Source organism: Periplaneta americana, chromosome 9, assembly GCF_040183065.1.
Source record: "Periplaneta americana isolate PAMFEO1 chromosome 9, P.americana_PAMFEO1_priV1, whole genome shotgun sequence".
In the NCBI taxonomy this organism is placed as follows: Eukaryota; Metazoa; Arthropoda; class Insecta; order Blattodea; family Blattidae; genus Periplaneta; species Periplaneta americana.
This window is the reverse complement of record NC_091125.1, coordinates 74,452,756-74,738,717: the sequence shown is the minus strand read 5'-3', so window position 1 is coordinate 74,738,717 and position 285,962 is coordinate 74,452,756. Positions and strand designations below refer to the sequence as shown.

Below are 285,962 nucleotides of genomic sequence, written 5' to 3'. Positions count from 1 at the left end.
TTATTTTGCTTTTTGGTTGATTTTTCTAGCTTATGTGGTTGTTTTTATAAAAATTAAGTTATGTATGTATGTATGCATGAATGTATGTATGTATGCATGCATGCATGCATGCATGTATTTTTTTGCATTTGAAAGTAAATATTCTCTCCACTTTAAAAGTTCAAATTACGAGTAAATGCCTCAAAGTTGTCGTAGGGTATATTCTTCTTAAACTAGAAACTTCAGAGAACTTTTTAGTATCAAAATCTAAAAATGTAATTTTTGGTCATCTTAGCGTAAACTGTCTCCCTTAAATACAGGTTCTAAACTGACTGTAGTGACAATGACAAACTTCAATTATTGTAAATGATATAATTCAGTTACAAAAGGATACGAAGAAGTAAAACAAGACAGCTCTGCACATGTGCGTTGTGAAAGTCACGTGGACAGGCTGATTTTCGGGGATGCAAGAAAGAAACCGCACGTTCAGACACTTTTACTTCATACAGTAAAATAATGGCCCTATTTTATCAGTAATAAATTCTAAAATTAAAATCGCATATCACCACATTCATATTAATTCAGAATCCCGAGACAAATGTTGAACTTCAACTGTTGAAGTTATTCTTAACTCTGGAAGATAAGTTCTTGTACACAACAATCAAAATCATAGAACAATTTTTATTTAACTTGAAAAAAGAAGAGAACTTATCATTACTGCATTACTGACTATATTAAATACAGAAAAATGTTTACATTAGATATGGACTTCACAAGTCCAAACCCAAATAAAGGAATTCAATATTTTCTTTGGAAGAGAAATAAAGCTAGTGATCTCGTTTCGTAAATTTACGGATGTAAAAGAATCTTTGTCCATAACAGGAAAATATTGATATGGATTAATGTGTTCCGATTGAGACTGTAGGTAAGTGGTCGACAAAGACTACATCATGTAAAATACGGCCCGCAATACACAGGGAGAGAATACCCAAACTGCTTAACGTTGAATGAACAAGTGATGGCTAAGGGAAGGGAGATCATGTCTTACTCCTCCGCTCTGCTTGTGTATTAAGGGTTGACTTGCGAGTCAAAAAATGCCGACCACTGCTGTAGGCCTGCCTGTCACAAGTCTGCAGAGAATGGAATTCTAGTGAACAAAGCAGGAAGCTAAGTAAAATAGTATGAACACGAACGCAGTAAATAAAAGGCTATATCGACTTCTTAATGGCGGGTGAGCTTGAATTAAGAAAGTATAGAGGAAGTATTTTGATGCACTAAAAATCAGTTTAGAGGGTTTCACTTAAATAGGCCTCTACTCAGCGATGAAACTGTGATTGACATACAGTCTTCTCTTGTACCCACAGTACATATACACTAGCTTCCATTTTATTTCCGCTACTGCATTTTAAGAATGAAATTGTGGTTTATTATTACTGGGGGTATTCTTTCCACAATTGCACAAGTTCCAGCAAAGCATTTAGCTCTTAGAATTGAACTACGATTACCAATATCCAAGCGGAATCAGGTGATGAAAATTTATTCCTTAGTCAATAATTGATTTAAGAAATTTTATTTCATAGTGTTAGTATTTTCGTGGAAAAATATTTTGATACTTAAATAAGTTTTGACAATTTGAAACCTATTCAAGTTAACGAAGCTTTTATATAGATCGATATAACGACATTATACTAGTATTCTTAAATATTGAATGCAAATTACTTAAATTTCCGCAGAAAATTCAGGATCCTTCAATAGAAAACAGAATTCACAAATGTATTAGGTGGCTACGAAATATGTGTGTGTGTGTCTAATGCTTACCCACTTCACTTGCGTGATTCAGATTCCGCATACTGCGGATAGATGGCAGGACTGTGACCCGTTTTCAAGTTGCACACCACTTCGGATGGCCACGTTATGCATGATGTGTATCTGTCAAGATTTATGTCGTGTACTAGTGTGAATGTGTGTGTAAGTGTTCGTGTAAGTGTAGTGTAGGAAATGGGTGAGGATGATGAAGGTGGGAAAGGGAGAAGGGGTAACCCGGTGTCGGCACGTAGCCTACTCCTGTCGAATAGCACCAAGGGTGCCGCCAGGCTTAACGTCCCCATCCGACGGACGAATCATTATCAACAGTGAGATATGCCTTCTCTTCATATGCACTGCGGAGAGATTTGGGATTTAACCCTTGTATACTAGTGCACAATTTAATGATTAGAAGTTGTGCACTGCCATCTCTCCTAGTCCCGAGGTAGAAATTTTACATGAACATTTCTGAGCCCGCCGGGAATCGAACCTGGGCGGCTAGTCTGGAGACAGACGCGCTACCACAGGGCTAACTTGGCGGACTGACCACGAAATAAGAAGCAAATATTTAATGACCCTGAAGACTTATGGTGGCAGCAAGACAGAGCTCCACCGCATTACGCTCTGATACTGTGGGAATGGCTGGAAGAGGAATTTCTGATAATGTAGATGGGACATCGGGGTCCTAATGAATGACCTGTAAGATCCCCCGACCTAACTATTTTCTTTGGGAATATTTAAATAATCAAGTGTACAAGCATACTGTTCAAAACGAGGCTCAACTGCGCAGAGTTAGTATTGAGAATTTTAATTAAATTCCCGTGGAATTCTACAGAAAGGCATGCGAAAACTTAACAGAAATTCACTTACGTATTTTGGCATACCTGATAATGTTTTTATGCTAAGCTTCCAGACAAACGAAGGGGTAAAGTTTCATCAGAATCTAAAGAGAGCTAGCTAATCATTTCTGCTGCTATTGTAATCTTGCAGCGTTTAAATGCTGTAGGCTATTCATTCGAAAGCTATGCTAACTCGATAAGCTTAATTATTGCACATACAATTAATTTAGTGTAGGCAAGTAATACCACCTATCGGAAGAAATAAAAGGATTTGCCATAAGTTAAAATATATTTTCATAATTAAATTTTATTATATTTAAAAATTACAAAACATATTCATAATGAGAAGCATAGTCTTGTTTTGATATCACTAGGTTTTTAGTATTAGGAGCATTCCTTGAAATTTAAATTTCAGGCCATGTTGCATTTCTATAATTCTTATTAAAACAGTAAAGATATCAATTGAGCTCTAGTTCTTCTTAATTTCACTCCATGTTATTGGCCTAATTACGACAGTATTTTGACGAATGTACGCTTTTAATCAAGGGTTACAAGATTAGAAATACAATAATTTGAATTTCATGATTATTATAAACGATTAAACCACTTTTTTCCCAACTGCAGATCAACTATCACTTGTGTGTTATCAAATGTTTCAGAAGAAAAGTCATTGCTCTAGGCTTATAAGAGTACATGGGTAGGCAAGGAATATTGGAAGCGACACATAGCTTCACTGTTGACGATAATTATCCTGCTGTAGTGACGAGTATCACCAGTGCCAGTAGTAAGCAGCTTCGATGTCAGTGACAAGTAGCCCCGCTGTCGGTGACAAGTTTCCGCGCTGTCAGTGACAAATAGTCTCGCTGTCAGTGACAAGTAGCCCAGCTATCGGTGACAAGTTTCCGGGCTGTCAGTGACAAAATAAATAGCCTCGTTGTCAGTGACAAGTAGCCAAGCTGTCTGTGACAAGTTTCCACGCTGTCAGTGACAAATAGCCTTGCTGTTAGTGACAAGTATCATCGCTGTCAGTGAGAAATAGCCCTGCTGTGAAAAGTATCCTCGGTGTCAGTGATAAGTAGCCCCGTTATCAGTGACAAATACAGGTAGAGTTTGATGAGGACTTAGATTAGTGACAAGTTGACCCACCGATAGTGAAAAATAGTCTTATTGCTAATTTCAGATGTTTAAGAGAGGTATCAATTGGAGGCGGGTGAATTGAAATTACGACTGTCACAGGAAAGCACATCTCTCATTTTCATATCTATACTGTGTTCAAAACTTTTTACTTTGCGATATTTTGTGCTCCTAGAAGTGGATCACAATACTGGACCAGTACCAAGAAAATTAACTACCGTCACATAAATAGGAGAATGTCGTCGTGAAAGGCAAAATTAATATACTGCTTTTGTAGAAAATTATGGGCATTCCTTTTACCTTTGATTCCAGAAACCCGGCATATTTGTTCTAGAAAAGTAGGTCTCAAAAGGTCACTATTATTAGTAAGCTTAATTAGCTCGTTTTTCATTGGCAGAAATATTTCACTTGTAAAAGTGGATTTTTTTATACAAAGAAATAGACTACGATATTCTATAAAGTAAAGTACGTAGCTCCGGAACTCTGTTATGAAATACTGACAATGCTCCTGTATCTCATCTGTCACTTGTACAAGGCTTTCAAAATAATCAAACATCCACATTTTTATTTACTGATCATGAAAACACAGAAGTCGAAATGTCAATAGAGACATGTCACTATAGCCAACCAAAAAATATAGAAATTGACGGTTGGTCATATTCCATACTAATAGGGGTGTACGAGTATTTACGGCGTACTTTCAAGTGAAGCGATTGGTTGTGTTTACAATACACGGACCATTGTTCGGGACCTCTGCGTTAGAGTGAGAAAAAATTTCAGAGGAATTTTCAATTGAAACTGGCTTCATTTACCACCTGTTAACATATTTTCAATTAGTCTCCTATTTATTCTTCGCATGTTTTATTATTTCACATTATTTAGGAAAATATTAGTTTATATTGAGCATCATCATCATCATCATCACCTTAAACACAGGTTTAGGAACCTCAATGTCCTGTCCTGGTAAACTTAGCAATGCAAGTGCTCGTGACCTACCCATCTTGACTTTGGATGCTCCAAGTCCCGATTTCCCTTAGATTTATATTAGGCCTGTAACTATTTGCACATATTTTTCCATTGGCTGTAATTAATTGCTGATTAATTATCTTCACGAATCATCAACATTTAAGTTTATCAAACCAAATTTTATGTTGCATATATTTGCATAGTTTGGCTTTTTTTTATAAATGCATAATATTTCATGATATTATATTATTGTGGCGTATTTTCGCGTTTAAACTCATTAAAGCTGATTTTATGATTCATAGAAATACACAGTTTGGATTTTTTAAATAAAAACATCATATTCTATTTTTGAAAACTGGTATCGAGTGAAATTACTATAATTATTTTTACCAGAAAAGTATTGAAAGTTTTGCGCTACACCTAGCGAATCTCACGGCACAGTAGTGTGCCGCCCTCAACAATAAATATAAGTTCAATCTCATCTAGATTCTCCTATAATATTTTTTCACTTACTTACTTACAAATGGCTTTTAAGGAACCCGAAGGTTCATTGCCGCCCTCACATAAGCCCGCCATCGGTCCCTATCCTGTGCAAGATTAATACAGTCTCTATCATCATATCCCACCTCCCTCAAATCCATTAATATTATCCTCCCACCTACGTCTCGGCCTCCCTAAAGGTCTTTTTCCCTCCGGTCTCCCAACTAACACTCTATATGCATTTCTGGATTCGCCCATACAGTACGTGCTACATGCCCTGCCCATCTCAAACGTCTGGATTTTAAGTTCCTAATTATGTCAGATGAAGAATACAATGCGTGCAGTTCTGTGTTGTGTAACTTTCTCCATTCTCCTGCAACTTCATCCCTCTTAGCCCCAAATATTTTCCTAAGCACCTTATTCTCAAACACCCTTAACCTATGTTCCTCTCTCAGAGTGAGAGTCCAAGTTTCACAACCATACAGAAGAACCGGTAATATAATTGTTTTATAAATTCTAACTTTCAGATTTTTGGACAGCAGACTGGATGATAAAAGCTTCTCAACCGAATAATAACACGCATTTCCCATATTTATTCTGCGTTTAATATCCTATTAACACAGTCTAGTATATATAGTCACGAAGCTCAATACGTAGTAAATATGCATTCATAAATAGTTGCTAATCACTAGGATCGTTAATATCGCCTCATTACATACAATGCGAAATAGTACCGGCACAGTCTATTGTTCCTAGCAGTCTCACAACTCAAGCTTCGTGACTGTGTATACTAGACTGTGCTATTAATGTATTTGTGCTACTCTGAGCCAGCACCGACCATGTAGTTCTATGTATTACTGGTGAATATCTAGTGTGGATCTTTAATCCTAACAAGAACTAGGCCTACAATATTTAGATAGTGGTTTTAATGGATCATTTGACGACGCTGTATCAACTACGAGGTTGCCTAGTGTCTGTCGAATTGGCAATAGTGTGATGTTATTTGGTGAATAAGTCAGCGGATTTTCCATGGAATTTATCTGAAATTCACCTTGCAGTCGGGAAAGACCTCGGAAAAACCCAAACATGTAATCAGCCCAAGCGGAATTAGATCCGACGCATAGTGTGCAATTTTCTTAATCTAGCTGGACAAAATTAATAACTTCTCTCCTATTCAACAAATTTTCATGAAACTTTATGCAGAACTTGAGGGTAACGTATTTGATTTCAGGACAACTTTGGTTACGTTTGTGTAAAGGAAACTACCGTTTTATAGGGAATGAATTTACACAAAATTAATACCTTCTTTTCTATCTAACATATTTTCATGAAACTTTATGCAGAACTTTAAGAAAGCATATTTTATTTGTGTACAAACTTTGCTTACGTTTGTGTAAGGGAACTACCCCTTTATAGAGAGTGAATTCAAATAAAATTAATAACATTTCTCCTATCTAATATATTTTCATGAAACTTTGTGCACAACTTAAAGGTAGCGTATCTAATTTGAGTAGAAACTCTGATTAAGTTTATCTTAGGGGAACTATGCCTTTACAGAGGGTAAAATTAGACAAAATTAATAACTTATTTTATATCTAACATATTTTCATGAAACGTTATGTAGAATTTAAAGGTAGCATATTCGATTTATGTACAAACACTCTGGTTACTTTTATATAAGGGAAACTATCCCTTTGTACGGATGCAATTAAACAAAATTAGTAACAATCAATAGAAATGAATATATGAAAAATCTGATATAAAATTCATGGTATATGTTGTGAATTGTTGAAATGCATCCACAATTATGTCAAATCTACAAGATAATATTTGCAGAAATCACGCAGAATCGCTGGAGAAGATCTTCATTTATTCATGTTGTGTTAGCGCTTTGGGTGGAATTTAAAAAAATCTTCTTGCCATATTGTCATTAGTGGTCCCACATCCAAGTTTTATTCTATCAACCAGAATACCCATTTCACTTTGAAAATTTTCTCTAATTATTTTCTTCCTGGATTCACACTTCAATTTTTCAGTTTCGCCCTGATCTGGCATTATTTGTTCTCTAATCTGTAGGCGTTATATACAAGATATTCGAAACAACGAACCAGACGCGAAATATGGAGAGAGAAACTGTTAAGTTGTGGGTCCGCAAGGGTCGTGTTCTTCGTCGCTGGATCCTTATTCAAATCTTTGAGCAGTGCATCCCAAATAGAGTATTTGTTAGACGTTTTATTCTCTATTAGAGTAAGCATCTTGGTAGGTTCCAGAACATTGATTTTCTGTTTAGCATTATCTGTCTTTTCTCCGATTAATTGTGATGTTTCTGGAAGAGGATTTTAATGGATATGCAAAATCTCGTAGAAAATGACCGAGGATTTTGTTACAAGTTTCTTTTCACAGACTCATTGGTATGGATTTGAAGAGGAACTAATGAAATTATGAATGAATTTTCATTAACATATTTCTGTCTTCCTTCCTGCTCAAATATTTGTTTGTATCGGATATGCCCCGAACTGCCGTCGTACTCCATTTGAAAATTACAGTCAATTCAAAATTACGTTCTGCCACAGCTTGACTGACTGCACACTGACAATACACTGAAGAGTATGGTCCAATTGCTGGTCCCCGTAAAGTTAATTCTGCAGCGAAGTAATTTTTTTCCGCACTAAGGTCTCCTAATAAATTTTGAACTTATATTTTGTTTGCTCCTCTTACTGTTTCACTGAAAATTTTTCTTGGATGACCCCTAATAGGCCGAGGTAACGCATCCCCAGGCATAGAAGCAAGAGAATTGCATATTTATTTCGGAAAATTGAAGGAATCAACAGTCATCATTATATTTTATGAATATTTTCTAACTTCTATGACACACTAACTAGAAGGATACAGAAAAATCTCCTATAATTGTTTTAATTTTATTTTCAATATCATTGGGAATATCTTTTAGTCCTAATGGTACTATAATGTTATTTAAAAGTTCGTCATTCCGTGATTCAGCACTACTCCGGCACCAAACTCGAAAAAGTTGCCTGCGGGGTATAGCCGTCACGTCACTGAAAATAATTAATATCGGCTAGGTTCGCAGATATACGCAACCTAGCAAACAATATTTCATACAGGTAATGACGTCGGAATATAAATATAAAATTGTTTTGACAGCTCACAGTAGCTAGTATTTTATAGCTCAAGTTAAAGTCAGAGTTTTTGTGGAAAAATATATAAATGTCATTCATATCAAACTACATCGGACGGTATTTGGCAATATATGCCCAAGGATTCAACTTAGGCCTATAATACCTGATATTCGCCTTTCAATTTATTGGAGAAAACTTCGAAATAAGAACAGGTACGGTAATCAGCCGAAGCTGACTTTGAACCCACGCCCTAACGTAGCCTGTCAGATAAAGGCGCTACCATCCTAGTTACGCCGGTGACCTTCCTTGGACTAGTAATGATAAAGATAATAAATGGTGATTTCAACGATTATTCTAAACATTTATCCAGAGCATCAGCCCTGGTATGGTGAAGACGGAGCTGCTATCTTCGGGAGACAACCGAACGCTGGGTCCAGAAGTGTATGATGCTGTTACTTGTTTGAAGGCCTCGGACATTGCGGACGCTGTCGTCTACGTTCTGGGCACTCCATCCCACATACAGGTAACACGGAACATCGCGGTGCATGACGATGTGCAGTATTTCGAAATGGAATTCTTAGCTTGAATACCTTCGGAAGGAAAGTAAAAGCTGAAAATAAATGCAACTCTGAATGAAAATGTTCAAGACAGAATTGACCGATTACTTCTTGATCACTAAGGTTCGGATAAAGAAGCTGTATCAGGATAGGCCGTAAAGCTGTATAGGATAGGGCCTTGACTTGCTTCAGACTAAATAAACACTAACCTTTTTCACTAGCTAAAACTCTACCTGCTGGGAAGAGAGCTCCCCACCCCCAGCTAAGACATTAGTTAATTGACAGCACAGCCGATAGGAACTAAATATATGAAAAATCACTACTGTCGGCTGGGGAACACATGATTAGTTAATGTTCGTAAACAAAACACTGGGACCAAGGAGCCTATCCTGATACAGCTACTTTATTCGAACCTTATTGATCACAAAGTTTCCTGCTTTGCAAGAATAAGTATCTGCAGGCCTGTAAGAATGGATTGTTTATGACAGACAACGGTCTTTCAAAGTTAAGTTATAGATATTTTAGAGACCAAAAACAGACTTTTTAAACTGGGTTAACAATACTATGTTTCCATGTTCATTAACAAAGTCGCTGATTTATATTGGCGATTGCACCTCCCTATGCCTCCTGTCTCGTGGAGCGCCTAAGAAAAGACGTGCGATATCACAGATCCGGCAGTTAGCCTCTGCCTCTGATCTGGATGGTGATTCTACATGTTAAATACTTACTTACTTACTGGTTTTTAAGGAACCCGGAGGTCCATTGCCGCCCTCACGTAAGCCCGCCATTAGTCCCTATCCTGAGCAAGATTAATCCAGTCTCTACCATCATATCCCATCTCCCTCAAATTCATTTTAATATAATCTTCCCATCAACGTCTCGGCCTCCCCAAAGGTCTTTTTCCCTTCGGCCTCCCAACTAACACTCTATATGCATTTCTGGATTCGCCTATACGTGCCATATGCCCTACCCTTCTCAAACGTCTGGATTTAATGTTCCTAATTATGGCAGGTGAAGAATACAATGCGTGCAGTTCTGTGTTGTGCTACTTTTTCCATTCTCCTGTAACTTCATCCCTCTTAGCCCCAAATATTTTCTTAAACACCTTATTCTCAAACACTCTTAACTTATGTTCCTCTCTCAAAGTGAGAGTCCAAGTTTCACAACCATAATGAACAATCGGTAACATAACTGTTTTATAAATTCAAACTTTCAGATTTTTGACAGCAGACTGGATGATAAAAGCTTCTCAACCGAATAATAACAGGCATTTCCTATATTATATTATATTATATTATATTATATTATATTATTATATTTATTCTGTGTTTAATTTCCTCTCGAGAATCATTTATATTGTTACTGTTGCTCCCAGGTATTTGAATTTTTCCACCTTTTCAAAGGATAAATTTGCAATTATTATATTTCCATTTCGTACAATATTCTCGTCACGAGACATAATCATATACTTTGTCTTTTCGGGATTTACTTCCAAACTTATCTCTTTACTTGCTTCAAGTAAAATTCCCCTATTTCCCCTAATATTTTATCGATTTTCTCCTAACATATTCACGTCATTTCTACATGTTAAATACTAAAAAAAAAAAAAACATTTATTACACTTTTCCTTCGATGAACCACTGTTAAGCGGGGAAAAAAATAGTCTTTGCTCAAGTTTTTAGCGCTCTATTGTGGTTGCTATACGAGCAGATGAGTAAAAATAATTAATCTGAACAGTTACTGTCTTGAATCTCTTTTTTTTTCTTGCAAATTAAACCGTTTAGCCATAAATTTAAATTGAATAATAGAGAAAATCGTTGGAATAAAGCTTGCAACGCAGAGCACTGTCGCGCGTTACCGACTGAGTACAGCAGAGGGAGAGGGAAAGTTAAAGAGTGCAGACCGTACTTGCTTAGAGTTATTGCAGTAGCCGTAGTGTTGCCAAATGCTTCACAGAAACATAACTATTTCCTCTATAACGGTGAATATTAGAGAAAAAACTTATTTAGATTTTTCAAATCTCTCCTCATGATCTATTAGCAGCAAGGTATTTGTTATCAGTTCCATTTTGGTGCAGAGGTTACCATCCACCATATATAATTAAATTTTACCATTAAAGTGAATATGGCAGGCGTAAGGTTCTTCACAGACATAGCAGAGCGTTGGCTTTCTCAATTCGTTCTCTTCGGCATGAATACGAATATTGATTTAACCGATGTATAACGGTTTCAGAGTCTAAAATGTATTGATGAAGGTTTAGCTTTCTCTCACTTTTCTTCCGAAACCGGCCTTATAATGTCACGGTGCCTGTAATGCAATGCAATTCAATTCAATCTAATCTAATGTAATCTAATCGAACTATAATCTCATCTCATTATAATATTTATGTTTTTAAACAAAGTAACACAGCTCTGAATAACCCATAACCCTAAAGGTATCAGAACAGTGAATAAGTGAAATAGCCTGCAGATTTTCACAACGAATAGCTCATGATTTATGTAACAAAAAAGTGTAATACTATGTTGGTGGAAAGTTGAAAAAAATGTTCTTTTCCCAAATGTTTAATAACATCCTATTCAATAACTATGCGAGTAGGCTAGTGATTTTCGTCCATATCGATAGAAAATCTAAAAAAGAATCATTTATTCCTCTGGTGTATTTCAATAGCCTGGACGATTTTCAAGTAAATTTAATTTAAAACCACTAATTTCAAGCCACTGAACGATGCAACCAGATTGCAATGTTGTAACCAGAGAGGAAGGCGGGAGGCAGTTCACGTAGGCTGAGTTCGTTGACCTCTTACATGTCTATACGAGAAGAAAGGTGACTGTGTTAGCTGTAAGGTTTCCAGACTGTTGGAACTTCCAACTTAATTTTCCAGTTAATCGTGCATTTAATCACAAAAAGTAACATAGATTTTCTATTCATTTAATTGTACCCTATTGTCCCTTTCAAGCAGCAGAACTATTTCACTTCCATCCTGTGTAAGTCTGTATCATCCTTTTTGCCGGCGACTAAATTCTACTTGCAGAAACGGAGGAGGGTCTACAAACGTCAGCAAGCCTAAATACTTTAAACATATTATTGTAACAGTGCAGAATAACTTGGAGATATAAATTAGCGAAACAAAATCTATGAAAATGTGGGGTAGAGAACAATGGGTGAAAATGAACATTGATGATAAACTCACTGAGGAGCAATGATTATTAGAGGAGAAAAACTCGCTCCGGCGCCGGGGATCGAAAACGGATCCTTGGTTCTACGTACCAAGTGCTCTAACCACTGAGCTACTCCGAAGTTCAATCCACAGCACCGGATCGAATCCCTATCCTCTAGCGTTTTTCCCTTTGTGATCTGACTCAAAGTTCGACATATATGTTGACATATATTAAGTCAACTGCCATTGTACAAAGAGTGCACTTAACTGAGTGACTTGGTGGCCGGGAGGTTAGAACATTTTAATACCCAGGATCGAAAATCTCAGTAACTGACAATAGGTATAACACCGATTTGGAAAATAACATTGGAAAATGCTATAAATTGAATGGGTGCAATAATAGAGATTTTGGCTAAAGAATGAAACAAAAGGTTAGGCAGAGAGTTATATAATATAATTTTTAAACTAACAACAAAATAAGCAAGTGAAAGATGGGTGCTGAAGTCAAAGGATGTGAAGCAGCCCAGATGCAATTTCCCAGCTCTTTAATCGTAGTTACTAGTCAAGATCGATTAAGGATAAGAATATCCAGCACGGTTGGGAGATTGGTATAATAGACGAGATACAATAGTACCAGCAAAAAGGGAAGTACCATGTTCTTCGAAAGTCACCGTCAAGATTTCCATGGAAAGCATTATTTTACAAACCATTAGGTGGTAGAGATGTAGGACGAAACGGAGGCTGAGGAGAGACTAGTTTTCAGAGTCAGAACAGATAGCTGTACTATGTTAGGCCTAAATTTTATAGTAGAATAAGATCTTCCTAATCTATCTAATCTAATTCGTTCTTGATCTTGCTCATGCTTAATCATAATATAAACCTAATCCTGATATAATACTAGTATAATCTAATGTTCACCTAATATAATCCAATGTAATATAGCCGAAATCCAATCAAATCTAATAATCTAGCATGGTAGTCTATCATAAAATAAAATTTCACTATACAGTTTGTTCACTGAATTAGTTATACAGGGTAAAGGTGTCTCACAATCAGTGAGGAGAGCAGATCGCTGGACAGCTACAATTCGTTCTTCACCGTAAACTTAATTTCTAAAAGAGCTACGAAGCACAGCAACTGTCCTATAGAACGAATAACATGATTTTATCTTCGGAACGAAAAGTGCTTAGAGCGTGCTATTGACCACAAACCTTCCGCTGTGTGCTTTGTGTAAAGATAATACATGATGTACTGTAACTGTATTGCCTCATTTAACATTCCTTATGTAGCCTACTGTACTACGGAACTTATTCAGAGCAGCTCTGAAGTGATCAGATGGTGATAATGCAATAACGGTAAAAAAAAAGCGAATTGAAGAAGATATAAAATTTCTCGGAAAACATCTCTCCCACGAAATTTTTGTCCATCACAAATCTCATAAAAAGTGATAGAATTGAACCCAGGTACCTTTGTGAAACAATCAGCATAAAATTACGATTTCAGAATGAAGCTACTCTTTTTATCAATCACTCAAATACGACATAAGCCTATTCCAATTGTAATACAACCTTGCGGTACTTACTATATTATATATGTATTTAATTATTTACTTTTTTCAGGTCCATGAACTGACGATACTTCCCCTAGGGCAATCCATTTGACTCAAACTGTTGCTGACATTTCCTGTTAGAAATGCAACTATAAACGGTGAAGATGAGTTCGTAATTAAATTAAAATTTCATACTCGCTGTAATAAAATTAAGACCGATGTGCAACATTATTGCCATTATACTAATAGCATATCCTACGCATTAATTTCTCATGCAAAACTGAATTCACTAATGTCATATTTATGTAAATGTGTATCTACTTCTTCCGCCGACACTGGATATGATTTCATATAAAATCAATTAGGTAAGCTACATTGGATTTTTCTATACTGTTGTATTTAACTTTCGTTTATTTTATTTTAACTTCCTTAAGATGAAAACTACTCAGAAAATAGTTCCATTGTACGAAATTAGCTTTAGAGATTCTTATTCTTTTTTTTTTCTGCTGGCATGGTCCATCTGTCTGTCTCTGTCTGCCCAACTCTTTTGAAACGACGTTTAACACTGAAAAATTAGTCGTACTTTCTTGTTATTGAAAACTCATGATCAAGGTCTAATGTTTGGTCACCCATCCAGTGGAAACAGATTAGTCCTATACAGAACAAAGTGCAACAGCATGCCAAACGATATTCCATTCAGTTCTTAGTTACTAAATCAGGGGTTCTCAACATTTTGAACACTGTGTACACCGCCCACATGTAATACTAAGCGAGCCAGCACCATGAAATCAAAAAAAGTTTAACAGATCTATATGAATGCATAAATAAAATTAATACATAAATAAACAAATACTTTGGAAAACACTCACCTGGCTAATGGTATACTTGAACTTGAATGTTACTCAGAATTTCAATCATGATCAAGGAGAAGTCGCTTATAGCTACACGTAAACAGTGCTGAAGATGAGAATTAGTTAGACCTATTCGTGACCTTGTTTTGTTCTTGAGGTATTTCATAAGTGAGAAAGTTTCTTCGCATAGGTATGTTGTCCGAAAATAACCAGACATTTAAGAGAAAAACTTTGCAATGTTTGGTGTCTTTTTGTATCTTCTATTCCCCAAAGGGTTTGAATTTCTTCTTTCACAACAAATATTTCAGCGCTAAGGAGGACTGGAGATCTATCAATTCAAGTTCAGCACGAGGAGTCATAGTATTCTCTTGAATAATCTTGATTTTTATAATGAAGTCCATACTGAACTGAGAGCGGTTCTAGACTATGAAATATGGGATGGCTTGTCACGTTCCTAAGATATTATAATGGACGGATGTGAACACTATGTTACGGAAAATGAGTCACTGAAACTGACGATGTTATCAATCCGTACGGGGATTAATTGTCCCTGTAATGCGTTATAAACCTTTGAGTTGTTATCGAGTTGTGTTCTGATAAATAATTTAATAAATATCTCAATACAATAATCTCAAGGAAATGTTGTTTGTTTTTAACATTATTTAAAGCAGAACTGTAGCTCCTCAGAGCGACTGCTTACTACACCTTCTTACCCCACCCGCCTTCTCTACCAGTGCGGTCATGGCGTTCTAGTTACGCTCGGCTGCATCAACATTCATTCTCGCGGTGCAAGTATACAATACGCTATCAAGAATTACAAATGTAAAGATAATAAAATCCTTTGGAACATACCTTTAGAAAGTAAGAGAAAAATGAATGTGGGTAATAAATAAGTTAAAAGACATGTAAAATAAATTTTAAAATATATGTGTGCATATAATGTAAGAAGTTCTACCTATGTAGGCCTATGTATCGTCCTATTACTAGTAAAGCCGATTAAGTCCACTTTTTGTGTAAAATAAGTTAAGTGCAGTCTCCGACTTACCTTTCCGTGCTCTGTATTCTACTAAAATGAAGTAAGTCCGAAATGCTGCATGCAGGCAAAAAACCAATTACTTCATTTGAAGAATTTATTATGATTTTTCGTGCATTAATAAAGTTTAACTTCCTGTTTTTACAAAAATTGCATTACTGGTCTCAACTGGTTTTACTACTAATAGGACGATAAATAAATTGTACGTTGATAAGTGAGTGATAGCTATATGACCGGATGTCAATGCTGTCATTCAACATTGTAACGCATTCCAGCCAAATGAATGAATAAATAAATAAATAAATAAATAAATAAATAAATAAATGAGTAAATAAATAAATGAATAAATAAATAAATGAGTAAATAAATAAATACACAATACGCGTACTGCAGTTTAAAGAGAACTGGAACATTGCAAAATCTAAATCCGTGAAGAAATACTACTTCCAAAGGAAATGGGAATATGATTATTTTGTTGTTGAAAACGAAAGAATTACTTGCTTTACGGTGTCCCATCCAATATATTTCTACTTGTCATTTCAATATTAAACCACATTTCAACAAAGCCCATATTAAGAATTATGGAATGCACAAACTTTCGGGTAAGTTCATTATTACGAACTGTATATTGATTATTTATTTATATACTGTTAAATTAAGGACGTCACTCGTGTTCATTTTGAATTGAAATTAATAGTGACTTTCAAGGTTCATAACTTAAATGCTATAAATTTATGTTTCCGTAGGTGACGATAGGAGGAAGGTTTTCGAAAATCTGAAGCAGGTTAGGTGCAAAGAAATCTCAAAGAAACTACCGACAGGAAATTTAGCATAATTGTAAACCTTGAAACGATATAACGCATTATAAATACAATGAATTTATTACAATCCTTTTTGAAAATTACATGCCGCCACTGATGGACCTTTGCAGGGCAGAGAATGTAAACAACTTTACGTGAAAGTCGATCATCCCCAATAGAAGTGGAGTGAGGCTGACGTCATATTTCCCCTACTTACGTGTTCTGCAGGCCTGAACTAGAGGTATAGAGAATTATTCTTCTTCTTAAGCACTTAAGCAAAATGGGCCATTGTACACCACATAAACTGGAAATCAACCCAGAAGACAGCGGTATGTGACCAACTTTGTGATGCTTCTGAAATTCTTTGTGAGAAAACATGTGTTTCCCGAGATATCTATGCCTGATGTGGTTTAGACCTGGTCAATCCAGTAAAATACTCGTATGATGTGATAATATCTTAGCTTTTACAATATGAATAGCACAGGAATGGTATCTACTGTACTTCATATCCTCTTTGTTGTTATCTGTACTGATATTTCGAGTTTCTAACTATTCTGTCTGTTGCTGGTCGTAGAATATTGGCTGCCTATGCGATCTCTTTAGGCCAGTGTTTACTTATAGAAAACGTGTTATGTGGTAACGGGTGGTTGTGGTTGAGTAACAAGATGGGTCGGGATGAAATCACACTATCTTTTGGCATGTTTCATAATGTTTACAGTTTGACTGTAATTTTAAATGTTCCTTTACCCATTTATTATTTTCTAGAATTTTAACTGAAAAATCTAGAAAATGTACCTATTAACACATTAATGATATTGAATTTCTACCACCAAACTTTGCATAAACATATTTCAAACTCAAAACACTATAAAATGCTAAATTCTAACATAGAAAGTGCTATAAAATGTTATTAGTTTTGACACCAATGCCAAGGAGAATATTACATGCGTATGGACTCAGAACGAATCTGTGTGCTCTGATCACGGTTCTTACAGTTTAGTATGTTTAAAGGCATGTTCTGCAGAACTGCGTGGAAAACATTGAAATGCGATGGAGGTGGAGTCCGGTCTATAAATCATTTTTGTGTCTGTCCACAACAATTGTAATTTATTATATTCTGCAACAGGGTGTTCCGATCATATGACCTTCTCCCTTTGCCCAACAGTTCCGAAAGAGCTGTTCAGTTACTTCTCTCTCTCTCTCTCTCTCTCTCTCTCTCTCTCGACTGATCGTATAGGCTAATTATGTACTTTCCCTACGTTAGGTTAGGTTAAATTAGCTTAGGTCTGAGCTTAAATTACTGCTTTGAAACATGCAGCTCTCTAAAATACCTGTTTATCTTAATCCGTTGTTATTTCAATGATTAAATGCTAGTCTCTTACTTCTACGTCTCATATAACTCATCCTGTACGTCAGCGGTGACCAAAACTCGAACGGCAGTGATTACACGCGAGAGACAGTCTGTGAAATAAAGAGACGGGGAGAGGTACTTGGCATGAAAACTGGTGGTTCGTACACTAACATTGGGTTCATCAACCCGCTAATAAAAACCGCAAGCTTTGCTGTATCAGTAATGTCACTAATGTCATCAAGAGCCAATAAAGTATATATAAATTTTTTTGCTTTTTAAAAAATATTCCTCATGAACACAATCACAAAAATTCCTGAATTCTCTTCTGGATATTTAGTCGAGAAAGCGCAGTTTTTCAAAATTAATTAACAACTTTCATTCGACAAATTATTTCAGCCACCTTGATCATTACGCTTTAAAAAAAAACTCTCCTCCGTTGGAAAGCTTAAGATAACGAGCTATTTCGTTCGTCACTAGATAGCTGGCTTCCTTACATTTTATTTATTATGTTATCATTCTCTTCATGACGATGATTTACGGCTGATTTCAGTTCTTGGAGTTTAATAGCTCGTTTTATTACTACACTAGCAAGTAATATTCAATCAGTTTCTCTATATCACTACTACTACTGCTACTGCTACTACTGGTAATGCTATCAGTATTGTTAGTATTACAGTTATTATTATTGCTGTATTATTATTATTAGTATTATTATTATTATTATTAAATCTATAACTGGTAAATAACTGATAATAATCATCAATTAACAAATTAGGTGTTACTATTTTCATGTACAATGTTATTAATAATTTAATACACAGTAATATTATATTTCAGTTTAATAAAGATATACATACTTATTTAACAAGACAAAAGACAATATATTTTTTTCTCAGCATAGCTCAGTAACTTATGGAACGAAAGGACTTAACCATTTTTAACAACAACTTTCAACAAAGTTCCTTTAGAATATTGAATTTTACAAAATTGCCGGGTTTTAAGAATTGTTTAAAAATGTGTTTTTGGGGAAATTATTTATTTTAATTCTCAGTTGATTTATTTATTTCATGGTTTCAAACTTTTTCTTCTTTCTGTCCAAAACTTTGTTATCTTACTATTTCTTCTTATTTTGCTTTCTTTCTTTCATAAATTCTTGTGTTATTGTATGTTTTCCACAGACTACAGTTTCATGACTTTCAATTACATTGTATAACATATATATATATATTAGCCCCTACATATGAATTATACTCGTTGGGGCATACTTAATAAATTAAAAAAAAAGATTAAAAAAATCAAAATGGAGATGTGGCGTAGGCCTAGTCTAGTAATTATTTTATCCTTCAAGAGAAGATGTAGGCCTATATATTGAGGCACGTATACAAGTATGCTAACACTTGCTGATTAATAATAATAATAATAATAATAATAATAATAATAATAATAATAATAATAATAATAATAATAATAATATCTGTTATGCCTGTGTATTCAGAGTAATGTCCTGTAACGTCGCTCCTATATACTATTACTAACTGAACCGTTGAGCAAAGCAACATATTACATTTTCTCCGACAGAACAGCGAATAACTTCCTCTTCCCATTTTGTACGAAACAGAGACAGAGAGTTTGTAGAGCGACATGGTAGCGACACTGCTTACCTTCAGTACGTGAGCGAGACAGAGAGCAATGTACAGGAAACTCCCCTTACCAGTATGAATGTCTTTGCACGATATAATCACGATACCCAGTTTGGTCACCGCTGCTGTACGTACTTATAATTCTTAAGAGAAAGACACAAACAGCCGACAAAAGAAAAGGTGTAACTCAAAATAATTCCTTTTGTATAACATTAAGTCAGTTTACTGAAGAAATTTTGTTTGAACTTGAGTGGTACAACTCACTATCCCTACGCTCAAATCTTAACGTAACAATTAAAATATACATAACATAACTGTGACAGTATTAAAAACTTTATTAAAATTTGTATGTACAGTTCCCCTGGAAAAGAATGAGACGATTGAATATTCCTAAGTCTCAGATGAAAAACACTGCGCATGATCGGAGGCCAGAGCACTGATACACAAAATAACGAATATTGAGTTACTTAGATTCAAGCTATTTGGTTTGCTACTAGCACCGTTCCGAAATTCACTTCAAAAACTGCAAAAAATATGATAATATTACGTAAATAAAAGATAAATATATACATAAATCGTGTAGTTAAATCGACAATGGACCTTCATGACTAGATTGACACGCCACACAGAAAGAAAATCTTTCGTGTCGTTGCAATAGCTCAGACGCTAAGACTTCCGCGTGTTGTGTAGAAGAGAGCGAGTTCGATTCTTAGTCTACATCAACGATTTTTTTTTGTCTAAATAACTTTTAAATAGCTAAGTAACGTTGAAATAGAGTTTTACAAAGTCCTCAGATTAAGTGTTAATGATCACAGACAATACAAAATTACAAGTTATAATATTATAAACGTTAATCTAATGAATACATTTATATACACACATATACAATGTAAATGCATATATATTAAAAACTAACATTTAAAATGAAACTAAAAAATATTCCTAAGCCACACAGACAAAAGTTTACAAAGGTTTAGAGTCCTTAGGCTATGTCATTTGTTGAGTAAGTATTACAATATTTTATTAGTAGCTTTCCCAAATGTGTAATAAATGCACTCGCACAAAACAATTTTTATTGAAAGTGGGGGCTTTGGATTATTTTATTCTCACCCCTTCAGTTGATTTTAACTATTTTATTTACGTGTTTGCAATAGTGTTTAATTTAATGTGCATTCAACTTTATTCATGTTATGATTAAATGAAAAAGCACTATTGCAGTTATTGACTAATTACATATATTAATACTAATTATTAAATGCATCTGTTAAGTAACTAATTGCAGTATCTTTTGCAAAATCTTGAATGTTTAAGTTGTCAATAATATTTCTGTACTATATACTATAAGACGTTAAAAGAATTTGCAATAGATTTGGGATCCTCTACTTTATAATTACTGGTTTTAATGAAAAAATATTTTCTTTCATAATTGAAAAAGAGAAGGATAGCCACCTATGCCCATCGACGCCATCGAAATCGAGACGAATTGTTGACACCTGGGAAGATCTCGCCGGGGATTAGAACTTATTTCACAATCTCGTGACATCCATGCCGGACTGACTTAGAACTGTAATAGAAGCTGATGGCATGTAGACAAGATTTTAAGTTAATAGGTCTCTTTTTGTTTCTTATGATTTTTGTTTGAGGAAGAATACTTTTAACTTCCAAGTAAGATTTATTTTTTTGACGAGGTTCAGCCCACTTGTAAGACCCAGAAATTGGGCATAAATTATTCATATTTTTCGACAAATTAGACAGTCGAGGAACTCTGAAGAAATTAATTACACCCCAATAAAAAAAAGTTTTACCTGGGATCGAACACGAGACGTTTCGGTTAAGCAGTGGAACCGACACGCTACTATAAGAGCTACCGAGACAAGGCAGTGACAGCAGCAGTCTAGAATGTAGATCCCATAGCAGAGAAGCAATGATATTTTGTGACCCGAGCTATGTTGTGAAATCGTGGCTTTAAATGGCTGTCTTCTTCGTAATCCTTATTCTGGTCCTTGTCCTTGTCCTTGTTGTGGTCCTTATAACAATTCTTGTTGTATTTGTCATGAAACTTATCGTTACGTCGATATCGAGTGAACCGCGCTGTAGAACTTTAACTTCCGACGACTAAGAGTCGTCTCATTCCTTTTAAGAGTAACTATGCGTTGACTAGAAATGTTTCTGGACCTTAGCTGTCCTATCATCAGTAGTCATCCGGCCAAGTCGTAATGGAATTTCTGGTGTACAAAGCAGATGTTGCAGATGATTGTTATTGGGCACTTCCGTTTCCTTATTTCATTTCACTAACATTTCTACTTCCCCATCATTTCATCTATAATCTATAAAACTTGAAAATAGACTGGAGATAGTACGGGTTTCCGATGCTGATATAAGCTTGGAGTTCCAGGATCTGGGGTTTAGCATGTACTATCTGGGGATAGGATCTGGGGCCCCGTCAGGACTGAGGAAGGATAGTCCTTCTATCACCATCGGATTCACAAATGACATCCAAGTCACCGTCGGACTTGGAGCAATCATCGTATAGAAGGCACAATGGCCAAAAAGTGCCTACGTGCACGTATCCGTCCCGGGAGAGCGCCAAGCCAACACCATTTCAAATGAGAACGATGTAGACGGTTGAAAGTGAGTACTTTCTGACCAGTTTCACTGTCCTCGTAAGATAATACAATAATCCGAGGCACGACAGCCCATGAAGGACCATGAGCGACCAGGCGGCTGCTGGTCTCACGTCCACATGCCGAAGCAGAGATGGACGATCATCCAACCAGAATGGAAGTACCGTGTGGTTAGCACGATGATCCCTCAGCCGTTACTGCTGGCTTTCCTAACCGGATTTCGCTACCTATCGTAGCTCCCCATGTGCATCACGATGTTGGGTGGGCACCGGTCCCATACACGGGCCGAAATTTCATAAAAACAATTCCCGCATGAGGATTCGAACCAGCGTGCATTCCGTAACGCTAGTCCTAGGCAGAATGCCTTAGATCACGACGCCACGGCGCGGGACCCTCGTAAGATACATTTCCTTTTTAAATGTTTATTTCTGGTTGTCTCTGAAGAGAGCGTTTTGCGAGGAAGTAACATAACTGCTTGTCTGTTCGTGAAGGATGGGTCTTGACACTGTAACAGACAAGCAACCTTAATTTACATAAGCATTTCCTTACAAGAGACACTCTTTAATTGTCAACACAAAGTCTTGTAACAACACAAAATAACTTCTTCTAGAATACCGATTGTGTGATGTATTTTAGCAAATGCGGTGATTTTAAAGATACGTTATGACGTCATTGGTGACATACGTTATTAGTTACATTATAAGATGGTGTATTGCTATTGATAATCAATAGGCGGAGTAGTAGTTGTTTCGACATTCGAAGTTTGAACTTATTCGACATTTGAAACTTCGTTAGTATGTGGAAAGATGACAGCAACTACAATAAATACGAATACATGGTTTGGTTGTTGGGTGTTTTCTATTTAATAGAATATTGCATTGATTTATGAGTACATGCTAGTTTAATGCACATTAGAAGTCGCGTGTTCTTACGTTGATTCAATACTAATTTAGTCTGTGATTATGTCTGTGATTTTATTGTGGTTGAGTATTTTTTTAATTCTTGTGTAGGCCTACCTCTTTAACTTTAGTGTTTTGTGAAAATGATGGCCGTCGCTTTATTGTTGATGTCGCGAATATTTTGTATCTTATACGATGACCATATAGGATTAATTTGTCATCTTCGTAAGAAATTTTATACAAACCACAAGATTGTTTTTTTTGTGTGATATGGGATTTTTATTATGTTGTGGCATATGATGTTTGGAAGTTCTGTTGGCGCAGCCTCGTAAAATAGGGTAAATTTGTACATTTTATATCCTGTGCATATGAATGAATAAATAAATAAAAAATAAATATAATATATATAATTTATTACGAAAATGGCGATGATATGTAATCAAATATGACAGCCTTATTGGTTACAAATACGTTCGTAACGTCATTAATGACATCATGACCCTTCCATCCTATCTTTAAAATACTGAAAATGCATATTATCACAACGTTAAAATTGTATGCAGCATAACCACAGCTATATCTCAGTTTGCAATATCTGTTCTACACTAGTTTCCGTCTTTGAACTGAAGAAACGGAAAGCGTAATTATTTAGATACTTTAGCGATAGCATGCATATCAACTATTTGTCTACTTCTTCCTGTGCTTCAGACTACCCCTCACTCTCCGGAAGTTAAATTAGTTTAGGTTACGTTCGCCTTGAAACCTTCCAACCACACTTTCTCGACTTGCATTTTGGCGTTGTATAATATTTGTCGCATTTGGAAACAAAACGTTTTCTACTGACCGTTCACGACATCCAAATACCCCGTTTGTGTTATTCGCCACTTGTTCAATTATTTTCATAGACAAGAGACAAGTAAGATATCGTTGTATTAAATAATTACCACGGAAAGTATTTTTAAAGGCGCGAAGACAGTACGGACTAAGTAAATAGCGAGTAGTTGACACATAGGCCTACAGGTAGAACAAACATTTTACTGGAATTTCGTCTGATAGCGATAAATTATTAGCAACATGATCTCAGAAACAGTTCACCGGTGTAGCTCAGCCGCTAAGGCGCTTGCCCGCCGATCCGGTGTCGCCTTTGTGCGTGGGTTTGTTTCCCGCTTGGTCTCATTACTTGATTGGGCTTTTTTCGGAGGTTTTCGCCAACCGTAAGGCAAATGTCAGGTAATCTATGGCGAAACCTTTGCCTCATCTCGCCAAATAGTATCTCACTATCACCAGTCCCATCGACGCTAAATAACCTAGTAGTTGATACAGCGTCGTTAAATAAAGTAAAAAAAATCTCTGCGACAGAAACTTACCTTCCCAGATCACATGAGTCATATCGATGTTAAATTATACTCGAACCTTCCATAATGCTCGTAATTTAAGTATAGTCTACGGCAGGGATGTTTAAGAAATAGCGCACGAACGACCTTCGATTCTTTCGCGTGCTACCTGGCTGCCATATATATATATATATATATATATATATATATATATATATATATATATATATAGATGTAATAACTCCTTATAATTTTGTTTACACTTTTTATTAAATGCAAAATACAATTATTTTACAACAGAAGATGTTAATAGGGCATACGATTATATGTACGATTTTGAATAAATAACAAAATGTTCCTTGTACATTACAATACGGAATGAATAACTTAAAAATAACTGCGTTCATGTACACAACTTTCGAAAGTGCTGAAATATTATATTATTTTCATCATAATAGCAATACTGTTATGCGAAGATAAACCTATTAAGATAAACTTTATCCAGAATCTCTTCGATCTCCTGCTCACACGAGCCTTATTACGTCTCGCAAAGTGTTATTTAAAGAAACAAATCTAATCATAGAGTGCTTGTTAAGATCGAATAGTTTGGCTCTTAATCCTGGCTTTATTAGGTTCGTGAAAACCTACCGGTACGTGAATCGGGTGAATGTAGAGTATCCAACGCTCACTGAACGTATATTTCACTTTTATCACTGCCAATGTTGCGCTATAATCGTATATGCAAGGTAGGCTATAACAAAAACCTAAACTAACCAAACCTAACCTGTCAAAGAAGCAACAAGTTATACTAAATTTGTGTAAAATTGGCCTACGTCTCTATAGTGGGCGGGAGATAAGTAACATTGACCTCATTTCAATTTAGCGTCTCTATATACTTCATTTCTTAATAATGCAATATTAAGGACAGTATAACACATTCTTGTTTTATACATCGCTGCTCTACTCAACGTATGCATGGGCAACCTTCGCACAGACAACAGTTCGCTTCCGTATATGGTTCTACTAACGGCACACCGAAGAACAGTTTAATTATATCTTTATCTTCCAGTAATTTTTAATCTAGCAATTGTACGCAAAAATTAACATGAAAGTTGACGGGACAAGTGACATGTTTGACAAATGTAAGATACAATTGAAGATGATATTCATGAACACCTTGACTAACATGAGTACCAATACGAAATGATTGATTTAAGAATAAGGAATAAGAAATGTTGACTTACCCCAAGTGTAGACGGAGCTGGAATTATTGTAGTTTAACCCACAAAGTTCGATATTCCTTCCTTTCTAATTTTTCTAAATGATCGCTATAAATTTTTATTAAGATACTTCACTTAAACTCTTCACTAATATAAAAAATTCTTTATAAGCTTTGTTCTTCCTACTGTCTCACAAATAGAAGTCAAAATAGTATTTAAGACCCGTGAACATGAACTTTGAAAATATAAATGCCCTTACGTCCTGTACGACATGTAATTAAAAGTTTCCAGTAAATGTCTGAAGAAGAAAAAATGACAAGATTTTAAATCACACAGTAATTTCAGTTTCGTTCTCTATGAATACTCTTAATGTGCACATCGTATAAATTCTAGCTCATTTCTTCTTCTTCTTCTTCTTCTTCTTCTCCTCCTCCTCCTCCTCCTCCTCTTCCTCCTATTTAATGACGCCGTATCCTTCCGTTATGGTAGATTTTGACGTCCAGTTAGCAATTTATAAACTCATAGACGCTATAAAATGCTATTATCAGTTATTTTAATAGAAACATAAGTATAATTGACTATATTAAATCACTGCAACTATACGTTAAACTTGAATACCGTATATCTGATCGTAAAATTTACTAACCGCACTCACCCAAATGCATGCCAGAGCCAACGCGCACACTAAACGAAGTTCAGTGGATACCGACGCAGTACTGCGTTCGCATGGTAAGAAGAATATTATTTCCCTTATTTTGACTCAAAATTTCCCAAGGCGATCTTGAACTTCCCACTCTCAACAGATAAAATACAGAAGCAGATATGAGAATTCTCCTAGCCTATCTTCTATTAAGTCAAATATTAAGATCTGCACATAATGAAACAGTGTCTTTCTTCCGATAATTTTAATTGTTTTGAAGATAATATACTCTAGTTATTTTTCAAGAAATGTATTATTTATGTTAATATAAAGTATAATATTGTTATTTTTACTGAATAAGCTAATACTTTCAATATTTATATTTTGAAGGAAGAGGAAAAGAAATTGGTTGGGCCACTGGCTGAGAAGAAACTGTCTACTGAAGGATTCACTGGAAGGAATGATGAACGGGAGAAGAGTTCGGGGCAGAAGAAGATGACAGACGACATTAAGATATACGGATCATATGAGGATATAAAGAGGAAGGCTGAAAATAGAAAAGATTGGAGAAAGCTGGGTTTGCAGTATAAGACCTGCTCTTGGGCAGAACACTAAATTAAATTAAATGATTTACTTAGATAAATGTAAATAATGTCTCTTTTCGGTCCTCAGTGATTTATTAAAAGTATAAAGGGATAGTATAATCAAAATGTTTGAGAATCGGTGACACACAAATAAACGAATTATTTTCTGTATTAGGGGAAAGGAACTGGCCACCCTACCCGCATTACCTCCTGGCCTAGTTGCCTCATAAGTGGTGCCTTCTTGTGGTTCAAACGTGTCTTCGGACAGTTGACTGAACAACAATTCTATGTATTGATTTAAATGTTTCCACAATTGCTCGAAAGTTTCCGTTTTAGGTGTGTCAACAATGATTGGTTTTAACAGTAAATATTTTGATTACGCTGACTATTACACTCTTACTACGTCATACTACTTTTGACCAATAAAACGGTACGAAAGGACGTATTTCAACCAATCATGGCTGATTATCGCACAATTTTATCGCGTCCCTAGCATTTGTTTAATTTTATCGCGTCCCTAGCATTTGTTTCTTTGTTTGCCAACATTTGAAACTGCGCTGGTCTGGACATAATATATATATATATATATATATATATATATATATATATATAATTACAAACCACTCCAGTCGATGCACAGCAGTTTCAAATATGACTCGCATTGGCATTCAAGAACAAGAATTAATAAAAATCACTGATCATACCTATGCATCTTCTGAAATCCGATTTACAAATAAATGAAGAGCACCATTCGGAAATCCTAAATAAGTTGAATACACCATGTAGGCCTAAATCAACGAGTTCCACTTCTATTACGCACACGTCCAATATAACATCAATTGAACCACCAATCATATTCAAATTTGAAAATTGTACATTCAATAATTAATCCTTTTAAAATTATTCATTCGGAAATTCTGAATAAGTTGAATACACCATGTAGGCCTAAATCAACGAGTTCCACTTCTATTACGCACACGTCCAATATAACATCAATTGAACCACCAACCACATTCAAATTTGAAAATTGTACATTCAATAATTATTCATGTTTATTTTTTATGTCATCGTCGTTAATTAAAACTTTTCTAACACTTGTGTACAATATATTAGGTTATGTTATAGTTTCTGATGATATTATGGATAGTCACGTATCAGAGATTGTTTAATATTAAGATTTATTGAAAATCATCTGTCAAGTGACGTTGATTACTGGGATTCGGATAATTGAAGTGGAATGTTGCATTTTAATAAAAATGAAACTGAATCAACAAAGCCTTCTTGACTAGTAACATTGTCATCGTGTATAATAGATCGAGAACTTCTCGACGAGAAGGCATTGCTCACTACTGCCATCTAGCATGCATCTAGCGTAATATTTGTAATGTTGAGATGGTATAATAATACATTTGAAGACAGTTGTATTTTCGTAAGTCAATTAATATTTTATTGTATTGGAGTACTTCGTTACTTCTAATCTTTATATACTTTCTTCTAATCGTGTAATAGTCAATTAAATCCCACTCGAGTTTTGATTTTCTCTAGATAAATCAAAACGTCTAGTGAGATTACTGTTGATAAATAAAAGTAGGTACACGTTTGGAATGACAGATACATTTCCGAAATGTCACAGCTGAAGTAACATTCTTATTTGTGTTTGTATCAAGTAGTTACTGGTCCCAAATGAAACATAAACTATGCATCGTAATAAATAATTGTATAAAGGAAATAGCGTATTCAGTTCTTTAAAATGATAAAGAAGTGTAGCGAAGTACTTAATTACATATAAAAATTATATTTAATTGATATAGGCCTACAAGAAAGGCATTAAGAAGTCTGAAGGACACGCCGGGTCTGGCGGTTGACGCATTTGCCAACCGATTCGGAGTTGCGCTCGGGCGTGGATACGATACCAGCTTGGACTGTTTACATGATTGGGTTTATTTCCGAGATTTTTATTAAATTTAAGGCAAATATCAGGTAATAACATGACACATACTCGCCCTCATGTCGCCAAATACCATCTCGTTATCAACAATTCCATTGACGCTTAATAACCTACTAGCTGATGCAGTGTCGTTAAATAAGCAACTAATAAAACAAGACAAAACCATAAATACGGAACATAAGGATATATATATATGTGTGTGTGTGTGTGTGTGTGTGTGTGTGTGTGTGTGTGTGTGTGTGTGTGTGTGTGTGTGTAAGTAAAGACGACATAGTTGTGTTCATTCTGAGACATTAATTGTATTTCTCTTTGACAAGCAATAGAATTGATTTTGTTTATATTGTTTCCCCCGTATGACAGAATATACAAACAATGACTAGCAGATTATATTAAAATGAAATTGAATCATGTTAATACTCCATGGGTAATCTGCAATGACTCGACTGAGTTATTAGCGCCCAGGTCTGGTGTATTGTGTCTATAAGACTTCAGCCCAATTTGGCTAATTTATATACCGAGCGAATTTCCATATTATTTAAAAAACACGTTTAAATGTTCAGTCAAATTCGCTTTATGAGCATACTATCTGTAGTATTAGTAGCAATAGTAGCAGCAATAGGAGTAGCAGAGGATGGGAACTTCTTTGAAAATCAGCACAATATCTCTTTCTATTATACCTGTATGGAGTTTACACTGTATTCTTTTACCAGATCTCTTATTTCTTATTAGATTATCTCTGCACAGATACTGGCTACTTGTGTTTTTAAAATATCTTACCTATTTTATTTGTGGTTTAAAGTGTTTATAAGATTTAGCATAGTGAATTAATGCAACTTTTTTTATAAATACGGTACAGTAGAGCGTCTCGTTTAGGCACAGTGAAAACGTAAACGAAGTGCAGGTAACGTGTGGGGGAAGGACGAGCCGTACGATAAACACGAGGGATGCACAAGGTTTTAGTTACATTTATGGCGGAGCATTAATTTAAATTATATTTTCCAAAAACACACAAAACAAAATTCCATAACGTTATCATATACCTACACATTTTGACAAGCAATTGTAACGTTGAAATAATTCAATATAACAAATCAAATTTTGCTACTTATAGATATGATGTTCTTTCAAGCACCATTTTTTACGGTCATGAATTTCATTTCCTGTATGACTAACTGTAGTTTTGTTAATTCGGCCACAGTAGACGGTGATATTATGTTAGTCATACATAGAATGACATACATGACCGTAAAAAATGCTGTTTCAAAGCAACATCATATAAGTAACAAAATTCGATTTTTGTTATATTGAATTATTTCAACGTTACAATTGCTTGTTTGTTATATATATATATATATATATATATATATATATACATATATATATGATAATGTTATGAAATTTGTTTTCTTTTGTTTTGTGTGTTTTTGGAAAATATAATTTCAATTAATGCTCCACCATAAATGTTGTAACTAAAACCTTGTGCAACCCTCGTGTTTATCATATGGTTCTTCCTCGCCCCACACGTTACCTGCACTTTGTTTAAGTTTTCACTGTGCCTAAACGAGATGCTCTACTGTAAGTTTGATTTACAGTGGTAATATTATCGCTATTCAAGTTAAAGTTCCTACACGTTGGGTATTTTACTACCAGTAAGAGTGAGGCGGCTATCTTTACCTCTGAAGTCATGGAATGCATAGAAAAAGCGGCCCGAGCACATCATCAGTAGTAGCTGCCGTAGCAGTGGCAGAATCAGTAGGCTATTACTTACAGTAATACCACAAGTGTCAGTGGAGGCAGCGGTACCATAAATATAATCAGAATGAAAGGGAGGAATTGAGGAATTAATGTGGCAGGCAATATTTCGAATGACTCGGGGGAAGGGAAACCTTCTCCACAAACATTTTGTGTACGAAGAATAAGAAGAAGTGGTGGTGGTGACCGTTCGACTGCATTTCCTCCTACGTAAAGAATTCTAATACGAAAATTAATTAGCCCAATTTCTGGAAGATGCGACGTACAGAATTCCGAGCTCTAATAGCCCGACGTCAGCTTCTCTACCAACTGGGCTATTCTGTGTCGTAGACATGATATGGATTGAGAATCGAGGTGGAACAAACACGAACTTATGACTAGAGTATTGTGTTAGTTTACTTAAGGGGAGAGGATGGTATTTTTGATGAAAAATGACTAAATTAAAAAAAATCTTTAAAATACTCTGTGATATGTGTGGATTGCCATTTTTAAACTTCCTGCATTATGGATTTTTAAATCACTCGCCCACTTTCATTGTTGTTTCCGATAAATTAAATTTTCAATTTTTTTCTTTAAAATACCCTTTGATATGCGTGGAATGCATTGCATAACATTTTGTGGGTATTTGTGCCCTTATCGGATGTTGAGACGTCATTTTTAAACTTCCTGCGCTATGGATTTTTAAATCACACGCCCGCTTTTATCGGTTTCCAGTAACTTCATTTTTTTTTGCTACATTGCCAGACAAAATGGATATAATTTCTGAACTATTAAAAATACATGCAAGAAATTTAGAACACACATTCTTTAGATTATTAGGAAACTTTTCTCTGTAACAGAATTTCGTTAATTGATTTCATTTTAAAAATACGTCCGTTTGTTTGCAAGAAAGGAAATCAGAAAATTGTTACTAAATTTTAATTGCTTATTTTACAAACGTAGGGACTAATATCAAAATTCTATTACAGACAGTTTCTAGAACATACTTTTGCAAATACATTGCAAAAACTGTTTGACTCGATCTTTAAAAACGGTTTAAATATATCGGTTTTAGTACAATCCTGCATTGGGTATATTTTTTTCAAATTTGGGCCCCCAAATAATTTTTTTTTTCAAAATATTTTTATTTGGTTGAGTTTCCACAGCTATGAGCTCTCTACATACAAAAAATTAATGATTTACACCAAATAGGAAAAAAGATTTAAGAAATACCATCCTCTCCCCTTAAAGCCTGCAAGCAACCTGCAACAGTGTATACCGACAGTACATGTATGTATGTAGTATAGCTCGATGGCATCCATCGCTGTTTAGTCCAGATCTGTTGTTCAGTGAACATACGAAAACAAAACAAAGCTAGGCGGTTGGAAATGATTGCTCCAATAGAAGAATTTGTTAGCGAGCAATTCATTAGGAAATAAAGTAGTGAATTTTATCAGGAAGAGGAAAATATATTTCATTTTAAAAACTTAAAATGTTTACAGTCATTGATTGTAATGCATAGAGACTTGTATAGCACGCACTCATAATTTGTTTTATTTTATGTTTGTGCTGACATCTATATTTTTCTATTTGTTAATTCCAAATTTTAATTAGATCTAAAGTGTCTAGAGGCGTTTTCTATTGTAAAACTCAGGGGTATACAAATTCTGGACATCAGGTAAGGCATGGCGATTAAAAAATTTTATGTGACACCTGAATGTTTTGAGGTCAAAATTGTTTAAGACTTCGATTTCTTTCTGTCACTGCGACTAATAACTTACATAATATTAACAAAAGCGGTTGTAGGAAGAAATTCGAATGTGCTTTTTAAATTACTATTGTTACATTTGTTGCGCATTTCAAGATATTTTACTACGTTACTTCAGAGCGTGTCAGAAAATGTGTGTTTGCATTGCATAAATACTTAATATTGTTTAATATATTTCAGTAAATGTGGTAGCTTCTGATATTTTTAGTTTCGTCTATACCTAGTAAAAATGATCTTTTATTGCATATAAGCTACCTTTAAATAAATAATTTGTTATTGTTGTAATTAAATATTAAATACAGATATAAACACACAGTACCGGAGTGTGGGAGAAGAATGCTTGGTTCACTGGAGCGTAAACTGTTGACTCGCAACTTGTTCTCCGTACGAAGCTAGTATGATCGATGTACACCTAACTTGTATTCAAGTAACCAAAGGCAGGACTACTTATGACAGTCAAACAGACTTCCAAATTTTAATGAGGGCGACAAATGGCTGGATAATTTTGCGTAGAGCACTCCCATTTAGGGACAAGCTTCTTTCACATGTCGTAAATTCCAGCCTTAGTTCCCTCTCGAAGAAAGCCATGCCAAGCATTTCTGTCGCCATTACAAATCCATCGCTTTCGGTAGGATATCAATACCCCAGTGGCGGCTCAAGCAACTTTGTCTGAGTAGTGCCAGAACATGCGTCAGAAACGAAAAGTAACGATAATGTATCTTTTATATCGTGAATATTTTATACAAATAATAATAATAATAATAATAATAATAATAATAATAATAAACCTAGTAACAAATTAATATATAAATTCACGGAACTTTGAAGTTTTCTAAATTGTTCTATCCTTGAATTCAATTTTCCTGTAATTTTCAGCAAAGAGTTTAATGACTTTCTGGCTGCAATTGGGGATCATAACAGGAGCTAGTAAAATTATACAATCTATACTAATAATAAAACTGTAACCAACACTTTTCGGGTAATTTTCGCTTTTGCACAAATAAACGGTCTAAACACGTACAATCAACCATCCTGAGACTGAAAATCGTATTTTTGACATTTTTGTTTGTATGTCTGCCTGCCTGTATGTATGTATGTATGTATATATGTATGTATGTATGTATGTATGTATGTATGTATGTATGTATGTATGTATGTATGTATGTATGTATGTATGTATGTATGTATGTATGTATGTATGTATTCAGATGGTTGTATAACAGTTTATACTGTCGTAGTAGGCTACGAAGCGTGCATTCGTTTCTTTTATAGTAATAATGAAATCTGCCAGAAGCACAACAATTCATAAAATAATAAAATCAGCAGTAAAAAGGAAAGAATTTATCGATGACAGGCTATCTATCGTATTTAGTGCTTAAGGGTAGATGGTACGATATCGTATTTATAAATGCCCACGCCCCTACAGAAGAGAAAGACGACCATATAAAGGATAGCTTCTGTGAGGAATTGGAATATACTTTTGATCAGTTATCCAGATATCATACGAAAATTTTATTGGGAAATTTCAATGTTGTACTCTTAAAAAAACAAAGGAATGATTCAAACTGGTGATTTTTTTCATGTATTTCGTATCATCAAATCCTAAGCAATAAACTGTATAGACATTATAGTTCTGCGTCAACTGGATCACGCTGAAATCACTGCCTATATATGAAACTAGAAGCCTCCAAATGATCCCTTTTCATTTGCACGCACATACAGTTGGTCTCATCGCATTTAAATCCAAAGACTGGGGAGATGTATTAGCACATGAGGTGTACTGTATACTCCGTAGCAGCCATTCCTTAACAACCCAAGCAGTGTGCTGAAAAAAAGAAGTCGCCATCGATGCCTAATTTTTGCACACTTGGAGTCGCATGCTGTTTTAGGACGTTCAAATACTCCATCTTGTCCATAGTTGTAGCCATTTCATGGTATTCACCTACCCCAGTCTCCGACATACATTCCCATATCATTATGGATCCTCGCCCATGTTTTATTGTGGGCTGTAGATTCTTAGCTCCTCGTTCTTCTTTCTCCATACCTGTCGCTTGTCAGAAGAAACAAATAAGAGAAAAATTACACTCATCAGTAAATAATAGGCCTACTTGTTTCCAAAACTCACGTGGCTTGCTAACATACTGCTTTGCAAACTCTAACCTTTTCTTACTGTTGACTTTGCTTACCCATGGCTTTTTCCGGCTTATACGTCCATTCAAACCAGCTCCATGTTATAGCATTTTAATGTATTTTCCTAATTAATTTTTTAATACATCTTAAAATTGAGCGTTGCTAAGTAACGTTAGTATGACGTCAGAATTGTGTGTTGAATTTCATTCTCCTTTCTCACTGTCTAGAATAAATTAATATATTTTGGTCTTTTATAAGATTCTTGTCACTTGCACGAGGGTCATTACATCACCAATATTTTTTTCATATTCTCATATTTTCTATATACTGTATTATGGCACAGTCATAAAATAATTCGTTATACATCCGTTGATTTTGAGGAATGCACACTGTTCAAGACCTTTTAAAATCATTGTATGCAGTGTTTTCTTGACAGTCCGGGACAAATACTTAAATACCGATACATTTTTCTTTACATTTTGCGAGATAAATTATCTGTTTGTCAGTCAACTGTGCATATTTAAGATCCTGTCTAGCTTCCGTCAAGAATCCTAAAAAGACTGAACAGTCAACGGAGATGAAAGCTCCAAAGCCAATGCAGCTGGTGATATCGGCCATTAAGAATCTACGAGAGCCCGAAGGTCCTACTCCGAAGAAGATAGCAAAGTATATCATGTCGCGCTACCCCACTGATGTCAGCAAGCTGCAGCGGCAGGTAGACATCGCATTGAAACGAGGAGTGACCTGGGGAATCCTGAGGACCGACAGGAGCCGATACAACTCGAAGACCTGGACTACGGGTCACAGCACATGAGATCACACAGACGACGCCGCCGCTCTCCTTCTGGAAGCAGGCACAGGAGGGGAGGACGCCGTGGAAGCTCTAGACGCAGGAGACGTCGCCGCTCTAGTTCCGAACGCAGACGTAGGAGCGGAGGGCGTCGTCGACGACGCAGCTCTCCCATCCGTCGGCGAAGACGCTCTCGCCACTCAAGAAAGTAAAGAACGACTCCAAATAGAAGTGGGTGTCAGCAGCGGAACTGAGTCGGCCAGAGAACAAGTTATGCTTGGATGTTCAACTAGCACCTTCCTCCTCTGTTGGTTTTGAAAAAAGTTAAACATTTTGTACCAGATTCTACTGATCCAATAAAATCTTATTTCATTTTATCTGTTTTATTTTATACTCCATGTACCTCTATGTAGAAATGAACTTAGTATATTAGTAGACCAATACTAGTGAGATTTAAAAATTTGAGAATTAGAAAAATAATCTTGAGTAATTTAAGAAAAAAACAAGGTGACAGTAGGAAGGACCAATACTAGTGAGATTTAAAAATATGAGAATTAGAAAAGTAATCTTGAGTAATTTAAGAAAAAAACAAGGTGACAGTAGGAAGGACCAATACTAGTGAGATTTAAAAATATGAGAATTAGAAAAGTAATCCTGAGTAATTTAAGAAAAAAAAAAGGTGACAGTAGGAAGGTATGTGCCATATGAAATAAGAAATGAACGTAAGTTACTACTTTCATTCATGAATGGTAAGGACCATTTTACAAAAATATATGAAGACAAACTGAAAGTATAAGTGGAAAGTATTACGACCTAGAATTTTGTAAAGATAATGATTAATCATCTGGAATTTGGAATAAATAAGAACATATCAGGGCAACTAAACCGGCAGAGCAATGAACATGAAAAAATGACGAGATCAACAAAAACTAGAATGATGACGGCAGAAAACCACAAACAGCTGGAAAGGAAGGCAGACGAGGAGAAGAAAAATGTGCGAAGTGATGCACAGGTAAATAAAATTCTTTCACCATTGACAATTGTACATAAGATGGATATAAGCTTTGTGTCATTACAGAAACTCCTGAGTGAATCGAGGATTGGGCACAAATGCACAATAAGGTGGAACTAAAACAGATCCTTACGCACACAAAACGTATACTGTTGAAACTGAAGATGAAGGAATAATATGTAGTTAAATTAAATGCTATTTTAAGGTAATAAAATTTGATGTTTGATTTGCGTTGCGTTTATTTATGAACGAGTGAAAGTCAGAGATGGAATAATTTTACAAATATACACGCGGCACATATGAAGTATTATTATTCAATAAGATACTGGTAAAGCGACTATTGGAAAAGTCTACACGTAACTAGTAATGATAATGAAGTTAGGTTAGTCAACTTCGCCACATCAAAAAAATTTAATTGTGAAGAGTACAATTTTCCAGTGGCAGCTGAAACCACTTTGAGTAGTGCCAGAACATTCAAGTCAGAAACGAAAAGTAACAATAATGTATCGTTTTATATAGTGAATATTTTATATAGGCCTAAATAATAATTTAATATGATAAATTCACTGAATGTTTGTTTTCTAAAATGTTCTATACTTAAATTCTACTTTTCCTGTAACAGTGTAATTTTCAGCAAAGAGTTCAATGATTTTCTGACTAAAATTGGAGATCTTGCTACCAGAAGTGAACTAAATCCATCACACCTTTCTTAGACCAATAATGCCAGATACAATAAAAAAGAATACGAGGAAAACAGAAGAAATAATTTTTAATATCAGATCAACAGATCTATTTGTATTTTTGCATAAACATTTTAGCACCTTTTATTTACAGTATATTTATGTTCAAATCTAGAGTTAGTCTTTCCATATGTATTTACTTTCTGTTTATCTTCTTATGATGAAGAAAGTGTATTTTATAATGGAGTATTTATTTTATTCATATGATATTTCTCATCAACACAGCACAATTACATGCATAATTATAATATATGACGCCACATACCGCACTGTTTGCCCTGTTCGCGTTCTTTTCAATAACGTATTTGCCGGAAAGAAAGTTAGCTCTGGCATGGAACAAATATTCGTTCAGGTTGCCATACGTACGACTATAGTCGTACGCATACGACTTCTTGACTAATTGTACGAGGTACGACCGAACTCTGTCATACGCTACTTTGTACGACTATTTTAATGAAGAAATAAAATTATTTTGAAACTTATGTTGATCTATAATTAAAATAAAATCAAAGGTTATTTGTTCCTTTTTAGACAAGTTTTCTTCATTCAGTATGTCGTTGACTAATATAAAAAAACATGCTTTAAAGGCATGAAAGATGTTTTGAAAATCGATATGACGGCTACGCTTGCCATGCAACTCATAATTGGGCATTTTCAGTTCAGTTCTAGGTTTCATTGTACTGCGCGGAGATCTGCTATCTTCCTTATATATTCGGCAATGGAAGTATTTTATCAATGAAATATTACCGCAGTAGGATTAAGAAGTCTAAACGCGCCGATATTATAGCGATGTCGGATTTGAGTGGACTGCAGGTGGATTAATTTGATGTAATTATCAGCTGAAGCATTGATTAATATTAGCCTAAATATCTCCGTCGCGCTGGCCAAAGACAAGTTTCTGCTGACTTTCAGTATAATGATGTTGTTTCTTATCAAGCGTCATCGTGCATGCTTTACGGAGTTCACAGTGTTTATGAATAAATGGTAATTTGTTTGAATGTTAAATGTCATTGTTGATGTGAACAATAATTAGTAATATTCTTCATATGAACAAAACTTTGCTGGTATAATTATAAATAAGCTTATGAAGCACTTTTATTAGTGTATTGTGAAATAGTTTGTACACTCTATCTGCAAAAATAGTAAGATGAGAACTGTACGCCAATTTTATGCTGAAGTACGACATTTTTCATAAGTTGGTACGACGGTTATGTTTCCCTTATCTGGCAACCTTGTATTCGTTATTTAGTGATGCCATCTCGAATCGAATTGTCAACTGAATGGCACGGATAATACCTTTCCCTTTGCCCTTTGCACCACCGTGAAGCTCACTGCCATCGTGATCTAGATCGAGAAGGCATTGGTGAAACTCCATCGAATGGATTATTACAAAACACTTTTGCGCATACCTATACAGAAGTGATTGGGAAAATAAAAAGAGGTTGGAAGGAAATTCCGTCAAAACTGATGGAATTTCAAGTTTTGACTGAATTTCAATGTAACGGTCGGGAAAAGAATGTCTTTGACAGGTGACGGATTTTCTGCCGGAATTTACGATTTACATCATCTTTTGATTTTTTTAGCTGCTGTTGTTTTAATTGTTCAATTTTCGGGGGATTTTAATTTTAATTTTAACAGCCCTGCCTGTGCCCTCTGATCGGGTGACTGATTTTCTGGCGGAATTTACGATTTACATCATCTATTGACTTTTTTTTAGCTGCTGTCATTTTAATTGTTCAATTTATGGGGGATTTTACTTTTTATTTTAACAGCCCTGCCTCTGATGCCGTCAAAGCCTATAAGGCTGAGCAATCTGTTATACAGGGTGTTTAAAAAATACGGGGCATAATTTCAGGTATGTATTTCCCTCATGTTGACAATGAAAATAGTTCATTACAACATGTGTCTGGAAATGCTTTATTTCCGAGTTATGGCCTTCACAACATTGAAATTTACCGGAACGTTTTTCTTTCCGCAGGTCGTTGCCGTCAAAGGAGACATTAAGAGGGCACTCTGACAGTTCATTCCGAGGCGAAGGTTACATTCAGTGTTGTGTAGGCGTTAGACTGTATGACATGTATTCAAATCAAGAGCTGGCAGAGATACACTTCATGTACGGTAAGGCGGACGGCAATGTTGCGCTGGCTCGTCGTTTGTACCAGGAGAGGTACCCACAGCGACAATGTCCAGATCGGAAGACATTTGTACGTCTCCATTACCGTCTGTGCGAGTATGGAAAATTTAACTCTCCTGGTTTGGGAAGGGGACGACCAAGATCTACAACTCCAGTAGTACAGGAGGAGATTCTGGAGGCTGTGAACATGACTCCTTCTATCAGCACACGAAGGGTAGCGTTGCAAGTCAATGTTCCTCATACGACTGTCTGGGGACTGTTGAAAGAGTATCAATTGTATCCTTATCATTTGCAACGTGTACAGGCCCTGTCACCAGCAGATTACCCTGCACGAGTTAGGTTCTGTCAGTGGTTCTTGCAGCAGTGTGGTGTAAATCCGAACTTTCCTGCCTTAGTATTATTTACAGATGAAGCACAGTTCACACGAGATGGCATAACAAATTTCCACAATCAGCATGTATGGGCGTATGAAAACCCACGTGCAACTGTTCCATCTCATCACCAGGTGCGGTTCTCCCTCAACATGTGGGCCGGTATCATTGGTGATCGATTAGTTGGACCCCATGTACTTGTAAACAGACTTACGGGACAGGCGTACACAAACTTCCTGGAAAACACCATACCTCATGTTTTAGAAGCCACTCCACTGATCAATCGTCAACACATTCACTTCTTGCATGATGGCGCTCCTGCACACTTCAGTCGTACGGCTCGCCGGTACTTGGATTGAAGGTTTCCTGATCGATGGATAGGTAGAGGTGGTCCAATCGCTTGGCCTCCACGCTCACCTGATCTGAACCCTCTCGATTTCTACTTGTGGGGCCATTTAAAATCATTGGTTTATTCGTCTCCGGTGCCTGATTTGGAATCCCTTCGGAATCGAATTGTGGCATGTTCTGAGGACATACGCAATACTCCTGGAGTTTGGGATCGTGTTCGCAGGTCAATGAGACATCGATGTGAGGTCTGTATTCAAGCAGGAGGTGGACATTTTGAACATCTTCTGTAATGACAACGACCTGCGAAAAGAAAAACGTTCCGGTGAATTTCAATGTTGTGAAGGCCATAACTCGGAAATGAAGCATTTCCGGACACATGTTGTAATGAACTATTTTGATTGTCTACATGTGGGAAATACATACCTGAAATTATGACCCGTATTTTTTAAACATCCTGTACAGTGATCAGGGCTGTGATGTACCATGTTAAGGAATCCCCTGTTTCAGATTTCCTCGTAATCAAATCAGAGATTAACGAATTATTATTATTTTAGTCATGATTGGTAAGTAAGTTGTGTTAAAATTTGCTTTTTATTTGTATATAGATATATTGAGTGAGTCTTTTTTTTTATTTTGACGGATTCTGACAGATTTCCAGGTGTTAGACTGATGGGGATACAATTTATGTGTTGGCAACACTGGTTGGAAGCTGACTCGAATGACAGACATGTACAACTATGCAACAGCACATGAGCGGGCGAACGGCATTGTTACTCTGACACGGCGCGGCGCCATAGTTCAAATCGAGGTTCTGCTGGAATCACTCCATGATTAACCCATATTTTTTATAATATTTGTGATCTTATAGCGTTCTGAATGTACAGTTAAAAATAATATTTAATTATATTTCATTTAGGCAGTGCCATGGCACGAGGGCACTACCCCTAAAACCGCCCCTGCAACACCCGAATCATGACAGGCATGATAACCGGCAGCGAAACTTAGTGCCTGATGAAACAGGTTTTCTGTTCCTTTACTATAGGTACGGGTTTGTTTACTTGCGCGTGATTAGCAGCCTCGGTCCAGGGTACCGAAGCGTATGGAGTTACGAACGCACGGACGACTGTGATTGTATATCGAGGGAAATGAGAGATGGAGAATGAAGTGAATTCATACTTCGTGTAAACAATTAGTCACAGTACGGTACAAAATAAATTTTCACTTTTACAGAAATAATATGCATTTCTAATACCGGTACAAAAAATAATTGCCTAACATTACATGTCTTGTCTCAATTTGTACGAGTATTATACTGTACTATACCCGTTTTCAAAATATAAAATAATAATTTTCTTTGTTTGAGAAGAAAAAGAGAAAAATATATAGTATATAAAATACATTTTTCCCTACGATTCATTGCACCGAATTACAAGGCATATTCGGAATGTATCAAAAGAGAAGCATGTCCAATTTTCACTCAGAATAACGCTTTCAAATATTTATTTTCGACCGTGTTAAAAGAGATGTTGGCATGTACTAACATTATACAGAAATCTTGATTAAATCTTTTTGATTTTCTATGTTGGATTTTGTTACTGAAGACCTGTCTTGACTGTGTAATTTTATATTTTGCATGTACCTTTTACTATTACAGTGTTTCAAAGAATCGAGTTCTATTTGTCATATCATTTTGCACAATTTGTAAAATGCAATGTTTTTTTTTCCTTTACTAAGAGACTATTCCTTTCCGAACTTCTCTGTAAGTTCGTTCTGAAGGGAACGCTTGGTGTTCTTAATTTTCGACATGTTCCTCAGCCTACTGTGAATTACAAAACAGCGAAATTAAGAGTAAGAAAAATATATCTACATAAATAATTGAATAAATGAATCGGCTAAATGAAATGAGATAAAACATACTTGTTTACTCTCAGGATCTCAAGTATGTATTCGCATGGATTCACGCCAAGCAGCAATAAGAAAGACGATAATGTACTTCGTTACGAAATCAACTGTATTCGCGGAATGCCGCCTCACCCCACGGATTATGACGTAATGTATACTCTGTGCGTTGCAAACTTGTGTGTGGTAACTCGGTGACCCAAGACCGAGGCTTGATGATTAGTCATGGTCAGTGGTGGACAGGTTGAGACCACAGATTTTCGCATAATGACTTGAAGTTAGAATGAATATAGTAATTTCTGGTAATGTAGAGAAATCGGGAGACAAATTAATTTATTAACTATTTCAGTTTGGACTTAGACTGAAATATAAGAATAATTTAAGCATGTCAGTAAACTGGTGATTTAGAAAATAGAAAAATACGAGTTGCATGATTCATATACATTGTTTATAAATTTAAATGAATTATTCAACCCAGCAAATATTGTACAGATAAATGTTGATAATAATTTAATGCACTCACAGAAAGGGTTAAAGCAGTGGGTTAATTCAAGGACATAAAAAGTACTGATTGCAGTGTAGCGTGCCTTACTTTGAAAGAAATAGTTTTGAAACTATCAACCAACACTTCCAATGTTATAGCTGATGTGATTGAGGCATTACGAGCACTCATGTTGAATTATCCTGAATTTACTTCTACTGTGTTGAAATGTGTCTGGGTTCCTTGGACATCTGTTGACTTTTCTCAAAGTATAACTTTTGTTAATGACCGTAGGCGCAGAATGTGACTTCTGCTGTGCTTTCATTCCACAAATAAAAACAGCAGATGTTACATAATACAAATAATGTTTTTTTCTCAGTTTTATAAAGTTGAGTTTAATTTTAATGTGTAGAATAAATTGATGTATGAAAACTATACCATTATTTTGACGCCTAATACGTAATATAGGGTTATTTTTCACGTAAAAATCCCTTTCCAATTTATACGAAATTATTGCGATTATCTAATAACTAATTAGCGATAAAACGCAAAATATAATATTTTATCACGATTTTTTTTTTCGAAATTAATGCGAAATTCTGTGCTCTCTAGCCCATGATGTCGACTGCAACATAAAGCAAGTAAACAGCAAACGATTGCGGTGACTTCGTCTTAGGAACAACTAAGGCACAGTAGTTTAAAGGGGCACGACCCACGTCGCCTTCGATTGTATACAGTGGAAGGACTCTAGAAGTCTAGAACATTAACTTGAAATCACCTGCCTCTCTCCCATCGAATATTAAGTTTCGCTGCCAATGGACCGCCCAGAGCAACATTGTCTCGTAGGATAAAATTAGCTTTCTGATATTCTACACGCTTTAATTAAGTTATACGATGAATATATCGAGTTTTCCTTCCCGATGGTAAATTTTATGAGTGAGTGTTAATTTTTCGCAATAGAACTCGACGTCACTAAGAAGCATAAAGTAAAAATTATATTATACGCAATAAAATGCAACATAGCAAAATAATAAAATCTCAGCGAGTTTTATCCTTGTAATAAAAACACGTCTAGATGTTAACAGTGACTGAAAGCCAGTTCTCTACATGATTAATATTACCGCGGTAGGTGTTCTCAAACGAGTCTGCATTGTCGAAATGACTCGCAGATTATACATTTGGCGGTTAAATTAGTGACGATGCATTTTGTGAGGTGATGTAATACATAGATACAGAGGGCGTAGTTTGGCTAACGACAGAGTTAAGATACGAGCATTAGAAGTATGCAATTAAAACCGGAGGATAATAAAATACATTTTTTGTAACTAATAATACGTCTGCTGATATAGAATGAAATAAATTTCACTTTTATTTTCTTTTGATGGCGCTAGGTTAGATTTAGGTCCATATCTGGATCATTTGGAGACTTGACACAACAAGAAAGGAGTCCCATGACTTTAAGTCAGTTCTACTTCTGTTCTGCGCCGAATCCGATAGGAACATGATACTAACGATAAAAAAATATACGATTCGAATCCGTGACTATATCTTTCCAAGCATTTTAACTGCTCTTCGTCCTATAATTATGTTGCAAAAATGTATAATCAAAATTTGTTTGAAAAGGCGGCTGGATTATCCAACAAATTTGATACATTCCGAATTGAATGTTTTTAGAATCGACCAAATTTATAAATATTTTAAATGAAATTCTATCATGAAAATAGAATTAATTTTGTAGCTCAGCCACATGATCATAATACAAGACGAAATGAAATTCTTAAATTAGTTAAACCTAAATGTTTCACATCTGCTGCTTTACTACACAGTAAAAATTATGGTCCACGTCTATATAATTCGATAATAAAATTTCATCCAGAATTGACTACTTTAAGCAATGAAATTTTCAGATCCAGAATTAAAAAATTTATATGACAGACTTCCTTGTATTTATATTATGTACCATGTATTGTAAAACAAGTTTATTTCTATCCTAAGTATATTTTTTCTATCTTATCTTGATTACTATATCAACATGACCTGTACTAATTATACTACTAATAATAATTTTATGTTAATTCACTAATCTCAACATCGTCTCTTTTTTCACTCAGTTATTACTAGTATTATTACTTACTTACTTACTTACTTACTTAATGGCTTTTAAGGAACCCGGAGGTTCATTGCCGCCCTCACATAAGCCCGCCATTGGTCCCTATCCTGAGCAAGATTAATCCAGTCTCTATCATTATAACCCACCTCCCTCAAATCCATTTTAATATTACTTACTAAATTTATTATCATCTTTATGTGACCATTTTCTGAAGTATTTTGTCTACAAAGTATGTATATCTATGTAACGGAACTGTCCCCGAACACGAGCTTTGCTCTTTCGGGGTATTTTAATGTAAAGTTTTTATGTATATGTTATTGTTAAATAAATAAATAAAGAAATAAAAATATAAATAAAAATTTACAGTTATACTATATACAGAGCGTTCTGTTCAGATTCCGGCCAGCAACACGAGTATCAGACATGTTTGCGTTCATGGATGGTTTGGCCTAAACATATTCTGCTACATCATACTATGTACAATTGAATGGTCTTTCACATTTAAGTATAAAATATAGGGGTGGCATTTGAAATTTTAAAATGGGGTGGCTGGGGGTGGTGGTGAAATCTAAAATGCAATTAAGCCTGGTTTTAGACTTCCCCATCAATATCTAAATTGACGTGTTTTTTGTTTAAATTGAATTCAATTCAAATAATTAGTTATTTAGACTGGGAAGTATTGAAATGAAAGACCTGTATATTGAATTTCATAGCATGTTATAAAAGAGGATGCTCAGTGAGATAGTTTTCAAATACGTCCCTTACATAAGCTGCAGCTGGGTCTGCCACCCAAGTTTCTTTCATTGGCCCTATCTGGAAATGATATAAAATCTCTCAAATTGTGGTGCATTCCTTCTTTGTCAATAATTGCGTTGTGCAACACACAAATTCCTTTTATTATGTCATTGTCAGTCTGCACATTACTTTCTATGACGTTGGATAATATTATCTATTTGCTGTAAATTATTCCAAAAGCACATTCTGCCGTTCTTCCAGATCTAAACAATATCATATTGAAATATTATTTCTGCGGATCCTAATTTTGACTATGGTATGGTTTCAGGAGATTCAACAGGGGATATGCTTCAGATCAGCAGTTAAAAACTATAAAAATATTACTTCTCGCGTTGCTCCAACTTAAACACAGCCAACTATTGAGTTATCGCGTTGCTAGTACTGTGTCATGTCTTGAACCATTGCTGGTATCGTTTATCGTTGCTCCAACACAGAATTAGCCTATTAGGAGGCAAGTATATTACTCCACAGGTAAGAAGAGGAGGTAAAATTAATAACGACAATAAATACACAAACATTTTATTAATATTGTACTACACATTTTAACATATGACATGCAATGATATAATAGAGTAAAAAATTGTAGGCAAATTTTGCGACTAGGAGATGTCTTTTCTCTGAGCAATGGACTCGTTTGTCCTTGACGATCTTGCTGTCACCGAGTTGGCAGTTGGGTTCGAGGTTCGCGTGTTCAGATACGACCGAAAAGGAAGGATTTTAAAGACCGATAAAATCTTCAAGGCTTCCTCCGGAAGAGGAATTAATCTGTGGGTTCCTTGTCGCAGCACGTAATGAAGGGCTTCAGGCAAAATTTATCGGCCAGTTCAGTTCTATGTTAATTTCGACACCGAGTAACCTCTATATTTGAAAGCGTTGTAGAATAAAGCACTACATATCTGAAGTCTGTTTAGTGTAATATGCGACTAATCAGCGATGTATGTAATGGAGGAGGAAACGAACTAGCCACTCTAGCCCATTACCTTCTGGGTTAGTTGCCTCATGAGTGATGTCTTATTGGTGCCACATATGAGGTTCTAATCTGTCTTCGGACAGTTGACTAATCAATATATCTGAGCAAGGGAAATAATGACGTGGTTTGTATGGGCGAACGTTTATGGTCGGTGGGTTTCACTCTTCGTGCATTGAAGGGAGTCTTTACTAAGATGATATAACCGAATAATTTGATTATTTATTGAAACTTACCAAGTCGTTATTAATTTGGAAACAATGTAATTACTTTGTTCGCTTTAAAAACTAGAATTTGAAAAATGAATATCGAATACAAATTCTGGAATGAATTGTGAACTTAAATTTTACTATCGAATGAATGTAGGCTAATTTATTCGATAGTGTCCACGAGTAATAAACATCGTCCTGTTCCTAGATCGCAGCATGTGCAGTCTTGCCAACTGTCTGTCGTTCTACTGCGGATATTTCTTCCTCTTTCCAACGACCAACAAGCGACAGTCTCGACTGTATGAACTATAAGTGATTGTGGATTTCATAGTTTGTACTTGAACAAAATCATGATCGGTGTCATGGAATAATGTTGCGAATAACGCGAATGCAATGAACAGACGTTATTTTGCAACAGGAGTCTAAATTAAATTTAAAAAACCTGCATTGCAAAAATGTACAAAGAGTATTGATCATTCAAAATAGACACAAATCTGTATTACATAGCATTATAGGAACACTGTCTTGCTCTGTGTGATTAAAAATGATTTTAATCGTATAAACCAAGCAGCAGTTAATGATTAACAACATGACAGATAATACATTTGCATATTTCCTTCAAACTACTTGAGCATAATTATATAAAGTAAAAAATATATTTATGAAAATAAGTTTCAAAATAATACTAGTTTATTCTAATGGCAAACAGGAGAAAAATTGTAAATGCAGTAAATATGAAAGATTCTATTATTCTCTGTCTAATCCTCAAAGCATTATATTTTTTTCAAAATTTTCTAGACAAATCAATGAGCTTTATAAAATCAAAATCAAAAAGAGAAAGTTATAAGAGCTTTGCTTGAATAATTGTAGTACTAATAATACGTATTATATAACCTAGTGATGACTAAAGGTAGGAAGTTTGTACCAAACCATAGATTTGAGGTTGTGTGCAGCCACACGTACAGATCATTTCGGCTCTGTTGCACTAGTTGTCTTGTGTGTATACTATACTCTGTATGTAAAACGCACGCGTGTAAACACAGCGCACACGATGATTCCCGAGCTATTCCGAAATGGGAGAGTCTCTGAACAGCGACTAATTTCCATGTAGAAGGGTGTACATGTTTGTTTTGCTGGTTTGTTGACGTTGAGAAATGCGTCACTACTGTTCATTCGATAGTTATTTAGTCCACGTTCACACAACTTAACAGTTTCGGTACGAACTTCTTACCTTTGGTGTTGACATCACTGTGATGTAGTCTATTTTCTATTCACAGGTACCCATTTGCAGAGATCTTTTGGAAACATATGATGCAGTGCAATTATATGTTATCTTGAATGGAGTTGTTCATGATGTAAACAAATACGTCGATGAGTCATCTGTAAATATACCATGGGATTGGTTGGAGAAATGTGCATATTCTTGCTGTAAATATTTTGTATACTTTACGTATGGCAGTGTGATTGATCAATAATAATAATAATAATAATAATAATAATAATAATAACAGTTGTAGTGCTGAGCACAATGGAGTGACATGTAACGTACAATAGCAATTTAAATGTGATGTTACGACTTCAGTGGAGTTTGCGTGTGTACAGATATTTTACTGCAGGATTGCTGAGAGCAAATTGGATACTATGAAGTCAATGCGTACAACTTTTGTCAAATAGTTTTTTGATACGTCCAATAGTTTGGAGAGTACGAAATGTAACGCGTTGCAACGCTGTAACGCTACTTGAGACCTTTCTGTTCACATCCTCTTCTGGCAAGTCTTGCGGAGTGGACGATTACAGTACGATTATTTAGTCCTGACAGTCGCCGACAATGTGCTTGGGTCAGGCGAGTCCATTAAGTTACGCCAAGGGATGTTCAGGTTAATCTGTCGCCTACATTCGGAGAGATCGGATGTCACGCATGTGGTATAGCGTTGTATTTCCACTACAGTTTAGCTGTACTCCATTTCTTTACCGACCGCTCGCCCTCATCTCTACTTCGGAACTCTCCCCACTACTCCTATTATTTCCCCTTTTTCGCATCGCTGAGTTGTCAGGATTAAATAATCGGTCTGTACTTACCCGCACTGCTGAGCAATGACCTCAAGGAGCGTTACAACGTTGCAACGCGTTACATTTCGTACTCTCCAATCTATTGGACTCGTAAAAAAACTTATTTGACAAAACTTGTTCGCGTTGACTTCATTTATTACAGCTCATGCATTATGTCCAGGCACTCCCCACACTTCCTACAGAGCTACGCACGAGATCGGACGACTCTACTTACGAATTATAGGGGAACTTGCCTTGAACTCGGTAGACACACGCCCGATCTTCCCTTCTACTCCTTCTCCCTCTACAGAAACGTTGTTTCCGTACTGCGCATCGCGAGTGTCTTGACAAAATGCATGAGCTGTACCTCTGTGAATCAATGTAATAGGTTCCCATCCAGCCTGTGTAAGTAGGCCTGCCTACGTATTATATCCGGATGGCTACGCGATCTAAGGCGCACTCCCCTTAGACGACGAAATCTGAAGATTTGTGGGTTCGAATCCCCCTCGCACATGGATGGATGTTCCTTGTTAATGCTCTGTCCTGTGTGTGTCCCAGTACAGACTCCTAAGCTCTGCTGACCCCTGGGTAAAGGAGAGGCCTACAAATGCGTCGATGTCTAATGTGTGTGTCCACAGAATTTTCTCCTTCCCTCCCCTACAGGCAATGCTAGGGAAAGTTAAACGATCAGTGAAAAAAAAAGTATTATATTTTTAAATAATAGAAAAATTACTAATATTTTTTCTTGATGAAGGATTCAGACTGTCTGCAATTCTATTACTACGATATTGACTTACAAATTTTGAGTTAAATGACATTTAAGCACCCAATGTAGGCCTACTATAGTAATTTAAATAATTATCCTCTTCTTTTTGTTATTCGGAAATTCAAATTTCCATAAAAACAAACACACTATGACTTGACTATTGAAAAATAAAGACTACTTTGAGATAAACCGCATTTACCATTTAATTAATTAATTAATTATTTTGAATGTTTAATAACATATTTTAATATAATTTACTTCTTTACTTATTCTCTTATTTACTATTTTTCCACTCCCACTGCAGTAAGTATGCTGTTATTAGCTTCTTTTTAGGGAAGTAAATGGATTTTACCGTGATAATGTCGATTGCTATTGATGACGGGACGTAAGTAACATTGCTTCTCTAGGGAAATAAGTGGAAATAAGTTTCATTCAACAATAATATAGCAACAAATAAAATAATACTCAAAACTCGTCCACCATCCCAACAAATCTGTCAACTGTCCGAAGACAGGTCTGAACCTCACAAGTGATACCAACAAGGCACCACTCATGAGGCAACTGGGATAGGGTGGCCAGTTCGTTTCCTCCTCTATTGCATACATCGCCGATTAGCTACATATTACACTAATCAGACTTCAGATGCATACAAACAATTGTGCTTCCTCTGACACATATCGTCAAGTGAGGTGTACCGCCTGATTGTAGATGTACATATCAGTCAGAACCTCAATTAGAGGTAGATCTGTTATTAAACAAGGTAAAATGAAGAAATATATTTTTATTACGTAAAGTGTGAGAGTGGAAAAAGCATTGTATGTAATTCATGAGTTACCTAAGTAGAATTTACTGGTCTGGACTACTCAATTGCAGTCCTCGCTACCTTTCGGACACAAACTCGTCCTCGAGTAGTAAAACTACTTACCTCCTTAATACACAAGAAATTATTACTAACTTGTAACTTAATACATTAATTACTTATCACTTATCATAATTACTATATACTAACTTACTGCGTACTTAGCCTAATATCTTATTATTTACTACTTACTAACTTATTATGCATTAACCTAATTACTTGCTATTACTATCTTACTATTCACTAACTTATTTACTTAATTACTTACTATTACTATCTTACTATTTACTAACTTATTTACTTAATTATTTACTACTTACTAACTTATTCATTAACTTAATTACTATTACTATCTCGCTATTCACTAAATTATTTACTTAATTACTTACTAACTTACTTATTATCCAATAACTTAATTACTTACATTACTATCTTACTTACTATTCACTAACTTACTTATTACCCAATTACTTAATTACTTTCTACTACTATCTTACTACTGACTAACTTATTTACTCAATTACTTACTATTTACTAACTTACTACTTAATAGGCCTACACATCTCGCGTTACATCTGGAACGCTGAGTGGTGTCAGTGAACGTTAAAATTAATGTAAGGACGGACCCTCTTATGCAGCAAACTACAAATACTGATCGTGATCACATACCTCATCTGAAACAACTGATGTGTTGTAGCTAGAGTGTAGACATCAGTGTAACGCATGCGCTGTAGGTACAGTACCATCCACTTTACTGTGCAATCTAGCGGTCGCTAGCGCTCAAGGTATATCACGAGATGTGTACCTCAATTACTTAGTACTTACTAATTTAATTACTATTTATCAACTTCCTTACTTACTAACTTATTCATTACGTGCTTATTTAGTTACTTGTTCATTTAATTATTTATTTGCGTATTCATTATCACGAATATACCTAGCAACAACTACCCTTCTGTTTATAACTGATTCGAGATTTAAATAGGCCTACTAGATGCAGATGCAGATGTAGCCTATAAATAGTGAATTATGAGAGTGCACTTGTTTCTGGCCAATTAAGATAAACAATTTTACTCGTCATTACGCGGTTCATAGTACATGAGGAAAGGAAATAAAGAAGATCTCTGTCATTCGTTTACATCTGTCTACTGTACAGACCATTTGTTTTCGGAATGCTGTCAGAAATGGCGGCGCTAGTGTTTTGTCTTTTATTAGTACTGAGATATGCAAGGGAGAAAGTAGTAGACATATCTCCTCTCCCAGCTGAGTTAATTTCCATGTTCTGCCGACGGCAATCTTGTAGCAAAATAATTGTATCGGTCTACATGCCTCCATGTCGATGAAAACAATATATCTATGTACTAACGCCGCCATCTCTTTCGGCATTTTAAAGAGGAAAGATCTACAGTCTGTTGTCTTCTATCCTGAGGTGTCAAATTTGTCATATTTAATTAACCATACATACTACACTAACACATGGCGGGGTTATCATAGTGTAAGGTCAATACAACGCTAGAAATCTATCTAAAGAAAACACCGAACAACACATTAACAACGAACAAACATCCTATATGTGGGTAGGATTTGAAACCATAGCCGTGGCTTCTATAAAGTAGCAAAGTTGTGCGATTTAGCTGATGTGCACAGCGACCTGTCGTCCTCCATAGGATCCTCCATACTCCTCACACCGCAAGTTCAGCGGCATTTTCTATTACACGCCCCGCGCAATTGTCGCGAAATCGGTCCCCGTTTCTATGTTAGTAACTTCGGTTTCTAAAACCTATTTAATTTTATTTATAAACAACTCAAAAATAAATAGCCTTCAAGTGCATATTATCTGTGTCAAAAGAGATGCTTAAATACAATATATATTTTTACATCTCCGAAGACTGTTCTGATAACCTTTTCTTGCGAAATGTTTGAAATAACTTGTCAAACTTTCTTCCACTTTTTGTATAACTTAAAAGCAGGAAAACATGCTGCAATATGTTATACACCATTTTTTAAAAAATTAGAAAAAAACAGCACGAATGAGTAATCCCTTCAGTAGCTGACAACAGATTGAGGTGAACTGCATGCATTCTTCGGCTCGTGCGACAGGCGCAGTGTGGAAGACAATGTTTCTGTACGTTATATACGGAGGTCTCAGGTTTTTAGTATGTTATTTAATGACGTTTTACCAACTATTAGTTTAATGAAGCGATGGAATTGGTGATAGCGATATGGGACCGAAGGTTTGCCAAGAGATTACCCGACTAACCGTGATCCTATTATGGCAATGATAATTTATTTCACAGTCACAAGATAAGGCTAGTTTTTTTCTTTTAATTTTATCTGAGGTACAAATCCGCGTTTTACTCCGTAGATATATCGTGAGATATCTATGCAATAGGCTTTAACAGTTAGTTTTGCCTGACACAGTTTTACTGCTGATCAGTTACTGTCCCATATATTTGATAAATGGATTTGAGTCTTTGGGTTTGAGATTACTTGATGGAGATTGGCAGCAAAATTTTTGAGGTACTACCGATGTATTTTGGGCTCCTGAAGTCTGAGAAGATGTACTGCTGTCTGTTTGTCTTTTTTGAATGGACATAGTGGGGAAAACGGTTTGCTAATTTTATGTAAATACTGCTTGAATTTGTCGTGGTTGGTTAGAAATTGAGTTAGGATAAATTTTGGGAGGATATTGGTTTGTTGCTCAGAGTGGATGTTAGGAAAAAAAATAATTTAGTGTAAAAGACTTTAGGAGAGAATCTGTATAACTGATTCCAGAGATGTTTGTAGTTTTTAATGATCTCTATTAATAAGTATACGTATTGGAACGTCACAGTTCCAATTCAGAATTTACACAAAATATGCATGGTGTATATAAAATTCCGCTACGTAATACTCTGATAATAAATAATTGATTAAGTCTGGGTTGACGCCTTCATACGCCACCGGCGTAGTTCAGGGAGTAGATTGCTTGCCTACTGATGCGGAGCTGCGCTCGGGAGTGGGTTCGAATCCTCTTGGGTTCATTACCTGGTTGGTTTTATCCGAGGTTTTTCCCAACTATAAGGCGAATATCAAGTAATCCAATATCGAATCATAGTGCTCCCATTGCCAAATTCCGTCTCATTATTACGAATTTCATTGATGCTAGATAACATCGTAGTTTATTCAGAGTCGTTGAAGACCGATTTTACATGCATGTTATTGTGCGTATAAAAACGTATTTCAATGTGTTTTATGTGTAAATTTTCCTATTTCTACAATAACGCACAATTTCACAAATATGTATCCTTCTTAAACTTCAGATTTATTAAGAAAGCTCCAATTTGCTTTACAATAATTATCGGTCCGTGGCGCGACAGCCCATGACGGGTCAAGGACAACCAACCGAGTGCCGGCTTCACGTTCACATGCCTTACCAGAGATAAACGATCATTTAACCAGTACGGAGGTAACGTGTGGTCACTATAATGATCTCCTCCAGATGTTATAGCTGGTTTTCGAGACGATATCTCTACCTAAAGTAGGTGCCCAAAGCTGAGTGGGCACGGTCCCGTATACACTGCCGAAATTTCTTCCCCTCGAGTCTTACGTATGATGCCTTAGACCGCGATGCTACGGTGCGGGTCTTTCAGTAATGACAAGAAAATTTAGAAACGCCATAAGAGTTTTGTTATGTATATTAACGCCAGTAACCATAGATACCACAGGGACATTTTATTTTTTCATCCACTTAGATAATGTAATGTGGACTTTACATCACTAATAAAATGTTATAAACACATTCATTACGCAACTAGTTAGGTAATGACACTTCTATTACGCAACCAGTTAGGCAATGATACATTCGTTGCATAATGTGAACCACATATTAAGTTAAATAAAATGGAATTGATTTAATTATTATAAACATTAACAACAATATGTTCACAATTTGTTATATCGTTGCTTTACAAGCAAAACACATTAAGTTAAAAATATTACTCTGAGAAAAAGGCGGTTTGAAAGCTCTTGACAAAACTGAATCCTCAAAATATTATTTTTAGTAAGTTGTTTCTCTTTGTGTGTATATAATTTTCCAATTCTGAGTTTATACACATACATTATGTGCATTATATATACGCCTTTTCTCTTAATGTGCTTTTCTTGTAAATCGATGATATTAATTACTGCAGTTGACAACGCTACGCGGGATTTCGATGGTACTAAACATTCAATTGTACAATTTGCAGTATTTTCAATCTGAAGCATCATTTTAACAATGTTTGTTTAATTCTCTGTTATAAATAATGACCTATCGTGTTCAAAACTAATAAAACAAACAAACGAATCGCCTCTCGCAGGAAGAACTAATAATAATGCAATCGTCTCTCCATAAAAGACATGTTCAAAACTAATATAAACAATACAATTACTTTTATTAAAAAATTATTGTTTTTATCGAAATGGATGAAACGTTGTACGACATACTTATCGTAACTTCATATTACAATACTCGGCTGAATATCAAACTCGGCCTGCAGTTTGACAACTTTCCACTCTCGTATTGTAAATATGAAACGTTACGATATTCATTTCGTAAATAAAACTATTCTGCACTATGAGAAGTAATAGCATGAAAACATTCTTCGGTAACAAAAGTTTATCACTTGATCAATAGCCCCATGATGAAAATGTGAAGTGCAACAAATCGAAGGCGTGACGAAAGATCCCGACCCCGTGTTCGTCGATTGTGAGGTACGGTCACAGAGACTGTGGTACGGTTTAGGCCATTCGATATCTCGTGAAACCTACCTGCGTGTGAGGGGAAGGAGAAAGTGAACTGAAAAGCTTCCCTCCGTCGCTAAGCTTCGACTTGTAAGCTAGCTAGCTACTCCAGCATAAGGTTCTTGCTATAAGCAACGGCGACGAATGTATTTGGTTTCACGAGATAACGAATGGCCTGTAGGTTTACACTATGATCTAGGCCCTAGATTCTAGGGTTTACATAACGACTAACACCAATTTTGACACGGCGTTCAAGCTTAGAATGTTGTTGGTTATCAATGCGAAGCTCTGTGTTATCTTAAGTAAACGCACTATGAGCATATCCGGTGAAGGAAAAGTCAATGACCACAGGCGTGATCCAGAGGTGCTCCTAGGCTGCGATCGGGCACGGGATCAAATCCCGCTTGGGTTGTTAACTAGTTTGGTTCCTTCGGAGATTTTTTCTAAGACGAATGTCAGGTAATCACATTGTGAATTCTCAGGCTCATCTCGCACTAGATTACCGCACTGTACATAAATGTCTTTGAATAACCGATTAACATATCAATATATGAATACAGAGTAATTCAGGACCTCGGCACCAAATTCGGAAGGATGGCAGGTCTCGCATGGAGGGCCATTTTTTGTTATACAATCCATATTCTCTGACGTGTCGTTTAGGAGTTATGTACCTCATCTTAAAACGCATCGCTACTTTTTTTTTTGTAGTTGGTTATTTAGCGTCGATGAGATTGGTGATAGCGAGATAGTATTTGGCGAGATAAGGCCGAGGATTCGCCATAGATTACCTGGAATTCACCTTACAGTTGGGGAAAACCTCGGAAAAAATTCCAACCAGGTAATCAGCGAGGATCGAACCAGCGCCCGAGCGCAACATCAGACTGGCAGGCAAGCGCCTTAACAGACTGAGCCACACCGGTGGCTACAGAGATAAATTATGTGTCTTCCTGGTCGTATAGATTTTTATTAGTCATATAGTGACACTATATCAACTACTAGGTTATTTAGCGTCGATAGAATGGATAATAGCGAGTTGGTAATATTTGGTGAAGTGAGTTCGAGAATTCGCCATGCTATTACTTGACATTCCTATTGTAACTGGGAAAAATCTCGAAAAACCCACCCAGATAATCAGCCTTCGCGGGAACTGAATCTACGCCAGAGCGCAACTCCAAATCGATAGATAAACGCGCTTGGTCGTGTAGTCACCACGGCACAGGGACACCGCTGAGGCACTTGGCAAGGGACAAACTCCCATTGGTCAAGTCGGAACGCGCGTATGCCATGCACAGAGTCAAGGCAGTGGGCTACATACGGATATAACACCCAAAATTATAATCTTTATAGTAATCAGCATTCAGAATTATCAAAATCTAACACCAGGCTCTTGTGCCATAGAAAAGGGCAAAGAAAAACTTTGTGAAAGCAAACAAGTATGTCAGCAATCCTGTTAAAGAAGCAGATGACTCATCTTTTCTTTGATGTAATCAAGAACAAAAGTAATGTGAAGTGACGTATCGAACGTTCTTAGGTGGCGTATTAAACAATATGTGAACAATATCATGAGAAAGTTTGATGGTGATCTTGAAGTTATTAAGTAACTTTCAATACTTAAGATTTTGCCAAAAGGCTGAGGGAAGTGCCCATATTGCTTGGCGACACTATCACTGCAGTCACTCTGCGCCCAGGGCCTTCTTCCTGTTGCAGGCGTCGGTGTACTCGTCCTCTCCATGCGGGCAGTCATCATGGCCGTCGCACACCCATACCCGGGGAACGCAGTGGTGCCACTTCTCCTCGCCCAGAGAATCGTGGCACTGGAATACAAAAAGAGGACATCGGCTACATGCAACATTATAAACAAAGAATTTAGCTTACTCTCAACGCTTTGTCCTATCAGAAATTAGACGGTAGTCAGCGCTGTTGATGCGATCTTTATGCAGAAGACGGTTTAATTAATTGCAATTAAATTAATTAGTATATTGCGAAGATAATTGTGTAACTGTTTTTTATTATCTTATGCTCAAGCTATCCGATATCGTCTCACACGCTAACTTCAGGTAAACAGGAGGGTCCGGACGTTCATGCTTTTACATACTTCTTCCTGCGCATGTTCTTATAACGAAATGCGCAGCCGTAAAACTATGATGCCCGCCTGATACGACCCGTAATTGATCTTCCTGCCTGCTCATACCTTACCAAAACATTACTGTCTCAGCCGGAGAAGGTGGAATGTGGAGTTAAGGGATGGTCTACAGTAACTCAATCGAGTTATTTACGCCCAGGCTTTATCTATACGAATGATCAATTTTTGAGTTTATTAAGCATGGCTGTAAGTTGTATGTAAATGCACATTTTCGTCATTTTTATAAATGGATAATATTTTCAATACGTACTTTAAGATCTATACGGCATATGTGTAAGATTTACTCCTCGTGTGAATGCAGAAAGCAGAGAGCTGCGTAGAAGATAGATTGTGTGAATTACCGTGATGATATACGAACACCCAAACATTACGTAGGCCTACTAGATCGCTGATTTGCATGCTTCCATAAAGGCAATTTTTGTTAAATGTCCTCGAAGTGTTCGTCTATTTATATCAAGAGCATCTAATATTCTACTTCCACCTGCACCAAGGTTAATTTGATATGGCCTTATATTATGCGCAACATCTACTACCAGTTAAAGACATGGTTAATTCGCCAGACTCGAGTGATGTGATGCTGCGTCTTTTCACACAGTTCAAAATATACTATCAAGCAATGAAATGAAAGGGAATTTTATGTAGGCTATATATTAGTGTATGTTATGGTGTGACGTGTGACGTGATATTACATTACATTATATAGCCCACAGTATATCTGCTCATTTTTCCGGTTTGCTGAAAGTAATCACGTCATTGGAAACTGTTGACATTCCCTTGGGCTACATGTTTCGCTAACCAATTTTGAAGAGAAGAAATGTAATCTAAATTCTTGACAGTGTAGGGCAAAAAGTAAAGGGAAAAGTGACTAACATTATTTAAAAAATCCTGGATACCAACATTTGTGCGTTATTCGAGACATTCTCGAAGGAAATCCTCCATAGCTCCAAAAGATTTAGCGCTGTCTACGGAACAATTAACATCATTTAAGGGGTTAGGTACAGTTTACAGTAGTAAAATTTTTGAAAGTATTCAACATTTTTTCCCTCCATTATTGTATCTTGTACAGTAATTAAAATTGGTATGTGTGAAACACTGTCCTTCTGCTATATGAAAAAATATTTTTACGATTAAAAAAATTATTTACATTTTTTAAAATTCAAAACGGTGGCAGTTCACTGTGCAGTGATGAAGCATTTACCTCATAACTCATAAACTTGTTAACTTTTTCATGTGCTCTCTCTTTTATTTTATAGCTGAAACTCATGTTTACAATATCATGCTCTTTCAACTACATTCCTTAATAAATATTTTTTTTTTATTTTGTGTTAGAAGAAAATACTGATATGTGACCATTTTATAAAATGAATTTATTTTTTATCAGACAATCTATCAAAGACAGAGCAGTGATCTTGCATCATATTGTAGATATGACACGCATAAATACATACAAAAAATTTTATCACAGAATGTTGGATAGTTTTTGAGTTATGAGGGAAAGGCTTCATCACTCCACAGTGAACTGCCACCAATTTGAATTTTGAAAAAAGAAATCTTTTTTTTTTAATCTTAAAAATATTTTTATCATATAAGAGAAGGACAGTGGCTTACACATCTAATTTTCATTATTGTAGAAGATACAGTAATGGGGGTTAAAAAATGTTGAATATTTCCAAACTTTTACTGCTGCAAGGTTATTAGGATATATTTAAGGTGTTAACCTTAAATATATCCTAATAACCTCGTATGATATGGAAAGAAGTTTACACGATACAATAGCACCTTCAGGGTCAACAGACGCAGATTGTCAATTGAAAATGTGAGCCAAGCGTTGGTTGTGAAGTGCAACTATTTCCTGATTTTAGACGATGTAACCACCTCTGCTTAAACCTCTAAGAAATAATATAAGTTGATAGGCACTGATTGACATTAGTATTGTTGTCCACGTCTGTGGAGTAACGGTTAGCATACCTGACCGTGAAACGAGCGGGCCCGGATTCATCCTGCATGGGACAAGTTACCTGATTGAGATTTTTCGGGAGTTGTTCCTCAAACCATTAAGAGCAAATGCTGCGTAACTTTCGGCGCCGGACCGTGGATCATTTCGCTAGCATTATCACCTTCATATCATTCAGACGCTAGATGACTATAGAAGTTGTTAAAGCATTGTAAAATAAACCCCTAAAAAGATTCGTACTATTAAATAAAACGTAATTTATCTTCATCTATTAGTGCATATTTTTTATGGATTGGACTTCCGAGCCTACTCGTCAGCAACGCCGACCATTTTCACATTTTGCTACTGCGCATAAAGTTTTGACACACCAACGAGCTGTAAAAAAAACCCTGACCCTGAATGAGAGAGCTCTGACTCAAATTTTTTATTTCTTAGTCATGCCACATTTAAATTCTAGTGGTAACACAATATCGGGCCTAAGTGCAAGTTGATGTATCCCATCCTCCCTCCACTTGAACACACCCACCCATTTTCCCTCATTATGCAATCCCCGTTCCTACTCCTAACTAACTGCCGGTTCAATCAATAATAAAAGTTAGACGTGGTATATTAATGAGACAGGGGCGCGCAGAAAGGTCGCGGATAATGCGTTGCGCTGTAAGCCGAAATGTCGCGGGTTTGAATTCCTACAGGGTCGTGGATTATCTTCATTGAAGATATTCATACTAATCTGAAATATATTAAAAGGAACAGATACATATTTTAGATAGCTCGTGAATGTTGTGACACGACGATGATAATGATTACGATTAAGGTAGCAGAAGTAGCTCTTGCGACGGCATCTTTCAGAGAAGCAAAACTCACAATGGAAAGGAGACAAAACAAAAACACGTGGAAATAATGGAAACAGAATGGTTCCTATGGAAACGCAAACAAGAAGAGAACAAGAAACTGTTTCTGACTTCAGACCGCTCCCACTTGTCAGAATCGAATCGAACAGAATTTCCCTTCACAATGTGATGTGTTTCAGTGGAAGATAGCAGAGAGCGGCGCGTCGAAGCGAAGCAAATCGAATGGAATCGAATAGAATTCATAAGACAGAATATTTATTCCACTGTCGGAAGAGAATTTCTTGTTTCGTGTATGATCGTATGTTCTCGTGAAGTCTTCTTGAGAAAACAAATGACTGTGATAAAGCTATTATGCCATTTATTTTATGCTGCAATACGCTTCGGTTCGATTCCATTCCAGTAGATGTGAGCGACGGCAGACTTTTCTTTTCGATTCGGTTCGATTCCGCTAAGTGGGAGCAGGTCTTCACACGCCTCTCACGTCAAACGTCAGATCAATATGAAGAGAACAAATTTAGCAACAAGACTTTTACATGCTGATGTTTTAGAATTTATGTTTCTGGTATTATAAGTACAATACACCCATTTCTTTACTAGAGAACTTGTAGTATTAAGACGTAAAATTTGGCAATGGGATAACCAATCTAACAAGAAGACTTTCTATATTCCCATCTCAACGAAGTGATTGAACTGATATAAGAGAACACAATATTCCCTCGGCTTGGCTTTTCGAGTACCGAACGCGGGACAGGACCTTGCACTTAGGTTTACATTGGCTTGTTGTACGCCCTATGTGTACAGTAGTGGCAGAAAAAACCGGACCGACCCTTGTAGCTGATTTTAGAACCTTGTTCACTCCAGAGCACGATAGACTGGTAACTAAGACTTTCGTGGTTCGAATCCTGCCTGGGGAGGAAACTTTTTTTTTGTCCCTTAGTGCTCTGGAGTGAACAAGCCCTGAAATCAGCTACAAGGATCGGTCCGGTTTTTTTTTTTGCCACTACTGCACCTTATGATAGGTGGACCATCCTGTAATCCCTAAGACCTGGAGCCCCAAGCTCTCAAAATCCTATACCAGCATCGGAGTCCCGTATTACCTCCAAGACTACACCCTGACCTATATTCAATTATTTCAGATTATAGATGAAGTGAGAGGGCGGTGAGAATGTTTGTGGAATGAAAGAGGGAAACGGGAGTACTACGGGAAAAATCCTGTGCAACGTTCGCCACAAAACCCATCACGATCTTGACGGAAGTCGAATCCGGTCCAGCTGGATGGAATATCAATGCGGAACGACAAGCACGACTGGGGAGAACAGAGCTGGTGCTTCAATCATAATAACAAATAGGCTAATTGAAAAAAAAATTGATTTCGTGAGCGACAGGCAAGTGAAGAGTACTCCATCCCTTAGGAAATTATTCTATGTCTCTGATGCATTTGTGTAAATAGAATTCTTGTAGTAATGTTACTGATATTTAGATATAAGCTCAATTGATTAACATAATCAAAATCCTGAATGTATTGCAAAATATGAGTGGGATATAATTCTATCAATATTTATTTATTTATTTACTTACTTAAATTTACTAAATTTCTTCACTCCTTTATGTGTTTCATCATCGTATGAACAGATTAGATTTAGGCTCATTTAAACCTGTTCCTAAATCTCAAGATATTCTTGATTAACCCAGCTTTATTGTGATCTTCCTCTGCTACGGTGGGATGATGTTACAGTTATACCGCTGTGACTGTTCCCGCAGCCTCGTTTGTTCGAAAACAAGTTGCACCACGTGAAGGTGAGGTTGGGATTCAGGTAGGAAAGGTATTAGATGGAGTGTACTTCACTACACCTTTACAACCCTCTTTATGTAGGCCTATGTATAGAAGTGTAATTCTTGTTGAAATTGTTAAAAACTTTGATTAACAAGTGGTCTTCCGCCATGCCGGCACATGGTTAAGAATTCTTGCTACCAGAGGTCGTCTGGTATTGATTCCAGGTTCTCACTCACATATTCTATATATAAAAGCAATAAAAAGGGAGGCTGATAACACAAAATAGCAGATAATTGAGAACTATATTTTAAATTATGTTTTAATAAAGATGGCTGCACTTCCCTATTCAAGATTTATTGCAAAATTCTTACAGTTTTTTGTTCGGTTTGTTAGTTGGGAGACCGGAGGGAAAAATACCTTTGGGGGGGGCCGAGACGTAGATGGGAGGATAATATTAAAATGGATTTGAGGGAGATAGGATATGATGATAGAGATTGGATTAATCTTGTTCAGGATAGGGACCGATGGAGGGCTTATGTGAGGGAGGTAATGAACCTGCGGGTTTCTTAAAAACCATTTGTAAGAAGTATGCATTCTTTCTAATTCGTAACTTCTTGCATTGGAACTACGATCTTATTAATTCCTTTTCCATAACCATGTTTAGTGTCTGCTAAACCACAGTTCTGCAAATATATAAAGAAAAAAAAGGAAACAGGTTTCACATTTTAGAGATTTCGGTGTAGAAATAGCGATTAGAGACGAAAGTAAGTCGGCTTCAAAAATCTATGTTTTCATGGAAATCAATATAAACAAGAACCTATTGACAGAATACTGACAGGAGGGCATTCGCTGTTTAAAATTCGATTTCAACCATGAGTCATATGACATTAAATTACTAAACAAATATTGTAGGAAATACATTACACTTGCACTAGTGACTAGTCGATTACTCTCCGGTAGCCAATGGGAGAGTTCCGATTTGTTTAGCTGCACTTTTTAGTAAGAGCGGCAGTTACAATAGAGTGTTTAGGAATATGAACCTCACTGTTTATTCTCACCAGGAATTCGAATTCCCGGTGGCACTCGTCGTGTGCTGGTTGCTGGTGACAATCAGACTCGTCGGAGCCGTCGTCGCAGTCGTCGTCCAAGTCGCAGACCTGGCTGTGAGAGATGCAACGTCCGCTGTCTCCGCAGCGGAAGTCGCAGTGGGAATTGCACCTGTCTGGAGATTCGTCTGACCTGAGCATAATTTACATTGCAATGAGCAAACTATATATTAGTTAAAGAAACGTGCAACGATCCAGTCTGCAAAAAATGCAAGCTCAAAAACTCAAATTCGTATCAGTCCTAAAAACAGAAAAAAAAACAACAAAAATAGGACAAAAGTTTCACTATTCAGTTTAAAATAGCAACATCTACGGAAGTGAAATAAATCAGAACAAAAACAGATTAATATTATATAACAATGGTCTATAATTGTCACAAACAAGGGGGCACGCCCGAAAGAAAACGGCCTGAATGAAACAGGAAAAATTATGAATCAATTTAAAAGAAAACAAGATCTACGAAATCAAAATAAATAATATTAAAACAGAACAATGAAACAATAATCTGTAATAATTATCTCAAACAGACGAACGGAACATATCCAAAAGAAAACGACTCAATTAAATAGAACAAAAACAAATAAAAAATCCGTAAATGGATAAATTAAATTGAACATGTTTTTCAATAATAGCTTCAATTAAATACTGAATAAAAATTCGTGAGACAACAATTAATTGTAACAGATTTTAATATTAAGTTAAGAAATTCGAAAGCAACGCAAAACACATTACATTGTAAAGGTCCCGATTCTAGAGAATAAAATCAGTGGCACATAAATCAGCTAATTTATCCAATTAACTGGAATACACTCTTAAGTAAAACAAAACGAAATGACCCCAAAAAATTTATCAAGTAACTAAATTAAATATAACACAATCTAAGTGACAGTTCTATTAGTTCAAAAAGAAAAAAACAGTCTATAGTAAATGACACAATTAAATACAACACGCCTTGCAAGAATGATCCTGATTAAAGAGTCTGAAACCAAACAACGTCATTACTTATCCGAGTAAATATAGTATCATTCAACACATTCCTAACAGTTCGAATTCTATCAAACAAAACCTGATTGTAACGTGAATTCTTCACCATCATCATGATTAAGAAGTTGCTATCTATAAGTTGCTATACTATTCAATAGGACCACTACCGGTTCTTTCCAGTTCATTTTTTTTTAATGTACCAACTTTAAATATTTCAAATTTTTACAGTTTTCGACATATCGATGTGCACAAAAAATGCGCAGAGTTATGATGTCATTTTCAGTCATCGTGGCGCTTGACTAGATTTTATAGTATTTTCCATTGCCTATTTAAATGCAACTCAGGCAGCTCATATCAATGGCTCATACAGGATCCTTAATATATATAGCTGCCCTAGCACGGGATCTGGCTCCTGAGCAACAGATCGAGCCTTAGCCGGTAAAATGCTGCCTACAACGGTGGAAGTAGAAATGGATTATGAAACCTACCTTACACTAGATGTTGAAAGTGTCGGTCTTCCGCTCGTATACAAGCTTGATATAGCAAGAATATGTTATCACTCACTCTTCTAAGGTCATCAATTGAAATTCTTCGTAGTTTATGCTCAATAATATTAGTCTTTAGTTCCTATATTGTGTGCGGATTCGTAAGAAACATTTTTTTCTTTCAAACTATCACATAAAGGGAGAAGTTAAAAAAAAGAAAAAGAAAAAACACAAAAGAAGAAACCAAGAAGTGTAGGAAGAAAGGAAAATTGAAAAAAAGAAAGAAGAAATAGATCAATCAAGAAATGGACAAATAAGGAAGAAAAAATAAAGAAATGAAGAAATGAAGGAAGAAGGGAAACATCCAAAAAGAAAGGAAGAAACAGAAAAATTAAGAAACTGAAGAAGTAGAGAAATTGAGAAAGAAAGGGAAAATAAAAAGAGAAAAAAAGATATACACAAATCAAGAAATCTAGAATCAAAGGAAAAACCAAAACAGAAAAAAATCGAGAAATCAAGAAATGGAGCAAGAAAGAAGAAATTAAAAGAGAAAAGAATAAATATAGAAATGAAGAAATGGAGAAAGAAAAGAAAAGAAGAAATACAGAAATAAAGAAAGATAAGAAAATGAAGAGAGAAAAGAAGAAATAGAGAAGTGAAGAAAGTGAAAAAGAACTCAGGGGATTAAAGTAGGAAAGAACGCGTAAGGCGACTACGGGCTAGTTCAGTGTCATTTCCCCAGGACGCATATTTTGTAGGCCTATATGCAGCAGCTATATATTTTAATGACTGTACTTCCATTATTCCAGCTGTCAGTAACAAATGCAATGATGTAATACGCACGTAGAAAAGAGTCAAGCATTCATCGCTAATTAAGATAGACAATGCTTCTTTAGCATCTTATCTTTACACTTTGAGCGGAATACATCCTAAAAGTTTGTCAATATACTTTTGTATTGTGAATCTCAATTGCGAGCAATGTAACTAGACGAGACTCCTTAACTCGATACAATATACAGAGTGTTATAAAAGATTACCGACAAACTTAACAGCATGAAGAGGGTCAGAATAGGAACTCATGTTCTTCGAAGCAAGCCCGAGTCAGTACAAACTTTTGAGTGCAAAGAACTTAATTAGTACCTCGTAGAGGTTTATATGCCCCCATAAGAATTAATGAAGAGGCGTCAAGTCAGGGGAAGGGACTGGCCATTCAACTGGATCTCCTCTTCCGATCCAACGCTCAGGATATGTGTGATTCAGAACGTTCCGCAGTACGAAATCAAAGTGTTCTAACGCTCTATCCTGTTCTATTCACATTTGTTGACGCACATTTTCTAACATCTCTGGAAGAATTTGTTCCAAGAAGATTCTGTAAATCTGTTCATTCAAACATGATGATAAGAGATACGGACCGATCACCTGATCACCAACAATACCTGTCCACACCTTTACTGCAAATCATACTTGATGGTAATGTTGGAGTGTACTGGTAGCGTAGGGATTATAATCCTCCCAAACATGACTGTTACGGCAATTTAAGGAGCCATCTCTGATGAATTATGCCTCATCTGTAAATAATACTTTACTCAAAATACAAGGGATCGTTCAGACAAAACTGCAACATTCATTGGCAAAATTATACCCGTCATGAGAAATCTCCCCCATTTAATTCTTGCTCCTTCTATGGATGATAGGGTGTAGCTGATTAACTTGTAGGAACTCGGACTTGCTTCAAAGAACATGATTTTCTATTCGAAAGTTGTTCTAGTCCGATCTCTCCTCATGCTGCCTTAGTTTATCGGTAACTTTTTGAAACACCAGGTAACTACTACAATATACAATACATTACTTTGGTATGTCGAAAAGGTAAAATATAGCCATTGATTCTTCTAACAATTTCGATTCTGTTCTATGCCCCAGAAGTTAGTCGGTCGAACTTCATGATAACTCCCATTACCAGTTTTTTTTTTTTTTTTTTTTGAAGTACTCTTAATGGAATAAATAAAGAAATTGTGGTTGCATCAGGGGAAATACTTTAATATGAGAATGAACCCTAACCCATCGTAACAGTCTCTTCTACCGTCACATAGAAACCGAGGAGCCAGACACGTGGTGGCACCGCGCACCTCACAGCGCAGCTCGTCCTCAGCACAAGCGCCGCATCTTTTCTCGTCAGCGCCACCTGAAATCATTCACACAAACTACATTCAAAGAGGGCAAGAGGTATCAATGCACTCGGCAGTGAAGGAACTGAAGTCAAATAATAACTCAAATCGATCCGCTATAATGAAATCAGTCGTTCTCGGTGGACTAGTGGTTACCGTGCTAGTCGTTGCATCATAGTTCATAGGTCCAAACCCAGATGAGGGCACTGTATCTTAAAGGACGAATACTTAGCATGGCTTCATCATGAAGAGAAGTACAGCTATGGGATTCGTATCGCACATTTTCGATTTCTATATGAGGGAGCTGCAGGTAAAAATCTGTCGATCATTTGTAGCCCACAATGAATTTTAACGTTAAAGTTGAAAGCGTCCTTACATAAAATACCACTACGTAGAGAACTCCATAACTTTCATTAATCAATTATACTCCTAACTTCAGTTTTTTCTACATTAACCAGAAGATATAATATTAAACAGTTTCTTGTCGAAAGGCTCTATGTAATGAGGTGACTGTCATCTGGGCGACTGATCATTGGTCACAAGGGATAAACCACTGACGTAGCTCAATCGACTGAGGCGTTTGCCTGCCGATTCGAAGTTGCGCCCGGGCGTGTGTTCGATTCCCACTTGGGCTCATTACCTGATTAGGTTTTTTCCTAGGTTTTCCCCAACCGTTAGGCAAATGTCAGGTAATCTATGATGAATCTTCGGCCACATCTCGCAAAATACTCATACCATCTCGCTATCACAATTCCATCGACGCTAAATAACCGAGTAGTTGATACAGCGTCGTTAAATAACCAAGTAAAAAATATACAGGGTATTTTCGGGCTAGTGTTACAAACTTTCAGGGATGATGGGGAAGGGCACATGTACCAATTGAGATGGAACCCTGGTCCGAAAATGACTGAGTCGAAAATTACAAGCAAAAATAGTTGTGTGGAAATGAAATAATTTTATTCCTCTGTACACCTTATTTATGTGTATTTATCTGTACATCTTACACATACTGTATTCATCTGACGTTGTTTACGTTGTCCACTTATAGTATTCCATTCAGTGCTCTGTCTAAGGGGGTGAGGACAGAAAACTACACTAAAGCAATGCAGATAGCGTAATGTGTAACGGACATGGTCCGTCCTGATATGCACATCTGTAGAGCAGTGTATGTGTACAAGTTGCAGTGTCCAGTCGACCAGTCCTAGTGAAATGGAGGAGTACACGAGAGCGGAATATGCAGAACTGATTTTCGAATACGGATGAGCCAATGGGAACAGCAGACAAGCTCACAGATTGTATCGGGCAAGTACCCACGTAGGAGACATTCGGTTCATACTATCTTTCCACGACTGTTCCAAAGGTTAAGGGAACGAGGGCACGTGGTGCAAAATTACAATTCCATTTCCACACAACTATTTTTGCTTATAACTTTCGACTCAGTCATTTTCGGACCAGGGTCCCTATCTCAAATTGATACATGTCCCCTTCCTCATCATCCCTGAAAGTTTGTGACACCAGTCCGGAAACATCCTGTATAAAACAATCAAAAGGAATATCTGAAAATGGGATAGAATGCCTAACAACGGATGCAACGGGAAATAATTGTTTATCCAGAAAGATATGCGTTGGATTCAGTGACCTGCCGTACATTGAAGGCAAGCGAAAAAGAAGAAATTTATTGCAGGAATTATATTTTAATCGTGACACCTATGAATTCTCTAATCTTAAAATGTCACAAAATTCTTTCTCTGAGTGCCCGTCCTGGTCGAGGCGGATTCGTTATTCATATTCTATAGAGAAGAAATTACTGGAAACCATTCGCAGTGATTTTGCTGCTAAAGAGATGAGAATTGCTTTCGTCTTCAAATATATGAACCGTTCAGAGCAGAAGTGGTGTGAGTCAAAAATGGGTAATGAGGGTTAAAGTAAACATTCTGTAAAATACAGCGCAAAGTAGCAATTAATATCCAATTTATTTAAACTATTAGTAGTCAGTGGATAGCAAGAAGGCAATTTTAATTGCTACTTTGCGCTGTATTTTACAGAATTTTTACTTGAAACCTCATTACCCCAATTTGACTTACACCACTTTTGCTCTGAACGGCTCATATTTAGGTGAGTTTGCTGCTATCAGTTTTGTATGTAGCCATACTATACATATAAAAATTTGTATTATTGCTTTCCTCACATAAAATTGTACCGCACGTCACTGGTTGGATTTCAAGTAGTATAGTGTGCCCTGCAGCAGCAGTGATGAATTCAGGCGCCCTTCGAAGATTGTATACTTTTTATATTAAAAATTATAATTTACACACTATTATATTTCAACAAGATCTGAATTATTCTTTCTTTCGCTGTCGGTTCCATCTTCCTCCCCATTATAGTATAAATTCTCCCGGGGAAAAGTTCTGAATTCAACACTGTGAAGATTAGTAATGGAGCGTGCGCACACCTGTGTATCCTGTGTGGGTCTAACACACAGTTAGGTATATCTGTTCCGCGGGCCTCAACGTAAGCCATGCAAAACCTCAGACAGCAGTGCCCGATTGTCGGTTCTAAGAATAAATTGTTGACGCGCAATAGATGTGATTCAATGTTAACGCTATTCTAAATTCCAGATAATAAAAATACTGATGCGAAATGTAGGTATTACGCCGCTGTGATACATAACGTGATTTGTCATCTTAACGCGCCCACGAACCCTCGTGCTTCCGGCACGGTCGGTTAATATGGAAATTACGAAATTAGTTTTAGTTTCTATGAAGACTGGTATTGAATTCTATAAAGTAATGCATTTTTATAATATCTTGTTGATGATTAATTCGATTTATCCACACAAGAACGATGCGGAGGTAAATAACATTTGATAATTTTATTAAAATTGCATTACGCAGTCGTTTTACAGTGAACAGAAATACTTGTCACTGTAGAGATCGGAGTCTGTAGCGTGATGGACTCTGCACAGGCACCAGCTTTACTACTGCTACCACTACTACTTCACTGCTACTACCACTACCACAAACATTACTTACAGCTGATGTGAAAAGAAAAATATTGGACAGCAGGTCTAAGCACGTGTGTTCCAATAACCTGACAAAGTATTCAAGTGCTGGGTAACACTACTTTTGGAATCTGCTTTTTTACCTTACATTTCGTATTGGCAGTTGTTTTTGTACTTCAGCCTTCCTTGATTGAGTTTATATATTTACAAATATTCAAAAGTATTTTGAATGTAATGTAATCTGTAGATTTCCATTTTGAGAGAATTAAAGGACTTCTTCACGACTTTCGTAAGCGCGTATTATTGACTCTAAATTGAGAATTGTACCTAGTTCTACTGACAGATAGTCTATTATGTCTTTAGAAAAGCTACAGAATGGCTGGAACTCTCCATTTTTTAATTTATAGATGCAGGCTTCATGGACTAGACGAAGAGGCCTCCGATATATAATATAATTATTAATTACAAAATAACGTATGTGATTGTTTGCTGTTATAAATCCGGAATAGAGGATACCACCAAAAGTGAGTAAAATTCTAGAACCGATTACTGTAACGTTTTAGTGATAGGTCTATAGTATAAGGTCTACTTAGCTCTGCTTTAATACAAAGATATAGATACAAAAGTTCTCACTGAAACTCAAATGTTCATATACGGTTCATAAAACTATTCTTCGGTTGCATTTTATTCTGCTCTAAGTAGTAACTTTTCGACTTTTGTTTCAAATCTGTGAACAACTTTAGAACGAAGTTCAGTACAAAATTAATTCACTTTTGGTATGTACTTTACGCTTTTTTTATTGTTGTCTTACCATCGTCATTTTTATCTGTGTTTTGATTTTTATGAGTATCAGTAAGAGGAACACAAAGACTAATATATATTTTTTCCTGCAGCTTCCCAAATTTTAATACTGAAAATTATTTCATTATTATCCAAGAGAGTCATTTTATTTCAATCTACAGCTTTATTGCGTTATACGTAAAGATTAGGTTTTTGATCCTACAGATTTAACTTATCTGTTATGACTACCATTGGTTATTAATGGAGAAAAATTCGCTCCGGCGTCGGGGATCGAACTTGGGATCCCCAGTTCTACGCACTGGGTGATTAACCATTGAGCTACGGATCGAATCTTTCTCCTTTGGTATTTTCCCTTAGTGACCTTACTCCATGTTCGACATATATACCTATATTGACACATATTATATTAAGTCACCTGTCGTCACACAAGGAGTGGACTCATTTGAGTGACTTGGTGGCCAGGACTCCACAGTATATAGGCCTATGCACTCTTGAGCAAATTATCTATGTAAAGATTAATGTGCTCCTTGTGTGATGACAGTTGACTTAATATATGTCAATATATGTGAAACATGGAGTAAGGCCCCAAGGGAAAATAGCAAAGGAGAAACATTCGATTCGGTGATGTGGATTGAGCCTCGGCATAGCTCAATGATTAGAGCGCCCAGTGCGTAGAGTTGGGGTTCCCGGGTTCGATCCCCGGTGCCGGAGCAAATTTTTCTTCATTAATAACCGATTTATTATGTTGGCCATGTTGTTGTTAAAAGTACGTCTTGCGTCAATAGTCTGACACCGCATTCGTATACCGTTATACTTGAAGCTTCTTGACTACCCTCTGTTATTGACATCACAATATATATCTCAAAGTGTTGGTTTGGGTTTGGCTGTCATACTAACATAATATATGAAGTACTCAGTAAATATTATATTGCAGAGAAACGCCAACGAGGTAACCTGGACTCTCGGCCGAGTCCCTCGTATGCTCCGGTTATTCATAAACAGAGCCATTGATTATATGCAATGCACATCACAAACTATGTTAGAACTATCTCCTTTTTTGGTCTAAATATCTGTCGCACTTTTGTAAGAAAGTGACGTTAATATTTGCCACACATGCTTAAGAAACAATTTTATTGCTTGCATTCCCATTAAAAAATGGAGGCGCGCGGAATTTGTTCACAAGGTCATTGAACACTTTACGACTTAGCACGTTATCTTCGGGGAATATTTCCTGAAATAGTCATCTACACGGGTCGAATTTATAACACATTATTGTAGATAAATACTCGAGGTGCAATGTTATATTTCAGGCCATGTTATGCTAAAATTTAATAACAACTTCCACAAGAAACTCAACACGACCCATGTGGGATGACTGGAGCCGCTGATGTATCATTAGCGATAGCAAGCTCTTTGAGTATCTGGAGCATACGAACGACTTGGCCGAAAGCTCAGGTCGCAGCGTGCGGTTTCCCTGCAAGTTATTAGTCCAGTATTCTCATTCTAAGTTAGATTAATGTAGCTATGAGTGACCTAGGCACTCACCTAAACTAACTTAAACTAGTGTAGTCTAACCTACCTTACATATCATCCTTTGCACTTGGAGCGGAACACTTCTTGGTTCTAGTTCGCATGTAGTGTCAGAAACAATTTATTGCGTGAGACATCCCCTTTAGTAGCTACAGTTTTAAGAAATGAACCTGGTACGTCTCTTTCTGATGTAGTGCAAAATAAAGTGAGCTGAAACGCAAACACTTGTAAGTCTCCTTACTCCATAATCCATTTTCGTGCAGGTCGGTGAAAAGTACACGAGTTTTAACATACACAGTGGCTGCTGTTCGAATGACGACGATTCAAAGAAAAGTTCAAGGATAAATTTTATTATTTAAATAACACAAAACAACACGCTACTGAATTTCGTCAAGATCGCATCATATATTTTTATTTCTAGAACATGTCACGAAAGCTCTATTGTTCCTGGAAGAAAACAATGCAGTAAAAAAAAAAAAGATTTCGATTCTGAACCTACATACTGCACGCCTTTCAAATATGAAGGTTGTACTCTGATGTCAAAGCTGAACTGCAGGTTTACTTCTACTTTCATTTTAGCTATTAAAGCTATGGTAATGAAACTTCACTTACATGTTCATTACCTTTCTGAGAATCAAATATAACAATAAATTTCACTTGTTTTGTATTTAAAAGCGTAATTAGGGTTTTAAATAAGAATGTTCTAACAAAATATGAAGAAAAAAATAGTTAAGATAATAAATAATCCATGATCAAATGAAAACTTATAATGTTTTAAGCCCTTCTATGTAGAGTTCTCAGCCACCGAGTAGCTCTGTCGGCTAAGGTGTTTGCCTGCCGATCTGGAGTTGCGTTCGGGCGGGGGTTCGATTCCCACTTGGGCTGATTACCTGGTTGGGTTTTTCCGAGGTTTTCCCTAATCGTAAGGCAAATGTCAGGTAATCTCTGCGGAATCCTCGGCCTCATCTCGCCAAACATCATTTCACTATCATCAAGTCCATCGACGCTAAATAACCTTGCAGTTGATACAGAGTCGTTAAATAACCAATTATATCAAAATAAAATAAAATGTAGAGTTTTCTTAGGTCTCTACCTGGTGTCTTTTATTTAGTAATATACAAAGTATTTAAATAATAAAACTTCAGTAATGGATTCGTAATATATGTAGAGACGAAAATAAATATATATCAATATGGGTCAGGAAGAGCACAGTTTCTGATTTTTTAAGGATTTTATGACACAATTTCTTCACACCTCTTTAGAGAAAATATATTCAACATGTCCTCTTCCTGCCTCAATTCAGATCTCACCTCGCGTCTGAGCCAAAAACATGCAACGAAATTTATAGCTTGGTGCATATCTTCTATAAAGAAGCTGTCAAAATTTCAGTCGCGAAGAGTTTCTGCATTATCCACTGCAGACGAATGCAAGAGAGACTTTGTATAAATAATAAAAAAGAAAATCTGTGTCTTTAAATCGGATTAACGTAGAGGCCAAACAATTGGTCCACCTCTATCTATCCAACTACTAGGAAACATTCTTCGAGATGTTCGAGATCAAGAAAACCAATAATATATGCGGGAGCATCATCATGCATGAAATACAGCCATTAACGAAGGGTCAATAGTGCGTCGTCTAAAAAATGAGCAGATTCATTTTACAAGATAGCTTTGTAGTTCTATAAACCTGTTTGGAAGTACTTTAGGCCCGAACAAGCAAATTACCAACCATGCCGGTCCATATGTTGGTATAAAATCTCAGTTTATTACGTTGGACATTCGAATGGAGATTTTTGTCAGTCCATACGTGTTGGTTATAAAATTCTGAAGAGCCTCGTAACTCAGAAACGAAGTATTTCTGAATAAATATTGGTATTATATATATATATATATATATATATATATATATATATATATATATATATACAGTGTAATACAAAAGTCACTTGCCAAATGGGAAAGACAATATTATTTTTAAATGACAAAGTAGGACGCCACAAAGAGAAGGCCACGATAAGGACGACAAAAACAATAATAACAAAGATAGGCCTATGGACCGCGACAAGGACAATAATGACCACAAAAAAACAAGAACCACAACAAAGAAAACAAGGACAACAACAATGACCACAACAAAAAAGACCACGATAAGGATCACGAAATGACCACGACAAGAACCATAACAAGACGCACCACAGTAAGGATCATGACAAGAATCACGACGACGACAACGACAACGAACACGATAAGGACCATGACAAAGATAACAAGGATCACGACAAAGACAACACGGACCACGACAGAGACAACAAAGACCACGGTAAAGACTATGACAAATATAATAAGAACACTATAAGGACAATGACAAAGACGACAATTACCACTTTAAGGACTACGACATAGATAGCAAGGACCACGACAATGATTACGATCAGATAACAAGGACCACGATGAAGTCAAGTCCACAATGGGTCAACGACAAGGACCATGACAAAGATAACAAGAACCACTATAAGGACAATGACAAAGACAACGACCACTATAAGGACTACGACATAGATAGTAAGGACCATGACAAGGCTTACGATACAGACAACAAGGACCTCGATGAAGTCAACAAGTCCACAATGGGTCAACGACAAGGACCATGACAAAGATAACAAGAACCACTATAAGGACAATGACAAAGACGACAACGACCACTATAAGAACTACGACACAGAGAAAGATGATCATGATAAGGACCACGACATAGACAACAAGGATCACGATAAGATTAACAAGTACTATAATAAGCTCAACGACAAGGACCACGATAAAGATCATGGCATGGATCACAAGCACCACAAGGATCACGATAAGAATCAAGACAAGAACTATGGTAAGGATCACAACAAGAACTACGGTAAGGATTACAACAAGGATTACGGTAAGGATCACGACAAGCACTACGGTAAGGATCACGATAAATACTACGAAAAGAATCATGGTAAGGGTCATGACAAGGATCACGACAAACACTACGTCAAGGATGACAAGGACCACCGTAATGATTACGAAGGATTACAACAAGGCCCACAACATGGACAACAACAAACAGTATGGTTCGTGTCGTGACCCTTATCGTAAACTTTGTCGTGGTCCATGGCGTGGTCCTTATCGTGATCCTTGCCGTGCAGCTTGTCGTGGTTGATGTCCCATTCCTTATTGTGTTCTTTGTTGTTGTGCTTATTGCGGTCCTTAACGTGGTCCTTGCCGTGGTCCATGGTATGGTCTTTATCATAATCCTTGTCGTATATCTTGCCGTGGTTCATATTTTTATCCTTGTCGTTGTGTTTATAGTGGTCCTTATCGTGATCTTTGTCGTGATCCATGCTGTGATTCTATTTGTGGTTTTTTGTTACTGTCGTTCTTGCCGTGTTCCTTGTTGTCTTTGTCACGGACATCATCGCTTCCTTGACATAATCGTTACAGTGGTTCATGTCATGGTCCTTATTTTGATCCTTGTCGTGGTGTTTGTCATGGTTCATGTCGTGGTTCTTATCCTGACATTTATCATGTTGCTTCTCGTGGTTCATGTCGTGATCTTAGCGTGGTTCCTGTCTTTGTCATGGTCCTTTTTGCCTTTGTCGTGGTCCGTATCGACTTCGTCATTTCAAAATGATATTGTTTTCTCCATTTGGCAAAAGACTTTCGTGTCATACGGTATTAGGAATTCATTCCTGAAGTTGTGCGCTCTGTATAATGACTTTTTTAAAAATCTGGCGAAATATGTAGCTAAGAATGTGTAAAAATATAAGCAAATATTTGTGACTAACATTGCATGAAAAAAATAAATTTGACATATTGAAATTTGTGCAAAAAAAAAAGTGTTGCATCATAGTAGCTATAAGTGTTGTTGCTTAATCTCTACCTATTCACAGGTTTATCGATAGACTTAGTGGAATTTGGCTCCTAACACCATATTTTATGATTTATCGATCTGACAGCAAATGGACACACTACAGGAGTGTCATCATGAGAAGTAAACATAACGCTCAGTTTGAGCTATTCTTATGTATGGTTTAGTTAAAACTGATTTAGTCCTATTTGAATTTATTAGTTCCCTGATTATTTAATCTAAGTTAATCTTATCATCCCGCTTCAGGAATGTGGCTTAAACTCTCATAAAGGAATATGCATCATATTTAAAAGTAGCGATGTTGTTTGTTCATTTGGTTAGCGTGGTGCAAGTTTGCAATTTAACATAATATGACATGCACCCACTCCAATTAGAAAGAGAGAGATTTATCACTTCTCTACTCAGAATCGAATCCGGGTCCTCTGGATCCATAAACATAGATGCTGCTACTGATCCTGTAACTTAAAATATTTTATTACAATAAGTCTTGGCAATTACAATACCAACCGACCTTCAGATTTTTATTTTTTTTTTTTTTAATACAGAACTGTCAATTGTACCATTGAAGATTAAGGCGTAAAAATGATTGCTTCTGCGTAAACTTACCCATGTATAATAACGGAGTCGTTCCCGGTAATTACCATGATAGCCATTGATTCGAGGTCAGCGATTTCGAATCCAACCGCGGGCGATAGATTTTAAAGGGCAATGAATTCCTACGGAAGGAAAATGAAGCTGTGAATTCCATGTCGTAGATTTATGGAACTTAAAAGAACCATGTCCATGATAGAGAGCGCCAGATAAAATGTTTCGACTATTTCTCGCTTCTGTCGAATTTCGACGCTAACTAACCGCTGCACTTTAAAGCTTCGTTATGTAAAATATTACAATCAGTATACCAAGGCGATTTATAACTGGTGACCGCTAATCCATTAAGAAAGAGAGGAGCTTAACTATCTGCTTAGTCTTTTGTGCCGAGGATGAAAAGTTAAACTGAAATCGGAAAAAGTAGAAATAATTCCGTACAAAAGTATAATGATTAATTTATCTTTAAAATGCTGTTTTTAGGGAGCCATTCCTAAAAGCGTCCCGCACCGTGGCGTCGCGGTCTAAGGCATCCCGCCTATGACTCGCGTTACAGAATGCACGCTAGTTCGAGTCCTCATGGGGGAAGAAATTTTCTCATGAAATTTTGGCCAGTGTATGGGACCGACCCCACCCAGCATCGTGATGCACTTTGGGGAGCTACGATAAGTAGCGAAATCCGGTTGCGAATACCAGCTATAACGGCTGGGGGGATCATGGTGCTAACCACACGATACCTCCATTCTGGTTGGATGATCGTCCACCTCTGCTTCGACATGTGGGCGTGAGGCCAGCAGCCGGCTGGTCGGTCTAGGCCCTTCACGGGCTGTAGCGCCACGGATTATTATTATTATTATTATTATTATTATTATTATTATTATTATTATTATTATTATTCCTAAAAGCATGTGTTTTAACACTAGGTAAGTATATTGACATTGACTATTACCTGTTAGAATGCGAAAACTATTTTTAACAGTAGTGCCAAAAATATTATGAACACTGACTTTCAACTGTTAGCGCCGATTGAAATTACTGGAGTTATGAACTCCTTGGATAGTCGGTTCTCAGTCAAGTGTTCAAGAACCCCTGTTCTTGTACCTAAATAACCTAGTAGTTAATACACCGGCGTTAAATAACCAACTGAAAAGGAAAAACATTTTCTCTTACATGACATGACGAAACTACTACCGATAATAATTTCTCGAACAGATTAAGAAACTCCAATTTTTGTACCATGTAACTTTCAGAACGGCCCTGAGGTTCACTCAACCTAACAAACTGAGTACCGACTCTTTCCCAGCAGTAAAAGCCGGTCGGAGCACGGTGCCGACTACACCACATCATTCTACTACCAAGATCAAGAAAGCATGGGGTTCTATCTCCATGCCCCCAATTATCTTCATGGCGTATGTAGAGGATACTTTTACCTTCATCTCTCTTACATAATATACAAAAATTCACTAGATTTAAAGATTCCTTGAAGAATTGACTATCAGTCAACGAATGAATCTCATCTTATTTTGTATCTGCACCACATAATTAAGTACTAGATGTACAGTGTGATAAGAAACTCTTCTTACATAACATGATGAAATTATAGACGGTATGGATTCTTTGAACAGTCGATGTAGTCAACAATGTAGCAGTTCTTGTTATTTTGTTACTGAACCACGAATTTATTTCCTTTCAATGAAAATGTGCTCTTACATAACACTATAAGATTATTGGCACGAAGAACTCCTTGAACAGTTCATTGTCAGAAAATGGATTCAGAAGTACAATTTTCTCTACCTGAAGCATGTACAAGCTATACTTTAATTTAAAAATTCCTGTATGATATAATGAATAATTATTCATTACGGATTTCTTGAACGGTTGATTGTCAGTCAACTGATCAAAAAATTCATTTTGTATCTAACCTACTTATAACATGCATATTAATAAGAATTATCTCTATCTAATGTGATTTCATTAGCATTTAGAATTGCTTGAATCGTCGATTATTATAAAGTCAACGCATAAGAAGCGTCTGCATTTTGTAGTGTTCCTGACCGTAGAGAGCTACAATACTGTAATTTAAATAAAGTTGTCTCCTGTAACTTATAATATTACGAAATTATTGTAAAGAAGTCCTTGAACAATCGATTGTCAGTCAACTGATCAAGGAGTTTCTTTTTTTTTTTATCGGAAATATGTATCTGAAATGAAAATTATTTTAAATATTATGGCGAAACTATTGGCGATAAGGATTCCTTGAACAGTCAATTGTCAGTCAACGTATCAAGAAACTCCTGTTTTCTTATCTGAAATACAGACCGGTGTATAATACGTTTAATAAAAATTGTTTTTAAAAGATATAATGAAATAATTCGTGATGAGGATTCCTTGAACAGTCGATTTTTAATAATAGAATCAAGTAGCCCCTGTTTCCTTTTCTGAAAGCCATATATGACATGTTTATTTAAAACTGTTTTTAATGTTATGGCAAAACAATCCCCGATGAAGATTCCTTCAACAGTCGATTGTCAGTCGTAGAATGAAGAAATTTCTTTTTTAACCGAAATAAATTATTGATATTATTAATAAAAATTGTTTTTAAATATTATAATGGAACAACTGGCGACAAGGACTCCTTGAACAGTCAATTGTCAGTCAACGGATCAAGAAGCTTCCATTTTCTTATCTGAAGTATATTTGTAATAGCTCATTTTAATGACAATTTTTTTAATATTATGGCGCAACTATTGGCGATAAGAATTCTTGAACTGTTGGTTGTCAGTCAACGGATCAAGAAGCTCCTGGTTTCCTATCTGAAATACATACATGACATTTTAATGAAATTATTTTTTATTATTATGGCAAACAATCCGCGATAAAGATTCCTTGAACAGTCAACTGTCAGCCATAGAACCAAGAAACTTCAGTTTTCATATCTGTAATGAATGATTGATATTTTGAATGACATGTTTTTAAATGTTATGGTGAAATAATTGGCAATAAGGATTCCTTGAACAATCGATTGTCAGTCAACGGATCAAGAAGCTCCTGTTTTCCTATCTGAAATATATACATGACATTTTAATGAAGTTATTTTTAAATATTATGGAAAAACAATCCGCGACAAAGATTCCTTGAACAGTCAACTGTCAGCCACAGAATCACGAAACTTTTGTTTTCTTATCTGTAATGAATGATTGATATTTTTAATGAACATGTTTTTATTTTTTTTTGTAGGTTATTTCACGACGCTTTATCAACAGCTTAGGTTATTTAGCGTCTGAATTAAATGAAGGTGATAATGCCGGTGAAATGAATCCGGGGTCCAACACCGAAAGTTACCCAGCATTTGCTCATATTGGGTTAAATGTTATGGTGAAATAATTGGCAATAAGGATTCCTTGATCAGTCGATTGTCAGTCAACGGATCAAGAAGCTCCTGTTTTCCTATCTGAAATATATACATGACATTTTAATGAAATTATTTTTAAATATTATGGCAAAACAATCAGCGATAAAGATTCCTTGAACAGTCAACTATCAGCCACAGAATCAAGAAACTTCTGTTTTCTTATCTGTAATGAATCGTTGATATTTTGAATGAACATGTTTTTAAATGCCATGGTGAAATAATTGGCAATAAGGATTCCTTGATCAGTCGATTGTCAGTCAACGAATCAAGAAACTCCTCTTTTCTTATCTGAAATATATTTGTGGCATTTTTAATGGGCAGTTTTGTTAAATATTACGGTAAAACTACGGGTGATAAGGATTCCTTTAATAGTCGGTTGTCAGTAAGCGGATCAAGAAACTCTTGTTTTTTATCTGAAATATATTTATGATATTTTAAGGAGTTTTTTAATAATACATCGAAACCAGTGGCGATAAGGATTTCTTCAATAGTCGATTGTCAGTCAACGAATCAAGAAACTCCTGTTTTCTTATCTGAAATTCATATTTGATGTTATAATAAAAACTGTTTGTAAATATTACAGCGGAACTATTCGTAACGATTCCTTGAACAGTCCATTTTAACAAGGCTATGACCTGAACAGTATAAAGCTGTAATTTAATTAAAGTTATCCTCTATTATCTTAAAGGATCTCTTGAATAGTCGATAGTCAGTCAACTGATCAAGACGCTCCCGTTCTTATGTAGTACCTTAATCACTAATCGCATGAGATGCCTGTTTTCATGAAAATGGTCTCAAATAATAGGTTGGAATTAAAGGCGTTAATAATTCCTTAAAAATTAATCGCCACCCAGCGAATAATGAAGCTCCTATTTTGTTATTTTGTATCTGGATTATATTCTTCTCTATCTTCCAATATAAATTCTGTGACGAAATTACTCGAATTAAGAATTATTCCTTACGGTATCGATTATCAAACATAAAAGTAGAAGTTTCTAAATGTATATACTTTACTCTTTTTTATCAAATACCATTGTTAACTGTTGAATCTACGATGTCTCTTTAGACATTTGACTTTTTCAGTTTCCATACCGGTACATATACTTCCTTAACTGTAAATTTCCTCATCTATTCCTACTTTCTTATAAATATTACGTAATTTTTATAGTGTATATTATCGAAGATAAATTTTTTATCCACTTCAATTATACGAAAATACTTCTTCAATCATATACCTTCTCGCGTAAATTTTATAAACTATGGCTTACATTGTATAAAAGTATTTTATTTACTAACTAAGTTGACGCTATCAATAATTTTTAAGTAAAATGTTAATTATATTATCTGTTATTATTCTTGTCAATTATCCTAATATTTGTGAACTTAAACTTTAATGTATTTTAATTAATTCTTGCAAATAATACCTATTTTAGTCTATATTTCATCTAATCTATAATCTAACGTGTTATATATATATATATATATATATATATATATATATATATATATATATATATATATTAAAAGTCCTATTATATAAATATCTTACTATATTTTCTAAAGGAATGAGTTCGTATTATTATTAAATACTTCCACTAAACTTAAATTGAAGGGAACCAATATTGATTCTTTTCTAAACAATTATCACCATTTAACTCTTTAGTCCTTCTAAACTAAAATACTTGATTGCCTTGTGGCTCCGGCCATGTTACCAAGTATTCCGGCTCCACTAAGCAGACTCCCAACAGGTCCAATAACAAATTTCCTTGTTGGGTTTATTTTGTTGCTCCTGCTCTGTTACATATACTTCAAATATAGATAATGCACAAACACCCATTAATCTGTAATGCTACTTCTCCACACTAAGTTCGTCGACTACTTGTCTTATGACCATATATATTATAGATCTCATTCATTGTAACTGAACAAAATGCATTGTCAAACTAACACAACCTAAACCCATTTTCTAAAATTATTTCTGTTTTATATTATGCAAGAATTGATTCCTACGTATAAAATGTCTTGCAATTTACATATATGTATAGGTACATAATTACATCTATATTAAAATTTAATTATGGTTTTATTAATCTATTCTATAGACGTTCACTCTGTAAATGAATAGAAATCATCAAGAGCCCTGTGTAGCATATACCTATGTATAAAATTCTACAAAGTGCAGAGTTTTTAGGCCTAATTTCACATAAAATCTAGGTCGTCTTCATAACGCATTATAATATATTTAAATACAAATTAATATAATCTAAAAAATGGACGTTCTTTTATCACCGACAATTACACAATCAATATTAATGATCATATACTACACAAAACTTATATTGAGACGATATTAAAATAAAGTGTATATATATATATATATATATATATATATATATATATATATATATATAAAATACGACAATAAATTGCCTAGATAATACTCTCACTTTTCTACCGAATACACTTCACGACAGTGCTCAAAATACACCACAGAAAGTTCACGTTCTTAATGAATGATGAAGCAAATATCTTGAAAAATAAAATTAAATGTTGATTAATATTATAATATATTTAAAAACTTTTAACTCATTGGTATAAATTATGAGTTACTATTTGAACAATGAACCATCAATCAACTGCTCAAGAAATCTTGATTGAAATAAATCCTAAGTCATTGTCACTTTCAAACGGATTGCATTCTACAATTTCATTTTGAACAATCTTGTGTTAACCATTTTCATGGGAAGGTTTACCTGAGATATAACATTATAGGTACTATTTAACTCCTTAATCAGAGATAATTTACTTGAACAATCAAGTGTCAATTAACAATCCAAGAAGTTTCGTAATATCTTTTTTTCGCAGTTCGTAGCAATATCACTATCTAAGAAATATTTACTTCCTTAACTAAGTTACTTTAAAACGACTCCTTGAATAATCAAGTATCAATCAATTATCCAAGAAGTTTCGACATGTATTTTTCGCAATTCGTAGCGATATCATATTCTAAGAAATACTAATCTCCTTGACGAGAATTAATTCAAAACTGCTTCTTTAACAATCAAGTATTAATCAACTATCCAAGAAATTTCGACACAACATTCTATTGTTAGCAATTCATGCGACAGGGCATTTAATAAATTTAATCTTATAACTAATTAACGGTAGTTAATTTAAAACTATCCTTTAAACAATCAAATATCTTTCAACTTTCCAAAACGTATGTCATTAAATCCTATAGTTAATAATATGTAATTTAAAGCTACTCCTTGTTCAATTAACTGTTCAAGAAGTTTTAACGTAATACCTTAATGCTAGTAATTCATAACGATACTACTTAGGAAGAGTTAATTCTTCATAATCACATGCCAGTCAACTGTTCAAGAAGTTTTAACGTAATACCTCACTATTAGTAATTCCTAAAGAAGAGCCATTTCTTCATAATCACATGCCAGTCAACTATTCAAGAAGTTTTAACGTAATACCTGACTATTGGTAATTCATAACGATACTCCTAAAGAAGAGCCATTTCTTCATAATCACATTCCAGTCAACTGTTCAAGAAGCTTTAACGTAATACCTTACCTGTTAGAAATTCATAACGATACTCCTGAGGAAGAGTTAATTCTTCATAATCACTTGCAAGTCAACTGTTCAAGAAGTTTTAACGTAATGCCTTACTGTTAGCAATCCGTAACGACACTCCTTAATAAGAGTTAATTCAAAAGTACTCCTGCATAATCACATACCAGTCAACTGTTCAAGAAGTTTCGACATACTTATTTTTCGCAATTCGTAGCGATATCACATTCTAAGTGATATTCTCTACGTTAATGAATGTTACTTTAATACTAGCCTACTCCTTGAACAATCAAGTAGGTATCAATCATTTGTCCAAGAAGTTTCAACACAACGTTCTATTGTCAGCAATTCGTAGCAATATGATATCCTAATAATGTTTAATTCGTTAACGTTAGTTAATTTAAAACTAACTTTCAAACAATGAAGTATTAACAAAGTCCAAAAATTTTGACATTAAGTTAATAATATCTAATTTATACGCTTAGCTACTCCATGAACAATCAATTATCAGTCAACTGTCCAAGAAGTTTGGCGTAATAGCTTACTGCTAGAAATTCATAATGATGCTTCTTAACTAGAGTTGCTTCAAAACTGATCTTTGAACACACGAGTATCAATCAATTGTTTAAGAAGTTTCGACACAAACTCCTAATGTTGACAATTCATAGCGATGTCACATTCTAATAAATGAGAGAGTTAACTTAAAATTACACGTTAAACAACCAGATGTATTAATCAACTACACAAGAACTGCTATAAAATCCTAAAGGTTGTAATTCGTTATTTAAAGCCAATCCTTGAACAGTCAAGTATCAATCAACTGTCCAAGAATTTTTTAAATAATAGGCTTACTGTATTGTTAGCAATTTCAGACTCCTTAACGGGAGTTAATTCAAAACTACTTCTTCAAAAGTAAAGTGTCAATCAACTGACAAAGAAGTTTCGAAACGAAATTATTTTGTTAGTAATTCGTAACGATATCATATTCTAATATAAGTTATTAATTATTATGTTTTGACTCTTTAAAGGGAGTTAATTTAAAATGTCTCCTTCACCAATCAAGCACCAATCAATTTCCCAAATAATTTCGCTATAAAATCCTACAATTTGTAATTTATAATTTAAGGCGAAATCTTGAACAATTAAGTATCAAACAACTGTCGAAGAATTTTTCACATAATACTCCATTGTTAGCGACTTGTAGTGATAAAAATTAAGAAATTTCAAGCTACTTAACGAAAGTCAATTCATAACTTCAACATCCAAGTTTCAATTAACTGCCCAAGAAGTTTACACATAATAGCTTTTTTTTTTAGCGATCTAGGTGATATTACATTATAAGAAATGCACAACATCTTAACGGGAGTTAATTATAACGAGCACTTGGAAATAAAGTATTAATAGATTGCCTAACAACTTCTGACATAACAGTCAATTCTTCTAAGGAATTTCTATATCATTAAAAGTGAAAATTAAAAATTACTCCCTGAACAACTAAGAATCAATCAACTGTCCAAGAAGGTTTAACTGTGTTTAACACAACAACTTTATTTTCGGCAATTCGTGGCTCTATAGCATTTCAAATTATATTTCTCTTCTTAAATGGATTTAATTTGAAGCAACTCCTTGAACAAGCATTCAAGAAGTTCATTTGTGAAATTATTCAGTTATTAATTTATAATCTTGAGCTACTCTTTGAAAAAATAAGTATAAATCATCCGTTGAAAAATGTTTGACATAATATCCTGTTGTTAACAATTCTTAATGATATCACATTCTAAGAAAAGGGAGGTCAATTCAAAACTTCTACTTTAACTAGTACCAATTTAATTTCCATGACGTTATCGATAAGAATCAATTTTTAGCGATCTTGTATCTTCCAAGAAATGTCCAACTCCTTAACGGGAACTGGTTTAAGTTACAAGCAGCCTTTGAAAAATCAAGAACTTTTGACATATCCCAGTATTCCAACATGTTTCACTCAACAGTATTTTCTCACCGATTTACCTCCAACTCTAATCGTATTTCCTATGCAAATACTAACACAAATTTAATTTCATTGAGAGTTTTATATTAAAATTCTCTCATGTTTTAACAATAAGTTGGAACTAGACACGTAAAGGTTTAATTTTAGTCACATATTTCATACAGAATTTAAAATATAATAAAGCAATTGTGTAACAATAAGAATAAATATTCTGCGTCATAATGCCATGAAATTTAAATCAACAATGTCTCAATAAAAAGAAAGTGGATTTCAATTGTTCACTGAATTATAAATATCTGCATAATATCGCCTCTTAGTAATATATTATATAGTTACCAGTTACGGTGGTATTACAGAACGATAGCAGGGGAGACTTCAGTATCCAAAGAAAATCTGTTCAGGATATCTTTATCCACTAAGAATTGTACTTTATCTCAACAGGATTCGAATCCAGACTCTGACATGAAAATCAGACGCTCCACTTCTTTAGTTTAACAGTGAACCATACTACGATACAGCCACCGACGTAGCTCAGTCGGCTGAGGCGCTTGCCTGTCGATCCGGAATTGCGCTGTGGGTTCGATTCATGCTTGGGTTGATTACCTGGTTGGGTTTTTCCGAGGTTTTCCCCAATCGTAAGGCGAATCCTCGGCCTCATCTCGCCAAATACCATCTCGCTATCACCAATTCCTCGACGTTGAATAACCGATAGTTGATATAGCGTCGTTAAATAACCAACTTTAAAAAGTGTTACGGTTAAATTACCGCTAAATGGCCCTATTTTATAATAAACGTAAATAAATAAAGTTTTTCTGCCTATTTTATTTCCTACAGTCTTATTTGATAGTTAATCCTATGAGTATTCATGATGTGATAACAGACTAATTCTTTGGACAAATCCTAACTGGAATCCAGACTCATTAAACAATATCTCATCTTGGTAACAAAAATACTTTATAAAATCAATTTCAATCATAACTATGATCACATTATCATCATTATTCAAAAACGTTAGGCCTACTACTTAAGCGACAGTTGTGCACTAAAGTTAATATAAAACACATTCATACTGTTTTGTTTTCTTTCGTTTTGCTTTTGACACAAGCAGATTTTATTTCTGAATCTGTTAATTTTACTATTGTGTCCTTTGAGTGTATCAGAATTTTAGAAACAGAAATCTCCACAGTCTGCAACATATGCCGTACCTTGCATCAAATGTAAAAGTCAGGAGAGATAAATATGCATCAATGCAACATATCTTATCTCAAGTAGAAGTAGGCACTATATTGGTAGCTAGGAGAAAGAACATTCCAGCCAAGATACAGACGTCGAAAGGGCAACGACTCTGGTTATATTATCACTTTTCAGAAAAAAAAACTGCTTCCACATCAACCATCATCGACAAAAGCTTTAAGTACAATACAATCGCCACCAACGCCGCCACCAATGGCAGTGCCATCGTCACCGCCACAGCCATCCGCCGCTACCACCACCACCACCACCACCACCACCACCACCACAACCACCACCACTACCACCACCACCGCCACCACCACCACCACACGAGTTCAGAAAGACCAGAGTCGTTGAACACATCTTACGTCTGAAAGTTAAAAAAGTTTGATCACAAATTTTTTATCTGACTTTTACAAGAGTATACTCAATATTTACGGCTTTCAGTACCGCAAATAATGTAACTGAAATTATGATATTCAATAATATATTTGAAAATTTCTTTAAGATGTTAGAAAATTATTAAAGTCATTAAAATTTGTTTTATAGACTTAACTATAATATGGTACTAATAATAATAAGGTACGAGTTGTCTCAATGTGGGATTTTTATTGAATTTCATATGTTTCCGACAACGTTCCCTTCATTCGCGAACCTTGTTCGAATTCTGGAATTCTTTCTCGTGTCCATCACTCAAAATTACACCTGAACTTCAACTTATCCTCAAACTACATACACTATCTTCATTGGTTTATAAACTATAGTCTAATTGTAGTACTGCAAGTATCCTATATTTTTATACATAAATTTTCTCATATGCCTTCATTTCTCTCGTAGTGCATATATTATTATTATTATTATTATTATTATTATTATTATTATTATTATTATTATTATTATTACCCAAAACAGGGAGGGCGAACCTAGCGCTACGTCCATCTGAGGCAACTTTTATGCTGATACCCAGCAAGGCGCATTCCAAACCCACACCAACTGACTTTGCTAATGTTCGCTGAGTATTCAGGTTTCGAAGAGACAACTCACTCGTCCCTAGATCAGTCTTCTCCGCTAGTCACCAGCCGGCGATCGGTGAATTCTGTGGAATAATATTGTAATGGAGATCGAACGTAATTATTTTGATGTCTAGCGTGGAGAAATGGGAGAACTCTCGAGAAAAATCCCCAAATATGACCTGTCCGCCACAATGAATTGTTCAATAAAAATTCCTAGACCTGACTGAGACTCGAACGCCGACTGCCTGCGTGACAAATTGAAGATCTATATCACACTGCCACCACAGGATAGTTTCATGTTACATCGGAAATGACAACTCAGCCGAATGAGCTCTATACGTAAGGACTATCGTAACCGAAAAAGGATGCATGGAGAAACATTCTGGAGAAATTTGAGGAAATGGGAGAGAGTCAATCAACGTTCCATATAATGATTGTATTTTAACTTGGTTGCTGTCTTTGAATTTCTGTTACTTTCTTTTCTGAATTCATTATTGTTTACTAATTATTTTCTTATTATAAAAAGTATAAAGAGAAAATAATATCGCCCTGTCAAATAACTAATTTCGGAATACATGTACGAAATATACATTTTGATCGATTATATATCGACGCCGTATCACCTATAAAGCTATTTAGCGTCAACGGAAATGGTGGTAGCGAGAGGACATTTGGCAGGACGAGGCCGAGATTTTGTCACGGGATAATCTGACACTCGCCCTGAAGTTGCATAAAATCACGGAAAATATCTTAAACTACGTAATCAGCTCATTTGAGATTCGAACTCGCGACTGAATGCAGTCTCAATCAGTAGACAAACACGCTACCGCCTGGGCTAGGCCGATGCCCCATGATCTTTTCCGGCAATCCTGATTCAGCAAGAACTATTTCCTGGCCTGTCGTTTGTCTGTCCGCCTGTCTATGTTTAATGTATGACCGTCTGTGCATAGCAATCTCATCTAAATCATTCAAGGCATTAAGTTCTCATTTAGTGCGTATTTACAAGTCACTTTATACAGAAATGATTAATATGAAGTATAACAATTTTCAGTTAAAATGTACGTTAATTGATTTTATCTCAAATCAAGAAACCACAATGGCGTTTCAAGTAAAATCAGACGAAATTCTTCGTGATTTTTATGTTAAGTAGAATAAAGTGACAAATAAAACAATGGAGCTTAAATAAAGTAGAAAACGATTTTCTGAGAGAAATTAACTGTTATATAGGCCTACGCAATAATTACTTATATTTTTCTTTTTTTATTTTAGGTTAAGTTTTTATCTCATCCGCCGACATGACTATACAGATGGTGGAGGGTCCTAAAGAATTAGAAGTCGCTAGTTGTAAAACTCTCTTTTTACGCATGGGTGAATTTTCGCAGAAGCAAGGTTTAGAATGAATAGCAAGAAATATGTTTAGATTTCATTACAAATCACTGGTGTATTTCAACACTAAGATCTCTTTTATGTTATGTAGAATAAAGTGACAAATGAAACAATGGAGCTTAAATAAAGTAGAAAACGATTTTCTGAGAGAAATTAACTGTTATATAGGCCTACGCAATAATTACTCATATTTTTCTTTTTGATTTTAGGTTAAGTTTTTATCTCATCCGCCGACATGACTATACAGATGGTGGAGGGTCCTAAAGAATTAGAAGTCACTAGTTGTAAAACTCTCTTTTTACGCATGGGTGAATTTTCGCAGAAGCAAGGTTTAGAATGAATAGCAAGAAATGTGTTTAGATTTCATTACAAATCACTGGTATATTTCAACACTAAGATCTCTTTTACCGTAAACAGAGATATTATAAATAACCACAATGTACGAATAGTTATTAAATGTAGATTTTTGCAAAATTAATGGCACCAAATCAAATAAAATGAGGATAAAGAAAGGAAAAAGACACTGAAAGGTACGCGAGCGAATTTTCTTGCAAGAGAATTTTGGACTGTACGGAAAAAAACTAAGTGGGTTCCAAGCTGGTAGGCCACTTATCTCAATTTGTTTATAGCCGTTTCATTGAAGGAATATTGAAAAATATTGAAGTGAAAAAAACAATTTGAAGTTACCTAAGGCACTCAAGAGGAAAAAGTGTTGCAGAACACCATTCGAAACATGCTTTAACAACAGAAAGACATAGTCCCCTAAGATGTTGGTGAAGCCATATGGGTCCTTAAACAGTAGGCATATATTTTATATTTGAAATTAAATGTCTTATTTTTAGAGATTATGAAAATATCTTTTGTGTGCAATGTGGAAAATGAAGTTCCCTAGTATTCCAAGAAAATGAACTGAATATAAACGGGAATATCATTCACAACATAATAAAGAATCGAACTGTTGTGAAACCTAATACAAGATGAGCAAAAAGTGTGGAATCTGCTTGTAGCTTTCCTATGTTTAATTCTATTTCGAAACTTTATTTACAAAGGTTATAGGAGGTCAAAAAAGAAAACATGAACATGTTTAAAAAAACTACGCTTTAAATTAAATATAAACATAGGCCTACAAAATAATATCTTGACCATTTACGAACTGTTTTTTTTTTGTAAACGAATACATAACAAAAAGAAATGTATTTGTAGGTATCCAATGCCTGCCCACTTCACTTTACGTGATTCGGGTTCCGCATATTGCGGGACTGTAACTCATTTCCTAGTAGCACACCACTTTGGCGGGTCACGCTGTACATGATGTGTATTTGTAGAGAGTTATAACGTGTACTAGGGTGAGTGTAGTGTATGGAATGAGTGATGATAATGATGAAAATGAGGAAAGGAAAAGGGGAAATCCGGTGCCGGCACATAGCCTACTCCTGTCGAATAGCACCAAGGCTTAACGTCCCCGTCCGACGAACGAATCACTATCAACAGTGACATATACCTTCTCTGCATATGCACTGCGGAAATATTTTGGATTTAACCCAGGCATATTGCTGCACAATCTAGTGATTAGAAGTTGTGCACTGCCATCTCTTCTAGTCCCGAGGTAGAAATTTTACCTGAAAATTTATTATCCCGTCGGGGATCGAACCCGGGCCAGCTAGTCAGAAGGCAGACACGCTATCACAAAGCTAACTCGGCGGACACAAAAAGAAATGTTTTAGTATATTAATTTATCACTATGGAGAATAAGAGGGCCATGAATTAAATAATCATAATAACAATAATAACAATAATAAAAACAACTGAAGAACAATTTTCCTTGAATGGTTCCCAAGATCCTCTGATCTCAACCCATTAGATTTTTTATTGTGAGACTATTTGAAGTCAAGGGTCTACCACGACCGATCACGAGACCTGGAAGAGTTTAAAACGAAAAATCTGGGATGAGATACAACAGATGAACCGGACAGTGTTACTGAAAACATTGAAGCAATTTCCAAGATAGGCTTATGCACTGTTTGGCAGTGAATGGGAGCAATGGATACCTTCTGTGAACTGATATCAACATGTGACACAATTAGAACACTGTTAAATTGTTCTTAATAGTTTTCCTTTTTGAAGTAGGTTATTTTACGACGCTGTATCAACTTTCCTTTTTTTTAATTCTATTCCTTGCATTAATATTATAGTTAAATTTCAATAGTGCATATCGATTTTCTAAGCGACCAATATGTTTTTATTTGTATTTTTTATACGTTTTGAGACCTGAAGAATCCAAAACTGAGGGAAAAAAGACTCGTCATGTCCTTCATAAATGAAAAACATAGTTTTTGAGAACACGCTCAAAATATTCTTTTCTTCGGACAATTGACTCAACAACAACACTCCCTTTAGAGTTTCTTCAGAAGATTAAACATAGGAAAACTACAAGCAGTGTTCTATAGGCTACTTTTACTAACCCTGTATATGTGTGATCTTGTGACATGCTTGTTTTATTGTACTATAATTTTATATTAAGACACTTTGTTAATTCTTCAGTACATTCGAATACAGTCTGAAATTGGTTACCACTGTTGCGAACATTGTATAATATGAGGAAAGTACGGTATAAAAACGCCACGTCATTCCTGAAATTCTGTAGAAATAAAGAGAGGTACGAAGAAATTCGCGTACTCTTATCTTGGTTAAAGCTCTTACGTTCAATTCCGATAAAATAAATATATAAAAACCGCGTTCATAACAGTGAAAACCAGTTTACCGGTGAGATTCTGAACTCTGCGGGTCACTTCATTAAGCGCGTATTCCTTCCAACCACGTGTGACATTTACAAATGAGTGTTTCGCCTGTATGTTTACAATTATTTATGGCGGGTTCACTCACCTGTGCAATCGGCGTCCCCGTCACACACCCAACTGACCGGCACGCAGGCTTCCTCGTCGCACGGGAACCCGTCGAAGGGGCGTCCGTCAGCCCCGCGACAGATCACGACTGGGTGCGACCTCGCTGCGAGAGACTTCCTGCTCTGCGATGATGAGTGTTGCCATGGTAACATGGTATCAGACAGCAAGAGTACTTTCCCGGGAAATAGAATCGGTACCGTCGTCCACGGCGAATTCCTATGAGATACCATGCGCAACGTTTCAGCAAAGGAAGGAATTAATTTTAAATCGAAGTAAATTATAAACTACCATGATATGATCATCACGAATCCATAACCTCTGCAATCAGAACAGGACTTTTTCACATGATTAAATTAGAGCAATATCACCACCATCATCTGATCTCAACATGCTGGGAGAAGTAGGGTCCTTTCCTTCTTCGTTCCCCTGAATCGTGAATCAACGTTACGTTTTCACTAATAGGGGGATACTTTGGCCATGTGGTCAGAATTGAACGAATTAGGATTAGTACATGAATAAAGATACACATGTGCTCTCTTCTAAGGAGAGATAACTACTTTTTATTGTTATTTTACGACGTTTTATCAATTGCTAGGGTTATCTAGCGTCTGAGGGGAATGAAGGTGACAATGCCTGTGAAATTAGTCCAGGGTCCAGCGCCGAAAGTTACCCAACATTAGCTCTTAAAAGGTTGAGGAAAAATCCAGGAAAAAATCTTAATCAGGTAATTTGTTCCGACCAGAATTTGAACCCGGGCCCTCTCCTTCACTGTCAGGCATGCTCACTGTTACTCCACAGCGGTGTAGTTATAACTATTTTCCAACTGTAAATTGAATCGCTTATTTCAGAAACCAGTCAAGCGCAAAGTTAGCCAATTGTGGAAAAATGAAAAAGACTGTCTGTCATCAGACTAAATGGTTTGGTAGTGGTTTTAATATTCTTTTGCTAAAAGTAGTACATATTTCAATATACTTATCTAAGGAAAATTATTTTGTGCATTTCAACTTAGCTGTAAAAAATACGAAACATTTTTCATTTAACTGGTTTCTGCAATAAACGAGTGGTGCAAACGTATTTTTATGCCATAATCCTCGAATTGTTTAGAATTTTGTTATAAAACCCATATTTTTTAACTGACCTAAACACGAAATTCAACGTAATGCCTGACCATTACAGGAGGACGAAATTTGACTGTTTTCAGCACTAAAATATACGTAGGAGCCTCAGAGAACTTTATGCCGCCGTTAACTCATTTTTTCTTGTTTTGAAGTTTGACTGGTTTCTGAAATAAGCGATTCAATTATCCAGTTACACTTTAGAACTAAATGATTTGCACGTCACAAAAACACGTGTATGCACATTAAGAACTGTCAGACGAACAGCTGCATCGTCGGCTTCCCGCGCTATAATCTGAATTCAAATACCGGTGAGTTCAAGTGAAATCTGTGCTGAATTCTGACAACTTTCCTGAGATACTCCCTTTCCCTCGTCACATCATTAGGTAATTTATCTCTCGAATTCATCATCCTATCACAGAAATAGTGTCCCGCGCCGTAGCTGCGTGGTTTAAGGCGTGATGCCTTGGACTAGCGTTACAGATTAAGCGCAGATTCGAGTCTTCATGGGGAAAGAAATTTTCTCACGAAATTTCGCGCAGTGTATGGGACCGGTATCCCCGAACTAGTTGGACGATCATTCATCTCTGCTGTGAACGTGAGGTCAGCAGCTAGCTGGTAGGTCTTGGTCCTCCATGGACTTCGGGCAACTGATAATAACCAGAACAGTAGTATCGGGAAATTACTGCACCGTACACTTTTCAACCAGGATGCCAACTGCATGAGATATCTACGTCGAACGTTAGACACAGCAGTCATGTTAACCTTGGTGCTATTCTGATGCCGAGGTATTCGAATATGCCGCCATAGAAGAAGAAAATATGCGCAATTTTCCATGTTCACTACGAAAATGCTTTTATTTTTCACAGTATAATTAATAGAAGGTAAATATTGGTAGGATATTATCCTTATTTTTAACCGAAACCAAAAATAGGTATATTACTGTTAATAATAAAATTAAATTAAATGGTGTAATTATTTTATTCTTAACAATAGCAACAACTTTTATAGGTTATGTTCTGCCTTCGCATAAACTCCGCAAAGTCTTATTTCAATTCATTCTTTATAATACGAAATGCAACTCTTACACTTACACTGACAGCAGAATCTACACCGGCAGTTTACCGAACCACTAGACCAAGCGTTACAATCATTGCTCGAACTGAAATGGGGGAAGACGGGGAACTTTCCCCTTCTACATTTGTTACTCAATTTTTATCTTCCTTTGTTCGTTTAGGACCGAATGAAGAAAATTCCGCCTGAAATATTGTATCTACTCCTATTATTGTTTTAATTATACTATTCTGTAAATAATTTGTGAAGTACTGGTACCTACTAGCCATTAGATAAGCTAGAATGAGTTAACAGAGTACCATAAAGTCATAACACCTTCTCTGGTGCCACATATATTAAGAGACGTCAACCAGCAGCAGCATCATCATCATCATCATCATCATCCTCATCAAGAACAATAATAATCATCATAATATTTATTACTGTATATCCCAACATGTGGGAATGTTTTCCCCACTCTATATTTTCATCAGTTCAAATATTATAATATTATAAATTTATTTTAAAGTTTTTCAATCATATGATTTATCATTTGAAAAACTTTAAAATAAATTTATAATCTTGAACTGATTTATCTGAAAAATAAAAAATGAATTGTAAGTTCGAATATTGGTTACAATGCTACTAAATCTCTGCGGTCTACTTCACATCATTAAATTACAGACAAGAAACTACGGAAGTTTTTTGAAGTCCCCTATTACAGTAAAATAAAATTATTCCATTGAAAAGTTAACACTATGATTTCCTCGACATTATTTATCAGAAACTCAGAAATATGACTGCATAAATAATACCAAATTCCCGTTCTAGTTTTATAAATAAAACGAAACGTAAAACTGGTCTCATTTCACTGGAAATGGTAAAGAAAGAAAAAAGTACATATACAGAAACAGCTACTCAAAGCTCTATAAAGTTAACATTTTGTTAAACATTACTTGTTGATCAGCGTTAATATGACCGAGTGGAAGTTCAGAACTTCCTATGAAGTAACTCAATAAATATGGCCTATTCTTAAAACTTATAATACGTTTCAATATTTTAAATCCTAAATGTAAGTCCTCCGTACAAAATATTTACGTTATCGTTTTCATAAACGTTAAGCATCTGGTAAAGTATTTTTCTAGATATTGTTATTTTACTCTTTAATTTCAAACTTGAATTCAGATTATGTCTAGACAATTCAACAAGAGTTTTAAGTATGAAGTTAAAAATTATCTTCATTATTTTACTTACTGCGACATATAAACATGTTTGAACGCAGTCGCACACCCACACACAAACATCACTGTGACTATCATAACGTTTCGGTTCACATTAAGTAAACACTTTATAATAACGATATACCGATACACAATATATTACTGCCTGCAAATAATAAAAACGCATTGAAATTCTATGAATTAAGGCAATTATTAAAGAGCAAAAGAGCATTTGAAGGTTGTATTAATTCGCAGATTTGTCTAATCGAAGCATCCGTCACAATGGAGTACTAGGAGAAATGTGCTTACTATAACTAAAAAATCTCTCAATTTCAGAGTACACCATGGTAAAGCTAAAAAATCAATAAACATATGAATAACGAATATTATAATCATTCCACTCCGAATTTCAATGTAAGATACTAACTTCTAGAACTTAAGTGTATATTCTTCCAACACGTTCGGTCACAAGAGTACCGAAGAGCAACGACAGAAAACTCTGTTGTGATACTACCGAACTCGGGAGCGGCGCAACCAGAACTAATCTTGACGGTCGTCGAACCCCATACCTCCTGCCCATTTAGACAAGGACAGAAACGGGGTACGTAGGCTAGGCGAGTTTAGAGCCCGGGCAACTCATGCGTCCGGGAGGTGAGAGTCATGTTGTTACGCCAAAGTAAGTAGAGGTCATCCAAGTTTTTAGTTATCTACTGAAGCTGGCGTCGTTATTTGTATTATTGTACTTCATATGTCCTATGCACTCGTTCAAGTGGCAGCAGATCCAGCGGTCCCCATTATCCGTGGATTAAGTGAAATAATAATAATAATAATAATAATAATAATAATAATAATAATAATAATAAAAATAGTCCACACCTGTGGAGTAACGGTTAGCGCGTCTGGCTGCGAAACCAAGTGGCCCTGGTTCAATTCCCGATCGGGGCAAGTTACCTGGTTGAGGTTTCTTCCAGGGTTTTCCCTCAATCCAATATGAGCAAATGCTGCATAACTTTCGGTGCTGGACCCCGGACTCATTTCACCGGCACTATCACCTTCATCTCATTCAGACGCTAAATAATCTGAGTTGTTGATAAAGTATCGTAAAATAACCTACTAAAATAATAATAATAATAATAATAATAATAATAATAATAATAATAATAATAATAATAATAATAATAATAATAATAATAATAATCTAATATTAAAATTATTTTTTCTACGACAGTTTTCAAAGGATAACCACTTCCAAATAACATGATTTAAAATTATCAAAATTTTACTCGCTCTCGTAATTTTGGCAGAATTTGTGTTAACATTGTTAGTATATAATAAGGAAAATGTAACTACACTGCTAAACTGCTTAACATTAGTAAACTTAAAAGATAAGCAGTTAATGGTTTATTTATAGTATGCAGAACTTCACGCATTGTATTCTTCACCTGACATAATTAGGAACATAAAATCCAGATGTTTGAGATCGGCAGGGCATGTAGCACGAATGGCCGAATCCAAAAATGCACATAGGGTGTTAGTTGGGAGGCCGGAGAGGGAAAGACTTTCAGGGAGGCCGAGACGTAGATGGAAGGATAATACATATTAAAATTGATTTGAGGACGGTGGGATATGATGATAGAGACTGGATTAATCTTGCATAGGATAGGGACTGATGGCGGGCTTATGTGATAGCGGCAATGAAACTCCGGGTTCCTTAAAAAACAAGTAAATAAGAGAGTAAAATTAGATTTTATTCGCGAGTGCAAAGATTAACTCCCGATGCGAGGCCGAGAGAAAATTTTCACGATCATATAACATTTGTATGGTTTACAACATTTTTATATTACTAATACTTAAACCCGATGTATAAGAAAAATGTAATTTTAAATTGTAGAGCTTTTCTTGGCAATGTGTTGGTTGTGAAGAAGTGATGTATGAATAACTGTACAAACTTTATTGTAATACCGTATGTAGGTTGTCAAGGAGAAAGTGATTTAATAGTACAGGTATATTATGAAATTGGTTTATAATAATACACCTTGTTATTCCAGTTAATGTATAGGAAACGTGCGAAGCGAGTTTCCTAATTTTGACGAATGCATTAATAATTATACAGGGTGTATAGAAACAACACCGACAACGCTTAGTATGTTGGGTGGGACGGTAAACTGATAATTTTTAAAGCGGGAACCAATGTCCGGAAATTCATGTTTGAGCACTGTGGGGCGTCGTAGTTTGAGAAAATTTCGGATATGGTAATGGGTGTGCGTTCCACATTTCATTAAGAAACCCAACAAGAGCATCACACCTTACAGTAAATTACAAAAGGTACACAAAATGTTGACCTTCTACTTGATTGCAGAGCGTACATCAACGGTACAGAGACTGACGTACATGGTCAAATAAGTGCGGCTTTTACTGAGTATTTTTAGTAAGTTATTTTACGACGCTTTATCAACATCTTAGGTTATTTAGCGTCTGAATGAGATGAAGGTGATAATGCCGGTGAAATGAGGCCGGGGTCCAGCACCGATAGTTATCCAGCATTTGCTCATATTGGGTTGAGGGAAAACCCCGGAAAAAACCTCAACCAGGTAACTTGCCCTAACCGGGAATCGAACCCAGGTCACCTGGTTTCGCGGCCAGACACGCTAACCGTTACTCCACAGGTGTGGACTGTACTCAGTATTCCAGTCGCAACGTGGATTCGTGCGATAAGGTTCTCCTCTGATGTTACAGGAGTAGCATACACTATACTCTTCATAGTACCCCACGGATAATAGTCAAGAGGTGTAAGATCAATGACCGTGGTGACCTTGGCACAGGTCCTCCTCTACCAATTAGTGCATGCGCAGAAAAATTAAGACGCAGTTCGTCCATCCACCTTACGCTGATGGCTAATGGGTTGCATAACTATGTAATTAGGATACCAAAATCAATCCGATAAAATTTCAACGCCTCACAGCGCCCATACCATGAATTTCCGGACATGGGTTCCTCCTGAAAAGTGATCAGTTTACCGTCCCGCCCAACATACTAAACGTTGTCGGTGTTGTTTCTATAGGCCTACACCCTGTATAATATTATAAACGTGTTTCATACGTTACTTTTGTATAAAACAATTAATAAAGGAATAACATACCAAATTTGTAATGATAGGTAGTTGATATTTATTGTCTATGAAGAATGAGTAATTATGAGAGCAGTGATGTATTCAAATATTACTGCGTGGAAAATCGTTTAATTATATTAATTTGTTGATACAAGTTATGCAGTCATAATACAGGTCATTATACATTTTAGTTGACATGGCAATACAGTATCTTATGGCACTGGTAGAATAATGTGGCATATTGTGGACGATTTTGACTAACAATAATAGTACATCATGCAACGAGCCTATAATGATTTAGTAATTAAGAAGCGAGTATGGATGTTTATGAAACGAGCGTAAGCGAGTTTCATAATTTTCATACGAGCTTCTTAATTACCATTATAGGCGAGTTGCATACGACTTTTTATGCTCGACCATATTTCTAACTTGAAATTATTCATTTTATTTGTATCTAACTGACCTTGAGCAATACCTCGTAAATTGTGAGATGTGCGCAGACGCGAAAGTATTGATTTTTTTCCGAGGAACAGATGTCCACATTGACTTTGACAGCCTATAAGAACCTACAGAGTAAACTAAATATTAACTTTGATATAACATTGAAATTAAATTAGACATTGAAAAACGAGATGACAAATTGAATTTATTTGAATATTATTTACAATTAATGCTAATTATTATAGTAACAGAACATAACCTTCTGCGACAGTATTGGATTTCCAGCCTCCGTGACTTTTCGCTAATTCTCTTTCGATTGCATATCCGAGAATAATCGATACTTGCGGTTTTATAACGGTACAAAGCTGACTTCTCATTGGCTGAGGTTTTGTAACTGTACAAAGCTGACTTGTCATTGGCTGAACACCTGTACTTTAATGAGTAGGTGTACTTTAATGACATGCATTAAAGGACTGCTACCAGGTGTATAATTACTACATTTCGGCATGGTCGAGCATAAAGACTGTTTATACTCGTAGTGTTGGTGTACAAAAAACATTTCTAATAGTAAAATATTAGACTGCTAAAAATGAAGTCATTATTTAGTTTGACAAGGACGAGGAAATAAGGGCAGTTTAGATACCAGTAATGTATACTCACGCAAACTAACCAAGGAGATTCTGAGCTCTGCATTCGTTTTCCAAACGTTTTGGCACCTGCTTATGAAATTACTGATGTCTCGTTGCAATTTTTTAATAGAAACGGAAGTGATGTTTTAGTCTATATTATTTTCCAGCTATCCACACTATCCGAATTTCTTTATCCAATGTGCTTCGAAGTTCCGAGAAGATTAAATTTACAAGAGGTTAGGATGAGCCATTGCAGAAGTGTGATTCAAGACTTTCATTGTGTTGAATGAGAAGCAAAATTTTCTACCATGTCAAAGATGCAAAAATATCCAACATAAAAGGTAAAGAAAAGATAATCTATATGTGGGCTCTTACCAACAGCTGGACCAGTTCCGGAGAATTGCTCTTGGTAAAGATGACAACTAATGAGTAAAGTCCGAAGGTTTTAGCCCCGATCTAACCCGCGACGTGGAGGAAATTTCTATCAGACTGACAGGGTTGCCTGACGCTTGAGTCTTACTGCGTAAGTGCTGTGAGCTGACTGTACGTATCTGATACTCGGCGCAGCAATAAACAGACGTAATGCTACCTCCTCCTCCTCCTCCTCCTCCTCCTCCTCCTCCACCAAGTGGCGGGCTAGATCGGGGCTAAACCGTCGGTCACTACTGAGGGTAGAGTTCTGCGTTTGTTTACCTAAAACTCCGGGTAACGCGCAACAGTGTAGGTATGTGCGGAGTACAGTGCAGCGTACACAATTCAGATCTGATGTTCAGCGAACCATGTCAAAACAAAACAAAGCTAGACAGTTGGAAATGAGTATTCCAATAGGAGAATTTCGTAGCGAGCACTTCATTTGGAAAGAAGAAAACGTATTTTATCAGGAAGAAGGAGTAATTTTATTTGGAACACTTGAAATGTTTACAGTCACTCGTTGTAATGTATAGAGACTCGTAAAGCAAGTGGTCAGTGTAAAGAATTTTGTTTTTATTGTAATTTATTATGTTATTGTAATTTCACACTTTTCTTTAACACATACACACACTGTTTCCAACATGCAACATTGTTGCAAGAGCTTTATTAAACTGGAATGTATCTGGAATGTTTTTAAAGATAATTTTATATCTGAAATACTCTTCTAGCCTTCGAATTACAATTTTATATTGTCTAAAAAAATACACATTCAAAGGTTGCACAAATCTTGTAATTTTTCTGAGGGATAGGCCTAATTTGTGTTTTAATTGTCTTAGCATGTAAAGTATTGTTTACTCCTTTAAAAATAAATATAGTGTCATCTATCTGACCACTCCAGGAATCCAGAAGTACAGTAGTAATGTGTCTTTCTTAACATCTGGGAGAAATATATCTCTTAATCATATTATTACGTGATTTTTGTCAGTTTACCGGAACTACTTGCATCGACCACGATATTAAATGGCTTATCTTTGTCTACACGTTGTTTTACTTTAGGTCCAAATTCCCCTTTCGGTTCTTCGTAGTCGTGTTCGTAGACTTCCAGCTCATACCTATGAATCTAGACTGTGTACGAATGACTGACAGATTCCATGCATTACTGTTCTATTAACGTGGGCTGAATAACAGAAAAAAAAAAAAAGAAATCGACTAGAGCATTAATGCGAGAGCTCTGATACGGTGTCGCGTAACGATGAGGATCCGAGTGCGCGCAAGAAGCGGCGTAAGTTGCAATGTCAATGTAATTATTTCGTAAACGAGGGAAAAGCGAAAGGAACGACTATCACCACGTTTCTTAACGAACGAAAATTAGCTTAAATATGCATTTTCATTAAATTAAAGCAGCACGACCTGAGACGGTTCCCTTGTTAATGATTAAACATAAATACACCAATACAAGAGACGAGTTTATTGCTCACTTACAAAACCAAATGCCAAGGCCTTCATTGCAACAACTCTCTGCAGTGCCAGCAGACATTAATGTTCTTGCGTGGCTGTATCGAGCGGTTTTGCTCATCCATCATATAATCAAGAGAATTAATTATAAACACAGTTTCAGTTTTCGTCCCTTATCTCAATTTACAATAATCTTATATTTTAGTTGTTTTTCAGTCTCTTCAGACATTACTTTCTGATCGCACAGTTTCGAATGTATATATTATAAATATCAATCAATTGACATTTCATGTCTAACTTACGAATTACGATATCTGACTTTCGCCTGTTAATGTATAGCTCCTGTCTTACAAAATGATCCATTAAAATTATTTATTTCGGTGCATGATCATACCCTTTATTGGTGTATTAGGGATCTCTTGAAATCCTAACAAATTATTATTATTATTATTATTATTATTATTATTATTATTATTATTATTATTATTATTAAGTTTAAAATTTGCATTCACCTGGGAGTTTAAATGTACAGACTAAATCAGTAATACCGAAAATTTTTCAGAAATTCCTCTGGGAATCCACACTAATATTTTGAGATGGGGAATGGATATTTACTGACCTCTAGTTTCAAACCTGCCGAGCAGTAAAGGTATTTTTGTCGCCGTCAATTTCGCCTGACAGGTAACAGTGCACTCTCTTCTATCCTCCTAAGTAAGTCCGTTCACACACGCGGCGCGACAACTATCAGAAAAAAATACATATCGTGGAATCGAAAGAGAACGAACAGCACCATTTGAGGAAGAGGTTCTTGAAAGAATTGATGAATCTCTATTCACAAACCCTACAGCCATAGCAATCGCCATGCATACAAACCAGTCTTCTGTGATTATAGTTCTGCATGAAACAACTGCAGTACATCTCTATCACCCTTGGAGAAATAAAGCAATTGGAACAGACGTTATTCCAGTACGATTACAATTTGTCTAGCGTTCTCGCCAACTATGTATTCACCACCCATATGTTCTTACTACGTAGTATTGTAATATGAATGAACGAATCATCGTTTACAGGAGGTGGTATGTTTAATAAATACTTGCAATGGTCACATTTGGACAAAGCATAATCCGAGTGCTATTCGTATTATCATTCATCAACAGTGTTTTGGGAATAAACCTCTGGACAGGCTTTGTGAACGATCATCTCATAGGACTATACGTGTGTAATCAGTTTTTACACACTCTTGACGATGTTGTCCACTGAGTGTATGTCAGGAAATGTAAGAGTTTTCCTAATGCAACCTCCTGGTCTCTGGGTTGGTAGAGGAGTTCTTGCATCCTGGTCGGCACGTTTTTCCGATTTTACACGTATGGATTTCTTTAAGGGAACACGACAAAACTCTCGTGAATGGAAAACAGGGCTAGAATTAAAGCTGCATTTGATGATATTCGCGATATGTCAGGTAATTTTTTTAAGAACTTGCCAGAGACTAACTACGCTATCAACTGCGCTCTCAAGTGAATGGTCGGTAATCTGAGCAGCTTTATGAGAAATTTATCTATCCTAGAGAATTTAAACTATGCACCAATTAATTAAAGGTTCAGTGTACGATCAATTATTTTCAGTGCATTCATTTATAACATCAAAGTACCAACGTCAGTTGTCGCTGTAGTACGGTAGTTGCGACGTGCAGTGCGTACGCGTGATCCTACCGGAATTTCAACTAGCAATAAGCAGGAGGCATAATAACTTCACTGTCCCACGGCATAAAAACCAGACATGAGTAAATATACACTCCTCATCTCAGATTACTCGTGTACATTTTCTGAGTCGTTTCTGACAGACGTTCAATGTTATTTTCATTCACTCTGTATGTAATTTTAAATTCAAGGATAAGAATGCATCTGTGCATTATATTAAGTTACGGAGATATATACCGTTCAGAGCTTATAAATACCATTGGCGTTTTCTTAGCGAACGTCCCTGCCCCTTTGCAATATAACTAAAATAAGTTATTTTCTGATATATATAAAATAAGACAAGTGAATTTATTTCATTTATTCGATTATTGGAAATACAAATAAACTAACACGTAAGTCTAAGTCAAACTACGAGTATAAGCAATATATTGCGTTTATATTTGAATCAATTTTTAGTTGCAGTATTTAGATTTACTTCTGTTGTTTTGTGAAAGTTAGAAAATACGTAAATAACTTATTTTAGTTATATTACAATAAGGGAACAAGATCTTTGGGCCGTCCGCTGAAACGATGGAGTGAGACCGTAACAGGCCACCAGGCTTAATTCGTATTAAGAAGAAGAAGAAGACAATGAAGGGGGGGATGTCCGCTAAGAAGCCGCCTAAATATCCAATGGTATTTTCTGAACTCCGAACGCTCTAAACTAAATGCTAACTCTTCATGTGGTTGAAATTTAGTGTTGTTACTATTTCAACCGTGTTCAAGAAATAGGCATTTTTAGTACTATGGTGGCTTCGAAAGAAAGATCCGGTTTTATTTCTAGTTTAAGATATAAGGAATGCAATTATCTGTTTAAATAATGAAGATTATAGAGAAGAACGTTGGTCCCAGAGTAATTTTATTTCATGTAACAATCAATTTATTTGCTGATTCGCTCTCTATGATTCCAAATACTGTCTACGAAACTTACCGACACTAAGATATCGGGTAGCAGTGTTAGTGTTGTCATTAAGGATTTATTTAGAAATATTATAGGCTATCTTGCATATTATATACTGTTCTGACTCATATAATTCATTTCCAATACCATCCACTGTTGGTTTCATAAAATGATTACCGGTTCACAGATTAGGCCTATTTTTACGAGCTACAGTATATATAATAATAATAATAATAATAATAATAATAATAATAATAATAATTTATTTAACCTGGCAGAGTTAAGGCCATACGGCCTTCTCTAACACTCAACCAGGAGTAAAAACTGCGTTATAGAAACACTACAAATTTACAAAGTACACACAAAATTGAATAAGATAATAATAATAAAATGTAAACAACAAGTAAGAAGAAATCAGACATAATATATAACATACAGAAAGAAAGAAAAAAGCATAATAAAATGTGAACAGCAGGTCAAAAATAAATGAGGCCTACAAAGTATAAAAAAATAAGACAATTATTGATAATAATAATAATAATAATAATAAATAAGAATAATAATGATGATAATAATAATTATAATAATAATATTAATAATAATAATAATAATAATAATAATAATAATAATAATAACAGGCCTAATAGTAATAATAATACTAATATTAGTAATAAAATAGTGCAGTACAAAGCATACAATGAATACAATATTTTTAAGTATACACAGTAAGGAAAATTATGTTTATATATAGCTCAACTTATCACATTAGAGATATACCATTATCGGAAAATATGAAAACAAAAATATAAAATAAGTTAAATATCACTAGAACATAAAAAAAATGTGAATACGTGGAAACATGCAATACAACACTTGTCATAATAGTAAGTTAGTTTGGCAACTCGTCATAAGATAATTTTCTAACTTGGATTTGAAAGATTTCAATGTTCGGCAGCCCTTGACTTCAGGCGGCAGAGAGTTCCAGTGACGAGAGGTAGCAACAGTGAAAGATGAGGAATACAGAGATGATGTGTGAAGTGGAATTTCTAGCGTGTTATCGCGTTGTGATCGAGTATTAATATTATGATAGCGAGAGAGAGTATGAAAACGAGCGAATAAATAATAGGGGGATGAAGTGTGCGTAATTCGATATAGGAGAGAAAGTGAGTGCAGATTTCTCCTCTCATGTAACCTAAGCCATGATAACTTCTCGAAAGAAGGTGAGATATGATCATAGTATCGAACATTACAAATGAAGCGGACGCACGCGTTATGAACACGCTGTAGCTTCTGGGCGGAATCAATCCTGAGATCACTGAACAAAACGTCGCAATAATCGAAGTGAGGTAGAATGAGTGTCTGTACCAGCGTCTGTTTTAATTTAGATGGATAATGATACAATCTTTTTAGTGAATGGAGAATAGAGAATGCCTATGTATGTATGTATGTATGTATGTATGTATGTATGTATGTATGTATGTATGTATGTATGTATGTATGTATGTATGTGTGTATGTATGTATTTATTATTATTATTATTATTATTATTATTATTATTATTATTATTATTATTATTATTATTATAAGTTTGATAATGGAGAAGAATTAGAACCATCTACTGAATGCACTTATTTAGGTACAAAGATAGACCATTCTATAAATTTATAATATAACCATTACTGTAAAAATAAACTATAATTAAAAAAAATTAATCGACAACATATACAAAAACAATTAATTAATTTTAACATAAAAATAAAAATAAAAAAAAAAATAACGGTAATGCAGTGAAAATTAAAAACAGAATTACACAAACATAATAAGCAATAAATACTTTAAATTCTATTTGGTACTGCAAAAATATTACAAAAAATAGAAAATTACAAATATATTAAACCATAGTCCAAAGTATCCTAACATACGGAGCTGAAGTTTGCCAAATTCCAACTAGGGAAACAAAAAGGATTTTAAGTAGGGTACAGAAATGGATGTCCTAAGAAGATTAGCTGGGAAATCTAAAAAGGAAAAAATAAGAAATAGACGAATAAAAGAAGTTATGGGAGTGCAAGACGAGCCAGGCATTATAGATATACTGTAAGTAGAAAGGTAAAAGTTACAGTGGTATGGTCATAACAAAAGAATGCCAGAACAACGACTACCAAAAATTATGGAATGGGTTCCACCAGAAAGAAGGAATAAAGGACGAAGGTGGTGGTGGTGGTGGTGGTGGTGGTGGTGGTAGTGGTGGTGGTAGTGGTGGTGGTGGTGGTGGTGGTGGTGGTGGTGGTGACGTTTAGAGGTCAAAGGAGATTCAAGTGATTGTATGAACCGAAATATTTGAGATTGTTCACGCAGATCATATTTGTTCAATAAATATTAATAATCATTTTCTGACTACTTGTTTTAAGAGTTTTCTATTCACCATAACATAATTTTGAATATATAATTTTACAGATTTTGGAAAGAAACGTTTTGCTATGGTATAAAAAATAAATTTCAGAAATATATAATTTACTTTCTCATTATACGATATAAGCTATAGTCTACAGAAAATATATTGTGATAATATAGGGAAAAGTGATATTTTTAACGTGTAATTATAGATGTTGTGAAAAGAAAGTTTTGCTTTGGCACATAAAAAATAAGTTTCTAAAATATTCAATTTACTTTCTCGTTACAGGAAATATAAAGAAAAAGTACTTCGCTGGAAAGAAAAGAGAGTTCCATATTTTCCAAAAAAATTTCATTTTTAGACAGTCATTCCTAAAACTATATATTTTGATGCTAGGCTAGAATACATTTAAAAAATTGACTATTGTACGGTTGCGTGCGAGAAGTATTTTTAACACTAGTGCGAAAAATACCTTTAACATTGACTTTCAACTGTTTGCTCCGAATGTCAATTTTTCCCCATCAGATGTTACATGGCAGCAATCGTGACCAAACAATAAAGCGGTTCAAATAATGGCAGACCTACTTTTAAAATCGACTGTTTTTGGTTAAGAAATGTACTCAAATTAAACAAATTGCTTCAACAACAACTATTTTATTGGTGACTTATGAAGCAATTTAGAATTAAGTTTAATTAAAAAATAGAGAGCACTCGGGTTTGAAACGGGGACTTCTCGATCTGCAGTCGAATGCTCTACCACTGAGCTGCTGAGGCTTTATGTGATAAAGTTTCACTTTTCAAAGGAGATACAGCAGTGGAGAAGTAAGAATTGTTTCTATGCTAGCACGGATGAACGACTGTCTAAAAAAACAGTGTAAGACTAACATGTTATAAATAGTTTTATTTTGTTCGTAGGGTTTCTTTTTCTCGGTCTACGGCTTCTTTTCGCAAATATTTCTACACATAAAATAAAATGCATTTTTGACATTTGTATCGTAAATTACTATTTTAATATTTCTGATATAGAAAAAGTGACATTTAATATATGTCTGTCTATATACTTTACTTATTTATTTATTTATTTATTTATTTATTTATTTATTTATTTATTTATTTATTTATTTATTTATTTATTTATTTATTTATTTATTTATTTATTTACTTATTTATTTATTTATCTATTTATTTATTTATTTATTTAAATATATACAGAATATAATTACAACAAGAGAAATAGAAATAAAATAATACGACTAATATAAAAAGGAGATACAGTAATATTAACAAAATTTGAGGACCGAATGAGCAGCGCTCGTGTTCGGTCGCAGTTCAGATATTATTAATAGGCCTATAAGAGAATATACAAAATAAAATAAAATAGGAACTAAAGTTAAAATTACAGCTACAGTGAAATTTTATAATATAATATATTAATATACGAGGAATATAGAAAATAAAATAAAATAACATAGGAAATAAAATTAAAATTACAGCGGCAATGAAATTATATAATATAATATTAACATAGAGAAGAATAATATCGTACGTGAATAAATAGGACAATTTATGAAATAATATATATTCTAAAATTATAGAATACAAATATAATATAGGCTGATTAATGCATACACATAGGCTATAAATTTATTTAATCAAATTGAAGACATTAACACATTTCTAATTTTCTTGTTATATATTATACAATAACTCTGTTTAAATTGCTTGATTAATTTTCTTCACATTAAACATCTACGTATCAATCAATCTGAATTAAAATAATGTTCCTAAAATTAAAGGAGTTTTACTTGAAATTAATAACATGAATATGATGTAAAGGCTTTTTATTCATTTTCTTGCTCATTTAGGATTAAACGGTAGTGAAATGGTATAGTTCATATTAGTAATATTTATTTAGTAAAAATTAAACATTACATACTTAAGAAGCATGAAAAGCAATAGAAAGTGCAGTTCAAAATGTGGGTCAACTAAATTCTAAGAACTATTTTCGGTGAGGACGATATTTTGTAAGGGAATTAATTACTTCAGTTATAAAAATCTTTATGATACTCGTAGCACCTCTTTGCAGTACTGACTCGGCGGTTGTTAAATGCTGAATTGTTTTACAACTGTCCCCTCCCCCGCTTATATGGTTGGAGAAGGCCAATGCTGATTCGCTTCCACAGTGGATCCATTGTTGATTCTTGCCAAGCAGCCTACAGCTAGATTACTTGTTTTTGTCCCGGACTGGCCGAACAACAGAGATAAGCAGGTATTGGAGAAAACGAGTAGAAGGATGTAGAGAAGAGAAGCATTAGCAAATAAATTGTCTACTATTCACACCAAACACAGTTTTTTCTCTCTCGGTCGATTTACTTTGATTAAGTATTAGATTTGTCACTTAAATGTTCAAAATTGTCACTATTGCAATTGCTATGAATTATTGTGCTGACTATAATGCCTCAATGATATTTCTTAGCTTCACATTCTTCAATTAATTGTATGCCAAATTATTTTCCGATCGCTTGGATAATTGAATTTCTCCCCCCCCCCCACCATGACGTTGAACTGAGAATACAACCCAGAAATGAAGACAGCACCACGATTGCACACTCTCGAATAAGATTATCCATACCAGAAAATCCAAGAAAGCGCATTTGTTTATAAAACGACAAATGAAACATTCAGAAACATCACTCTCACTAATAATGGACTATAGGTCATTCGTCATCTCATGAAACCAAATGCATGCGTGCGCTGTAGCTTATAGTAAGAACCTTATGGTGGGGATAAGTGAGGTAGCTAGCTAAAAGCGGAAGAGTAGAGAAGGAAGGAAGCTTCTCAATCTCATTTTTTCTTCTCCTCACGCGCAGGTAGATACTGTATAGCTACTTTACTTCACTAAACAGGGCTATACATTTCATAATAATCTATCGATTATCACCCCAATCGTTGGATCCGACGTTCGCAGATCAATCCCAGTCGGTATGTTCTTTTTTCTTTTGTGTCTGTGACGAAGCCTATTACTGTATGTCTAATGGCCTACTAAACTGAATTAGTATTGAGACAAAAAAACTTACGCATGACTTTTTGGAAATAAATGTAAAATTGGAGGCCATGTCATAAATTTAAGGAAGGATAAAGAATCCTGTCCCTGACAGAGGACTCCAGGAAAAAATTGTTGGTTATTTCTCAATCGCGATTAATTTCAACGTTGAATAACCCTGCCGTTGAAAGTAGGCCTACTGCTGAATCGCTGTACTACTACTCCTACTTCTACTCCCCTACTGCTCCTCCTACTCCTCTACTCCTATTCCCCTTCTCCTCTTCCTTATCCTACTCTCCTTCCTATTATCTCTGTTTCTATTTTTCCTGTTCCTAATCCTCCTCCTGCTATCACTAATACTATTACTACAACCACGACCACGACCACGACTACGACAATTACCATTACCACTACCACTATCACCACCACAACCACTACTATTAATTTGACAATGGTGCGGTCAATAGCGCTCAAGAGGGAGATGTTTTCTAAAAAGGAATACATGTTCCAAGCGGTTGTTAACTGATCCCCATTTCCCATTACTGAATCCTTGCCTTCCTCTCGAAATACGGGGCTCTCTAACGAGGAGCAACATGTGGCAACCATACTATAAACTTATTGAAAATTAAGGAGAGAGGATGATATACTGTAATTTGAAATATGTTTCCTCATTGATGCACATTTTTTTATTTTTTTTTTATTATTGTTATTTAGCTAACTGCCTGAAGACAAGTCTGAACTTCATAAATGATACCAGGAAGGTACCACTCATGAGGCAACTAGGCCAGGAGATAATGGGGTAGGGTGGCCAGTTCCTTTTCCCCTCCATTGTATAAATCGCCGACTACCTCATATTACACTAGTAAGACTTGAAATGCATACAAACAAGTGTTCTTCCTCTGACACATATCGTCAAGTGAGATGTACTGTCTGATAATAGATGTACACATCAGCCAGAACCTCAATCAGAGGATTTATTTTTTGTATATGTAGGCATATCATTGCTGCAACAATTTAAATTCGAGATTAGTTTTAAAAAAAATTGTCCCAAATTTTGAAAAAGACTATCAGCATGCAGTAATTCACTGAAATAGATATATCTCAGCCATTTTTAAAGGTGAATTCAAAATTTCTACGATTTTTTACTCCTAAAAGCATGTTGTTTAAAATGACTGGAACACAATTTTTATATTGGCTTTCATAATTTTAAGATAAAAGAGTAGCCTACATTTTAAAGATGAATTTTAGGGGTACTTTTATAGAAATATGGAAGAATATTTTTCAAATGAAAAAAAATGTTCTATTATAGAGAAACTTTTCTAATAGCCTAAAGAATGTGTGTTCCAAGTATCATGCATGTAACGTTAATGGTTCCGAAATTATTTAACTTTTTATATATAAGAATAAAGAAAGAAATTAAGGTTATTTGAAATTGCAATCAAAGTCTACGGTCATTTAAAAACTTGTGCACCAGATCTTTAAAAATGGCGTCACAGCAGCTAACAAGACCATAAAGCGCATAAAATTTTATATAATATAATTACGTTAAAGCTTTTTTTTCTTTTTAATTTACTGGTTTTCCGCCATATTTAATCATCCTTTCTCATTGAAAATCTTTTTCTAAAAATAGTGCCGCAACAGCTGAGAAGGACATAAATGAGTGTTAAATTATATATAATATATTATTTTAACATATGAAAGTATATTATCATATGAACGCCATCCTCTTCTCTTAAATTCGTGACACGACAGTCCATGGAGACCTAAGGCCGAAGAGCGCCTGCTGATCTCACATCCATACACCTCAGCAGAGGTGAACGAACATGCGATCAGTATGGGGCTAACACGCGGTCTGCAGAATGATCTCACCCGTTATAACTGGATAACGAAACCGAATTTCGCTGCTCACTATAGCTTCCCAAATTTACCATCCCAAACACTAGTCGGGATTTCACGAGAAAGTTTCTTCCCACATAAGGATTCTAACCAGCGCTGCGTAGCGGAAAGCGAAGTGCTTGTCATTTAGATTTAGATATACAGTAAATGATTTATTTTATGGACATGTTTCTGAATGATAGTAGAAGAAAGCTAACTGTAACTGGATTATTGTTGGTAATATTACATATGCTAGAACTGTATGGAAACGAAACGCATATTAACTTATAATGAGGAAACAGGTCATCTTCATGACTCTATTTTGTTATTTTAAACTTACATTAGATTGACACACGATGGTCTTATCTTGAAATTAAATTGGCACGATGCTGGCATCATTTTGACAGCGAATATGCAATCATATTTTATGCAGGTTTCCAAGGCAATGCATACAGTAGATGAGGAGGCGAGAACTGGCATTTGAGCTGTGCGAGAAGGGAAAGAATGAGCTGTCAGAAAGACAGTTTGTTTCATTATGTAACTGACACGGAAGTTCATCTCAGACTAAAACCTATCTTCCCCCTCTATACCCACTGGTGATATAGCCACGACATATGATAAGGTCACAGGATAGCTCTTGCCTCCTCTACTGTACTAGCTTTCAGTGTAGTCAAGACTGCAACCTCCGGAAAAACGCAAACTGATGATTTTTTAAAGTTTCAGGAAACTTCACGGTTCGACGAAGATATTTAATTCATATTAACTAAACACGAGTTTTATTTTAAGCTAAAATACAAAACCAAATTACTGAAAAGTTGGTCAAAATGCAGTGACATCGGCTATAAGAAATAGCCATCTTGACAAAAGGAAATGTAGGCCTAACACTAAGTTGTCCCTCTTCTATCTCAGTGTTAAAATGTGGACTTACAATTCCACGAAATCAGATTAGAGTGGCCTAGGCTGACACATGTTGTAAACCTGTAAATGCAGGATTTCTAGGGATCCTCCCGTTTCCCTCATCGTTACACATTTCGTTCCACCAACACTGTCCATTTCACCATGTATTTCACCTAATTTATTATAATTCTTAAACTAAGTATATATGTATGTACAGTAGTGGCAAAAAAACGGAATAAATTTGAATAAGAGACAAAAAAAAAGTTTCCTTCCCAGGCAGGATTCGAATCACGAAAGTCTTAGTTAGCAGTCTATCGTGCTCTGGAGTGAACAAGGCTCTGAAATCAGCTACAAGGTTCGGTCCGGTTTTTTTTTTTTTTTTTTGGCACTACTGCACATATACGGTTTCAGGATAGAGTGTATGATTTTCGGTGATGTTGAGTAGAGATGGACTATTAGTTACTGTCCATAACCAAATAGGAACTTTTGATGGGCGGTATATGCTGACTAGCGCTGAAAGAGACGTCCTTAAAGCTAATATCCATTAGACGATTATGTCGGACGGGGGTCGTCTGAGTGATGCTCTGCTGGTGTATGGGGAGTGGTCTATGTTATCTGGTGACCGTTTTAAACCTGCTTGTATTATCTCTGCAGCATCTTCGGAATTTAAAAGCGCTCGTAGGATTATTCATTTTATTTGATCTTATCTCATCTCATTTCAACTCTACCTCTCGTGGGTTGTATGCTTAACTCATCTGCCTGAACGATCCGCATATAATGATGGTCATTCACCCGTCTCCTCTGTACACTTGCATACAAACAAGACGAAGTTCAGTCTTAGGATAGAAACTTTTATTGAGGAGTTTGGATTCGTTAGTCAATATTTGAGACAATGATTACACATGTAGACCCTTTTACAAACACTTAAAGTAAACAATACTTTCCACATTTCTAAATATGAGGGAAGAGAAATTTTACTTACGCGTATGCAGCAACCGGTAGCACTGGTAGTAGCAGTTTACTTCCTTTCCAGTTGTCTTCCTTCGATGCATTTAACTGTTGTCCGGAATCCATTTTGTTATTGATAATTGATATGGGTGAAGGAGTCGAACGAGTGCAAATGGCGACCACATGAAGGACCCATAGAAAAATTCTGAATGTTGACATTCCTGTATCTTTCTTGTATGTAGTCAAGTTGATCACAATGTTTCATGTTTGAAAAAATATATATATTACGTAAATATATCGTTAGTTTTGAAATATTTTATTTATATTAAAAATTACAGAGAGAATAGTACACTTATATATACATGTCCTATTATAATATTTCTGCGACTAATTCTGAACTTTAAAAACTGAGCCACAAGAGTTAAAGAAATATAATGTAATTTCTTAAATATAAACAAAATTAAAACAATAGAAAATGAATACATGAAAGAATTATGCTGTCTCGTCCGATATGGTCCACAGCAGGCTATGTTTGGAAATTTAATTTTTCCTCATTTGTAAATAACATTATTAGGCTTCTCATATTCAGATACAATATGGACTCCCTAGGCCGAGTAGGCCTAGGATAACAAAATTAGTTTATATCTTGCATTTTAAGATTCTATCCTGACTTGCGGATGACGATAGTTCGGCGGTGAAGAACAAAAGACCGCCAATATATAAAAGTGACATTTATATGCCTAGTGCTTACCTACTCATTTTATACCCATACCATTGTATGCTAATTGTAAAATTGTACTTGCGGAACCATGTTAAATAAAAACTGAACAAAAAAACAAGACAACCCACATGTGACTTCACGAGTTTCCGTGTAGGTTAAACTCAACCGCGTTCCGATAAATCTAAAAAAAAATACTATTATACACTGTGTGTATGTGTGTATGTGTGTATGTATGTATGTATGTATGTATGTATGTATGTATGTATGTATGTATGTATGTATGTATGTATGTATGTATGTATGTATGTATGTATGTATGTATGTATGTATGTATGTATGTATGTATGTATTTTTTTATTGAACAACATGCTCCATTACAGAGTAATACTACATGTTTTAGATTTTTCGTTTCGTACGATAATTATACATTTGGATTTGTATTGGTGAATACTCCCGATTTAGTCGTATGTATGTATGTATGTATGTATGTATGTATGTATGTATGTATGTATGTATGTATGTATGTATGTATGTATGTATGTATGTATGTATGTATGTATTATGTACGTATGCATTATATCATTCAGTGTAGGCCTACAAAATTTTTTTACAAATTTGTAATACCACTGATCAAAGTATCACACACACAATATTTTTAAGGATGAATAATGAGAACCTTTGTAACGTGTTTTATTTGCATGAAATCTTTATTGCACAACATCTGATTTCGTGGTACAGTAGGGTTACAATTTGGCATTATACTGTATAGATAGTAAGAAACGCAAAAATAAACGAAAATCTAAATTTATGCTATTTACAGCGAAAGAAGTAGTCTATGCTATTTATAGCGAGAAAGTAGCCTATGTTAGTACAGTAATAATGACATTATGTAGTTGAAGTAAAATATAATCTTACTTTATTTGGAGAGCTTTTAACCATCCCTCTGTGTTTGTTTTCAGATCGCAAGCAACTAGCTAGGGCCTACAAGTTTTTCGGAGTACGTGTAACACAAGTGAAATATTCCAAAACTCCTGAAATAATGCTGTGTTCTATGAAACTATGAGCAATCTTGCGGACGTCAAAGTAAGATATCCCTACAACGTTTTATCACAAGATGAAGACTGTGTCTATTGTTCACAAAATGCAACGGCCTTGAGGCATCTTTTGGACTAAGGATCATAATGAAAGATAAAAATTAAAGATAGACTGTAAAAAAGATATCTTAATACTTCAGAGATATGCGGAATCAAATTTCTAAAAAAAAAAAAAATAATAATAACAATAAACCTTGTAAAAAGCCAAAAACTCTCCAAATGTTTTACTTACAAAATAAATGTGATACCGATATACTGTAGGCTATATCTTCTTTCGGTACGTTGTTAGCAACATGAATTTAGATTTTCTTAAACAAAAGTCCTTATGGCAGCCAGTGTATTGAACACATTTCACAAGCAATAAAATAACACCATATTTAAATCAACATTAAGAAGCAATATAAAATGAAGTATTTTTCTGAAAGTATAGCCTATTTCTGCTTTGAAATTTGTTGAAAAAAGGTGAAATACTAAAAATATTAGACTGATAAAAAATAAATCGCAAACATACTAGCGAACGTAAATGAAAATAATGGAGTATGTTCTGTTTTGAATGGACCTGTTTCTCATTATAAATTATCTAATTAACAAGATTGCCAGATTTACTAAATACTTTAAATTGATCACCATAAAATTTTCAAAGTATGATGCGAAAATTATAAACAAACTATGCGGACTATTGAAATCAGTCAAAGGAATAAGTTTAATATATTTTAGTCAGACATACGTTACAGCAATAATGGATAATTTAAAAAATAACTGAATATTTTTAAATGCAAACTGAAATAACTGACTCCAATTGCATATAAATTAGAAATAAGTATTATATTAATAATAAAAACTACTGCACGGTATATATTACTTCATATGGATGTTTGTCGATGTGAAGCATTCATTGTTCGCGTTTAAAATGGCATATCAGCATTCCAAGCTTACCTGCTAAATCTTCTGACTCGATTGATTACTCACAGTCCTAACCTAGGACAACCTGAAGCTTCCTCAAATTCAAGTCTAGACCTTGAAGTTCACGTAACAAGACCCAAACACACACTAAGCTCTGCTAAAAGCGTCCGCTAGTATATAGCCTAGTAGACTAGGCATAGGATGGCTCAAAAGTAAATGACTCTGTTGTACAAATGCGCAGGTATAGTTACATAACTTCACACACTTCCAAGGCGTTGTGATTAAATACTAAAATTCACAAAGATATGGTTAGCTGTATATTGCAAAAAAATATAACACACAACCCGTTACAAGCTGCATAAACAGTTACGGATTTTTTCCTCCCATTTTCATCTGGGACGTTGAAAACATGCTGTGTTTGCATATGTTTTCCACAAATAGTATTTTAAAAACAAAGAAAACATCAGCGATAACTGATCTATTATTTTATAATTTTATCTGCTATTTAAAGAAAAATTTACTCATATATTACATTTTACTGTATCTTCTTTTATATTGCTTGTATTATTTTATTTGTATTTCTCTTTGTTTGTTTTGTAATTATATTTCTTTATTCTGTATATTTGAATTTAAATAAATAAATAAATAAATTTAAATAAACGTATTTTACATATTATATTTTATAGGTATTAACACTTTTCCTGAGATTTCTTCTTCATTCTGCAATTGAAATATTTAGACTTCCTGCAATTCGCATACTTTTATGGAGATCTCCTATTTCCCCTATTATTCTGTGTTTTTCCTACATTTCTTATATCATTTAAAATAACAGTCATTAAAGTAAGATTGATAAACTTTCCAATTTTACCTGTAAAGCTCAATTTTTTTTTCCTTTTTCCCATCTCGTACAATAGCAGGAAAGCATTTTCCTCTCCATATTCATCAATTAAAGAATATGTTAACTCGCAAACTTAGGACTAATAATAAATTTAGTTAAAATATAAGTAGAATTTTGAGCAAGCTGTTATCTAAGAAACAACACAATATTCTTAATGTTTTATTGGAATTCCACTTATTGAATTATGGAAAGTATTTTGATACTGATGGAAATGTTTTGAAAATGATTCAAAACTTAACCAAAGTCATCCTTACTGCATTTTTATGATCTGAAATTTGCAACTAAAGTGTTCAACATGGGTGATTTAATAAAATAAACTGTGATAACTGAGGTTCGGATAAAGTAGCTGTATCAGGATAGGCATCCTTGGTCCGTGCATTTTGTTTACAAACATTAACTACGGTTGTACTGTCCATTCACTGAAGTTTTAGCTAGGAGGTGGGAACCGTTCTTCCAACCATTTCATGTTTGTAAATAAAACACACGGACCAAGGATGCCTATTCTGATACAGTTATTTTATCCGAACTGTACTGATGACATAGAGGAAGAATATATTATTACGATATACCGAAGTACATATGATATTTCCCGGCCACTTAGTCACTCATAACGAGTGCACCTCTGCACATATGTGGACATTGTGCCACTGTCATACATCTATGACGCAGTGCATGAGGGTAGGCCACTAGAGGGATCCCAAGAGGTGGAACTTTATTTTATTTATTTTTTATTTTATCGGGTTATTTTACGACGCTGTGTCAACATCTAGGTTATTTAGCGTCTGAATGAAATGAAAGTGATACTGCCGGTGAAATGAGTCCGGAGTCCAGTACTGAAAGTTACCCAGCATTTGTTCGTATTGGGTTGAGGGGAAACCCCGGAAAAAACCTCAACCAGGTAACTTGCCCCGACCGGGATTCGAACCCGAGCCACCTGGTTTCGCGGGCCAGACGCGCTGACCGTTACTCCACAGGTGTGGACGGTGGAACTTAAACTGAGAGGATTCAATCCGACATCGGGATGGTAATCCGGTGTGGCTTAGTGGATAGAGCGTCAGCACGTAGAGCTGAAAACTCGGGTTCGAATCCCGGTGCCGGAGAGAATTTTTCTCCGTTTCACTCATCTTTCATCATAGAGGAAGAATTTTGTACACTGTCAGTACCCTACTCAGGAGGAAAGTTAACGCTGGTGAGAGAAAGATGGAAGCATTCAAACTTGCGAAACCTCAGGAAATGTACCATTTCAAGACTAATAATTTTATCTTCTGTTTTCAGTATTGGATACAGTACTCATGTGGCAGGTACATGCTGAAAAAAATACATTTAATTTTCTTAAACATGGTGTCACTATCGATGTTGAATATTATTCTAGACTGCGAGAAAAACTGAAGCTCAAGAGGCGAGGGAAGCTGAGCAAAGGAGTCAGACTTTGCAAATAAATTAACTTCACAAGATTGTGGGTCTGAACTGCTGTTCTATTTATCGTAATCACCAGATTTGACTCCATCAGATTATTTTCTGTTTCCAAACTTCGAAAAGGAACTCCAAAGGAAGAAAATTCGACAGCAATAATGAAATGATCGAGGTAGTAAATATTTGGCTTTAGTCAAAACTATTTTAATTTATTTGCAGGAGATAAAGAGGACCAAAAAAATTAAAAAAAAAACGTGATCGTGCCATACACATGTTGAGTTAAAATTAGATTATGTTAAAACTAAATAGTTATCAATAATATTCCAGTATTTTTTTGGGATACACTAAAAAAAACTTTTCAGCCTTTTCCATACAATGCCAATGATAATTTAAATTTAAGTAGAATAACACTGCACGCTATTTGGAGAAATTATTAGATCTTTCCAACAGCAGAAATTAATATAGGTATGTAAGACCTAAATAATGCTCATTATTTTTATAAAATAAGGTTATAATGAATACTGAAAACTATAGTAGCCTACATACAATTTCATCATTTACGAAAAGCGAAGTCATTAAGCTCATTTCTAATAATGTAGGCTATACCTAAATTGTGAAGTAAATAACCGGTGCGATTTTGTGTGTAGTAAGTAGTTTTCAAATCATCCTATCAATGGGTGTTGCTGGACTTTGATTTTCTCTTTTAAGTTAGTGCAAGGCATATTGACAGGTCTTTAGTCAACGTCAAAAATAAGAGGAAAAGAAACCTGGCACGTCCTCTGTTCCTACTTTGTCTACATGAAGTTCATTAACTCCTCGGACACAAAGAACTAATCAACATCCAAGGTTAGAAAACAGGCATTGAGAAATAACAATAGTACGCCAACCCTGTGTACAGGAGTTGCAAATCCATCATGCATAATAGCCTATACTTCAAAGACGTCTAGTAGACTTACAAATAGGCTACTTCGATAATCTTGTACAGGGCAGCATCAGCATTGCATCACTAACACTACCACCATCATCACAAAACAGTAACCATCACCACCACTATCACTACCATTACCACCACAATCACTACCATTATCACCACCATCACCACCATAATTCGTTATCTTCTTTCTCTGTCCTTCTCGATGGTCTAGCGTCCTGGCCGTTATCATACTAGTCGTTAGATCCGGGGTTCGTGGACTTAAAAGGGCGATAAAACACTTAGCATATCTTCATCCGAGAGAGGAGTAAAGCTGTGGGATACTGTGTCTTAGATTTACGACCGGAATGTAAATTAATCTTAATAGAGGGCTACAATCAAAATATGTTGACTATTTCTTGTCACGTAGAATTTCGATGCCGAATAACCTCTACAGTTGAAAGCGTCACTAAATAAAACGCTACTAAGCCTACTCCTCTTTCTCCTCCTCATTTTTATCGTGTTTTACTTCTCCTTTAATCTCTCCTTTATTTTTCTTCCTCCTCCTTCCTTCCTGTTTCCCCATCTTTGTCTCTGATTTTTTCAAGTTTTCAGTTTATCATTCTATAAGTCTTAGGCCCTATTTATCTTACTTTCAGTACTATTAAAAAACTAATCACCAAAAATTAAACTATGAACTTACAAACAAATATTTCAGGCTGTTATTCAGTCACTTTATGATGGCTTGAAATAATAATTATGTCCATGCTTTTCTTCATCCCTATTCGGATAAAGTACAGAGACATTATTATGATGTGAGGCGAGAAAACGGCGGGTGACTTGCGGCCCGCTGCTAGCGTGGTTTCCGGCGAGCGCGTAACCATTTCTCCGGCACTTCTACAATACATAACACTACTGACAATAAATATTCAATAATTTGGATTTACTATGCTCACAGTCGTTGCTGAAAATGGCCACTCATTTGCCGCCACACACAACTGACATCTTCTGATAAACGAATGAACAACACTCTGAAGTTACACATCATTTTATTTTTTATTTTATTTTATTGGGTTATTTTACGACGCTGTATCAACATCTAGGTTATTTAGCGTCAGAATGATATGAAGGTGATAATGCCGGTGAAATGAGTCCGGGGTCCAGCACCGAAAGTTACCCAGCATTTGCTCGTATTGGGTTGAGGAAAACCCCCGGAAAAAACCTCAACCAGGTAACTTGCCCCGACCGGGATTCGAACCCGGACCACCTGACCGTTACTCCACAGGTGTGGACTACACATCATTGATAAACTCGATTTCTTCTCGTATAATAGTCTTTTAGTTCATCTATAGAATGAGGATTTTTCCTATTAACCCTACCTTTTAGTGTCCCCCATAAATAAAATTCACAGTGTGTTAGGTCTGTTTGAAAACTTTATTCGAAATTTATGTCTTATTTTCACACACGACCTTCTGCCTTTTATATACATATTGTACATATACACACGTTCACGCAATGAGAATTTATTGGTAGGCATTACCTAAATACACAATAATCACTCTTCGTACACTACATAACTTTGTACACTTGAAGAATCAAGACTTTTGTAACACGACTTGTGACTACAGCAAATGCCATATGGCGACTGAGGATCTACGCTGCATCTCTAACGGCCCGCGCACCGCAGACCACGCAGGGAGCGGGCCGCCAGTAACCCGCCGTTTTCTCACCTCACGCCATAATGTCTCTGTATGATTCTATGAGTAACAATAATGTATTCATTCCAAAACCTTCTCCTTCTTCTTCTTCTTCTTCTTCTTCTTCTTCTTCTTCTTCTTTTCGTCGACCTGGTTGGCGAGTTGGTATGGCGCTGGCCTTCTATGCCCAAGGTTGCGGGTTCGATCCCGGGCCAGGTCGATGGCATTTAAGTGTGCTTAAATGCGACAGGCTCATGTCAGTAGATTTACTGGCATGTAAAAGAACTCCTGCGGGACAAAATTCCGGCACATCCGGCGACGCTGATATAACCTCTGCAGTTGCGAGCGTCGTTAAATAAAACATAACTTTTTCTTCTTCTTCTTCTTCTTCTTCTTCTTCTCATTATTATTATTATTATTATTATTATTATTATTATTATTATTATTATACGTCTAAGAGACGAGCACTATAGCAAGTACGTCGATACTGTCGATTTATGTTCAGTCTGTGGTTATTTTACAGACCTGCAAACTTTCCTGCTTAATGCGCGAATCAACTGCAATTAGCCTATGTTTCCTGCTCTCCTGCATGGACTTCATAATCTCCAAGATTTAGAGGTGAATGCACAACTTTCGTTTTCAATGTCATGTTTTCGTCCCACTGCTCATGCTATTTTATTGCTCAACTGTCCAGAGATAGATTTGAACCTCATAAGTGACATCAATAAGACATCACTCATGAGACAACTTAACCAGGAGATAATGGGTTAGGATCCCCACTTCCTTTTCCCTTCCATTGAATATATCGTTGACTAGTAACATAATATTACACTAATCAAATTTCAGATTTAGGCCTATACAATTATTGTTCTTCCTCTGACACCTCGTCAAGTGAGATGTACTGCCTGATACTAGATTTGCATAACAGTCAGAATCTCAAACAGGAGTAGCTATATTATTATTATTATTATTATTATTATTATTATTATTATTATTATTATTATTATTATTAAAAGGGATATTCTCTACCAAATACCTCAACTCCCGCATTTCATATCTCGTAGGTTGGCAAATCTGATGTCACATGCGCTCTGTATTGACGAGGATGACGTAAGACATTTAGTTAGATATTTCATCGATACGGCCGGACGTTTGGTCACATTATAAGTATAATAATTGCAATGTCGAATACAACTTAACCGTGGCTCTGTGAGGGTTGGTAATCAACTCATCAGGCATACAAGTATAAAATGTCGAATAGAGAAAAATTCGGAAGGTATTTATGAATTTAAAAAAAATCTTATTAATACATATTTTTGACCTGAATTTTGCATTAAGGTTTATCTAATTCTATATCTGTTCTATGTTTCTGTATGGCTGGAGGGCTGTAAAATATTCACAGTAAACAGGATAGATTGAAGCTTCTGATATGTAAATTTACCGCAGAATTCTTAAAATACCTTGGACAGCAAGATTAACCAAAGAAGAGGTTCTGAAACGTATGAATGGATAGAGACTGGGACTATGATAAAAAGAAAGTCACATTGCTAGGACAAATCATGCGCAGCACGACGAACCAACTACCTCGGCGACAATTGAGGGAATGATGGAAGAAAAAGAGAGGGATAGGACAAAAAATACAGTCTGTCAGCGAACTAGACTGCGAACTGGAGGATTTAATGCATACAGCAAGGAAGAGACACGAAATGGAAAATGTGGTCACAAACATCCATTAATGGACATGCAGAAAGAGAAGATATAAAGTAAATTAAATATGTAGGTCTACTATTAAACAGGACATTAGACAGTAATAAACCTTACATTGAATCTTAAAACTTACATGAGATACAATAGGCCTATATCTTCTAATTAGCTGACACATACCATTTTGCAAAGTTGCGTTCGGGAGCGGGTTCGATCCCCGCTTGGGCTGATTACCTGGTTGGGTTTTTTCCGAGGTTTTCCCCAACCGTAAGGTGAATGCCAGGTAATCTATGGCGATTCCTCGGCCTCATCTCGCCAAATACAATCTCGCTATCACCAACCTCATCAATGCTAAATAACGTCATAGTTGATACAGCGTCGTTAATTAACTAACTAAAAAAACATTTTGCAATTCATATTTTCCGAAAAAAAAAACTGTTCTTATGTAACTTTAAATACCTCCGGATTAATTTATAATAACGAAGTCATATTATAAATAAACCTGTCGGCCTGGGTGGCGCATTCGGTATAGTTCTGGCCGTCTGTACCCGAGGATGCAGGCTCGATCCCGGCTCAGGTCGATGGCATTTAAGTGCGCTTAAATACGACAGGCTTATATCAGTAGAGTTACTGGATGTAAAAGAACTTCTGCGGGACAAAATTTCGGCACACCAGCGACGCCGGTATAATCTCAGCAGTTGCGAGCGTCGTTAAATAAAAAACATAGAAGTAAAAGAAGTAGAATAAATTTACATTTCTGGAATAACTCGGGAAGAATTGCCTATTTGTAAATAATTATACACAACTGCGATTAAAAGAATCCTATGCTGTATGAAGGGGTTCTAGACAAAATTTACATGTCATTCCTCTCCCACTACAAACTGAAGTCTGCTAATAACCAAATGAGATTCTTCTACACTTCCAGAGTCGTAGACTCCAGCAATGTCTTAGTTGACTAAAACTATAGGTAGGCCTATTGGTAATCAACCGTATCTCAGAGAACAATATTCATCATTGCAGGATAATAAGCGAATATTATTACCTTGGTTCTGAAATATTACAAGCTAAAAACAAGTCATTTATCTTACTTTCAAACATCCAGGGGGTTACTTGGGATAAAGCTTCTCTCTGTTCTTTTTGTTCTTCATCTTGCATCTCATCTTTTTCTTATTTTTTCTCTTCCTTCTACTCCTCCTCCCCCTCTTTCTTTTAGCACGAATTGTAACTACGTGCAGCGAATTCAATAGCGCAGTTTCCACTTATCGCAATAATGATCTTTAAAAAAATGGCAGACCTTGATCAATGTTCTTATATAAATGTCACGTATAAACTTTCAAAATTAGTCACACGCCGCGCCGATTATAATGCTCGGAAATGCTCTATCCCCAGTGTTATTGAGGAACAAGACGATACCTATAGACATTCGACTTCAATAATGTCATTATTAATATGTTATACTTATAAAACTCAAATATAATCATGCCTCTCAAGAATTAACTAATTTAGGCTCTATTATTCTACATAAAAACATATAACATATGCATATATTAAGGTCAGATGTGCTACAGCGAAAGCTTCGTTGGGTACATTAAATTTGCAACTGAAAGCGTATTAATTCCTAAGTTGCCAAGCGTTATGGAAATGATTCTATTTTAATATAGCGTCGAGTTTGCTTAAACGGATTCTTGGCCTTTGCATACATCGTTGCTTGCTTGTCATGAAATGAATAACTGCAGCAGTAATGAGAGACTTGAAGAAATGCTTGAGTCATGCTAGTTAAGAAGCAATTAGGCACTTCGCTGGGAAGTCCTAACCTAACTCCCTTTATGCAAATGTGCAGCTCTGCCTTCAGTACGTAATCTACGTTTCTAAGTATCAGCACTTTACCTTTTGAAGGGCAGATCGTTAGTATAGTACATATTGCTAATTAAGCTCTACAAATTTCACTAAAAGAAATGGATCGAATATTTGGGAGGGGAAAAACAATATTAATGTAAGAATTCAGCCTAGAAGTGATCATTGCAATGAGAGCAAACAATGTTCAAAAAACATTAAATTACCCTAGATCTGCCATTGACCATTGGGACACAGTATTTCTATACATCTATGCATTCTATTCTGTTTCATTTCTTCACTAACTGACAAGGAAATACATTAATAATTACTTCCATAAGCGCCGTAAGGATAACGCCATTTCTCTCGTGGCAGCTGGACGAGCAGAATTGTTTAGAAATATGAGATATTATATAACAATCAGTGACAGTAGTATAAAAATAATGTTAATAGTGAAGAACTGTTTTCAGGACATGGGAGGGTGAAAGTAGGAGGAAGAAGAATAATGTGCGTAAGATTTGCTGATGATATGGCGTTGTTAGCAGAAGAGGAGATGATACTAAGGCAGCGTTTCTCAAACTATGGTCCGCGGACCACCTGTGGTCCTTCAAAAAGACAGAAGAAAAAATAAAATTCAAACGAATTGAGTATCACACTATAGCTTAAAACCTCAGAGTTTGGAAATGACACATGGCAATCGAATTTCACTTTTTCTCTCAGTACTGCATTTTATGAAATTTATTACCCTACGCATCTATCGACTTCCCACTCTACTCTCAGCAACACAAGAGAGATTTAAAGCACTATATGCGTGGTGTTTCTCGACATCTTTTCCCTGCACATCTGGTGCCGCGCCTGTAACCCAGCCAAGGACACCCGAATTCATAACAGAGGACCAAAGTACCGAATCTTAATTCAATTTTAAAATATAAGTATACTGGAAGTAAAATATGCTACGAAAATGATCAATTTGTTTTCGAAGGGAACAAGAGTAAGGTGGTCCGCGGAAGTGTTCTGACTTTAAAAAGTGGTCCACTTCAAAAACGTTTGAGAAACGCTGTACTAAGGGATATGCTACTTGGAGCTAAATGACAGCTGTGAGCAGTATGGGATGTAGGTAAATGCAAACAAGACGAAGTCCATGGTCATAGCAAGAAAAATAAAGAAGGTAAACTTGTGAATTCTAAATGAGGCAGTAGAGCAAGTGGACAGCTTCAAATACTTGGGATGTACTATAAGCTATAACACGAGCTGCTGCCAGGAAGTCAAAAGGAGGATAACAATGGCAAAGGAAGCTTTTAATGGAAAAAAGAGCATCTTCTGCGGATTTCTGGAAGAAGAACCAAGAAAGAGACTAGTGAAATCCTTTGTGTGGAGTGTGGCATTATGTGTGGGCAGAAACATGGACATTACGACGAAGTGAAGAGAACCGAATAGAAGCATTTGAAATGTGCATATGGAGAAAAATGGACCTGTGAAATGGACAGGCAGAATAATAAACGAAGCTGTGTGTATGTAAGAGGTGGGGTTTGGTGGACGAAAGTTGTTTTCCATGTAGATGCTAAAAAAAGTCTAGCATTCTCCGGAGATATTTCATAATTTATGAGTAGCCTACTAGGACAGGTCCCTACACAGCGTCTGTAGCTCAAGAGATAGTGCAATGATCTTCCAGGTGGACCGGGTTCGGTACCAGACTAGGCAGAAATAGAATTTGTGGTGAACAAAGCGGATTTTTCTCGAGATACTCCCGTTCGCCTCTACTATTCAACAAACACTCTCTACTTTGGGTAGTACGGGTTTTTAATGCTGATATAGGAAGGACTTAAGGCTTTGAGTCTTGGAGCTACCAGGTACTCGTCTGAGGACGGGACCTGGCTCTCTCAGGACTGAGGAAGGACGGCTCACCTGTCAGTATCGGACTCACGAATGCCACCCAGGCCACCTGTCGGACTTGGACAGTCATCGCATATATAGGACGCACTGTGGGCCAGTGGAAACCTAAGTGCAGGGATTCATCCCATCCCGAAGAGCCAATCCAGGTCCCTAACAGCTACCAGAGGATACAGACCGTCCACTAACACCAATTTGACGCCTCTTAGGCGGCGCCGATCGACATAATCATCTCCGGTATATAGCGAGTGTTGTCGCAAGGCGCATCGCATACAGCATCGTAAATATTCCCTTGCACATTGAGTGTCTGCGTCTGGTATCGAGGCACAGTCGAGAATAAGTAAACTGGCTACTGGCTGATCATCTCCACTCGACATTACCAAAACTCTTACACCTTATCCTGAATTCATATCTTTATAATAATAATAATAATAATAATAATAATAATAATAATAATAATAATAATAATGATAATAATAATAATAATAATAATAATTTATTTTATTTTACCAGGCAGAGTTAAGGTCTTAAGGCCTTCTCTTTCACTCAACCAGATCTACAATTAATACAAATGCATAGGCCTATAATAATAATAATAATAATAATAATAATAATAATAATAATAATAATAATATGGCAGTAAATGATACGAAATGAAGAGGAGTTGATAATAATAATAATAATAATAATAATAATAATAATAATAATAATAATAATAATAATAATAATATGCCAGTAAATGATACGAAATGAAGAGGAGTTGATAATAATAATAATAATAATAATAATAATAATAATAACCTGGCAGAGTTAAGGCCATACGGCCTTCTCTAACACTCAACCAGGATCTCTAACACTCAACCAGAATAAAATAAAGGATGTTGGTGAAATGCACTGTATAATGTTGATAGAAACAGGAGAACATCGGGAAAATATTCTCACCTATCTTGGTCCAAGTATCGCTCCAGACAGTGTCAAGGATCGAACCCGAGTTCGTTGTATAATAAGGTCGCGCTATAGTACTGAACTGCCAATGATAACAGTCGTATGTAAAAAGTAGGGGAGAGTTGGGTAGTATCGGACATCGAGTAATATCGGACAGTGAGTTTCTTTCATCTACCACCAGATGATAGTACCTGAATGACATGGTTACGTTTCTGTCATGTCGCATACAGAAACGTAACCATGTCATTCAGGTACTACGATCTGGTGGTAGATGAAAGAAACGCACTGTCCGATATTATCCGATGTCCGATACTACCCAACTCTCTCCTACTGCCTATTCTAGTGGCAGAAGTAGGCCTCTTGATAGTGGTAGTACGAATAGTACTACCGACGGTAATGCAAATACATAGGATTCATAGCTGAAAGTAGACTTTGGATCTCAAAGAGCTATGTTTCTGCGGTGGCTACTAGCCAAACACACTGACAGTCCATCATGACGCTTATGGCGAACATGGTCGCAGTTGGAGTTTTCTCTGAGGACGTCTATCCGTGATAGACATTAACATCATTCCATCCACTCTCCAACTCATTATCATATTCGTAGCATTTTTCCGATCAGCACTTAGCGACGTGGGAGAAGGCTGTGATTGCCTATATGCAAGTTGGATACACAGCGGAACTTAGCACAGTCAGCTGGCATGGCTGAGAAAACACTTCGTTGGCAGTCAGCGTAATGCAGTATTAATGATTCATGAATAATGATTCAATAATATATATAGGTACCTTCACCGCCTTCCATTCCAATCAGTGAGAAGTGTGGGTTATGCACCAACACAGGGGAGGGAGTTTTGCACCAACATAATGTATGGGGCCCCCTGGAAAGGTGATCATTATGGCACAGAATTAACAACTGCAGTCAACAGAACACAAACTACAAAAAATAGACACTCATTCTGTAGGTAATGAAAATGAATATTCAATTTCCCTGCATAAAAGAGACTTTCTGTTATCAATAGCGGCAATGGAAGCCAAATTCCAAGAAGCCGAGACGACTCGTTCTTCATCGCAAGGTTTGTCTAACAAATAGACGTCCTTCAGAGTTAATTTTCTCTTCCTACATAATATGTTCCTTTCATACAAATGAATCTATTGTAAAGCAGCCGTGTAAATAAGAACAAGCTTGCTAATGAGTAAAGGTTGTTCAACCGCATATCATTATGACGCTTGTGTCAGTAGCAGACTGTTCATGCAATGTTATCCCTACATGCAATTACTACGAAGATTTATGGCGCTTTAGCTATTGTAAGTAAAACAATATAGTCCATCAGATATGGATAATTTTACGGTGAAGGAATCGGTGCAATACCAGGTTTAGTCCACACAATTGTAAAGTAAAATTTGTATTTATGCCTATGTATGACAAAGCTCTGAATAAGACCTTATTGCATTAACTTGAGAAATTTTCAAATTTCCAAATATTTTTCGTATCAACATCGTGTTACAACTTTTCTTATTCTAGCAGTAAATGTGGTTAGGTGTTTTAAAACGTAAATTTGTGACATATTTCTTTCTGTATATAGAGTTATAAGTCTTTAATAATAATAATAATAATAATAATAATAATAATAATAATAATAATAATAATATAATATCAGGTTATACAACTAATACATGCCAAGTCACTAAAGCTGACTCTTAGATGCATCATCGATAGTGAAATTCCTGTTCTGAAGTTCTACCAGGATGTCTTCTTGTCATGTTCTTTTTGGCCTGATGGATCTCCGCCTACCCGTTGGCTTCCACTGGTGAAGTTGTTTTGTCCATCTTTATGCTTCCATTCTTAATAGATTACCATATCAATACAATCATTTGTCGTCTATTCCTTGGGCAACAGTATTTGTGACTTCATTGTTCTCCGGACTTCCTTGACAGTGTTATGTTTCAGCCTTAATACTCTTGCTATTCTTCTCAGGTAATTCATTTATACTGCAGCTAACCTGTTCCTAAACTGGACCACATTCTGCAGAAAGGAACCAACCCACAAACAAATGTCTCAATAATTAAATAATTCCAAGGATCCATATTTTGAACAAAGATACTTCGTATAATACGCTTTTGATTAAAACAATAAGTATGTAGTTATATTTACCTGTGAGTTTATCACTCACGTTTAACTTTGAAGTGCATTTTGCTAAGTTCGGACACAATGTGGATTGGTTCATTTCTGCAAAATGTTGTCCAATTATCGTATATAATCAATATGTTGCAATCATATGTCAAGAATAATTTAAGTAAATATGTGTTCAATATATTTTTGGTACATTCTCGAATTTTCTTATCCCATCATATTGATTTTAGATAGATCATTAGACTATTATTTTTTCACTATGTTCTACTCTACTCTTAATTTCATCCTTTGAAATTCCGTTTGGTACACTAATTGTAGCTCTTTAATATTTCGATTGAATGATCTGCTTTATTCCATCCTTTAGTCCAGAACTAAGCCTACTATGTTTTCTATTGGTGTTAACTGCCAGATATTCACTTTTATCGTAGTTCACAGTGAGACTCCATAATCTTGTGCTATTACTAATTGAAGGGTTCAGAACCATAGTGGGCCAAGCGCCATATACTAAAACCGTAGAAAACAAGGGTTAAAATGAAGTTGTTACCATCATTCAATGGAAACATATAGCAAGTAATATAAAGTGTACACATTAAAACTAAATGATACATCAATCTTCATTAAACTATGATATTCACTTACCTTTAACCCTTGCTTTCTCCGTTTTTAATAAATGGCGCTTGGCCCACTATGTCTCTGAACCCTTCAATTGAACGTTGGCGAAAGTTATTATAAATAGATATGTTATTAATTTCTATTCCTATCCCTTGGAAAATTCGTTTCCAGTTTTCTAGAATGTGTTATAAATAGGGCCTATATGTTCAATGGTAGGGATGACAGATCCTTATCTCAATCCACTTTGTGTGTTTCTGAGAGATTGTATCTAAGGCCAATAAATGCGATATGACTATCATAGACCTCATAAAATTACATTTCATGTGCATCAGTCCCGGATAAATTGCTGCACACAGACAGACGACATGCACAACACCACTTTTTCGATGTAACGTGTGTTTTGACGAATGCCTCGAAACAAATTTTGTAGCATCACAATACTTTCTCTTTATATTTAGCATAATGTTAAAGAAAAAAGAGGGCGGGGACGTCGCTTCGTGTCGAACCTAACAAGTCTGCATCACAGGAGCGATAGAAGATTCTGCAGCGCAGAAACATCTTTTGCGTCACGGATGACCATGAAGATTTGAATGGTGTATTTACTTCACAAACATAAAGGCTTCTCGGATGAGTGGCCAAGCCCTGAAAACAATCTTTTCTTCTCGCTCACTGGATCAGAGCGTAAAAAGCAAAACTAAGTTTGCAAGCCTCTTCAGCTCTCCAAGAAATACAACAGTACCCGGCGTGGCGGGATGTTGAAAGGACAAAGGAGGTTCTAATCATAACTGGGACACGAACGTTTTGAGTAAGACTGTGAGAGAAGAGCTTTCCCATTTTAAATACGAAATGTTTATATTAACTCTACGACAATTCACAATAATTTTAAAACAATCAAAGCCTAGATTTTTATGAAAATATATGTTGCATGTAGCGTTCTGGAAGGCATGAAAATGTTATATTCTTTGTCAGTCATTCCTTGATCACTGTGCTTGCTTCTGAACCGAAAGTAGGTGAGTTCAAATCCGACCTAGAACAATAAGGTTTTAAGCGGAACATACTCTTAACTGGACGACTTCTATTCGTTGAAGATATAAAGTCCTACTGCATGTATATCATATTCTTCTCTTCATTAATTTTGTATTCAAGTCTCTCATTACTTCATTTTTTACTCTTGGTAACAGATGTCATCCAGTAGGCTAACGACTGTGGATACCTCAGAGAAGATTGGAAACAAGTCAGTTCATGATAAAATAAGAATTAAATTTAGCAATGACGTACATGAATAGACTAATATAGGAGGTGCACAAATTTAAAATGGGTATCAATTAAACAGAGACCATTTAAAAATAGCCTATGATTCAGTTGTAAAGTGCTCGAATTGGAAGCCAAATAACCTTGTTAGATTTTAAATGCATTTCACTATATACATATAAATACGTATTTTGATGTGAAAACAATTTGTAGGCATACACATATGAGCCGTTCAGAGCAGAAGTGGTGTAAGTAAAAAATGGGTAATGAGGGTTAAAGTAAACATTCTGTAAAATACAGAGCAAAGTAGCAATTAATATTCAATTACTTAAACTGTTAGTAGTCAGTGGATAACAAGAAGGACATATTAATTGCTACTTTGCGCTGTATTTTACAGAATTTTTACTTTAAACCTCATTACCCAATTTTTACTTACGCCATTTTTGCTCTGAACGGCTCATATTATGTTTCTATTTCTACAAGAAGATTTACTGACTTTTCTCTTTGTGTATCTAATAAATTTATAATTTTTGCTTTAATTGTTATTTAAAAACACAATAACTTCAGTGCTTTGATATTTGTGTTAATTTGGCAACCCTACCCTACTCTTTTGCATTTTTGTAAACTTAATTGTTACTCGAAAAGAAGTACAATAACTTTAATGCTTTGAAATTTGTGTTAATTTGGCAACTCTACTCCGTGTTTCTGTAATGTGTGTACATCGGTATAGCTTGTCCCATATTTAAAAAGCTTTCCTTATAATAAACAACTAAAGATATTAATTAAAGACTAAGGGTGCTATTCATAGACATTTCGCTAGCCCGCGCTACGAGCGTGCTAAACTAGCCATGACTATCGACTGGTTACTTGTTTTGCTATTAGATCTATGCAAAAGATAGTAAATATCAATACCTTAAAAACAACATACTTTGCATAGTTCCACTCGGTAATGAGTTTTGGAATAATATTCTGGGGAAATTCCACAGATAGTAACAATATATTTCTATTACAAAACAGAGTAATTAGAATAATAGTAGGTGCCAAATCTAGGGACTCGTGTAGGACTATTTTCAAAAAACTACAAATAATACCCATGGCTTGTCAGTATATCTTTTCATTAATAATCTTCCTCGTATGTAATCGTGAAAACTTTGTAACTAATTCAACAGTTCATAGCATAAATACACGTCAAAAAAATGACTTTCATACTCCATCGGCAAGTCTATCGTGCTATCAAAAAGGAGTGCGTTATATGACAGTAAAAATTTTTAACAGCATCCCTATCGATATAAAAAATGAAATTCAAAACATAAAATTATTTAAGGCCAAATTAAAGAAGTACCTAATTTCTCACGCCTTCTATTCTGTACGTGAATTCATGACATTCAATAACACTTCATGAACTTGATACTAAAACTATGTGTTGTACTAGTAGACTATATTGTAAATCTCGTCTGTATATATTTCATCTAGACTGTGACTATAAATTAAGATTTTATAATAGTATTAAGTTTTTTGACTTGTCACATATTCTAGCTGTAAGCATGTATGAATACCATGGAATGTTAATAAATACAATACAATACAATACAATAGGATTCATATCATATTATATCGCTAACACTGGTTTATGAATACGAAAAAGTTAGTTCGCTGATCATCCACCGGAAGCCCGCGCTAAGAATGTCTATGAATATGGCCCTTAGTGCTTAAGATAACGAAAGCATAACAAACTCCGATTTCATCTTCAAGGAGTGCCTACAAGAATGGCATACAGTTAACTGTGAGTGTATTATATCTTTGCGTTGTTACTTCTTATGGATGACTGTGACCCCAGTCTTCTGTGCTCTTTGCCAGTGAGCTCTATCACTGCCATCGTGATCTAATACAGGCCGTAAGGCAGACCACGTGACTCGCTTAACAGCTGATCGCGAAAGGCGGTCTTTCAACCATATGAATTAGTTGCAGTGCATGAAGAATAACATATATTTCTCTGAAATGCAGTGTAATTGCGTCAGTAAAATTTTAAACAGTGATTGTGAGACACTTGAGACACAATTTACTTGCAATTTAAGGTATAATATTTTTTTTGGTGTGAAAATTACGTTGTTGCAGGCAAAGTTCGTATGTGTAATACCTGCCTTTATTTCGATTAAATATTGCGCCCTTATGTGGTTAAGTGAAATTTTGGTCTTATAAACAGTAGGCTAAATATGTGTAATAATATATACGTGAAAGTGAAACACTGACTGGCATGTAAAGTAAGTTGTGATTAGGCCGAAGTGCAGCGTTACCGATGTTACTCTTGTCTAATCCATTATTGTTAGTTTAACGTATTTGTCTTATTAAATTTAAATTATTGCGCCCTTTTTATTTGTGAATAACCTACATTATACGAGTAAATAATACGACGTTTGATAATATACACAATTTGAACTAAAAACGAGATACATATAGTATATTACGAAAAATTATACCCTATAGTTTTCATTACTGTTACAGTATCTAGAATTGTAATTAGTTGAAATAAAGCACTCCTGCTTCATTACGAAATTCTTGCACATTCATTTATGCACGTTTCAACAATTTTCAGTTGCATCGCACGCATATTTTAATGTGTTGAAGTTATAGGTTATGTTTATTCTATCAGTACTTGCCTTATTTCCATATTCGCAATTATGCATTATAATTAAGCATAACGCTACGTATAACTTATAAATGCAATTTGTCTACACTTCAATTGTATTTATTCGTTTCAGACGGTACTCCAGTCTGAAGTCTGATTAGTTTAATATGTTACTAGGGCTAAACTAGCGCTGAGGTAGTTCCCTTCGTATTCATACATCTTGCATATACAAATTAGTTCGGTTCGTTCAGGATTTTAATATGCCTTGCTTATAGGATCAAATGCATCTCCACAAAAAATAAATTCAACTGTTTTCAGTTCAGAAATTACCGGAACTATACCTCAGCGTTACTAAGTAATATAACGTATGTAGGCCTACATTTCATATGAGGGACTGTGGTGAATTTTCTACCTATAAGTAAGGACGGTAACCGTGTTCTGAAGTTTATCCTAAAAATATATTCTTCTTTATTAAATCTCAAAACCGTTTTCGTTCTCAACTTAAGCCTAAAATGTTGACGCAGATAGGTTATGTTAACATGGTAAATTCTCTTCACATAAAAATAACACAGTTTTATTTATTATTCCTGCCACATTATGCAACACATAAATGGAACTTATGCACATATTACATTGAATAAAAATTTAATTGTATTATTTATTTGTTCCCTACTTTACTGGGTTGTAATGAATTGTATTTATCTAACCTACCAGATTAACACACAACTGTACATACACTAATTTCATAGGAGGGACTGTGGTAAATTTTGTACCTACTAGTAAGGAAGGTAGACGTGCTAAATTAAAATCACAATATAAATATTTCTTCTTTATTAAATCTCAAAATAGCTTCCATTCCAAACTTAAAATGTTGATGCAACCAGGTTATGTTACCACGTAAAACTCCGTTCACATTAAAATAACACAGTTTTGTAATTATTTCTGTAACATATTATGCAATAAGAAGTGTGAAGGGGTCTTATACACACATTACACTAAATAAAATTGAGCGCCGACACGCTATAAAGTAATATCTTTCTCTCAGCTCCGTATACTCAAATAGAAAAGCCCGACTCATCGAATGACGTCACACAACCTGCATTACGGCCTGGTCTAGATCACGATGGCAGTGGCTCTATACTAAACTGGAGGCACCACCGCAATGCTCTTTCCTGTCTGAAAGTGTGACTGTTGATGAAGGTATTGCTCTCTCTTTCTAACTAATGTGTTTCAATGGGTCTTTCGTGAGGTTCACGTTGCACATGCGCAGTAAGCAATAAAAATACCGTTATTGTGTACGATAGCAGTCAATGCAAGAGAGACAAGGACAACACTATGTTAGAAAGAGATAGCAATACGCTCAGGCGCTCAGTATTCGCGTCACGCTTTTAAAGCATTGAGTTGTGCCTCCAGTTTAGTATAGAGCTCACTGCTCTTTGCTAAGGATTAGATAAGACAGAAGAAGTAGCAACTCCATGAGAGCAGAATTACTGCAAGTTTGTGTCCTACTCCCAGTGTCAAGCAGACACTGATGATGTTTTAATGAAGATAAACTTGTTTATTGTAAGCGAGGATTTTTATTAAACACACCACATACTCTAACGTCTTGTGACGGAGAAAGAACTTTTACGCTGTGTAAAATATTCGGCGATAGAGTAGATGTTTCACAGAGGAAAATCTCGTACTGAAACAGCAGAAACTAATGTAAATTCATTAACAAGATGTTTATATAATAATTGCATTGCATAGTGCATAATTTTATTGGTTAATTCTTGTGTAGCCTACATTTTCATGCATATTTTATCATTTGTTTTTAACATACGCTACATATATAACAGGACTTTTCTTCTGAGATAAAATGGAATGCATTTTCCATTCTTAATATATTTCCCATTAAATTAAATGTTCATATACCCTTCTGCTTTCCAACTTGTGCGCTTCTTCATAGATGTAGAGGAAATTCCTCACGCGAGGATCCGTCTCGAGGAGAGCAATTTATGTTCCTTATTTCCAGGCTTTATTGAAGTACGTAATTTCTTGGGGCAACTTAAAAAAAAAAAACAAGAATGTATTCGTATTCAGTATAGCGAAAGTTCATATAACAATTAGCGAAAGTATCTGCATAAGAAGGACACTTGCAGAATTCAAACATTTTACATTCCCCTACGAATACATCTTTTGCTTCTTTAATTTCTTCACTAACACTCAAAATTACATTATCAGAAGTACAAATGTACATAATGTAAGATATTATTATTATTATTATTATTATTATTATTATTATTATTATTATTATTATTGATAGAGATCGATGGCGGGCTTATGTGAGGGCGGCAATGAACCTCCGAGTTCCTTAAAAGCCATATGTAAGTAAGTGTTATTATTATTATTATTATTATTATTATTATTATTATTATTATTAGTATTATTGTTGTTTGTTGTTAACACCAAGAAGGTTAAAAGAGGAAATGTAATAGTTATTCATGTTTAAATATGCAATGAAGAAAAGTTAATTTGAGAGTTGCATGACATAATTCTTCACACAGATTTATATGGTAAGAAAACTTTGACCTGAAATGGCCTATAGTTCATAATAACTAGATTAATTTTGTATCAACATATATACAGAAAGATGCGCTTGAACAACTGTCAGAGACAATTACATGACAAAAAAATTAGGTGAAAAAGTACGAAATATGAATGTACTTGTAAACATGATAATGTAGAAAGTGTACCCAAATATGCAATTCCGATAAACAACAATTAATAAAATTATTGAAACAGGACAGGCGTCATGGCAACGTAATTATCATATTATTACTTACTAATCGCAGTACGAAATAAAAGTCATTCCGAGAATATTTTCTGAGGACTTATTTAAGCAGTAAAAATATTCTAACGTAGTTGTAAGTCATAGGAAGTTATCGATACCGACATTTCCAGAAATGCAAATGAAAAGGATTGACGAGTTTACGTAATAAAATGATTAGGTCTATGATTTTTCTTTTAACAGCCTAACTATTGACACGAAACAAAATACAATTTTAATAATAAAGATTAATTATAAAAGAGAAATTGTCAGCAAAATACGCATTTCCTTGTAGAAACAGAAACATGTGGCCATAATTCATCGAATACATATTTAGCCTACACTCACTAAGATCAAATACATAAAATTCATTGATTAGGACATAATATTATGAAAGGATATCCTTCTGCACATGTTCCCGAAAGTTATATGTAATATGTATGTAAATTCCCCTAAATTACCACAAAAAGAAGTAAATTCCCCTACAACTACTCTAAGCGCTCTACCTGCGAGTGAATCGGAATAAGGGTATGACATGAAGTTCATCGAAGACTAACAGTTCAACCACAGGAACATGTCACTCTGTATTTTGCCCAACAGCAATAACAACGCCAGGAATCATTCTATTTAAAAAATGAAATAATAGAAAAAAAAGATTGTAGTAATGTTGGTAACTCATATATGGATTCAGATGTATCGGTACTGAAAGATAAATAAAATACTAAGAAGAGACAAAGTTTTAGAAATATAGGGCCATATTCATAGACATTCTTAGCGCCGGCTTCCGGTGAATGATCAGCGAACTAACGTTTTTCGAATTCATAAATTTGTGTTAGCGATATTATGATATGAATCCTATACAAGTAACCAGTCGATAGCCGGGACTAGTTTAGCACACACTTAGCGCGGGCTAGCGAAATGTCTATGAATAGCACCCTTCAAGTTTTACTTCGAACGTTCTCTGATCAGTGGTGAAGGAAACTGGCGGTGGACCAAGAATAAGTCTTGCATATTTTCAAGTTTTAGATCCTGAAAAGAATATGATTTCATGTAATGAGGATTATAATCATGAACCATACAGTGATCGAGCCTTCCAGCGTCGACAAATAACTGGAGAGGGAAAACGAAAAGCAAATGATAATCATCAAGAGAGACCAACCACGATTCTACGCGAAAGCTTTCAAGGTGAGTCGACTTCTAAATTACAATACCATTGTTACATATGAATTCGGCCTCTAAAAATCGTTCTCACGAAGGGGTTTTGATTGTGTGTGTGTGTCTTTTTTTAATAATGAATGACTTGAGAAAATGATTATTATAGAGCATTACTCCAAGATCTCGTTAAGATATGTTAATAAAATATCCTGAAATTGTCCAAATCTTCCGAAATATTGTAACATAATGTCATTATAACAGTGCAACACACGAAATTTAATTACTACAAAATTTACTTAGGGGCTGAGGAAAATATTCGAAATTCTTTTTCAGAATTCATCGAATAAAATAAGAATTTCACTAATATATTAATAAAAAATAACTAATACACTATTTCATTACAGGCTAAGAAATACTTATGCCTGACTGACGAGCATCGTAGCTGTACCTGATGATTCAGAGGTCGGCATTAATGGAAACGTAGTATGCTTTTTGTAGCAACCTCGTGAAGTTGATCTGTTGAGGATATAGCAAGATGTAGCTACAGTAATTGTTGAATTGCTTGCCATTGCTTTCTTCGTGGTTCATGTGTACGGAAGTGTGAATAGTGTACAAATTTCGAAATTGTAGCAGAAAAAGTTTCACTTGATCTCCCAGAGATTCAAGGTCGGAATTATGTAAGAAAGTCGGTGCAATAATCGTTCTGGAATAAAATTTTCTTCTGACATCGTCGAATTCTAAATCTATCTCAAACGCTATAAGATTTAACTAGGGAGTATGAAACATTCTCCTACATCTTGTCATTTTAATAGAAATTTCATTACTCAGAATGAAAGGTTGCTCAGTTAATTAAATCTGGAATGCTTCAATAATTACGGTTGTTATACTGTAGGTATATGAATAATAATGAGACTTTGCGAAAGAAAAGATGCAATAGAATATGTTTGTGAAATAAAATGTGTAATATTCGAGAGAAAATCTTCATTCTCCTATCTAGTCCATCACAAATATCGCCTTGTCAACGCAACCGGGAGAGATAGTCAAGCCATTTAGTCTCTCAGCTAAGACGTCCTTGGAATAATATAATGTTGACAATATAGTAAGATCAACGTTCTCTTCACTGTCAGAAAAGTGCTGGAATGATTGCATGGTATCGAATACTCACAACAGAGTTTGTCGCTTTTACCACCACAGATTACATTTTTAACCCGCTGGGGTTAGAATCCGGTTGCCCGTCGTGGAAAGCTGATGCATAATGCATAACGTACTCTAATTACGATGCGTTAATTAAACAATAGTGGTTTGAATTACAAAATTAAAATAATGGTAAGACATAGCCAATTGCAGCGAATTAATGCATTATATTGGAAACATAGTCAATTGCAGCGTAATTAATGCATTATACTGTAAACATAGCCAATTGCAGCGTATTAATGCATTATACTGGAAACATAGCCAATTGCAGCGTAATTAATGCATTATACTGGAAACATAGCCAATTGCAGCGTAATTAATGCATTATACTGTAAACATAGTCAATTGCAGCGTAATTAATGCATTATACTGGAAACATAGCCAATTGCAGCGTAATTAATGCATTATACTGGAAACATAGTCAATTGCAGCGTAATTAATGCATTATACTGTAAACATAGCCAATTGCAGCGTATTAATGCATTATACTGGAAACATAGCCAATTGCAGCGTATTAATGCATTATACTGGAAACATAGTCAATTGCAGCGTAATTAATGCATTAGCTATAAGTTAGCTATTGGAAACATAGCCAATTGTAGCGTATTAACACATTATATTGGAAACATAGCTAATTGTAGCGTAATTAATGCATTATACTGGAAACATAGCCAATTACAGCGTAATTAATGCATTATACTGGAAACATAGCCAATTGCAGCGTAATTAATGCATTATATTGGAAACATAGCCAATTGCAGTGTAATTAATGTATTATACTGTAAACATAGCCAATTGCAGCGTATTAATGCATTATACTGGAAACATAGCCAATTGCAGCGTAATTAATGCATTATACTGGAAACATAGCCAATTGCAGCGTAATTAATGCATTATACTGTAAACATAGCCAATTGCAGCGTATTAATGCATTATACTGGAAACATAGCCAATTGCAGCGTATTAATGCATTATACTGGAAACATAGTCAATTGCAGCGTAATTAATGCATTAGCTATAAGTTAGCTATTGGAAACATAGCCAATTGTAGCGTATTAATACATTATATTGGAAACATAGCTAATTGTAGCGTAATTAATGCATTATACTGGAAACATAGTCAATTGCAGCGTAATTAATGCATTATACTGGAAACATAGCCAATTGCAGCGTAATTAATGCATTATACTGGAAACATAGTCATTTGCAGCGTAATTAATGCATTATATTGGAAACACAGCCAATTGCAGCGTAATTAATGCATTATACTGGAAACATAGCCAATTACAGCGTAATTAATGCATTATACTGGAAACATAGCCAATTGCAGCGTAATTAATGCATTATATTGGAAACATAGCCAATTGCAGTGTAATTAATGTATTATACTGTAAACATAGCCAATTGCAGCGTATTAATGCATTATACTGGAAACATAGCCAATTGCAGCGTAATTAATGCATTATACTGGAAACATAGCCAATTGCAGCGTAATTAATGCATTATACTGGAAACATAGCCAATTGTAGTGTAATTAATGTATTATACTGGAAACATAGCCAATTGCAGCGTAATTAATGCTTTATACTGGAAACACAGCCAATTGCAGCGTAATGAATACATAGCCAATTGCAGCGTAATTAATGCATTATACTGGAAACATAGCCAATTGCAGCGTAATGAATACATAGCCAATTGCAGCGTAATTAATGCATTATACTGGAAACATAGCCAATTGCAGCGTAATTAATGCATTGTATTGGAAACATAGCCAACTGCAGCGTAATTAATGCATTATACTGTAAACATAGCCAATTGCAGCGTAATTAATGCTTTATACTGGAAACACAGCCAATTGCAGCGTAATGAATACATAGCCAATTGCAGCGTAATTAATGCATTATACTGGAAACATAGCCAATTGCAGCGTAATTAATGCATTGTATTGGAAACATAGCCAACTGCAGCGTAATTAATGCATTATACTGGAAACATAGCCAATTGCAGCGTAATGAATACATAGCCAATTGCAGTGTAATTAATGCATTATACTGGAAACATAGCCAATTGCAGCGTAATGAATGCATTATACTGGAAACATAGCCAATTACAGCGTAATTAATGCATTATACTGGAAACATAGCCAACTGCAGCGTAATTAATGCATTATACTGGAAACATAGCCAATTTCAGCGTAATTAATGCATTATACTGGAAACATAGCCAATTGCAGCGTAATTAATTCATTATACTGGAAACATAGCCAACTGCAGCGTAATTAATGCATTATACTGTAAACATAGCCAATTGCAGCGTATTAATGCATTATAGGCCTACTGGAAACATAGTCAATTGCAGGATATTAATGTATTGAACTACATCTTAAACATAGCCAATTGCAGCGTAATTATTGCATTATACAGGTTACTTTCGTACATTAGCCTTAGACTATAGTTGGTCGCTCTGTAGCACAAGAACTAAGGCGCGCATGCAAGTCTACATCAGGCGTGTCCAAAGCAATAGACAGCGCAGAATCACTTTGAATGCAGCCCGCAACACTTCTGTCTACATTTGCCTAGAGATGGAGAGGTAGCTCATATAAATCACAAAGTGTAGCAGCGGTGGATTACATCATTTAACTGTTATCAATAGCTGCTTATTATCGAATTATAAACTTAAAAATACGGTATATACACAAAATTATTCCATGGAATATTTCCCTACAGATAGACTACTTTTTAAATATAACACAATCAACATCTGTTTGAAAATGAATATAATATAATATGTTACTCTCTTCAGTGAGCCAATTTACAATGCTTCTTATATAGTATTTGATATGCGTTACTAATGAATTCTTATGCACTAATTTTAATTACACTCATTTCTATATCAATTCAATCAATAATTCGCTGCAAAGAACTTGGTTGATATGTTTGTAATAATAGACTAAGTAGTAGGATAAAGTTCCCTATTTCCGTGATACTTTTTTAAAAATTGAATATCAGTCATAGCTTTCCCTTTCGACCATAGGCCAAACATCTTTCTAGAAAAATTGCATCTTTCGTCTACTTTTGAGACATCGGTGAACTTCCTAGCAAGATACCCAATCCCGTGACATTCCGTGAAAAACGTATCACGGAATTAGGAGTATCAAGGAATTAGGCACCTTTACCCTAATTATGTTTAACCATTATTGTTCCCTAATCTTTCTCATCGACTCAAGCAAAAACAACATGAAAGTCTGTCGTTATATCTAATTCAGCCACGTGTAATTGTTCCAAAAGGTTCTTTTGCAATATAGTACGTATCCTGTATTTCGACTTCACAATGTTCACCACACCTGTAGGTTAACGCATACATAAATTCTATGGAAGAAGCGAAGGAATTCTAGTAGTAGTAGTAATAATAATAATAATAATAATAATAATAATAATAATAATAATAATGATAATAATAACAGTAATAATTTCTTAATAATAATAATAATAATAATAATAATAATAATAATAATAATAATAGTAACAATAATAATAATAACAATAATAATCCATATTCCACACCAGTTAACTATATAACATTATAAATGTTATAAAGAAGTTAACATTATAACAATAATAATAATAATAATAATAACAATAATAATAATAATAATAATAATAATAATAATAATAACTTAGGTACATCCTTCAAATCAGAATGTTGGAAGTGGCACGTAGTAGCCTATAATGGCGTTTTATATTGGTTTTGAAAAGCCATGCAAAAGCTTGCAGCAAATGAGGCATTTAATATTTTCTTCATACTCATAAATTAAAATTTCTCCTCCCATTGTGAATAGAAGTTTCTTTTCTTCGCAATCGATACGGAATAACACGACTTCGATGAAGAGATTGTGTCGGCCTGGGTAGCGTAGTCGGTATAGCACTGGCCTTCTGTGTTCGAGGTTGTGAGTTCGATCCCTACCCAGGTCGATGGTATTTAAGTGCGCTTAAATGCGACAGGCTCATGTCAGTAGATTTACTGGCATGTAAAAAACTCCTGCGAGACAAAATTCCGGCACACCGGCGACGCTGATATAACCTCGGCAGTTGCGAGCGTCGTCAAATAAACCATAAAAAAATAAAGACATTGCGAAAGTACAAGCACCACTGATACCATAGTTCCTCTGTCATGCAGTGAAAAGTGGAAAGGTTTGAGGGAGGAAAATTAGTCTACGTCTACAGTGCTCGATGCTCGCAACTCAAGTTTGCATCGCAACTCACTAAATGGACACGCCTGCTCTACACCATAGGAGCTTGTCCGTTGCCAATGATATATTCTGTGTTTCTTATATGGAGGCCTGGCCTCGTGTTGACCTCACGTCACAGTGTACTGTACTTGTCTGGCGCAGATCGCACGAAATTCCAATTTGGGCGTGAGGTAAACCAAGCTTAGGATATGATTGAGAGATGCAATTTAGGATGAATTTCAAGGTTTTGAATAAGTTATAAAAAAAACTCGGGCTGCGCAATCACTTCAAGACTGACCGTGAGATGTATTATCGTGTTCACAAGTAGTAGAGCTATATGAAAGGCAGACATTTCACTTCACACCTTTGAACGTTTTCTTTCATTCTAACCATGTGTATATAGTGATTAGCAGTGCTGAGAATTATGTGCACTAAAGTCCTAAAATATGCATGCAAATATGATTTAAAAATAGTCTATACTTATAGATACACTAAAAGCTGAAGAGTCGTCAAACATAACATAGTATAGGCCTACGTAAGATCTCATGAAAAACAAAGCACTAGCCATACAACGCGAAATATTCAAATTATTGTGCATAAAGAAAAACACAGTCACTTTAATTTCGTAGTTATTTATTGCCATATTGGCTATCGATAATTTAATTAAAATAAATTTGATACAGGCAATTCATTTCGTTCCATGACTGTATGAAACTTTGTGACACAGTAGTCTTGTCCATGTTTGCAGGAATCAACTTGTTTCTACTGTCCGTAAAAATAAACTTGTACAAGAAAAAGTTATTCCTACATCATATAAAGTGATGGGACAGAACTTATAATCTGGTAACACGATAGGAATAATATCCACATCACTATCAAGTTCTTGAAGCATTTTGCTAATGTCCTTCATTCTTTACTTCAGCTGACAATGCATATGCTCAACAAAATTTATTCAGAACTCTTTGATCTGACTTTTGGAATACGTACAAATTACTGAAATTAAGCGGAGAACACTGCTTTTTTTATTATTTTGTACAAGGCAAAATAGCAGGCAGCAGATCAACTGATTAATTCATCACAAAGCCATCTACTAAAAGGAACATAAAAACAAATAGGCCTAAACCAACTTCAGTCGCCCTCTGTTAACTATACCGTACGCTGAAGTGTACCCAAAAATAGACACCTCAAAGTCGTAAGTAGCCTACCAACTAAGCTTAACTAGATAAAATTAAAATTATTACTTTCCCCTGAATTTAATAGTCTACTTTGTAGATGTATTCCTCAAGTCAAATCAAGAAGTTCAGAATAAATTTTGTTGAGAAAATGCGCCGTCCGTTAATAGCATATTGTAGGCCTAATACTAGATTACTACAATAACGACATGATAACGATGACTACAATGGCGACGTGATAACGATGACTACAATGACTACGTGATAACTATGACTACAATGGCGACGTGATAACGATTACTACAATGGCGACGTGATAACGATGACTACAATGGCGACGTGATAAAGATGACTACAATGACGACGTGATAACGATGACTACAATGACAACCTGATCACGATGATTAAAATGACGACATGATATCGACGATAACGGCGATTACAATACGACGTGATAACGATGACTACAATGACGACGTGATAACGATGACTACAATGACGACGTGATAACGATGACTACAATGGCGACGTTATAACGATGACTACAATGACGACGTGATAACGATGACTACAATGGCGACGTGACAACGATGACTACAATGGCGACGTTATAACGATTATTACAATGACGACGTGATAACGATGACTACAATGGCGACGTGATAACGATGACTACAATGACAACCTGATCACTATGATTACAATGACGACATGATATCGACGATAACGGCGATTACAACGACGACGTGGTAACCATGACTATAATGACGACGTTATAACGATGACTACAATGACGACGTTATAACGATGACTACAATGACAACCTGATCACGATGATTACAATGATGACATGATATCGACGATAACGGCGATTACAATGACGACGTGATAACGATGACTACAATGGCGACGTTATAACGATGACTACAATAACGACGTGATAACGATGACTACAATGGCGACGTGATAACGATGACTACAATGGCGACGTTATAACGATGACTACAATGACGACGTGATAACGATGACTACAATGGCGACGTGATAACGATGACTACAATGGCGACGTTATAACGATGACTACAATGACGACGTTTGAATCCCCCTTGCGCTTTTTTTTTAATTACATATTTAGATTTGAATATTTTTTATCCATAATCGTTTTTTCTTCTCTAATTTTTCACTGTCAGAGTAACAATATACATCGACATAAGGCGTAGCCCTCCTACCCCTCCTTGGTGCTGCGAACATATTGAAATGGTTGTTTTGACAGTTCTGCAGTGCAGATGCTAAATATTGTGCATTGTCGTTTTTAAATTATTTTTAAGAGCAGTACTATCACCCGTTCGTTAGTTTGAGTTCTGACTTTATTATGAAACTTTCGTTTAACGTTTTGTGCATTTGACAGTTCATATTTTTAATAGTAATAATAATAATAATAATAATAATAATAATAATAATAATATTTTAAATGCCGATAATGTAAATTGTAAACAATTTTAATAATGACCCCCATCCTTAACAAAATTCTGCGTACACCGCTGTCGGTCTTTCTCTTCTACATTTGAAACAAAATGTTTATATCCACACAGGCTCTGGAAAGTATCACCTTCTTAAAGCAAAGAAACAATGTATTCCTCTTCCTGCACGACGTGATGCAAGTCGTAGCAAGAATTATTGTTGCTCGGATGAAGCCGGGGCGAGCATGTGAACTCGAATCTGATCTGATCCAGTGACGTAATTAGAATATTTTATGAGTATAACACTTGAAGTTACTATTTTGTTATGAAAATATGAATATAACACTATTAAACCAGTGACGCTATAATACAAAGAAGACCAACAATAAACGAACCACCACCTCGCTCTTCCCAATGTCGTACAAGCCGCGATAAAGCAAACGAACTGACGAGAGAGGCTTCAGATCTTTCAACTCTAGGAGAGATGTTCACACAGTTTAGGGAGGGGCTAACAGTTTGGAAGGAGGAACCTAATTTGGTGAGAAATTGGGGGATTGGAGGAGAGAGCGGGCTTAGTTACGAAACTCGCAATCGCCCTCCCCGCCAACGAACTGTGCAATCCACAATAAAACACTTTCATAAGCGAACAGCAGACAGTACTGCCACATTCCGAAGTTGAATGGGATGGGGATGGATGGTTCTTAATTTATCAGTAGGCTACACCCAGCATAAAACTAAAATAGCCTATTCCATACGGTATCGTAGTTTTTATTAAGGTACACATTCTTGACAATTAAACTGTGTGTTTTTGCACTTCATGCCTATCCATCCGTCGGGAACGGTCCGTCCTTAGGGTATGATGGAGGTAAGCTCCACCTCTTATTACAAATGTTAGTAATTTTCTTTACATCGCCTTACAAATCTCTTTCTAAATATTGCATTGTTCCAAGAGTTACAGGAGAACCTTCAACGAGGGCTTGTCCTGATGGGATTACCAGATGAAATTTCTGGGATCGAGGACAACTCAAGCTAAAAACTAGGACAAACTAGGACACTAACATTTCTAAACAATTAAATCATACGGCGTAAAAGTGTTATTTTCAACATTGCCGACATACAATATTACAAACATTTTAATAGTTAAACAGTCTTCAATAAAATTAAAATAATAGATTCAGTGACTGTGCTGTGGTAATCAAATGAAAGGAATATTGAATGCATGGTTATTTTCCTGATTTGCCTATTATTTCAATGAAATTGCTATTATTTGAAGATATTTATGAAAATTAATACACTTCATATTTTAAAATAGTTACAGTAGAACTCCGATTATCCGACACCCTATTAACCGATTGACGGATTATCCGACTGTCTTTCGCTCACTCTCCTTTTCTTTTTCTCTTCCTTTTTTTATGCTACAGAAACATATGAACTACTACTATACGTTATATTAGTACGTATTTTTTTCTAGAGAGTGTTATTACAAGCCTTTCTCTTCAAGTTTGGTCTACTGTTCGAGTTGCTGTACTGTACAACTTCTACATAAAATGTATTCCATGAATGTCAAAAGAAAACTTTTGTGATAAGTATCGAAAAATGCATATAATCCAGTGATTTGGGAAAGAGAAACTGTGGCTCATCTCGCATCAGAATACGAGACTGATGTTACAACTGTGCACGACTTAATAAAAATTAAGGATAAAGTGTATAGAGCATGTAAATCTACAACATGAGACCTCTACTATTTCTATCTTTCCGCTTACAGCCATTGCAAGGAGTTTTCTTGCCGCTTAAAACAGATCCTTGACAACCGAACTTAAATTAGTGAACTTCTGATCTACTATCTAGCGTGTTAAACACAAGAGTATGGTGGAAATTACGAAACTCCAAGAATTATTCACTTCATTTACAAAAATATTTTATGGTAGACTACGGATTATCCGATTTTTTCGATTAATCGTTCAGTCCACCCCCTTCATTACCACGGATAATAGAGGTTCTACTGTATATTACATGATACCTTTGATTGAGATTCTGCTGATATGTAAGCCTATATCTATTATATCAGGCAGTAGGCCTACATCTCACTTGACGATATATGTCAGAGGAAGAACAATTGTTTATATGCATCTGAAGTCTGATTAGTGCAATATGTAGCTAATCGGCGATGTATGCAATGGAGGAGGAAAGGAACTGGCCACCCTACCCCATTATCTCCTGGCTTAGTTGCCTAGTAAGTGGTGTCGTGTTGGTAGGTATCACTTGTGAGGTTTAGACCTGTCCTCGGACAGTTGACTAGAAGACTAAACAAACAATATATTACACGAATATGGCATTCCTAATGGAGTCAACTGAGAAACTTCATTTTTTTCACTGGCTCTGAATTAAAGAGAATATTTTTTTCAATATTCGTATTATGAGCTTCAATTGCACTGAAGAACTGAACAAGTTTAAATAGTTCTGAGTAAACTTCACTACCGCTCTGTCACTACTCAGAAATGTTTAAGTATCGATCAAATTCGATGACATAGATTGTCCTTTGTTTTTAATGTACCTTTACTCATTTCATTCTTAACAGATTGCAAAGCCCACCGCTGTGGAGTAACGGTTGGCACGTCTGACCGTGAAATGAGCGGGGCCGGGTTCAAATCCTGGTTGGGACAAGTTACCTGGTTTATGTTTTCCGGGGTTTTTCCTCATTCCATCAAGCGTAAATTCTGAGTAACTTCGGCGTTGGATCCTGGACTCATCTCGCTAGCATTATCCACCTTCATCTCACTCAGATGCTAGATAACCGTAGCAGTTGATAAAGCGTTGTAAAATAAAAAAAAATAAAAATAAAATAAAAACCAGATTGTAAAATCATCAACAAACTTCACAACAACAATCTTAACACCCAGAAAGTAAAATTAGTAAATTAACACTAGCTTTCATTCTCCACCGCGTCAAGCAGCGAGACAAGAGTAGGCCTACACTGTACCGGTAAGCTAAATCGTAGCTAAAATTACACTTCGAGGTTCGACACCAGAAATTGTTCTTGTCTAGGCCTGCCTCTGTAATTTATAATAGCTGCATTTCAGTGACACCAAATTATTCATCTGTGAAAATTATAATTCTTATTCTTGTATCGATTATAATTACTTTCGGAAATGTATGAATGAGATTTTAATATGCAAAAAGCTATTTAAAACCACAACTCCCGCGATTTAGTAAAATCTCCCCGTACGTACGAAAAGCCATTCATTGCTTGTCCAGGAAAACACGCGTGTCTGGTAACCCTGTCCAGATAAGTCCACAGGTTCCTTAACTGATGTTGAACTCTTCTACACTAATCTATGCTCGGCCATAGCTTTGCTTGTTGGCGTGAGTATGAAAAAAGGCCGCCTTTGTAAGACCGTCTTTGAGTGAAAGGTAAAGGTAACCCGTTTTACACGTCATGAAGGCGCTTTGGAGACATGGAGGTAGAGCTCCATGCTTTCCTAACCTCGGCGCTAGAATGAAGTTGTATGCTCCGACCGTCTTTTACCCCCGAGAAATACCCGGCACTGAATTTGATAGGAGTCTGAGTGATCACGGGGCCGTTCTGGAAATTTTGCAACGAGAAAAATTCCGTTACTACCCGGGATTGAACCCAGGACTTTACAGTCCGTATTTCTGACTACTAAGCTACCCGGCAGCCTCAAGCATGTGGGGGGGAGGCATTGAGCTCAGCACAGAGTACAATATATGGACTCCTCTAGAGCTAGCACGACGGAAAAAGAGCTAGGTACTACAGATGTTGGAATCTTGACACACTTCAACTTCGTGCTTTGAAAGAAAACAGTGGTTCAGTGTAAGTAAACGGAATAAAAGCTCTTTCCCCCCCCCCTGTGTGTTATTTGGACAAACTGCTGAGCCATTTATACCCGAACCCACGTTTTCAGAAGTCGAAATTGCGATAGAAAATCTGAAAAAGTACAAGTCTCCAGGTATCGATCAAATTCCAGCAGAATTAATACAAGAGGGTGGAAGTGCATTATATAGCGAAATGTATAAACTTGTACTTGCTATTTGGGAAAAGGAAATTGTACCAGAACAATGGAAGGAGTCCATAATTGTACCTATTTTTAAGAAGGGGGACAAAACCAACTGTGGTAACTTTCGAGGCATATCACTTTGTTGAAAGTCTATGAATAACTGATGTACTGTAGCCCTTATACTCCCTTTTTTCTCCATTATCTGTCGAATGACAAAGAAATCTGATCAGATAGTCGATCTTAGATCGACTATTGATCAGATTTTTTGTATTCGACAGATAATGGAGAAAAAATGGGAGTATAAGGGTACAGTACATCAGTTATTCATAGATTTCAAAAAGGCATATGACTCGGTTAAGAGGGAAGTATTATATGATATTCTTATTGAATTTGGTATTCCCAAGAAACTAGTTCGATTAATTAAAATGTGTCTCAGTGAAACATACAGCAGAGTCCGTATAGGTCAGTTTCTATCTGATGCTTTTCCAATTCACTGCAGGCTAAAGCAGGGAGATGCACTATCACCTTTACTTTTTAACTTCACTCTAGAATATGCCATTAGGAAAGTTCAGGATAACAGGCAGGGTTTGGAATTGAACGGGTTACATCAGCTTCTTGTCTATGCGGATGACGTGAATATGTTAGGAGAAAATCCACAAACGATTAGGAAAAACACGGAAATTTTACTTGAAGCAAGTAAAGCGATCGGTTTGGAAGTAAATCCCGAAAAGACAAAGTATATGATTATGTCTCGTGACCAGAATATTGTACGAAATGGAAATATAAAAATTGGAGATTTATCCTTCGAAGGGGTGGAAAAATTCAAATATCTTGGAGCAACAGTAACAAATATAAATGACACTCGGGAGGAAATTAAACGCAGAATAAATATGGGAAATGCATGTTATTATTCGGTTGAGAAACTTTTATCATCTAGTCTGCTGTCAAAAAATCTGAAAGTTAGAATTTATAAAACAATTATATTACCGGTTGTTCTGTATGGTTGTGAAACTTGGACTCTCACTCTGATAGAGGAACATAGGTTAAGGGTGTTTGAGAATACGGTGCTTAGGAAAATATTTGGGGCTAAGCGGGATGAAGTTACAGGAGAATGGAGAAAGTTACACAATGCAGAACTTCACGCATTGTATTCTTCACCTGACATAATTAGGAACATTAAATCCAGACGTTTGAGATGGGCAGGACATGTAGCACGTATGGGCGAATCCAGAAATGCATATAGAGTGTTAGTTTGGAGACCGGAGGGAAAAAGACCTTTAGGGAGGCCGAGACGTAGATAGGAGGAAATATTAAAATGGATTTGAGGGAGGTGGGATATGATGATAGAGACTGGATGAATCTTGCACAGGATAGGGACCGATGGCGGGCTTATGTGAGGGCGGCAATGAATCTTCGGGTTCCTTAAAAGCCATTTGTAAGTAAGTAAGTAAGTAAGTAAGTGTGTTATTTGAGAGTGAAATCAGTTGAGACTTTGGCAGGAATAAGCGATCTTAAACATTTTTTGTCTTGAATAAAAAAAAACACGATTAGTTCTCTGCCTCTCATATAGACAATGGATTCAAACTAAGGGTAAAAACATGTTGGAGTTGTTCATCTCGCCACGCATATCGCCGCGCATCTCGCCGTGTGGCGATTAGGAAACAGACCAACGAAATATAATGGGTAAAAACATGTTGGAGTAGTTCATCTCGCTACGCATCTCGCCGCACATCTCGCCGTTCAGCGGGAATCAAACTGGTTTGATTTTCAAGATGCAGCTGCCTGAAACTAGCGTTCTGATTGGTCGGTTGTCGCAACGGAACGTCATGATTCCCTCCATCCGTCCTCTCAATGTAAATGCACAGTTGTGATATTGCTGGCCATGTACATTGTTATTTATTAAAATCAAATATTGCCGTGTGGATTTACAGCCATGGATAAGGAGGAATTAATAAGGAAATAAGTCGTACCAAAACTTGATAACTGTTAATGTAAATTAGATAAATAAAGACTTTCAGTGGCAGTAATTAGTTCATTTTCTGTTAATTTGTTGGGCAGTTTCTTTTCTTATTTATTTATTTTTTTTTTTTTGCAGTTCTTACTTGCTTATTATATTACAGTATGTTCACTTTTAAAGCCATTATTATTATTATTATTATTATTATTATTATTATTATTATTATTATTATTATTCATTTCGTTTTCAGAACAAAAAGTGTTTATACCGACGTCAAACTTTTGAACAATATTTTGAAAGAATATGTGTTTCTTATTGTGATTGACAGTGAAAGATTTTTGCTAATAATATGTAATAAATTTTGATAGTAGTACATTATTATATACTGTATAATTATTAATTACCTGAGAGTCATTACCAGCCTCTCTTCAGCACTGATTGGTTGTTTATGTATGTTAGTGTACACTTTTTGGATTTTAGGTTCTATTAGCATCAAGATGTAATTGAACGTTGACTCAGACATTCTTAAATATTCGTAAAATCTAACTAGAAATGCCTTAAGCTGCTGATATAACTGATAGAATTCACCAAGTTTAGTGCATTCCTTATTGATTGGATGCACTCTGTATTTTCTTTTTCTGTTGGAAAGTAACCACCACTTCATTGCAATACTCGTAGATAAATCGCTATCACTGTCAGAATTTGTAAATATTTTTTAAGTACTAATACGTACGACCAATAAATTTATTAGTATTTACCACGTTGTGTTCATGGAGAATCTCACATCTGTACTCATTGTCCGCGTAACGGCGAGAATCATGGCGAGGTGAATTGCTTCACTATGTTCTGCTGAGGCGAGATGCGAGATGCACGGCGAGTGAATGGCGAGGTGCGCTACTCGGAGAGGCGAAATGAACAACTCCAATATGTTTACACTAGACTTAGATCGTTGAACATTGCAGCTCAATAATTGGATGACAACGTGTGTCAACTGGTCGTTATCGCGAAAGAGATGCCAAGAATAGACACATTTTAAGAAGACCAGCATCCATCTTGAAGTTTTGTAGTTTGGCTTTGATTTTGCTTTTGAGGGCCGGACACGGGATCCCAATGGAATCTTGGGAAAAACACTTCTCCCTTCTCAACAGAGCTGACCTAACCGCAACATACCAAGTCAAAGAGCCAGAGTCAAACGACATAGAGTTGATAAGCATAGCATAAATAAGAGCAACCATCTCAGGGCAAAAGAAAAGAAAGTAACCAGATTGAATTCGTAGTAATGAAAATCTCTAGGACACATAAAATCAACTGACACCCTTCTGGACCGATCTACTCAACACATGAAATTGATTTTAATATGTATAATGTGTTATTGTTGGACAGTTGTGTTGTTTTTATCGCGATTCTGTTTATTTTATTGTGCATTTATTTGTCATGAAAATTTATATAAAAAGTTCACTATTCAATTATTCATTCATTATCCCACTTTGCAAGGTGTCCCGATTTTTAGACTTGAAAATTTGGTCACTTTACCTAAACCAGTCAACAGATTTGGTTCATACTCGACCTAGAAGTGTGCAGGCTTAGTAATCCTCATTCCAGAAACAGCATTCATTGTATTACATCGTAACAAAGTAAAAGAAAACGATAGTCTAATTTATTCAGAAATATTGGTCGAATGGTTTTTGCTACATGAGAAATAGTACGGTACACATGAAATACCATTATTCGCAAGTGTTCGGTTTGAAGTAAGTGTAAGTCGATTTATTCGCATTACTTCATATCGGTTAGTACACAAGGTTATTGAACTATCTAGGACAGATTGTCGACTGTATAAACAAGTCATTGCAGTGGTTGACGGTTGGATCGGAGATTGGAAGCTTGTCAACTGTTGATTTTGGCACTCTTCGTTGTTAGTGCGTGGTGTACGTACATTCCTGAGTACAAATTAGAGCAGAAAGAAAACTGCAGCAATTCGAATGTTGTAACTGCAAATTCTAGAAGATCGTGACTGTGATTAATTTTCCAAAGATTAACTTCAAATATCTGTTATTTTAATTTCTTGTTACTGTGTAGTAGTCTATTATAGACATTATTATAATAATGTTTGCGACATTTAATAATTGAAGATCTTCCTGGAATAACAGTGTAACCAACAAATCTGTAATACATGTTTCAAGAGAAAGGAAAACATTTTGAGGGGCATATTTCGTTTGTCCTACATTTACTAGCAGAACCATTTGACTAATCAGGGAGACAAGTTTATTCAGCTATTGAATGCAATCCTTCAAAACCACTTTTTCCACGTCCGCCACATATTCAACAATTTGATGTTACATCTTTTTCCGGGGAGGTCTTTAATTTACTATGTTTTATTGTAGTCAAGATATAGTAGTTATTGAACTCCCGGAATGTTTCTATTGAAATGTTTAGGCTAATCTGTATAAGTTTCAAACCGTAAAAATGTTTATTGAATGACTAAGGGCTCTCTGTAATATTAGTAACAAGTCATGCGTACTTGGTAAAGTTGAGGTTTTTCTCGGGGTTCTCCCATTTTCTCACGATAAGTATCAATAATATTCCGTCCCATCTTCACTCCATTATTATTCCATAGCATTCCCAACGCACGAAAGGGCTGGTCCAGAGAAGAGTGGGGTTATCCGTTTGAAACCTGAATGCTCAGCGAACCTTAGTGTAGTCATCCGATGTGGGCGGGGAATACTCCTTGCTGGAGCGTAATAGATCTTCTAGGTAGGTCGTAGTGACACTTATCACATACTACATACATACATACATACTGTACATACATACATACATACATACATACATACATACATACATACATACATGCATACATATATACATTCGTATTTTTTTTTAATTATATCTCAGGAGACATGGTCTTAGCGGTATATTAATTAAATAATTTACTATGTATCCTAATAAGAAGGCAAACTTCCGCTTTTTTACATTGCCCACAAAAGGCATTCTGAATGATCTCAAAACGTAAAATATCTTAGTGTACTAATGTGTAATACGGCTAAGTTAGACAGATTATATTAATGTTGTACGATTAACATTCAGTAACTACTAATAATATTTTTCTGTTTACGAAAATTGGTAGTGGAATTTAACATTTATAGGAATACTAAAATTAGAGCTGGGTCGATAGACTAATACAAGGAAAAGGCAAGGATACGAGCTGGAAATGAAAGAACCTTTTCAATATTGGTACTTGGAATGTGGGCTACTCGTACAAAGTATAGGGCACAAATAGCAACTTTTAGTGAAATAGACATAAAAATTGTTGGTACTCGTAATTTCCAAAACAAAAAAAATAGAAAGACTTAAACTTGAGTAACAATAATTATAGGCCAATTCATATTTACAGTGGTTTAGTAAGTTCACCGGTAATACCAAAAGAGCAAAATCGGGAGTATCTCTGAAGAAACTTTAAGTCTTTAGAAAAGAAATTTTATGTTTTTGGTATGTAGGCCTACCATTTATCTAAACAAGATTTAAATTGCAACGAGATATCACACTGTGATTAGAGTTTATGCACCAATAGAAGGTGACAATATAATCGTAAATAACAAAACATTCTATTCTACCCTACAAGAAATCACGAAGTAAACACTTTGACTATCTAATATTAATGGAAATTGATAACAAAATTGGATCTACTGTAGGCATACCTAGACTACATGGTGAAACAAACAGGTAAAACTTCAGTAGGTCTATCTTGCCGCACCACTTAAATAAGTGAAAATATTGTACCTGAATAATTGAAAACAATCTTTAAATTGTAGCGCACTACTCTAGAGACTGATATGATCGTGTCGAAAGCTATAAACACGCCCAACCTGCCCCAAATACCGTTCTTCCTTTAGGCTATACTCGCCCAGCTATTGATATTACATGTCACAATGATGCTGTACTACGCGGTAAAGAGAAAATTATGATTTCGAGCAGTACAGCATAGGCCTACATAGGACAAAAGAAATGGCATGGTGCTGGTTGTGATTACACACTGCCAAGATTTCTGATCCATTTGATTGATTTATTGTCGATTAAAGATTATTATTTCAGTCACACATGGAGTTTTGGTCCAGAGCAAATCTGTTGTACTGTGTAGGCCTATTTAAAATATGTATGACCAAATAATCATAGCTAAGCTTACGTAAGCACTTTATTGTCCAGACGTGTATATGTATACATAGAGTTTCTACTACATGTACTGACAGCTGGCGCGGTGTGTTGCTTCTCGGTCGTGACAAGCAGCGCTTCCCCAATATAAATGTCATTCTCTCGGTCAAAATTTTCTAGAGCTCCTACAGTGGAGCAACGTAATCCGGAGTGAGACAAGTGGAGCTCACATATTCAGTTTCTTCAGCCCCGAACTCTTTGCGAGGACGCGTTTTGCGTACCTTTTAAATTTCTCCTTCCACTTCTCCTCTTTCAATTCAATTCAATTCAGCGGCCAGTGTACATTCGTTCGCGAAGATGGTTACACAGCTGGCTCTAGTCTAGAACAACGCATTTTTGTATGTAAAGTTTATTATAGCTACGAATCAGCTCGTCGTATTCGTGCGGAATTTATTCAAACGTTCCCTGATCAATTATCTCCTTCCAGAACTGCAATTCACGATATTGTGAACAGATTTGAATCTACTGGTTCAGTGCAAATTAAAAAAATACACGCGAAGACGTACAGTTGTAACTAGGGTTGCCAACCCTCCCGTATTTCCCGAGATCTCCCGTATTTAGCCCTCATTTTTTAGACTACCGACTCCCGTATTTTTCTTCTCATCGAGCATTTTTCTCCCTTATTCCTGCAATAATGTAAAATATATTTGAAACATTACATTTTTCCGTGATTGAAGGTGATTTATGTGATGGATTCTGTTGTTCCAGAGATGCATTGAAATGTGCAATCTCTGTAGAAGGTAATACTTGCCAGAAATAGTTTCAGGACTCAATAGTTTAAAATCAAAAAATTTTAAGAGTTAAAAATTTAGAAAAATAAAACTAGCGAGTTGTGTTGTAAGTATACCAAAAAGCAAAGATCATGCAGAGAGTGTTTTCTTTTATGAACAGATGGAAACAGGAACACGACATATCATATATCTGATTAAATCAGAACTGTAAATCACAGTGAACTTCAACTACTCACGTAGGAAATTTTTACAATTTATTTGAAACTATTACGCGAGACAAAAGTCGCAAAATATTCTTAATTTAAGCCTAACTGCCAAAGTGTATAATAAAGTTTTTTTAGTACCGCTAATTGAAATGTATAATTTGTCTATTTTCTATGTGAAATATTGTAGATCGCTTAGGTTCTCGTATTTTCTTCTAAAATAGTTGGCAACTCTAGTTCTAACAGACGGCAAATTAGACCAAATTGGCGCACATCTTAAACAGTTGCCAACATAATCACTACCGAAACTAGCACAACAGCACGAGTACGTTATTGGGCGTGTTCTTTTTCATCAGTGACTGAAGGTTTAATTGACCCACATCTCGTGTTCTGTTCTGACGAGGCGTGGTTCCACCTGACTGGTCGTGTAATCAAAACATTCACTCATGCTGTTCTGAAAATCTACAAGAAATCCCTCTTTGAGATAGAAAAGTTAGAGTTTGGTGTGTTGTTAGCGCAAGATGAATAATATAATCAGTCAGATTTTTTATGAATAGAACACACTTTGTCTATCCTTCATTGTTCTTAAACTTCCTATGACCATGCTCTTCGTCTTATTTGCATTTATCTTCGTTCTATACTGCTCACAGCCGTTATTTAGCACTGGTAGCATATCCTTTAGTTTCATTTCCTCTTCTGCTAACAATGCCATATCATCAGCAAATCTTACACACTTTATTATTCTTCCTTCTACTATCACTTCTCCCATGTTCTGAAAACAGTTCTTTACTGAATCCTCCAAGTAGATGTTGAACAGGGTAGGTGATAAACGACATCTTTGGCGTACTCCTCTCCCAATTTCACTTCCTTCTGACATTTCTTCTCCTATTCTGACTTTGACTCGTTTTCATATAAAGATTATTGAACAGTCTTCTCTCTTTCCAATCCACACCAATTTTCTTCAGGATCCCCATCAGTTTATTCCAATCCACTCTGTCAAAAACCTTTTCTAGGTCCACAAGTACTCCATACATTTCTTTATTCTTTTCAAGATATCTTTCACCAAATGTTCGTAGCAGTCCAATTGCATCTCTCGTACCTTTTCCCTTCCTGAAGCCAAACTACTCTTCTTCCAACTGTTCTCTCATCTTAGATCTTAGAATATAAACGTCGATTCAGTATTTGCAAGAGAATTTTCGCCGAGTGCGATATTAGGCTGATAGTTCTGAACTCATTACATTTCTTGACATTATTTTTCATTTCATTTACTATATTCCATAGATCTTACATTAGCAATGAAGCTTTAAGATGTGGAACAAGTCAAAATTGTACAAGACTACAATTATTACAATTTTTACAATATTTTACAACATTAAGATATATGGATCATATGAGGAAATGAAAAGGAAGGCAGAAAATAGGAGAGATTGGAGAAAGCTGGGTTTGCAGTGAAAGACCTGCCCTTCGGCAGAACACTAAATGAATGATGAATTTTATTTCGACTGAATTATTCTACATGCTTACGAATTCTATAAAGGAAAATAAATTATACATTTGACAGAAAATTCACTGAAATTTATTTTCAAATTTCCTAGCTCAATTTAAACCTAATATAAAATAATTATAAATATGTACATATTACAGTTTTTATTTTTCCGTTGGCACTACTTTCTGTGCTGACTCATATAACTCCTGTTGTGGATCCAGGATCCTCACTTTTGCTCTCCAGTGAGAACGGTGGGATCCGACAGTCAAATGTGTAACCATCCTCACGTTCCATACGAAAAGTTCCCCTGTTCAACATCATGAAGACAGTAATTATATTATGCAATGTAAGAGCAATAATACAAACCCAGGACTTCTTCGTCTTAAATTTTTTTGTTTCTACTTCCAATTCCTAAAACAATAAGCAATAATTTCAGTTTAAACATAATTTTTAATGCAAATTTCTATGTATTAATAAAATGATTTTTGCTATGAACCTCCAATCACTATAATATTTGTGTGATTAATCAATAATGAAAAAGACCTACTGGAACGCAATTGTTCAGAGCAACTACGATGCCAAGATATCACTAGAGAATTTTCACATAATTCTTTCTTTCAGGAATTCAAGGGCACCCACTTCAGAAGACAATACACAGCAGTAATAATAATGATAATAATAATAATAATAATAATAATAATAATAATAATAATAATAATTTATTATCAGAGCTTGAGGTCGAACCTGTAACTTGACAAAATACAACAATATAAGAAGAACTGGAGTTTACATGTGGGAAGAATGAAGAGGGATAGACTACCAAATTTAATTTAAAAACATCAACCAACAGAGAAACAGAGCCAATGCCGTCCACTTAGAAGAATTCTAAATGAAGAATGAGACTGGAACAGGACACTGGGCCTAAATAATTGATAATAATAATAATAATAATAATAATAATAATAATAATAATAATAATGATAAATAGGGCATAGTATCACGAAGCTTGGCACAAAAAAAGATCCAGTATTTGAACTCAGGTTTTGCAGGATGAAACACAGATTCTTAACTATTTATTTAAGAATACGTTACTGGAAATCACTCTTGTTAAACATGCTCACCACATATGTCCACTTGGAGCTTGTAAACTGACATGACTGCTGTATTGGAAGGCAGGCAAACTGCTTGACAAGACAGGCTCCTGCCCCACCACTCCACGTCCTCGCACAGTCTCCAGCGTCCCTGACAAACTGAATATTCTCCAGTGCCTTTCTCTCAGTTGTACTGTCAGGTCTCCGAGATTCTCCAGTCGTATACAGTAGCGCCACTATAAGAACATATCAATTAAGCATATCAGAGTTATCTAATTGAAAACAACAGTCACATGGCTTAACTACTTTCAAATCAACAGAGATTTATATTCGTGTAACTTGACATCTTGTAACCAGAATAGATGAGAGAAAAGATTAAGCTACGTAATTCATTCTGGATATACAGTACTGTATTACCTTTTAGAGCATGAATTCTCTGTATTTCAGCTGCTTGCACTCACTAAATTTTCACATTCATGAAAAAACTCGTTCTATTTTTGTTTTAGTCTGCACACTCTAGTGAATGAGTTCACCAATCACGAAAAACACATAATTACAGCAACCAGAAATTCTGCATAGCCAAAGCTTGGCAATTAAGTTTAACTGTTACAAGATACATGAAGGGTGTAACCTAGATCAACAACTATACAGAAGACCAGGTCATTAATCCTAAAATAGTGTCCAGTCTTATATTTTCTTCAGTGTCTGGTTAGCATTAGTTTTCAATCCGTTTTCAACTGTTCAATCTGTGTAGTGCGTGGTTGACGTTTTCTTCTTTTGTGTTTGTAACAGTTATACAATGGTGTACTGTTATGTTCTTTAGTGCGAAAGGAAGAAAGGAAAAGATAAAGAAGAGCCTTTTCATGAATTTCCATGTACCAAAAGATTGAGAGACAAATTGTTGCAAGCTATGTATTTCCAGGCAAATGCTAATATTTGATTAAAAATTAACTACATGCACTCTTAGCTGTCTGTTCAGAATGCATCTCTTGCTTTGTTCAACCACAAATTCTTCCCACCTTTTCGAAATGTTTTGTGCACACTAGTGAACCAACATCCAAGCAAGCAATCCTTACAAAAGAAACGGCCTGTTTCACAGCATTACCTATTCCTTTCCTGACATCGAACTAGACATGATTACACTGAATGTCAGGTGATCAGCACACAACCTTCAAGCCACGTGCTCACAACTGTTTACTTACATTTTGTTTTAATCACTTGCTCTCCATCCTGATCCCTTTCCCCCGCTTTCTCCTGTTTTCTAGTCCCCTTACAATTCGATGCAATGAACTAGTGGTAATTAATCTTATTATCAACATATCTTATTGTAAACCAACAGAGATAATTTTAATCTCCCCTTCCTCAATATAAAACCTCCAGCCTTTGTGTTCATGATCAATTCCCGTTCCTCCTCACCACTTCCACTACATCTGAGAGATATAGTAAAACTCCTTAAAGTTGAATATCTCTATATCCTGAACATTATATCTTGGACATTGTCCTTCAGAACTAATTAAAATGCTACACATTTCCAAGGTTTGAATCCTCTATATCTTGGACATCTCTTTGGTCATATGTTGAGCTGGTTTATTTTCTGATCTCTGATTTTGACGAGAAAAATGTAAAAAAAAAATCCTTACTTCATTTGTTCAGAACTGATGAATGGGTTTGTGCAATAAATAGTGTTACACCTTCGCTTGTAATCAACCAGAACTTGTGGCAACATTATTTGGGCTGTAACGAAAATATAGGAACGGGAAAAGGTAGGAATGAAAAGTAATTTGCAAATTCCAGGATGAAATCAAGGGGCAGTGTCTTGCAAAATATTTTTTCAGTAAAAATACGGTTTATGAAAGTGTATGTGTCTCCAGATCATAACAATTTAAATCCAAATGAAGCTAAAATTGTTGGACAATTTTTAAGTATGTGTCTAAGCATATGTACAATAGTACCGTAAGTAGTTTTTATGAGTAAATAAATGTATTTAGTAGACTGAAAAGTTGAAAACGAAGTTTCATCAAATGGTGTTTAAACTAATGTTCACTTTTTTGTCCTATTCTGTAAAAACATGGGACTCTTGAGTTTGAAATATGCAAGTGTTAGAAACTGCTGTTAAAATCAGCTACTTCGATGTTATTCCCAGCAATAGAACATAAAATGCGAAAATTGTTATTGTTATGTTTGTCTCAAATAAGTTAAATATCACAGCATTGACACTAATGAAGAATGTTGACCAAGATGGTTATATATATTCCACTCCAGACTTCGTGGAAGTACCAAAAATATATGTACCTTAACCCTGTATCACTTATGTAAACCACTTCACGTCTTTTCAAATATATTCCAAATTAATTTGTCCAGGAATCATAAAATGCAGTGTAACAACTATAAAAGACGAATGAAAAAAATTATGCAGTCTCCTACTACGCAAGTTTCTAAGAAGACTGTACTTCAAGAAGTATTGCAGAAAGTCGACACAAGCTTTTTAGTTTTAAAAAATTGCATTTAAAACAAAACCACTTTCAAGAAAAGCCCATATAGTAGTTCCTACTTGGAAAGTCAGTATGAGTGCAAGTTAGTATGGTGTATTGTACATAAACTGTATGCCATATTTATCCGAATATAAGTTGGCCCTGAATTTTAAGGTTAATTTTTGTTTATATTGGTCTGCATAATGGCTTGGAATATTCGTACATGATTTTAAGCAGCAGGCATATTTCGTCAGTCTTAATGTAGTTAAGAAAATACAACTTATCATTCAGGTAAATATGCTATTTAATAATATTGCATAGTGGTAAACACTACTTGTGGCAGTGGTAACTTAAAAATTGTTTAATGACTTTATCGAGACATTAACTTCATGAAGTAACAACAAATAAGCACTTATCATTCTTATTCAGGTATGTCCACTTAACGTTATATTATTTGTAAGTTCATTATTTCTGTTCATTTGCAGGAATGTTACACACTCTTGTCAGTAAGAACACGTTTATTTTTGTATACAACATCAGGAAAGTACGTATAAATCTCGCCACAAGTCACAGAGTTGGAATGACTAATAGTCACTGCAACCAATGACAGAACTACTGTATGAGGCCAATGAAGTAGAGCAATATTACGACCATAAATAAACAGATCTTTTCTATAGATAAGGTCTAGTGTAATTTAATATGTGGATCCCATATAAAGGAAGGAGTCATTACTTAAAAGTGTGTGTGTGTATCCAATGCCCACCCACTTCACTTGCGTGATTCGGGTTCTGCATACTGTGGATAGATGGCAGAACTGTGACCCATTTTCTAGTTGTACACCACTTTGGCGGGTCACACTGTACATGATGTGTATCTGTGAAGAGCTATGTTGTGTACTAGGGTGAGTGTATGTGTAAGTGTTCGTGTAAGTGTAGTGATAAAAGTAATTCATACACATGATTAATTTCACTTTATACCAATTTTTTGTTCTATTAACTTTCTCACAAACTGAGCTGGTATAACTAATTCTATTCGGTGCCTTATAAATACGCTTGATGTCACATGGGGAACTCTGTGGCTCCAGTGATTGCATCTTAACTTAATGTCTAGAAATATTACAACACAATGATCCTACGAAATTTACCCAGTATAAGCTATGAATCATAAAGCAGTTTTAAACTGATGAACTATATTAACTTCTATAGTATCTCAGTAATACAGAGATGCACTAACCCAGAAGACGGATGTGGCTTGTGATTCTCGACATCCCATGTAAAAGGGAATCACGGTAACACGAACATTCTCTGTTGTCTCCTTATGGACATCTGATAGTTCAAGCCATGGGTGATTCTTCTTTTGCCAGGCACGTAGAGTTTCCTGTGCCCCAAATGGAGGATCTGAAAACATTGTTAAAAATGTAAACTCTTATACAAACGAATAGAGATGACCCTACCATCTGGTGAATAAAGCAGTTGCCTAACATTAGGATCGTGTAAATACTGTATAACAATATTTCCCCTACTTTAAGTGGTATTTTTTATATACAATTACATGACGTTTTGAAGAAGACTGATGATGAAATTAGCAACTAGAGACACTACTTTCACAATTGCATGATTATTTATGCAATACATACAGAAAGAGAGAAGGGGAGAAAAAGAGCGAGAGGGTAGAGTAAAATAAAGAGAAAAAGGGACACATGCACACTTTATATTTAATTTCTTGATTTAATTAGATTCTTTATTCCTTCACCCTTCTTTCAAGGATCTTATTTGCGACTAAGGCAAGAGTTAGCATGAGTGCATCTTTGGTCGGTACCTGCAAGCAGCAATGAATATCTTAGGGCAGTTATGTGAGAGACATAACCATGGTGTGCTTAGTGCTGCAAAAATAGATGCAGTATGCCATTATATATTATAACTTGCGTAAAAAATTGGCTTTCTATTTAACCACTACCACTTCAGCACGCTGTTTTCAGTGCTGGTAGACCATGGAGTAAAGAAATGACAGTAATATATGATGAGAAGTATATCACGTGTTCTTTTCCTACAGTCAGTGGGAGGTAGTTTGTGTTACACATCTGTTTAAAGATGAACTTATTAATCGTACATACATCTTGATTACACAACTTTTAGCACTGTATCACTTCGGAATATGTATTATATGACTTTCTTGTGTTAAATTCTATCGTACCTGGTTTACATGTTTCGACCTATGCAAAAATAGAGGAGCAGCATTTTTGTGGGTCATGACTTAGGTCCGGATTTACATACACTATAAGCCAAAAATGACATAAACTATATCTGGGTAGGTATGGTGTACATTACGATTGAGAAAGCGTTGTTTACAACATTAGGAAGATTAAATCTTTCAGTCTTTATCTGACAGTACCTAAAGGAATCAAGTAGGCACTTATTGATAGAGGTGTGATTTTATGGTGATTATTTTACTCTCATTTCGGAGATTAAAATGGTTTAATTTCGGTGAATATTTCGTAAAAAAAAACAAGCAATTTCGCACGTATTTTGTACATAAAGAAACTTAAAAAATAATAAAATAACGTTTTTAAAATTATTATTGAAAGAAACCATTTGAAAGTAACAGAAAATTGTTTGCATCATTAATTAAATTCATACTTCAATCCCATTTGGCTGTGAGGGGGTGACAGCACTGCCTTCTTGATCTATTCCAGGAAAGAGAAATGACCATTGTCTTCTAGTGCTGTACACTGTTGCCAGATGTCACACGCATGTAATGCTGGATGATCAAATATGTAGAAAAGCTCATGTATATTTTATAAAGAAGGGTTCCTGTGCCAGAATCATTACAGCACACATACCCGTTCTAAAGGCCCTTAAAGTAGTCTCCTGTGACGCTCACAAGACGCTGCCAACGATGTGGGAGGTGCCAAATACCATCTGCTTCACCATGTGTGAACTGGTAATCTGTTCTTCCACAGCATTGGCAGTGTCCATTCATGTCTCAAACCGTCTACCATGTAATGAATGGTTCCTTTACCTTCCGTATGAGGTCAAAATCACATGGAGAAAGGTTCGGTGCTACAATTCTTTCCATCCCCAGCACTGCAGTAGCCATCTTACACATTCTGCTTTATGTGTCACATCGGTCCATACACTCACTGGTCATTCTGGCCGTTGCCAATCGCTGGTTGCTTCATATCCTTGCTGAAACGCTGCTATCCACCTCACAAATGTCCGGTAAGGAAGGGCATTATTCCCGACAGCTTCTACCAACTCTCTGTGGCATTCTCTGGCACTCCTCCCACGGAGAACAGTTATTTTGATATACGAGCATTGTTCAACACGGTTACATCCATCCTGCGCTGTGTTACGCTGACAACCAATTTAACATTAGTCTCTGTTCTATTACAGACAAGCACAGAGCCATCTTGTGTTGTGGACGAACACTATGACTGCACGGCTTCCGTGCGACATATGATATTTTGTGATACCAAAATAGTTGCCATGACTTATGCACCAACCCTCGCGTGCGCGTGCGTGTATAAACACACACACACATTTTCTGTTTTTATCAAGAGAGATATACTGCCTTAAGTTCTGAAATACATATTATGATAATGTATCCCACTTCTCAAAAAAAAAATCTGCTTCCAATGAGAAATAAATTTCATGCATGTTTCCCATTGACTGCAGAGGAATATTCATAACATTCGTACTTCTGGCCTACCTTTGTCAGGGTAGTACATAAGGAACTTGTCGAACAGCTCATGCTGCAAAGGTTGCTTCTCTGTTGTGGTGTATGGTAATATGTCCTCATGTGCGACATAGTCAAGGCCAGGTATTGCATACAGACTGCGACTGCTATCCTGGTTGCCAAGGAATGTCACAGCTTCTGTCTGTGCCCGCTGCAATGCAATATAGTTAACAATAGGTTTTGTTCCAGCATCACAAAGAGAATTTTAATGTGATTATTAGTACAAGGTTAGTCTATATCAAATAGTATCGTAAAATGGGTTATGTCTGACAACAAGAAATTTATTCATGATATTTAACTGCATGTATAAGAACATACGAATATTTTATATACCTGGAACAGAGGGACCAGCGAAACAGATTAGATTAATCTTCTTGATTTTATATAAACCTATTACTTTTAATCCCTATAGTTATTAAAGCTGTAAACAAAGATGTAAGGTGTAATTTTATCGCAAAATACAATCTATTATTGAGCTCCTGCAACAGTCCCTAAAACAGAACTTCAGCACCCATTCATCAAACAAATTTAATTAGCCTATATCATCAATTTATAGAAGTTGACTCATTCTTGGCTCATATTTAAAACACTGCGAAAAATTACATCTGGTTTATCTCTCTTATTATAATATTTCACTGATATCAAATTTTGAAATTTTGTACGAACAGTGATAAATAATATCAACAAATAAACACAATGATTTAAAATATTTAAAAATATTTTTTTGGCGGGGAGGGCGGGAAATTGAGGGAGATAGACTTCCAAATTATTGTTTGTACCCCAAAATATATTTTAAGTCTGATATCACAGCATAATACTATGATTTCAGATTTTTTCATGGTATTTAACATGGTGCGAGATTTGTGGCTATTTGCACCATGTCACAGAGCTTTAGAGCAGAGAAAGGGCAAATCTATCTTCAGGAACCGTTACCAAGAACTACTTTTCAGAACTGGACCGGGTCAATGAAATGTGCTACTTCGTTCTCTTGACTGTAATGGCAATAAAACTTTCTACACAGAAATTTTGAGACATTCAAAGCCTCTTGAAAATGATATTATTTTGAAATATTTAACTTTGCTCTAGAATATGCCATTAGGAAAGTCCAGAATAACAGAGGGGTTTGGAATTGAATGGGTTATATCAGCTGCTTGTTTATGCGGATGATGTGAATATGTTAGGAGAAAATCCACAACTGATTAAGGAAAACATGGGAATTTTACTTGAAGCAAGTAAAGAGATAGGTCTGGAAGTAAATCTCGTAAAGACAAAGTATATGATTATGTCTCGTGACCAAAACATTGTACGAATTGGAAATATAAAAATCGGAAATTTATCCTTTAAAGAGGTGGAAAAATTCAAATATCTTGGAGCAACAGTAACAAATATAAATGACACTTGGCAGGAAATTAAACTCAGAATGAATATGGGAAATGCCTGTTATTATTTCGTTGAGAAGCTCAGGAAAATATTTGGGGCTAAGAGGAGAGAAGTTACAGGAGAATGGACAAAGTTACACAATGCAGAACTGCACCAATTGCATTCTTCACCTGACATAATTAGGAACATTAAATCTAGACGTTTGAGATGGGAAGGGCATGTAGCACACATGAGCGAATCCAGAAATTCATATAGTGTGTTAGTTGGGAGGTCGGAGAGAAAAAGACCTTTGGGGAGGCCGAGAGGATAATATTAAAATGGATTTGATGGAGGTGGGCTATGATGGTAGAGACTGGATTAATTTTGTTTAGGATAGGGACAGATGGTGGGCTTATGTGAGGGCAGCAATGAACCTCCAGGTTCTCTAAAAGCCATAAATAAGTAAGGACATTAAGTAAAAAATTATCCGAGTCGTATTTTGAAAAAAAGTAAGTACTGTTTCACAATATTTGCGTATCAGTGTTGCGGTTGCAAATTTGAGCATGCGCAATGACTTCCTTCATCCATTGTAATAGATCCAACATCCCCAGTTGTTATTTGGTCAACTGTTCGAAGACAGATTTGAACCTCATAAGTGTCAGCAATAAGGCATGACTCATAAGGCAACTAAGCCAGGATATAATGGGGTAGGATGGCCAGTTCCTTTCTCCCTCCATTGCATGCATCGCTGACCAGTAACATATTACACTAATCAGACTTCAGATGTATAGAAAACAATCGTTCTTTCTCTGACACATGAGATGTACTGCCTGATAATAAATGTACACCTCAGCCAGAATCTCAATCAGAGACATCCCCAGTGAAGAAAAATTCAAACAAACAATGTCCACCCACAACATAATGTGCACAGTTTTCTGGGACGACAAGGTGTTTAGCTAGTTAAATTCTTGCCCAGGAATGCAACAATCAACAAAGGTGTGTACTGTGCGACACTACAAAATCTTCATTGTGTGATACAGAACAAAAGGCGTGGAATCCTCTTGATTCATGACAACGCCAGGCCACACACAGCCAACAGCCAACCCAAGATCTCATCGCATCATTTCGTTGGGAACAATTTGACCATCCTCCCTACAGCTTGACAAGACACCAGGTGACTTTTCACCTGTTTCTTCATCTGAAGAAATTCCTTGATGACAAACATTTCGATGACGATGATGATGTGAAAGAAGCAGTGAAGACATGCCTTTCATCACAGGTGGCATCGTCCTGTGACTAAAGGATAGAAAAATTTGTAGGTAGATTGTTTAAATGTTTATTAGTATAACTTATGAGACAAACTGTAGTAGATTTACTGCAGACTTCCTGACACCTGTTCACCACGGTTATCAGCTTGACTTGTCCAAGACTCACAAGCAGTGGACGCAGGTGTGTGCAGGATTGTTCACCCAGTAAATTAGAAATAAGAACTTCTGTAACAAGTCTATTAACCCCAGTATGAACATATGTGCACCAGTACCTACAATGTAAGGGCAATCCCGGGAGTCGATCAAGACCTGGTAGAAAGTGTGAGTCCTTCCCTTCACTTCCTTTCCCACATGATTGAAATTGGCATCTTCTTGGCTGAAAACACATCAGGAACTTTAATCTTAATACACTGATTACGTAATCTATAGAATACACAAATTCAACCTATGTCCTACATTATGTCACTCTCTCAAAAATAAAAAGTACACAGTCGTTTAATCACACTATTTCTAAGTTACGTCATTCTTCAGCTGCTTCATTTGAATTGACAATGATAAACTTTTTAGAAAGTTAAAGTTCTGACATAGCTTTTCATTACGGAGATGAAACTGAAACCAAATAGGCTGCCTCCAAATTACTATGGTAATAGGATTAAGATAGGTTTGTTTCTATGTATAAATAAATATCACCTGGCCCTTCAACACTTATTCTGTAAAATGAATTCCATTCTTTACATTATGTGATTTACAGAACAAGCAGCATTTACTGGGGAGAAGGTACCATAAAGGAGCAATGGCAAATCGGAATTTTTGTATTTTGTATTCATTTAATATTTACTTGTATTCCAATGTGGAATCCTGGGAAACGAGAATGCAGATGCTTTAGCAAAGAAGGGCAGCACTGCTACTTACAGACCTGTTACTAAATCTACGTATTACTCTGTGAAGAGATTTATTAAATCTACATACTTAGACTTCAACAACCAAAATTTGATAACACAATCCCAAGGGAAAAAATGGAACTCTCTGCATCAAAATCCACAGTTAATTCCCGATTTACCACGAAAATCGTCTGTAGCTGCAATTAGATTGGCAACAGGCCATGACTGTTTGGCTAAACAGCTGCATAGAATTGGAATATATCAGTCCCCTAACTGCCCATTGTGCAACTCAAACTAAGAAATAGATTCGGAATACCTCAAAATCTGTGCTTCAGTGGCTGGTCATGATAATATCTTTGAAAAATATTGGAGTGCAAGAGGTCAAATGACTTTATTGTCAAACGCCTGGCATTAGAAAACAACAACAACAATATTTACTTATCAGAGTTTTTAAAGGGAGAGGATGGCTTTGTGATGCTATATTGTAATATTGTACCTCGGTTATGTTATGGTACTGAAGTTATGAAATACGATGATCTAAGTGCCACACCATTTTCGTGTTGGGAATATTATAGCCTATTTACTGTGTTTATGTGATATTGTACATGTATATTGTAACGAGCAGATTACAGTATTTTATATCCTATTGCGTGATAACAGTTTGCGTACTTTTCTGTTTTGGTGTTGCATTGGCATTTTTTGGTAATGTATTGATTATTCTATGTTCGTAATGAAGACGACAAGACGTAAATGACCAGCTCACTACGTCAAAGAATGCAGTCTCACAAAACATAGACTTACAATGCTAGGTTAATTACCAGAATGGAATTAGTGAAAGGTTATGGCTTGGTGAAGGGTGTATATCAGTGACAGATTAGGATGGTGATGGGATTAGGAGTATTAGAAGGGTATATATTAGTGAAAGTTGGTGTTGTGTCATGAAGTTGAGCGTTTTTGTTCGTAAGATGTGACGTAATATGTGACATAGCATTTGAATTTTCGTCAAAGTTTTACCTTTGTATTAATTTCAAAGCAAGTTTTCGTAACGCTTGTCGTAGTCTAGGAGTTAAGACTATGTAGTACAGAAGAGAAGGTTAGTAGTTCGAGTCTCGACATCGGCAAAGTAAATAAAATTGCATGTTAATAATAGAATAGATTTGTACGAGATGTGATTGATAAGTTTTAAGACAGGAGCCGTCACTGCTCAATAGAAAGGAGTAGGTTTGCCAGTGGGTGTGAAAGAGAAAGCTTGTTTTGTCGTGAAACGTTCTGAAAAGATCACCGAGATATCTTTGTTCAGTAGAGAGTGGCAGTCTGATGAGTGAAGACGTGTTTTCGGTTCTCGGCGGATTTATCGATTTCGCAAATGGATGAAAAAACCAAAAACGGAACAACGTGTTTCTGTCAAATTTTGTTTAAAAACCGGAAAATCAGCTTCGGAGAATCATGAACTCTTAAAAACAGTTTTCACGGATAAATGTCTGAGCTGGTCAAATGTTTTTATCTCGTGCAACAGATTCAAAGATGGTCGCGAATCAGTCGAAGATGACCCCCAGTCCGGCCGGCCTTCCACTAACGAAAACATTGCGAAAGTTCGCGATTTAATGTACTCTGACCGTCAACTTAAAATTAGAGAAATAGCTGATGATCTGAATTTAATTGAAGATTTGAACATGTGTCAAGTGTCCGCGTAATTCATTCCGAAATTGTCAGACGAGCAGAAATAATATTGACTTCAAGTGCCCCAAGAAATAATTAATCGGGTCGAAAATTATCCAGATGTGTTTAAATGGGTAATTACAGACGACGAATCATGGGTTTATGGATATGACCCAGAAACAAAGACAATCATCGCAGTGGAAGCGTCCAGGTTCACTGTGATTGCAAAAAGCACGACAAAGTCGATTGAATGTGGAGATAATGTTGCTGGTTTTTTTTTATTCTATGGGTATCGTGCATCACGAATATGTCCCTAAGGGGCAGACAGTGAATCAGGAATACTATAAAAGTGTCCTTGAGTGCGCGAAAATGTGCGGAAGAAAAGGCCTACACTATGGCGAAACAAGAATTGGGTCCTCCACCATGACAACACATCGTCTCATTGTGCATTCTCAATCAGGGAATTTTTGGCCAAATTCCTGTGGTTCCCCTGATATAGCCCTTGTCGAATTCTACCTCTTTCCTAAATTGAAATTTTCGTTGAAAGACAACTGATTTGACTCAATTGAAGACATCGAGGCAAATATGGAGAGGGTTCTTTACATCCTTATGAAAGAAAATTTTAAGCAGAGGCGTATACTGGTTAAAGGGTTTGGGCTACCGCTGACCCTATTATTACACAAAATATATCTAACAATTACTTTAATTTTAATTACTATGGTAAAACTAATAATAGAAAATTATTACATTATGTTATATTATAAACTTTTTCTTTTGTAATTTCCTTGGGCTACCGCCGGTAGCCCGCAAAATACGCCCCAGATTTCCAGGAATGCTTCCAAAAGTGGAAACACTGTTGTAGTGGGTATGTTCAGTCAAGAAGATCCATCACAATAGCCTGTGAGTACTGCCGTTTTTGAAATTACAAGTCCAGTCTTAAAACTATTCAATCACACCTCGTAGAATACAATGTAGAAATTAGATTATGTAATAGAAGAAGAGAGGTAGGATATGAAAAAGAGAGAAAGAGTGGAGAAATAGGAAAAAGGGAATGGAAGGAGAGGATGTAAGAAAAAGCATGTTCATTTAAATTTCTTGGTGCAAAGAAATTTATATTGCATTTTGTCTTTTTTTCTCGAAAATGAGTAATCTTTCTACAATATCATTCGGAATATTTAATTATTATATCATGTATTAGGTATATGTATTTGGTGTCTACGTATTTTTTTAGTGTCATTTTGTCACTGCCCCTGTATGGTACCGCGCTCTTTAGTGACTTAAAATAAGTTCACACTACAATATTATATTATAATGATGATAATCAATACATACCTTTCTCTTTTGTTTGGAATATCTCTATCATAGACTCTAGCAAGCCAAGGAAATAAGATCACACCTCTATAACCAAATACTCTGTGTAGAAATAACTGTCCTGTATCGTATTTGCCTTGAACCTTCGGTGTTTCCAATCTACCAACTTCAGCTAATCTGAAAGCAAATTTGGGTTTGTATTTTTAATTAAATCAATTAATACTGCATTTCAATTCTGCAAAGTCTACTACTACTACTATTACTACTACAGTTATTTATTTTTATAAAATACAGAAAAAAAATATATTTTCTAACCAAATATGAACCTCCACTTATCACTCTGCATAGCTATAAAATGTTGATTAGCTACATATTTTAAAAACACTTCAACTATGCTGCAGCGGTCAAAGTTTTCTCAGCATTTCAAGGTTATAATGTCCCCTCAGTCACGTATCCACAACTGTCAACTACTTACGTTCCTTCTCCCCAAACTGTAGTAGTACTTGACTTACCTTGTATAATGAGCACTCTGAATAGTAAGTATCCGAAATGATACACCTAAAACACGATTCTTCAGGCACTTTGTCAGACCCACCACCAATTCCATTTCCAGCAGCAATAAAATCAAATCTACATCATAAAGATACCACACTCGGCCATGATCGATTTAGTTGCAGGTTAGCCAACTCAATTACTCTTCAAAAGTGTCCCGCTATAACTATAATACAATTAATGAGAATGAATAATACATGTAGAAAGAGTAGGCTATACGTTTAAGACAAGATGATTACTCCATTTTGAGGCTTATGGCGACTATAAGACAAGAATAAAAATAGCTTACAGAAACATCGCCAACTAGATATTCAGCACCGGTATATATTGTGATTGACAATCTAAGTTGGTCATGACCATGAGGACTATTAGTTTTCAAAATGAAATTTACCAATTTCAAATCAAGGCGGCGGTGAGTTGAACTTAAAAACATCAATGGCAGAGTTGTTTATTCAGCCATCCGAAGACAGGTCTGAAATCAAAAGCGATACCAAGAAGGCACCACTTATGAGGATGACAATCTTAATTTCAAAATGAATGCTGGAAAGAGTTAGTTTGCACTCTTTTATTATGTATCTACCTACATCTTAAATCAAGTCATATCTGCAGCTGCGATCTTTTGTTTACCTAGATAAACTATGCAGCTGCCTAAGCCCCCAGCCTCGGAGTGGACCCCCGGCCAGGAGAAAAAATTAATAATAATAATAATAATAATAATAATAATAATAATAATAATAATAATAATAATGCTATCTCTGGATTATAGTGAGGTCATCCGTTACTTTGCAGAGAAGAAAGTTAGTCGCGTGGCAATGTAATCTTGTAATTATAATTAATATAAAAATTATGTGTAAAAAAGTATAGTTGGTACATGTCTATTTCATTTCTGCTTGTCTATTTTCTAGATAAAAGTAAAGTTTGTTTTTGATAAATTACCAAAAAGGGGGACCGACTCTGTTAACTGCCTAGGGGTTCTGGGTCTTCATGTCCGGGCCTGCATATTTGGCGAAGTATTGTGCAATGTGTATACAATCTCAAGAGCGGGTGAAATAATTTAGACCTACCAGAGAAGACAAGAAGCACTGGAAGAAAATGTGTTTCACAATCATATTGGACTATACCAGAGCTGAAGAAGGCTCTGACTATACACATACTGTAATTTTCGAAACATTCAAATTTTATATATACAGAACTTACGAAGAACCACACTAAGAATAAAACGAACATAAAAACTTTCGACAGATTTACATTTAGGCATACTTACTTACTTACTTACAAATGGCTTTTAAAGAATCGGAAGGTTCATTGCTGCTCTCACATAAGCCCGTCATCGGTCCCTATCCTGAGCAAGATTAATCCAGCTCCTACCATCATATCCCACCTCTCTCATATCCATTTTAATATTATCCTTCCATCTATTTGGAGGTTAAAAATATAATAGGAGACATAGGAAAAGATGTTCTTTATATGTAATCAGAAAGAAGACGCGTTACACATTCTACTATCTTGCCCAGAAAATTAAAGAACTCGAAAAATGTTTATCAGGAGCCATTAGCCCATTACTAAAACTAAATGTAGAAATAGCACATATAGGCAACTGTTGTTGTTGTTTAGTCAACTGTTCGAAAACAGGTCTGAACACCTCACAAGTGATATCAAGAAGGCACCACTTATGAGGCAACAAGGCCAGGAGATAATGGGATAGGGTGGTCATTTCCTTTCTCCCCTCCATTGCATACATCGCCGACTAGCTACATATTGCACTAGTCAGACTTCAGATGTAGGCCTATACCAGGCCTGCAGAACTCGTAAGTAGGGGAAATATACGTCAGCCTCACTCCACTTCTATTAGGGATGATCGACTTCTTCGTAGAGTTGTTTACTTTCTCTGGCCGTCAAAGGTTCATCAGTGGCGGCATATAATTTTCAAAAAGGATTGTAATAAATTCATTGTATTTATAATGCGTTATCTCGTTTCAAGGTTTACAATTATGCTAGATTTCCTGTCGGTAGTTTCTTTGAGATTTCTTTGCACCTACCCTGCTTTAGATTTTCGAAAACTTTCCTCCTATCATCACCTACGAAAACATAAATTTATAGCATTTAAGTAATGAACCTTGAAAGTCACTACTCATTTCAATTCAAAATGAACACAATGAGTGACGTCCTTAATATAACAGTATATAAATAAATAATGAACTTACCCGAAAGTTTGTGCATTCCGTAATTCTTAATACGGGCTTTGTTGAAATGCAGTTTAATATTTAAATGACGAGTAGAAATAAATTGGATGGGACACAGTAAACAAGCAATTCTTTCATCTTCAACAACAAAATAATCATATTCCCATTTCCTTTGGAAGTAGTATTTCTTCACGGGTTTAGATTTTGCCATGTTCCAGTTCTCTTTATACTGCAGTAAGCGTATTGTGTGTATGTATATATATATATATATATATATATATATATATATTTACTTACTTATTTATTTATTTACTTACTTATTTACTTATTTATTTATTTATTTATTTATTTATTTATTTATTTATTTATTTACTTATTTATTTATTTATTTATTTATTTATTTATTTATTTATTTATTTATTTATTTATTTATTTATTTGGCTGGAGTGCATTACAATGTTGAATGACAGCATTGACATCCGGTCACTTATCAACGTGCAATTTATTTATTGTCCTATTACTATTAAAATCAGTTAAGACCAGTAATGCAAGTTTTGTAAAAACAGAAATTGAAACTTTATTAATGCACGAAAAATCATAATAAATTCTTGAAATTGGTTTGTTGCCTGCATGCAACATTTCAGACTTATTTCACTTTAGTAGAATGCAGAGCACGGAAAGACAAGTCGGGGACTGTACTTAACTTATTTTACACAAAAAGTGGACTTAATCGGCTTTACTAGTAATGGGACAATATATTCATAGGTAGACCTTCTTACATTATATGCACACATACATTATAAATTTATTTTACATGTCTTTTAACTTATTTATTTCCCTCATTCATTTTTCTCTTACTTTCTAAAGGTATGTTCCTAAGGATTTTATTATCTTTACATTTGTAATTCTTGATAGCGTATTGTATACCTGCCGCCGCGAGAATGAATGTTGATGCAGCCGAGCGTAACTAGCACGCCATGACCGCACTGATAGAAAAGATGGGTGGGGTAGAAGGGATACGAAGGCAGTCACTCTGCAGGTCTGGCCTGCAGGTCTTCCTCTGACACATATCAAGTGAGATGTACTGCCTGATAATAGATGTACATATCAGCCAGAACCTCAACCAGAGGATATATGAAACTGTATAGGACAGTAAACGGAAGAAAACTGGGGGAACTCGGAAAATTTTTGTGTATAGTAAAGAAGAAGTGGGAAGGGAAAACTAAGGTATAAAAAAAGGTAAAGGTATCCCCGTAACATGCCATGAAGGCACTTGGGGGGCATGGAGGTAGAGCCCCATGCTTTCCATGACCTCGGCACTAGAATAAGGTGGTGTGGTCGGCACCACGCTCTGACCACCTTTTACCCCCGGGAAAGACCCGGTACTCAATTTTATAGGAGGCTGAGTGAACCTCGGGGCCGTTCTGAAAGTTTGGCAACGAGAAAAAGTCCTGTCACCACCTGGGATCGAACCCCGGACCTTCCAGTCCGTAGCCAGCTGCTCTGCCAACTGAGCTACCCGGCCGCCTACTAAGGTATAAACGTATGTATATAAGAAATTTTAATTAAAAGGAAAGAGTGTTTCGTTAAGAAATAGTAACTAGAATGATTGTACGTAGTATCGGGTATATATTAATAGTTATTAATGGTAACATTTAGTTAAAGGTGGTTTCCTGGAAAACAGAAATATAACAGGACCATCATTAATTAATGATATAGTAGATGCTCTTCCGTTCTCGGCAAATGCCTTCCTTAATAACCTGGCTAGCGATGGTGTTTCCGAACGTTTTTCTTTTCACCAGCAGATCCTAAATGTACTAATCTTATTGTTGCTTCGACTTCGCTAAATCTACTATCCCACTTAGGCTAATCTTTCCTGATCATGGTCGGAGGTACCTTCTGTACGTAGCCTACTGACATATTTTACTTTTATAACGGATTTACGTTAATGATGACAGTAATACATTTTTTAGCATATAGAGAGATATAAGTTATAGGTTTAGCTTTATTTTATTAGGCCTATTCATATATCTTATACATTATGAATGGAAAGTTATATTAGTTTTACTAATGTAAAATTATAATTCTAACTTATTCAACACTTGTTCGTGTGCTGGCAACTCATCTCTGTATTTCGTAAAATAATTTCAATTATTTCGGTATTATCTGTACTAATGTCGTATAATGTTCGAATATGTGAGGGGATGTCAAGATACTAGGCTACAAACTTCGCCCTACTCCATAGGCATCCCAACAATACGTGGAAGTGAAGCATGTAAACTAAAATAACCGAGTCCGTTGAAAACCGGTAAGGGGCCTTATGTTCGGTTCATGTTTGCCGAGTCTCTGTAGAAGCGACTCCCTTTGCATTTGTTCAATCCCTTTCCTTACGTATTTTCGATGCTTTTCTCCTTAGCTCCTCTTCTCTCTTCGTCTTTATGCTTTAGCTGCATAAGAATATCAGGCACATATCTTGCGAACTTACCCATAGTAATGAGTATAGGTAACTTTTCTTGCTATTAATATGAATAATCACAAAAATATACGTATAAATAAATGAAACAAAATATATTTAAAAAACGCGTATATTCAAAACACCAACAAGTATTGTGCAATGTTCAAACATGAGAGAGGAAACCAAGACATTGCAAACTTCGTCTTCTTATTCCATATGAAAATCTAATCGCAATATATGTGATCAAATCCTTAAGCGGTTTAAAATAGTGTCCTGTAATGTTCGAACATGAGAAAGACAACCAAGACATTACAAACTTCGTCTTACGTCGTATTTAATATGAAAAATTAATAGCAAGATCTATGATAAAACATGAAGGCGTGGGAGTGGAGGACAGAGAATATTTTTATAACAAGGTGGAACAAACACGACAGGCCTTCTTTTGCAGAGCGAACAATTCCCTCTTACTCGACCAATTTGAATCGAACATAGCGCTTGTAATGTACGTCGCTAAGGCTTTCATCATCCGTATTGTCACACAAATATTGTGTCCGAACAACTGTGATTAATTTGAATAGGTCTATTATGTTAAGAATGTAATTATACCTATTTTCTGTCGATAATGTATTTTTAAAACATATGGGTAATGTGATGTATCTATTGTACGTATATTTCTGTCAATGTTTAATCATATTTTTGTGATAAAAATTATCTGTCTTTACACCTAAATAAAATTTCACAAGAATTGTTCTAAAATCTTTACTCAGCTAGAAAAGCATGATGAGATGGGAGGGGAGGGGAGGAGAAGCTACCGAATTTCAAGGGCACACATCATATAAGGCGCAAGTCCAAGCGAACTGTGACATATCCGCTTCTTCAAAGCACACTTCGGTTCTTGTCACGCTCGACAAACTTGAACCGAACATAGTGTTTGAAATGCTCGACACTAATCTGTAAAATTTGCTAATGTTATTTCTTGTAAATATTTTATTGAATGGTAGGAACATTTGCACTTTATGTCTAGAGTGGGTCATAGCTCTACGTTTATACTAAGTACCATTTTCACGAAAGGAGAGTTCATATGTTTAACTTACAGACGTTCAAATAGCTCGCTATTGACTTCAACACAGGGGTGGCATCTGCGTACCATTGCTTATCTGGTATATTCAAAAAGTCTTGTTTACTCGACTCCTGTAGATACCGCAGTAGAATTGGTTGTCCGTGTTGCTGAGCTGCAAAGGTCATCATGGAAACTCTTGGCATTTTTGAACGTACCAGACATACAGGTAACATTATAATGAATCGAAATATATAAACTATTCGCCAATACACAAAAGTACGTAAAATGGCTGTCTAACGGATGAATAAATATTGTTATAGGAGGGAAATCAGATCTCTAAGTTAGTGAATCCTTTAACGGACCAATAACACTAAAGATGTTTCTTGCAACGCGTCTTTCGAACTTATTGGTCCGTTAAGAGTTAACGAAGGAATAAATGCGTTCTTGCAGCCCACCACAGTCTATTAAAAGTAACAGTTAGTTTACGTCAGTGGTAACATTTTGCACGTTGTTTACCCAGATTTGACAGACATACCTACCTTTATTTGTATCTGCAATATTTGGATATCGATAATATCGTGCGACGTGTGAAGAACACTCTTTAGTATTTAAAACACTCTTCAGCAACAGATATATAATTTTACTGAAGAATTTCAGAAATGACTTTCATTGGATACGCTACTAGTGCAGCAGGGGAAAAATGAATTCATTGGCATTATATATATATATATATATATCCTGTATTATTATTATTATTATTATTATTATTATTATTATTATTATTATCGTCATCCTTTATTATTCTACTGTGTGCTGTGTTTCAGTCTGATTCTACTGCGTTCTGTGTTTCAATCTTCAAACGAAGCTTGTCTGCTAGTCTCCGCAGAGAGCTGCTAATTTATACTATTATAATTATAATAAGTACGTAAGTTTGTATTAAACCACTGTAGTAACTCAGAGGTTAATGATCTGTACTCATCCTCCGAGGCTGCCTTCGGGAATGGGTTTGAATTTTGGTTGGAGTGATTAGCTTTATCCAACTATAAGGCAAATGTTAGTCTCATAGTAATCCTCAGATCCATGTGGCCAAATATTATCTTCGCTATCACCAAATTTACCGATATAAAGTCATTAAATAACCTATTTATATAATTACATTTTATAAATAAATATTTTAGTAAATCTGTGGGTATATTTGTACATATGTTTCAATTTTGTTTTGTCTATAGATCCGAGCTCTATCAATGTATGATAGTCATCACACAAAATACGAAATGTACTAATTTTAAGTAAATACAACTCATGCCAACTTTCAAGAATCAGAACTTCTGGCCTGTTGGAATAATCGTTAGTTCATGTATCTGAAAAAGAAAGAAAAAAACATTAATATAACACTTAAAACGAACAAAATAGACAACATTTTAACATTTAAAGAATTTTCATCCAGTTTGAAGAGGGGGAAATGTTACCTAACATATGTTACTCTGCCATGAGTACACTCTACATTTATTTTGTTTGCTGTCCTATTTTATACTTTGTTTCTTGATTTGTCCGTCAAGGGTCTCTACGGTTTCATGAAATTTTTAGACATCTATCCGTAAATCAGGAGACTTGACGAAACGAGAAGTAGCTTTCTGTTAATTTTGCATGAACCCTTCTCACCCAGAAACAAGATTCCTTTATTTGCGATAATCTCTCGGCTTTACTTCCTTCCAAACGAAGTCGTGCCAAGAATTATTGTCACCTGTTAGAGTCTTCGTATCTGACGACTGGTAGCCTACAGCTGCAGAACTTCTCAGCAGTAGTCTGATGGAAACTAATCTAATTCTACGTTTTCTTAATACTAACATCTTTGGAAATAAGTTAATGATAGTAAGTGATGGTATTTATACGAAAAAGTAAGATGAAATATAGAATGAAAATATTAAAAATGAGATGGTTGAAAAAAGGGGTAGATGTGGGTATCTTGTTAAAGGAAAATAGGATACATCTAAAATGTCTACAGTGGTGGCTCCTTTTATGTACTTTGAGGGCTGCGATCTTTGAAGGCCTGTAGAGTCAGCTGCGATCTTTGAAAGCCTGTAGAGTCAAAGTGTAAGATAAAATTTGGTTTTTGTTATGTGTACTCTGTGGAAATGTAACGAAAACAGAGATCCTCATGCCTATCGTCAGCGTCGGTAGGTAATCATAACTTGATCGGTCTTTTTTCTGCTTTGTAGGGTAAAGTTGCCTAATTCCGTGATACGTTTTTTCACTGAATGTCACGGGGTTGGGTATATTGCTAGGAAGTTCACCGATGTCTCAAAAGTAGGTGAAAGATGCACTCTTTCGAGAAGATGTCTGGCGCTATGGTCGAACGGCAAAGCTTTGATTGACATTCAATTTTAAAAAAAGTATCACGGGATTAGATGTATCACGGAAATAGGCAACTTTACCCTACGTCGCATGCCTCCAAAATTTAACAAAGAGTTGTCCTGCGGAGACATCTACATCTCAGTATGACCCTTTAAATGTCCTTTATTAGCGAACAGATATACTATTTATATAGAAGCATAGCCGACAATTTTGTTTGATTTTTTCACGTGCCGTAAAAGTCCATTGCGGGACTTTATGGTTTATATCCTTTTCAGTGAATCCATGATAAGAAATTTCATTACTCCTACACGGTCATTAATACTGATCAGTAATACTGATAGCACGAATCAATATATAGTGGCCCTGCACAATCAGTATTACTGATAATATTTTTGTTCAGTATTTCTTGTTCATTGTGCACCACTTAAAATTGATCCAGATCAGCCAAAGGCATGTCTAGCTATAATTACAGCACCATGAGCCTTGAAACGACAAAGTGGGTTAAAGAGTGGTTCAAAGAGTGAAGTAGCTATCTTCTTCAGTTCTTCACAATAATTGAGAAGAAAGTGTTCATCGCTGTTAGCACCAGGTTTCACGTGAGTACAGCCAAAAGTTTATCAAGTCCTGCATTTGGTTTTATCTTATTCATGTATAAAGGCTGGGATGAATCCGGTAACTCCAAACACATATATTTCCCTGTAAATATAAACCTACAGTAACTCCCGGTTATCATGTTGTAAGCCACCTAGCTCGAATCGAACGTTGCATCGGAAACAGGTGACTGTTGTGTGGCAGTTAAGGCTCTATGGTCCTTCCCAGGAATCTATGGAATATAAACACGAAACAAGACCTCTGCGCAAGTGATATGTGGGAGGGCTAGCGCTAATGACTGCTCTGGGGGGAGGTATTGCTTGAACAAAGCGAGCAATCGCTTGCAGGAGGAGATAATTTGTCTGAACTCTACTCTACCTTCTACCACGAGCCTTTTACCCATTAGCGGACTCGAGCTGATGCTGCCCGCAATACACTCCAGCACAGATAGACTCCGCCCCCATACGCTCGAAGTTACTCCATAGATTCCTGGGACGGACCAGAATCCTAGTAGCAGCTGACGCACTTTTCTCAGTCATGACCAGCACGATACTGACAAAAATATTGATGCACGCACTCCAGCATCAGTAATATTGATACTGTATTATCGCCAATATTTATGTCTGAATATCAAAATATTCTAATCACTTTCATTATTCACTTAATAGCCTTCACTCCAGCATTTCATTTCACACACGATCAGTATTAGGTCTGCTGTGAATATTTGGTTGATGCTGGCAGTATTATTGACCGTGGAGAGTTTGTTTGAATGTTCAACAACCTTACAAGAGTTTGAACAATGAAAAAAAAAAATTATTTCATGCCAAAAGGAAAGAGTTGACATTGAAAGAGAAAATGAATGGAAGGATGGAGCAGAAATATGGTAAATAACACTAAGGCAAGGTAAACAAAAAAGAAGTAATTAAGTGGAAGAAAGAAAGAACAATTTATAGTTTCGGTTTACATTATGTACAGTAGTGATAAAAAAAAAATCAGACCAACGGAATAATCAAAGTCCCCGAAATGAGCCACTATACATGCCACGCCTGCATTCACAAGATAGCGAGTGATCTATTGAAATTGTTGTAGTTTCGACTGCTGACGTAGCCCATTTCGAAAGCCATTAGAAAATAAGCTGGTAAAATTCATGTTCTGGGAATAATAAGTTAATTAAGTAGTAAAATATCGCTGCAATCGAAAAGTATTGGGAATAAATTTGAATAACGAAAAAAAAAAAAAGTTTCCTTCGCAGGCAGGATTAGAAACCACGAAAGAGTCTTCTTAGTCACCAGTCTATCGTGCTGTCACTGTGAACAAGGCTCTGAAATCAGCTACAAGGGTCGGTCCGTTTTTTTTTTTTTTTTTTTTTTTTTTTTTTTTTTTTTTTTTTTTTGAGGCCCGTGACCACTTTTAGTTCCTTTTTAGCTATCGCCAGGTTCAAAAGATGTGAGGCTTAAGCTCATTCTTTGCCGATAATGAATGTAGGAATTCACGATGTTTCAAAGGCCTTCGTTTCCAGATAGCTAACTAGATGAGGGATGATATAGGTACTAATCAAGGTACTATGCTTACTGGGAACGTTACAAACGGCCATATCCATTGTTTCTTTCTTCCTCATTCATAACGATGTAATCAGATTCTCTCTGTTTTTTTTTCTGTTTAAGTCTGATTAAAAATATGAGAAAATTTTCTATATATTCAAGATTAATTAAAGCAATCTGGCGGAACTAATCCCGCGCTGTAGCTTCTAAGAGAGTGGTTCCCAACCTGATGAGCGTCACGGACTCCTTGAAGCTTTCATTTTGGGGGATTTCAAAAAGTGTTGTAATAATAATAATAATAATAATAATAATAATAATAATAATAATAATCTCTGTTAGCCAGTTAAATGCCATAGGCTTCGTCTGTATAAGCTGGTAATCATTTTTAATCATTAAGCATTTGTATAATAGAGCGAATTAAACATCCTTAATAAAATGACAGAGGTATAAAATTTCAATTGACTGAAGAAATAAATTTCTCCTATAGGCCTACAAACTTAATTTACGTTATATCATGCCTTTGCTGTAAAAATTGAAACCAGTTTTTTTTTTGTACCACAAGGTTATCAGTGGGATTGTTGACGTCATTGCTGTGAAAAATGAAATCAACTTTCAGACTTACCGTAAGTTTATCAGTGGGATGAGTGATGTTGCTTTGCGAAGTCTGGCTCAATTGTAGATACTATGTCTCAAGTCTACCTTAATACATAAGTTTATTTCTACTGGGTGTTCATTTCAAAGTGTGTCATGACGTCACTGTTGTGAGTCAGCGATTTGAAGCGAGTTTCAGCTTTTATGTCAGAGAAGTTGCCTATTAATCAAGGCGTTCAATCTGATCTTGAGAACGTGTACGGTACAACTTGAACGTCGTAGCAACAGATGGCGGTCTGTACGGTCTGTGTGCTACCATAACCTCTTTCGAACTGTGTTTTGCGCGGGCAAGTCGTACGCAGGCTATTTGTCATCATCGGTTGCGTACGGCAACATTCCACAGCACAAGTCAAATGCTCCGTGTCCATGTTGACCGTCCAAGTTAATGTCAACAAATACTATACGTAAGTAATCGTCTTAACCCTCTCCCCATATCCCGACAGTAAGAAAAAATTCACCTCAGTACGTGTTTCCAAACAGTTCACATTCCTGCCACTACCGGCGTTACCGTACGTATCGGTAAGTTCTCTTCTGAATGAACGCCGTACTTGCTAGGCAACTTCTCAAGCACATAGGTAATGCGCCTCTGCGGAAGTGTAGGAAGATTGAATTCTCTAGGCTCATCGGCTAGCCATATGACGACATACAGCGAGCCATGACACACTTTGAACTGAACACCCAGTATATATTTGTCCTTCAAGACCAGAGCAGAAAAAGTACCCTCAATAAGTAGACATATGCTGATGCAAATGACAATAAGTGTTGCACTGTAATTCAAGAAACATAGAGATATATGGGTGGTGCATGCAACCAAGATCGTAGCAGGGACGCTGTAGGAAACACGACTTTTAAGCTCGAATCAGAAGGTAATTCTAATGATTCTAACAGCTCCTCTTTTTTACGGGAAAACAATTATTTATCACCAAGAAGAAGTTTTTCGTACAATTATTTTTTCCATTGTAGGAAAGATAACATTCCCGTCATTTTAATGTCATTCGTTCGTTGTTTCCTGCCCAAGAGCAGGTCCTTCACTGCAAATCCAGCATTCTCCATTTTTTCTGTCTTCCTCTTCGTTTCCGCATACGATCCATATATCACAATGTTCTACATCGTCTGATATCTTCTTCTGCCACAAACTTTTTCCCGTTCACCATTCCTTCAGGAGGAGTTTCTTTCTTTTTAGCCAGTGATCCAGCCAATAAATTTACGTTTCTCTCTTTTTTTATCAGTTTCAGAATTATTCTTTCTTCACCCACTTTTTCAAACACAGTTTCATTTCTTATTTTGTCGCTTCTTTTCACTTCGTCATCATGTCCATGTTTCTGCCCCCATATAATGTCACACTCCACACAAAGAACTTCACTAGTCCCTCTTTAGTTATTTTTACTAAATTTCCCAGAAAAAGCTCGTTTTTCTATCAATAGCTTATTTTGTCATTGCTACCCAAGGTCAATCAATGAGGATGTTTTTTATACTTTCAAAGTTATCGAACGAGATTTCATCATCATATGGTGTTATAAAGTCACCGAGTGTGGGAAATGAATCGAATAGGAATTCATTCCTGTTAAATTCTATATCTAAAAAATTTGAGATAAACAAGCCAGCTGATAAAAATCAGAGAACGTGATAAAATTAAGCTTAGTTAAAATACCGTTTGAAAACCACCTTGCCCCGCCGACCCCTTTTAAATAATTCGCAGATCCCCAGCGATCCGCGAACCACAGGTTGGGACCGCTGATATAAGACATCACGTCTGGTCTCGCGTTACGAAATGAGCGCTGGTTCGAGTCCTCATGTGGAAAGAATTTTCTCATGAAATTTCGGCAAGTGTATGCGACCGGTCCCACCCAGCATCGTCATGAAATCAAATTATGGTTTATTTAACGATTCTCGCAACTGCCGAGGTTATATCAGCGTCGCCGGTGTGCTTGGGGCTTCGGATCCTTGGGGATTTTCAGGCTACTCGTCCGCGAAATGGGACCTGGTTCTATCAGGAGCCGTGGCAGGATGGTCTACCTGTCAGCGTCACGAATGCCAGCTGTCGGACTTGGACAATCATTGCATAGTGGGGCAAAGCGTGCCTCGTAAAGCCAACAGCGGTGTTGGCAGCGAGTGGTTGGCATGTCACACTATGTGCGTTGCGCTCGACCACCGACAGCGACAATTTTGTGGGTGATACTATCCACACATTGAGACAGACGTCGAAATCGACTTCAGCTAGTAGTCCTGTGAGTTAATAGTATCTGTTTTCATATGAATTCCTGACCGCCCACAAGTCAACCACCATTTTGTAGTATGGCGTGGTTCTGCTGTGTAGAGTTATGTGTGAGTTTAGCCTTAGTTTTACCAGACTACATGCATTCGCAGCTTACTTTAAAGTTGAAGACAAGAATTCTCTTACAGTTCTTGGTTCTCATAGACAAGAAAATCGATCCCCCAAAAATTTTTGTCAGTCGGTACCTGTATACAATACCTGAACATGAGGCGGTACACCCAGGGCGTAAGCCACAGCGTCCGCAATATCCTGGGGCTCAAGGCACGGGTTCCCTCCAAATACATCGCTGGATGTGAAAGTTCGCAAGTTGGCAGCGTCCATGATCTCGGTACGCACCAAGCCTGGGCTGATGCTCTGAACAACATAAGTGAGATATGTAAACTGGGTGTAGTCAAAATAAATCAAAGACAACAGCAAGTCATGGTGTTATAAGTTGTAAAGGCCCTGACATAACAAAGTAAGGGCATAATACAGAGTGAGTCAGCCAAGGCTAGGCAGGCATCAGCGGAAAGTCGTACGCGTAGTAACTGCTACGTTATCGCAGTGATTAGACCTCTTGCTCGCGGACGTTTCGTGTTTAGTTACGTAAACACGTTCACACAGTGAGGGTGCAGCTGTACACCGTACATTTAGAGTGCAGTAGTGTGTCCATTATGAAATATAGCCTTGAACAACGAGCGTTTATTTTTTATTTTAGTAGATTATTTTACGACGCTTTATCAACATATTAGGTTATTTAGCGTCTGAATTAGATGAAGATAATGCCGGTGAAATGAGTCCGGGGTCCAGCACCGAAAGTTACCCAGCATTTGCTCATATTGGGTTGAGGAAAAACCCCGGAAAAAGTCTCAACCAGGTAATTTTTCCCAATTGGGAATCGAACCCGGGCCACCTGGTTTCGCAGCCAGACGCGCTAGCCGTTACTTCACAGGTGTGGACTACGAGCGTGTATTTACAACTTTGTGAAATACGAATCTTGGAGAACAGTTGTAACAAACTTTCGTCAGTCATTCTCTGATTCGCCAGAGCCTTCTAAAACAATGATTTACAATTTAGTGAAGAAATTTTGTACAACTGAAACAGTACTGGATAAGAAACGAACATGTGTGCAGCGTGGTCTCACTGAGATCTTAGGTGAAATTGGCCACCAACTAGAGAGAAGTTCTATGACATCATCTCGCCGTATAGCTCAGCAGTTAGGGGTGTCACATTCTTCAGTAATAAGAGATACGAAACAATTGAAGGATGACGGCTAAAAACGAACAGAATAACATTTGCTAGTTTGTCAGAATTTATAATTTAAGGTTGTATGTCTACATCCCTAGCTTAAAAGTAATGTATATTTCCCCTTTAATTACTAGGAGACTATGATCTTTTAGCCAAACCTAATCATACTTGCATTCTGTCTGTATTAAAATATAGAATGGCACTACAAACTCGTTTTCGATTAAAAATGGGCTATGATCGTTTTTAGCCGTCACCCTTCAATTAAAATTAAAACCTTAAAAAATTCGTGTAGTTTAAAGGTTAATGGAACCCGAATATCAAAGCAGACTTAGATATTGCATGCGGTTCCAACAGTCAGTGTATGATGGACTACTTGACCTCACCTTAATTTTGTATAGTGACGAAGCATGGTTCCACCTCATTGGTTAAAAGTAAAGTTTACGCGAATAACCCACATTCACTTGAGGAACTCAAATAAAATATCCGGCACGAAATTCGAGCCATTTCAGAGAACGAACTGTGGCGTGTTGCTGGATATGTCTTCAGGAGATGTGCAGCCTGCCAGATATCACAAGGACATCATTTCGAACATGAATTGTGAATTCGGTAAGTACCTCATTACGCAATACTAAAAGCACGGAACGAATCCTCCTCATATGGTAGCGTCGTTACGTATGAATCAGCCGCCGTGAGTCCGGTTAGGAGTCTAGCCCTGGCTGGTTCACTCTATATGAGCTCGTGTCTGTTAGGGAGGTGATGAATAGATACCAATGAAATAACAAAATTTGATAATATGTATGGTTACATTTTACACGAAGCAGGGCTATGATTCCTCTAACTTCTTAATTCTCTTATTTTATGACGCTTTATCAGCTGCGACAGTTATCTAGCGTCTGAGTGAAATAAGTCCAGTGTCCAGAGTCGGAAGTTACCCAGCATTTGCTGTTAATGGGTTGAGGGAAAACCTAGAAAAATCTCAACTATGTAACTTATCCCAACCAGGATTGAACCCGATGACTTGTCTAGAAATCACAACTACAGTCATGCATCAATCTTTTGAGAAACTAAGAGAAACATACAACATGGAGGACGATCGATTCAGCATCACGCAAATATAGACCTACAGGTGACGCCCTATTTTTCGAGTCGGCAGTCAAATGGAATTGTAAAGTATGTTGGCGGAATGGCGAAGAGAAAGCGAGAGAACTCAAGAAAACACAACCTTTGCTTTGGCCACCAGTTGTAGAACTCCGCCTTTGCCGAGATTTGAACTTGGGTACGCGGTACTGCAACTTCATAGATCTATGCCCTTACCAACCATCTAGGCGCATTCCGAGCTCACACCAGTTACCCAAACGAGGATTCGTCCTGCCCAAGCTAAGGTTCTCCGCGTGTCCAGGTTTTGAAACAGGCAGCTCTATTCGTCCCTAGACCAACTCTCTCCGTGTGTCTCCATCCGGGTGATCAGGGAATGCTATGGAATGAAGTAGAGATCGGACGGACTGTTGTTGAAGCCTAACATGGAAACGGGATAACCTTGAGAAAACTTTCAACTGCATGCACCCTGTCCCTCACAAACGTATGGACTATCAATGAAAAATTATAGAAATTTTGCATTGTGTCCCTAGTAACATGCTTGTAGAAATTGTCGAATAAAGCTCTCCTATCTTCAGTTCTTTGATCTTTTGTTTAATGCAAAATATTCACCAGCTAGTTCTTCTGCTTTACTTACTAAAATCTCTACTTTATGCTCCCATACTTCCTTATCACAATACTCACAAGTTTCTTTCTTTAGGTATCAATAACTTGCCCAGGCTTTCGAATGTGAGCATTTCACAATAGATTTATGTAACTCTATATTACTTTATAATATTTAATTTTGTAGGCCTATATAAACTTCAGGGAACAAAACTGAAAGTAACGCTAATCGAGATAAAACGAGAACAAAATAATTCGGCTTCTCTTATAATGTTAAATATCTTATAGTTGAATATTGATTGACACGATACCAACAAAGCATCGGGAAACTCTTACTAAGTACTACCTTATTCGAGCAAAGACTAATCGAAGACGAATATATTTCATCGAGGAATGCAGTGCTCACAAATTCCTCAAGCAGCTCTCTCCTTTTCTTCCTCTGCCGTCTGATCTCACTGTTTCTGACGTCAGAAGAGCATTCTAACTCTGGCTAACAGTAACTTTATCTATTAAAATCTAATAGGACAATGAGAATCGAAGTCAGGTCCCTCTGGTGAATAGTCGTCAATTGAGGTACAATTGGACTCGAATTGGGTTTTGAAATGCAGCACACATACAGTATATGAATAACAGGTACAAGCACGTGAGACATTACAGACATGAGTTCAGTACAGTACAACAAAACCTATATTCTTAGTGCAAATTGCCTGATTCCAGGCGCAGGCAGTAAGTTAATGGATTTCCGTTTTTAATTTTATCTACAGCCACATAGTGGATTTCTGAAAATATAACTTTTTTCAGCTGCTTCGCGTTTCTTTCTTCTGATGAATAGTTTGAATGTGGGACTCTCCTTGAAGCCAACACAAGAATATTTCGTTTATTGGTGCGGTAGAAACTGTAAGGATACAAAACTTCTTTTTATTCCGATCCCTTTTCGTTTCTGTCTAAATATGTATTTCCCTTCCTTACGTCTTATTTTCGCTTCCTTTGTATATTTTTGTCCCTTTCTCTCTCGTGCATATTTTCTTTACATATTTCTTTCTTTCCACACAGAATGCAACCGGACATCACATTGCCTACTTTGATAATGTTACGGCAGGAAAAAAGTAAATTAAAACGAACCAAATAGTAAGGCGTGGCAAGTGAACAAAGAAATTATTAGGTAAAATTAATCAATAGGATAGTTACATTAGATTAGAGGTTAAATTATTAGTTGACTGACTGACTGACTGTCTAACTCATTGACTGATTTCAAGAGGGCTGGACCCGATATGGATCCTTGCACTTGTGCGCCCTATAGGTATGCGATGATTGTTTAAGAACGACGGATGGCCCGGGTGGCATTCGTGAATCCGACGCTGACAGATGGGCCATCCTTCTTGGACCATCATCTACTGACAAGCCTGATGCCAGAGCCTGGAATCACAAGCACTTAGAGATAAAACCTATATCAGCATCGGAAACCCGTACTATCCCCTGACACCACTCCAGTCTATTTGTAGGCCTACTATTACAGATGATAGATGAATGGAGAGTGGAGAGTGTTGGTGGAATGAAAGAGTGAAACGAGAGTATCCCGAGAAACCCTTCTGTAACGTCCGTTATGTCCATCACAAATTCCATCCAGATCTGACCGGGGATCGAACCTGGACAGCCTGGATGGAAGGCCAGCGCGCTAGTACTGTGGCCACAGATGTGGCTAAATTATTTGTTACTTTAACTTCATGACGAGTTAAAGTGGTCTAAAACGAATTCATATGTTCACTCCATTGGAGTCAAAATACACAGGCAATACAGAAACGAATATAAACATGTATAAACTGACTAGTTTAGGCCTAATACTCTTCACATTTTCAGGAATCAATAGTCAGTTGCTAAAGTATTTTCATCTGATTCCAATTCAAAACTAAAGCAGAATGTGTGAGGAAGTTTCTTCTTCTTTCTTTATTCGGATTTAACGATTATCTAAGACCCCACGATTTTGAAGTGTCTCTTCAAGCCAAGCGATAAGTTGGTGTCCTGTTGCCATCCTATTTTAGTTTAGAATTTCACGTCAGCTGCTGTCATACGTTATAAATGCCATAAATTAATATAGAAAAATATATCTACAAAACTCAAAACTTAGTTGTTTTATTTGATTATATGGTGGTTTCAAGTCGACTTGGTAAGTGCTGAGACTTGAGCTTCACTTGAGCTTCATAATATTGTGACGCCATTCTGGAATGTTCTCGTTGCGTCAGGGAGTTGCACGCGCATCTAGCAAGAAGGAGGTGCGTGGAAACACGAACCCCTGACGCTAGCCGCGGTACGGAGCGAGGGGGGTGAAAAGCTACTGTGACTGGGAGGAAGGAAGCATCTGGAATCGGATTGTTGTGGAGGTCCAGAAGCTTCGCAACGCAGAACATTCTAGATGTTCGTGGTAAATAAATAACACCGTGAGCTGCCGACGAAAGTCAGTCCACAGTAAAAAAGATCTTCTTTATACTGTAGTTAGTCAGTGTTGAGTCTTCAAGTCTACAAGTGAGTCTTCAAGCGAGCAAGGAAGCCAGCCTTCGAGAGCAGCGACGTGCAGTGAACCGCATCTGGGAGACCGGGGTTCGATGTGCAGTGAACCGAATCTGGGAGACCGGGATTCGACGTGAAGTGGACCGCATCTGGGAGACCGGGGTTCGACGTGCAGCGAACCGCATCTGGGAGACCGGGTTTCGGCGTGCAGTGGACCGCATCTGGGAGATCGGGGTTCGACGTGCAGTGGTCCGCATCTGGGAGACCGGATTCGACGTGCAGTGGACCGCATCTGGGAGATCAGGGTTCGACGTGCAGTGAACTTGAACAGTGAGCTAGAAGAACTAGCCCAGGCAAACGAACTGTGAACTGAGAACTGACAGCTTTGTTCTGCACGTGGTGCATTGTGACCCTTAATTGAAATTAGGAGTACATTGTTGTTCTTCTCAATAATATACGTCGTGCATTGTCATTGTCGTCGTGTGGAGTGCAATAACGACTATTGTGTTGCTGTGTTGAGTGGAATACCCATTTTTGTCGGGTGAATTATTAAAAATAAAGTCACATTGTTGTCAGGTGTGTGGTGGTTAATGTAGAATAAAAGTTACAATATTAATACTAACCGTGACTCGGATCTTGGAGTTGTTCTTGACCAGTTCACGCCGCAGTCCTTCCGCTAACATGGTGACGGCATTTTTCGTTGCCCCATACATGTAGCACATCGTGGAGCTAGGTGGCAATCCATGACCTGAAATACTGATATGAATATCATCTTAGTTCTTGACAAGTCCTTCCAACCTATACATTATAGGCCAAATATTCTACCTATTAACCGTACAATTACCACTCGCAGAACTACAAATTGATAAGGCTGATATTACTGTACATACGCAAACAAAAAATGAACATTCGTGATGAGCTCAGAAAAATCATTTATTTGCTATTTATACATTTACTTATTCATTCATTAAGAAATTTAGCTCTCCCATCCAAATAAACAAATAAATGCGTAAGTGAATAAATCGTCCATTCATTCCTCTAGTCATCCTTGAGTCTATTTGACGGTCCATCCATTCAATCAATTAACCCTTGGAGGCATAGTGGCTTCATTGGAATCCACCACACTTTCTATTTGGTTTTAATATCGTGAAGTTGTGCCACAGTGGCTTCAAATAAAGCCACCTTCTAATTTGTATGCAAATTCATGAAAATACAAATTGTTTCCAAATTTCATCTCTATTTTATGTATTTTATTTCATTTGACCAATATCCACCTCATATTTGTTAATCAAGAGTTCTGTGTCTCAAAGGATTAATCGATCTGAGCAATACATTAATTCATTCATTCATTCATAAATCACTCAACCCATCTATTTATTCACCATCCATCAAGCCAATTCACCTATCCTCCTCTGGTAAAACATAAGATCCACAAAATCTCCACTAACTTAAAGATATCAACTACCAATAACAATCTCTCTATGAGCCACAGAATAATAAGCAAGTAAAGCTATCGGTGCCATATCATAGATTTACGACACCAACAAGACACCACTTATGAGGCAACTAAGCCATGAGATAGTGGGGTGGAATGCTCAGTTCCTTTCTCCTTCCATTGCATACATCGCTGACTAGCTACATGTTACACTAATCGGACTTCAGATGCATATAAACAATTATTATTGTTCTTCCTCTGACACATATCGTCAAGTGAGGTGTACCGCCTGATAATAGATGTATATATCAGTCAGAACCTCAGTCAGAGGTAATATTGTAGATATAATTTATTAAGAATTAAATATACAGCAGGACCTCGTTAGTCCGAATCCCGCTAATCCGAAATTCCGGATAATCCGAACATGCAAAAAAAAAAAAAAACAAACAAACAAAAACAAAAAAGATAGTGAGGAGTAAGTGAGTGAGTGAGTGAGTGAGTGAGTGAGTGAGTGAGTGAGTGAGTGTGTGTATGTGTGTGTGAAGTGGAATGGAAATTGTATATACTGAAATTCAATGTAATGCTACAGTACTTTGAAACTCAAAATGTACAATATATAGCACAACTTACTTTACTACTAGTGAATTAATTAGTTCTTGTTTCCTGTACTATTATAATAATCTGTAATCTTCTTCTGGCAGAGAACAGATCATCTTAACGAAGCGGCAATGTCCCGCCAACGCTTAATAAACCTCGAAACTGAAGAAAGAGGTGCACAGTGAAGGTGTGATTTCCCTGCTTGCATACCTGTCCACCGCTTAATCCCGAAATGTCGATAATCCGAACAGGTCCCGGTCCAAAATAGTTCGGACCAGCGGGGTTCTAGTGTAGGCCTACTTGTTGTTTAGTCAACTGTCAGAAGACAGGTCTGAACCTCACAAGTGATATTAGGGCCAGGAGATAATGGGGTAGAGTGGCCAGTTCCTTTCTCCCTCCATTGCATACATCGCCGATTAGCTACATATTACCCTAATCAGACTTCAGATGTATACAAACAATTGTTCTTCCTCTGACACATATCGTCAAGTGAGATGTACTGCCTGATAATAGATGTACATATCAGCCAGAACCTCAGAGGCACTAGTGTACTTAAGCCTTTAATAAAAAAAAAGTTTACGACATTTCAGTGATATGCCAAGTCGCAAATGTTACTAGCCTTTCTTCTGTCTTAATAAGGAAAGAAACTGGCAATTTAGGAAACTGTTGATGAGTTCATGTCAAAGCTTTCCCTCTTTTTGACGTGAACCATTTCATGTCAAAGCTTTCCCTCTTTTTGACGTGAACCATTGATAGATCAATTGTTAGACATTGTTCAATAATGATCTGTACGTATTGCAAGAAATGAACATAACATTTACTTAAAATAGAAAATAACATATTGTCCTAATAACGTACTCTTACAACACAAAGACTACTGGAGATCAGGGCAGAGCCTGGAAACTGTGAGCCATAATTTCTTCGCCTTCAAAATGGTAAAGTAGCAGCAGAATAAGAAAAAGAAGAAGAACGGGTGATTTTCTATTTATACTTCAGAGACATGAAGGAGGAGAAATTGTGAAATGAGAATGTCAGTGAAAATTTAAGTACTGGGAGAAAATCGCTCTTACAGGCAATTTGTACTCTACAAATGCCATTAGTGGAGAACTGAATTCCCCCGTCTTCTAGTGAGATCTGATAACTTTGTAAGGTTTGGCATCAACTGTAATCACACAAATCTATCTAACCTGACAAATTCTTTAGTCTTCAGTGCCCGTCGCATTCTAGCTGTAGTACCTGTTTATGTGCACGATGTGTCCGTCTGTAACGCCGCGCTCTTTCATGGAGCTGATAGCCTCTCGGGTGCAGATGCTGAGGCCCAGAACGTTCACGTCCAGCATCTCACGCCATTCCGATGTCTCGCCGTCTATAATAAAGAAATTCATCAATCATAACAAAGGGCGCGAGGTTACGTCGCGGTTTAGGCGTAACGCTGCAAAGCCGGAAGGTCACGAGTTCGATTCCCGATGGAGTCATGAATTTTCTCTGTTGATCTAATCCTTCCGGCCCCACTATGGCCCTTGGGTTTACTCAACCTCTAACAGAAATGAGTACCAGGGACGTTTCCTTGAGGGTAAAGGCTGTGGGCACGTAGAATTACTGACTGTCATTAATTCTGACTGTCTGTGAAAGAGGGAGCCTTAACCTCCCGCCAGGCTCTGGGCCGATTTGGCTTATAATGGGGTTGGCTTTAACTTTTATGAATGACATGATTTCATAGAAATTAAAATGAAAACAAATCTGAAATGGTGATACGCAACCTTGTAAGTGGTATAGAGTGACTAGACACTTGTCTCACTCCGAAACTGAAAAATGTAAGATAATTTCTAAGAGAAAAGATCGATTAAAAGAACGAAATCTACCTCTAAAACTCATTAGGGAAGAACAGAAATTATTTAAGCACTAGTCTGTGAATCAAAGCTTCCCTTATCGAAGGGCCGTGTCCTTTCTTAGGCGCCATAGCTCGTACCTATTAAGACTCGAACCCGAGACCTTCACGAGTCGAAATTCGAACTTTAATTCTTAACCAAATGCGTCGCTGTAGACGACAATTTAGCCTGCACCATAAATAAATCATGATATGGAAAGAGGAAGTCGAGAAAAATGTATAAACATAAAGAAGGTAAAAAATATAAAGTAGATGTACAACAAGGTGAGGTAATGAAGGAGGAAGGAAAGGACTGGAATAGACTAATGAACAATTTAAAAACATAGCGTTCAAGGAGTGAGTGGAAGAAGAAGATGATGATCTCAGTGATCGTGATCATCATCATCATCATCATCATCATCGTCATCACCATCTTGACCATGGTTTATTTATTTATTTATTTATTTATGCGTTTATTTATTTATTTGGTTATTTAACGATGCTGTATCAAATACGAGATTATTTAGCGTCGATGGAATTGGTGATAGTGAGATGATATTTGGCGAGATGAGGCCGAGGATTCGCCATGGATTACCTAACATTTGCCTTACGATTGATGAAAAGCTCGAAAAAAAAACCCAATCAGGTAATCAGCTCAAGCAGGAATCGAACCCGCGCCCAAGTGCAACTCCGGATCGACAGGCAAGGGCCTTAAGTCTTGGTTTTTTTCTGAACTAACGCATGCGAGATGCGAGGTGTCTAGTAAGTTTGCGTTTGAATTCAATTTTATTTCGACAATCCCTGATGCTAACAGATAGCGAATTCCAGAGTCTTGGCAGGGCTATTGTGAAAGAGGATGAGTATGAGGAGATGCAATGGGATGGTATTTTTAGTATTGTTTCATGGCGAGAGCGTGTGTTCAGATCTAACCTACAATGTAGGTCTAGGTTGAGATTATGGTGGGAAGAAAGGTACGTGAAGCGAGACGATAGATACGAAGTAATAGAAGAATTCAAGATTTCGAAGAGAAGGAGAAGTGAATGTAAATTTCTTTTCTTATCTAGTTTAAGCCAACCTATTGCTTCCATATTGCTATGACACAAGTTTAGCTGGCATAGTAATACATTTGACTAAAAAAGACTGTTAATAATGTTAGTGTCCAAAAAAAGCATTGTATTAGTTAGAATGACCTCATTAAATAAATCAGGGTCCAGATTTCTCAGTATGACAACTAAGATTTATTAATATACAAAAGTACCAGACTTGGGATACCGTACCGGAAAGGAAGGCTTGGTGAAGTAGCCCCGCGTTGTTCACCATGACGTCGACGCCACCGAGGTGCTCCTTAACCCATTTGAACGCTGACAATATGTCCTGCTCCTTGGTTATGTCACATTGCACTGCATGCAGCTCTCCTGGCAGATCCTTCAGTTCCACGGCTGCTACCTGCAAGTGATCATGCTACAAGATGCATTCACCAAATCGAATTTGTAAGACTGCATTATTCTTCTTTATGGTAGCTATAGTCCGAGGTGGTCTTGGCTAACTGGAAGTCCAGTTTATTTTCTCACTATTCGAAGTATAAACAAAAAGTACTGCGATGTTGAAAAATATCTATTTGGAGATTTTACTAAAATGCGTGAGTTCAGCATCCCTGACACCGAAGAAGTGATTCTGGACCTAAAGCCTATCTGTCTATCTGAGTACAGCAATTTATTCTAAACTACTGGCCGAACATTGATCTACGAGCCAATTTCTCCTCAATTTTGCACATGAATTGTAATTTCAGTAAAAAAAATATGAAATTTTACTTGAAATAAAAAATAAAAAAACGATCCATTGAAAATAAAAGAAGACGATTTTATTAATGATTTCTTATATTTTAATCAACTTTTTAATTACGCTATATCCACTGCTAAATTATCTAGCGTTAGTGAAATTTGAGATAGCAAGATGCTGTTTTGGTGTGATGAGACCGAGGATTCACCACAGACCACCTGGCACTCGCCTTACAATTAGGAAAAACTTCGGAGAAAAACAAGATAATCGGCCCCGGCGCAGCTTCGATCAGGAGACCAGATCCTGCACTAGGCCACATAAAATAAACTTGAAGAAAAATTATTTTCTAATATAAATTAATTATTGTGCACAGAATTTTCATTGAAATTTTATTCTACGTTTTTACCCCCTCCGACCAGATGAATACTCGTAGGCCTATATGGATGCTGGATCCTTTTCTTAATAATTAACTGTCACTAGTGATAAACTTCCTTTATATGTGATTGTCTCAGTGAATTCGCATAGAAGAAATAGTGATACAAACGATCTGTCTAAATGACAGTATTGCTCACTTAATAGGCCTAGGCCTATATTTAAACCGTGAAGGTAAAGGTAAAGATATAACTGGGAAGTTAAAACATGAGCCTAGCATTGGTATGCGTCCTACAATCTTCTTTAAGCCTTGGTTTTTCTGAACCGACGCATGCGACTTGCGAGGCCCGCCTCGCACAAATCCGGACTACACGAGCGATAGTGAGTGGTTTGTATAACTGCGAGATCTGAGGTCTGCGCACCTCGCAGCCATAGAAACTACTCACTATCTCTCCTGTAGTCCGGATTTGTGCGAGGTGGGCCTCGCACGTCGCATGCGTCGGTTCAGAAAAACTAAGGCTTTAGAGAACTCTTTCCCTCTGTGAGTGTTTGGTAAGACTTGAGGCAAATATGGTATGAACAGAAAAGTAGACCATTACGACATCACATGGTGGAATGGAGGAAGAGCCTTCTCCTCTGCGCTTGTTTGAATCATTTTCAATCTTTCCAGTAATACTCTATTACAGTTCAGCTCCAGACTCATGGCACTTGCCTATGCGAAACAAAACCGGCAGGAAGGGACGATTAGGGGTGGGAGTACTTCTCTTTTCCTAGCAGAAGAGGTCAGAAGGAAGTGAGGTGGTTTTGTAGAGTTATGACAGGAAGCATAGTCCCCTAAAGCTAACTTATAGTTTTAAGTTGTAAGGTTTATTTCGATTCACGGATGTAGCCTTAATGAAATGAAATAAATATTAAGAGAGTACCCATTGAGAATTATAAAATCATATTATTACACAGTAATATAGTACTAGAAAGCTAAATAACCTACATATTGCGATCGGGTAGTAGCACACCGCGAGAGACAACATAACAGCATGACAACCACCTTCATACTACTCATACAACCCAGTCTATTGCAATAACGGTATTGCAATGCTATAAAGTGTCATTTTACGTCGAACTTGCAGTAAGCACGTACACAATGAGTTCCATATTATTTTGCACCCCTCAAGGTTTTGGATATTAAAATGGCACATTGTGATATATTTTTGAATAAGCATTGAAGGCGTTAAATGTTTCATTGAATAAAATGTGCATGGTGCCATTTAAAGAAATGAAGTCATTACTCGTATCGGGCCACCGGCGTAGCTCAGTCGGCTAAGGCGCTTGCCTGCCGATGCGGAGTTGCGATCGATTCCCGCTTGGGCTGATTACCTGGTTGAGTTTTTCTGAGGTTTTCCCCAACCATAAGGCAAATGTCAGGTAATCTATGGCGAATCCTCGGCCTCATCTCGCCAAATATCATCTCGCTATTACCAATCCCATTGACGTAAATGACCTCGTAGCTGATACAGCGTCGTTAAATAACCAAGTAAAATAAATAAAATTACTCTATCTGTTTAATAAACAAGGTTATAAGAAAATATACATATGGTATTAATTCCCATTGCACTTTACTTTTGTTTGAAACAATTTTTTTTTTTTTTGGCATCTTAGAAAAAATTTATTTTGGGTGAGTAAGATAAATGGGACACTCTGTATGCCTTGGGTAATTATATAATCCGTTGCATTATAATCCATCGAAGGTCAAGGCTTCCCTCATTCAACTGACATGGTAGTAACATGTGGTCAGTACGATTTCCTCCCCCACCTTTATAGTTGGCTTATGAAACGTGTTTCGTTGTTCACTGTGGCTCCCCAGTGCTAGATGGACACCGGTACCATGCACTGGTCGAGATTTCATGAAAAATTCATTCCCTGTAAACTCGAACCATAGCTCATTCCTTATCGTTAATACAAAGAATGAAGTCTTATACTACAGTCTATTATATACATTCACGAAGCTTGAGTTTTGAGGGTGCTAGAAACAATAGACTGTGACGGTACTATTTTGCATTGCCTGTAATGAGGCGATATTAGTGATCCTAGTGGTGAGCAACTACCTAATTTTTGCATATTTACTACGTATTGAGCTTCGCGACTGTATATACTAGACTGTGCTTATACCACATAGCTACGGCGCAGTAAATTGGTTACAATAGATATAATTAATGCAATTGCTTTTCCAAATTAAATTATCATTACTACACTTTACAGTGCCAAATACTGACTCAGGGTCCGACTTCAGAAATGTACGATTACTTGCGTTTACAAATACCACCAAATACTCTACAATGATAATCCGGAAAGTTCACGATAAAAGTGGCGAATGACTCACCAGTGCTATCTAGCGGCAGGGATTGTAGGCAGCGAGGATGACGTGACGAATGGCGCGTTGAACTGTGATATGAGCTTTGTTCTTCAACAAACACATAATGTCCTAAGGATTATTCTCATTATAGTTCTAGCCTATCCAATGTCAGTTAAATGTGGAAATGTTTGTTCTATGTTTTGTAAAAAACTATGCCTAGCAAAATATGTTAGATAGCAGCACAGTCACTTTTCGCCGCCGCTTGCAATGCTAAACAGGCAAACTTTCCAGTATTATTGTTATAGAGTATTTGATACCATGAAGTTGGTTTGTTGAAGTAGTATTCCATACCTACTCCACTTACGGATGAGAAAAATTAAACAATAATGACAATATAACAATTTAAAATTTTTTCTTATGCTTTTACTAATAATAAATGAACAAATGCCATAAAAATTTACCTTAGGGCATACCAACCAACAACCAAAAATATACAAACAAATCGAAATTATAAACCAGTAAAGATAAAAATTATAGAGAAAATGAGAAATGAAGACTGAGGATCTGGAGTACAACGAGAAACACTACCCCTTCATAATGTTTGTCCACCACATCTCGTTTAAGTTTGTGTACTCTATATAATTACCGTATCTTAAAAAGTTTGTATTCCATATTTGGGGCGGCAGACAGTCGGAGCTACAAGATTACAATCGCGAGACTTCTTTTGTCAGCGATACCAGCAGAGGAAGTGAATGTTTATTTATTGTATTTTCACCCCGCTACCCTGTTAATGTGGCAAACATTGTGCCGTCTGTTTATCTCTAGTCCCATGAAGTGTACTTTTGACAGAGTCTTATCACTCACATTTACCATACAGAAAGAATGAATCAAGAATCAGACATGACTTGACATAATGATTTCCTGGGAGGGGGAGGGGAGATATGTGTGATTCAATTCGTGGGTAACGCGAACAAAAGGGAGTAAGTCGCCAGAAATAAATTTTCAGATACTTGCAAAAACAAATACATTGACGAAATATATAGGATCGCAGAAAAAATTATTCACATAGAAATGACATAAGATTACAGGTATTTTCAGTATTTTCAAATTATCAACATACGTTTCAAAATCATGTTGATGCTCATATAGCCAAGACACGAGGAGCGCCTCAACTCTTTTGCCATATGTCCATTATACGACTTATTTCCTTTTTCACATAATGCATAATACGGCTCACACTGGCGCAGCGAGGGAGGGTTTTAGGGGTAACCCCCCAGAGGCCCCCAGATAAAAAAACGAAACGCTGTTGAAGCTCTGCAACGTTATAATATAACAATCACTTACTTCTAGTAATACACAACCTGTTCACAATAATGACAACTACTCATACTCCTGAAAGGTCATTCTCATCACTAAGAAATGGCAGGTACCTTAGGAACTGCACAGTGGAGGAGCATCTTAATGGACTGGCTGTCATGTACATACATACATACATACATACATACATACATACATACATACATACATACATACATACATACATACATACATACATACATACATACATACATACATACATACATACATACATGAAGAAGTTTCTGTGAATTAAAATGATGTACGCAAGGAATTAGCTAAGAAATGTAGAAGGTTGAAATACATTGTGTTCGGCTGAAAAGTATAATAAAAGAAAAATGGTCGTCGGTCATTTTGTCGCACTTTAACTTTTTTTTTCAGCACATAAAAATTTTTCATTTTGTCACATAGCAACACTGTAATGAAAATTTAAACCTGTGCTCACCTATTATTGATACCCCATGGTACTGTATATTGAATATCTCGTTCGGAGTGTATTGTTCATACTGATTCAAGATGAACAGTTTGTTACGTGTTTGTCCATTCAGCTTTTTTTACTGTACTTCCCATTTATACTTGTCGCATTTTTAGTACCTTACATATAGATTGTGTTTTTATTTTAATACATCTCTTACCAATGGCGCCAACTTTTGTAAAACAATGGGTGGGCTCAAACACTTGAAGTGTAAGTTAAAATAAATAAATCCCACAAGTAATAACGATAACACGACAAATTATTGGGTCTTACAAAATTCATACTGCAGTCCATTGTAGTAATATTCTGTCATGTTTGTAGTTCGAACAATTCGAAATTGTGGTGCTTCAACCCATATTAATTCGGGGGGAAGGTTGATATAATGAGAAAATTCAAAACATTCACTAACATGAGGAGTATAGACTATAGATGAACAACGATCGAGAAAGCAAGACTAACAGCGCCCGCAAAGCCGAAAACCCGCACGACAATGTTGTATTATACATCGCGTCGTTGACGCTTGTTCTGCTTGTGAGTGTTCCAAGACGTCGAGATTGATCACTCCCGAAGTCCCGAACATCAAGCAGCCTTGAATCGCCACAGTTGTTTATACCTGACTGAACTTTTATATACTTTGGCAACTGTTATATATGTATAAACAATCAAATAGCCTATTTGAAACATCATCTCTACCTTTCAGTGTATAATAATCCGTTCCCCAGTCTTTATTTAATTACTATGCCTTTATTAAAATACTAGGAATGTTCTTTTCATATGTTTAAGATCAAGTGTGTAATCTCAAGTAAAAATAGTGTTATGTTCTATGTTTCTTAGAAATGCAAACTTATTTGAGAATTTTTTTATATTTATATAACCATAGGTAATATATAATAGAACCAGAACATTTTGATAACTAAGATACTGTTCTGTTTTGACTTTTTGTCTCATTTAAACATTTATAATGTTATTTATTTCAATGATGTACGTTATTCAAAGTTACGAAATCTTTCCACGCCGACCAAATGCTATTTCGAGAATGATGAGCGAGATTCGAAGCGCACGAGAATGACGAGACGAGACTCGAACGACAAACGCAACGAACATAGCGAGCGAGAGCGGCAGTTCCAGTTAGTTTTGTTTATCTCTAGCCCGAGCGTTAAGTAGGACGTGCAAGACGAGGCCTGGTCCACCTGGTCGGTTGACTGCTACCCTAGATCATATATGTAACAGATAACTCCTCCCTATGTTAAAATCGGCAGCACTTTGAAAAGAACAACCGCCAGGATCGCCACCCGTCCGCCGTAAACGAACACGAGATGGCGGCACAGTCGCTAATGCAATTCAAATGGGAATTATGACGTGACTCCTTATGTAAAAACTAGATGGCAGCGTAGTAAACCTGACAAAAGTTGTTAACCTCAAAGCCTATAAGCCCGACATATCTGTTACATATATGATCTAGGCTGCTACGTAACCTGTTAGCTCGTTGGTAACTCGTAGAATTAATCACCTCATTTTTCCAGCTACCAGCGATCTAAACGTCTTTACTGCGCATGCGTCCTGTGAGTCCGTAGAACTTCCCCACGTGCTAAACGCCTACTGCTGATCATTTCGATCCGTATAATGGATTGGGAAAGATTATTTTCAAATAATAATAATAATAATAATAATAATAATAATAATAATAATATTCTAATAATAATAATAATAATAATGTTTATTGCCAGAAAAATACAATACAAAGAAATTGTAAATTTACAACATTCTAGCAATCCCCTAAAAGAGAGTGTTCTCGTACTCAGGGGAGGATTCGATACATAATAAATGTAGACGCATAAATTACAACATAATAACATCTAAAAATTAATCATTACTCATAACAAATTGCTTACATACATTTTTAAATTTCAAACTGTTGGAGGTAAATAGATGTGCGTATTTCTTTATTAATTTGTTATAAATTCTAGGGCAGATATTACTTAAAGCAGTGCTCGTTAAACACTCGGGTTCCAACAAACGTACTGTATTCATGCTTTTGGTTTTGTTTGTGAGTATAAGATCTGAAATATGTGTTTTTAATATATCAAATTTAATAATGCATCGATATAAATTTGATGTATTTTCAAGACTTTAAATTCTAAAAACAATATTTCGATAGGATAATTAATGTTTACAAAGTTTGAAATCAGGCTCAACCCGACCACCGAAGCCCATAGACTATCTTATGTGAAATTGTGAGATGAAGTAGGAGTTAAAATGGATACTAACTAATAAAGGTAAAGGTAGCTCCTTCACATGCCATAAAGGCACTTCGGGACATTGGAGATAGAGCCCCATGTTTTCATGATCTCGGTACTAGAATGAGGTGGTGTGAAATGGATACCAATAATAAGTAACATTGTAAATGAATAATTGATATTTTACAGAAAGTGACGATTTTAGAAACAGTATCATTACCGATACTGACCTTTTGGCAATTAATACATATTATTTTATCTATGCTCTATGTGTATCAGAATGAACTATATGGGGTTTAATGTTATTATGACGCTTTCCAGAAAAGTGGAATTATTACGTGGTTATTTCCGTACTGAAAATACCCAAATATCTAAGGTACGTTTAGGAGAATCTGAAGACCAGTATAATCCATTCTGGCATTTTTATCAATTGTTATTGTTTTCTAAAGACAGTTTTGAAAAATCAGAGTGAGTTCAGCTACACTGACTGGCAGGCGCAAACAAGCTTCGTTTTGATCACCCCGACCTTCTGCCCAGCCACCAGCTACATCCAACAAGAAAAACTCAGTGCGCAGAAACTAGCGGGCGTGACTGTCTCGTGCAGATGACGTATGCTCCCGTTCCCAGCATGCTCTCACACCTTCTGCAGGGGGGTGAGAGGAGTATAGCATGCGCGCCGCAAGTTCGAGCTGAGTTTTGCTTGTAGCATACCTATAGCTTACGAGCGACCAACACCAACGACCAACTAGGTTACGAGCTACCAACTCGGTAACGAACCAGGCTCCGTCTTGTACGCACCCTTACATACAGTAAAGAGTTTTATTCTCGACCATGCCGAAATGTAGTAATTATACACCTGGTAGCAGTCCTTTAATGCATCTCATTAAAGTACAGGTGTTCAGCCAATGACAACTCAGCTTACAGGTGTTCAGCCAATGACAAGTCAGCTTTGTACCGTTATAAAACTGCAAGTATCGATTATTCTCGGATATGCAATCGAAAGAGAATTAGCGAAAAGTCACGGAGGCTGGAAATCCAATACTGTCGCAGAAGGCTATGTTCTGTTACTATAATAATTAGCGTTAATTGTAAATAATATTCAAATAAATTTAATTTGTCATTTCGTTTTTCAATGTCGAATTCAATAATCAAGGTTATATCAAGTTTAACGGGATTACAACAAGGTCAATGACATTATTGTTCCTCGGAAAAAATCAATACTTTCGCGTCTGCGCACATCTCACAATTCACGACCTAGAACAAGGTCACTTCCTATCTTGTCAGATACAAATAAAATGTATACATCTGAATAATTTCAAGTTAGAAATATGGTCGAGCATAAAAAGTCGTATGAAACTCGCCTATAATGGTAATTAAGAAGCTCGTATGAAAATTATGAAACTCGCTTGCGCTCGTTTCATAAACATCCACACTCGCTTCTTAATTACTATCATTATAGGCTCGTTGCATAATGTACTATTAAAGAAAAGGAAAGTACTGTATTACGCTTCTGTATCTCTGTCTCTTTCTTCCCAGTAACCCATTATCACAAGCAGGTACACCGTGCGTTTTTTGAAGCACTTCATATTTGCTGTAGCAAAATGATGGTCGAAAAAAAAACGCAATTCGGCCAGCTGACTGCAAAACGGTGGACAATTAATATTGGCTTCTATTACTGTAGTACCGGTAATAAATTTAGCTTTAAAAGAACCGAACATGTTAAATATTTTGATTTACATGATAATGATATTGTTATTCAACCCAAAAACAAGGCAGATGCTCTCATCTTCTGTATTTGTAACCACAGATTTTTAACAACAGCGGAGGCTATTTGTTTGTTTCTACGCAGAGTTTTTCGTAACTCACTCCTAACGGACTTATCTTAAGCTGAGATTATGAGCTCTATTGTTATTACTACACAAGAAAGCAGAAGGACTCCCGCGAAGTGAGATCAGCCCTACAACGAGCGTCTACCTAGGACAACACAATACGACATATTCACAACGGAGAAACAGCCAAACCAAAGGCAGAATTCGAACCCATGACCGTGACCTGCACTCAACCATAAAACTGCAAATCTGAGACCTCAGCCAGAACCCAGAAACTGTCTCAATCGATCTATCGAAGGAGTAATCATATTCCAAAGGGGTGTCTGTCTTATGCACATATTTCACGATTTTTCGACCTTCACGCAACGGAACTCTCTATGTGGGGTCAAGGTCACCGATAAAGACAACACGATGTCGTATTCACACTGAAAAAATATTGCGAATTCCTATAGTTGGTAGTGGTATATTTACTCGTATACACAGTATGTATTATGAACATCCATCACATACCTGCAACCTGTCGAGTCTACGTGCCACCCCTACCACTTTGAGGCCTTTCTTAACCAGGTCAAGGTTACCGATAAAGACAAGACAATGTCGTATTCACACAGGACAAATATTGTGAATTCCTATAGTTGGTTGTGGTATATTTATACACAGTATTATCAACATAAATCACATAGTGCAATCTGTCGAGTCTACGTGCCACCCCTACCACTTTGAAGTCTTTCTTAACCAGGTCAAGGTCACCGACAAAGACAATACAACGTCGTATTCGCACCGGACAATATTGGTTGGTTGTGGTATATATATACTCAGTATTATCAACATCCATCAAATCTGCAACCTGTCGAGTCTATGTGCCAACCCTACCGCCTTTCTTAACCAAGTCAAGGTCAAGGATAAAGACAATATCGCATTCACACCGGACAAATATTGCAAATTCCTGAAGTTGGTTGTGGTATATTTATAGGCCTACCCAGCATTATCAATATCCATCACATTACCTGCAACTTGTCGAGCTTACGTATCAACCCTACCACTTTGGCCTTTCTTAACCAAGTCAATGTCAAGGTCACCGATAAAGACAATACAATGTCGTATTCACACCGGGCAAATACTTAGTAATTACTATCAACATCCATCACATACCTGCAACCTGTCAAGTCTACGTGCCAACCCTACCACTTTGAGGCCTTTCTTAACCAAGTCGCGGGCAATGGCAGCTCCAATTCCAGAACTGGCTCCCGTCACCACGGCAACACGTCCGACCCAACGCTCCATGGCTACAGTACTGGAAGCTTTTACAAGAGAATTCATTGAGATTTTTCCCTTATCACGCTGAACAAAGCTTTGGCTCTGTGATGTTTACATACGTATGATGTGAGCTCGTTGAATACAGTTGCAACTGTCACGCCGCTATTTACATAGTAGCGGCGACGGCGACGTTGACAACTGGCAAGACATTCCATTTCGAGTAAGCGGCCTTGGGACAAAAGCGATCTAAAGACCAAATACGGATGACTGGCTTTCCGAGGGAAGATATGGTTAAGGTTCATCATATTGGTTCATTGTGCGCCTTATATGCGACGAACATTTCATTCCGAAAGGCAGCTCGCATGGAATTCGTGAACCCGATGCTGAGAGGCAGGCCATCACAGCCAGATTCAAGCCCTAGACGAGTACCTGATAAATTCCAAGGCTTTAAGCTTCAGTCCTTAATCCTGTATCAGCAAAACAGACCCGTACCTACCAGGGGCGAAGCTGAAGGGTAATCTGTGAGCCTTAGATTACCCATTGGATTTTGAAGAAATTAGCGCATTTATATTTTCCTGTTTTCATTGGTATAGGTAAATGAAATCTCTAATTTTCGGTCTAGTTACGGAAGGTTTGACGCCAGTTCCTCGGCGCGGAATCAGCGCGTAACTACAGTGTGGCTACTCACTGATACTGCTTCAAACCAGGCTCACGGCAGCAGCAAGAGAAAGCATATGCGCATGCGCCAAGCGGAGTGCTTGCATACGTCACTAATGCTAGACAGCTCTGTGAAGAGCCTAGACTCAGCAGCACCAATCTCAGAGTCTGCTTCTGCTACAAACGTCCCGAAATTCAGCTACAAATACCGAAATGAAGCCACACACATTCAGAGAGTAATAAACAGAATCCACGACCTATGCTATAGTTACAATGTTGGAAGGCGGATGTGTTGGAAATGTCATTCATTAATTTAGGACCAGTTCATTTTTGTTGCATGGGCGACTCCCAATAAAGACACTGTCAGGTGTCGGCGAATTCATGAATCCAAGAACTGATGGTTAAACAATGGGCGCTATTCACATAACAGGAAAAGAAAACTGAAAATACCAAAGCTTTCCTTGCCATAAATAATGGTCGCTGTGTCCGGAATTCAGTCCTACCTTAAATTTTCTGTTATGTTTTCGTCATTTTTTGCGGAAGCGAGAAACTTCTTATGGCTATTAGAGTGTGAGAAAATAAAATTTGATAGAAGAACGTGTTTACACATAAAATTGAGAGTATTCACAAATGGTCATTCGATCGAATCTCATTCGGCTACATTTTTCCATTGGACTATATAGCTAAAAGCTACGTTTACCGAAATCGGCCACGGTTGGCAACGCTGCAGTCTGTCAGTGTGTGAGAAATAATAGGGCAGTACTCATTTTTCGTCGGTCTGTTTCCGTAAAGTGCAGATGTGTTCATTATTATCATGTATCATTCATTATCCACTTACGTTTTTATTCAAATAATCACCTGTGGGTGCGATATTTCGGTACTACGAATACACTTAGTATAGAATTCGAATTAGATTAACTACTAAAACGAATGTGAAATTGAAAATATATTTAACGGTTGGTAAAGAATACTACGTGAAAACGAACTTTTCCTGACACATTTCGACGCAGGAGCATGGCTATTGGTTAGCAGCAGCGTCTTTAAATAACGACGCGGTGGTGAAGTGAGAGCGGTATTCCAGTGCATGTTTGTGAGTTTAAAAACATGGATCACAAACGTTTATTCTGACCAAACAAGCATTTGCCTGCAGGTTTTTTGCTGAAATATTTTTTGAACAGTGGCCTAGAAAAAATCTATCAAGAAACAGTGCGGCTCATAAGACCGATTCTCATCTTCCCTGTATCTACTGCGTCGAGTGAAAGAAGTATGAGTGCATTGAAGAGAGTTAAGACATTTTTAAGGAACTCCATGTCAGATTCTAGACTGAGCAATTTGAGTACTCTGGCTATTGAGAAGAGTTTGTTAAACAGTCTTTTCAGGGATTACATCTTCAAAGAACGCATCATCGACATCTATGCAGAGCAAAAAAACACCCCGACTGGAGTTTATCTACAAAAAAATATATATGTATATAACTTTAGAATACCCAGTTGCATGAATGTAGCTTCGCCACTGGTACCTACTACCGGTACTTCCAAGACTTCACACCAGTCGATTTTTAACTATTGCAGATATACTGTATACGAAATGAAGGAGAGTGGAAAGAGTTGGTGGACTGGAAGAAAGAATGAGAAATAGGTATCCCGAGAAAATTCTTCTGTAGCGGGTTTGCATACCTATCACTACTTCCAGTACGGGTCAGGAATTCAACCCAGGACGCGCAGATGAAAGATCAGCGCGCTGAGCCATAGATGCGACGAAGATTAATTATTATACAAACTTTCTGTAATGTTAGCGTAAGAATATTCATTGACACTAGGTAACAGTGGTGGAAAAGATACAGAAGAGAATTAGGCCTACATTATACCTCAACACTTTCAACACCAAATGTATCCACTGTGCCACCCCTCTACCTCGCATATATATAATAAATATATATATATAATATATATAATAAATATATATATATATCTCGGAACAAACCAGTTTGTTGTATTAGTGGTTATAAAATATTTGGAGCTATGAACAGTCCTAGCTTCTACTTTTGCTTGGATTTTCATAGCAGTTCTACTCATTTCCTTTTGCGATTAGTAGTTCGTAGTGATGCACTTGCCGAATTCACAATTCATGTTCGAAATGACGTCCTTGTGATATCTGGCAGACTGCACATCTCCTTAAAACATGTCCAGCAACTCTCTGCAGTTCTTTCTCCGAAACGGCTCGAATTTCGTGCCTGAACGTGGGTTACTCACGTACACTTTACTTTTTAGTGTGCCCCATAAATAAAAATAGCAGAGATTTAAATCTGGCGATCCAACTGGCCATAATCCACTTTCGACCCTGTCATCAAACACTTCCTGAATGGCAGTCACTGACACATAAGCAGTGTGAGCTGTGGCATTATCCTGCATGAAATAACTGTCCAACTTTTCGTCCTCACTCAGCTCATTAAAAATTATTGTTGCGTTGATTGTTTCCTCAAAAGAAAATGGAGCCAATCAGTCTTCGTCCACTCATTGCACACCATACATCTATTTTTATATCATGTAGCGGTTCGTGAAAATCGATTGTTTTGAGTGTTCACATAACCAGTGAGGTGAAATCATGCTTCGTCACTACACAAAATTAAGATGGGATCAAGTAGTCCATCATACACTGACTGTTGGAACTGCATGCAAAACCTAAGTCTGCTCTGATAATCAGATTCTGTTAAACTCTGAACTACACGAATTTTGTAAGGTTTTAATTTTAATTGCTACGTACCTCTTATCACTGAAGACTGTGACACCCCGAACTGCTGAGCTAAATGTGGGATGATGTCATAGGACTTCTCTCTAGTCAGTGGTCAAATTCATCTAACATCTCCTCACTGAGAACACACTTCACATATGTTCGTTTCTTATCCAATACTGATCCAGTTGTACGAAATTTCTTCACTAAATTGTAAATCATTATATTTATTATATTATAAATTATTTTTATTTATTTTATTTTTTATATTAAAATTAATTTGTTTTTGTATATGTTGTTGATTAAATTTTTTCAGTTATAGTTTATTTTTACTGTATGGGATATTTTTAGAAGACTGCAGCAAATCGGGGAAAGACTGACGGAAGTTTGTTACAACTGTTCAAGATTCGTATTTCACAAAGTTGTCGTAAATAAACGCTTGGTTCCCCCCCCCCCCCCCTCTTTCGTTTCTCTTTTTCTGTTTTCCGATTTCTTAAACTAGTACATACACAACAGCCATGCCCGAGGCGGGACTCGAACCCACAACCTTTAGGGTCAAGCGATAGAGACATGCTGTGCCCCTACCGTTTGAGCCATCCAGGTCGGCATTCAAGACTAAATTTCATAATGGACACACTACTGCACTCTAAATGTACGGCATACAGCTGCACCCTCGCTGTGTGAACATGTTTGCGTAACTAAACACGAAACATACGCGAACACGAGATCTGATCACTGTAATGCGCAACAGTTACTAGGCATATGGCTTTTCGCTGATGCCAGTCTGCCCTGGCTGACTCACTCTGTATCTTCTAGACCAGGCTACTTCAACATGTTACTCAAGGACCACATTTAAACTATTTGAAAGCCACATGCAATATTGGCGACAAGTCAGAGCATACTCACTTTCATAATCATAGCTTCCTATGAGAGCTACCCATGTAAATCTGTTTCTGTTGATTTCAAATGGTAGTTTTCAATCCCTTTTTCCTATTTTATGGAAATACATGACATGGATTATACAAATATTATTGTTTTCACATAAATTCTGGAATAATTCTGGTTGTCAATAAAAATGTTCTTTCAAAATATGAAATAAAGATTTTATTCTTATCAAAAAACGACTTACAATTAAAATGCCATTATTGCAAATGTCTTTCAGTGAGAAACCTAGCAAGTTTATTTTTCAGATGTAGCAATCTTTCCTAGCAATTTCTCTACACTGGTGTTGGTGATTCGGATTTTATTTTTGGATTTAATAGTCTTCATTCTTGAAAAGAGTTGCTCACATATATAGGTGCTTCCTAGGAGGGAAATCATCATAAGGGCATGCGAATAAATCATGGATAACAGGTTTTATCCAAATATTTGGAATAGAAATCAATGAATCTGATGTCAGTGACTTTTTCCTTCAGCACAGAGGTTACACTGCAAATCAATTACAGTAGAATCCCTTTTATCCGGCACCAAATGGACCAGGCTGGTTCCAGATACGAGATTTTGCTGGATAATTGAATAAATACCGGTATATACTAAAAAAAACTTCGTCTTTCATGATGCCAAATGTTGAAACTCCAGCTAGGTGAAGCTTGTTTCTTTATCACTTGATCATAACTGAATAAACATAAAAATTGTGTTTTTTTTATTAAAACACATCACACAACACAAATAATACACTAATTTTAGGTTCGAATATTAACTGAAAATTAAAGTTCACGCTAATTTCGAACTTCCTAATGTGGCAGCACTGACAACCTGAACATAAAAAAAAAAAAACATAAAAGTGTGTGGATTTTCTTTATTAAAATCCATCACACAACACAAATGATACACTAATTTTTGGTTCGAATATTCACTGAAAATGAAAGTTCGTGCGAACTTCCTAATGTGGAAAAACTGACAGCCCAGACTGTGGCAATGTGGCAGATTTAATTTTTTTTTTTTTTTGGACCAGCCAAAAGAGCGGTTATTTTGGTATTGCCGGTTATTTGGGTGGTAGTTATGAGGGATTTTACTGTATTTCCACTTGCATGTTGCCTGTAACATCATCAATAGCTATGCTGAAGGGAGTACAGAAACAAAATAATGAATTATTCAGTTTTTAACACGGAATGTTTAAGTGGGCACTTATTCTGGAAAAATGTTCATTACCATTTCTGTAATATTCTACACAAAACTTACTCAGCTGAAGCACACCGATGCAACCCACAACATATCACTGCTCCTTAGCGGCAGCAGGCTGATGCAGCCCACAGCATAGCATAATGGATAACAAATAAAACAACTCTTAATAATGCAACATGCAAAATAATCTTTAATTTATTTCACACAAGCATTCCATGCAATTATACGAATTCTGTGAATCTCTTGCCATCTTTTCAATAGATCTAAAATCAGAAAATCTATTACATAGTTCAGCAACTATTGAAGTGTATTTTATAGTGTTAGCAGCTTCATATTCCAATAAGCATAGAAGTGTGAAGTGTCCTCCGTCTGAAGCTGGACTTCCCACAATGTAAATTTCTTTCCACAGGATTTTATGTGGTCAAAGAGATTGTCAACTAAGTTTCCTCTGCCTTGCAGATGTAAGTTCAAGTTATTTAAGATGTCCATTAAATAACCTAAATCAGTCACCCATTCTGAATCGATGAACAGAGGGACAAGTTTTCCCTTGCTTGCCATGGACTCTGGTATTGCTTTTTTTTTTTTTCAATATAATCCAGGTTTAAATACATTTATAAATTATTTTATTGAATGTTTTCCAATAAGGTCGTGGAAAAATCTAAAAGTAGAAACATACGGATAACTCAGGGAATTAGAATCTCATGTATTACAAAGAGAAATCTACATTTAATAAGTAGGAACTGTAAAAAGATCCCCATATTAATTACTATAAGAATTACTGGAGATAAATCTAGTATTGCTAATTATAGACTCATATTATCATTATTAACGTAAGTTCCATTCCAGCAACAACCTTAGATTTCCCAAATTAAACGTATGATATACATCAAGAGGTCGTCTACTTCCTGAAAACCTAGAAGGATTAGGCTAGAGTCTGCCGCCGCTGCCATGCCGTCGCTGCTGTCACCACCACCACCGCCACAAAAATATGTTATAAACAACGTAAAACCCGCTAATTAATTAATTATATATATATATATATATATATATATATATAAAAGAAATGACAAAACATGTTACCAATTATTTATTATAAATAAGTACAGTTCACGTTCATTAAAATGAACAATGATTGTTAATAAAATTATACACATTACATAAACTGAATTTTAAAGATAGAAGTCAAAAAGGAAATCCCAAAAACTGGGCGCTCTACTTTAGTTAATACATCCACAAAGTTTGTATGTAGCATATAATATGAAATCATTCCAATAGGCCAAGAGATTTCGTCCAGAAATTTAAGATATTCACAAGATATTAAAGAATTGAATGTTCTACTACATTCAAAGTAACATTAAGCTTCTGAGAAGGAGCTGACTCAAATGTGTCCAAACAAATTACCATCATATACACAGAAATTAAGAGATATATATGAGGGCAGAAAAAGTGAGAAAATATTTAACTTTAGTAAAAGATAACAAACTAATATTACTTTTATGTGGAAGTTAAATCGTAGTTGTCAGTCCTTGCCCCTTAATTGATGTGGTTGCTTCTAAATGCATGCATTGTAAATTCATACTCGGCCAGTGGCTGTTGACTTTTCGGATGAAAATATCCAAAATAAGGTTTCCTCTAGAAGAAAAGTAAAGCTAGAAATTCTGTCACACTCCAAATCTGTGGAATATGAAAGAATTTTACAACATTACATCTATTAAAGTCATATCCAAAATTCTCACAACAGCTAAGCCTAATGTATTATTTGCTACAGTTCCTAATTATCTCTCTAACATTTAGAAATAAAAATGATGTATACATTTTGTAAGGGTACTTGCCATCATAGCTACTGTGAGTAGAATCACAGCCCCACAGATGTCTCTGTGAAGTTGATAATAATGACAAATGCATTAATCAAACAGAAAGAAATCTAAAGATATGTAACAGTACGTTTTCGAAATAAATTTTAATTATTTCACCAATTGCAGTGCCAACGTTTCTTTTCTTTCCTCCATGACCTTCGCTGTGGCAATCACTCACTCTTAAGTTCATGTTTGATTTCTATAAACCTAATGTATTTCACATATAATATGACAATACAATAATTTGCTCAAAAACATGAAGTACATATTCAAGTACTGTTACAATAATGGTAAACTATGTTTACTAATTTTCTTATTTTATATCGAAATTTAACAACTTCTAAAGACATGTCTACTGCAAGTTACAATGTAGTTACAATAGAAACCAGCTCTCTTTATTTTAATATTTTAAAAAGGTGTTTGGTTGGCTGTTAATACCTTTCTTGAACTCTGCTAGTCTACGTGTCAAATATTACATTTTATATGAGGACACTAGCAGAGTAGAATTCATTATACCTAATGACTGAACCAGAGACGGATGATGACTAGTTCAATTTCATTTTGATGTTAGCAAAAGATGAGCTGTAAATTCTGACTGCAGGTATCTCATTCAAGAACAAGGTTCTGTGGCATGCTGTGAATCCACGTCAAAGGTCACTACCTTCACTCCTCTTCTGTAGGAAACCATGCTAAGATTTTTATTACCCTTAAAAATTCATCACCCTTGACCAGATTTGAACCTGGGAATATCAGCTCTAATTGCAAGCAAAGAGACAACTCAAACACCGAAAGCAACATTCTCACAAAACTGTAATACTTCTTATGTATGATAGCTTCAAATAATATTCACAGGCTCTTCTTCATTAATTCCGTATGCTCTAAATAACATTTAAATAAGTATTAACACTGTTACTTCCAAAAGACTTTAAAATTCAGTTTGTGTACTTAATAATCATTCCAGAGCACGTCCATATGTAGCTGGAAAAATGAGTGAATTCATTAGATACAGTAGACTCTAGTTAATTCGGCCATTCCTTGCAAAGAGAGGTGCAAGATTAGCGAGATTGCCGGATTACAGAGAGTGCTTAAAAATGTCATTAATTTGATGTTATAAACCGCACCAACCACTCCACTTGCATTTCTAAATCGAAATTAGAATGTTCCACACGTGGCCAGGGTATGTATTACGTATATACATGTATAAGTAATACAGTATAACACATGTACTGGTGCAAATTTCCCACAAAACTATTACAGCAGAAGTGACAGAAAGTACAATAGAAGGAGGCCGGATAATTGAGAGACAGGATCGCTGAGGACCAGATTAGCAAGAGTCTAGTATACTTCCATTATTGAAAACAAAGAATGTCAGTGAGATTGTGACAGTAAGGTAAATAAAACTATAGTCTATTCAGAATCACGGTGGTGGTAGTGATGGTGATTATGTGGCAGTAATGAAGCAGTGGTGGAATGAAAAGTTTTGCTATGCAAACCGTTCATTTCCTAAAAAAATCTCGTAAGATCTAATGGGAATCAAACCCTGGTTGGTTTGTGATTACAACAAACTTATAATGTAACCTATGGAAATAACTAATCACAAACGCACAAATTTTGCATTTTTGACCTCTTAAAGACTATTTTCACTCATGTTCTTAAATAACTTTATTTGCCATCTGAATTATTACTGGCAATATTTTCATTTTGTTACATGTTCTAACCCCAAATCTATCTACTCATCAGAAATGGTCGCATTTAGGAGAATGATGTAAATTAATGTTTCCAGAGTGTAGGTACAAGAGTGTCTAATACTCTGAAGTGAAGAATTTCTCATATATTCTTTAATGGAGGAACGATGCACCAAATGGCATTAGAAACACAGCCAAACGAGCAGTGGCTTTTAACCTGAATGCAACATCCCTAGAAATGCACAGCACTTTCTCTATAAAAAATGCGAGGTGTTGCTCTACTCCGTAGAAGTCTTTTAAGATAGCCTATATTTAATTAGAAATAAATGCTGAAACGTTTTTGAAAATCTGCCATTTATCTCTTCCAGCATTAAAATCCACTACTAGTTCACAACTATTTCGGCTCAATACTAGAAAAATGTCAGTATTTTTACATGACTGAAATTAGTCAGAGGATTCAGAGATGGCAATGTCTTTCAAAAAACCAAGTAAGATTGAAGTAAGTCTCTTTTAAAAAACACACATTGATGGTAATATGATTTTTTCTGAGGATGCAAGGGAACATTTTGATAATTCAAAGGCATAGACACAGAAAAAGGTTACAATCTATTTCAGAAGAGGCAAGAAATGTGAAGTGTTTTCAGGTTCTCTGACAGCAAGTGCATTATGTTAAGAGCATAGCATACAAAACGTTTCATATTTCACATAATATTTTAAGAATGTTTCTTAACCTTTGAAATAATCACTGAACATTGTTTGCAGAAAAATTACATTTACAGATGACTGTAAAGAATTAAGAGTGGAGCTACTAAAATGAACTAGAAGTACAATGGAAGAACTATATGAAGAATAGAGCCATAGATTTGTTTACCTTACTTTCACCATTAATAATTTAACAATACAGTTTCAGTCATGCTGCAATACTGATTAACATTATTAAATTACTTTCACGACAATGTATCCTGCCGAAATGGAGTTCAGTTTCAAGTTTAACTAGATTATGAAACAACTATAAGTAAAAGTTCAGTCAGATAAAATTGATTTAATTTGAAAACCTAATATATCTTAACTTTGAGTACGGCTCTGGACAAAATATCTGCAAATGTCGTCTGTATCTTGAGACAGAGAACACGGTTATCTGCAGCACTGATTTTACCATCACTATTTCCTCCAGTCATGGATGAGATCACTGACCCATCACGCCGGACCGTCAGTGATGCCTCAGACATGCAGATGCGTCCCAGTTGCATCAATAATGACACCACATCATCCACAAGAGGGGGGAATGCCTCACAGATCCTGACTAGTGCAGGCAGGCATGGTCCAAATAGTTCTGAACGACTCCAGCTTGGAAGAACTGCAATAAAGAACATTACAATGAAAACAACAATGATGGGACTTACCTATTTCATCACGTAATCGTCGCCATCGCATAATGGTCGCACCCTTTTTATAGACAAACTGATCAGGACTTTAAAATTTCACTGCATAATCGTCACATGGATATTTCTGTTTATCACGATCAAGAATATTACTTAAAATAACATGTCACCACTGCAACACAAAGCACAGTTATGCTCAAGTTCGAATGTGAAAGACACAGTAGTGACGAAAGTGGATGGAGTGAAGGTGCGAGATGCGAGCACCAAGCCAATAGCCATAAATGCCTTCAGTTCAGTACAATTACTGTTGGTTGTGACTTGTGTGTGGTTGTTGTTTACAAGCGTTCAAATATTTTTTTTTTCGGCCTAGACCAATCATCTTTCCGCAGACCTAGACCAATCATCTTTCCGCAGACTGGTCCAGTAGTCAAATAATACCAACTCCTGTGTATCATCAGATGTACTGGTACCAATACATGTGATTCAAGAATATCGTGAATGTTTTTAGTAAAAAAATAAGGTTTTAATTCAATAACATCACAGTAACTTTTAAAGGTATTATTCACAGTGCAGTTCCAGCATCCCACACAATACTGGTTCTCCTCCTTTCCCTCTCCTTCCTCTTCCATTACGAATCACGCAATTTGGCCCTGCCCTCCCCTCTTACATGGATAATGATCACTGAAAGTTGACAAGACCAATTTAATGTACAGTATTCTTCACATAATGGTCGCACTATAAATTTTCAGTCGAAAAAAAAAAAAAAAAAGCATTAAAAATGCGACGATTATGTGGATTTACAGTAATTAGCTTGCACCATTTTTCCCTTGCTTCTCAATGAGATTCAAAATTTCATGGCTTTCCTGCTTTTTTTCTGCCTAGTTTTTCTGCTGAGATCTTGGGTCTTCTTTCTATGCATCCCATTCTGTGCAGGTGTTAGGATAAGTGGGGATGGCAAATGAAGAGGCAGAATGCAGCTACGGAAGATTTTCTTGAGACTGAAGATGAATATCTGCATAAATTTTTGCTTAATTTTTTTGTTTTCTCGTTTGCTGTTTTTAGTTTTGCCTTATTTCTTTATGTTTTGCATTTCTGTAGCTGTTATTTCCTGTGGGGATGCAACTTCTGTGTCACAATTTACTGAAATGCGTATATATAATGTTTCTCAATATTTGACAAATAAGTAACAAAAGCATAATAATTGAGATGCTCAGAGATAAAGCAAAGGTACACAGGCAAAAAATAAATTTAAAATACTAACAACTACACAATGTATCTCCTTAAATTATGGTATATAGCTGAGAACAATAAGCAATTTTCTGACTTCGAGGGATTGCCACAAATGCAAAATTAAGAATTTAAATAAGAGGAGGAATATAAAAAATGAAAAAGGTGGGTGGATGAGTGGGTGTTTGGGTGGGTGGGTGGATGAATGAATATGAATGAATCAATCAATCAATCAATCAGTGAGTGAGTGAATAGATAAATAAGTAAATAGGTAAGTAAATAAATAAATAAATAAGATCATTTTCGTGCCACACAAATTCACATTCCTCATTTGCTGCTGATAATATTTCACTGTTTATCATATGACAGGAACAGTCACTAGCCAGATTGTGAGCAGTCAGTGGCACACTCATTTTGGAGCAAAAATTTTGAAATAAACACTGTAAAAAAACAAGATACCACCATTAATTTTTTAGACGCCATGGCAACCTGGTCCCTGGGATTGGTCTTACACTGCTAATATATAAACTGAAACAATTCCAAAATTAAATTTATTTGTATGAGCAAAGTTATGTTGTACTTATATTACAAATCAAAGGTACTGACCTCCAAGCAGTGTTGAGAGTGTATTGATGGCAAGACGTGCTACACTCAGGGACTTCGGAAGAGCATACTGCACTGCTAGATGAGACACCAGATCCATGGCAAAAACCTGCTTCTCCAGTGAAGGTTGGCTAAGGAGTTCTGGGATGAAGTCCAAGCAGATATGCATGGATGGAATGCCAGGTGCTGTCACAGGCAGCAGCTTGCGGGGATAGCCCTGCAGCATCAAATAAAAGAGGAAGTGAAGGTGATTGCTTTCAGTAAAAAAATTATATCTACTGCTGTTGGAGATCTAGTCGAAATATCTTATCTAATTTTTCATATTATAACTGTCTGAATCACAGTTGTGTCCTATACTGAATGGATGTAAGAATTAAGACTTTCAAGAAATGTATGTTATTATTATTATTATTATTATTATTATTATTAATTCAAAAAAGATATTGGTGCCTGTGACGAAGTTCTTGAGTTTTACAGCCCTGCAATGTTTCTTTACTATCCTATCTCAGGTATCCTGAATGAAACCTTCGTATAGTTTGGTAACTCTGTGTACGCACGATTACAGTAGCAATTTTTAAAAGCAAACAAAAACCTAGTTTGTCTATTAAATCTTATTTAATGACTTATTAATAGTAATATATACTGTCACCAAAAAGTGTTTAAAACAAATTTGCTTATGAAGTTTCGGTGAAACGTTTGCATCTCCCCTATGTATGTATTGTCTTGGCACATTTTCGAACAAAGGATAAAAGTTAAAAACTAACATTAAATTACATAATGGCAATTTTGACAACTAAATAATACGAAATAGTATAATTATTATTAAAATTATAGCATATTTAATGATTATAATAATAATAATAATAATAATAATAATAATAATAATAATAAAACAATAACACTGTACAAATAGAAAAACAATGTTTATAATGACAAATAAAAAAAACAGTAAATGAAAATTCAATACTAATCAGTGATATAATATATAGTAGTATAAAAATGATGACGATGATGACAATGACGATGATGATGATGATGACGACGACGATGTAGATGACGATGATGGAAGAAAAGTGCTTTTCTATATACAACATTAAAACTAGAAATTAATTAAGATTACATGATTCAATTACATGTAATCCATTTCTATCAGCATGCCTATTACTATCATGCTCACCTGAAAGTGAACCAGCTTTGCAAGAGATGGGTCAGCTATGAACACCTGATGGAGATACGAGCACACTAAACTGCGTACCTCACGCAGAGCCCACAGCTGTCCTGGCTTCTCCTGTACAAATTCAACATTACACATTCATATGGCACTCTCTTAGTCGAGTTAGCACGGTTAGTAGATTTTCTACTCCAATTCTGATTATTCATTAGTTTGTAGTTTTATTGCTGTGAGCATTATTATTCACTCACTCTTTAACGGAACTTATGACTTCAACCACCATTCAACTCTAAGCATTTTAAAGTTTACTATGTTGATAAGAAAAAGTTTAGAGGATTAGCAAACTGTGGGCGGAAAGAGAGGGGAAGGTTGGAGATAGACAATTTAAATAAATCATCTTTTTAAAAGTATGGCTATATTTTAAAGGCATGTTGAAGTTCACATCCCTTCTTTCTGATTACCCCATACTTTTCCCAACAAATTTTTCCCAACCACTATTTTTCCCAATATAGTAGTTCCCAAAACCCAATTTCCCAAAGCATTTTATCCCACTATCCGTACTTCCCAGTATTTTTGGTCCACAAAACCTACTTTTCTCAATCCTTTTTTTTTATGTTTCCCAATACAGGATTTGAAGATTTACGAAATAAAGTAGTGATTAATGTGTGCTTTTGTTTACAACTTCCTGAAAAATTTATAATACAAAATTGTGCCCTAATGTCCATAGATAATTATTCAGCCTTTCTTCTTCTCTGAAGACGGTATACTCACTAAAAATATTTTGAATACGAACTTGAATGCGGAGTCACTTCTTTTTTGGTTTCTTGCATACCCCTTGACTTAATTCCATCTGTGCAATCGTCTCTGTATCAGCTTGTTCTTTAACGAATTCATTTAAGAGCCCATAAACTGATGGATGGTGTTTGCCGACTACAATCATAAATTGGTTATGCCACCCTTCACTTATGTTGTTGCATCCCAACTCTCAGGAGGGTAGCATGGCGGTAATGTAGCCCTGCGACCTCTTTGCGGATGTCCTCTAATGTATGTATGATCAAAATAGTCCATAACAGGAAGAAGCTCATCTGGGACAATTTATTCAATTTTTTCAAAGGCAGTTATGATGTCCTCAATTGGCACAAAAGCTAAACTAAGCAGCATATGCACACCCTCCTTCACAGCTCTATCTTCTGGATCATTGTATCCTACTTGCAAGCTTTCTGCCTGTACTTTCCTAAACACCAATTGTTCTAAGTGGAAAAAGCAACATGATATACGAGCCTGAGGGAATTTAGAACGAACTGCATTGATGATTGCAACTTCAAAATCGACCATTATTCTGGTAGGCTGCATACACTGTAATCCTCATCTCCTTGCCTCTTGTTTCACCGACGTATATAAGTTCTCTTTTTTTCCGGTCAATAGAGAGAATATAAATGGGAGAGATATCTCAAGGTGTTGTGTAAGTTGTTGCTTCCGCCTCTTTACGATTCCAATTACCTTAAATATTTTCGAAAAATTAAGAATATCTGGTTTGGGAAAGATGGATATTGGTAAAAATGTATTGAGAAAAATATGCATTGGGAAAAATTAAGTGTGAAAAAATCTAGTTTGAGAAAGATGAATACTGGTAAAAATGTTTTGGGAAAAATACGGTTTGGGAAAAATTAAGTGTGGGAAAAGAAGTTCGGAAACAGTGAATTGGGAAGAGTATGGAGGAATGCTTCTTTCTTGATATGACAGTCCAGTTACTGTTAATTGATGACACAATACAGAATGATCTGTATAACCAAGAATTGCTCCTAGCATGTGCCAGCGAAGTATCACTTCAGATAATTTCACATCACTCCTATTTCTAGATATGACCACCATGGTGGCTCAGTGCTAGAGTGCTGAGCTTAAAAGCCAGGGGGCCTGGGTTCAAATCCCTCTCTTCCCTGAATTTATAACTTGTGTTAGGCAAGCCCATAGTCCAGCCAACACAGGGGTTTTCTCCAGGTATTTCAGTTACCCTGTTATATCCCAACAATTCTTCACCACCATTGTCGTCATTATTATCATTCATCATCACGAGTGTAATGTGGACCAGCTGTCTGTGGTCTACCCTGGACAGTCCCTCACAAAGTAAACGATCTATACTTCTTGGCAATAGTGACATCTATGAGCCACTCACAGAGTCGGGGTGAATAACGACAAGTTAAGGGCTCTGCCATTGGAAAGGGGAGGGGGAGGGGAAATTAGATATCAGAAGTAACATGTAGGGGTTAGATGGCAGTCATCTAGCACTATAAGTGGATGATATAAAAGCCACTGAAAATTTACTTTAAGAATTAACTGATACAATATTATAAGATTCTTTTCTGTGACAATGTTATTTAGGCATAAAACACTTACTTTTACTTATGTCATGGAGGAAGCTGTACTTCGGAATTTTTTTGTCTGAAATATCCATCTCTCTCAACTGGGTCTGAACTCACAATATTTGGGGCCAGAGCTAAATGCATTAATTACCAGTTTTTCTTCTTCTTACGCACTTCACTTCAGTTTAAATAATTACTGATATTTTAAATAATCAATGACATTTAAAAAAATGACTGCCTACAGACAACACTACAATTCTTACAGAATATTACAATACATGCACTGGCAAAAAAAGGCAGAACAGCCCAAGTCACAAGTTGCAGAATTAGAATTTATAATTTCTAAATGCATCTTTTATAAAAGATACATTTAGTTGCCACTTGTCTTGAGTAAGATACTCACCAAATCTGTCTACCAAAAAAGGTGGAACATGCTACACAAACTAAAATAATATCTTCTGTAATCATTATTTGTTAAAATGATCGCAAGAAATTTGACTATCCAAGCTATAAGATGTTATCGAATATGCTAATGTATGGAAAAAAAGTTCTTCACGATTTGGCAGGAAAGAAAGAAGAGGGTCACTGCACCAATGGCTTATCTTTAGTGGTGAAGTCATATTCATACACACCCTGTCTTCGTCAGTCTCGAGACATGCCTCCAATAGAATCTGCACAGCCACACTCTCCTGCGTAGCTACAAGAGCCACACGCAGTTCTTCCCTTTCTGCCTCGCTGGTGAGCTGTCCAGTGCGTTCTACCAGGGGACGATCTTGCAAGTGTCGTGACAGTTGGCTGCGTGATGCTGCCAATGAGGCTTCTAGGACACGAAGCACTATACTCAGTGCTGCAGCACACCTGATAGGAAAGAAATGATTAAGTTGAAATGTGTTTACATATGAAACTTTATCACTGTTACATAGTTTAGATAGTATTCAATGCTTTTACTGTGGCAATTCAATTATTTGTCATCTTGTACCCGATTTTTGAAACTATTTTTACCAGCTGCAAATGCTTCGAATTGCTGATATGTACTACATTAATTTCTTCTGGTTCACTACATAGCACACAATTTGGAGATGTTGAAATTCCCGATCTACATAAATGTTTTACAAGACAATCATAATGAATGACATGTTTAACTTCGGTAGTAAATTATATTCTGAGATAATGAGAAATTCAATTTGGATTAATTAAAGATTTCTCCATTTTGAATTCGTCTTTTTAGCTGCTCCAATGTGAATATTTTTAGAAAATTTTAAACAAACGTCTTATTGATATACAACCTACTGTACTTCATTTTTTATTCTTGGATTTTATGCCACGTTTTTGCCAGATTGTCTGCAGGGTACAAACTACTGTAAAAATCAGTCTTTACAATTAAATAAATATTATCAACTACAGAATACTTTTCATGACCTCAGCACTAGAATGAGGTGGTATATTATTCAGCACCATGCTTTAACTGCCTTTTAAACTTGAGAAAGACCTGATACCTACTCAATTTGATATAAGGCTCTGTGGACCCGGCTATTCTGAAGTTCTAGTAATGAGAAAAATCATACCACCAACAGGGACTAAATTCAGAACCTTACAGTTCATAGCCAGTTGTTCTACCAACTCAGCTACCCACCCTCTATTTTTTTCCTTGTTAAATTGCATAAAACTTATTATATCTCTCTAGTCCTAAAATGTCAAAATTACGAATTTTTAGGATGAAGACAAAATAATCTGAATTGTTACTAAGTGAATTTTACAAATGTTTCACCACTTGTCACACCTATATGTTTGGCAGAAGGCTAAAAGAACTTACTGTACATTTCGCCATTGATATTTCAATCATGAGTTTAAATTATGTGCCTGTAAGAATATATTCACAATGCAAACTGACATGAATTGAATGTAAGAAAGAAAATTTGTGCATTCAGAATGAAATATATGCAAGGAAAATAAATAGTAGTCGTAATAGTAATACTAATAGTATTATTTTATTTAATGGCACTTTTAACTGCAGACATTATTCAACATCAAAACTCAACATGGAAAAGAAATGGCCAACAAATTAATTTTTCCTGGAATATCCTGTCAAGGACAGGGTTCACGTGCTGTAAATCTACGACATGAATCTCTCTGCTTTACTTCTTTACTTCCCTCCTGAATTTTTTTTTTAAATTATGGTTTATTTAATAATGCTCGCAACTGCAGAGGTTATATCAGAGTTGCCGGTGTGCCGGAATTTTGTCCCGCCAGTAAATCTACTGACATGAGCCTGTTGCATTTAAACACACTTAAATGCCATCGACTTGGGCCGGGTTCGAACCCGCAACCTCAAGCACAGAAGGCCAGCGCTATACCGACTATACTACCCAGGTCCTCTCTTGAAGAAAGTCATGCTCAGGATTTTATTGTCCTTTAAAATTTAACACTCTAAGTCATGTTTGAACCCACGAACCTTAGATTTATTGGCTAGCATAGTAACTGATAAGCCACCAAGTACGATCTGTAAGGAATAACTAAGTTGATCAAATCCATTGGTGGTAGGAAGCACAAGTTTTGTTTTCTCTGTGTCAGAGAATTTGGACATTAGGCCTAATTCTAATATTGCAAGCTATTCTTGCAACACCACTCAATTCCAGAAAATACGATGGGTTTATTGGGAGAAGATATCCCTCATACTTCTCTAGAGAAGTCATTATCTTTGTCTCATGACCACCCTTACGGTCAGTTCAGAATTTTCTGCGAGTGTACTCAGGGATGACCCAATCTAACTCAATCCATAACACATTTCGGGAAATTTCAAACTCTCATTTCTAACTTCCCAACTCCAATTTCTCCTCATAATTCGATTTGTTTTTAACCGCAGTTGTTCCTTGAATCCCTGTGTTAGATAATCATACACAGTATTTTAATTTGCCTTGACAAAAGAAATTATCCTTTCCCCTTTTTGATAATCAACAATCGCAGGATACCCTGTAAAGCAATAATAGGAGACATTTATTTCCTCAGTCAACAATCACAAGACAGACTTCAGACCCTTGTTACAAAAGGCTCAGCTTCACCCTGTATCCCATATCTCTATCTCTAACATTAACGTCATCAATATCATTGTTGTTGTCATCATCATCATTATTGTTATTGTTACTATTATTATTATTATTATTATTATTATTATTATTATTATTATTATTATTAGTGCTGTCAATCGATCAAAATATTTAATCGATTAACAATTTGAATTTAATCGATTAATCGATAGATTAATCGAGCTCTGATCGATGCATAAGTATAAAATGTATATACTACACTGACAAAAAAAAAAAAAAAAAAAAAAAAACCCGATCACTTGAAAAAAAATACTAAAAGTTAAGTTTAAATGTAAATTATGAAGTAACCCAAGAAATAACATAACTGTAATCGTACTCAATTTAAAGATTACAATTTTATGAACTATTGACACGTAAAATCACACCTTTCACTCCAATTCTGAGTCAATGACCGTCATATGTTCATAAATCTATACTTTTGTTGAAATTTTGCAAAATTTTTCACTTAACTTTCAGCTGAATATTTGTTCATTAAACTTCACTGAAAATGATGTTGATGCACAAAACTTAAATTCACACTATCAATAACTGAAACAAACACTCAGTATCCGGTGTGTCTCCGCTGGCCCTAATTACAGCTGCCATTCTCTCAGGTATGGTTTCGATTAAGGTTATGATGTCTCTCTGGTCGATATTGTCCTCTTGGAGTGCAGCCCGCAGATCACCTAAGATCTCTGGAACAGGATTACGATCTCGGATACGTCTACCCAACCTATCCCGGAGATTTCTATAGAGCTTAGGTTGGGATTCTGTGCTGGCCAGTTGAGACGAACAATCTCCAATGCATCAAGATACTGTGATACGCAGAGCGCTGCATGTGGACGAGCATTGTCATGCATGAATATGAAATCATCGCCAATAAATGCAGCAAAGGGCACGACGCGATCGACGAGAATCTCGTTGATGTAGCGGTGAGTGTTGAGACTACCATTCTTGACGATCACCATTCCGTTCGGGCCTCCATGGAGATGCCAACCCACACCATCACGGAACCTCCACCGAATGGCGTCCTTGCAGACAATGTGCATACCTCTCTCTGTACCATCTGGAGATTTCAGGGAGAACCTGGACTCATCAGAGAAAAGCACACTGCTCCACTGCTGCACAGTCCATTGGGCGTGCTGACGAGCGAACTGAAGACGGTCAGCTCGGTGCTCTCTGCTCAGATCTGGTCCCATAGCAGGTCGTCGTGATTGAAAATTTTGTTCTCCAAGGCATCGTCGAACGGTCCTCTCACTCACATTAACATCCCGCACATGTTGTAGTCGATTCCGAGCTTCAACTGCTGTAGTATGGCGGTTTCTTAGAACCTGGCTGACGAGAAATCGATCTTCTCGGGCTGAAGTCTTCCTTTTTCTGCCAGAATCTGGTCTTCTGGAGTAACTCTGTGTTTCCCGGAACCGTTTCACAGCCTCTTGCACCATGGTGTATGGTGCGCCTATGCTAGCAGCAGCGTAACGGAGGCTGTGTCCGTCATCAATGACAGCAACAGCTCTGGCAACATCTTGGGGGACAGAGGCATTGTCTGAACTAAATTTATTGATGAAATGGCAAACAAACCATTTTCGACAGTTGTTATTCATTTTCAAAAAGGAAAGGAAGCAATAAAGCAATAAAACCTCTTCATTTGTTTATGATGACCTACCCCACATGTTCAGCACAGAAACACACTCCTTCGTTGTTAGACGATAAACCGAAGATTTATTGGTGTGAAAGGCGTGAATTTACATGTCAGAAGTCCATAAAAGTGTAATTTTTAAATTTAGTACGATAACAGTTATGTTATTTCTGAGATTACTTCATAATTTACATTTAAACTTGACTTTTAGTATTTTTTTCAAGTGATCGGTTTTTTTTTGCCGGTCAGTCAGTGGCGGTTCCTCGGGGGAGGGAAGGGAGGAACGTCCTCCTCACATTTTTCTTCTTTTGAAAGTAAATACCAAATGAAATATATGCTTTGAAATTCGAGGAAGATCCGATAATTATTAAGTTCACAGCTATAAGAAAACCTCGGTTGATCGAGTTTTTAACGACGAGCACTAATGTGCTACTAGAAAACTGTGAGAAGGATGCGAGATTGTTTGTGTGGAGGAATGTCAATCCATTCCTCCTTTACTGCAGTTAATACACATAGACAATAGCGCGCTAGCGGCCAAAGAAAGAAGCAGAGTTTTAAAGCAAGTAAATGAATGGATAGGGAGGAGATCCTTCTCTGAATCAGCACATGGGCGGGAAATAGAAACCAACTGGTCTTGCAGCAAGCTCGCTACCGCTGCCATCTAACGATGCTGCATTCAATTAGACTATAACACATCTAGGAGGAGGCACAATAAAAACAGTTTTAATGCAAAGCTGTGAAAGACACCATATATATATTTTTTTTAATTATAGAACAAAATATATTATTCATTGCACTTTATAAAAGCTACTATTTATGGTTTGAAACTTTCGAGGATATCTGAAAGTTGAAGTTGGATTTATATAAAACAAAGAGGAAGTAGTTCTACATTAGTATCGCAGATCTTTTTGGCCCCTGAAATTCACTTCCATTCATTGTCTACTAGACAGGACAATAGCCAAGTTGTCAGTTTTGCACAAATATCTTTGAAATTGAAAGTACTGCAAACTACATTATTTTTAACATAAAAAAATTAATCAGCCACCTGCAGCTTTGAACAATAACGGTAGTATGACTTTACATGAACTGACATTCTTCAAAAGCATGTGATACTGAACTTGTAAAATGTACATGTGACAACACAGACCACGTGGGTGGGTGCAGTTTTCTCGCTTTCCTAACATTATTTCTCATTCTCATTTCCGTAAAACAGTTCCGGTTATGTGTTAGTAGCTGGTCTCTTCCAACACGTGTGATGCTACAGTGTGCGTGAAAAATGCTGTGAGGTTGTGAATTTCCTTGTAATTGTTAATTTGTGCAATTATTCAATAATGAATGGAAATGAAAACATATTATATTTTGGACAATTTAGGAAACTCAGTTTACAAAAACAGATTATGCTATACAAAAGGGAGGAAGGCCAGCCCCAACACTACCTGGTCTTACATGTATGCATGCAGGCTAATTTGTAGCATGTTTCTCTCAAGAAGGTGTCATTTTGCGCTGTTAACTTCTTTCCTCCTCTTAAGAAACATGCAGGAGCCACCACTGCGGTCAGTGTATATCGTTGTATTACATAACAATACTATTTTAGTTATTTACTAACATATATATTATGTAGGCTTATAATTTATTGTGTCAATTCTCCAAGGATTTTTGACACAAACACAAATAAAACAAAGTATGAAGATTCACTTAGTTAATACTGCTTCATCCATGATTTTAAACATGTGAGTGCATTCACGTGCTCCAAATTAAGTGCTGCTCTACATTTAGTAACAATGTTTCCTGCATCACTAAACGAGAATTTTTTTTTGTCAAGCACTTTTCCACGATTGCTCAATTTAAATCCAAACATTTCACCAAGTTTACTTCTCAAATTCTCATAGGCCTATAACGTAATGGAGTTTTCACTTTTTTCACAGATCACTGAAATCTGATTTTTTTCTTTAGCAAACTAACACACAAGTTTCATCTAGAAACTCAGTAAGAAACTGCAACATAACAGCAGACTGGTCCCTATTGTAATCAGGTTACAAAATTTTAGAAAGAGAAGAAGATAGTTACTATCTCACTTGCACACAGTGTCGCCATGGCTAAGGGATGAGGGGGGCGAATTTCAGAAAGGTATGTACAGGGTGGACTGCTCGAATGTACCTAATTTCAATTGTATGTGACTGATGAATGGTTGAAAATAGAACCTTATGGTAACGTTTATATGAAAGGAAAACTCAAGTTTCGAATCTTGTCAGTAGATGGTGATCTTCATTGAACAACATGTGATTGTTTTACAAAAAAGTAAGTTATTTTGGACTACTTATTCCTAAGGAATAAATCAGCCCTCAAATTGCGATAACTCTTTCATAATTTTTTCACCTACATCATGTGTTACGAAATGTTTCACTGTTCCTAAAGCATTAACAGTGTCATTAAAGGACACAAGATTGTTAGAGGCAAACATGGGTTGTTTCGAATTTCCACCAATTCCAAAGCAGGCCTCATCTTAACAATGAACACTTACTGAAATTTCACGTTTGCCTTTCACGCCAAACCTAATTTCAAGCAAAATGGATTTAGAATGTACAACTGATGTTTCGTATCTCCTGGGGCTTAAAATAAAAAACGAATGAACGAAAAACGCATATCTAAAATAAACTAACATGGAAAGTATAGAAATTTTGCCAGAACCTTAGAAAAAAAAGTATGTGTGGAAAAAGCATAAGTGTAAGTCTGCCATAAATTTCTCATGAAAATATGGGACACTCTTACTATCGACTTTTTTTTTCGTATGGAAATTGAAGTTAGAAGTTACTGCAAAAGTATTAAAGATTGGAACAAGAGAGTTTACCAAAAAGAAAAAAAAAAAAAAAACATTATTACTATTCAAACAATGTTATTTATGTTAATTCATTTGTCACTTGACAGTACTTTGCACTTATCTTTTTGTCTAACAATAGCCTACTTTTCATAGACAGTTCAAGTTTGCGGATTTCAAAATCAAACATTTATACAAATAAAAACAATAATTTTAACATTAACTTATGAAATACAGTAAATTGTAGAGAAATTATTGAGTTTTACATTATGAAATAAAGATTGATTAAAATACGGGACTTTTGCATGTCCTGACAAAAATTACAGGGATGCAGGACACTTAGGTAAAAAATGAGGACTGTCCCTTTTTTACAGGACATATCACTTGTGAAGTTCAGATCTGTCTTCGGACAGTTGACTAAACAACAAACATAAGGTAAGCTTACATAAATATGAAACGTATGAAAGAAATTTTTCCTGTTTTTTTTTTTCCTTTCCCCCTCCCTCCAATGGTAGGTACAATACTTGACTTCTGTTATTCACCCCCATGTCCCAATCTATGGGCAACACACTGAAATAGTAATTCTTTAAGCTGCCATAGTAATTCCCTTGGTGTGCCATGGAAAGTAAACTACGTAGCACTGTATGATGATGATGATGATGATGATGATGAATAATGAAGCAATTTTGTGAAATGTCAGTCCACCACAAATCGAACCTAGGTTACCGAAGTAGAAAACTGATGTTCTAGCCATTCAGCTGCGCCACATACCTCTATTATTTTCCAGTCTCTTTGAACAAAGTAAATCTAACTGTATATTTTCTCTCATAATCTCGTTCTCTTACTACATAAACCAATTGAAGGTAGAACTTTTCAAAATAAACAATAATCAATCAACCAGATTCATTTGCAATGTTTCATCATAAATGCATCAGCCAACCTATCAGTGATACCAATTCCCCTCTCTCTTTCTCCACTCTAGAACATACGGTAATCACATTTGGGTTTCTTTTAACCAATTAATCGGAGGATGACAAAAAGCATTCTCTATTTTTGAACATAGTATATATCTCTTTGTTCTCAATTTGTATTAATAATGAACAAGAAGAATACAGTGGAGATAAGGGAGAAAGAGGAGTGAAGAAGACAAAGAACATATATTCATATTATCATTTTCAACATTTGTTAGTTACAATTGAATGTAAAGGAATTTCCAGTTCTTTTATACGATTTGATTAAGTCCTGATCGGAGGTCAATGCTGTCATTTGTTATTCAACATTGTAATGCACTGCAACCAAATAAATAAAAAATAATTAAATCCTGTTAAATTGCTTTGGTTTGGTTTCTAACAATATAGAAATGTCTCTAGCACTCTTAGATATGAACCCTGTTCTTTTAAATACAACAAATGAATTTCTCCTTTCTTTTTCTTTTGACTAAGCTAATGAGTAAAATAAACTAAACTATTATATTCTGAAAAACTGACAAATTATCCCTAGTTTCACCAACCTTCCTTTCTCTGCAATAAAGCATCTCTGTGGATCCTCGACTGAGACAGCAAAGACATTTGTACAATAATCGTTAGAATGAAAACAGAGTTCTCTGACATAGCAAAAACACACACACACACACAAAAATCCTAGTGACAAACCTGAAGACACGAGAATCACATCTCAGCACCTGCAAGGGATCCAGTACAATGTTTTCCTGTGTAAGGAATACATTTTTCACAGCAGCTGACTCATGGAGCAGGGCATTAATGGACATGACCCACAGACAGCGGGGAAGCACCGTGTTGAGACGCAACCACACCTGCTTGTACAGTTCTGCAAAACATGCAATCACTGAATTCACACAAACTTCATAATGTACAGTACATGTGATGAGCATATGAGAAAGACAGATTTCAGTTTTGAGATGAGCAGCGAAATTATCTTTCATGTCCATGGTAACTTCTTATATCCATTGGTGATAAATTGCACATAGTTACCTTGAACAATCAAGGAGCTGACAGGAAGAGTTGCTTTTCACTGACACTGCCAAACAGAGAAGAGGAGGCCAGTGTCTGTGTGATAAAACAGGTCAAAATCTATATTAGAGTTACATTTTGCCACTTTATTCTAAACATAAAATGGCACATGAAATTAGAAGTAATTATAACTTCATGCTATAATTTATTTCTTCGTAGCAAATCGCAAAACTTAGTCTTTAACTTTTCTCTTTTGCTTAGAAGAATTACAATACTAACAGACTAGAAATAAGTAATCTTAAATTTCTTTATTTGGCAATTAATTTCGTACAGCGTTTAATAATATTCATAATCAACTAATTTCAAACGACTTTACTGCAAGAGACCAAAACAGTAAATAAAAAAAATACAGTGCAAACGCAATGAAAATAAAGTATAAGCTTCTGTAAGTACAAATCAATTTTAGCTGTCATGTGATTAGAGAGAGAGAGAGAGATAGAGTGTGCATGTGTACATATGCATGTGAAGTGCCTGATATAAAACCTTACCACTAAGCGGTATCCTTAACCAACCATACCAATTTTATTTCAATATATTAAGTAAGCTTTGTACCTGCGATTCTAATTATCAAATGTGTTCATATCTTTTATGATCAATTAACTGACAATCTGTCAATGGTATTGTCAGTCCATTTCGACTATTAATTTTTTAAACTTGCTATTTTGCTAAAACTCAAATTTTCTCAGAAAGACAAAAAATCTAATTATTCCCCCAAAAACTGTCTCTCTAATTTTTGTTCTTACTCATGCACACCTCTTAGATGATCTAGATTTTATCAAAATATACAGAGAAAATCCTGATGATGTTCAAAATATCTCATAATCCCTCATGTTTGGCAAGCAAAGGAATGTCACACTACAAACAATTCCGAAGTTTATGGCTTAAAAGAAGTGTATTTTCCATAACAAGTTTGGTTCAAAACATCGTCAAAATAATGTTTTTTTTTTTTTTAATAAATTATACATATAACCTGTGAGCAGTATGGGATAAAGATAAATGCAAACAAGGCGAAGTACAGTTACCCTTAAAAAGAATGAGACGATTCTTGGTTGTCGGAAGTTAAAGTTCTACAGCGCGGTTCACTCGATATCGACGTATAACGATAAGTAACATGACAAATAGAACAAGAATTGTTACAAGGACCACAACAAGGACAGGGATCAGAATAAGGATCACGAAGAAGACAGCCATTTAAAGCCACGATTTCACAACATAGCTCGGGTAACAAAATATCATTGCTTCTCTGTACCGAATGGCAAATGCCTGCTATCGGATCTACATTCTGGACTGCTGCTGTCACTGTCTTGTCTCGGTAGCTCATATAGAAGCGTGTCGGTTCCACCGTATAAACGAAACGTTTCGTGTTCGATCCCAGGTAAAACTCTTTTTTTTATCGAGGTGTAATTAATTTGTTCAGAGTTCCTCGACTGTATAATTTGTCGAAAAATATGGAATAATTTATGCCCAATTTTTTGGTCTACAAGTGGGCTGAACCTCGTCGAAAAATAAATAAATCTTACTTGGAAGTTAAAAGTATTCTTCCTGAAACAAAAATCATAAAAAACAAAAAGAGACCCGTTAACTTAAAATCTTGTCCGCATACCATCATACATTTCTCCAATCGAAATCCACTCGATTGGTAGCGAAGGCAAGATGGTTGACAGCTTGTGCTTCCCCCAATATTTCCATTTGCGCAGCCCTCTGGCTCCTAATACCACGGTTCCTCAACCTGCTGATCACAGTCTGTGAAGAACCAGGAAAGTTAGATGCTGCTCTTATTTCGTTAGCAGTCCGAAAGGGTCCAGTCGAACTGTCTCGAATAAGAGAGCATCCTCTTCCAATGAAGAAATCCGCAGACGCCCATGGAATAGGGCGATTTTCGACCTCCCCTGAATTTTGTAACGATGAACCCCTTTGCTGCTGTACTTCCAGGAACACCGACCAAACGGCCAGCAGATCTAGCCCCATATCCAGCCTCAACTAGAGCTATAACTCGCTGTCTCATGCCACGTCGGTTCGCCATTACGATGAGAAATGAGGGATGACGATAATACTTTAGTATAGACAATGACTATTTAGCGTGATATATAATTATTGAAATAATGGGCATCTTGCACAGTAAGAGTTAATAAGTCAACCCTAAATTAAATATTTAAATAACAGGATATAACAGGAAGTCCAATTATTGTTGCGAAACTAATCAAATTAAATCTAATTACGTTAAGTAAACAAATCCCAAGTTATGACACCACATTGCTACAGCTAAATTCTAGGTTATTAACATAATTCATTTTAATTGTTAGTTTTTAATATATATGCATTTACATTGTATGTGTGTATGTATAAATGCATTCATTAGATTAACGTTTACAATATTATAACTTGTAATTTTGTACTGTCTGTGATCATTAACACAATCTGAGGAATTTGTAAAACTCTATTTCAAAGTTATTTAGACAAAAAAAATCGTTGTATAGACTAGGAATCGAACTCGCACTCTTCTACACGAGACGCAGAAGTCTTAGCGTCTGAGCTATTGAAACGACACGAAAGCTTTCCTTTCTGTGTGGAGTGACGATCTAGTCATGAAGGTCCATTGTCGATTTAACTACACGATTTATGTATATATTTATCTTTTATTTACGTAATATTATCATATTTTTTGCAGTTTTTGAAGTGAATTTCGGAACGATGCTCATAACAAACCAAATAGCCTGAATTTAAGTAACTCAATATTCGTTATCTTGTGTATCAGTGCTCTGGTCTCCGATCATGCGCAGTGTCTTACATCTGAGACTTAGGAATATTCAATCGTCTCATCCTTTTCTAGGGAAACTGTACATGGTTATCAGAAGAAAAATAAAAAAGGTAAACATGCGAATTCGAAATGACAAAGTACAAGTGCATAGCTTCATATACTTGGAGTTTACTGTGAGTAGTAACATGAGCTGCAGCCAAGAAGTCAAAAAGAGGATAGTAATGGACAAGGAAGCTTTTAATAGAAAAAGGAGCATCTTCTGCGGACCTCTGGAAAAAGAATTAAGGAAGAGACTAGTGAAGTGCTTTGTATTGAGTATGGCATTGCATGAGGCAGAAACATGGACATTACGACGAAGTGAAGAGAAACGACTAGAAGTATTTGGAATGTGGATATGGAGAAGAATGGGGTGTATGAAATGGACAGAGAGAATAAGGAATGAATTTGTGATAGAAAGAGTCAATGAAGAAAGAACAATGCTGTTGATCAGGAAGAGAAAAAGAAAATGGCTGGGTCACTGGATGGTCACTGCCTAAAAGAAACTTCCTACTGGCTAAGACAAAACTGCTTAGTGAAAGATGCACTGGAAGGAATAGTGAACGGGAGAAAAATTCGGGACAGAAGAATATATCAGAAGACAAATAACATTAAGGTATATGAATTGTAAGCATAGACCTGGAGGAAGGTGGAAAAAAAAGGAAAGACTGGAGAATGTTGGTTTTGCAGTGAAGGAACTGCTGTTGGGCAGAAAATTATGAATAATGATACTGTATCAACTGAAAGGTTATCTAGCATCAGAAGAATTGGTTAAAAGCGAATGAGACTGAGGATTACCTGACATTCGCTTACAGTTGGATAAAACGTTTGAAAAATCCAACTAGATGACTGTCCAAGTGGAATTCGAACCCACATCAAAGTACAGCTATGGATCAGAAGATCTGCCAATGACTCAAACGATGTTAACTAGTACTCTAATAATAATAGATAGAAAGAAAATTAAATAATACATAAAATAGTTTAATATGCGAAGTAATAATGGACACCTGAACATAATGTTAAAAAAAAAAAAAGACGTATTGTAATCCTCATTTTGTTATTTCAGAAACAATTGCTTTTCATGTTGGATATTCTAAGTCCATATTGTGCTCTAAACAATGCTGAAGAGCTGTAACAGATTTTAACTCAACTAGCTACAACTCTCATGCAACCTTCTTCTCTAGTGTCAACATTGTTAATGAGGCTGGCCAAGATCACCATTGGCATATGTGCTTGAAAGGGTTATGAATAAGATCTAGGAGATTTTCTTGTGGTGGTGCAAACTGAAAGTGTGTATAAGAAATATGTTCTGATATACAGGATGTTTAAAAAATACACGGTAGAATTTCAAGATTGGATTCCACAATGTAGAGGATCAAAAACTGTTATATAAAAATGGGTCCAGAAATTGATAATTATTGAGATATCACACATTTGTTGGAAGATATTCCACTAGCAGTCCGACAATAGATGTACTTCATGCCCCTGCACATTTTATCCTTAATGTCTGTGAACACCTGGATGAACATTACTGATAACTGGGTAGGTAGGGGTGGACCAATTGCTTGGTCTCCACAATCATCTGATCTAAACCTGTTGAACTTTTATGTGTGGGGGATTTAAAGTCATTGGTATACTGGAGGATTAAGCAACACTTCATGCAAGAATTGTGCGGAGTTGTCAAACAATACGTACAACAACAGGCATTTTTGAGCATGTTCGTACCTCAATGAGACAATGAGCAGAGGCCTGCAGTATGGCAGAGGGTGGGCATTTCGAACACCTCTTGTAAGGTATTGAAAATGGTGCATCATTGTAAAACTGAACTGGAGCTAGTAACATACTAACATAAAATAATTGACTGATATCTCAATAATGATCAATTTCTGGACCTATGTTTATATAAAATTTCTTGATCCTCTACACGTGTGGAATCCAAACCTGAAATTTTGTCATGTATTTTTTAAACATCCTGTATAGCAAAACAAAATAGCGAAAGGAAATGATAAGAGAAAATGATTGCCTTTAACAACAATAAAAATCGAGTGGATGGACTCAGCTCAGGTATGGTGGACTAGAAATCCATAAAACTACTAGAAAATTGGTTTTAATATTCAATATTTCATTTTACTGTCGTCACAATAAAGATATGGGATTTGAAGAGTCATCAAAGATCAAGTGACTGTTTTGTTCTTAATCTGTTAGCACTTTGCATAGTCACATTGTGAAAAGGACAAAAAATATATAAGTTACATTTACAACTGTGAAAACCCAAAGCACGATGATATGAACTTCATTTAAAATAATAAGTACAAACTATTACTTCATTGTCAGGATACAAGAAAATTTTGTTTTGACCTCGTAACAAAAGCAGAAAATACCTGTAAATCAGGGCTTGAAGTGGGGTGGGATGCAGCGGAATGGCATCCCGGTTCCTTTTGAAATTGCTTAAAATCATCTCATTACTTCTTAGTATGTAATGCATGTGTAACTATTTTAACACATGTTATTTAAACTACTATAATGTGTTTGTAGGTCTAGATGAAACACAGACTGTACATCACACAGAATATTTTCATAACTTACGTCTATGAATTAACAGGGGGAAAATCATCCCGGTTCTTTTTTCATTCCACCTCAAGCACTGCTGTAAATCAAAGCATCTTGAAACTGACTCCAATTTCTCACATAGTCATCCTTAATTTCACATGTAACAAGTATTATTATTAACTAATGGCAGGCACTTGAATTGCACCATTCAGTCAAGTATTAATTATGGAAACAAAATACACTGAAGAGAGAATACAAATATCAATTTATACTCTTGACATGGACATATTTCACACATCATTCAGTCATGCATTCTTCTTTCATGTATTTAAAAACAGTTACATCAAGCACAAATACATTGTACCTAATCAGAGCAACACAGAAACTTCACGTTCTAAAATAAATTATATTGACATAATAGAAAAATGGTACCTGTATCTTTTAAGAACAAAGTTGAAGAGTTGTAATTTCGCGTTTAATTGCATTAATACTCTCTATCACATTTATTTAGCATTTTGTATCAAATTTAAAAGCACTAAAAGATGAATTAATAAATGATGAAAAATTAAACATGTTAGTTAGTCCATATATTTTGACAATATTCTGCATTCATCACTACAGGAAATTTAAGTTCAAATTAAATTCAGCTTTATATTGTCATTATTTTACTTCATAATTTACTGAAGAAAATGCTAGGAATAATTCTAATTTCCTTCTTCTGAACTTCTCCTCGATATATAAAATGAAACCACGAGGTTTTATTCATTTTTTTTCTGCTACTGATTGTGAAAAATGTGGAAACATCACAGAAACTACATAAGTTTATCTAGCTGCTTCTTTTCATGGGTGACTAATTGCTATAACAGTGATGAATGCAAAAACGACATATATTTATCAAGAGAAATGGAAATGGTCTGAAAAATGTGCGACATAGCTTTTTCTATCACAAATTTTGAAGTTGTTAGTATATCAACCTGATTCTCTAGCACAAAAAGCTGATGCATTAACTATCATCCATGCTACTAACATAATATTCAAACAAACGAAAAGTTGATGCATTAATTATCATCCACGCTATTAACATAATATACAAAACAAACAAACAGAAAACACAAAACAGAAAATACCGAAGTTCTGACATGCCAAATATAATTATTTTAAGTTACTTTCCAATCAGAATAGTAGACAATAACCCGCAATTATCCTGTGTTAACTTGACAACCTTCATTTTAAGAGCTGTGTTGTTCACAACGTAATGTGAACAGAAAATTACATTTCAAGAGACAATATGAAAGAAAAAAGTTATTGCTCTTGTACAAAAACAACTTAGCACAAAGTTTAAATTAATACCTTGAATGTAACGAGGCACCTTGTCATCCAGCATTGATTTGAAAAATTTTATAATTGTTTCAGCAAATGGCCATACATCTGTTGCTGGCATAGACAAGAGCTGACGTAGAAGTCGCCCGGTTCTTGAAGGACAAGACCGCATATGACTGAAAGCTGCAAACAAATAATACAATATAATTATTGCAACGAATAATAAAGATACATACCAGTATAGGGGAACAAAGGCTAATTGGGATTTTCTGGTCTCTGATCGGGCCAAAAACCCCAATAGAACTGATATTTAACCCTTGCAGTGAATTTCGGTGAAGTTCAGAGGGCCTAATTAGTCAAATCCACTCTCCTCACCTCCACGCTGGGGCTTCCTGGGAGCTTTTTAAGCTGCGAAAGAGAGAGTGGTATGCAGAAAGTAATGGAAAGCTACTGCATTTATCTTTTCCAAGAAAAACTGTAAACATGACATGATGAGTCTTTCCACGGTTAAAGATTTCAGATGTAAACTATCCACCCATTCAGATGTCAGGGAGGGAGATGCTGGGGAAGGATACATTATGAAGCAACCCATCAAGAGAAGAAAAGAAGATTGAGGATAGGAACATGGAATGTAAGGACTCTTCTGCAAGCAGTAAGTTGGAAAACTTGAAGAAAGAAATGAGAAGAAACAAAGTGGATGTGATAGGAATATGAGAAGTGAGATGGGAAAATAGTAGTGAGTTGGTGAGTGATGAATTTAGGTTGTTTTATTCAAATGGTGAGTGCAAAGGAAGTCATGTGTTGGTGTATTACTGGGACCACGTGTGAAAGATAAAGTGATATCAGTGCGCTATGTAGATGACCGGATGATAATGGTGAGACTACAAGGGAAGGAAATGGACTTAGTGCTAGTGCAAGTTTATATGCCACATAGTGAAGTAGCAGACGAGGAAGTGGAAGAAAGCTATGACAAGATAGAAGAGATAGTTGAGAAGGAGAAGAAGGGAGCATGTGTAATCCTAATGGGCGACTGGAACACAGTTGTAGAAGGACAAGATAGATGAACAGTTGGAAAATATGGATTGGGAAAAAGAAATGATAGAGGAGAATATTTGGTGATTTCTGTAAAAGAAATGCAGTGATTGTTGGAACTACATTATTTCAACAACATAAACGAAGAAGATACACATGGATATGCCCAAGGGATGAAAGCAGATATCAGACAGACTATAGAAGGGAGCATGTGTAATCCTAATGGGCGACTGGAACACAGTTGTAGAAGGACAAGATGGATGAACAGTTGGAAAAATATGGATTGGGAAAAAGAAATGATAGAGGAGAATATTTGGTGATTTCTGTAAAAGAAATGCAGTGATTGTTGGAAATACATTATTTCAACAACATAAACGAAGAAGATACACATGGATATGCCCAAGGGATGAAAGCAGATATCAGACAGACTATATACAGGAAAGACCCCGAGCAGATATTAACTCAGATCATGTCCTGCTGATAGGCGAAGTAGATATTCGACTGAAGAAGATAAGAGGAAGACAGGTGACGAAACTGAACATGGAAAAACTGAAAAACGAAGAGGACAGAAGAAAATTTGAAGTAAATTTTCAAGAGAAAGCTGCTACATTAGAATTCACACCTGAGAATAGTAATGAGTACTAAACTCATTTAAAAAGTTGTACACAGACAACAGCAGAAGAAACAATAGGATACACAGAAGGTGTGAGAATTAAAAAACCTTGGGTCACAGGGAAAATGTTGGAAAAGATGGAGAGAAGAAAAGTTGGTTATTTAACGACTCTGTATCAACTACTAGGTTATTTAGCGTCAATGGGATTGGTGATAGCGAGATGATATTTGGCGAGATGAGGCCGAGGATTCACCTTAGGTTACCTTGCATTCACATTATAGTTGGGGAAAACCTCGGAAAAAACCCAACCAGGTAATCAGCCCAAGTGGGCATCGAACCCGCGCCCGAACGCAACTTCAGACCGGCAGGCAAGCGCCTTAACCGACTGAGCCACGCCGGTGGCTGAGAGAAGCAAATGGAAAAACATCAACACAGAAGAAAGTAGAAGAAACTACAGGAAACTAAACTACGAACTAAGAAGAGAAACTGATAAAGCAAAAGAAGACTGGATGAAAGAGAAATGTGAAGAAATAGAGGATCTAGAGAGAAAAGGAAGATATGATTCAATGTACCGCAAAGTAAAATGTTTGCACTTCACAAATAAGAACAGGAAATCCATGTGGTTGATACAGGACAATATCAGAAATGAAATAACAGACAAACAAGGAATACTAAACAGATGGACGAAATATGTAGAAGAGTTATATGAGACAAGGAATCGTCCAGATGACTTAGCTACAGAAAACGAAGAAGCCATATCAAAAGACGAAAAAGGATTTTCTATTTTAAGCGAAGAAGTTGAACTAGTGCTTAAGGAAATGAAGAATGGAAAAAGCAACAGGAATTGATGTAACCTCCATTGAATTAATGAAATGCTTGGGTGAAGACAAGAAGCAAATTCTATCATTATGCAACGCAATATCTGAGAAAGGTGAATGGCAATAAATGATTATACACTGAATTTGAAAAGGAAAGTTCTAAAACGAGGTAGTTTCCAAGTAAATTCCCTAATTATCCTGCACATAAAGTACCGCCAGTTTTAAAACCAAGAGGCAGTATAGTGTGGCATAATTTGGAAGAAAATACTAAGAAACGTAAAAGGAGCAACAGTCTGCAAGAGGAAGAAGGTTTTATAGCTGATACCACGAAATATAAATCTACTGATATTCAGACAGATGAGGATTTTGATTCTAAATTAAAAAGTCTAGATAAGGGAAACAGAACTTTGAAAACAAAGATTTGACGTCTGAATCACAAACTTGCTCACGTCAACCAGAATTTAAGAAAATTATCAGACCGGGCAGAGTATTTAGAAAATAACGAATACCCTAGAAATCTTGAGAGTATTCTGTCACAAGAAAACCACTTAAAAAAAAACGATTTTGCTACTTGATATAATTGTAAATTATAACAAAAAGACACCATGTTGGAGTGAGGAAACAGTAAAACAATGCATCATATGGCAATACTGCTCACCTACGGGCTATAAATATGCAAGGGAGTTCATATTAATACTTCCTAGTACTCGAACTCTCTCTCGTTTCGTTGGAGATGTTTTACTAGAAACAGGAGTAACCCCATTAATAAAATCAAGACTTACTGCAGAAGGTAGTTCTTTAAAGAAGGCAGAGTTGATATGTAGTCTTGTAGAAGATGAAATGTCTATTAAGCAGCAACTCCAGTACGACAACAAATTGGATTCTAGTTAAAAATCAAATGACAGTAATAATTCAGAGAAAGGAAAGGTTCCAAAGCTTGCTAATTGACTTTTATGCTTCATTCTGGTTTATCTACGAAATATAGATTACCGGCAGAATACTTTTTCACAAAATAGCTTACTGGCTTCCAGTTATATATGCTGACAATGTCTGCCATATATCACAAAGAAGAGTGTGGCTTTATTCTCCTCCATTTAGTTATGGATAACCATAAAATGAACGTCACTATGATAAAAAAATTTTCGGGGAGTAGAAGTTTAAAGACTGACATACCACACCCAGTCCCAGGCGCTCTCACTTTCTTGCTTTTGACCAATTTTGAAAAATTTGAGATACCTTTTTTTTTGGAAAAAATTATGTTCAATGGTCATCAAATTATAACTGGAGACTATGTAAAGAAATTGTATGAAATTCAAGAACTGCAAACATTCACACCCATTCATTTTCTATCAAGGAAGCATGTAGACCTTACAAATTTTGAAAAAATGAATGTGAGAAGAGCCAAGGAAGTTTTTTCCCCCAAAGTAATATCTGCTTTAAAATTTCTGAAAGATAATCCACATGTGCATTCTAAAGCTGAGGCCTTTTCATCTTCTGGGGCGACAATAGCTTATATGGAAAACATTTTACAGTGATTTACCCTCCACAATGTTACAGCACAACACACCATAGTCGCATTAGAAATCCAGACAAAATGCACTATTTTTCTATTGACAATGAAAGACTGAACTGGTTGAAAAATGAGTTCCCTCTGTATTTGGATAGCATAAAAAGGGAGAGTCAGAAATCTGAAAAACAATTTCTAACAAATGAGATTTTCGAAGCATTGATCCTTACAACAGCTTCCACCGTAAAGTTTGTACACTATTTGTTAAATGGTGAGTTTAATTTTGTCCTGACAAGATCTTTTAATTCAGATCCCATAGAATTATTTTTAATGGCTTACGTCAGACAGCAAGTGGCAACGATATGCTAGATTGCAGAGCAGTGACTTTTAGTATGAACAAAATTTTGAAAACTGGCTTAATTTCTATACCATTTTCAACAAATGTTGATGTACAAATAGGTCACTCTCTGTATGGAATAATGACAGTTTTCCCAAGACCACAGAGACTGAGGAAAACAATGGCGCATCAAGTACATTGCCTGATCATGTAGTAAAAATTCTGACTGGCTTGGAAGAAACCCAACGTAAGTTATAACATTTAGTTTCTAAAATGAAAATTCATTGTGTTAATTTTTTATGCAATTGTAATTTTATTCTTTAAAACTATTGCAACTGCAATTATGATACAAGTAGTTTTAAAATGTCTATATAATTTTACCATGCAATTTTCATGAAGGTAGGAAAAATATTACTTTTTATTTATTTACAAATTCCAACATAGACAATATCAGGCTTTCTTCAATAACCTATGTTGGCAGATACGTGCTAAAGAAACTATTAGCTGACGTGAAGTGCCATTTATGCAGAAATGTAATTGCTATATCTTCTTCCTGCAGTTCAGTTCTTATGGATTTAATTTACAAGCACGATGTTAGTGGAAATAGTTTGTATTATCCCACAACTTCTTTTGTAAATGTGTTAGCTATTACTTCAGAATTTGTAGAGAATGCTGTGAGATACTTGCCGTTGTGTGGTGTCAGGAAACATTTACAATCATATTTAATACCAGAATTAAATAAGTTTTTCACTGCTGTGTGTGAACACTGTGAATCGCAAGATCATTCAACAATTCTAGCAGGTGGTGTATGTAAATACTTTTTGTCTACAGTGTTAAAACGTATGGCATTTGTTCAAACTAACGCTTTTGAAAGGCCGAAATATTTAAACTCAAAACCTCTTGGTCGCAAGGTGTTATGTTTATAGCAGCAGACCGCGAGGAGGAACAGCAGAGTCCGTGGATATCCACATCCATGGACTCTGAAGAACAGTCGGTGATCAGTGCCACAGCAGAGGAAAAAGAAACTATGTACAACAACACAGAGAGGTATGTATTGCCAAGCTGGTAGAGCATAATAGTACTGTATAGGAGCGGGCTATGACATAAATCATTATCAATCAATGTTCTGACACCAACCCAGACTTGTTGACCGGAAGTTCCAGTTTTGATACAGCAAATGAGAATGAATGTGATGTATAGTTAGAAGGAAGGGAGATTATAGTCCTCTTGGCTAGAGATAAGGGAGTGCCTTTATAACATGTCTTGTTAATATAATTTTATCTTGAGTAGTTTTTATCACAGGTGCATATTACATTCACCAGTTTTTTTTCTGGATTTTAGGATTAAAAAATTGGTGTATGCATTATATTCGATGGCACAAATAAGGTATTTTTGTGTTCTTACATTTTCTCAGCGAACCTAATTTCGAGCAAAATTTAATTAGAGGTTATAAATGAAGTTTTGTACCTTTCGGGGTTTAAAATGCGATCTTGTAAGTGCGAAAAACGTATAAAAATGAAACATATAACTGAAATAAATTAACATGAAAAGTATAGGAATTTTGCCGGGACTTCAGAAAAAATGGTACAAGTGTGAAAAACATATATGCGAGGAACTTATAAATGAAGTTTTACTGTATTCAGAAAACAAGCTGTTAATACTTTTCTATTCAATATGGATAATCCAGAAAAACGAGAATATCATATGACTTGGTATTACAATGAACAACAAATTTCTCTGGACAACTACATTGAAAACCATGTCCAACAAGCAACTAATTAATAGGATACTAAATTGAAAAGACTGACAGGTACCAAATGGGGTAACACTCAAAACACAATGAACAAAAACTACAAAATGTATTGTATATCAGACCAGTTATCACTTGCTGCAGTGAAGTAATCATCACTGCCAAGAACAGTCATCTACAAAAATTTGTGAAAAACATAAAACTACTCAGATTCACCATACGAGGAGACGAAAGAACCTCCATCTAAGTTCTTCAGCTCTGTACAAAGACTCCACTATGTAATTAAATAAGAAATCAACCAACTGCCACCACATTCCTATAAGCAAAATCAATTAAAGATCAAACCTCAGGTAAAACCATATGAAAAGTCAACCTGTAGAACACAAGATCCGATAAATTAAATAAACAAATATTTGGAAGAATTGAACATCCCATTAGAAGTAGAAACAAAAATTCAATTACACCAGTATATCCATTAGAGTACACAACATACAATGCTCACCTAAATCTACTAGAAAATATAAAACAAATAGGAAGATCCTATAAACAACTGAAATAACTTACTCTAGAAACAACAGAGAATAGGTATCCTTCAGAACAGTGATTACGAATACACACTGATTGTTCTCGACAATATACAAGCAGTTTTATTAAGTAGAGAGTAATTACAAGTTTAAGATAAGGTTCTATTGAACTTATAGTACAGTATTCAGTACCTGAAATTCACACTTTCCTGCAATTTACAACATTCCTGTGGAGACTTTGGACAAATGTAAATACCTACTAGGTTTCAATGTATTTTAAGAAATATCTTTAACATGTTTTTCCATATATACACTATGTACAGATATGGAATTGAAATCTAAAGCGAGTATTGATAGGAGTTCACCTGTATGTAGGCAACAATTTCGTACAATTGTCCACAAGTAGCTAGCATATATACAGAGGCTCTTGTTTACTGCACATGTGCAGCATGTTGTGAGCGAAACTTAATACAGTACAATAAGGGAGCTCCAAATTTTATTTCCGTATCTGTACAAGAAAAACAGGTGAAAATTACACTAGATCAATTTTCTTTTGAAACTCATATTCAAATTACGAATATTCAGAATGATATATGCGGAAATAGTCTGTAACTGTAAAAATAGAATAAAAAAATTTGTCTATAAAATCGATGAAGAATACTGAATAGAATTTCAGTATGTGTATACACTACTGCAAATTTTACTTGTCATAAACTGTTACCATTTATTTACCTTCAATAATGGCGGCTTCAGTGACAGGTGTTTTATCACGATGGCTCCCCATATGCATCACCATTTCTTCTTCCAGCCAATCATCAACCAGAGAAAGATGAGGAAAATGCATTGCAAGTAAACGCAGAAGTGGCGAGAACAATCCTGTAATATAAATATATTTATGAAGGTAGGAGAAGAGGAGGAAGAGCCCATATAACATGATGCAGAGGAACTGCATGCCATGGAGAGAAAAGGTTTAGAATGGAGACAATGGCAATACCGAATTTTTTTTAAAACATGAATAAAAGGCAACCACTAAAAAGTAGTTTAATCTTATTATTAAGGTATCAATGAAATGTAAGCATTTAATTTCATGTCGCTAAACACCAAAATCTAATGTATTCATCAATTTTCATGCCGAAAAACAAGATTTATGATGCTGTATGTCTTGGAGAACATAAAATTCCTAATATAAAAAGATGGTGTTAAGGCACTTTTTTTGTAATCTCATTTTTCTACCACCATTTCCACATTTATCCATAATAATACCACAGAAAGAAACTGAAAATTAAATGATTCGCATATTAATATAGAAACAAAACTGACTAAAGCATTCCCTTCCTAATTACTTAGGCATCAGCACTAAGTGAGACTGCCAGTAGTTATTTTACCCATGGGAGTTTTCCCATATGAATACCACTGACTTGGTCTCTTGGAAATATCGGTACTGTATATTAAAATGTAATAATTTCCGTAGCTCTCTGCATTAATAAGAATGATGATTATGAACACACACATTATAAAATTGTGGAACTGAAGCAGGGAATACAGAGTCCAATACAATCTTAATTCACAACATATAAATTTGAACTCACCAGTACAAAAAACCAATACTCCAGGCATCTGTCTAAATGTGCTTGACTCCTACTACACCATTATTATATCTTCAAGACCAACACCATGGGACAAGTAACCTATAAGACTCTCTGAAATTGGATGTGGCGTAAGAAAAGGACTATTAAGGAAATGAAAACAGAGAAAAGAATAAAGAAAGGAAAAAAGAGACTGTTAACAAGAAAAGGATAAGCAAGAATACGAAATGAAAAGAAGAAATGCTAATTGCATACAAACCTGCATAACTCTGCTGATCCTTCTGTGCTTGTTGCAGTAGGTACTTAATAGGCAACTCGGACAAGAATTCAGTTGAGTAACTTTTAACTTTCCGACCTGCTTGCACGTAACTATGTGTATTAGCCAGTCTCACATCCTCATACAACAGTAGATAATATAATAACAGCAACTGGGAAGTAAGCGATGGGGAAGATAATACTGCTGGAGGTTCTTCCATTTCTGAAAAAGTAATAACAATGTTTAAGACTTCAGTAACAGAAAGTCATAATCGAATACTAAGAAAAGAAAGTGATAGAATAATAGCGTGGAACTAAGGCACAAAGTACAGAAGCTGCACATTTTTCAGACGAAACTGACGTATCATTAACTAAATGTTTATGTACAGGTTTTCTGCACTAAATATCTAGGTAAAGGATGATGCTGGAACACATTCTATGTAATCATTGTCGTTTTCTCTGCTGTCATTTCGCCATGTCTTTATTATTCTCTCAGATATAAAGAAAAATGCTATTGACAATAGAGCTGATTCATAATAAAATTAATGGCAGGCACAATATTTATACTAACCTAGATTTTCTTTACTAGTTTAAAAAAAATTATAAGTCTCCAGGTCAGTGCCCTACTATTTAAATGAAAAAAAGATTAGTTTTCCATTTGCAAAGCAATTTTCAATTACTATACAATGACAAAAAAAAACATCATATAATTTCTGGCTGAAATACACTCCATAGCAAGTAAACAATTGGAAATTCTTGAACTGTCTCTGGGTTCATAATTATGTCAAACTTTAAAAATACTGACAAATTGTGAAGGAGAAAACAAATATCCAATTATTGACACTAAGTCAATTCAAGTCATGCAAAATAGTAGTAGTTGTTTAGTCAACTGTCTGAAGACAGGTTTGAACTTCATAAGTGACACCAATAAGGCATCACATCCTTTTAAATAGATTGCTAGTATGTAGCATTTGAAATACATGTCTCTCTGAAAATACGAGACTAAAAAGGTACTTCAAAACATGAGAGCAAATACCCTATTATTTTGATCTAAATAAGAAATCACTACAACAATTACAAAATCAATAAAACAAAATAGTTCACATGCCAAAATAATTTTCCTTTAATGAGATTTCGTTGTAAAAAAGTTTTGTCATGCTGAGCATGAAGGCCGTACCATTAACTAAACAGCTAATGTATCAGCTTTCCACGTCAGAGGCATAGGTTTTAACTATGCAAAATTCAAGAGAAATATGCGGTATCCCAAAGAGCCTACTGGAACAGGTTCTACTGTGTATGGTCTCGTTTATATTAGCATATAATTCCATTATCTTTCCGTAATTCACATAACAATCGTTAATATTGATACACAAAGCAAAGAAAAACTGCTATCTCATGTTGGCTTCACCACATATTATAATATATTTGAAAGTACTGCAACAAGAATAGGCATTTTACGTGTAAATGTTGAAAATTAATTAACATGTATGTACATTGTAGAATTTATAAATGAAGTCAGATACTTTAATTCTGGGATTATACAAAAGTTACTTTTATGTGCAATGCAAAAAAACGAAAATTTATCTTATTTGGATGCACCATATACTGTTCCATTTGCAGCTTTTAAGTTTTCAAGATAATAACTACAAAGAAAAATGTCATTGGTAATGTGATAATGAAATCAATTGCTATGAAATATACAAAACTCATAATAAGGAAGCTGGCATCATTTCAATGACATTAATTCCTAGTGTTATGTTTTTACCTGTATCCTTATCTTCTGCAGATATCAGAGCCCGTGTAGGACCATGCCGTTGTTTCTTGCTATCAAACTGAGCACCAAATACAGAATTCTGAAACACGCATCTTATCTCATCTTCACTCATTGGACGATTTGTGTGTTCCTGAGGAGCTTTAGGACTGGGTACCAAGATAGAATTGACGTATACTTCTACCAAAGCTGGTAGAACTGGATGTAATGGAGGTACACTGCTACAGATCTGCCTACAATAACCAAAGCAAATATTGCAGTTACCTTGTTGCATATACAGTCCTAAGCCACACAGACAAAATTTTACAGGACAGCATATTAAAAGTTCAGACTCCAATGCTATTAGGTGCGGTATCATAATTTCTTCAGTGTATACTTATGTCATTTGTTGAGTAATTTTTATAATATTTTACTAGTAGTTTCTCTATATGTGTAAGAAATGAACTCGCACAAAAAAACACTTTTGTTAAAAGTGTGGCTTTAGACTATCTTCTCATCTTTTCAATTTATTATAAAATAATCATACAACATCTACAAAGTGTCAAAATCAAGCTGCTGCTGCTTCAAATCCAAAGTGATGATTTGATGAAAAATGTACTATCCACTATTACATTAAACTTCGACAAGCTTCAGTAACAAAAAAAAAAAAAACCTCATAGCATAAAATATCTCCCAATATCATAGACTAGGAACATCTGTAGTACTTAAATTGTTATACAATTAAAGAAAAATACTTAAAGTACTGATGGGCATAATAAAAAATTAATTTGTCTTAAAATATCTAATATACTGTCAGGACCAACTTTAAATTCTGTAAGACTCAGACAAGAAACATAAAATATATGACAAACTAATCATGTGATTCAGGCACTAACGAGTTACAATTGCTGCAGTAACCTTAGTAGTATCATATACTACACGACCAAGACATGTGTTGTTAGGTTCTGCAGTAATCTCTCAATGTCATCATAAGAGATCAGATACTACACAGTCTGTATTTCCAGTAAAATAAATCATTGATTTGCAAGACATTCTGATTTGAAGCATAATGCAATTTCACAAGTAATCTTTACATATGCATATTATAAATAAAGTAAGACACTAGGCACGTTGCTTATGTCTTCAGTTCATGTAAAGTGATGCTAGTAACACTGTGAACTTGCACCAAGCAAGTAGTGACATGTTACAAGTAATTGTATCAACAACTGTTTCAGTTCTATGTCTGTTTTGGTTATCGCATAAAGTTCTATTAAAATATCTCAATAATACTGCTCAAGTGACGATAACCTAAGTGCTAAGAGCATATGGATGTAGAAGTCATAAACATTCAACTTTCATTCTTGCTTTCGTTTGTACTTCCATAGTAACCCTAGAAAATAAAATCCTTTGGTTTTCCCAACATCTCCATGTACTTTTCGTCTTTCTCTCTCTCGGCAGTAGCTTATTTCTCGAAAAGGTAATAACAGAAAGATCTAACCTAATAAATGTTATTATTTACACTGTTTTCAACAACATTTTCAAATATATTATCTGTGTATTATTTGTTCATTATCCATTACTTAAGTTAATTGTGTTATAATTAATAAGAAACATACATATAGCGTAGCAATGCCATTTCATATTGTTTCCCTACCTCTAACCACATGATACTGTTACATTCCAGGGCATTTATTTTGCTAAGGGCCACTTGCGGGAACTCAGTATATGCTCTCAACTTCTGCTTGCATAACCACCACCACTGTATTCTGTATAACAGCAAGTCTAAGTGAAATAAATGCACTGTCTGGCTGCAAAATACATTCTCCGTTCAAAAAAAAAAAAAAAAAAAAAAAAAAAGTTAATTATTACTAAAAAAAACACCATGTATAAACTTAATGCTATAGATTATAAAAGATACGCAAACAAGCACATACTCGCAGTTCCATAAAGCTCTTACTAGTTCACTGAACTACAATGTTACACAACACAAATGTTATGAGATAAACTGGAGGACTTTCTTGTAAGCAGAGGACTGTAAAAACTGGGTACAAGTCATCATTTTACCATATCTCTTCATTAAAGTAACAAAGTTATCATATGATGTATTACTTCAATGCATCATAATTCAATACCGAATTGTAAGTTACCTGTATATCCAGTCCTTAATAGGAACTCTATGTTTGGTAAAGGCACGACTTTTGAGCAACTGATGAATGCAATGGACAGGCAGAAAGCCTGGAATGTTGGCATTAAGATTTGCTGTAACTGGCACTTTCACTGCATGTGAAGTCACCACTTGTTCTGTGAAGATTTCCTGAGTGAAAATTTGCTTCATTCTTGTCATGTTGTTTGGTCTGATTGGGACCTAAAAACAATTACAGTGAATTCTCGTTAGTATGTTACTCGTTATCGCGTTTTTCTGTATAGGATGTCTATTTATGGAAGGAAGTCGCAGTTACAATAAATGCACACTAAAACTTTAGTACATTTCCCCATTTGTGACGTTTGGTCCCCAGAGAATTTATACAGGTAATTCTATAACACACATTTATACATAGCTTTTATTTCTCATTATATGAAATTCAATGATACAGTATTTTGATGGTGCAAAAAAAAATATATTATTTCGAGATTTTCATGAAAAAAGTTTTTAATAACCAGAATACCAAAAAAGTTATTTTTGACAGAATGTTTTGTCTGTCCAAGTACAAGCTTTCCTCTTAAAGCTTTCAGCGGATTCTGTCATACTTAAATATGAGTAAATTGTCTAGTGAATATGCATAACACATACAATAATATTATTTAAAAAATGAGAAAAAAAAGAGGTTATTTTTTAAGTTCTAATGCACACAAAACTGTACTTTTGTACTTCATAAAATGTATGAGAAATGCCATTTCTATAGGATTATTTATTTTCTTTAGCTTTGTAATGCAATATGTGATTTGAAATAGTCATCTTTATTATATTTTAATATCATTTATTTCTGCTATTCCCCATTTCCTAAAGTTAATAATATCTCCAAGTGCTTTTTTGACATCTCTACTTCTCTTCTGGTCACATATTGTTACGACACCTATAGGCCTATAGCAAAAATTTAAACACAATGACAAAACAATTTTCGAATATCTGAATCACGACATGAGGTAATTTCTCCTAATGTATAGCAACAACTTTCTGGAACTCTTTCAAAAATTACTCTTAGCATGCAGTATATTACTGAATTTCAATTCAGCAGTCTTTCCATGATAAGACAAGAAAAATAAGACAAGAAACTTGTCTTAGTGACATCATCCAATCATAACTACTCAAGAAATTCCAAATTTTAATGAATTTACATAAACTAATATATCAGAATCGAGTACTTACAAATGTGATGTCTTCACTAGTCAAATGGTAAAACAGTACACTCACCTTCATTCCAAGAGTTGAACAGACTAGTTCGCATATTGCACTGAGCTGATTGCTGTGGAAATGAATTGCCATCAAGAGCAACATCTCGCCGAAAGAAGCTGTCACACCACTTGCACTACAAGCAGAACACACATACAATAAAGTAACAGCATTATTGGAAGTGATTTCCAATGTTAATAAAACTCTCAGTACTTAAGACAGCAGAAGATAATCAAATATTCTGCATAAGTTCACAATAGATTGGCATGAGATCTACTATGCTGTTCCAAGCAGGGGGTGTATTATATTCGCTCTCAAACACTCATGGCGAAGTGCATCAACATTGATTAAAAACGCAGTAATCATAGATTACGAAACGATGGTTAAACAGTAGCCGTGGTTAAAATGTAATTTATGTGCACCATTCATAATCACCGATTACTAAAACTTGGCTAGCTGACACCTCATTTAACCAGAGTAAAGTCTATGATGGTACATTGTTTCTACAAAATGACTAAAGGAAAGCATCCATACCGCTGCAAAGATAATAGTCAACGTCTAAAAATGACTGCGCTCACTATGTTCTATATCGAAATGAACTTATCCTACATTTTCGCGTTGCATTTGTTTGCCTTTGGGCGCTGTTATATTTGTGAGTTCCATTTCTTTGTTTTTCAGTATTTTTAGGTTAAAATCGTACAAAATGGAAAATTGAATCCAAAAATGATTATATCCCAATGTTAGGTTGAAGTATCGATAGACTTAATTACTAGATTTAAATGTAGGCCTATTATATAAAAAAGATGGAATATCCATAAAGGAAAAGGATGCAGAAAATTGGTAGGAATGTGTGTACGATCTTGGACTACACCAGGGAATTGTGCATTATCCAAAGATCCATCCATAACCTCTCTTTGTTCAGCCAGTGACATAGAGAAAGAGATACTGGTATTCGAGTATTCCCTCTTAAAATACAGAAAATAATAGTTACATAGAATCGTAATATAAGCAGCCGATCCATTGGAGAAATATGATTGTTCTTGTGTTATTTCAATTGATCCATTTGTAGATTTTGATAAACGAAATCCCTCCTGAAATTTTCTGTCACCTAATTGCTCGCAAGAATTCTCTCTTTCCACTAAAGAACTTTCATGCTCACGCTCTATCCAAGTAATTCAAGTACTGCACAATAATAATCGTCTTCGAAATAATCACCTGTGGTTATGGCCGCCATTTTGCTTTACTTGCTCTACTAATCGCTGGTTATCTCCTTTAACCGCTCATATTTGGCCGGTTAGAGATTACTGTGGTTAACTTCCTATTTAAGTCGTAACCGAGGTCGATCCACCGTAAAAATGCTTAATCGGGGATTAGGTCACAATTTTAACCGATGGTTACACTAACCAACGTTGATGCACGTGGGCATAAGACTCAAACAAATTAGAATTAATGCTCTGTTCATGTTACGGGATATGGTGGGAAACAACTGACAGAAACGGCCACTGGAAGTTCGTGTTTTCTCGTCTTTAGCGCACTTTTCATCCGTAATTTCTTGCCCATTTTTGACAACAATCACTAATAAGAATAATCTTTTTAACTACTAGACTGACAACATTTTTTTCTTTTATTGGGAGATTTTATGAATACAACTCTCAAAAATTGCGCGTCTTTAATTAAACCAATAATTACTGATGAAAGAATAGCATGACGTTAGTCATTGTCATAAATGTTCTGACCCAACCCAGACCTGTTGACCGGAAGTTCCAGTTATGATACTGCAAAAAATATAAGGGAGTGAGTGCCTTTATCACCTTTTATAACCTGTCTTGATAATACAATTTTAATCCTGAGTGGTTTTTAGCACAGGTGCATATTATATTCTCCAGTTTTTTTCTGGATTTTAGAATAAAAAAAATTGGTGTGCGTATTATATTGGATGGCGTGAATATGTATTTTCGCGTTCTTACATTTTTATGGCAAACCTAATTTCGAGCAAAATTTAATTAGAACACATAAATGAAGTTGTGTACCTCTCGGGAATTAAAATACAATTGTATATGTGTAAAAAACGTATACTGTAAACGAAAAACGTACAAGTGAAATCAATTAACATGAAAAGCATAGGAATTTTGCCGGGACTTTAAGAAAAAACGTATAAGTGTGAAAAACATATAAATGTGAAAAATGTATAAGTCAAGTTTTACTGCATAAAATGAAAACTACATTAGTAGGTCTCCAATTGACATGGGGAATAGCATTTTTAATTTGATAATTTTGATAAATAACAAAATATTATTGGACTATAAATGTCAGTTTCCTACCTTTCAAAATATGCTTCCTCCCTAACCAGCCACTGGACCCATTCAATACTTCGTTTCTCATGCTCTTGCTGGCCAATGAGAGAAGGGCAAGCAATGAGCATGCACAATCCCAGAGATACAAAGCGAACTCCAGCAGGGGAAGGTGGTGGATGAGATGTTAGTAACTGCACGATCAGTGATACTTCATCTTCCTGGAACCTGCAGAATAATATAGCTGTAAATTGGTACATACACAATGAAACAGCCTTAATTTAAATCAGTTTGCAGTGAAACCCTGAAAAGTTGAAAACAAAGCCATTCAGTATCACAGTGTAGAAGGACTGTCATTACCTTTAATAACAATAAAATTCCAATCTTTGTAACAGTCAAACATAACTTTATAAAATAATCAACGAATTTAATGAGTCTGTAAAAAGAAATATGTAACACAATCCTCGGACATCTTCTACGAGATTTTGCATATCCAATAAAATCCTCTTAGAGAAAGAAACATCACAATTAATCAAAGAAGAGACAAATAAAGCTCAATAGCAAACCAATGTTCTGGAAGCCACCAAGACACTTACCCTAACAGAGAATAAAACATCTAAGAAATACTATATTATTTTGGGGTGCACTGCTCAAAGATTTGAATAAGGACTCAGTGACGAAGGACATAAATGTTGCAGACACTACAACTTACAGTTTTAATCTCTCCACACTTCATGCCTGGATTGTGTTGCCTTCAAGTGTTTCAAAAAGTTGTAAAGTAGTACATTGGTATGTGAATTGTTTTTAATTAGGCCTACTTACAATAATAAAGATCCATTTCCGAAACATGATTCTCGAGTATCTGAGCTCACCTTCGATCTTGATTGCATTATGAAATCGGAACTACTGTAATACACTGAGTCAGCAAAATAACCATTTTCACTGAACTTGCTCTGCATAACTCACTTAATGCCTGCAATCCCCCGCAGGGCACAGTACAACCGCAGGAGAGCAGAAGCCTGCACAACACACGAGTCTGGAAGTTGACTGTCTAGTGAAAACAGAATGATGGTCTGCAGGCGACGCAGCAACTCTTCCCTCAGCAGCTGTAGGGCCGTATGTGACTCCCATTTCCTCTGAAGAATCAAAATTTGAGAGTTTGATGAAGGTTTATAGATTTTCTTTAATGTTCATAGATTGAGAGTCAAACTCAGTCAGATAGTAATAACTGGTTACACACTGGAAGAACATGGATTCAATTCTTAAGGAAAAAAGACTTCTTTGGTCATGATAACTTCATTATAGCTTGACTGTGTCCGTATCATCTGTTTCATTCAGTTAAAGACTCACTTCAAAATTCATTCCTTGTGATTTCATGCAGTCAAAGCTTACAATTAAATTTTTAATCTAAGTCATAACATATGTCATATTCATTTTCTCAGAGAAACATTCATTCATTCATTCATTCATTCACTCATCCCACAACCTGAACAATTAAGTCTGTTACAAGTTCATCACATCTTTCTCGGTCTAATCCAGTAGTATCCAATCCATAACCCAAAAGCCAAATAAATTTGTTTGTTGTCTGGCCCTCGAAATTAAACTAGAATAATAAAATTAGTATTCTACTGAATAAAATCTTTAATAATTTTGACACAATAAGGTATTTCATTTCATGTCGAAGTGCAATGTCAGCTAAATGTCTAAAAAATTTCAAGCTAGGGACCCAGGTTCAAATCCTGGCGAATGTAAGTAAAGCATGTGATGGATAAAATCAGTTTCTGCACAGAGAATTCGCATTTCTTCAAGAAGAACGACAACAATAATCATCATGATCATCATCATCATCATCCTTGACGCAATGCAGTACACTGCAAACATGTAGTAATTTACAGCCTCAATGCTTTTCGAATATTTGTCATCAAAAAACATACCAACGTACGTACATAATGTATTATGTTCTCTTAGGTCACTGAAAAATGTACTGCTGTAAAATATTCAAATGTATTATTATTAAGATACTGTAAATCATGGTGACCAACTCAATTGCTCTTACAAAGAAGCCGTGTGTTCACTCACAAATAAAAAAAAAAGAGCAACACTGGCATTGCAAACAAGCAGTGTGCAGGAATCAAATCATTGGAGTGATAATTATGTGGGCAATAAGAGACGAGAACTTCCATGTGTTATCACTCACACTCTTGCAGCCAAAACATTTTTGAACAAGCACCTGGAGTTTTGTCTTCGTCACACAAACATGAAGGAGAAGGAATATTAATATGTATATACTATAATGATTATAATGATTAGCGCAGAGAGTAATAAACATGCTGAGAGCAGTGTAACATTGAGTATCAAAGGACTGAAGAAGTTAACCGTTTGAGTGGGATTATCAGCTCTTGCATATTGCTCATGTGTAGCAAGGACTGCTGTTGCACAAAAAGCATGAGATGGTCACCATTATTGCAACTAAATGTTGCTTAATCTAGTTTCTTATGTGCACATATTAAAACCAACATTTATCACCTGCATGATCTGCATCTCTCAGTATAGTATTCATTTTAATATAATTGATTATGGTAAGTTAGACACACAACATATACATCTGATAATTCCACAATATGTACCTTTTGTCCATTACGCACAAACATGGCAAACCAATTTCGGACCTGCTGATCATTACCAAGCAGTAAACCTGACACAAAGGCCACCATATCTCCTTCAGCATCTGCCCCAAGAGTACGGCCTGCATGATCAAGACTTAGAGTAATCGCCAGTGCTGGCATCCGGCACAATTCCACCTATAAATAAATTGTATTTCAGTAACAGCAAGGTAACATCAAAAAAGGAAATTTATACACAGAGTAGAAATATCAAAATTTCTTGCGAGTAAAGTAGGCCATATAGCCTGTCACTGTCTTGAATCAATGCTGATTATATTTTCCATCTGAAGTAGATTGTACTACAGATTTTTACTCTTCTTCAAATTGCACTGTATGTAGCTAGATTTTAACTCAGAAACATAAAATCAAATAAGATTCAATCAATTAAAATAAAGCTCCATACAGTTGCATCATGTATAAATTATAGTAAATTATAATATGTCAATGAAAGGAAGGGAATTATTGTAACACTCTTGTTACTGTTATGCTGCAATGTCTCCTGATGTGCTAAACCATGATATTACTGCAATTTCTGCTACTCTATCAAGAGCCAGGGTTGTGATTTGATGCATAAAAAAAGTTTCCTCCATGATGTGTGTATGTATAAAAAAAACGCGTATTTAACGCAATGTAAAACATGTAAAAAAAATCTCTAACAATCTTTAACCTTTTTTCCACTTATCATATTAATGCAGTGTTATCCTAAGTTTAACTTGCTATATGATGCATATAAGAGGTGCCAATTGACAATGATGAAGTAATCGAGTAACCATATTATAATGACATGCCAACCCTAACATTCCTCCTCCTGAGAAATAAGAAACTCAAGTTATATAATATTGTAATCCAGAATCTTCCTTCTGAGAATATATAGAAGCTTACAGAACTACATCTCACTCAAATCAATTCTGAACATAAAGATATCAGGATGGAATGTAAAGGTAAATACAGTTGCCATGTAAGTCATTTGACACTATGATTTCAACACTTTCGTACATATAGAGTGCAAGCATTTTCTGTCCTTGTCTTCAGATAATGTAACCTGTGATAAAAGTAAATTGTGCTCTCTTCCCAACCTACAAATAACCTTTCCTTTGTCCACACTAACCAATCGGAATGTCAAGTCACCCTCTCGAGTCTGTTGTCTTGTCAAGCAGAAATTTAGAACAACAAAAATAATACAGTAATTAGTGTTTAATTAGTCAAAATCAATTAAATGTTAGTTTACTACATCATGACGTACAAAATTATTTATAGGTAATTTACATGCCCAACCCTGTGAAGAGCTGAATTCCATTTCTGAGGTGGGGCACCTGTATAGCAGATATCATATTCCTCAAGCAACAAGATGCTAAGTGGGGATGACTAATTTATAGAAGAACTTTGACATGGCAAGAAACAGCCAATACATTTTCCTGGATCCAAATCTTTATTTTGCTTACAAAGTAAGTATGTAAAGGATTCTTATTGTCCTTAAAACGCATTGCACTCAACTGTGTTTGAATTCTTGAACCTCTTGTCTAGTGGAAAGCAGAGTAACAAAATTCGATCAGTAATGAAAATAAATTTCTAGCTTAGAAATTACACTATTCATGCACCTTAAAATGAATAAATTACAAATAAATTAAAGCAGTGTTGTTGTTAACTAATGTTGAGTTCTTGGTAACAAAACCATTAACTCTCTTGCTTTCCAATATAGGAGAGTGATGTAACAATAAGTATAACTGTTTTAATTTAGACACCATATTTTTCATGTTATTATGGTGGTGGTTGTATCACCTACACACAACCCCCAAACTGTTTGGAGGACCGCACTTGCCGTTGGTTAGCTGGTCCACAGACATATCTGGGAGGATTGTAGTTAACTTCACTAACCATAGACCCTTTCAACACTTCAGTATTGCTTATGCATGTCATGAGAGGTCAGCTGTCTGAAATTCCATTTTATCCATTTTTGACATAACAGTTATATCGCTGTGACTCAGTCTCCAGAACCTCATTTGTTAAAAACAGGTTGTACCACGGGAAAATAGGGAGGAAATCTGGGTAGGAGAGATTACTACCCGATGCAACTCACAGTAGCAAAAGTAACAGTTGCAGAATTAGTAGTGGTAATGATAACAGTGTTAGTAGGAAGTCATATAGTGATAATAATAGTAAATAGTAGTAGCAGTAGTGGTAGTAATAGCAAATAGTAGTGGTAGTAGTATCTTTATAGTTATAGCAGTAGCACCAAATCAATGGACTGCATAGATCTAATGTAATTTGTATTGCTTTTTGTAGCTGTTGTACATTCTTCATTGTAAGTATAATCATTGTATATCCTTTCGAACAAACGCATTTTAAAGAAAATTGAAAACGAACACACATAAAAATGTTGTATAAGGGGCACTACAGTATTGATCAGAGTCTTTGACACTAAAATTGAGACTTAAAAAAATTGAATAGGTACAGAAATGGAATGTAAATCTTCTTACTATATCCAGTAGGATACTGAGAAAGTCCAATGTAGTCCACTATAGCCTTCAACTAAGGTTTCTTCCACCAAATGAGAGGTACTTAGATCAATATGTGTTGCAGAATTGTTTTATGGATAGGTATTGATGACATTAATTTGTGTCGTTTAGGATTTATGGTTGTGCAGTACAAAAGAATGTGCTCCAGGACTTCATGATTAATTAGACTAAATACGAATATGGCAGGACAATAAAAAAATGAAAATCAGTGTACATAAAAATGTATGAAAACGTGATCTGTTCTGGCTCTTATTAAAAATGCTTGAATATGTCTTGGCAAGTTTTTTTTTTTTTACATTGGCTGGTCATTTGGTTTCTTTTGTATAGTCTGTAAAATGTTGCCACTTTCAGAAGAGAGCCAGTTGTTAATCCATACATTTGTAAAATTACAGTCAATTGAAGAAAAGTCACTGGACAAGGATGTCGCTTGCAAAGGTCTTGGTTGCAAATACATTGCCTGTTTGGCAATGTTATCACCTTGCACATTTCCAAGTATACCTCAACACCTAAGTAATCACTGAAATATTATTTTCCTTTGGAAATTCTAGATTTACTGACTTGTTTTTGTGCAGGAGACCACCATGGTGACTCAGTTCTAGCAAGCTGAGCTTATAAACCAAGAGAATCAGGTTCAAATTCTGTTCCACCCTGAATTTATAACGTGTTGGCCATGCCAGTGGTTCAGGCAATAAAGGGATTTTCTCTGAGCATTCCAGTTCCCCTGTGACAGCCCAACAATTCCACTCATTTATTATGAGTGTAATGTGAACCTACCACCTGTGGTATACTTTGGATATTCTGTAACGAAGTAGACAATTCTCGGCACTAGCAATATCTATGAACTTGCTCATAGAGTCTGGGCAAATAATGATGTCAGGTTTCATATGCATATAAAGTTAGTGATTACATTAAATACAGCCCCCATGGAACCAGTAAATATGCAAATAGATCTATCATAAATTTGGAAAACAAACTGAAGAGCAGCATCACTAGCCGAAAGCTTAGTATCAAGGCTGAAGGAAGATGAACATGGAATAAATAACTTTCTTGATATTTGGAATGTTGTTCTTGTTCTAATGTGTAAATATTTGACAACAAAGCCATTAGTTTTCTTTCACTCCAATTATTTTTTAGTGATCAATCATGAATGAATAGGGCATGCGATGGTCCAGATTTATTGCTTTGTTTGAATTGCACAGAACAGAATTTGGAGCATTGTAAATTCCTGGCCTACTAAGCAGTTGTGATCTGTCCATAGTCTGAGCATTGCAACTGTACTGTTGTCACGCCAGGAGAAGGCGGCTGAAGTACTTAGACGGGGCGGAAGGGAAAAAGTTGCGCATGCGCACCGCGCTGTTCACTGCAATATTCCTGTTTCACAAACATCTACTGCACGTGTCTATGAATTTTTGCGATTTTGTGAAAATAATAGTGGGGTTTTTACTGTAGTGTTTTATTAGTTTCAACAAGACAATTGTTTTCAGTATACTACAAATCTTGTATTGCTGTAGTTACCCTTTGCTTTTCGTGTTAATAGTGTTGATAATAATATTGTCAATAGAATTTATGTTATTGTATACTGTTATTTAGGTTTATAGCAGTTTTTTGTTTATTGTAAATATGTCGACAAAGAGGAAACAAGGATTGACAATCTATAGCGAAGAAAGGAATATTATTAGAAGTGCAAAATAATTCTGTGATGAAGAAAAAGAACAACAGTGCCTTTGCATTCCTCTTACGAAACCTACAGCAAAGGTAGAAAAGTATTCTAATCTATCCACAAGAACAATACAGCGTATAAGGAATGAAATGAAAGACTGCACAGAAGAAAGTGCGTTGTCAACACCTGAGGGAGAAAAAAATGTAAACGTCCAGACTACCGAAACGCAAATGTAGATGACTTCGACGGGAGATTGACAAAAAAGATATAATTGAGAATTTTTATTTGAAAAAGAAAGAGGGCCACCGGCGTAGCTCAGGAGGTAGTGCGTTTGCCTGCTGATATGCAGTTGTGCTCGGGAGTGAGTTCGTTTTGCGTTTGCGCTGACTACCTGGTTGGGTTTTTCCGAGGTTTTCCCAAGCAGAAGGCGAATGTCAGGTAATCTATGGCGTATCCTTGGTTTCATTTCGCCAAATACCATCTCGCCATCATCAATTCAATCGACACTGAAGAAGCTACTAGTTATCACAGTGTCGTTAAATAACAAGTAAAAAAATAGTACCATGCTGCAACAAACGTCCACCCTTTTACAAGAGAAAATTGATTTGAAATGAAAGACAACATTAAGACGAATACTGAAGAAAAAGGATTTCAGGTGGAAGAAGTGTGCAGCAAAAAAAAATTGAGGAAAACACTGTAAATTAGAATACGTGAAGATATCTACAGCAAATAAGAAAGCTTAGGAAAGTGGAAAAACCGATTTTGTATCTGGACGAAATGCGGATAGATAGGCCTACCAATTTAACGTTTTCCAAGTTCTGGCACGATAAAAATGTTACGGGAGTTTTGACTACCGTAAATGTGTCCAGAACACTCATTGTTGTTCATCAGGATGGGGGCGGTGGGGCTAATGCCTTTGTTGGGAGATTCGAATTAATATACACGGCTGGAACATAAACAGACGATTATCATGGACAGATCATACTCCAGAAATTTTGAAAAATGTGATAATGATAGTCATAGCGACAGCACCGAAGATGCGGAATCTTTTATGTCTGACTCCGTTCCCGTGTAGCCAAGTAAGTGGACTGAAGTCTTCAGGTCAGAGTGTAGCGTAAAGTTCCCCCATCCCGCCTATCTACTCCCCGCGCCAACTCGTAGCGCGAAGACAGTAGATTTTCGTGGTTCTTGGGTATTACTCCAGGATTTGTTAAAATAATCTTCCATTTCTTATCCTTACCAACATCTGCATTATGCCATTTCTGGATGAAGTGAAATTTACCTTTAATTCTTTCACAGAGTAGAATGAAATATGTTGGTTATAACTGTATGATAATTTTTTTATTTTTTATATTACCAATGGTCTCTTTATGGTAAGGTTACCACATTTTTTTTATCCGAAATTCGGGGACAATGGGTCAGTTCCATGGATTAGACTGTTTTTACACTATCTTGAATGTTGTGAAGTCCACATTATCTTTATAGCTGACAAAAACCAATTGCTTCCACTTTCGTCAAGGAACACATGAACTTTGGTTTCTTCACTAGAGCAAATGTAGTCTATGGACTTAAAATCAGATAGTTTATGATATTGCCTTCTTGTAGTGCAATTGTCTTTTGAAGTAAGTGGACAATTTAGAACAACTACTATGAGTGACCACAGCACTTTTATATCTTTCTGTTGCATGTGTTTGGTAACATCTTCCAACAACGTATCACCTACAACACATTTACGTTTTTTTACCTTTCTGATCGGACATTTTTTACATTACATACACAAAACTCGTCTTTTAGCGTGCATAATAGCTACCATTGGCTACCTACCCAATATGTATTGCTGCTACAACCAATTTCGTTTCCGAATTTAAAACTACCTTTTTAAATCGAAAACAAGGATGAAGTAATGCAGTATATGTATTAAGAGTGTAGAAAAGCTACGAGCACGATCTTCTCACTCTGTAGTGGAGAAATGTATTAACTATTAACAGTTTCGACTTGTCACCAAATCTTTATAATTCGCATTTGGAAACAGATATAATTTGGGAAGTTTATTAAAAACCGGGAACATTCCAGGGACACATTTTAGCTGAGGACAAAAGTATGAATTCGGGAACTGTCTTCGGGAAACGAGGACATCTCGTAACCTTACTTTAAGGACATGCATTACTTCAAAATTTACATCTCAATACTTCACTCCTCTATTATTAATCTTAGGTAGTTTTTAGTAACAAACTAGAGACCTTAAAGAAACTATATATGTTAGTCTTTAACTGATACATTCATGGTTATGATAAAAGTAGCTGAAATAAACAGTTCCATTCCAATACTATCACAGAAAAAAAAATTTTGAGACAGCTTCCTTCGACAGCTATTAGGGACACATTTTAGCTGAGGACAAAAGTATGAATTCGGGAACTGTCATCGGGAAACGAGGACATCTCGTAACCTTACTTTAAGGACATGCATTACTTCAAAATTTACATCTCAATACTTCACTCCTCTATTATTAATCTTAGGTAGTTTTTAGTAACAAACTAGAGACCTTAAAGAAACTATATATGTTACTCTTTAACTGATACATTCATGGTTATGATAAAAGTAGCTGAAATAAACAGTTCCATTCCAATACTACCACAGAAAAAAAAATTTTGAGATAGCTTCCTTCGACAGCTATTACTATTACTGCATAACACTACCACTACTATAACTTTCGGTACTCAAAATGTTAATAGTCCTGGGATTTAAACCTATTAAGTGATCTACTCTGTAGTTAAGGGTGTTCGAGAATAAGGTGCTTAGGGAAATATTTGGGGCTAAGAGGGATGAAGTCAAAGGAGAATGGAAAAAGTTACACAACGCAGAACTGCACGGAATTGTATTCTTCCCCTAACATAATTAGGAACATTAAATCCAGACATTTGAGATGAGCAAGGCATGTAGCATGTATTGGTTAATTCAGAAATGTGTATAGTATGTTAGTTGGGAGACCTGTGGGGAAAAAGACCTTTGGGAAGGCCGAGACGTAGATGGGACGATAATATTAAAATGGATTTGAGGGCGTTGGGATATGATGCTAGGGACTGGATTAATCTTGCTCAGGATAGGGACCAATGGTGGGCTTATGTGAGGACGGAATGAACCTCCAGGTTCTCCACAAGCTATTTGTAAGTAAGTGATCTACTCTGTATCCCTACCGATAAGGATTACATGGGACAGTCAGAGGTAGACATAATCAGAAAACAAAAGTATTCAAGTAAACCTACTCTGAAGAAGTTTTGTAAACCACAAATCACAAAATATCTGCTGAAAATTATGTACAGTACTTTCAGCTGTTTGCATATTAATTAAAGTATACAAGTACATAAAATTTCTTTGATCTGTTCAAAGAAATAAAACAGAGTTGTCAAAATCACTAATGTCTGTATAAAACTATATCTTTACATAGTTTCAATTTTTTTTTTTTTTTAGTAATTTCACCAGGTTGCCTTTCGACATTCCTGGTCTTCTCTCCTGACAGTGACTTACCTGTAACATTGGGGCAGATGAAAGGCAGAGTTATATTACCCCAATGATGATAGGATGATTATGTATGATTATGTGGTACCAGGAGAGGTCTTAAATCTAAACTTCACCTAAATTCCAGACCATGAACGAATGCAGGAACAATTCCCTTTAAGGAAAAATGCTTCTGCTCTAACCAGGAATCGGACCTGAGACGTCATGAACTGTAGTCAGAAGCTCTGACCACTAGACCACGAAGCTGGTCGTTTCCATGTAACGTTCAGAGTAAATGTTGCCCCTGAATGCTTTGGAGTAATTACAAAATGTCTTTATTACATATTTTAATCATTTAGAATTTTGAAGTACATGGCCTTCAGTCATGAAATGATATGCACCATGCCTCCTTAATTATGTACACATGGCACACAATAAATCAAATGTAACAAATGATACCTAGTCGGTCGAATTACGTCTGTGCTAGTGAGTCTGCCTCCAGACTAGCCAGCCCGGGTTCGATTCTCAGAGGGATCAGAGGTTTTCGTGTAAAATTTCTACCTTACAATTAGGAGAGTGGCAGTGCACAACTTCTAATCACTAGATTGTGCACCAATATGTCTGGGTTAATCCCAAATCTCTCCATAGTACATATAAAGAGAAGGCATATGTCACTATTGACAGTGATTTGTCCGTCAGATGGAGATGTTAAGTCTGGCAGCACCCTTGGTGCTATTCGAAGCAGCAGACTATGTGCTTGCACTGGGTTTCCCCTTCTCCCTTCCTCATCATCACTCATTACATATACTACACTTACACAAACACTCACCCTAGTACACAACATAACTCTCCACAGTTACATATCATGCACAGTGTGATCCGCCAAAGTGGTGTGCATCTTGAAAATGGGTCACAGTCCTGCCATCTAACCTCAATATGAGCAACCCGAATCAGTGAAGAGGGTAGGCATTGGATACACACACAAATGATACCTACACATTTTGCACGGATGGCAAGTGCCTGGACCGGATTCATCTGGCATAGCATACTCAGAGCTTGCATACGAATTCGTCCGCCTACATTATCTTCCTCCTGCCTCTCTCCATTTGCAATTAAACTCGTACATACTAAAATAAACAATAATTAAATTTATATGAAGCACTAGCAGATACTATATTGAATTACATATGGAACAGAGTGCAGAAACACAGAATAATGTTGCTGCTGACAATGAAAGTTCTCTATATTAACTATAGTAGTGAATACTACTCCTAACAGCAAGACATAATAGAAGTGAGCTACTACATAATAGATGTCATGTAATACAATATCAATTAATGAATTTGAACCTCCTGTTACACCTCCAATAGTAAATAAAAACACAAACTCTATGTGACAGATATAGGAAGATATAATTAATAGCATTTTGATAATATTATTTACTTATACTGGTTTATTTCATAATAGTTTCAAATGCAATAGTAAAAGAGTTGATATGCAAGATGTCTCCGTCATCATGTCAAAAATTTCTAGTATTGGTAAAGAGCAATCTCCACTTGATGGTGCTACAGCCACAAAAGGGGCCAGGGATGAGCCAAGCATATGTCATTTACAGACATCACATTTTAGGGCAAAATGCCTATTTTGTTCCTTTAGGAGAAAGGAAAAAATTATTAATATTTATTTACATTTCATGAAAATTGAAAGCTATTCATAGTCTGATAGTGGCCTAAAGTGATTGTTAGAGCCTAATTTGTTCATATTCAGCTTAAAATGCCTAAATAAATGTGAAGCTTCGTTATTTCACTACAGTATTTACTCACATGCTCATACATGTAAGGTCAGTTTTTCACGGATTAACACTACCAGGAAATACAACAATGGATGGAACATTGCATTATCGTCAAATGATAATGATGATATTTATTGCCATCAACCTCTGTAACATTTCTGTATACGGATTTCATCACAACTTTCTATTACATTTTCCTACAATCAATACGAAATCTCAACAGTCAGTTTAACTAATCAACGTCTGGGTTCTACAGAGCTCACTACTGTCTTCATTCGCTGTTGTTTGATGACTGATTTTTGTCAAACAGAATTTCAACAACAATGCTGTATAATGGTTAGTTTGAATGTCTGCTACCTGTTTCTCTTTCCCTCTTCTTATTTGTGTTGAGAAGTTTTAAGTGGTTTTCCTGTGCAGCTTAATGCCAAAAGATAAAAGTGCAACATCTATGCTGATCCGGCAATGGCTAACAGAATTTCCACAATTCACTTTCAATGAAAAAATAATATTCTGCGAGATTTAATAGCAAACAGGTATGTAACAATAGTTGAAGTATATTTTCATGAGTAGGCATAATATAATATTTATACATTGACTGAACTATGTTTAGGTGAAATTTTTTTAAGACAACTACACTTTAAGCTTTTAAATTTCGATAGTTTAAGTATTTACAGATCATTGAGTTTTTGGCTGTTTGAACCAAATAATCATAGTTTCTGATAGAAATACGGCAATACAACATTAAAGGATTTTAATTCAGTTCAAAGGTCTGCAGATAAAACCTCTGACTCTATGAATAAGTATATAGTATGACAGTAGGGAAACTTGACCCTGATGAACCTCTGATTCTGCACTTTATATGTGTTAAGGAACTTCCGAAAGTGAATAGCCAAACCATTGCTTATTTTGTAAACAAAGACCTACAGTCGTTACACTCTGAGAATATACATGATTCTGAAGTTCTGTTGTTTTGTACTGATGCTGCCCTCATACATAGCTGCTGCAGCTACATTTCTTGAAACTTTTTATCCTAACATCATTCCTGTAACCTGTTTCACTCATGCCCTTCACAGGGTTTCTGAAACAATCAGGAACGAATTCCCTCTTGTCAATTCGTCCATTTCCAATAAGTAAAAATTGTTTTTTGTAAAGCTCTATCCACGATTTCAATATTCAGAGAGAAATGCCCAGAGATTCCACTTCCACCTAAGCCTGTTGTTACAAGATTGGAAACATGGATTCAGTCAGTGGTGTATTATTCTAAATATTTTAAAGAAGTGGTCACAATTATTGAAGAATTACTTGAATTCGATACTGCAACATGTGTGAAAGCAGTGAAAGTGTGTCTGTATGATCTGTCAGTGAAAAAAGATATTGCCTATATAACATTAAACTTTTCATTCTTACCTGCAAGCATTGAACAATTAGAACGTAAAAAACAATCTCTTTGTAACCAAATAGCAATAATAAAGAATGTCCAGGTGAACATATATTGTGCTTTGGCTGAAACTGGGAAAAAAGTTGACAGTAAGTGGGACAATGTACTAAATTAGAATGTAGGATTTTCATTGTTGGGAAAAGTATCAAGAGTGATATTGGGGAAAAATGTAAATGTTCCAGTAGGTAATGATGTTTCTACTGTAGCTAATTTAAAATTTGCTCCTCTCACATCTGTTTCAGTGGAAAGAAGTTTTCTGCTTTCAAAATGATTCTCACTGACAAAAGGCGAAGATTAACTGTGGAGAACTTAGAAAAAATTCATGTGATGTACTGTGCAGATAATTATGAAAAAGAGTGAGCATGGAATTGGATTTCAATAACTTAAAAAGTGTAATAATTATTTAATTTTTTTCAATATATTAAATTTGTGCAGCTGTGTTTATATAATATACAGTTGTCTGTCTCCGTTTCTTAAATATACTTTTTTGTGCCATGTTTTGTGTATTTTAGTGTAATAAATAGATTTGAAGCTTTAATCATGTGCCTAAAATGCCTAGTTTTACTAAAACAGAGCCTAATTTATTAAATTTTGAGCTTATTTTAGGCACCTAAAACTGCAATTTTTAGTGCCTAAAAATCCGATGTCTGGTCATATAATAGTCAACTGCATGACTGTGGTCTAGTCTCTGCAGAAGTTGGTGATTGTTTCGTCAGTAGACATTTTTGTTTCATAAATACACTGAACTTTATACTGAACTGTCACAACTCGCTTAACCTCAACATACAGTACCATAGCATGCTCTGAGCCTTTAACTGAAAGGACGCTATTTCCTTTCTGGTAATGGACATATGTGAGAGTTGGTTATTGAAATATGAGGCCCGTATATAGCCAAGTGTTGGTGTATGCAGACGACATATTATTAGTAGCAGAAACAGAGCAAAAATTACAAGAATCAGTGCTTGAATGGACAGAAATATTAAGAAGTGAGGGAATAATAGTAAATACCAAAAAGAGTAAAGTAATGCAAGTGGGTAGAACGGAAGAAACAATAGGTACAATCCATATTAATTGTAACGGGGAAGAATTAGAACAGGTGAAAACTTATGAATGTCTTGGAACTATTATACACCAAAATGGAAAAATAAAAGAAGCAATATTAAACCAAACCAAGAAAGCCTGTAATATTTACTATCAATTAAGTAATTCAATATTTGGAAAAAAGAAATACTGCCTAAAACAAAATTACAGGTATACAAGACCATTATAGAACCAACCCTGCTGTATGGAGCGGAAAGTTGGTCAGTGACAAATGAGAGAATAAGTAATATAACAGCAATTGAAATGAAATACTACCGAAGAATGTTGGAAAAACAAAGAGGAACAGAGTACGAAATTAGAGAGGAATTAAAACAGAAATCAGTAGAAGAGAAGTTAAGAAGAAAACAACTAAAGTGGTATGGATACATGGTGCAAATGGGAGAAGAAAGAAAACCAAAACAAGTAATGGAGGCAATGACAGAAGGGAGAAGAGGGAAGGGAAGACGAAGGACGATGTATATGGGTAATATTGTGATGATGGCAAGGAAAAAAGGGAAGGGAATTGGGGAACTGAGAAGAATGGCAAGGGATAGAGAGGAATGGAGGAGATGAATCGAGGTAGAGCCGACACCATGAAACAAAAGGGAAAGATGATGATGATGAAGAAGAAGAAGTAATGGACATATGACATGAACATTACAGTGTTAACAAAAAAGCAGAATAAAAATCACTGACTGTGACAGCATTGAGCATGAAAAGTATGACTAAAACTTCAGTATTTTACATATTATGGATACAAACATACTGTTATATTTGTGGATTTACTGATATATAAACAACTGAAATCCAAAATTATATTTTTAAAGACAATGTATAAGAGAATTCTTACTTTTTTTTTTAGTATGAGTTTCCAGCATCATGTAGTGCTATACTGGGTCGACATGATTTAAAAACATTTCCAGTCACAGCCCATAGTGTACAACTTGTTGGAATGATTGGTACTTGCATTATTTTTTGCATGACACTCAAGAAGTGCATGTCTGTAATGTTTGACACTGGAACTTGAGGAGTATTGATACGTTTATAAGTAATAATGAACAATACAAACCTTCTCTGAAACAATCAGGAGAATTAGCAACAACCCAGCAGATGATTTCAGGACCATGCTTCACATGGAGCAAAGTCTCCACTACATCTTGAATGCTCAACACAGCAGGAAGCTCAGCCAAAGCTATGCAGATTACATCACAAATCTCCTCCACATATACTTTATTGTCAAACAGATCTGACTGTTTCATGTAGAATTCTTGTCCTCGTTGCTGTTCATGAATCTGTAATATTAAACATATCAAAATACAGCTATCTATGCAAGATACCTGGGACTCATATCTTGTTGAGTCCAAATGAAATTTGTGGTGAACAAAGACAGTGTAATGTTACAAGTTTTTTCGGGTTACTTCTATTACCCCATTTCATTAATTTTATGAAATGTAGATTCATTTCCACATGGTACAGTACACAATGTTGAAGATGGTAAAGTTATTTAGTTTCGTGTATAAGCACAACTAAATACTAGTAAGTTTTTGCCAACCCCAGGGACTCCTATGGTCATTTGCTCTGTATATGTAATATGAATTCTCATGGAACTGGTTTTCTGGGGTAGATGGCACCTGCACCACAATAGTTTTCTGCACCAATGACAAGGATGCTGTGAGTTACGGAAAAATCAATATATTTATATATATATATATATATATATATATATATATACTTTATTTCTGTGAAATGTTTCAAATGAAAGTAGACAATAATTACTATTGATACACTCTTATCAATTTGGCTTAAAATAGTTCAAATTTGAGTTTTTGTAAGGTGTTTTATTTTGAATAAAAGTATGTCTAGACCACCACAGTCTGGAGGAAGACTGCAACGACTTAGGAAAACTGGAAGGCCAAGGGCTGGCATGTGAGGTAAGAGGCATGAGGTCAGAAAATGGAAACATTGCTGTGAGTGGTTTAAGGGCCAACAGAAGGAGAGGAAGAAGAAGTAAACTGGATACTTCTATATATTTTCTTGGAAATGTCACTAAATGTATACACGTATACACTGCAGAGTCCAACACTTCGGTTGTGAAAAGGAGAATGGCCACTTCATTCAGTGTTGCAATTTCCAACAATTTGCCAGCATCCTGAGCTAATACATCTTGTGAACACATCTGAGCACCATAATCACTTGCTGGACAACAACGAAGAATATAATAAAGTCTTTGCATTTGCAAGTCTCACAGCACAATTTCCAGATTCAAAACCAGCCACCATGTAACGGAGTACATGGAAAGATGTTCAGAAATATTAGTTCTTTGCACTCTAATGAAGGAGGAGGTATGGACAGGAGCAATAGGGTTTTCACTGTGTGCTGCTGACGCACTCATGGTGGGGAATGGTGGGCTGGCAGAGGTGATGATGCAAGCATGCACGTGTTCGTCCTGGCTCATGTCAATGTTAGTGAATCAGTCTCCAAGTTATTGGCAACAAGTGACACAATACATACTACAGTGTATTATACGGTGTTTTCTTGTGCATTTAAAGTGAATAAGTGTAAACTGTATAATGGCTAATCAAATTACTGAACGTGTATATATTTATGATTCATATGTGTTAACTCAGTCTGAAAGCCAAGTACAAAGATTCCTGGGTGTAAAACTTCCATCAAATACAGCAATCCATAATCTTTATAATAAATTTCAGGCAACGGGAAGTGTTCAGACTAAAGAACAAAACAGACAGCATAGGGTTCTCACTGGTCATCGATTGGAACAGTCTCCTAGAAAATCACTTAGGCATCTTTCACAACAAGTACGAATTTCTTATGGCTCTGTGCAAAAATCTACTAAACTGTTAAAGTTGCAGCCATATAAAATAACTAAGATACAAGCTCTTCAAACGGGTGATCCTGCACGTAGGTGCGCATTTTGTGAGTGGTTGCTGAATAATATTCATAATGGACTAATAGACCCACATTTAATATTTTTCTCAGACGAGACATGGTTCTAACCACCATGGTTGTGTGTTCACAAAACGATCATTATTGGAGTGCTGAGAAATCTGATATCATTCATGAAATTGTATGTTTGTTTTTTTGTTTGTAAATCTATCTCTATATTATTTCATAATTTCAAATTTATTAAAATTAGCTTTCAGTCATGTCCATTGATTAACTGTCACATCAGTGGACATGATATGTCAATGGACATGATATGTCAATGGACATGAAAAATTTACTTAAAACTTTCATCTGGATCAGTTAATTTATAAAATATCACGCCGAAAAAATCTTGCACCTGTAGGTCACTGATGTCCAATATAGTCTTCACCATTACAGAATATGAATTTCGATTTCCTCATCCACCTTAATGAATATAGTGGAGGTACATACTAGTATGTATATGGGAAGCCATTATAAAAGATTGATACCAAAGAGACGTTTATAATGAGCAAAGCTTTCTTGTGTTGAAATGAAGCATACCACTTCTAGCTAATTCATGTATAGTAAATTCTATCCTTAAAATGTTTCTAATTACCTGTGAAGAAATAAACAACAATTCACTAAGAACGAGACGTAGTCTGCGGGTTGAATCACTTCGTTCAAATTCCAAGGCAAGACCATTCTGCAGTGATTGGATAAGAATGCTCTCTGACTGAGAACTACCTAGTTTTTGCCTAGAAATAAAAAAAAAAATGTAGAAGTAAAATAACCAAATCACGATACACAGTATTGACATAAAAGCCCTTAGACACACATAATTATGGAAAAAATTTATCTTTTATAGGACAAGTGAAAAAAAGTTGTTTATACATCATTGAACATCATTGAACTGCTACAAAATAAGACGAAGAAATTAAATAAAATTGACTAAATATATTAGCAACCAGTACATTAAATTATATGTGAAATACAACATTTATGTCTCATGTCTGCAATATGTTCCTCAAAATCATCCATTTGTTTGGTGTAATTAACACGATTGTAATAATTCTTCTCCCAATCGAATTCAGTGTCCGTAACTAAACAAAAAGTTATATATATATATATATATATATATTTATTTATTTATATATTTATACGAAATGGACAGACAGAATATGAAATGAAGCTATGTTGGAAAAAATGGCGAAGAAAGAATGATGCTGAAACTGATCAGGAAGAGAAAGAGGAATTGGTTTGGTCAATGGCTGAGAAATAACTATCTACTGAAGGATGTACTGGAAGAAATGAACAGGAGAAGAGTTTGGGGGAGAAGAAGGTATCAGATAATAGACGACATTAAGATATATGGATCATATGCAGAAACTAAGAGGAAGGCAGAAAATAGGAAAGATTGCAGAATTTTGGGTTTGCAGTGAAAGATCTGCCCTGGGACAGAACGTGTGTGTGTGTGTGTATGTGTGTGCACGTGCGCGCATGCATATGTGTATGTTTGTATGTATGGTATATGCAGAGTGGAAGTGAAATAGCCTTTCAGATTTCTAGAGCAAATAGCTCATGGTGTATGTAACAAAAAACTATAACAAACATTGGTGGAAAGTTCTTAGTTTTTTTAGAAACAAGAATTTTTTTTTCCCAAATGTTTAACAACCTCTTATTTGGTAGCTATTGCGAGTAGCATCGTGATTTTTGTCCATATCGATAGGAAATCTAGTAAGGAATAATTTATCCCTCTGGCATATTTTAATAGCATGCACAGTTTTCGTGTAAATTTAATTTTAAAAACCTTTAAATTCAAGCCAATGTACAATGTGAGCCAATGGCAATATCTTGGCAGAGAGCAGCTCATCTATCTAAACACACAAGAGTTCGTTGACCTCTTACATCTGTGTAACAAATAGTGTGTATTAGAGATGATGTTACCGACTGCTGAAACTTCAAACTTAATTTTCTAATTAACCATGCATTTAATCACAAAACGTGATACAGGTTTTCTATTCATTTACATGTACCCAATAACCTGACTTTCTAGCTAGATTGTCTTATCAAACAAAATCCTGTGTTCACGGTTGATGCAATGCTCGCCTACAGACTTGTCCAGCTGATATAAACTAATGTATCAAGCATGTTCTATTTTTTTTTTATTTCAATACTACGATATGTTTGATCTATATAAACTTTCCCAAATTTACACAGAATTTGGTAAATTTCAGAAATTTTAAGTCCCATGCTGTTTTCCACTGGCTTCAGGAAATTAGTCTACTCATTTTCTTAGGGATGGTAAAAAAACCAGTGCCATGAAATAGTTTTTTTGTTGGCTAATCTTCTACTAATCTGATTCGTAATAGATTCGACTTATACCAGTACGGAATTATAGTCAGAGTCAGATAGGGGGGACCTGGTTCTTAAGAAAAAACTATTAAAGTAGGTATGTTTGGCAATATTAAGCAAGGTCTACACATATGGACTAATAGTAATAATTGCTTTGGAACATTATATACATGCGTTTAATTTTTTTCAAGACACAGATCTTCTTCTTCTTATTCCATTCAAGTATGAGGCTAAATGGCCTGTTAAGGTCCCAGTGCTGAATTTTCAGTTCAGCTCTTCTTTGGATGGCCCAAGGATCTATGCCCATATGGACGGTAATGGAACATTAGGCCTAATTGGGTTTCTATGTGGATGCATACCAGTACATTGTACATGATTTTTCCATTGGAGCTGGTAATTACTTAAAAAATGTATATAATTGATTCTAATTGAAGTTATTGCATGACATTCTTTCTTAATCTCAGTGAGAATATCCCATCATTGTTCCCATAAATTTCATTTCATTGGCTGTAACAATTTGATTTAGAACTTTATTTCTCAATGTCCATGACTCACTTCCACAATACATTACAGATCTTGCAAATGTTTCATATAGGCTTAAGCATATTCTTATGTGTCATATCAGTGTAGGTTTCAATATGCCTAATGTTTTATGGTAAATGATAAGCACAGTAACGCCATTTCATTGCACTCTGTAAAATCATCGGACAACCTAGAAAATGAAAGGAAACAGCTTCAGTGAGCCATGGTAATGTGTACGTAAACCATTTCACCACAAATTCAGTCCATGGTAAAATATCAGGGATGGTAAAAAAACCAGTGCCATGAAATAGTGTGTTTTTTAATATACAAAACATTTTTTATGTATAAAAACCATGAAGTGGGAGCTTGTGTATATCTAAGCCCATATTTAGGAATGAAATGTAACTATTAGGGACATTTGGTTACTTGCAGAGAAATTTCTTTCTGTCCACTTTACTACAGGAAGCAGTGTTGCCAATTTAGTTTCTCAAACTAAATCTAGCTTTTTTTTTATGTTTAGCTTAGTGGCAAAAAAAAATTCCATCCCGCTTAGTGGGGAATCTAGCTTATTTCCTTCGCTTAGCGGGGGGGGGGGGGGAGCTTCGTTAGTTTAATCCAATTTTAGATGAATTTATTTAATATTGTATAAATATTAATCTCAAACTATTCATAGTAAGCACGAAATAATATGTTGTAATGCAGAGACTAGTTGAAACATGTACCTACATGACTCACGTGATCCACATATAGAAACACTGAAAACCCAAAACAAATCACATCATCCAGTGCATTTTCTTCAAGTACAACATTCCCCATAAGGATATACATAAATTTACTTGGACTGCTCCAGATGGATTAACACACAACCAAATAAATCACATCTTGATAGAAAAACGGAGACATACTAGTATAGTAGATATTCGAACTTTCAGGGGGGCAGACTGTAATTCTGACCATTAACCCAGATATGCCTACTGTCCTACAGTTGTCAATGTTTCAAATTAACCTCTCTACAGTCAACGCATTTACTTTTTCACAGGTGTCACTATTACTGGTCTTAATTAGAGGCTTGCTAGGTGTGGTAAGACTGGTAATGAGAGTTCTGGTCATCGTTTAGTTTCAGATGTGGGCGTGAGAATTATTCGTTTATTTCAGCTATGGCATCCGAGACACAAATCAGATAAGAATGTTAAATATTTTTACAGTTCGGAATTATTTTACAAATTGTTGTAGATCAAATGACTCCTAATAAACATAAATATAACGTGAAACCACAATGTGTTCGAAATATCTATTCATTGCGACATGACAATGACGAAAACTTATGTGTCCTTTTAAAAGGACAGTAGGCATATCCCCATATATTTTGAAATTGTTTCGCTTTTTCAATTTTAGTGGATTTTCCCTGCATGAAATGCTGTCTATGTTTGAAAATTATGCTACGGGTGAAATTTCATCTCAAATACAGACATATCACTATAATGCAGCCTACAAATGCCACACAGAGTTCGTGTGCACTCAAAATTGGGTTTCTGGCGTCTTGTCAGCCCACTGAGGTGTGTGGATATGAAGGGAAAAGTTGAGACAGTGTCGGGTGTAGTTGCTGAGTAGCTAGTCGGCAGAGCGTTGGTGCGCTAAGCCAAAGGTCCCGGGATCGATACCCAGCTCCGAAACAATTTTTCCTTTGAAATTATTCAAGTCTGCTTCACAGGTAGATATACCTGAAAGCCAGATTTGCAAAGCAAGATCTGTTTACAAGTGGAGGACTGGTGACATTCTGGAGGTAGGTATTGAACGGACATAAGTTTCTATTGTTTTTCATTTAGTATTTTTGGAAGAGGTCTTATTTTCTATCTAAATTGTCATTGTCATAACAATGTCGATTTTAGAGAATTAACTGAAACCTGTCTTTCGACATTGCCACAGCAATTGCTTCATTATATGTATCGTCACTTCTCTCTCAATATAACCTCTCCTCAATCAACAATCTTTTCACCTATTACTTATTTTTAAGTATCAATAGCAATACGGTACTATTCAATGACGAAAGCATCCCAGAGTTAAAACGAATTTAGCCACAGTGCATCATTCTTCAGAATAATATTAGTAGTAATAATAAAGAAACTATAATAAAATAACGTAATAATAATAATAATAATAATAATAATAATAATAATAATAATAATAACAGCAATAATAATTGTAAATTACAACAATTACATTATTTCCTTTTATGTAAGCATAGTATACAATTATTCCTCAAAATGTATGCTCATATGCCTACTTTCCTTTTAAAAGGACACCTGTTTCTAGCTCAACCAGTTACAACTAGAATGTTTCGACACCATACAAATACTTCAGTTATATACTGCATTAAATGAGATTTGAAAAATACACAAAAATTGCAGAAAAATATTTCAGACATATCTGGGTTAATTGGTAATTGGAGAATTAAGAGAAAGACTATCAATAGCCAAGCAGGTAGAGCAACAATTTAATATGAGTAAATTCAATATTCTGAAATTAAAGGACGAGGAAACTAAGCAACATCCGGTCGAAATTTCGAACAGGTTTGCCACTTTAGAAAGTTTCGACGAAGTTGAGAAAGAGTTAGATGTTAATAGCATGTGGGAAAATATCCGAGATGGTATCAAAACTGCAGCTGAGCAGAGCATAGGTTATTATGAAACTAAGAAATAACCGTGGCTTGATGAAGATTGTTGCGTGGTAGTAGAAAGAAGGAAACAGGCAAAATTGAAATTCTTACAAAATCCAGTTGAGGCAAATAGAGATAATTATTTCAATGAAAGACGGGAAGCAAGTTGGGAACACTTAGGAATAAAAAGAGAGATTACTTGAAGGAAAAACTGAATGAGGTAGAAATGAATAGCAAGAATAAAAACATTCGAGATTTATATAGGAAGGGTATAAAGAAATTTAAGAACGGATATCAACCAAGGGTAAACGTGATCCAGGATGAAAATGATGACTTGCTTGCAGATTCTCATTCAATCCTGAACAGATGGAAAAACTATTTTGAGCAACTACTAAATGTACATATGCCAAATACAAATGAATCGCAATTTTCAGAAAGGAACTAACTCAAAATTTGTCATTTTTATTTCTTCTGATGAAATTATTAATACTTCCAAGATGCAAAGATAAACAAAGGAAGAAACTTAAACAAACCTTTCCCTGTATCTCTAACATCGAGTTGATGTTTATATTACAGCACTGGTACACTGGTATTTATTCATGAAAGTAAGTTCTTTTGCTCTCCTGAAAAATAGAACATTTTGACTTAGTTCCTTTCTAAAAAGTGCGATTCAAATGATCGGGACGAAATTCAAATACAAACTGCTGAGCCATTTATACCCAAACCCACACTTTCTGAAGTCGAAATTGTGATAGAAAATCTGAAAAAGTACAAGTCTCCAGGTATCGATCAAATTCCAGCAGAATTAATACAAGAGGGTGGAAACACATTATCTAGCGAAATTTATAAGCTTGTAGTTGCTATTTGAGAAAAGGAAATTGTACCAGAACAATGGAAGGAGTTCATAATTGTACCTATTTTTAAGAAGGGGGATAAGTCTAACTGTGGTAACTTTCGAGGAATATCACTTTTGTTGATGTCGTACAAAATTTTGTCCAATATTCTTTTAAGATTAACTCTGTACGTAGATGAAATTATTGGGGATCATCAGTGCGGTTTTAGGCGTAATAGATCGACTATTGATAAGATTTTTTGTATCCAACAGATATTGGAGAAAAAATGTAAGTATAAGGGTACTATATATCAGTTCTTCATAGATTTCAAAAAGGCATATGACTCGGTTAAGATATAAGTTTTATATAATATTCTTATTGAATTTGGTATTCCCACAGTCTACTATATACAGTCGCGAAGCTCAATATGTAGTAAAAATGCAAACAGGGGTAGTTGCCCACCACTAGGATCGCTACTATCGCCTCATCATCGCAGATCTCTCTCCTAGCAGCCGACAAAATATGTTACACTTTCGTTGTCGTGTTCTTTTGGAAAAATTAACACCTTCCTTCCATTATTGAAATATTAAATGCATAAAGTTAATTTATTATTTTAATGAAGTATATTAAATTCCACCATAAACTCGAAGATACCTGCAAGAAATAAGTTAATATAATTTTTGTTTGTGCAAAACGAACTGAAATTTACTATAATAGCTTCACTCATTCAAGATTATAGCGATAATTAACTATGAATTGAAACCAATAAATATTAATTTGCATTTCTCTTTACAACAATAATATTGGAAATATGAATTAATGGAGTAACTTACGTGTATCGGTACTTGTAGTGTAGGCTTACGTAGTTAACAAAATGGGATGAGGTTAAGCAATAATAATCACACCAGAATTGGAAATAAAACGTGATCAATACATTTTATTGTAACAGACTTTTTCTACGTCTCTAGTAAAGCAACAAATAAAAATAACAACAAACTTAACAGCTATATTTAAAAACATATCCTTTGAAGAAAAAATTAGGCCTAAGCAATAATAATCCCACCAGAATTGAAAATAAAACGTGATCAGTAAAGTTCATTAAAACAAATTTAATTTTTCTACGTCTTTAGTAAAATAACACATAAAAATAATAACAAAATTAATAGCTACAATTAAAAATATATCCTCTGAAAAAAAAGTAGACCTAACCTTTATTTCTCTGGAAATTTAGCAGCCTAAATGACAGAACTTTGACCGGTATCTAATGTCCTTTCGGTTAGACTGAAACATTTCATTGTGAAATTTAAGGATATAATGTATTCTAACAGTCACAAAGAACTTCAAATTAACAGTTTTGTTTCTGCACAGCATGCTTGTGGAAACTCAGGAACCTTTCTGAATCTTTCGGAAATCGGAAAAAGGATAACTCTGGCCTTTTTCTCTTATTGTTGCTACAATTTATAGCACTACAAACGTCTCCTCCTTGTCCCATATTATTATTCCAATTATTATATTTTAGCCATTAACATTTTCATTATAACCAATAACGAACATTTCACAAGCATCAATGTGAAATACGCAACGAGATAGCACTCGATAGAAATACGACACAGTCCAAAGTCGACCATGGACAGTCTATTGTTTCTAGTTGCTAACCGCTTGGAGCGCTTTATCACGAGATTTGCAAAAAAACACCTCAAGCTTCGCGACTGTATATAGTAGACTGTGGTATTCCCAAGAAACTAGTTCGATTAATTAAAATGTGTCTAGTGAAACTTACAGCAAAGTCCATATAGACCAGTTTCTATCTGATGCTTTTCCAATTCACTGCGGGCTAAAGCAAGGAGATGCACTATCACCTTTACTTTTTTACTTCGCTCTAGAATATGCCATTAGGAAAGCTCACAATAACAGAGGTTTGGAATTGAACAGGTTACATCAGCTTCTTGGCTATGCAGATGACGTGAAAATGTTAGGAGAAAATCCACGAACAATTAGGGAAAACACGGAAATTTTACCTGAAGCAAGTAAAGCGATAGGTTTGGAAGTAAATCCAGAAAAGACAAAGTATATGATTATGTCTCGTGACCAAAATATTGTACGAAATGGAAATATAAAAATTGGAAATTTATCCTTTGAAGAGGTGAAAAAAATTCAAATCTCTTGGAGCAACAGTATCAAATATGACACTCGGGAGAAAATTAAACGCAGAATAAATATGGGGACTGCCTGTTATTTGGTTCAGAAGCTTTTGTCATCTAGACTGCTGTCAAAAAATCTGAAAGTTAGATTTTTATAAAACAGTTTGATAACACAATCTCAAGGGAAAAAATGGAACTCTCTGCATCATAATCCACAGTTAATTCCCAATTTACCACGAAAATCGTCTGTAGCTGCATTTAGATTGGCAACAGGCCATGATTGTTTGCCCAAACATCTGCATAGAATTGGAATATATCAGTCCCCTAACTGCCCATTGTGCAACTCAAACCAAGAAATGGATTCGGAACACCTCAAAATCTGTGCTTCAGTGGCTGACCGTGATAATATCTTTGAAAAATATTGGAGTGCAAGAAGTCAAATGACGTTATTGTCAAACGCCTGGCATTAGAAAACAACAACATATTATCGTTGCAACATATTATCGTTGTTCTGTATGGTTGTGAAACTTGGATTCTCACCTGTATTCTTCACCTGACATAATTAGGAATATTAAATCCAGACGTTTGAGATGGGTACGGCATGTACAGTCGATGACAAAGCTCATCTGCCCTGAACCTTAGGGAAGTTAGGGGTGTTGTTTAGAGGGGTGTGAGGCTAACTTTGGAGCAAGCGGCTGGCTAACGGTACTTTTGGTGTGAACACTCTCTGCTTAATCCCCTTTCTATCTTCTCCAAAAAAACATTTCTCTCTCTTAATTTGTACTTGGAAGACGAAGGTGCACGTTTGCTTAACAGAATTGCTGGAGTAAATATATATTCAAAGTTAAGACGTAGCAATATAACTTTCAGAGTAGTGTACTCAATAGTAACGTGGCGTGGAATTGGTAAATCAATGTTTTTATAATGCATGCTACATTGTATTTCTAACTTTCTCTCTATCCACTACTAGTGCAAAACTACTATCCCAACTCCGCATTCCTTCCAGGGTAGATGAACTGTGTCACTGACAGTAGTATGTTTGGGCGAATCCAGAAATGCATATAAAGTGTTAGTTGGAAGACCAGAGGGAAAAAGACCTTTGGAGAGACTGAGACGTAAATGGGAGGATAATATTAAAATGGATTTGAGAGAGGTGGGATATGATGATAGAAACTGAATTAATCTTACACAGGATAAGGACTGATAGCGGGCTTATGTGAGGGCGGCAATGAACCTGCGAGTTCCTTAAGAGCCATTTGTAAGTACGTAAATAAGTGCATTTTCTTCATCAAGAAAGTTGGGCAGTTGTTTTGAAGATTGTATATTGCCAGTAGGTATGATACGTAAAGCAGAGACTCTGGCTGCAGACAAGAAGGGATCAAGTGACGACTCACCGATTATTTCACATGCATCTAATAGCACAGATATTCAATTCAGTTTATTAAGCCATTAAACATACAGTGCTAGGCTTCGTCACTGTAAGTACTTCTTCATTGTTACTGAACATTGAGAATTCAGACATTGACCCTGATGATCCTGAAGAACTCTCTATTTAAATCAAGTAATTATAGTTTAAATTATTCAATATTAAAACATGTGATATATAATTAACAGTATCTATAAATGAAATTTTGAATTACTTGATTTTAAAGTATTTTATAAAAATCCTGCCTTTTTCGCACGAAAATAGCTTATATTTAAGTTCCGTCTAGTGGGATTTAGTGATAACAAGTTGGCAACACTGATAGGAAGTACATTATTTGTTTTACAGTTCCTGGTTATGTTTGATTGCTGATAGGTTATGTACAGCATAACAAATAATTGATTTTCCCGAAAAAAGTTCATGATCTTTTTGTTCAAATTTTTGTTTACGTCAAGAAATATAACATTACATCATTGTGTTCATGTTATATTAAAAAACATAAAGTATTCACTTCTTACTAAAAATTTACTCAGCTAACCAGGATTTAGAGACTAGGCCTACTCTAGGCTAGCCTAATGTTTTGCAGTTGCTTTCTTGCCTCACCCAACTATACCCCCTCTTTGTTACAGATGAGATAACAATTTCTATGCCATCAAGTGCAAAGCATAAAGTACCAGCTTTGAAATCCAGCATAATGATAAGACACATCTGGGGAAAATCAGACTTGTGTGGGTAGGCCTATTACACAGAAGCCACTTTCTTCCAATTACAGCCCAAGAACATCCTAAAGAGGTCTGGATAGGTTTACAATACGCACGCCAAAGGCAAACGCAAATAGCCCGTTTTATTTTTGGCACAAACTCCGCTTTTAGGCATGTCAAACATCCTGAATTTTTTAAAACTGTTAAACATCTTCATTCTGGCTACAAAACACCCAATCGAAAGCAAATTGCAAATGAACTTCTTGGCGGAATTTATAATGAAAAGTGAGCCTAAAACTGTATGTCTAATGGCCAAATAAATTGAATTGAATTGAACTGATGTAAAGAAATCTCTGATAGGAAAATTTGTTTAATGGCTCTGGATGATTGGAGCAATATGCACAACGATCCAATTATTTGTGTGTCTGTTACTGACAATCTGGATCAATGTACTCACTTAACAGAAACAAATGACACAGAAGATAAGTCATACTTCTGATTATCTTTTACTGCTGGCAGAAAAATCAACACTATAACTGCAGAGTTAGAAGTTTTGTCACTGACAGTGCTGCCAATATGGGGAAAATGAGAGAGGAGTTGGCAAAAAAAAAAGACATCAGAGATGTGATAACTTACAATTAATTGATTAACTAGTGGACTTACTTGTGTTAATTATGTAAGATCTGTCCGGCTTACAGCTGTTTCAGTGCTTCACGCACCATCATCAGAGCCTACTATAGTCCCGTCGTTCTAATTTCCGGCAGCCAATCGCGTTGCAGGTCGGCTACATTTAAACGTGTGCATCTTGTAATTCGCTGATTCATTTATTAAGGCTCGATAAATACTTAATATAATCACCAGCCATTTTAGCTCTTTAGTTGGCGTTCGCAGAAAGCACACGAAGACGGCGCTGAATTACATTACGTTTGATTTATTATCATAGGAGTTACAACATGATAATGTTTAATGGTGTTGCAAATAAATTCCTCGTATGGTAGCTAGGCAACGTAAGAACAAAAATGACGAATGATACTACCTACCTAGACTTTATAGAGCCTTCACTTTCTAAGACGTAAACAAAGAGGCAGAGTCACGCTGGAAATAACAGCGTCGGGACTATAGATCATGGCGTCATCTCGAACTTCTCTGCCTGTTAAGTGGGTGTGTTTTATTGTTGAAAGGTGTTGAAGAGTGGAGTCGAATAGTGTGTGTGTACTGAAATTGATCTGTGTGTTGAGAATTTGGTCGGGATGTGTTTTGGTGTGTTTGTATATTTCGTATTGTTCTAGTGTGTTGAGTTTTTGGTTCTTGGGTTGTGTGTGTAGGATTTCCATGTCCGTATTTATGTTGTTGTATGCATGGTTAGTATTGGTTATGTGATCGGCGTATGTATATGGTGAGTCCTTGATGTTAATTTTGTCAAAATGACCAACAAACAAGCATAGTGTGTGCTGAGTCTAAACATTGCTAATACATCTTTTCTAGAAATGTATTTTAAAAAGCATACAGTTTTAAACATTGTGTTTAAAACAATAGACAGTTTTTAACAATTCTGAATGCTTTGTTTAAAACATACCAACCCTGTAAAATATTGATATTTAGATACTCCATTAGTAATAATTGTATTTTTGGTCCAGAGAAAATAGGTCTACAAGGCAAATGGAATAAACAGAGTATTTTACCTTGGATCAAATATGTGGTAAAACGGTTTAAGTACTAGTACTATTAATCAGTGTTACTGTGTTTATCACTGAGGGTTAATGCATCTGACATTCACTTGTGTTACTTTTGTCCGAAGCACTTATTGCTAATCTCTCTGCTTCTCAAACTCTACTTAACCTAATCACTGACAAGGGGACTACTTGTCGCTAATGTACGTGCTCGTCAAGCTCTACCTAACCTTGTCACTGGCAGTGGGACTACTTATGACTGAAGGTGAAGAGGAGGAGGAGGAAGAGGAGGATTATGTTGAGCAGTGGTCGTCAGCACTCGCTCAAATGGGTAACAGGTAAGCAGTGTATCACAATATGTACTGTCGTGCAGGAGGAAACATACCCGCCAGCAGCCATGGATACACGCTGGTGCTGTAAGAGACACTAGCCTGAGAATGCACTGTACTGATGACCGCTGATGTAGAGGAAACAAAACTTTTTCTCGGTGAGAATGGTACAAAGTGAACGCCAGACACATTTTTCAGTAATTTACTTTTGTGCCAAATTGAACATTCGTCAGTATGACTGACATCATCGAGGTTCAGTGACAGGTTAGGTTTAGTTTGATTCAGGTTTTTGGTTTGCCTTGCATATTATAAGTTTTTTGGTAGGCATACCAAAAACCTGAACAAACCAAACCTGTCACTGATCCTCGATGATGTCCGCCATGAAGGCCAACGTTCAATTTGGCACAGAAGTAAATAATTACTTCCGCTCGAAGTTGGCTGCTCAGTTTTATCTTTACTAGAGTTAACATAGCCTAGTTCAATTCCTGTTCAATTTATCCGCTCGAAGTTGGCTGCTCAGTTTTATCTTTACTCGAGTTAACATAATTCAATTCCTGTTCAATTTAACCTAAAATCGATCTTGTTTTCAATTGCGTTATTATTTCCTTAATATACATTGCATATCCTGCTACGTGACCTAAGTTCAAGACGATCTTTACCATTGTTCCCTCATTTCACAATGATGTAATTTAATGATTTTCAGCTCTCATTCCTAATTTCTCCTAATTTAAGCATAGGCCTACATAAGTAACTATGTATTTGGGTCTGTAATGCTTAATTTTCTTTCACCCGTCATTTTCAGAGAACAGTTACTGGGCAGGTCTAATGAGAAACAGACACGTCTCAAATCTATTTTACTTAGAAACGTGTATGACGATTTCCGACGGATTCTAGATTTGGAATTGTTAAAACTCTTGACTTGTCTATTCCTAATGTCATAAAAATAATGGATGCAATTTGTCTTTATAACATACCTCAACTGCTGTTCCTTTTTCACGTCACTTTCTAAGGCGTGAAAATCGATTGACAATAATGCAACTATAGAATTTACGAGTTCAATTCCCGACAAAAGTGTTAGAATTTCCTTTCTTCCTTCTGCACATTCTCTGGTATTGTCCAGTGGAGATATCAAACTCATACGAACGAGACAAGGCAGAATTGGACGAATTTCTTTTGGCGTACATTTCGATAGTTCAGCAATGTCGACGTTTTGAATTGCCTTAAATACTCTCGGAGGTACAACGAAGTTAAAATTCATATTGCCGAATCAGGCTATATATTATTATTCTCAATTTCATCTGCAATTATTATTCAGACCAATTACAGCACACATCACAGTACACAAACTATTTCCTATGCAATGTTGCCAGGAACTCAACTTTGATTTTCCCACAAAGCATAAAATTTCCCATACGTTCATAACTGCCGTGTTTCGCGGCGGCACCACTGAGCGCTGTACGAGGCGTCTTGGCACGTTAACCACTCTATAATCTTTCTCCTGTTTCATGTAGCCAACACTCAGCATCAAAATAAACTAAACCGTGAGTGGAAAATAGCTGAAGTCCTACATTGACAAGAGTAAATCTAATAAGGTAATTTAAACCAGAAGTGTAAAGCACCTGAAGTCCGATATTTAATTGTTGTTTCTTAGAAGCTAAAAGAATATAGAAAAAAACCAGATTTAGTTGGAAAACAACGAACATGGCGACATGATTTCAGCCTTTGAGCATAAAGTAAATGAGTTATATTACCGG

The 285,962-nt window shown here is 35.8% G+C and overlaps 4 protein-coding genes across 8 annotated transcripts; all 4 read right to left on the bottom strand.

Annotated features, from left to right (window-relative positions):
- Nucleotides 1-45,337: 45,337 nt before the first annotated feature.
- On the bottom strand, nucleotides 45,338-117,789 carry LOC138706113 (low-density lipoprotein receptor-like). Of its 3 annotated transcripts, none has more exons than XM_069835087.1 (6): nucleotides 115,220-117,789; nucleotides 112,503-112,699; nucleotides 91,224-91,459; nucleotides 65,804-65,927; nucleotides 62,229-62,409; nucleotides 45,338-56,262 (listed from the first exon to the last, which is right to left on the bottom strand). In XM_069835087.1, exons 2-6 carry the CDS (start codon nucleotides 112,685-112,687, stop codon nucleotides 56,122-56,124), a joined length of 867 nt encoding a protein of 288 aa, XP_069691188.1. In that variant the 5' UTR covers nucleotides 112,688-112,699; nucleotides 115,220-117,789; the 3' UTR covers nucleotides 45,338-56,121. The 3 variants fall into 3 exon arrangements, with proteins under 3 accessions (XP_069691188.1, XP_069691189.1, XP_069691190.1); XM_069835088.1 differs by having other exon boundaries at nucleotides 112,503-112,695; XM_069835089.1 differs by lacking the exons at nucleotides 112,503-112,699; nucleotides 115,220-117,789 and adding an exon at nucleotides 95,059-95,293.
- A 39,910-nt stretch (nucleotides 117,790-157,699) lies between these two features.
- POLDIP2 (DNA polymerase delta interacting protein 2) lies at nucleotides 157,700-172,384 on the bottom strand. The gene is made up of 7 exons (XM_069835086.1): nucleotides 171,998-172,384; nucleotides 171,507-171,662; nucleotides 167,911-168,010; nucleotides 164,981-165,158; nucleotides 162,506-162,669; nucleotides 158,832-159,037; nucleotides 157,700-158,017 (listed from the first exon to the last, which is right to left on the bottom strand). The coding sequence occupies exons 1-7, from the start codon at nucleotides 172,090-172,092 to the stop codon at nucleotides 157,906-157,908; spliced, it is 1,011 nt and encodes a 336-aa protein (XP_069691187.1). The 5' UTR covers nucleotides 172,093-172,384; the 3' UTR covers nucleotides 157,700-157,905.
- Nucleotides 172,385-178,927: 6,543 nt separating this feature from the next.
- LOC138706111 (farnesol dehydrogenase-like) lies at nucleotides 178,928-206,253 on the bottom strand. 2 transcript variants are annotated; one of them, XM_069835084.1, is made up of 6 exons: nucleotides 206,028-206,250; nucleotides 195,755-195,923; nucleotides 193,847-193,976; nucleotides 191,202-191,334; nucleotides 185,347-185,502; nucleotides 178,928-179,096 (listed from the first exon to the last, which is right to left on the bottom strand). In XM_069835084.1, the coding sequence occupies exons 1-6, from the start codon at nucleotides 206,193-206,195 to the stop codon at nucleotides 179,055-179,057; spliced, it is 798 nt and encodes a 265-aa protein (XP_069691185.1). In that variant the 5' UTR covers nucleotides 206,196-206,250; the 3' UTR covers nucleotides 178,928-179,054. The 2 variants fall into 2 exon arrangements, with proteins under 2 accessions (XP_069691185.1, XP_069691186.1); XM_069835085.1 differs by lacking the exon at nucleotides 185,347-185,502 and having other exon boundaries at nucleotides 206,028-206,253.
- Nucleotides 206,254-212,711: 6,458 nt separating this feature from the next.
- IntS2 (integrator complex subunit 2) lies at nucleotides 212,712-285,564 on the bottom strand. 2 transcript variants are annotated; one of them, XM_069835081.1, is made up of 18 exons: nucleotides 285,183-285,564; nucleotides 272,198-272,336; nucleotides 269,726-269,948; nucleotides 265,343-265,473; nucleotides 256,640-256,813; nucleotides 254,979-255,148; nucleotides 254,043-254,240; nucleotides 251,743-251,857; nucleotides 250,478-250,695; nucleotides 248,346-248,584; nucleotides 246,585-246,803; nucleotides 245,472-245,615; nucleotides 238,189-238,341; nucleotides 231,117-231,291; nucleotides 222,560-222,785; nucleotides 219,574-219,684; nucleotides 218,400-218,613; nucleotides 212,712-216,541 (listed from the first exon to the last, which is right to left on the bottom strand). In XM_069835081.1, the coding sequence occupies exons 1-18, from the start codon at nucleotides 285,464-285,466 to the stop codon at nucleotides 216,240-216,242; spliced, it is 3,435 nt and encodes a 1,144-aa protein (XP_069691182.1). In that variant the 5' UTR covers nucleotides 285,467-285,564; the 3' UTR covers nucleotides 212,712-216,239. The 2 variants fall into 2 exon arrangements, with proteins under 2 accessions (XP_069691182.1, XP_069691184.1); XM_069835083.1 differs by lacking the exon at nucleotides 272,198-272,336 and having other exon boundaries at nucleotides 285,183-285,316.
- Between the last annotated feature and the right edge of the window lie 398 nt (nucleotides 285,565-285,962).

Coding starts and splice junctions, on each gene's coding strand:
- LOC138706113 (XM_069835087.1), bottom strand. CDS start 112,687: ATGTCAACATTCAGAATTTTTCTATGGGTCCTTCATGTGGTCGCCATT. Junction 91,460..112,502: donor CTACCGGTTGCTGCATACGC/GTAAGTAAAATT, acceptor GGTATCTCATAG/GAATTCGCCGTGGACGACGG. Junction 56,263..62,228: donor ACCGGGAATTCGAATTCCTG/GTGAGAATAAAC, acceptor TTTGTATTCCAG/TGCCACGATTCTCTGGGCGA.
- POLDIP2 (XM_069835086.1), bottom strand. CDS start 172,092: ATGGAATTGGTGGTGGGTCTGACAAAGTGCCTGAAGAATCGTGTTTTA. Junction 168,011..171,506: donor ATTCCAAACAAAAGAGAAAG/GTATGTATTGAT, acceptor ATGTGTTTTCAG/CCAAGAAGATGCCAATTTCA. Junction 159,038..162,505: donor AAGCCACATCCGTCTTCTGG/GTTAGTGCATCT, acceptor ATGTTCTTATAG/TGGCGCTACTGTATACGACT.
- LOC138706111 (XM_069835084.1), bottom strand. CDS start 206,195: ATGAATTCTCTTGTAAAAGCTTCCAGTACTGTAGCCATGGAGCGTTGG. Junction 195,924..206,027: donor GTAGACTTGACAGGTTGCAG/GTATGTGATGGA, acceptor GATCACTTGCAG/GTAGCAGCCGTGGAACTGAA. Junction 191,335..193,846: donor CACATCGTGCACATAAACAG/GTACTACAGCTA, acceptor TATTCATATCAG/TATTTCAGGTCATGGATTGC.
- IntS2 (XM_069835081.1), bottom strand. CDS start 285,466: ATGAATTTTAACTTCGTTGTACCTCCGAGAGTATTTAAGGCAATTCAA. Junction 272,337..285,182: donor AAAAAGGAACAGCAGTTGAG/GTATGTTATAAA, acceptor TTTTATTTCTAG/GCAAAAACTAGGTAGTTCTC. Junction 251,858..254,042: donor GAGGAAGCATATTTTGAAAG/GTAGGAAACTGA, acceptor TTCTGCTTGTAG/TGCAAGTGGTGTGACAGCTT.